This window comes from Drosophila willistoni (assembly GCF_018902025.1).
Source record: "Drosophila willistoni isolate 14030-0811.24 chromosome XR unlocalized genomic scaffold, UCI_dwil_1.1 Seg106, whole genome shotgun sequence".
NCBI lineage: Eukaryota > Metazoa > Arthropoda > Insecta > Diptera > Drosophilidae > Drosophila > Drosophila willistoni.
Genome location: NW_025814055.1, coordinates 2985552 through 3219036, shown reverse-complemented (window position 1 = coordinate 3219036; position 233485 = coordinate 2985552). Strand labels below are relative to the sequence as shown.

General features: G+C 36.7%; 20 protein-coding genes, 2 long non-coding RNA genes and 1 pseudogene across 26 annotated transcripts; 14 read left to right on the top strand and 9 right to left on the bottom strand.

Annotated features, from left to right (window-relative positions):
• The first annotated feature begins 29590 nt into the window (after positions 1-29590).
• Positions 29591-32348, top strand: LOC6651986 (probable protein phosphatase 2C T23F11.1). The gene is made up of 4 exons (XM_002074404.4): positions 29591-29941; positions 30379-30716; positions 30904-31234; positions 31320-32348. The coding sequence occupies exons 2-4, from the start codon at positions 30432-30434 to the stop codon at positions 31877-31879; spliced, it is 1176 nt and encodes a 391-aa protein (XP_002074440.1). The 5' UTR covers positions 29591-29941; positions 30379-30431; the 3' UTR covers positions 31880-32348.
• A 6515-nt stretch (positions 32349-38863) lies between these two features.
• Positions 38864-39583, bottom strand: LOC6651985 (annotated as a pseudogene).
• Positions 39584-39940: 357 nt separating this feature from the next.
• On the bottom strand, positions 39941-41320 carry LOC6651984 (DCN1-like protein). Its single transcript, XM_002074402.4, has 2 exons — positions 41202-41320; positions 39941-40963 (listed from the first exon to the last, which is right to left on the bottom strand). The coding sequence occupies exons 1-2, from the start codon at positions 41202-41204 to the stop codon at positions 40148-40150; spliced, it is 819 nt and encodes a 272-aa protein (XP_002074438.1). The 5' UTR covers positions 41205-41320; the 3' UTR covers positions 39941-40147.
• A 326-nt stretch (positions 41321-41646) lies between these two features.
• LOC6651983 (T-cell immunomodulatory protein) lies at positions 41647-43880 on the top strand. Its single transcript, XM_002074401.4, has 2 exons — positions 41647-42651; positions 42717-43880. The coding sequence occupies exons 1-2, from the start codon at positions 41746-41748 to the stop codon at positions 43620-43622; spliced, it is 1812 nt and encodes a 603-aa protein (XP_002074437.1). The 5' UTR covers positions 41647-41745; the 3' UTR covers positions 43623-43880.
• Positions 43868-48508, bottom strand: LOC6651982 (protein argonaute-2). The gene is made up of 7 exons (XM_002074400.4): positions 48363-48508; positions 48252-48302; positions 46361-47184; positions 46222-46310; positions 44530-46159; positions 44104-44474; positions 43868-44042 (listed from the first exon to the last, which is right to left on the bottom strand). Exons 1-7 carry the CDS (start codon positions 48376-48378, stop codon positions 43952-43954), a joined length of 3072 nt encoding a protein of 1023 aa, XP_002074436.3. The 5' UTR covers positions 48379-48508; the 3' UTR covers positions 43868-43951.
• Positions 48509-57490: 8982 nt separating this feature from the next.
• Positions 57491-58607, top strand: LOC111519572 (zinc finger BED domain-containing protein 4-like). Of its 2 annotated transcripts, XR_006954497.1 has the most exons (5): positions 57491-57547; positions 57630-57705; positions 57763-57905; positions 58032-58341; positions 58391-58607. XR_006954497.1 is itself a non-coding variant. In XM_023180973.2 (4 exons), exons 3-4 carry the CDS (start codon positions 58054-58056, stop codon positions 58580-58582), a joined length of 480 nt encoding a protein of 159 aa, XP_023036741.1. In that variant the 5' UTR covers positions 57491-57547; positions 57630-57705; positions 57763-58053; the 3' UTR covers positions 58583-58607. The 2 variants fall into 2 exon arrangements, 1 of the variants encoding a protein (XP_023036741.1); XM_023180973.2 differs by having other exon boundaries at positions 57763-58341.
• Positions 58608-97810: 39203 nt separating this feature from the next.
• On the top strand, positions 97811-101321 carry LOC6651980 (mucin-2). Its single transcript, XM_047011789.1, has 5 exons — positions 97811-97894; positions 97971-98308; positions 98507-99464; positions 99540-100820; positions 100923-101321. Exons 1-5 carry the CDS (start codon positions 97879-97881, stop codon positions 101225-101227), a joined length of 2898 nt encoding a protein of 965 aa, XP_046867745.1. The 5' UTR covers positions 97811-97878; the 3' UTR covers positions 101228-101321.
• A 5036-nt stretch (positions 101322-106357) lies between these two features.
• LOC124460612 (mucin-2-like) lies at positions 106358-109552 on the top strand. Its single transcript, XM_047011804.1, has 3 exons — positions 106358-106627; positions 106799-108746; positions 108881-109552. The coding sequence occupies exons 1-3, from the start codon at positions 106358-106360 to the stop codon at positions 109456-109458; spliced, it is 2796 nt and encodes a 931-aa protein (XP_046867760.1). The 3' UTR covers positions 109459-109552.
• Positions 109553-120516: 10964 nt separating this feature from the next.
• LOC6651979 (cyclic AMP response element-binding protein A) lies at positions 120517-140327 on the bottom strand. The gene is made up of 6 exons (XM_002074397.4): positions 139697-140327; positions 124123-124333; positions 121680-122263; positions 121220-121615; positions 120865-121008; positions 120517-120799 (listed from the first exon to the last, which is right to left on the bottom strand). The coding sequence occupies exons 1-6, from the start codon at positions 139748-139750 to the stop codon at positions 120602-120604; spliced, it is 1587 nt and encodes a 528-aa protein (XP_002074433.3). The 5' UTR covers positions 139751-140327; the 3' UTR covers positions 120517-120601.
• Positions 140328-148838: 8511 nt separating this feature from the next.
• LOC6651978 (probable chitinase 10) lies at positions 148839-149929 on the top strand. The gene is made up of 2 exons (XM_002074396.3): positions 148839-149466; positions 149530-149929. Exons 1-2 carry the CDS (start codon positions 148852-148854, stop codon positions 149731-149733), a joined length of 819 nt encoding a protein of 272 aa, XP_002074432.3. The 5' UTR covers positions 148839-148851; the 3' UTR covers positions 149734-149929.
• A 165-nt stretch (positions 149930-150094) lies between these two features.
• Positions 150095-151106, top strand: LOC124460611. The gene is made up of 2 exons (XM_047011803.1): positions 150095-150584; positions 150976-151106. Exons 1-2 carry the CDS (start codon positions 150095-150097, stop codon positions 151104-151106), a joined length of 621 nt encoding a protein of 206 aa, XP_046867759.1.
• Positions 151107-151494: 388 nt separating this feature from the next.
• Positions 151495-152398, top strand: LOC6651976 (probable chitinase 10). Its single transcript, XM_002074394.3, has 2 exons — positions 151495-152124; positions 152192-152398. The coding sequence occupies exons 1-2, from the start codon at positions 151501-151503 to the stop codon at positions 152396-152398; spliced, it is 831 nt and encodes a 276-aa protein (XP_002074430.3). The 5' UTR covers positions 151495-151500.
• A 1112-nt stretch (positions 152399-153510) lies between these two features.
• On the top strand, positions 153511-154438 carry LOC124460610 (probable chitinase 10). The gene is made up of 2 exons (XM_047011802.1): positions 153511-153538; positions 153609-154438. The coding sequence occupies exons 1-2, from the start codon at positions 153511-153513 to the stop codon at positions 154436-154438; spliced, it is 858 nt and encodes a 285-aa protein (XP_046867758.1).
• Positions 154439-156926: 2488 nt separating this feature from the next.
• On the top strand, positions 156927-163136 carry LOC6651974 (BAG family molecular chaperone regulator 2). Of its 2 annotated transcripts, XM_002074392.4 has the most exons (5): positions 156954-157105; positions 157456-157977; positions 158442-158462; positions 158536-158678; positions 162267-163136. In XM_002074392.4, exons 2-5 carry the CDS (start codon positions 157709-157711, stop codon positions 162641-162643), a joined length of 810 nt encoding a protein of 269 aa, XP_002074428.1. In that variant the 5' UTR covers positions 156954-157105; positions 157456-157708; the 3' UTR covers positions 162644-163136. The 2 variants fall into 2 exon arrangements, with proteins under 2 accessions (XP_023036721.1, XP_002074428.1); XM_023180953.2 differs by lacking the exon at positions 157456-157977 and having other exon boundaries at positions 156927-157411.
• A 1995-nt stretch (positions 163137-165131) lies between these two features.
• Positions 165132-166297, bottom strand: LOC6651973. Its single transcript, XM_002074391.3, has one exon. It carries the CDS (start codon positions 166281-166283, stop codon positions 165261-165263), a length of 1023 nt encoding a protein of 340 aa, XP_002074427.1. The 5' UTR covers positions 166284-166297; the 3' UTR covers positions 165132-165260.
• Positions 166298-170950: 4653 nt separating this feature from the next.
• Positions 170951-172158, top strand: LOC6651972 (protein midgut expression 1). Its single transcript, XM_002074390.4, has 2 exons — positions 170951-171148; positions 171812-172158. Exons 1-2 carry the CDS (start codon positions 171096-171098, stop codon positions 172002-172004), a joined length of 246 nt encoding a protein of 81 aa, XP_002074426.1. The 5' UTR covers positions 170951-171095; the 3' UTR covers positions 172005-172158.
• Positions 172159-175355: 3197 nt separating this feature from the next.
• Positions 175356-176691, top strand: LOC124460598. The gene is made up of 2 exons (XR_006954501.1): positions 175356-175532; positions 176196-176691. It is a non-coding gene; the product is annotated as an uncharacterized LOC124460598 (long non-coding RNA).
• A 575-nt stretch (positions 176692-177266) lies between these two features.
• LOC6651971 (peptide methionine sulfoxide reductase) lies at positions 177267-179413 on the bottom strand. Of its 3 annotated transcripts, none has more exons than XM_015176596.3 (4): positions 179275-179413; positions 178183-178364; positions 177777-178037; positions 177267-177712 (listed from the first exon to the last, which is right to left on the bottom strand). In XM_015176596.3, the coding sequence occupies exons 1-4, from the start codon at positions 179329-179331 to the stop codon at positions 177478-177480; spliced, it is 735 nt and encodes a 244-aa protein (XP_015032082.1). In that variant the 5' UTR covers positions 179332-179413; the 3' UTR covers positions 177267-177477. The 3 variants fall into 3 exon arrangements, with proteins under 3 accessions (XP_015032082.1, XP_002074425.1, XP_023036728.1); XM_002074389.4 differs by having other exon boundaries at positions 178171-178364; positions 179275-179412; XM_023180960.2 differs by lacking the exon at positions 179275-179413 and adding an exon at positions 178442-178567 and having other exon boundaries at positions 178171-178364.
• Positions 179414-184077: 4664 nt separating this feature from the next.
• On the bottom strand, positions 184078-184876 carry LOC124460596. The gene is made up of 2 exons (XR_006954500.1): positions 184560-184876; positions 184078-184488 (listed from the first exon to the last, which is right to left on the bottom strand). It is a non-coding gene; the product is annotated as an uncharacterized LOC124460596 (long non-coding RNA).
• Positions 184877-184892: 16 nt separating this feature from the next.
• LOC6651970 (protein Z600) lies at positions 184893-185308 on the bottom strand. Its single transcript, XM_002074388.3, has one exon. It carries the CDS (start codon positions 185255-185257, stop codon positions 184985-184987), a length of 273 nt encoding a protein of 90 aa, XP_002074424.1. The 5' UTR covers positions 185258-185308; the 3' UTR covers positions 184893-184984.
• A 478-nt stretch (positions 185309-185786) lies between these two features.
• On the top strand, positions 185787-188385 carry LOC6651969. Its single transcript, XM_002074387.4, has 4 exons — positions 185787-186272; positions 186526-186619; positions 187420-187538; positions 187598-188385. The coding sequence occupies exons 1-4, from the start codon at positions 186221-186223 to the stop codon at positions 187858-187860; spliced, it is 528 nt and encodes a 175-aa protein (XP_002074423.1). The 5' UTR covers positions 185787-186220; the 3' UTR covers positions 187861-188385.
• A 254-nt stretch (positions 188386-188639) lies between these two features.
• On the top strand, positions 188640-220929 carry LOC6651967 (COMM domain-containing protein 4). The gene is made up of 4 exons (XM_023180976.2): positions 188640-188771; positions 220115-220255; positions 220309-220540; positions 220596-220929. The coding sequence occupies exons 1-4, from the start codon at positions 188769-188771 to the stop codon at positions 220817-220819; spliced, it is 600 nt and encodes a 199-aa protein (XP_023036744.1). The 5' UTR covers positions 188640-188768; the 3' UTR covers positions 220820-220929.
• LOC6651968 (leucokinin) lies at positions 196888-198063 on the bottom strand. Its single transcript, XM_002074386.4, has one exon. The coding sequence runs from the start codon at positions 197524-197526 to the stop codon at positions 196999-197001; it is 528 nt and encodes a 175-aa protein (XP_002074422.1). The 5' UTR covers positions 197527-198063; the 3' UTR covers positions 196888-196998.
• Positions 220930-233485: the final 12556 nt, after the last annotated feature.

Below are 233485 nucleotides of genomic sequence, written 5' to 3'. Positions count from 1 at the left end.
TGTCATGATATAATTTAATATTAATATATATATATATATATAATTTAATATAATTTAATATTGGTGAGTTCATTATACCTATAAACAACTGTGCCAAATTTGATCAAGATCAGGTCACTATATCATATAGCTCCCATAGGAACGATCCTTCGAAAACAGTGACTTATATCAATAACTTCGTTACTTTTAACGCGATTGCTTTCAAATTAATTATTTGTCAGTTTTATATATCTGTTAATGACTGTGCCAAATTTGATAAAGATCGGGTAACTATATCATATAGCTCCCATAGGAACGATCGGAGGAAAACAGTGACTTTGATCAATATCTTCGTTCTTTCCTATGCTAAGATTGTAGGCCATTCTTTCGCAAACATTAGCCTTTTTAGCTTAAACATTTTTCTACTTTGCTGGCTATAGGTAAGGAAAGAGTTACCATAAAAGTTGCAAGGGTATACAAACTTTGACGCGGTCGAAGTTAGCCCCGGCCCTCTGGTTTACTTTACATCCTGTTATTTATTTGGGTGTTTCACAACGCCTTTTTAACACCGCATAGTATAAAACCAAAAATTGAAACATAAACATTGAAACAAAATTTGAATGTTTCAAAATTTGATTTCAAAGCATATTAGGATCGATTCCAAGCAAATTAATATTCGGTTCCATGGGTTTTAGTCGCAGCTTTTAATGTACAAGATTCAGACAATAAGTAACCTAGTTTCTACCACACAACTAAGTGTTTGTTTGGTCAGGACACGTATGAAAAGCGCCAATCTCCATTCGGTCTTCCCTGTCGCATTCCAGAACCACAATTCTTAAAAGTGCCAAATCATTTCGCTATTAATGTTACGCTCCTTGCCACTACACTACAACATTCTGGTCATCAGAAAAGCATACCATAATCTCTCCTATTTTTGGCATACATATTTCATGCCAAAATTAATCGTGTGGGTCAAGTCCTATTTTCCATTCATACATGATTTTTTGGATCATATTTTTAAAGCAGATTAGTAATTTTTTTTTTATCGAGATATTTTTTTCGAAAATGGCTACTGACAGTCCAAAAAGTTTTTAATATAAGAAAGTTAAACCGATAATAACAAATGTAAATTATTCTGACTTTTTTCACTGTATTCGACAAGTCGTTCGTGTATATACATACATAATAATTGGAAAATATATTACTTTTTTTCAAATACCCTATTCAAAATTCAAAAATCTGGATCAAATATATCACGACATTTCAAAATTCAATGTTAGTATGTATTGTATTCTAAGGAAAACAAGTACTTTGGTATAAAAAAGCGCCGTAAAGCAAGACCAAAAAATATGCAAATTTGGAATTTATCATCACAAATTACAATAGAAAGTTGTTGATTAAGTTAATTATTCAAGATAATCTAAGCTTAAATTTAAAAGCAACAAACGCGATAACGGACTGCCCACCATTGTCTGTATGTATACTCCTAACACTGTGATCCTTTTGAAAAGATCGTCAAATGCTTCAAAATAAATTGAAAAATTAATGTATTCCTTAAAAACTGTTTTACTGAAGTACATACATGTAATCTTGTGTTGGGTAAACATTGCTCAATTTGCTAAGCATGTTTACTTGTTCGATTTTTCTAAGTAAGTCAACTTACACATTTCGTTCACGTGCTTACTTTACTGCTTAGTTGTTCATTCGCTCACTTGTTCAGATACTCACAACATTGCTCAGAATAAGCATTCTGAATGGTAAGCCTAATAAGCAAGCTTTGCCGTTCTTTATTCGCTTCATGTAGTTTAAATTCCCAACAACTTTTAGCGTTGATGATACGGTATGGCCATTACAACTCTGGATTCTTTAAATACGTTTGCTGGTGATAGAACTTGGTGGGTGTTGAAATAGCTATACAAACAACCTACTCACCTTTTGTTTTCTATTATTAATTTATGATGGAGTGATCGAACAATAACAAGTGAGCAAAAATAAAGAATTGGAAGAATACATGTTCAGTTGGTCAGTTTAGTAATCAACTCTGTTTTTATTCACCCACTCATGATCATTATTATTATTTATATTTTTACAAATGTTTATCAAAACGCAGTTCTGGGCCTTACCAAAAGTTGATTAAGAGCGAAAACATAAAGATTATAGGAAATATACATACATATGTATATTTTAAAATATATATATTTTTTTTTTCATTTGTTAAGTTTCAGAATAAATCAAAAATTACTGCCAAATATTTACTGGATTTACGGATAGTCGTCCTCAAACCTGTATATGCTTTTTCCATCTCTGAATAAAATAAGAAAATATAAAAGGGACTGATGGATAATCTAAGACGCTTAATTAATTAACATTTTTCTGAAACGAGAAAATTCGACATTTGTATAAACTTTTCAAAAATGCTCCACTGTGAGATTTTTGACTACTGGAAAGCAACGTTTGTGGCAATAAAGATTCAAAGTAACTCTCTTCTTTTACTTCCCTTTGATCCTTTAATTCGTTACGGAATCCCATTGGTGTGCCAATTATAAAATTTTGTTACACATTTTGAAAGATTTCCAAAATCCAAATTTAAAGAAGAATTATTCCATGTAAATAAGGATACCGCTAATATACATATGTGCACATACTTATGTACATACATGTATGCATGCATTTATATATACATCTGTATAAGCTTTATTTCTGTTAAGTTGTTATACCCTTGCGAAATGGTTATGATAATTTTGGCCAAAAGTGTGCAACGCACAGAAAAAAGCATCTCCGAACATAAAAAGTATGTGTATTCTTGATCAGCACGAGGAGACGAGTTCATATAGTTATGTCCGTCCGTCTGGAGTAACGCGAACTCCTCCTACACCGTTTAAGCCACAGCTCTAAGATTACGGACGAACCACTGCTAGTTTTATGTATCTCAAATTCACCCGAATCGGACCACTGTTTTATATACCTCGTATACAAACGGCAAAGTCACGAACGGTGACTTTTCTCAATAACTTCGTTATTTTCTAAGCTATTGTCGTAAAATAAAATATATATTACACCTATAAATGGTGTGCCAAATTAAATCAAGATCGGGGGACTATATCATTTAACTCCCATAGGAACGATCGATGGAAAACAATGACTTTTTTTAATAGCTTCCTCACATTTGACAGTTGTCTATAGGTGTAATAAACTCACCAATATTAAAGTTCACGATAATAGCTCAGAAAATAACGAATTTCGAAACTGTTTGTAACTTTGTATGATATAGTGGTCCGATCCGGCTGAATCCGAGATATACAAACTGTGCAGTATATACAAGCCTACATGCAAAATTTCAACCTTTTAGCTGTAACGAGTTTTGCGTTGATTCAGACGGACGGGCAGACGAACGGACATGGCTATTTGAACTCGTCTCGTCGTGCTGATCAAGAATATATATACTTTATATGGTCGGAGATGCTTCCTTCTATGCGTTGCACACTTCTCACCAAAATTAATATACCCTTTTAAAATGGCATATAATTTAATGAAGTAAGTCGTCTCGCCGAGCATACTTATGCTATATCGCTCACGCTTACATACACACGAGCACTCTAGCGGCCGCCTTCGCCATTGTTGCAGATCGATTTTAGTAAAATTCGGTAGGCTAGTAAAATTCGTAGTAGCTGGTATAGTCTTTGATAAAATCGTGTTTTTCTAATTTGTGGGGGCCGAAGTGGGCGTGGCAAAAATAAACTCGAATACTGTAGATACTGAACGAGTCTAAATACCAAATTTGGCGGCCTAACTCTTATAGTCTCCGAGATTTAGGTGTTCATGCAGACGGACATGGCTAGATCGAACCGGCTGTTGATGCTGATCAAAAATATATGTACCTATATAGTTTATGGGGACGGAAAAGCTTCCTTCTGCCTGTTACATACTTTGAGGGACTTTAATAAACCATTTCACCCTATGGGTGCATGGTATACAAATTTAAGCCTTATATTTGTTTGAAGTTTTTAAGCCAAACTCTCGCGGAAGTTCGACTTTTTCGATAAAACGTTTTTCCGCTTTGACGTAGGAGAAGAGTATCCAAATTACTGGCAATATACAAATTTCGGCACGGCCGAAGTCAGCCCCCGGTCCTCTGCTTTTATTTTGTAGTTGATAAATTAACTTGAACTCTCCACAAACGCGCAATCGTTGATTATACTGTGCACAAATGTACATACATACATATGTATGTATGTATATATATGCACACATTTCTTTATATACTGTACAAGTCGATGTTCCTGTTTTTAAATTTCTCGTCTTTTTTTATTTTTTGGTTTAATGCAATGAACTTCTCAACGACGACTTTGCGCTTTGTTTATTTAAAAATAAAAATACAATTTGCAAAAAAAAGGAGAAAAAACGCGAATCAACAAACAAAAGGAATTCTTTGTTTATGACCGGGCTAACCGGTGTGTGTGTGTGTGTGTTTGAGTGGAGGCCGATCGAAAGAGAATAAAAAGAGATGCTATTGCCATATCATGCTACACACAGACGCACACACACATATGTACATACATGAAGATTGTTCAATTGGAGCGAAAATTGCACGAACACACACGCGAATTGCACCGAAAATTGTTGTTGCACTTTTTTTATTGCTGCGTAGAGTTCATTGGCTTCACGTATGTATGTATGTATATATGTATGTATGTAGATTATATTTTATCAGTTGAAATACTTTACTAACAAATTGCAGTGAATGACATTTTTAACACAAACTCACACCCACACACATAAAAATGTACATACATAAATCTAATTAGATGTACAAATATACATATGTATGTATGTATGTATGTAAATATGTATATAATATACATATGTACATATGTATGTATGTACATACATGTATACATCTATATACTATATATGCAATAGATGCCGGCTATAACGCTATTCAAGGGATCGGTTATATTGCTTCGTTATAACCGATATTCCGTATAACCGATATCGAAGAAAAATTGCATACATAATTGATTTCTTACTTCAATACTTGAAGATATTTTAGACATTTTTAATAAAATTGTGTTTGACATTGCTCCAAATCTGTTCTTTTACACTTGTTACATATGTAAGCATTAACATAATGGATTTCGAATTTACAGCAGATCAGGGGTGTCCCTTGATATACATATGTATGTATATACATATATAGATCATGTGTGTATGTGTGTCTTTACACTTTCCATAAAGAAGTGAAGAAATTTTGCCTCATTCGCTAAAACGAGCTCAATGTCGATCTAATTAAAAACCAGAGGGCCGGGGCTAATTTCGACCGCGTCAAAGTTTGTATACCCTTGCAACTTTTTTGGTAACTTTCCTCACCTATAGCCATCAAAGTGGAAAAACGTTTTAGCTAAACAGGCTAATGTTTGCGAATGAACGGCCTACAATCTTAGCATAGGAAATAACGAAAATATTGATTAAAGTCACTGTTTTCCACCGATCGTTCCTATGGGAGCTATATGATATATTTACCCGATCCTTATTAAATTTGGCACAGTCATTAACAGATATATTAAACTAACAAATGTTTAATTTGAAAGCAATCGCGTAAAAAGTAACGAAGTTATTGACAAAAGTCACTGTTTTCGAAAGATCGTTCCTATGGGAGCTATATGATATAGTTACCCGATCTTGATCAAATTTGGCATAGTCATTTATATGTGTAATAAACTCATAATATTAAGTTTCACGATAATAGCTAAGAAAATAACGAAGTTATTAAAAAAAGTCACTGTTCGTGACTTTGCCCTTAGTATGGGAGCTATATGATATAGTGGTCCGATCCGTCTAAATCCAAAATATACAACCTGTGCACTATATACAAGCCTAGATGCAAAAAAAGGTCTGTGCCTCTTACGGTCTAGGAGTTTGCGCTGATCCAGACGGACTATTTTAACTCGTCTCGTCGTGCTGATCAAGAATATATATACTTTATGTGGACGGAGATGCTTTTTTCTATGCGTTGCACACTTCTGACCAAAATTATTATACCCTTTTTGGAAAGTATACAAAATTTGTTGCTTGGCTTCATTAAAATCAACAACTTATTCTACTAGCTCCCATAAAAAAGAAACGGTTAAAAACAGTGACTGGTTTTCTGAAAGTTTACGAAGTGAAATCGAAAATAGAGGTTTTTATCAATAACTCAGATATTAATTGTCATTTAATTTTTCTGAGCTTAATACACATATTAGCATTTGTACGAAATTTGATCGTAATCGTACATGTGTGAGAGTTTTGCAAGTAAGCCACCTAAAAAAAGATTTTTAACCAAAAGCACCTATTCATATGAATATGAGTTTTGAACTGTTTTCTAAGATTCGAACTTGTACCATGCTATTATCGGCAATACTTTGTTGTACAAGACTCCTAACACTTATCTTTCTTCTTACTCGTTGCTTTTATTTATACATTTTTTTAGCTTGGCGATTTATTAGCCAATTATCTAAAAATAGTTTTTTTTCTTTTTATACCAAATTATATCGAAATCCGGATAGCTATGTATGTACATACAACATCCGATAAAATGGCATGATTTATAGGCCGTGTTATTTCGATTTCTGTTTATAGTCCATTCTTTGGCCGAAAGCCGACGTTTCGTATGAATTGTCATGGCCAAAACTATCCCGGCTCACCGTTTTTTATACGCAGCTCGTTGAAGGAAGCATCTTCGACTTTAAAAAAATATATATATTCTTGATCAGCAAGACGAGACGAGTTCATATAGCCATGTCCGTTCATCCGTCTGTGTGGATGAGCGCAAACTCCTCATAGAGTGTTATAGCTATAGATCTGAAATTTCGGATGTGGTTAGTTAGTTTAGCGAAAATCGGGGGATTTTGATTGGTAAATCACATGCATACATACATACATTTATATGCACGTATGTACCTACATAGATATCTACACTTACATGCATATGTACATATGTATGTACATATGTATATTTCTATATCACCGGAGAAGGGTATACGACATTAGCAAATGCACAAAGCGATAAAGTAGAGATAGAAAAGAAGACTCTAGGCGGCAACCACAACTGTGATAGTTCTTTAGCATTTTTATCCTGTAGACTTGGGCGGCTTTTGGGTATGAAAAACTCTCTTGGCTGTTTGTCAATAAAAGATGACGATGACAGCGCGATGTCGGGGGAGTACAGTACAGTTGATATGTGCACACATACATACATACATACATATGTAGATACATAAAAATATGCACATGTATATGGCAAACGAACGCTGGGAAGAATAGAGAGAGAGAGAACTGCAAAAATTGTTTAATTATAAAATGTAGGAAAACAGTCAAGAAAAAGGCAAGTGAGAGAGTGCAAGAAAGACAAAAGTTGTTGTTTTTTGTTGAAGGACACACGCTCTTCAAAAGTGAGTAATGCATTTGAGGTTGTTGACTTTTTGTTGTGCTGCTTCCACTGCTGTTGTCTCCCTTTCTTCTTTGCTGTTTTTTTTATCGCTTCTCTCCTTTTTTGTGTACATTATTTTGCACTGCCCGCTATGGTTGTTGTTTTTGTAGTGTTTGTTTCGTTCCCCGTTTTGGTACCCCTGTAAAAAGGGTATATTAATTTTGGCAAGCATCTCCGACCATCAAAAATATATACATATGTACATATATTCCTGATCAGCACAACGAGACGAGTTTATATAGCCATGTCCGTCCGTCCGTTCGTCTACGCGAATTTCTTTTATCAAAATGGGACAACCATATTAAATATGTAGCTGTTATATAACGCAAGAGTAACAAAGAAACTGGCAAGGGAATACAAACTTCACCACAACTGAAATTGGCCCCGACACGCTGGCTTATTTTTCGGGTATGTGTACGAGAGACAGAGAAAGAATAAAAGTATATGTGTGTGTGTGTGTGCACAAAGTCAAAGTAATTAAAGTATATGCGCAATTTATTTTGCATCCACCACAACAAAAAAAAAAAAAAAAAAAATTTGTGAAGAAAAAATGACATATGTAAATGTTAATTAAACGTGTATTTTGTTGTTGTTATCAAATAAATGCTTTTGCAGGTCGATTATCTAAAATTGTAAAACATACATACTTATGTATGTATGTACATACATACATAAGTTATTTAAAACATTACAACCAATTTTTATATAGGATCGGTGACCATTTAACTTTCTTTACACCCACACATACACAAGCATTCCTAGAATTGAATAAATTTGACACTTGTTTGCTTATTAAAACGAAATCAATGAAATAAGTATTATGCATTACAAAAAATAATTCATTCCCATTAGAACAAATTTAGTTTGCATTTTGAAATACCCTTATTATTAAAAGTCTTACATAAATCAAAAGGGCCGGGCTTACTTTGCCAGTTATTCTTTCCTTACCTCCAGCCGACAGTGTGGAGAAACATTTTATCTAAAAACTAGTCCAGTGCAACGAACATCGCATGCCATATTATCGTATGTTAGTTATCTAATTTGCCACATAATGATGAAGTCAACCCAAAATTATTTTCCGACCTATTGAAGAAGCTTTAGAGCTGTAGCACTAGCGATCTTCGAGGAGTTTGGGTTGTCTTGTTCCACACAAGGTGCAGGAGAAAGCGGCTGTTTATTAACTGTTTATTAACCGACATCCAAACACAAGATATATGTACAGCTGCGAGCAAAAAAAATAGTAGTGGCTTCAACCATTTTCTAAATATCATAGAAAGTAATCTCATCGGGGCGAGACTGAGACTTCTTGGTATTCAAATTTTTTATTCGGTCTGTTATTAATTAAAGTATAAACGAAAACCAGAGGGCCGGGGCTAACTTCGACCGCGTCAAAGTTTGTATACCCTTGCTACTTTTTTGGTAACTCTTTCCTTACCTATAGCCAGCAAAGTAGAAAAAGTTGTATTTAAAAAGGCTTACATATGTTTGCGAAAGAACGGCCTACAATCTTACCATAGGAAATAACGAAGTTATTGGACAAAGTCACAGTTTTCCACCGATCGTTCCTTGGGAGCTACATGATATATTTACCCGATCTCAAATTCGGCAGAGTCATTAACAGATATATTAAACTAACAAATGTTTAATATGAAAGCAATCGCGTTAAAAGTAACGAAGTTATTGACAAAAGTCACTGTTTTCGACCGATCGTTCCTATGGGAGCTATATGATATAGTCACCCGATCTTGATCAAATTCGGCACAGTCGTTTATATGTGTAATATAAATAATCATCAATATTAAATGTCACGACAATAGCACAGAAAATAACAAAGTTATTGAGAAAAGTCACTGTTCGTGACTTTGCCGTTTGTATGGGAGCTATGTGATATAGTAGTCCGATCTGGCTGAATCCGATATATACAACCCCTGTTATTAAATATTAAATATTTTAAAATTGACTTCGATCCACGGACTGTTATTCATATGTTATTTACAATGTAATTCTGCGAAATATGACGGTATTTTGGCAAATACTGCAAGTGGTGCTATTTTCAGTTTCGGGTATTTCAGTATTTGAAGAAAATCCTTGAAAAACTTTAAATACGTTGGATATTATTAAAAAATTTTTTTTGTTTTCATTAGTAGTAAATATTGAAACATTCAAAAACGTATTCACATGTTCCGTGAGCCTTAAATTGAAGCCAAGAATCCTTTGAACAGATAACCTCAGCAAGTGGTGCTATTTTTAAGTTCGCAACTGTATATGTATATGTATATGTATATGTATATGTATATGTATATGTATATGTATATGTATATGTATATGTATATGTATATGTATATGTATATGTATATGTATATGTATATGTATATGTATATGTATATGTATATGTATATGTATATGTATATGTATATGTATATGTATATGTATATGTATATGTATATGTATATGTATATGTATATGTATATGTATATTATATGTTATTTTTTTTTTTTTTTTTGTATATGTATATGTATATGTATATGTATATGTATATGTATATGTATATGTATATGTATATGTATATGTATATGTATATGTATATGTATATGTATATGTATATGTATATGTATATGTATATGTATATGTATATGTATATGTATATGTATATGTATATGTATATTATATGTATATGTATATGTATATGTATATGTATATGTATATGTATATGTATATGTATATGTATATGTATATGTATATTTTTTTTTTTTTTTTTTTTTTTTTGTATTTTTTTTTTTGTAGATAGAATTGAATGGCAATGAAAATGGAAATGGAAATTTAAATGAAATGGTTTGCATGAGGTTAACTGTCCAGATGCACACAATATGGTGCGTATTTAATGTTATGTTCCCGATGCAATGGATGATGGAAATTTTGATGGGCATGAGGACCGATGCACACATGGTTATGTTTGTCGATGCCAAGTTGGAACAACGCCAGGGTCAGGGTTGTGGTTGTTGTTGTTCATGTTGTTAATCGTCTTGACAGCAGCTAGCCAGAACCACAGTCCGTAATATCGTGCGTGCTGCTCCCAAGGCCAGTGCAATATTTTACACTGCGTTGATATTGTTGTCGGCGAAATTTTCGTCAGCCAGCCAGCCACTGCGTATTGATGCTGTTGCCATCAACAACGACCACTATGACGATGACGCCGCCGCCGACGCGTCGGGGGAATTGAACTTGAGAGCCGTGCGTCATCTCGATTTAGCTGGCACTGCATTTAATTTTCTGGCCATGTTTATTGTACCATTGTCTCCACACATCTACAAAAATGACAAGTTCCTTAAATATAAAGGCTTCATTTATTTCAGTATCGCAGTCGAGGCTCTTTATCGTCTTTACGCTGATTCATACAGAAAGTGTTTACAAACAATCATAAATCTATGTAGATAGCATTGCAATAGTGGTTTGGTTACATTTTAAAATCTTTGCGACAATTATACATGCATATGTAATTCCATCAATGATTAATATTCCTCTAAAGTTGGCTATCGTTAAGAAATCATATCCAAATGGACATTTAACATTAATTTGGCTCAGTAACACGGTTTTACGAAACTTGGATCATTACACTTAATACGCATTTGACCATTTAACGCTTTTTGGTAACTATTGGTTTTGGCCACGTATGTATGTAGGTATATAAACGCATTTAAAAAAAAAACACACTCTTTTGTCATCATAAAATAATGTCTCCTTGGATGTTTTCTGGGCACCCCTGTGCCAATTTTCAATTGAATGTAATGCTATATCTGCTGCTGCATCCATTGCACATTGGGCGCAAATGACGATTTACCGGCATAAACTCCAAAAGTAAAAAAAATGGACTTGAAATTTTGCAATTATGTTTAGATTTTTATACCATACACCCATAGGGTGAAATGGTATATTAAAGTCGCCAAAATGTATGTAACAGGCAGAAGGAAGCATCTCCGACCCCACAAAGTATATATATTCTTGATCAGGATCAACAACCGAGTCGATCTAGCCATGTCCGTCTGTCCGTCCGTCCGTCCGTCCGTCTGTCCGTATGAACACCTAGATCTCGGAGACTGTAAGAGCTAGAGCCACCAAATTTGGTATGTAGACTCGTGTAGTATGTAGAGTGATCAAGTTTATTTCAAATTTTTGCCACGCCCCTTTCCGCCCCCGCAATTTAAAAAAAGCGTTTATCTCAAAAACTATTCCAGCTAGAGACACCATATTTGGTATGTATATTCGCTTAGTAAATGCACACATGTTGTATGTATAAAATTTTGCCACGCCCTTTTCCGCCCCTGTAATTTGAAAATCTTGATTATCTCCCGTTTTTTTTTACCTTATGCAATCAAATTTGGCACACTTAAATTTAATACTAATATATAGCAAAATACCAAATTTGATCAAAATCGGACAAAAAACAGTCGAGTTATGCATATAAACGTTTTTCCATAAGGCCAGAGTTGGCCGTTGGCTGGTGGGGGCGCTAGGGTGCTCGTATGATTGAGTAAGCGAGATGCTAAGATATGCTTGTAAAAAGCATGTGAAATTGCATTTGTTTAATAAAGTTGAAATATTTGCTTTACTGGTGTATGGTATACCTAAGTCGGCGAGACGACTTACTTACTTCATTTTTTATAATTTTGGATTTTCTTGTTTTGGAATTTTGACCATGCCCACACCAACCGCCCACATGCACAATGTAAAACAAATGGGATATACTGATACATTTTTATTTACTATTCAAGATCCAATTCAAAATCAAATATTTCTTTAAATTCAAAGTCGGATTCAACAACAACTGTTTTCTCTATTGAGGGCAACATCAAGAGCGCAATAACCTCTTTTGGTAGAAATTGTGCCTTGTTGTTTTTTTGCGAAGAGATACCCGATAAAAAAGGGTCAGATGAATCCAAAGCTCTGTGAAACACATCCGTTAGATTATTTTTGCGGCTGTTTTTTCTAGCGTGAAATAGTCTATCACGCTTGTAAAATTTATTACGTGCCTCAGAAGCGTTTTCTCCCAAGCAACCGACAGGAAACACAGAAGATTGTATAATATCTGCACCGTGCACTAAAATCTTGTGAACAGTAGCGCTCGTTGGATACCACGAATATTTCGTTAAAAACAATTGAAGAGTTCTCACAAAGTTTCTTAAATTTCATTACATCAATTTCAAACTCGCATGAAAGAATTAATATTGTTTGAAAATTCTTCAATAGTTTTTCATCTACATCTAATATTGCGGCAAATAATGAAACATTTGCAAATGCTCTTCGCGCCGTGTTGCCATCATTGGAATTTCCAGAACCGTTCGGACTTGGTTTGTTCTCCTCTATTTGCTTTTTCCGTATGAGCATTGCGTTTTTGTCTAAAGTATTGCAGACTGAACACCATTTCTGAACACCAATTCTGTATGAAATGTTCAATACGAACTCTAATAAGCGAATTCATGCGTGTAAAGGACTAACTCCGAACTGCAAAGTATTTGGTTTCGGCTTAAAAACTTCGCTGTTAGTATCGGTAACATTCAAGAAATCTTTCGGACTAGCACCGCAAATAGGACACGATTGGGTTGATTGTGTTCCGGTTAATATATTCAAAACTTTGCCATCTATAAGAGTCACGTGTAAGTCGTAAGCAATTTCTACCTTAATTTGTCCTTCCTCGTATAAAAATGATTTCAAGCTTTTTATTTGCGTATTTATGAGACTTTTCGAATATAAAATATGCTCCCGACTTTCCTTAATAAATTTGATCTTTAATGGCCTGCAATACTTAATGGACTGTCTCCAGATTTTTGTGAAAAATGATATTTCAGTTGCCAGCCAGCTTGCATTTTCCTTTTTAAAGCGTTCAACATGTCTGTTACTTTTGGCTAGCAGCTTTATAACATGGGAAGCGAAATTTTGTATTTTCTTTTTAATTTCAACTTCCGAGCTTTTAGACAAACTTTGTTTATTTATTTTTCCGCACAGCCAATCAAAAGTGGCGCTAGCACATCGTCTTTTTCCCAGCCACACTTCCATCAAATCGCCTCGACGGATATCGAGTTGTTCTAGATCTATTGAAATATTATGAATTTGCGCAAGTATGCGCTCAAGTTGTTAACTTAAATGAAGTTAAAATACAATAACACATACTACCACATTAACACTTTACGCAATCCGCCATAATCTTATTAGTTCTGCTCCACGAAAAACAACTATTTTCAGGTTAGGTTCGATTATAAACATGATTTATTAAATCTGCTAAATACAAAACAATACAACAACGAACACAGTTTTGGCACTTAAATCTACATTCTACATACCTGGATTAGTATTTTGCATAATTAAATCCACAGTTATTGCAAATAATTCGTGAACGAAAATCTATCAAACTTTGCACACGTGTTAAGCAATCTTTTGGCGCACACAACTTGGCAAAGCATCAGCTGACTTTACAGAGCTGCCAGAAAGCCAGGGATGCACGAAAAATATTTTTAAAATTGGTTTTATAATGGTTAGGCATTTCTCTAATGGAACTAACAAAAAAAAGAAGAAAATATAACAAAATAATTTTAGACTTTATACCGGTAAATCGGCATTTGCGCCCAATGTGCATTGGACATTTTGTTTTGCTTAAGAGGTCCGAAAAGGCTTCATTTTGTCTGTTTCATTTAATTTGTAAACTTTAATATTTCCCTATAGATACATGGTAAATACATATTTTTGTACCATGCACCTGTAGGGTGAAGTGGTATGTGAACACGTCTAGTATGAATGGGGATCTGCCCTTCCGCCCTCAAAATTTAAATAAAAATAATTTTCTCAAAGACAACAATAGCTAGATAAAAGAAAACCATTGCCTCCCGATATTCTTTGTCATTAATTTGTCATTATCTAGCGCCATATGATCAAAGTCTGAATAAAAGTCACGAAGTTGTAAGGTTTTCCACATGGCGTGGCAAAAGGGAGGAGCTGTAGCGGCGCGCCGTGCGTTAAGACAGTTGTTTCACCTTGCGCATGGTATACCGAAGTCGGTGAGACGACTTACTTACTTAACTTTTTCCGTTGTCGTTTTATAGCTTGAGTTTCTTTAACTTTGCGGTTTTACATAGAACAATAAAAACATTTCCAATATGGATGCGTGTAATCTTTGTGGACCGGTTCTCTAGGTCCGAACAAAACCTCTTTCACAATTTTGCTGCAGTTAGTCATGGCAAGGCACCACTTAGTCATATAGTATAGGGCCACATGTGTACAAATATATCTACTAATAAAACCCAAGTGAATCACTTGGTCCGATGCCAAGGTTATTATAAGTAGAGGCTCTGCGTTACGCTATCAGCCTAACAATAGCAATAACAATTTCTATTAATCAGCAAGTAACTACGACTTGTATGCTTCACTTTATCAGCGACATTGAGAAATGACCAGAATGTCACGAGACTGCACTAGGGATAGGTAGGATATGATTATCCGCCTCGGCAACATCGTCATCGCCATTGATGGCAGGAGCGTTGATTCATAAATTGAGAACAAAATCGGAACCGGCTCGGCATTAGTAAAATTGTTTTCTTTTCTTGCTAATCCCCAGTCGACGCAGCCATTTGGGTGCGGCAATTAAGTCGCCACTATGCCACCAGCCACACAAACAACTCGAGCAACACCAACAACAGCAAAGGAACTTGTTAAGGGGCTGCGCTCATTTCCAGTGAAGATCATTACTGTCTCGTCTTAGTTAAAAAAAGAAGAAAAAACAAGAGCAAAAACACAACCAAAAATAAAAGACACAAAAAAATGAAGTAAGTAAGTCGTCTCGCCGACTTAGGTATACCATACACCAGTAAAGCAAATATTTCAACTTTATTAAACAAATGCATTTTCACATGCTTTTTACAAGCATATCTTAGTATCTCGCTCACTCAATCATACGAGCTCCCTAGCGCCCCCACCAGCCAACGGCCAACTCCGGCCTTATGGAAAAACGTTTATATGCATAACTCGACTGTTTTTTGTCCGATTTTGATCAAATTTGGTATTTTGCTAGATATTAGTATTAAATTTAAGTGCATTTAATTTAAATTTGATTGCATAAGGTAAAAAAATACGGGAGATAATCAAGTTTTTCAAATTACGGGGGCGGAAAAGGGCGTGGCAAAATTTTTATACATACAAAATGTGTGCATTTACTAAGCGAATATACATACCAAATATGGTGTCTCTAGCTGGAATAGTTTTTGAGATAAACGCTTTTATTAAATTGCGGGGGCGGAAAGGGGCGTGGCAAAAATTTGAAATAAACTTGATCACTCTACATACTACACGAGTCTACATACAAAATTTGGTGGCTCTAGCTCTTATAGTCTCCGAGATCTAGGTGTTCATACGGACAGACGGACATACGGACAGACGGACGGACGGACAGACGGACGGACAGACGGACATGGCTAGATCGACTCGGTTGTTGATCCTGATCAAGAATATATATACTTTGTGGGGTCGGAGATGCTTCCTTCTGCCTGTTACATACATTTTGGCGACTTTAATATACCATTTCACCCTATGGGTGTATGGTATAAAAATGAACTAAGTAAATCGCCTTGCCGACTTCTGCATACCATGCACCAACTGAAACATCTGTTTAACACTTATGTACATATGTATGAATTTAAAATTCCGTTTATATGCTGCATAGCAAACATCTCTCACTATCGGGCTCACTCTGATAAGCCTCTAGCCAAAGGCCAACTTCACCCTTATGCCACAACATATCTGCATATCTCTATCTCTACACAGTCGGTCGAACGGCCTAGATTGACTCGGATGTTGATGATGATCAAGAATTTATATACTGTTACATACATTGTGGCGACTTTAATACACCATTTCCACCTATGGGTGCATGGTATAAAAATTTATTTTAGCAAATGAAAATAAAAAACTAACTATCATGGGCGTAGTTCGACATAGGTTAAAATATAAAGGGAAAGGTCAAGTATTCTGTAATGAAGTTTGGGCCTCTGGCGAAAAGGCGACATCCGTTAACTATGTGAGCAGGTTTTTAAAAAACCTCTCCCAATACGTCGGACTTAGACTAGAATTTTGTAAGATTATATTTCCCGCATGGGTTATGACTGCAACTGAGCGTGGTCGGGGGAAAAAATTGGACACAAAAACATTTCAGAGTTGAGTTGTTGTACATTGCGCAAAATGAAAAGTTCTCACATAGACCTCGTTTTATTTGCCATAGGACTCATCCTAATGCCGGTCTTAGGTTGATAATTATTTTATCAAATCAGAAACCAATATAATTCATCCGTACAATTAAACGAAACATATTTTCATTTCATTTTGATCACAAATGTATGTTTGTATGTATATATTATTATTCCCTTTCGATGGTTATTCGGCTACGTTCATGTGGAGTGAGCAAGTTAATAAACTTACCCCGGCTTTGTGGGGATCCTTGAGCTTGATCTGGAGGCTGCCTTCAACTAGTTTCTCTCGGGCCGCCCAAACCCGAAATCTGTGGCATGAATTCTCTGGAAATTATCGAAATCGACGGGCCAACAAAACCACTAACTGACTTGAACTGAGCTAAAAAATTTAGTTCAACAACAACAACGACAGAAACAACGAAATTCCCGTCTCAGTCTGGGGGTCCGGTCTTCTTGCCCCGTGTACCACCATCCCGCATGGTGTCTGGGGCCACGTTTCATCTTCATTGGACAAGATTAGAAATGGCTAAACGACGACGATGACGATGACGAAGACGATGACAATGAGGCCCAGCTACTGCTTCTGCTGCTGCCTGTTTGATACGTTGCTGTTAACTTTCCATTATCCTTGAGGCTTAAGTCAATAACCCCGCCATCGCGCTTAGGGGACTTCAGGCTCGCATTACACAGTTGCATACTGGATCCGAACGGTTTGAGGGATGAGATCGAAAACGATTGGGCTCTGCTGTGCTTAAGTTACACAAAACTCCAGTGGCCTACTTCCACTTGAATGAAAAAAAAACAAAAGGCTTCAATGAACAGGACAACCCCAAACTCTAATTCCCCGCTTTGTCGATTCTCTTCCGAGTATGATCCTGATCCAGCGTACAAGCCAGAGACAAAGAAATTCATTTTGTCGCATTAATACAAAACAAATCCAGAGTTCTTTTTATATTTATTATTTTATTTTTATAACTGACCTCGAACTTTTGTGCAAATGTGATTGAACTGCGGATAAGCTCTGCCAAGGCGATATCTGTCGTTCTGAGCATGGGTCGTCTATCCGGCCACCATTTGCATGCAGATGCAACTGCGTCAAACAATATGAGATTTTTTTTTCCAGAGGGAGAGAGGAAAAGCAAATTATAAATGCCTACTGACTGACTTAAACTGGATGGGAGTGGATGGGGCTTTTAATAGTTGCATTTGTTCGCTGCAGACGGAACGTTAAATGCATAATAAATGTGCGTTTTTAGAGAGAGAGATGGATATGGAGAGAAAAAGCATCGGGGATCAGGAGAACGAGCTGGTGATTAAGTTGGGAAATAAAAATGCGTGCTACCAAAACAACAAGAACCCCGATAAACCCTGCACTTTCAATGCAACGACGCGATAGGATAATCAAACAAGGCCTAGAAGAATGGTCGAGGATAAGGATATGTTGTTAAAATATAAAACAGTCTGTGTGGGAAAGACCAAGCAGAAACCGACTAAAATGCATTCATATTCACCTGTGCTACTCCAAATTGACAACTCCGAATTTCTTAGATGGGGATCCGGCTGTTGGTCGAATTTCTACTCAAAATTGCATTGCATTAGTTTTACAAAGACCTAGTGTGTAGTGTAGTAGAAGTAGTGTAATATACAGGTGTGCTACAGAAAACACTGTCAGTTTCAATTGCGCAGTGAATTCAAAGCGCTTAAAAAAAATTAGGTGCCACGGAACTTTGAGAGATTTGATTTTTTCGAACATAGTTGGCTGGTTTTGGTAGGGTTGTCATTATGTATCAGTTCTCAGTATTTTTACTTTTTCATAAAGCTCCATTAATTAATTTTTTGAGACATAGAAAAAGACCTAAAAATTTGTTTTTATATTGAATTACCATAAGTTTAATTCAAGAAATTCATCATTTTTATTGTTGTAAGAAAACAAGATTAAATTTTGTTTGACTTTTACATATGTATCGACGTTGCCACTTCAGAGAAATTGTTGTTTTTTCTTGGGATATACACGAAAACTACGCAATTTATTACAGAACTAAATGCGTTACTTAATTAAGAATACTTTTATTTATGTTTCAAAATATTTACTTTGGTTAATACCGAATAAAAAAATTAAAAAAATTATTTTGATTTGACTGATTTCGAACTGGACTATGTGGCAACCATGTTGTTGTCAGTGGATTTATGTCTGATGAAATTTCTGGTGATTTGTTAAATTGTGAATTTACAGAAATAATTGCATGTATTATCAGTAATTAAACCACTTGTCTTCCGACATTAATTTTTTTAATAATGAAGTAAGTAAGTCGTCTCGCCGACTTAGGTATACCATACACCAGGTAAAACAAATATTTAAAATTTCGAAAACCAAATGTACATATGTCTATTAAATTGTTTTAACATGCCCTCATACCATATGCTATCTCGCTCACTCTACAAACACACGAGCACTCTAGCGCCGCCACTAGCCAACGGCCAATTCTGCCCTTATGGATCGCGTAGCAAAATACATTCATACGTATAACTTGCATGTTTCTAGTCCGATTTCAATCAGGTAGTTTGGTAGTTTGATAGAAATAGATAAGATTTATTGATCTGCCAAATTTGATCGCGATGGTCAAGAAATTGCAAGAGCCAATCGGTTTTTTCTTAATTATGGAGGCGGAAGTGGGCATGGCAACATATTAAAATATATATATTCTGCGCGAATACTAAGCCAGTATACATACTAAATTTGGTGACTTTAGCTTTGTTAGTTTTCGAGAAAATCAGTTTTGTTTAATTTGCGGGCTCGGAAATGGGCGTGGCAAAATTTTTAAATAGTCAATATCTGCGCGTCTATTAAGCTAGCTTACATACCAAATTTGATGTCTCTATCTGCTATACTTTTTAAGAAAAACAGTTTTATGTAAATTCTGGGGGCGTAAGCGGGCCTGGCCAAAATTCCAATTAACTCTATATATTTACATACCACACGAGTCTACATACCAAATTTGGTCTTATAGTCTCCGAGATCTGCGTGTTCATACAGACGGACCATTTCACCCTATGGGTGTATGGTATAAAAACGTTGTAAGTTCCTTGTAATAGACCATTTAGCCAGCACTTTTGTGAGGGGATTAAAAATCGCTCGAATTGTCATTGTAGGGCACCTATGCAAATTTCAGCTTTCATTAAAATGCAAGCTGAAGTGAATTCTGTATCACACCTGATAATAAAACATACAATCTTTTTTGCCAGGCCAAACATTAATCGTTTAACACTTCATATTTAAAAATAGTGTTCTACCTGCTGATGTCACTAAATTCGATAAGAAACAATTTCTGTAGATAGGTGGTTTTATACAAATTAGAATCGTATAACAATACCCCTAGTTTGAACTTCTTTCTGTCTGGCAACTTACATTCTATCCCAAAAAACGTTGGCATACATACGCTTCTTGGGAGTTTAGGAGGGCATGGTATAAAGAAGTTGGTATATTTCTCTCGAGTTTATGGCTGGATTCTATGGCAGCTATACAAGCCAAGGTGACCATATTTACGGTTCATCATCTGAATATAATCACAAAGAAATTGCAAATTGGCTATGCCGAAGTTTAAATACTCTTGCAGTAACTTAAAATTTATTATATAATTTCTTGTGGTTTGGGAAACGCCTTTGACAAAAAGTTCACTTGTTTGGTTAACTTTGAATTGTTTCATTTTTCTGTGGAAATTTCGATATGAATACTGGTCCAAGTTGAAATGCACGGCTTAGCCCAAAAGGTAATACAAATATTAAAGAAGCCAACTTCGGCTGTGGCGAAGTTTATATACCCTTGCAGTCCTTGGCCATAATATTTTTACATGGTCCAAACCCTTTTTTTGTATCATCAATTCATTAATGTACAGACAAAACCTTCCAAATATCATTTCCATTTCTTTTTCTTCTTTTTCCCCATGCTGCACGCTGCGATTGGCACGCATACACATACAGTTCACGTAGCGTTGCGTCTGTGTGTGTATGCGTGTGCTTAGCTGCTTTGTGGATTTCAAATAATGACCGAGAGCCGATTTATATTTATCCGATCTGATTGAAATTTCGGGATCTGATGTTTTATATCCAAAACTATCATATAAGTAAATTTCATATGATATAGTGGTCCGATCCTGACAATTTTCATACTTTGTCTGCTGCGGGATATACATAAGTAGCTCAAATATCAAGTTTCATCCCGATAGCTCTTAATATGGCGGCGTGAAGTTGATTTGCACAGACGGACGGACAGACGGACATGGCTATATCTATTCAGCTTCTCAAGCTTATCAAGAATATATATACTTTATATGGTCGGAGATGCTTCCTTCTGTGCGTTACAAACATCTGACCAATTTTATAATACCCTCTGCAAGGGTATAAAAACGTCCGGCCAGACATATCAAATGAAGTCAGTAAGTCTTCTTGCCGACTTCGGTATACCATGCACCAAAAGAACAAATATTTTGAATTTCGAAGACCAAATGTATGTTTTTTAATTGTTTGACATGCCTCATCATAGCATATGCTATCTCGCTCGCTCTTACAAACACACATGAACTCTAGCGCCGCTAATAACCTAGGGCCACCTCCGCTCTTATGATCTACATACCTGGCAAAAGACTTTAATACGTACATAGTTTCGGCATGTTTCTAGTCCAAATTTAATACTATTTTCTGGGTTGGTAGAAATAAATAAAATGAATTAGTCGAATTTGATTACGAAAGTGTCTATCTATTGTGGGGCCGATGTGGGCGTGCCAAAAATTAGAAATACACTCTATCAGTGTACATACTACACGAGCCGACATACCGAATGTGGTGACTCTAGCTCTTATAGGCTCCGAGATCTAGGTGTTCATGCGGACGGTCGGTCGGACGGACAGACATGGCTAGATCGTCTCGGCTGTTGATGTTAGCCAAGAATTCATATACATACATATATACTTTATGGTGTCGAAAAAGCTTTCTTCCGCCTGTTACATACATTTTGGCGACTTTAATATACCTATTGTTACCACAAAATACATATACAGTATATTTATACCCTTGGGTATATTAATTTTGGTCAGAAGTGTGCAACGCATAGAAGGAAGCATCTCCGACCATCTCCGAAACGAGTTCAAATAGCCACGTCCGTCCGTCTGTCCGCCCGTTCGTCTGCCCGTCCGTCTGAATCAACGCAAAGTTGAGCTTGTAGCTCGTTACAGCTACAAGGTTGAAATTTTGCATGTAGGCTTGTATATACTGCACAGTTGGTATATCTCGGATTCAGCCGGATCGGATCACTATATCATGCAAAGTTACGAACAGTTTCGAACTTCGTTATTTTCTGAGCTATTATCGTGAACTTTAATATTGGTGAGTTTATTTCGCCTATAAACGACTGTGCCAAATTTGATCAAGATCGGGTGACTATATCATATAGCTCCCATAGGAACGATCTTTCGAAAACAGTGACTTTTTTCAATAACTTCGTTACTTTTAACGCGATTGCTTTCAAATTAAACATTTGTTAGTTTAATCTGTTAATTTATCTGTTAATGACTGTGCCGAATTTGATAAATATCGGGTAACTGTTTCATATAGCTCCCATAGGAACAATCGGTGGAAAACAGTGACTTTCATCAATATCTTCGTTATTTCCTATGCTAAGATTGTAGGCCGTTCTTTCTCAAACAGTATCCTTTTTAAATAAAGCGTTTTTCCACTTTGAAGACTATAGGTAAGTTTCAAGGGTATACAAACTTTGACGCGGTCCTCTGGTTTTTTAAAACAATGATCCACCTAAAGCTATAAGTTAGGACATTAGTTTGATGAAACTAAACAGCTAACATTACTTTAAAATAAAAAAAAAACTGTATTGATGAGCGAAAACCCGCATGTCCCAAAATTCGTGCCACCACTGAATGCATATTTAATTTTTCGTTGGAAGAAGGTGGCAAGGTGGTTGTCGCGGAATGTATTTTTTTCAGGGGGGCGAAACGATGACGAAACTGCACAAAGAGAGAGAGGTTGGCGATACTCATCCACACACATACACACGAAGTACAGTTCTTTATCAAAAATGTTGTTGATGTTGCTGCTGTGCAAATATACACACACATATTTAATAATAAGTTTTTCTTTTTTTTTTTGTTTGTTTAGCAAAAAAAATTCAAAACAAAAGAAAAAAAAGCAAACGGGCAAAATATAGACAAGGTAGCCCAAAAAAAAACAAACCACAAATTAATTCAAGAATAAAGAGCGAGAGAGAAAGAGTGAGAGTTGATCAGCGCAACGCTGCTGCCCAAAGTATAATGAAGTAAGTAAGTCGTCTCGCCGACTTGGGTATGCCATACACCAGGTGAAACAAATATTTAAAATTTCAAGAACCAAATGTATGTCTACTAAATTGTTTTAACATGCCTCATACCATTTGCTATCCGCTCACTCTACAAACACACAAGCACTCTAGCGCCGCCACTAGCCAACGGCCAATTCTGCCCTTATGGATCGCGTAGCAAAATACGTTCATACGTATATTTTGTATGTTTCTAGTCCGATTTCAATCAAATTGGTAGTTTGATAGAAATAGATAAGATTTATTAGTCTGCCAAATTTGATCGCGATGGTCCAAAAATTGCAAGAGCTGATCGGTTTTTTCTAAATTATGGAGGCGGAAGTGGGCGTGGCAACATATTAAAATATATGTATTCTGCGCGCATACTAAGCCAATATACATACTAAATTTGGTGACTTTAGCTTTGTTAGTTTTCGAGAAAATCAGTTTTGTTTAATTTTCGGGGGCGGAAATGGGCGTGGCATAATTTTTAAATAGTCAATATCTGCGCGTCTATTAAGCTAACTTACATACCAAATTTAATGTCGGTAGCTTTCATAGTTTTTAAGAAAATCAGAGTTATGTAAATTCCGGGGGCGGAAGGGGGCGTGGCAAAAAGTTGGAACAATTATTTTCTGCGCGCTAACTAAACGAGTATATAAACCAAATTTGATGTTTCTATCTGCTATACTTTTTAAGAAAAACAGTTTTATGTAAATTCTGGGGGCGGAAGGGGGCGTGGCAAAAATTTGAAACAAACTCGATAAGCGTACATACTACACGAGACTGCATACCAAATTTGGTGGCTCTAGCTCTTATAGTCTGCGAGATCTAGGTGTTCATACGGACGGACGGACGGACGGACGGACGGATGGACAGACGGACATGGCTAGATCGACTCAGTTTTTGATCCTGATCAAGAATATATATACTTTGTGGGGTCGGAGATGCTTCCTTCTGCCTGTTACATACATTTTGGCGACTTTAATATACCATTTCACCCTATGGGTGTATGGTATAAAAAATGGTTTTGCTGACGTCATTTGTCCTTGAATTCGTATATTTGCCGTAAACCCAAAACGAAATTCGCAAAATTCAATGCACTCTCGGCAGCGGCAGCGGCAGCAGCAGCAGCAGCAGCACAGCGACAAAGCTTAAAAAAAAACATACACATAAAAATACTAAGAAAGCACAGTCAAACACAAAGATACACAAGTTGGCAAAGCAGAGAAAATAGAGAAAAGATAAAGTGGTGGAAGTTTGATTTACAAAAGTTGAGTTTCTCCCTTTCAAACAGTGCTTATCATTGTGATAAGACACCTTTAATTCTCTCGCTTTTTTAACATATGTAGCTATGTATGTACATATGTATGTACATACAATGTACAAAAAGTGAGCAAAAGTTTGGATTTTTCGAATGCCAAAATTCGGAAAAACTTAAATATATGTATAACCCCAAGCCCAAGTCGCAAGATCCAACATCTTGGTGTTATATAACTGTGACAAAGTTATAGATACACCAGCTTAAAGTCCAGATCTTAATCCCATAGAAAATGTCTGGGTATTTTCAAAAAAGAAAGCGACTAAACCTAGAGCAACATATGTACATACATATAAAACCGCCACAATAACTATTATACTTACATATGTATATATGTACATATGTACCTACATATGTATGTATATGTATGTATGTAAGTATGTAAATGAAGAGTGACCGAAATTACCTAGGTCGTATGACTTTCATCAGCAAATTGGATCGATGCCGAGACGTTTACAAATCAATCTTTTTCTATTCATATTGCTTAACTTATTTTTTGTTTTTCACCATTAATGAAAATATATTGTTTTGTTTATAAAATTTCCATTGTTAGTATCCACTTTACAAAGTTTATGTACATACATATGTAAATACAGTAGTCTCAAAATTCGTACCCCGTGAAATCAAAAACCTCAATATTTCGTAAGAAACTGATGGTCCCTTAAAAACCTTCGTTTGAATGGAAAATCCGATATAGCGAAAACCTCTGTAGCTTTCACTGCATACACTTTACAGGGTCGGAGAAGCTTTCTTCTGCCTGTTATATATATTTTGGCGACGCACTGCCCCAGCGTCTATATAGATTCTCAATTTTAGGTATTATATCAAAAGTTTTTCCACTTTAACGCCTTTAACATAAAGGTGACAGATAAACTTGCAAGGGTATACAAACTTCTAAGTTAGCCCAGGCCCTCTAAATATCACTTACTTAAAAAATGAAGTTAGATATGGGCATTTCCGTTGAAATGTCAACACCTTTTTGCAAGGGTATAAAAATATATAACTACTATGTTAATAAATGGGTCGCGTTTGGCCACCCCATGTATGCAAAGTAAGGCTTTAAAAATGTTAGACGACGGAGTGTAAAGGTTGGTATGCCAAAATGTATTTTCATATAAACATACACATAAATATGTATTTGTAAAATTATAATAAAACCAGAGGTCCGGGGCTAACTTCGACCGCGTCACTGTTTATATACCCTTGCAAGTTTTTTGTTGCTCTATTCACCTATAGCCGTCAAAGTGGAAAAACACTTTAAAATTCCAATGTTTGCGAAGAAGTTTTTGAACAAAGTCACTGTTTACCACCGATTGTTTTTATGAGAGCTATATGATATAGTCATCGGATATTGATTAAATTTGACACAGTCGTTTTTAGGTGTAATAAAGTCACTAATATTAATTTCACGACAATAGCTCAGAAAATAACGAAGGTTTTGAGAAAAGTCACTGTTCATGACTTTGGCGTTTGTCTGGGAGCTATATGAAATAGTGATCGGATCCGGCTGAATCCGAGATATACAAACGGTACAGTATATACAAGCCTACATGCTAAGTTTCAACTCTGTAGATCGGACGGACGGACATGGCTATGTGAACTCGCTTCGCCGTGCTGATCAAGAATATATATACTTTATATGGTCGGAGATGCTTCCTTCTATTAAATTAATATACCCTTTTTGCAAGGGTATAAAAAAAGAATTTAGCTTATCACAACTGTGCTATGATTATAAGAGAATGTACCCAAAATTGACGCAAAAAAGGTAGGATTGTGATTTTTATTAATTGTAAGATACCAACTTTTGTTAAGATACCCCCTTAATGGTTGCGAGGCTGCTTTTTTGGCACTTTTTAAAAGAACTATCATATACTTTATTTTGTTTAATGTTAAAAAATCTAGGTGTGTATCAGGATAGATAAATGGAAGGACGGAATTGGTAAATCGACTCGGCAGTTGATGCTGATCAAGAATATATATACTCTAGCTACAATTACATATGCGACAGAGTGTAGCTTACAGGCGATTAGGCAAAACCTATGATTTGATGAAATATACCCTTTCCTTATCTACACAAGTAAAAGCAAAAAAACATGTTATCTTTTACGAAACAAAGACCTACAAACCTGGGGTTAAAAAATAATGGCTTTACTATTTTATATCGAATACCTTTGGTATGTGCTTTAACCTCAAGGGTTAATATTTTCGAATCGGTCACAGTACAACAGTTTTACTGCTGAAATAGTTTAGCAGCATTTAATTAGCCGTTTTTATTCGTCAGAGGAGTGGGTGGCCAAATAAAAATTGGCACCAGAAGTGGCATGTTCTTTCGACAATTTTAAATGTATTATACTTCGAACTACCTAAATGGGAATTTTCAAGGTTACAAACCATTCGAATTTGAGTCCAAGCTTACCTCCACTCCTAAAACGAATGGAATTGATTGAGCTATTGAATTCGACACTGGAGCCAGAATGCACCTCATGCACATACAATCGGAAAATTCGAAATATTCGTTTTTTTGACACCAAGTTTCCAAGTATCATTTGCCAAAATTTGTTTTTTACTTTATTTTGATTCATTAATTCTTATAAATACTTTTCTACTGTATATAGTTATATAGTCCTATAGTTATGAGTGCAGTTTATAAAATATCAACTTAATATTCAAGCCTTCATACATGGTCGTAACTATAACTCTGCATATCGGCAAATACTTATCGCCACTAAAACTTCTTAATGATGTGATGTGGCCAATACTATTTCGCAAAGGTATACTAGAGCTTCAGCTTAACAGGGATCTTCCGCCTGCTGCGCAAAGACCATGTAGCTCATTGCGCAAATAGTATTGAGAATATCATGCTAAATGGGAAATCAAAATTTCTGAATGAGGTCGGGACGACAATTGTATCCATACTAAAACTAACGCCGGCTTAATTTGTATACCCTTGCAAAAAGAGTTGAAATTTCGCATGTAGGCTTGTATATACTGTACGGGTTGAATATCTCGGATTCAGCCGGATCGGACAATACAAACTTCGTTATTTTCTAAACTTAAAAATTAATAGGAACGATCGATCGAAAACAGTGACTTTTATTATTAACTTGGTTGCTTTAGACGCGATTTTCATATAAATAAGCGTTTGCCAGTTTTTTATACCTATTAATGGCTCTGATAAATTTGATCAATTCGGATAACTAAATTATATAGCTGTCTTATAAACAAAAGATAAAAGAGCATGCTACATGCTCCGGATTGCTACATCCTAGCTTGAAGGCACTAGACTTTTTATATAAAACTTTTTTCTCGTTGACGGCTGTAGGGAAGGGAAGAATAACCAACAAAACAGTCCTCGAACCTCTTTTTTTTAACTTCAATGTGTTGTTAATTACAACGAAAAAAAAAACAGATTTCCAATAATAATTCCAAAAAACAGGCTCCCAACCAAAAATGCTTCTATAACTGAGGTTTACATTTACATGTGAGAGAAAGTTGTAAAATTTCCCCAATGTGAAAACTAGTGTAAACAAAATTTTGAATTTCAATTTGAATTGAAAAGTTTAAGTTTTATCGGAAATTGGCTTGAAAATTCTCTGTTTGGGGCATTGAAGATTATGTATCCCGAATCTACAATTTTCTTGTACTTTCCCTTTTCGGATACAGGTAAAAGAGTGAGGGTGGGTTTGGTGGCGGACCATACTATAACTTCAACGCTCAAAGTAATTGGGAATCCCAGTTTTGAATAACTAACTAAAAGGTTGTAGTCTAGACAAATCCTAAATACAATAAGCAATTCTATACATTACTCTTTATCTTATCCTCCCAATGAACTGGCAATAGGCAAACATCTTTATAATGTCGAATTAAATTATTAACCAAAGTTCAAAGTTATGGTTATTTTGAATAAGTTATTCTGCGCATATTCGAGCATTGTGTTCTGAAAAGAGGATTGAGTTCCTAGACTTTTTCTGCAGGAAGAGAAATGAGACGTTTCTCCACTAGGCGATTCTATGTAATTTACATTTTGAAAGTATGGTTAAATGTCGTTAGTGGATGGAATTAGCAGAAATTACTTAGACTAAAGATTTATATTCTAGTATCCATCGATGATTGTATTAAAATCGGACATAAAAAGTGGGTTTTTTCTGCTTTATTTTGATATATTGGGTTTTTGGTTTATAATTTCACGGTTTTTTTTTTCGTTAATAGTTGGCAGCGAAGGGCGAAGTTGACGGCACTAAAGTGGTCGTAAAAATGAACGAGATAGCATATGCTTGCTATCAAGCATATAAAATGAATTTAAAAATATCAAAGAAGCTAACATCGGCTATGCCGAAGTTTATATACCCTGGCAGTCCTTGGTAATAATAATTTTACATGTTCAAAATTTGTTTTCTGCTACTCAATTCATCAATATACAAACAAAACAATTTTACTCTCTATTTTACAATTTGTTCTTCTTCCCTCATTCCCAAAGCAAAGCAACGCACGCATCCACATACAGTTTATGTAGCGTTGCGTCTGTGTGTGTATGCATGTACTCTGTTGATGACGAAAGACGTAGTAGACAGCAAGCAGCGCTGCCGGCAGAGCTGGGAGCAGAGCCGATTATTGTATTGACTGTAACTTGTGTTATATTTATCCGATCACATTCAAATTTTGTAAACTTCTAGAGCTATATGATATAGTGGTCCGATCCTGATGGTTTTCATACTTTATTTTTCCCGGGTAATAAAAAACCCCGACAAAAAATTTCAGCCCGATAGCTCTTAAGACGGCTGAGTAAAACGCATACACACAGACGGACGAACGGACGGACATGGCTATATCAACTCAGCTTCTCATGCTGATTAAGAATATATGTATATACTTGATGGGGTCGGAAACGTCTCCTTCTGTGCGTTACAAACATCTGACCAATTTTATAATACCCTCTGCAAGGGTATAATAAAATGTGAATAATACCCTCTGCAAGGGTATAATAAAATACATTCACTTGGTCTTAAAAATTTAAAACCCTTATTTTACTTGGTGAATGTCGTCAAAGTTGACAAGCAGACTTACTTCATTTTAATTTTTTTTTTTTGCTAATTAACAAAGTTTAGTTTTGGGCAGTTCATTTAAATACCGATTTAGTGGAACAATGGGAATTTGAAACTCATACAGTGTAACTCTGCCATGCAGGATGCCTTTCGATAGCGAACCATGCGATAACAATATCGATAGTGACAAAAATACTGGCTTATCGATAATCATACACAAAACAACACTAGCTTTTAAAAACAAAAAAGAAATAAAAAAAAACGGACACACACTCTTACACATACGAACACATTTAACAAAACAAGCGTGCATAAATCAAGAAGCTAAAAAAAACTGCAACTCAACTGCAATCAATAATCTAGAGCGACCGCCCAAAGAGCACGTGCTGCATACATTTGGGCCCCCACTCAGCCTGCTAAAAGCAACGACTAGATAAAAAACAACTGGAACAAAACGGAAACAGAAACGGCTCCAGATCACAACAAACCGCAATAACTGAATTCATATATTACCTTTTCTTTTAATTAGTTTACCGAGCATAAGTGAACAAATTGGAGTAGCAGGTGAGAGATATGTATTTGCACTAGTCACAACGGATCCGCCTCTAAAATATTGTATTTTCTGAACAGCCTTTTGCGTAAGGTGCAGTGTGGCAAACTATGTCGACTAATTATGAGGCGCATGATTACAGAAAGAAAAAAAAACAAAAAAAAAAAAACACCAGCAGCAAAAACAAGAGCAACAACAACTTTGGAAAACCAGACGTCCGTCAAGGCGAAAATTAAAACAAAAATATACTGTTTTACCCTCTTATCAGTCGTTTTATCTGGTTTTGGCCTTTGCCCTGAACCATTTTTTGTACATTTACGTTGTCTGCTGCTTGTGTTGTTTTTTTTTTCCTCTATTTTGCGTGTCTTGGTCACGCAATCGCCAAATTGAATAGCTATGCCCAAGATGAATACTATAATATCTTATCGTATATTCGCATGTACATATTTAGATAAATAAATCAATTGGGTAAGTCGAGAAGACGCACCACCTACGAGGACAACTATGGGACAAACCTTGTCCGAGCCGGTGACTGCCAAAGAGTCATCGTATTGCCAGAATTCGGTGTACCGAGTGGGCTCTAGTTGCATGCAGGGATGGCGCATCAATATGGAAGATTCACACACACATATACTGTCGCTGCCCGATGATCCCGGCACAGCCTTTTTTGCCGTTTTTGATGGCCATGGTGGGGCCACAGTGGCACAATATGCGGGCAAACATTTGCACAAATTTATACTTAAACGACCCGAGTACAACGACAATGACATAGAAAAGGCCCTCAAACAGGTGAGTAATACCCCTCGTAGTCCGCACTTTCAATTAGTCATAAAAGACACTGAGACTAAATTCTGCACCGACAAAATTAATTTTAGACGCTCAAATAATGTCAGAAATGCATACAACACCTGAAAGCTGAAAGAATGGTATATAAATCGAAAAAAGGAGCTAATAAGTAATTTATAAATTATTACAGGGCTTTTTGGACATTGATTATGAAATGCTGCACAATGAGTCATGGGGCGAACAAATGGCTGGATCTACAGCTGTTGTAGTGTTGGTCAAGGATAATATATTGTATTGTGCTAACGCTGGCGACTCGCGGGCAATTGCCTGTGTGAATGGCCAATTAGAGGTACTTTCAATGGACCACAAGCCGAATAATGAAGGCGAATCGAAACGTATTATAGAGGGCGGCGGTTGGGTGGAATTCAATCGAGTTAATGGTAATCTCGCCCTCTCCCGTGCCCTTGGGGACTTTGTCTTTAAGCGAGCAAACAAAAAGCCGGAAGATCAAATCGTGACAGGTGAGTGAATGCGCTCATTTTTTCTTTCTATTGTTCGCATTGTTGTTCATATTAATAATTCTGCATTATGGATATATCACGGCAGCTTACCCGGATGTGGAAACACGGAATATCTCAGACGATTGGGAATTTATCGTTTTGGCTTGCGATGGCATTTGGGATGTGATGACTAATGCGGAAGTTTTGGAATTCTGCCGTACTCGCATCGGTCTGGGCATGTATCCGGAGGAGATATGCGAGGAGCTGATGAATCATTGTTTGGCGCCCGATTGCCAAATGGGCGGCCTGGGCGGTGATAATATGACAGTTGTATTGGTTTGCCTGCTGCATGATAAACCCTACAGTGATTTAATTACCCGCTGTAATCGTAGTAATTTTGCGTCCTACGAAAACGATGCCACAAAGCCTAATCCGAACACCAGCCCAAAGTCAAATCTAAATGATAATGATAAGCAGATGAGCAACAACACGGAAACAACATCAGCAGCAGTAACATTAGCCAATCTTCAGCCCAACTCAAACTCGAGTCCTAGTCCCCCCCACTCTCACCTGTCGGAGGATAAGTCACAGGCAAAACAGTCACAACAAGATCATGTAGATCCAATGCTGGCAACAACCGAATTGCACTTGAATTATATTTACTAGCCTTATATATATGTGTATACTATATATGTATGTAAGTACTATAATACGTATTTGGAAATACCAATTTTAGGCGAACTTTATATATATATACATATACATAAAATACTTAATGCTTACGATCGCTACACCTGCGAATCGTCAAAGTTGGAGGTGGAATCTATGTGTGGTGTGTTCTCTGGTTAAGTTTTTATACTTCTTCAACCAACAACAACTTGTACAATCCTTATAAATCGTTTTGACCCACTCAAACTTTTAATTTTTCTACTTGTTTTGCAGCCCTAAAAGGGCCTAATATGATTTATTTTTTATATATTTATATACCTTCCATATATACTGTGTTTTTTTGTGATTGCTGTCCCCAATGCAAATAAAAATTGTATTACTCGTTTAGTATTTGATGTAAGAAAATGGAGAACAAAAGCTTTGGTGTTGATCTTTTAAGCAATTAAAAAAAAAAAAAAAAAAAAAACCATGATAAGAAACAAAGCTAAGAGAAGTAAAAATTTTGGAAAATAAAGTAAATCGTTTTGTAGTGCCCTAAAAAACAACAACTTTTCATCCCATATTTCGAAAGCCAAGCCAGGGATACTAAGGTGAGAATACCGCTTTTTTGAAAATCTGAAACTGGTTGAAAATTTATCCGATTCGACTACATACCGCTTCACCACTTCAATAGTTAAAGGCACCAAATAAAAATGATCCCCTTTTTACCATTCTCTTATTCTAATTCGATTTCGTTTCTATCTCTCTTCATTTTAATTTTTTTTTTTTTTTGTTAAAGAAAAAAACGGATCTACGATAATGGAAGAAAGGGATACAAATTTATCTTTAACAGACCTTTATTATCCCACAATTCGATATTACATAGGTACATATGTAAAAATTGGGTCGAAATCATCTGATCTAACAACGAAATATATGGTTTTACTAGAACCAAAGCTAAAGATTAGAAAAATTGTTAGTATTGTAATTTGAGGATTGTACTTTAACAAGTGAAAAATAGTTTAATCCGCTTTTAGACTTCGATAGAATTAGTGGCCTGAACAAAAACAAAACTGTTTATCATGTACGGTTTGTAAGTACCTCATACATATGTATTTAGAAATGTAGCTACCTTTAGAAAAAATAAAAGTTCTTGAGATATTTTTACAAAAATTGGTATGAACTTATTTTAAAATATGCAAGTAGCCTTACTTAGATCTACTAAAATCGTCGTCTTAAGTAAAACATGTAGGTAGAGTGCTAAAATGAGCAAAATTTTAAAATAAAAATGAAGTAAGTCAACTCGCCGACTTGGGTATACCATACACCACGTGAAACAAATATTTAAAATTTCGAAAACCAAATGTATGTTTATTAAATTGTTTTAACATACCTCATACCTCATGTTCTATCTCGCTCACTCTACAAACACACGAGCACTCTTGCGCTGCCACTAGCCAACGGGCTATTCTGCCCTTATGGATCGCATAGTAAAATACGTTCATACGCATATTTTGCAGATTTCTATTCCGATTTCAAATTTTTAAAATTTGGTAGTTTAGTAGAAATAGATAAGATTAACTAGTCTGCCAAATTTGATTGCGATGGTCAAAAAATTGCAAGAGCCAATCGTGTTTTTCTAAATTATGGAGGCGTAAGTGGGCGTGGCAACTTATTAAAATATATATATTCTGCGCGCATACTAAACCAGTATACATACTAAATTTGGTGACTTTAGCTTTGTTGGTTTTCGAGAAAATCAGTTTTGTTTAATTTACGGGGGCGAAAATGGGCGTGGCAAAAGTTTCATACCAAATTTACTGTCGGTAGCTTTCATAGTTTTTAGGAAAATCAGTTTTATGTAAATTCCGGGGGCGGAAGGAGCGTGGCAAAAAGTTGGAACAATTATTTTCTGCGCGCTAACTAAACGAGTATATGAACCAAATTTAATGTCAGTTTTATGTAAATTCTGGAGGCGTATTAGGGCGTGGCCAAAATTCCAATTAACTCTATATATTTACATACCACACGAGTCTACATACCAAATTTGGTGGCTCTAGCTCTTATAGTCTCCGAGATCTGCGTGTTCATTCAGACAGACGGACGGACAGACGGACATGGCTAGATCGACTCGGTTGTCGATCCTGATCAAGAATATATATACTTTATGGGGTCGGAGAAGCTTCCTTCTGCCTTAATCCTCCTTCTCCTTATGCGCTAATCGTTAATCTTTCTTTCTCAATACTGAATACTTTTTTTGCTAGGATATGAAAACGCAATAAGTGTTATATTGGCAAATGCAAAAAGGAAAATGTGAAAGAAGCTTATTTCGGCTATGGCGAAGTTTATATATTCTTTTACTGTGTCTCAATGTAAATGTATACTTACTATCATACTATGTATATACATACATACAGTCTCAGATTTTTCAAGTTTTTCGTTGAATATATATTTTTATAACTTTGTTGTTCTTCTTATAAGAACACTGATATATAGAACTAATGTGACGCAAAAAATTGGAGCTGTGAAATAAAAACTTTTCTTAATTTTCGTTTAAATTCTTGGTTGAAGTCTTGTGGCTTAAGTCTATGCGCACCACTGTACATAAAATACTTTTCCATAATGCTGCACTCTTACAAGCGCACAGGTACTCAAGAGTCGCCACAGATTTTTCATAAAATTGGACTGAACATAGCCAAGTTATGCGTTTTAACGAAAAACAGTCAACTTCGCTGTTATGGATTACACAATGAATAACGTTATGACCCATAATATTCAATGCAATATTCGGGCAATATTCAGTCCAATATTAAAATTTTTTAAGTTACTAAATACTAACAACAAAATATCACTTTCTACTAGATAATGAAGGTGCAAACGAGAGAAACCGACAGTATAGAGGGCTATCTTTCTCCACTCTAACTGCTAACACGAAATACATTTGAAAGCACAAATACTGAACAGTCATTAACAGCGTCATTTAAGCTGAAAAATATTACATTTATCGAGCAATCGTGTGAAAAGTACCGAAGTTATTAATCAAAGTTACTGTTATCGACCGATCGTTTCTATATGATATCCGATCCAGCTAAGTCCGAGACATACAACTCATGCAGTATATACAGGCCTACATGCAATATTTCAACTCTGTAGATCTAACGGTCTAAGAGGAGTTTGTGGTGATCCAGACATGGCTAGACGAACTCGTCTCGTCGTGCTGATCAAGAATATATATGTATGTACATATGTAAGTATATTTGGTCGGGGATGCTTCCTTTCTGCAAGGGTATACAAGTGGAGAAATGATCTCTCAATCGCTCTGTGACGAGATTAATTCTAAATACTAAACGCCTTGGGAAATGAACCACAAGCCTCCTAGTGTGGGTTGAGGATATTAAAAAAACCTCAAGCAAAATGTGTGCCCTGAAACTGCATCATCTGGAATGCAGGTTGTCCCTTGCTGTCTTGTTCAAAGAACCCTATCATCAAAGAAACGATGTCTTGCGCTAAAGAAGCCACAGCACACAGCCCGTCTCCTCCGGTGGGACAAAATTGGATCTGGTCCTGGTCGCAAAGAAATGGTAACACCTTATTTTAGCCCAATCACACTTATGGAGCTGCAAAAAGAGAATATACGTGTCAAGAACTTAAGCGCTTATTAAACGGTGTTCCCAAAGTTTATATTCTCTATAAATAATTTTGTGTGGTTATTACAGTTACAGTATCATCGTCATCATCCAAAGCTGCAAAAAAACAGCTCAACTATAACGGTTGATACAGGGCCAAATGCAGAAAATATTAAAAAGAGGCAAAAACAACAGCAAGCATAAGCAAAACAAAGTAATGAAATTAATTAAAACGGGTCTAAAAATTACACAATTCACCATCATTAAAACCGATCTAAAAGCAATGAAACCAATACAACATCATTCCATTAAATGGGAACCAACGCGCCGACCGGAGATTCCTCAGTGTAGGAATTGTCAACGTTTTTTCCACAGTTTAGCCAACTGTAATCTTCCATCGAGATGTGGAAAATGTGGCTTCGTATAAAGGATGTGATCAATACAAAGAACTCCAACAGACTATCAGAGATAAATGAAGACAAACACCTTTGACCCAAAGCTAGTCTATTAAACTAATTAACCCTAATATAAGATACGCCGATGTTCGCAAAGAAGCTGATATACATAGGTAATCTATGTTAAGACATCCAAAGCGATTCAGTTCTTATAAATATCCAAGAATCTATATAAGTCTTAAGTAAACAAATTAAAATGAAGTAAGTAAGTCGTCTCGCCGACTTAGGTATACCATACACCAGTAAAGCAAATAGTTCAACTTTATTAAACAAATGCATTTTCACATGCTTCTTACAAGCATATCTTAGTATCTCGCTCACTCAATCATACGAGCACCCTAGCGCCCCCACCAGCCAACGGCCAACTTCGGCCTTATGGAAAAACGTTTATATGCATAATTCGACTGTTTTTTGTCCGATTTTGATCAAATTTGATATTTTGCTAGATATTAGTATCAAATTTAAGTGTGCCAAATTTGATTGCATAAGGTAAACAAATACGGGAGATAATCAAGTTTTTCAAATTACGGGGGCAGAAAAGGGCGTGGCAAAATTTTTATACATACAAAATGTGTGCATTTACTAAGCGAATATACATACCAAATATGGTGTCTCTAGCGAAGGGCGGGGGGCGGAAAGGGGCGTGGCAAAAATTTGAAATAAACTTGATCACTCTACATACTATAAGAGTCTACATAATACCAAATTTGGTGGCTCTAGCTCTTACAGTCTCCGAGATCTATGTGTTCATACGGACAGACGGTCGGACGGACAGACGGACATGGCTAGATCGACTCGGTTGTCGATCCTGATCAAGAATATATATACTTTGTGGGGTCGGAGATGCTTCCTTCTGCCTGTTACATACATTTTGGCGACTTTAATATACCATTTCATCCTATGGGTGTATGGTATAAAAATTGTATTAAAACTTTAAAAACTTTATGAAGTCGTTTAAACAAAAACGAAAATTCATTTGGGATGAAAAACGAAACGGTTTTGATTCAAATTTTAGGCTAAAAAATTCTTGGAAATATTTTCTGGCTTTGACCTTGAATATTACAGCACCACGAACACCCAGTAAACCTGGCAAACATGTTGAAGCTTCAGGAATTCCTTATCTTACGCTTTTTAAATTTTTTTAATCGCTTTATCGGTTTAGAACAGAGGTAGGCGCCCATAGCCCGTGGGGGCACTTTTGCTCGGCAATTGCTCGTGTGGCCGTCTGTGTGCATGCCGATGTGAGCACGAAGTACAAGTTCAAAGCGTAAAAAAACAGCTAGTGTCGCACAGACTTTTGACGAAAGCAGTACTATGTCGCTTTGTTACGCAGCTACACGCAGAAAAGTTAATGCTTCACTTTCGTACATGGCAACTTTAAAAATATTTTGCCATTATTTATATTTTGTCCCTATAGGGTAAAAAGTATATTATAATATAAGCGAACATGCATAATGTAATATAAATGTAAGATATACATGTATGCACATATATGTATAGTATGAAAAATATATACATATAATAGCCGATACAAAATATGCATTCATTTTTATGACATTAAGGTAAAAGGAATCCAAGACTCATGACTGTACTTTGTTTTTTAAGGCGATTCGGTAAAAAAGGGTTGTGGGAAAATTCCGCAGTTTCACTTGCAGTTTAATTTTTTTATTCGTTTCTTCACATACGATTCGCGCAGTGTAAAGCAGCTTACGCACACAAGCGAGCGCACGCATACATTGACAGTTTGATCTGGCTCTCTTTGTGCCTACCCCTGGTTTAGAACAAGTGAAACTGCGGAATTTTCCCACAACCCTTTTTTACCGAATCGCCTTAAAAAACAAAGTACAGTCATGAGTCTTGGATTCCTTTTACCTTAATGTCATAAAAATGAATGCATATTTTGTATCGGCTATTATATGTATATATTTTTCATACTATACATATATGTGCATACATGTATATCTTACATTTATATTACATTATGCATGTTCGCTTATATTATAATATACTTTTTACCCTATAGGGACAAAATATAAATAATGGCAAAATATTTTTAAAGTTGCCATGTACGAAAGTGAAGCATTAACTTTTCTGCGTGTAGCTGCGTAACAAAGCGACATAGTACTGCTTTCGTCAAAAGTCTGTGCGACACTAGCTGTTTTTTACGCTTTGAACTTGTACTTCGTGCTCACATCGGCATGCACACAGACGGCCACACGAGCAATTGCCGAGCAAAAGTGCCCCCACGGGCTATGGGCGCCTACCTCTGGTTTAGAAGTTTGATTTTTGCGATGTAAGATGCCAAAAGGCTCCACTGTGCGCCACAACGGCAAACTCCGCCGTTATGGATTGCCTAATGCTAAGTGTAAAGTCCCTTGCCGCTTTGCTGGGAAAATGCACATGAAAAAATGATTTAAATAATATATTATATTCAAATGCATTTGTCAAAATCGATTTTTATTTTCATATAGTTGGGAATAAATAAGTATTTAACCCCAACAGGCCCAATGTTTCCCATAGGCAACAATTTGTTAAGGGCTGATTCCTAATCCTAGATTTTCAGGTAATAGTTATGCCATTACATTTTTTTAAGTAACCCCGTTTTAATTGCATTTAGCTCTGGTTGGACATCTTCCTCATCCGAATTTTCATCTGTCTCTCTACAATTCTTCCTAACAATTGTATTCTTGTAATTCGTATACCCTTGCACGTTTTTTTGTTACTCTTCTTTGTCAAAATGGAAAACCGTTTTAAACTTTGCACCTTTAACGATCTAGGAGACGTTTGCCTTGATCCAGACGGACGGACATAGCTATATGAACTCGTCTCATCGTGCAGATCTAAATTGTATATATACTTTTGTATGGTCGGAGATGCTTTCTTCAATGCGTTGTACACTTCTGACCAAAATGAATAGACCCTTTTGACGTTTAGGTAAAAAATTTATTGGCAAACGCGTATTTTGTTGCATAGTATTTTAAACATAGATGCATCAAATTTCAGTTGTATTTGTACAATAATTAGAACCAAATTTAAAAGTTGTGTCAACGACACCTTTTCTTTATTAGTCCAGTATTAGTCTTAATTGCGATAATACATTCCTCGCCGCAAGACTTAAGAACAGTGCTCAGCAAATCCTTGCCATTATCAAAATCGGAACGCAACTGATTTGGGCAATCACCATCGTTAATCTTCAAATCTTCACGAATAACACCACCGTCTGACATTAATGTAACATAACTATCGTCGCTGATATCAGTCAACTGATAATCTTCGCGCTTAACATTAGGGACATCCATTTTATGAGTAGATGGGCATATATGTATCTTCGTACTTCTTGTTTGAAAAAATGTCGATTCCAACTATGTGAACTTTAGCATGACCGTTTTTTCCAGTTTTTGAGGTGGACAATTTTGTATGGCCTGCCCTTTAACATAACAAATCCGTTTTTGCGTAATGCTGAGCATTGCATCGGATATGTCAACGATGCTCCGGAATCAGAAGGACCGGTATGATCATGATCATCGAAATCAGCCATTGTCTTACTTTTAAACCAGATGTACAATTATACAAAAAATATAAGCGACGAAGCAGACCGTTCCAGGCGAAGATGGGAAACCAAAGGAAGGGTATAAATCGGTAGTATAAGCCGACAAGTTTATCGCCACTGGTATCTGCCACCGATAATTGCAACTTATAAGCCAGAATAACTAAAGCAGAGCGCTGCTAAAAAAATGGTGTTAATCTAGTTAAACCATTTTTGATTTTAATGTTAAGTAATGACCAATTACGTTACATATGAAACAAATCATTCGACTTATTGGCACACTTCAGGAACGATGGAATTCCAGTAATGAAATAAAATAATTCTTTAAAATTCTCTAGACCATAACGATGCTGGAATTGAGTTTTTACGTATATGTAGGCAACATACAAATGTATGTACATTCGGTTATAGTTAATCAATCGATATAGACTTCTAAATCGTGTTCTCGTAATTTACTTTTACTAATTTTATTTATATATGTATATATATGTTTTTTTTTTTTTACTTTATAGAGAAAATTGTAAAATTTCTGGGCCTTTGCTTAGTTATCTTCATTATTTAGAATAATTGGAGAATAAAAGCAAAAACAAAAATCTATTACTAATGAGAATATATCGTAATAGATAGTGTTTACATAAAAAAAAATATCAACAATTCGTTAGCCATAATTCATGTTTGTACTATGCGAGGCGTTCTGGTAAGCGCTAGATATGTTCTTCGACTGATCCTTGAGATGATTATTTTCCTGACACCATTCTACAAAATCATCGATAAGTACGGGCCAAGCGCCCTCCGAGTCATAATTGCTCATTCGATCATCAATAATGGTAGCGAAGTCAAGCAACAGATTCCACGTGTCTCTGGATATAGCTCGCTTATGTTTCTCCTCCAAAAATTTGCACCAGATGTCCAGGAATTTGAAACGCCCTCGCAGCACTATGCACCAATAGGCAATCGCCATTTCCAAGTCAATGCCCTTCTGTCCCGGATCCTTAGCATAGTTAAACGTAAAGTGATAGAAATCCTTGAATTTGCCAGCATCATTCAATTCCTGCTCCAACACAGGTAGCTTGGACTTCAATTTTTCAATGCTATCAATCCCAAGATCACACATGCCGTTCACGAACTCATCCCGGGAGAACTCGCACTGCACTTCTGCATGAAATTTCCACGCAATAATGAGCACCAATTTGGAGTCCGGACTCAGTTCCAGATCCTCTAGAAATCGTATCACACCCTGTGAGTTAATCTTTTGAAGATCATTTGGATCGCGATAGCGCAGGAATAGTTGCTCAATACGTTTGCGATCTAGCTCACGGTAATAGTATTCGGGATTTTGGAAATAATTATCGCTGGCCAAATCCATTTTCCATTCGTTTTGTGTCAAGCAGAATATTGCGGTCTGCTCGCCCGTCTGTGTGAGGGAAATAAATTTTTTCACCTTGTCGCGGTGTTGACTCGACTTCAGTTTGTTCTGTAACGGATCAGATATGTAAACAAAAAGAGGAAACGGATAAACACAAATAAGAGACACAATAAAAGGGGGAATTGCATAAATACAACAACAAAATATGTATTAGCTGTCCACCAGCGCAAGAAGAAGCAGCAATGGTCTGTGCGTCCAGGGCTAATCAGGCCAACCCAGTGGGACTGAACTCCATAACATTGCCACCTAGATTATTTAAAATATATTTTGGTTATTTTACACTCACCATTGTCCAATTGTTTTATTTCGTTCTCCCAATATTATTTTAATGTTATTTGTTTATTTTATACTGACAGTTTTCCTTTTCTCTACGTTTGCATTGCCAGTGGTCTAGAGACGAGCAATTTAACACTACAAGTTATCGAAATATCCCCCATCTCCAACGGCCGCATGACACGTTAAAAGAGTCTTAAACTCGATATGGACGAAAAGTAAAAAATAAACTTCGGCAAAATTCGGTTCAAAAATCAAAAATTATATAAGAAAAAATAATAAAATATATAGTAACCAGAGTGCCAGTTTCGTCCTGATCAAATCTATATATATTCAAAGTGGTTGCAAAACAAGCCGTTTTCAATCGTTCAACTGTCTTCTTTGCCAATGAGTCTCCTAATGCAAAAATAGTTGCTGTGCCATAACCACGTACTACCGATTCAAGACAGTTATCAGTTTCCACCGATATGGTCAGCTATCGCATATCTGACTCAGTATTGATTTTACATGTCTAAAAAAGAAAACAAAGAAGAATAAGGCAAATCTCGAGTGAAAAAATGCTTGGAATTATCCAAAAGCTAGGGCATCTGCTCCTGGTCTCCATGTTAACGGGGCTAGTCCAAACAAGTGATATTACAGACAAGGTATTCGGAGAAATAAAGGAAGGAGTTGTGGCAGCCTTTGGGGATTTCAATTCCAACGAACTGACGGACACATTCGTCATACGAAATGATATGAAAACGTTGCAGATACTTTACGGGCACTTTACAGAACCTCTGCTTAGACCTGGCCCGTATTGCACGTACCAGAACGGTAACAAGATTGTCAGCGTTGTACCTGGTGATTTTGATGGCGACGCTCTTATGGATGTTCTAGTCAACATTCGTAATGAGAAAAAGGACAAGGATATCTATGATGTTTATATTAATTGGGGCAACACCACGGAGTTGATCTGCGCAACAAAACCTCTATTTAGCACCAAAGGCGAAGTAATGGCCTTGGACTTTAATCGTGACATGATCATTGATCTATATGGGCTAGATGCAACTCAACAAGCAGAAAAGCGAAGTTTTTGGATCTTTAATGGCACCCGCGACGCTTTTACGTTGGTTGACCAGGCCGCCCCTACAAGTTTTCCAAAGTCCACCAGCATCAGCATTCCGAATGCCAATGCCTATTTGGATCTAAACGGCGACTATCTGGCCGATTTGTTTGTGCAGAACAAGGCTGCCTATGAGATCTGGTATGGCACCAATGACAACAATTTCGGTTATCAGTACACGATTAAGTACCAGCCAATTGGAGTCAATGACTACACAGTGGGCCAGGCCGTTTTCATGGACTTTGAGCTTCGAGGCGTTCAGAACATTGTGGTCCCATTCTGCATTCCATTTAATTGTATAAATTCAACTATAATGGTTCATGATGGTGTCGATTTTCGAGATGTCCACGTAATTTTTAAAGTAAGATCTCAAACCACTGGGTGAGTGTGGACTATTGTTTATTATTGTGCTTAATCCACTTGCAGGATCCTCAGGGCGTCAGCTGGACCTTTGTGCCACCTGTGGCTGATGATGTATATCTGAGGACCATTACCGCTCGAAGCGGTGACTTCAATCTCGATGGCTATCCGGATCTGTTGGTCACACTGCAACCCACCAACATGGCCAAACCAGTGATGCAGACGTTTCTGTTGGAAAATGTACCCTGCACAACATGCAACAAACCACTGACTCGAACCTTTGAAGTGCGCTGGAAAGCCTTAGCACCAATGGGTAATAATACAGTGGCCGGAGCATTCTATGATTTCTATCAGGATGGTGTTCTTGATGTGATACTTATTCAGAAGAACGAGAATGGCAACTATCGCCCTTTAGCCTTTCGCAATACCCTCGACTATGATGCCAATTTCGTCAAAGTTATTGTCCTGACCGGCCTGGACAACAAGCAAAATCCTGAACGACGCACTGCTTTGGGTAGAAAGCAGCGCACATATGGAAGCAATCTTCCAGGACCAAGAATCACCTATTGCACCACTACCCAAGATGGGGACAAGCAATGCGGAAGCAGCGTTCAACTGCCCCAGGCCTCGTATTTTGCCCTCCAGTTGCCCTACACTTGCTTTGGCCTAGGGAGAACACCCAATTTTGTGGACCAGGTGGCAGTGGGCCTGGGGGGCAAATATCGTAATTTCACCCAGCTGATACCCAATTCACAGATAATTGTGGTCCCCAAGCCACTGAACGAGCCTTCTCGATGGAAGGCCCAGCTCTTTGTCACCCCAAGTAAATTGATTCTTATGAGTGTGGTGGCTCTCGGAGGCACATGCCTAGTCATAGTTCTCATAATCTTGGTCCTTTACATCAAAGAGAAGCGGGAAGATAGACAAGAGCGCTTGCAAGAGTCTCACAGATTCCATTTTGATGCTATGTAAAAAATTAGAATTCTTTTTTCTCAATCAAAGCAGCGGCTTTTCATTTATTTTTTAATCATTTTGTTTTATTATATAAATGTTTCAATAAGACGGTCCCAAAGTTCAGATGTTTCCATTGCCAGCAAAGCGAAACATTATTTGGTGGAAACATCTGAGCTATAGGGACTCTATATATAAAATATTATTTTATAGATTAAGAAGTGTGATAATATATAAACAGAAAAAAAACAAGCCAATAAACCGTATTAATGAAATCGGCATGCATATGAATTTTTATTTACCCAACAGCCAACACGTCAAATAAATGAATGCATATTCTTATTCCTTATTTAAACAAAGTACATAGGATTCGACTTCATAAATCCAGCATTAATTAAACGTTTTTGGTATTCTACTTGGGGAGAATTGACCAAACGAGATCTATGGAGAGAAAAATAATTTTTTTTTTGGAGACATAGCTTAAATATAAACAAAAACTTACCCGGCTAGATAGACTCGTCCACGTGCCGCAACCAAATGGGCCAAGTATGCTGGCGTCGGATACGAAACCGAGCGAGTGCATCGTGGAAACATGTGACATAGATTATACGTTAATTGTTGTAGCAAGTCAATGTCCAAGTTGCCAGTGTTCTCGATGATGTTATAGCGCGTTGGCTTTGCAGTTCCCTGAATTGATTGATGGCTAACCATAAAGAACTGCATCTCATTTGGATGTACAATGGTGCGATCCACAACAGTTCCAGGATTTACATTATTAAATTTATTATATTGCGAGGGTTCACCTTGAGGGAAAAATCTTGTGTGATGGCGTTTAACAACGATAGCGCAACATAAATGCGGTTTGATTTTAAGCTAGAATTGGCGGGAAAACATAATAAGTGTGCAATGTAAGAGACGAGATTATTACCTTAGCACATGCCGAGTAAATGCCCCTTAACTCGAGTGATTTGATTTTAGGGAATTGACCATCACTGACGCCATCGCGATAGTAGATAATATGATCCGGATATTTCTTATGATACTGATGATAGATGCGTAAATGTTCGCCAACAATGCCTTCCATATCCTCGATTTCCTCCGCAGTGGAGCGCTGTAAGCGATACTGCATATTATAGGCAGCCCCATAGAGATCATGTGAGGCGGCCACACCGACAACGCTAGGGATATCCCTTTGGTCCGGCGATGGATGCGTAACATCCGCACCCAAATACATCGTATTCACAAGTCTTGTTAGTGGGTCATCCTTCAATTTATGGTTGATTCCATTTAATTTTGAATTGACCTTCAATAGCAAATTGCCAATCAGTTGTGCATTTAATTTGCGTTGCACCGTAAACTGCTTAATGCATTGGGTGAGTATGCCATGAGTTAACTCCGCCTTCTGCTTAATTGTGTCGTAAGTCGTTCCTCTATTCGGTATTATAACAATGACCAAATCAAACTTATCGCGCTTCAGGTCCACGAAACAGTTGTCCAATTGCCTATCATCTTTCCACTGTTGAATCTCGGCTTGTTCTTCGAGGTTTACAGCGGTGGTCAGTGCCTGACTACGGAACTTCCTTGCGAAATCCGCCACTTCATTATATACCAAACCGCGCGGCTCGTGAAAATACAAAACAGCCCATTTATGGACCTTTGTCGGAAGTTCCAAAAACTTTGCGTTATCCATGCGCCAGGAGCCGTTTCTAACCGATGTCATAAACTTGTTCTTATACTCGACCTGCGGCGGATTGAGCGTACGAGTGTGGACTGTAATAAAATCGCCCACAATTTTAATTCCAAAGCGACTAATAGTCGGATCTTGATTATGCTGAATGTATTTCAGTAAGTTAATAATCTTGCCTTTGCGTTCGTTTGTCGAGGTGGCAGCGTATTTGATCATTGCTGAAACCTGATTGGTTCCATCTTTACGGTTCAATGCCTGGCCTTCCTCAATGCGACAGAGCTCTATCGGCACATAAATCTGCTTGGCTGGAGGACCAACATGTAGACAATGCAAGTTCGGATATTTTAAAATGTAATTACGACCACGGAAGTATTCCTTAACCGTCGTCTCTTTTTTATCCTCCAGTTGGAATTTCTGCTGATCGGCTGACTGAGGTGACAATCCGTTGACCTTAAAGATTCGAGGCGCACTATTGAAACTCGCTGGCGGCTCATAAATTATATTAATTCCTTTAATAAATTGTTCAATATATGTGCGCGATTGTTGTAAGTTCGTGGTGGTCGTAATTTTCGTTGCATAGCGCGAATTTAGGCCGTAATTTTCAAGATACTCCAGCATGCTTAGAGCAATTGGAAAAGACTTGTGTGAGATATCCACATTGATGAATGGTCGATCACCCAGAACAAAGGCCTGATACAGACCAATCAAACACTCGTAGCCTTCGCCCAGATCAAGACGTTGGTTTGGTTCTGACGACTTGAAAAACGAGCGCCCAGCACGGATGGTCTTCTTATGACAGGGTGCCGCTAGTACCACTTCCAGGCACTGCATAGCTTGCATGGGTTTGTCATAGATCTTGTCTTTCATATAACTAGAGGATTTAAACGGTTTTATGATGAGAAAGTTTAGATTGCTTTAAAATACTGAAATTACCATCGGAGTGAATTTAAATCTATTTGTTCAGATGCCGTAGATTTAATTTGCACATTATAATTCAACGTGCGACCATGCCGATCAGTTACCTATAATTAGAATTAGTACACATTTGTTATGTTATCTATTTGTCACTTACCTTGACATCACCTCCATTACCGGCTGTCTCCAACTTATCGACTGAGAAGCACGAAGCACGCCCATCGAAGGCCACTGCGGCACCCTTTAGATGAATGATGCGAAACTGCTCAAAGGCATCACGAAAGAATTTCTTGGGGCGTTCAGGGGTAATCTTCACATCATAATGGTACGCCTTAGCTGGCATTTCGGTCATATCGACATTGAGATAATTAACAGCCACCTGGCCAGGAGTGCCAATTGTGCCGCGTTTAATAGAACCAACTGGTAAGTCTGGTAGTGGAGGCAAGGCTGCTCCACCTTGGGGTCTCGACTGTTGTCCACGTTGCTGATAGCCGCCTCGACTTTCCTGTTGGCCACGTTGCTGATAGCCGCCTCGACCTTCTTGTTGGTCACGTTGCTGATAGCCGCCCCGTCCAGCGCCTCCGCCTTCCTGTTGTCCACGTTGCTGATAGCTCCCTCGGCCTGCGCCTCCGCCTTCCTGTTGGCCACGTTGCTGATAGCCGCCTCGACCTCCCTGTTGGCCACGTTGCTGATAGCCACTGCGGCCTGCGCCTCCGCCTTCTTGCTGGCCACGTTGCTGATTCCCGCCTTGACCTCCCCAGGCGCTTTGTTGACTACGCTGCTGATTCCCGCCTTGACCTACCCAGCCGCCTTGTTGACCACGTTGCTCGCCGCCACCTTGGCTCTGTTGACTAATCTGAGATGGTGCTCCGCTACCTTGAGCTTGCTGACTAATTGAAGAACCGCCTTGTCCTTGTGACTGCTGCGATGGCTGCGCACGAGCTGTCCCTTGTGGATTGGGTGGTGCATTACCTCCAGCCGCTAATAAAATTGGTTAAAATAAAATCAGTCAAAACTTGGAACTCTATTTTTAATTTCTGAAATGGAACGTGCTTGACGTGATTTATCGAATCGTTTTGATTTTTTTTTAGCACAACGAAACAGAAAGAGATAGCGAATGCCTGTGCAAATTTGAAATATTTTATTACTCTTGCAAAGGATATTATAAAACAATAGAAAATGGCAAATATTAACCATATATTTGTGTTTGTTGCATAATTTTGGGCCATTCTAAACAGAATATTGGTTTTCTGTTGTTGTCCTGATTTGGGGCACTTTTAGTGATGATTTTACTTAGCTCGTTGAAGAGAAGTGCCAGGTAAAAGAACTACACACATATTTTAAAATTTAAATTTATGTATGACACCAAATTTATTTTATACGCTGCATGGCAAGCATATGCTATCTCGCTTACTCTTACATCGAAATGAGTTTTATATTCGTTTGTGCCTCTGTTAACCGTGGTCAGCTCTAAACGATTTCGGGGTTTCCTCGTATTAGTTTTTGCATTCAATGAGAGACAAGTGTAAATCCATATTTCGGTAGTTTGTGTGCGATTAAATTTACTAATGTGCATTTAGTTAGTGAAAATGCAAAGAAAAAGTATTAGGTCGATTACAGATGTCAAACAGACTTCAGAAAATTATCATGCTGAAAAACAAACCGTTTCCGGCCTAAGTATGTACATATGTATGTACCTACACAAATACATACATATGTATATATACGCATACATGTAAAACTGACCAATTTGATTAAATTAAGCAAACTTTTCATATGTACATATGTAAAATAACATTTACTATGCAAGTTAGCATTTGTTATCTTAAATTGCAATCAGGCCACGTAAGTTTGTTCGAAAAGTTCTAGAGAAAGGAGACGAACTGCCAACAAAATTCATCTTAGGCGATCGAATGAGAGAAAATATTGTAAGCAGATTCTTGCAACAACAATCAGTAGCCAAGTGAAATGATTTTAATCACTTGGTAAAAAAGCACTACTATATTTTATGAATAAATTCTCATTGGTTTAATTTTATGGTAACTTACCCTGTTGCTGTTGAGACGGCGCTGAAGGTGCATCCTCGCTTTGCTTATATTCTGCATTACGTTCAAACTAGTATTTAGTATTCTATGTAGTTTTGTGGTTCTTCTACTTACTATTCTTTTTCCCCATATATTTGTTATTTATTTATATGTATATAACCTTTTTTCAATAATATTACGCCAACTGTATTCAAGGGGAGACACAATATTCCACTTTCAATTTCTATTATGTGTTGTTGTGAAACTCGCAAAGGAATGAAGTAAAAAAACCACTATTGCATTTTTTTGTCATCGAATATCGGCCGATAACTCTGGTGAATTGTCACTGATTTGAGACGGTGGAAAATTGAGCATGTGTTAAAGTTTCATAGTGGGAAAAGGAACAGGCCCGATTTTCACACGACGTAAATTAGCTATTTCTACTGGTACCATCCATCTGAGCTGATTTTACAGCTGCCTTAGTCAGACTTCTTGCAAAGTGCAGTAAGCAAAATAAAAGTAAAACTGTAATAAGATAAAAAATTATATATTTTTGGAATACAGTTAAAAATGAAAAAAAAAACATCAAGCAAAACCACTTTAAGTAACGAAAAAATACATTCAATTTACTTTAGAAGTCTTCAGTGGAATAAAAAAAGGGTGCCCACAACTAGTGTCACGGCGGTGCCTATAACTGGGAATGACAGGTATTAAGCAATTACATGCATACGTGAATGGTAGGGGAGAGGGCCCAGTTATGACCCGGGTTTTGAAAAACCTCGAAATTTTTTCTTCAGTTCCGGAAAATGAAAAATTAAGAAGTTTAACATTTAAATATTAACCAAACGCACTTTTTCCAAAGAATGTATGTTTATTTGAGTTACTCAAAAAATTTTGGAACAGATTTAATTTGGATAGCTTTTTTTAACCAAAAAAAAAAGTGGCCCAGTTATGATTCACTGAAAATAAGAAAATATGAAAGGAGTGTCACACGAATTGTTGTGATTTAATGGTTTGCTTATTATGAAGGGCTTCAAAGCCAAAAACAATGAAAAAACCAAAAGAAAAAAATGGCCATAAATGAGAACGATTTTTATTCCTCGTCGTCCATGTGACTTTCGCAATAACTTGCTTGCATATTAGCGCACTTCGAATGAACATTCCCGATCGAGATCTTTCAGAATATTCTTGGACAAACTGGTCTCAATATGTAAATTTCCTTTCCTTGTTGTTGAACAACAACAAAAATGTTGGAATTTACATAATCCGAGTGCAAAAAAAAATGGGACATAACTGGGCACCCCAGCTGAGTCATAAATTTAAGTCATTTATAGTTTGAAGTTTATATGTATATTTTTTATAGACACTACATAATCACATAAATTTTTATAGAATCACAAAATATACGACAAATACAGTATTTTGATGCATTACACTCACCTTTTCACTGTTAATTTCACAAAATTTTGGTACTTTGAAAAAAATTAAAAAAAAACTTTTTCGCACGATTTTCAACACGATGTTTGGTACGCGTATATACAATACGATTATTAACGTTGGGGTCTGTCCAAAAACTGCAGAACGTCTAACAAACATGATTTACAGGGCTCAAACTGTCATTCAATACCGCATTTCAAAAATATTTGAGAATGTCACAACTGGACCTGAGTCACAACTCTCCCCTACATATGTATGTACAGTGAAACCTCGATATAACGAACTTCGTTATAACGAAAAACCCAATATAACGAATTTTTTGTTAAGTCCCTTGAAAGGACTAAGGTTTTACATTTCAGTACCTATAGCGAATCAATAGATATAACGAATAATTTTGCGATCCCCCTCAGATTCGTTATATCGAGGTTTCACTGTATATGTATTAAAGTCGCCAAAATGTATGTAACCAGTGCACACTGGGCGGTTAAATAAGTGGCATAAAGTCGAATAACGCAGATATCGAAATGAAACTTGGTATATTTGATAAGAATCGCACTCTAAATATTAAAACAAAATTTAAAGTTAATTTGACCACGCCTACGCCAATAGCCCATATAAGACAACAATGCGTATACGTGATCACAAAGGAAAGTGTGAGCACTATATATAAAGTACAACAATTTTAACATTTTTAATGTATTAGTGATAGTAATATAATTTTATATATATATTATTATTATTTATTTCCGTCAATTGGCCAAATATCCAGTTTACAACAACGGCAGAGTTGCGGCCGCTGTCGATTCTGTCGATTCACACTCTCTTTATTTTCACATATGTATGTACATTACATATCGCAGAAACATGCAGAGGGTTAGTTTTTACTCCACAGAAGACGAACACATATGTTTGGTTTTCTATCTTTTTGGACAATATAAAACAGTACACATATATAAAATATAATAAATTTCAACACCAAATTGTTTTGTTTTATCCATTCTACATACCTTGGCCTCCAAAATCCAATTATTACAATATCTTATTTTTCAATTGTGTGAATTTGCCAAGCGCTTAAAGTGAATAAAAATTTCCCGCCAATTTTGTCGCAGGTATAGGCTGTCTGATTACCTGACTTTGAAGCTTGATCAGAATGACAGGGTTGCATGCTTGGCGAAAGCGATCATCGATTTTTGCTATTTAGGGACTCTAGTTTGAATATACTGAAATATAATTATTACTTGCTTCCACAAAATTTTCGACTTTATGCCACTTATTTGGCAATTCCGCCCAGTGTGCAGTGTTGCCGAAACTTTTTCAGCAATAGTAGCTAAAGCAAGGTCTAAAAGTAGCTAACTTTAATATTTCGAACTAAAATTTCTTAAAAATAGCTTAAAAAAATAGCTACAATGAAAACAGTTTTTTAAAATAAAAATTCGAATTATTTAATTCAATGTTGTAATTTCTTAATTTAGTTTTAATTAAGTTCACCTGACTTAAGAGGCACTCTACTTCGCTAACTCCTTATATGAATTGGTAAATGTCGAGTCTTTGTAATTATAAACTTCAGCCCAGAACTTCTCCGTATTTTCAACATTTTGCCGGGTATTATATTGCAATATCTTATTGCATATTTAAATTGTCCGCGTCTTCCACTTTAAAAAAAAGATAAAAGTTCAATAATACTTTCTTTCTTGGCTGGCAATACATTTTCGACCCAAAATAGGTAAATTTTTCTTAACACTTCAAAATTATATGGAATTCTTAAAAAACGATAAAAAATGAATTTTGCATAAAATTTAAGAAAGCTTACCTTTTCATATGCAATCAACTTCGATATTTGTTCACTTTTGTATCAGCTAAATGTAAATTTTGAAAATACCTAAATTTGTAGCTAACAGCTGTTTTAAAAGTGTCCGAATCTAGCTACAAAGTAGGCAGAAGGAAGCTTTTCCGTAAAGTATACATACATGACTTTGGCTTGATTTTCATATAAAGGACTTGGTCCAATTCATAAGATTCATGGGAATATAAATAGAAATATCTACGTGGAGATCATTAAGAAGGTTAAGCTCTCCTGTATCATATGGAATATGCCCATAAAATGGACATATCACCAGTACAACGACCAAAAACATAGGAGCAAGCTCGAAAAGGTTGTTTTCAGTTCGAAAGAATCAATGTAATGCCAGGGCCAGCAAAGTCGCCGGATTGGTAACCCATTAAATAAGTATGGGGAAATATTCAGAGAAGCGTCACAAACAAAAAACCGTCCAATAAAGCTTAGCCTTGGGAAGTAATCCAAGGAACATGGCAACAGATACCTGTTCAGCATTGCTGCTAATGCCGATAGCACTATGCAACAAATTAAAGGTTATTGAAATCAAACCGAACCGGACCTTATTTTTCTGAAAGTACATGTATTGAATACACAAATTAGAAACGAGTTCTGTTTGGTTGTGGTTCATTTCAACGTTGTGAAATTTTTGTTTGGTTGTGGTTCATTAAAACGCGCGCAGATTTCGTTTGTTTAAAAATTTTGCCACGCTCATATTAGCCGCCATTTTGGCGGATAATAAAAATTACCTGCACAGCCTAAAAGCATGCAATAACTTTTCATTTCATCTATTTAGTTACACATACAAATGGAACAGAACCCAAAAAAAAAGAGAAAACAAAAGTAACAAAAAGCTGCAAATAATTAAAAAATATACTTTTTATTATGCAAATTAGAAACGGGTAGATAAAATAAACTCAATTGCAGCTTAAATCAACATTAAATGTTCGATATTGAGCCAAAACGTTGAATGCAGATTAATGAAATCAAATTAAGCTAAGTAGTTACGAATCGCGTGGACAAAAACACAATAGCAAAAACAGACAAACAAATAAAACTATAGTTATCTATGAACTAAATAGAAAAGTGTAGATGTTTTAAATATAGTAATAGACAACTCTGAGCAGATTACAGAGAATAGAAGGTTGTAATCAGAGCAGAGGACTCTAAAAAGTTCATGCATGGCATAGTTAGAAGAACAACGACTAAGGGTTTATGATATAATAGGATGTCTACTCCGTCTACATGGTACCGACAGATAAGCCTGAGCCAATAACTCAGGCGAGTCAATGTCACCATTTAGGATCTTTTGAATAAAAACAAAACCAAGCATTCTACCGTTATTTAAGAAAAGAAGGTTAATCAAAAGAAGTATACTACAGTACGAAGGCAATTGACATTGCGATCCCAGCTTAAGAACTGCTTTTGAACAGATTCACGTCTAGTCTGGTGCGACTTATATTGAAGTGGCCAAATGCAAGATCCATACTCTAAAATAGGACGGACAAGCGAAGTAAAAAGAACTTTAGTTGTATAGGGGTTGTACAATTTTTTTGACCATCTTTTTTCTATTTGTTAAATATTCTCGAACCCAAGAAAGGAAAAGAGGTAGACACCCAATGTCCTTCAGTTTAGAAAGTAATAGAGTATGATTAACAGAATCAACGGCTTTGCTGAAGTCAGTGTATATGACATCAGTTTGTTTTTAGCATTTTGAACCCCTTGATAATTATAGAGTTAAATTCTAAAAGGCTAGTGGTTGTAAATCTACGTTTCACAAACCCATGTTGGGAGGGCCAAATAATAGAGCTCCAAAAATGTTGCAATTGCGAAGTGATTTTCTCAAAAGCTTTCGGAATAGCGGACAATTTTGCAATTTTTATGCAGAGGAATAATATACGAATCTTACCAAATAGATGGAAAAGAGGAAGAGGTTTACATAGAGAATTTTCACAGAACCTGAGTACACACCCAGGTAGACCATCTGGCACCGGAGAATAAACAGGTTAAACTGGTTTAAGTGCGCTAAGAAGAGAACTTTTATCAATCACTGGATTAGAAATTCAATTAGCCTTTTTTAAATGATAGGGATTCGGATTTCCTCGATATTCCGTGGAGGAATAAGTTGTTTTGAAAAAACTCGCAAACATATCGGCAATTGCCTGGTCAGTGCTCGCTTTTTTATTTTGAAAAGACAAACAAGATGGGTGCACAGAGGTCTTACTTTTAGAATTAACAAAATTATAAAATTGTTTAGGGTCACAAGAAAACTGAAGCTTACACCGCTATAGATAATTCTTATAGCATCAAGAACTTTAACTTTTATATTTTAATTTTGCTTTCTAATGACATTTGCTTTTGGTCCGAATTTAAAAATATTCTTTGAATTATCGATTATCAGCATGTGATTAATAAGATATTATTTGATAATCGATTATTTTTATTTACTAAATTATATAAAATCGTAAGTTTAAGTCATAGTTGGCTTAACAAGTATTTGTCAGTAAAGAATTTCTATAAATAAATTTTATAAGAAACTTGTTGAGAATATAACGATGCAAAGTTGACTTCACAAGGCACTCATACATTGCCGAGTTTAATAACCAATGAAAGAACATTAGAGCTATTCAATACGCTGAATGGAATTCTTTTTTTCATTCGTAAGTTCTTCAGGTGGTGGAAGGGAGGCAACAAGAAATACTGCCTAGTGGTAACCCTAGACATCAAAAATGCATTTAATTCTGCAGACTGGGGATGCATTGTAGATGCCATAAGCGTATGAGTCCCCGCATACATTAGACAATACTTCTAGGGTTCAGCGTGCTACAAGGATGCGAGGTTGTGGGATATGCCGATGACGTCGCGCTAGCGGTAGTTTTAAAAGAGTTCCATAACGTTGAAGAAACTGCAAACACAACACTGGTTCCAATCACAGACTGGCAGGAAAAGAGTCGAAACTGCGAAAATACAGGTAGAAGGAATTACTACTCAATAGTCAAAAAGACCCATTCGATACTTCGGCGTGTGGATAGACACACAACTATCATTCCGGGAGCACACTCATGTTAAAGCAGAGGTAGGCGCCCATAGCCCGTGCGGGCACTTTTGCTCGGCAATTGCTCGTGGGGCCGTCTGTGTGCATGCCGATGTGAGCACAAAGTATAAGTTGAGAGCGTAAAAAAACAGCTAGTGTCGCACAGACTTTTGACGAAAGCAGTACTATGTCGCTTTGTTACGCAGCTACACGCAGAAAAATTAATGCTTCACTTTCTTACATGGCAACTTTAAAAATATTTTGCCATTATTTATATTTTGTCCCAATAGGGTAAAAAGTATATTACAATATAAGCGAACAGTGACTTTTCTTAATAACTTCGTTATTTTCTGAGCTATTGTCGTGAATATTAATATTGGTACCTACCAATATTACACATATAAACGACTATGCCAAATTTGATCAAGATCGGGTGACTATAAAATAACTTCGTTACTTTTGACGCGATTGCTTTCAAATTAAACATTTGTTAGTTTAATATATCTGTTAATGACTGTGCCGAATTTGATAAAGATCGGGTTACTATATCATATAGCTCCCATAGGAACGATCGGTGGAAAACAGTGACTTTGATCAATATCTTACTTTTTTCCTATGCTAAGATTGTTGGCCGTTCTTTCGCAAACATTAGCCTTTTTAGCTTAAACATTTTTCCACTTTGATGGCTATAGGTAAGGAAAGAGTTACCATAAAAGTTGCAAGGGTATACAAACTTTGACGCGGTCTAAGTTAGCCCCGGCCTCTGGTTTTATATACATATGTATTGGATTAGCTTTATTGGTTTGGTAAGTATATAAGGATTATTATATAAGTAGACAAGGGGATTTATATGAAGCCTACTACAACTCGGCCATTCTGCCATTTAGATCTCTGGATCACGTGATAAAAACTTATTTCTACACATTTATATAAATTTTTTCTTATTATTAATAAGTAACATAGTAATCAATTTAATACTTTTATATTTTTCTTCACACTTTACACTTGATCTTTACTTTTTGATCCAGTGTCTTACATTTTGAATGCTCCAAACGCCCTGATATGGGTTACGAGATACTTGAAAACCTTCCACATCTTTTAGTAAAAATCTGTCAGTTTTTTGTCTTTCTCTATTCGGTAAGGTCCTTTGCTCTTTGAAATTAGTTTTCTTGACGTACGGAAAATTTTTCACCATAACATAGTCTCCTTGCTTAAACTCTTTTGGCTCTCGTTTGCTTTTATCATAATAAGCTTTGTTGTAAGACTGAGCATTATTTTGAGCCTGAATTGCATCATTCCTGATTTCTGTTAAACTCTTCTGCGTGGTATCTTGATTTACCAATTCTAGTTTCTCTTTTAATTCATCTACTATACGCCCTCTTTGTGACGTTCCAAATAACATAACACTAATTGTTGTATACTTTGACGGTGTGTATTGTTCATTGTATACTTCACCTGTTCTACCACTAAATCCCAATGCAATCCCTTCTCAGGATCAACAATTTTTGCCTTGTCCGTTTGCTTGTGTAGATCCGGCCGCGATTTTAATATGTTTAATGCTATAGTTACTCCGCACTATCAGAAATAATGCACTTTGGCTTACTCTTCTAAAATAATTTTTAAGACTTGACAAAACTTCTTTAGTACTAGTTGTTTTTGTCGTATATAAACGTAGGAATTTCGTAAACCCATCTACAACCAAGAATATATGCTTTTTTGCTCGACCAGCACTCACTGGCCCATTATGATCTATGTATGTGAATCAATCGAAATAGTATATTGCCTTTAGGTATACAATGTTAGAAACCTTGTTCTTTTCCAGACCTTGAAGAATAGGCAATACATTTAAAACAGTGTTCAATTTGACTAATACATTTGTCTTTAAGGTTTGCGAACCAGTAACTTTTATTAATTAAATCAGTCATTTTGTCTCTATCTATATGTCCTATTTCATTGTGATACTTATACCGCACATGGTTTTCCATATTTTCTGTAACATAAACGAGAATTTAATTTCGACTAAAAAGTGGACCCTTGATTCGCCAAAATCTTGACTTTTAGGTAGCGAGTTAACCCTTTTTACCTTTTACAAGTGCAAGAAACCGCAATTTCAGGTAGAGTGCTCTGAAATTGCACCCTTTTTACCTACTTCGGCCGATGCTCGAATATTCGATGATGTAAGTGGAATATTTGCATAATATGATTATATTATAATATTTTTGCAAAAGTTGCCAGTTACATAAAAAGAATGAAGGCATTAATTTTTTCATGTGTAGCGATCGAGCAAAGCGACATAGATGTGCTTGCGTCGAAATGCTGAGGGCAACTAAATCCACCCTCATCCTCTGTGTGAGGACTTCGGCAGCCGTTCGGTTACACGCATACGAGGTGCCGAACGTGTTCGTCCCCCCGGGGGATATGAGTGCCGGGCTCTGGCTTAAAGCAGGGGTAGGCACAAAGAGAGCCAGCTCAAACTCTCAATGTATGCGTGCGCTTGCTTGTGTACGTAAGCTGCTTTACACTGCGTCAATCGTATGTGAAGAAACGAATAAAAAAATTAAACTGCAAGTGAAAAATAATAATTCCGACCTAATTGTTGTTCAGAAACTCAACTATTTCCTTTACTTCTATATTGTTTGGATAACTTTTTATACGAAGGAGATCTTCTAAATAGCTATCAGTAAGACTATTTCGAATTGAATCTTTAATTAATTTCATTGTCGAAAATGTGGATTCGCTTATATTGTAATATACTTTTTACCCTATTGGGACAAAATATAAATAATGGCAAAATATTTTTGTTGTTGCCATGTAAGAAAGTGAAGCATTAATTTTTCTGCGTGTAGCTGCGTAACAAAGCGACATAGTACTGCTTTCGTCAAAAGTCTGTGCGATAGAGCTGCAAAACCATCGATGGTACTATCGATAATATCGATGGACTTTCAATTGAGCGATAGATCGATGGTTTTTTTCCTCCATCGATAGTTCACTGCATGGCTAGACACAAAACCACGCGTAAGTACTTTTACATAAAATTTAAAGTTTTTCGATTTTAATTCTAATTAATTCTATATTAATTCACTTTTGAACTATTTAGTACACAGATTTCTAAAATAGGTGTAACTTTGTTGGCGGTTCCTCAAAAATTATGGATAAGTTTGTGATTTCATCAAGTAAGTGTTTCCAAGCTAATTTTTTCTTATTTGTTCATAATTGTTTTTGTATTTTAGATAAAAGTGCATCATCAGCTGCCTCAACATCTTCAGCTGCCTCATCGATATTAGCTGCCTCACCATCAACATCTGCCTCGTCGTCCGCTGTGGTTCCGCATCCAGACGAGTTGCCTTGCAAGCGAAAAAAATGCAGCTCTCAGGTATGGGACTACTTTGAAAAATGTAAAAGTAGAGCTTCAGCCAAAAGTGAAGTCTACTGTCGGATGCGAAATAATCACATTTTTATCTAGTCGAATTAACTCACGACTTTCTATATATGAGTCCAGATTAATTCCACGCTTGGCAACAATGCTCGACCCTCGTTTTAAAAAAGAAGGTTTTAGGAGTCAGCATAACGCCCAGCAAGCGGCAATCGCACTCGAAAATGAAATCACCTACTTAAACAAAAATTTGGAAAATCGATCTCCAAACGAGGAACCGCCAACATATGCTGAAAAGGACAATCTTTTCAAATTTGTGACCAAGAAAATAGCTGAAAAACAAAAGACGACCAGATTGGATTCTATTGTTACAATGAGGCAATACTTGGAGCAAAACAACGCAACCCAAGACGTTGACCCATTGGACTACTGGAAGGTAAGTGAAAAACATTATCTCAATATATTTCTAATTAACTTTCTTGCAGATTAATGAAATACAATTTGGCCAACTGGCCAAATGTGCCAAGAAAATATTGTGCATTCCAGGTAGTTCAGTGGAGTCTGAGCGGGTTTTTAGTAAGGCTGGAGAAATCGTCAGCCAAAAAAGAAGCCGTCTAAAGCCAAAAGCTGTGAATATGCTTCTAGCCTTGAAGCAGAACCAATGGATTTTGGAATAAATCTCGAATATTTTTGTTTTTTTAAGTTGAAGTGTTACGTAATTTTATTTTTCTTTTTTTGTTATTTTATTTAGTTCTAAGAGTTTTAAGTTTTTATTTTTATGTATGAAATGACTGAACATTCAAGATACTCATTTGTTTAATAGTCTTAAGATGAAATGAAATGAATTGCCTTATAATTTTAAGTAACATATCTTTGTGATTTATTAAAATGGCACGAAGCCAATATATTATATTGAAAAAATATACAGCGTTTGTTTTTGAACAAGTTGTTATTACTTAAAAGAAATTTCGATGGAACCATCGATACTATGGATGGTTTATTCCATCGAGCTTGAAAATATCGATGGACCAACCATCGATGGTTTTGCAGCTCTACTGTGCGACACTAGCTGTTTTTTTATGCACTCAACTTGTACTTCGTGCTCACATCGGCATGCACACAGACGGCCACACGAGCAATTGCCGAGCAAAAGTGCCCGCACGGGCTATGGGCGCCTACCTCTGGCTTAAAGCGTCAGAGTCGATATGGGCTCTCTCTCGCATTATGCTAAACACGAGAAGACCCAAACAACAGAGACGTATATTATTGATGTGCGTGACCAAATCGATAATACTATATGCAGCACCAATATGGCACACACCCTGACTGTTGCGAGCTGTAGTAGGGGCATCAGATCAACCTATCGCCTCTGTGCTCTACGAGTATGCAGTGGTCACGGATTCACCGAGGTTGCAAAACTTGTACTGTTTACCTGTAGCCGCTTTGACAGAGAATGGCAAAATTTATTCACTAATATCGGTAGTTCGTTATGCATATACAACTTCGCAGATGAAATTATGGCAAGTCCATCAAGTGGAATGCCATCAACGCTTTTGTAGGCATAGTTATGCGTAGTTTTCGTGTTCCACAAAGAACAGCAGGTTTAAAGACTATCCCAATGATGTTTCTGGTTAATGTTTGTTAAACGATGTATTGTATATAGTATAGATTGAGTTATTAAACACACATACGAATACACCCAACCGCATTACATTTTTTTTTCTGTTTCCGTTTGTGTGGGAGATATTGTCCTGGCGTGTCATGATGTTGCCATATAAACCGTAACGAACATGATGCCAGGACACTGCTATGGCCGCAAAGAGCTTTTCGAGTGAGAGCCACGATGACAATATGATGACATTCAAATATATAACAGTCAGAATGGACATGCAAATTACAATCCAAGTTAAAAATAAAGATGTAGTTAATTTTCCCTTATAATCAACTTATAACAAATATAATTCGCATTATTTTATAGGGAAATTGCAAGAACTGCAAATAGGATACGGACAAATGCAATGAGACGAGTGTTAATAATGAATGCTATGAATGAGGCTCAATGATGACTAAGCGTTGTCAGTCACAACAGGAGCAAAATTAAGGTTAGTAAAAGAGAGAGAACGAGAAAAAGGAGAGACAATAAAGCATTGTTGAAATAAGAATTCAAATGTCATTAATCAAATTTAACATGCATGTCCTTGTCCTTGCTCTTTGTTCGGCAACGCCTTTTTAATCAGCAGATGCTTGTCAATTGTTGCGCAAGCAGCAGCAACATCACCATCAGCAGCAGCAGCAGCAGCAGCAATTTTACCACCAGCAACATCCAGATGTGATGCTAATGACAACAACAGCCATACATACAATACATTGCTGAAATATGCACCGCAACAATAACAACAGCAGCAGCAACAAAATTTTGTTGCTGTACTCACTAGCCTGCTGCGTTTCAGTGCTGCTCCTCCTCCTTGCCACCGTTATCATCATCAAACAATTGTTATGGTCCTGGCATGGCAACGATTTACTTTCCATTTGCATCGTCCTTATCATCCGCTTGGGCAGCGGCAGCAGCAGCAGCAACTCATACGCCTGGCGGCTATTGTCCACAGCCTTTCGTCAAGTATCACACGATACACTTGCAGCCAGCAGCCAGCATCAAACATCAGCATAGACTGTTGATCTCAACGGCAACAGCAACCCAGTCAGCAGCACCACCAATGGCAACGGCAACAGTAACCACATCAACACTGCCATAACATTGCTACCTCCGCTGGCGTGTCATACATCCCATATACATAGTAAGTAAATTTCTTTTTTAATTATCAATTTGAATTGTTGGCCCAAAAACGATAATTTTATTTAAATACAATTAATTGCGTAATTGAATTCGATTTCACAATATCCCCGTTGTCACAATTTATTGGTCGTGTGACCATAATTATTATTATCACCAGCTGCAGGAGAAGGAGCAGACACACAAACGAGTGAAAGGGGTAGTAGGATGAGAAGAACAACGACGAGGACGACGAGCTGTTAAGACAATTGCCTTCGACTCGGCATTGCGAGCATTGAAAACTTTTCAACAACAAGGATAACAAGATAAGATGCACTTAAAGCGAAATGTCGACATGTGCGACAGTTTTATTGATGATAATGATGACTTGGCATGAAGTTCAACACACAGCGACGATGGCGATGTCAGCAAGCTGTCCACAAGTCTATATGTACATATGTTCCTTTTCCTTCTACCCATACAAAACCACTTCAGTCCAACAGTCTCGACTCCTTCTCCCAATTCCTTCCAGCTGCTTGTGCAACGCATGCAAAACTAATTAAACTGAACAATTGGCTGACACCTGACATATTTATACAAGTACACAGAGAGTACAGTCTATATATGTTTGTGTGTGTGTGTGTGTGTTGTGGCCAATTATCAAACTAGCAAGGAAACAAAAAAAAATGTAATAAAAAAATTGCTCGTGATTATTAAATTCAAGAGGCTTAAGAATGTTAACATTTTTACACTCTTTACACACTCTTTTCCTTGCAATTGTCATCTCTAATAGTAACGCTCTCCGCTCATCCACGCAAAGAGAGAAAATTGGGAATAGACCCGTTACTTTAATTCAGCACCAGCCTACATACGTGCCAATTTTGAATGAGACAGCGAAACCAAGAAGACTTTTTGTTACTGGCGATATATGTACATATGTATGTACATACATATGTATACTTACAGTCAGCACAACATTTATTCGGACACCCATAAACTTCAACTTTCTTTATAAATAACTTGAAAAATATTTAAGTTTAAACAAAAATTTTTATTTCATTTTGAAAATTCATGTTCCTAATACTAATTTAAAACATAAAAACAAAAAAAACCTTCTTTGGCATATGAAAAAAACTTAAAAAATAAAAAAAAGGCACATTTTTACGCACAACAATTATTCGGACAATTTTTAGTTTCTACAAAATAAGCTTATTTGTTCAAATTTTAGCTGCGTTTAATACTTGGTAGGGCCGCCCCTAGCATCAATGACAGCTTGTAGACGTCTTCGCATACTTTTTACTAAATTATGAGTCTCATTTGCGTCTATTTTCTCCCATTCCGTCGTTAGAGCCGTTTTAAGAGTGTCCTTGGATGAAATTTTATGTTTTCTAATTCTCCTTTCTAATAAATCCCAAACGTGCTCTATCGGGTTTAGATCTGGTGACTGCGGTGGCGTTTTTAACTGTTTGCAATGATACAACAGCCATTCTTGCACCAAATAAGATGCGTGTTTGGGGTCGTTGTCTTGTTGAAACAAGAAATTCTTCCGATCAAGCCCCAATTTTTCGACACTTGGCATTAAGTGTTCATTCAAAATATTTTTGTAACAGTGCTTGTCCATTTTTGTTTCAATAAAAACCAATTGTCCAGGCCCAGCTGCTGCTATGCACCCCCACACCATTACATTGCCACCTCCATGCTTCACTGTTGGAATGAGGTTTTTCTCTTTTAAAGCTTCATTTTCCTTTCTCCATACTTTGGAAGGTCCATCATGTCCAAATATGTTATATTTAGATTCATCGCTAAATATAACGGACTCCCAAAACGAATCCGGCTTGTCTACGTGAAGTTTGGCGAACTCGAGTCTTTTTTTTTTATTCACTGCTGAAATGAGTGGTTTTCGGCGTGCAACTCTACCATGTAACCCAGCACTATGCAGGCAGTTACGTACTGTTTGGGCAGAAATTTTCTTATGAGTGCTTTCCTCAATGTCTTGGCATAGCGTAGTCGACGAAATCCGCGGATTTTTTTGTACGGTGGACACGACTTTTCGCTCTTCCCGAGGTGTCAAAATCTTGGGTCTTCCTGCATATTTGTGTTTTGCAGCCAAATCACCAGTGTTAATGTAATTTTGGATGACGCTATGCACTGTGGAATGGGCTTTACCGATTAGTCTTCCAATTTCCCTTACACTCCGATTTTCGAGATGCAATTTTAAAATAGTTTTGCGCAAATCTAATGAGAAATCTTGTCCTCGACCCATTTTGACCACTCTGAAGCAAACCACGAGCAAAACTAAGATCGAAACTAAGAAAAAACAGATTACAAAGCACAAGAAGCAGTAACATGGACAAAATACCCAAAAAGAAACACCGATTACCGTTGCATTTTCTAAGAAAAACGAGTAACCGAAAATTGTCCGAATAATTGTTGTGCGTAAAAATGTGCCTTATTTTTATTTTTTAAGTTTATGGGTGTCCGAATAAATGTTGTGCTGACTGTATGTATATACTAGCTGTACCCTGCCCCGTTTCGCTTAGCATTGTGCATTGGCTTCGTCTCTATCATCACCGATGAAGTACATTTGAAGAAATTTATGTTCACTATCTGGGAAGGGGAGCAGGGCGCCAGCTTTGTGATAGATTTGTCGTTTGACTTTGAAAGTTGGCATGAATTGGGCAGTCACAGGTTTTTGTCTACTTTTTATGTTGATATCATACTCGCAAACGCTCATGTGCAAGCCTGGCTGCACGGCTTTCGGCTGTTTCCAAAATAATCCTCTGCCATTGCCTTAGCCGCTCCGTCTCCCGTACCCGTCCCGAGCTAGGAACGAAGACAAACGACTGAAATTCATAAAAGAACACCTAGAGGCATTGAGGTGTAATTTATTAACTTGGCACCAATCCCAGAACGCATCGAGATCTGATTGCAAGTACTGTTGGAAAGAAGGATCATTATAGGAATAACAAATCTTGACGTCATCTGCGAGCATGAGCACGCGCGAATGAGCCAAGGCCAAAGGCAAATCATTTATAAACAAGGTAAATAATGGTGGGCCCATATGAGTGCCTTGGGGTACACCTGACGTAACTCGAACAGTATTAGATATCGAGGAACGAAAAGACACCTTTTGGGTTCTGTCAATAAGATACGACTTTAACCAAGCCAATAGTTTCGGGGAAAAACCAATGATGTTAAGTTTCGTGAGAAGCTTAGAATGATCAACCGTATCGAAAGCCTTACTAAAGTGAGTACAAATGTAGATTATTGTGTAGTTTTATTATATTAAGTTTATATATAGCTTAGGATATTTATATTTTACGACTTCTAGTAGGCAACTTAAGGCAACTTAAACAACTGACGACTTGCAACTTGATTCGACTGACAACTTAACTCTCGACCGACAACTCACGACTTCCTCTACTACTGACGCTCGACTCCTTTTTCTCCCATGATGGCCACCTCCGACCGAAAGCCTGCCCTCTTTAGGGATGCCACACCGTCGGTGCATGCGTTATTGCCACCTTACATTCGGTCATCCTGATCCTCGTCGTCTGACCCAGACGACAATAGTTCTTCGTTGGTCTCGACGTACTTCCAGAGTTTCATATTGTCTGAACTTGTTGAAGTTGTTGTGGGACCTTCTACCTGAGCAGCTTTTCTCACTTCGTATCGGCTGTTGCGCTTGATGTTAACTACTTCATATGGTCCAAGAAAAGTGGTTGCTAGTTTTCTACCAGCAACAAACTGAGTACGTTTTATTGCGACCAGGTCGCCCAGCTGGTATTTACGATCGTCTTTGCGTTTTTTTGTCATGGTTCTGCTTATAAATTTTTTGTGCTTGTTCTATTTGGCTCTTTGCTTTCACACGCATTTGCATTCTGTCGTTTTCAAAATTTTCAATAAGCCCCTGTTCCAACATAGATAAAATTTGGTCGTTTGATTTGTTCTGCATCTCTACTCCAAACATTAACTGAAACGGGGTTTTTTTTTCGTTGAGCAGTGTACATGCGAATTTATAGCTCTTTGGACTTGAGCCACGAATTTATACCATTTTGAGGAATCCTCAGCCGACAGCTTGCAAATCATCGAAAGAATAACCCTGTTTACTCGCTCTATCTGACCATTACCCCTGGCCACTCCAGTTGTTGTCAATACGTGCTCGATTCCATTCTGTTCCATGTAGTCAACAAAGGCGTTTGATGTAAATGCACTTCCTCTGTCGCTCACTATGCGGTGGGGTTGTCCAAAAACGTTCGACCACTCGTCAAGTTTTTTTAAAACTTCTTCAGTTCCTGTACTTTTAGTGTTGAATAGCCATACAAATTTTGAGAAAGCATCGACTACAGCGAATATAAACTTGTACTGTTTTGCCGATGAGTACATAGGTCCAAGGTGGTCAACATGCAGAGTGCAGTGCAGATATCCCTCCTGTTTTCCTAGTTTCTTATTGCTGATGATACAAGAAATGCAATTGTCTATGATTTGTTTTACTTTGTTCTCGACATGGGGAATCCAGAATTGCTGTTGAAGAGCGTGAATTGTTTTCTGTACCGCAAAGTGTCCAACATTATGACTATCTGTGATTATTACTCGCTCCATTGCTTTGGGTAAAACCAGTAAATCATTTCCTTCAACGACTTTGTACAATATTTCACCTTTAAGCTTGAAGTCATCATATGGTTGAGATTTAATAATTTCCAGTACTGCTTTTATGTAAGGATCCTTTTGTTGCGCAACTTTCATGCGAGCTGAGATTTCCGACGAAATGGGCAATACATCGATGGGATATCGACTTAAACAATCGACATGTTTCATTTTTTCTGCAGATCGATGTTCGACCTGAAAATCAAAATCCTGAAGGTGTAATATCCACTGTGCAACTTCGCGTGGCACATCCTTCTTTTTAATTGTTTGCGTGAACGCGGTGCAGTCTGTCACCAACTTAAAGGGCGTACCAAGAAGGTAGTGTCGGAACTTCTGAACGGCAAGATAAGCGGCTTTAACTTCCAGTATATAGCTGTGTCGTTTTGAATCACTCGCCGAAGTCTTTTTACTCCAGAAAAATATCGGGTGTAACTGCTGTTCGAACTTCTGAAGCAATGCTGCGCCGAAGCCATCTTTGGATGCATCTGTATGAAGTTCTGTAAGCGCACCTCTGCAGTATATTTTCAAAATTGGCTCCTGGGACAGTGAATCCTTTAATTTGTTGAACGCGTTTAGCTCAGCAGTCTCAACTTTGAAAACGACATCTTTCTTTAACAGGTCAGTCAACGGACGTGCAATGTGTGCATAACCTTTTATGAACTTCCGGAAAAAACCTGTTAGTCCTAAAAAGGACTGAACTGCTCTTATATTCTTCGGTGTTACAAATCTTTGAATCGTATGTGATTTTTCCTTTCCTGGGAATTCTACCGTTTTCGATGTATGGCCCAAAAAATTAACCTTATTTTGGAGAAAGTAGCATTTTTTCCAGTTGATAATCAATTTGTACCCAGCAGCTTTCTTGAGCACAATATTCAGTTTCCGAAGGCAATCCTTCCATATAAAGTTGCATGATATCTTGAGCGATTAAGTCTTGAAATATGGAACTGATGAAACGGATGAAGACCACTGGCGAATTGCAAAATCCGAATGGTGCTCGATTGAATTCAAAAAGTCCTTCCTACGTGACAAATGCTGTGAACTTGCGACTTTCTTAGTCTATTGGAACATGGAAAAAACTGTTTTCTAAATCCATTACTGTATACACTTTTGCCGCTTGCAGTTTTTCCAACACATCGTCCATCAAGGGCACTGGAAAGCAATCTTTGAGTACCATATTGTTGAGTTGGCGAAAGTCAACGCAAACTCGATAATTTCCATCCTTCTTCTTGACTACAACCACTCTGCTGGCAAAATTCGAGTTTGATTTGCGCACTATACCTTGGTTAGCCATTCTTCAACCTGTTTTTTGACTGCATCAGACTCTACGGGCGGGTGACGACTGGCCTGCTGGCGGAACGGTATCACCGGTATCAATTGTACCCTCTGGTACAATTTTCAGGAAAACGGAGCATTTGGCAACTTGAGGAGCGGGTTTGTATTCATCCACCATCGTCTGAATGAGTTGTTTAAACTGTGGAGGTGCATTTACATCAGTTTCTGTTTCAACAATGTTATATATACTTAGCTTATTTGTTTCAGCGCTATTCGCTCGCGCTGACACCGTCGAAAATACGTAGCCCTCTCCATTCCATTCGTAGCAACATTTTGACAAAAAGTCGAATCCTAGTAAACCCTCATAAGCAATGTGACTGTCGGGAACAACTATGAACTTCTGTTGCACCTCATCTTCGCCAATCTGCACTGCAGCTTTAAACATACCAATCGGTTGTGTTTTCTTGTTTCCCAAGCCATGAAAATTACAGGGACGCATTCACCATCGAATTCAGGCACAACTTTGGAAAAATTATCTGCTGTAATTTTTGTTTCGCTTCGTGTATTCTGAGTAATTTCGTCTGCCTGTATTTTAAGTGTTAACAACTGGATAATCTGCTGCAGACTCTGATTGTTCATCTCGTTTATTCCTGAGTCGCACCCTTGACCAGAATTTTCGTTGCATTCTATTTTGTTATATATGTATGTATCTGTTCAGGCTGATTTTGTTTAATGGCGTCATTTTTCTGCCGCTGCGACTGTGCTCGAGTTTGCACACCGCTATGATGTTGTCTCTCTTCCGCTGCATCAAAGAATGTAGCTCCCTCTTCGTCGCTCATATTGGCACTTATGCGTTTTTTGGATGACGCAATCTTTCTTAGAATTTCACAAACTTTGCGGCGTTTTGGTTTTAGACCGGGTTGAGCCCCCAAATGTAGATTATTGTGTAGTTTTATTATATTAAGTTTATATATAGCTTAGGATATTTATATTTTACGACTTCTAGTAGGCAACTTAAGGCAACTTAAACAACTGACGACTTGCAACTTGATCCGATTGACAACTTAACTCTCGACCGACAACTCACGACTTCCTCTACTACTGACGCTCGACTCCTTTTTCTCCCATGATGGCAACCTCCGACCGAAAGCCGGCCCTCTTTAGGGATGCCACACCGTCGGTGCATGCGTTATTGCCACCTTACATAATTAACATTATGGTGACGCTTTTTACGAAAGCCATGGTGTACAAGGGCAGTCAATTCCAAAAAGTTGGTAAGCGACGAACGACCTTTCATGAAGCCATGCTGACAAGGAGAAATAGTGGATCTGGATAGGTGTTGAAGGGAAGACGTAATAATTTTCTCAAACAGCTTAGGTATTGCCAAAAGTTTGGCAATGCCACGGTAGTTAGAAATATCCGATTTGCTACCCTTTTTAAAAAGCGAAATAATAAAAGACTCCTTCCAAATATCGGGAAAGCTACAAGTCTCACTCGATATAAAAAATGAAGTAAGTAAGTCGTCTCGCCGACTTGGGTATACCATACACCAGGTGAAACAAATATTTAACATTTCGAAAACCAAATGTATGTCTATTAAATTGTTTTAACATGACTCATAACCATATGGTATCTCGCTCACTCTACAAACACACGAGCACTCTAGCGCCGCCACTAGCCAACGACCAATTCTGCCCTTATGGATCTCGTAGCAAAATACGTTCCTACGTATATTTTGTATGTTTCTAGTCCGATTTTAAATAAATTTGGTAGTTTGATGGAAATAGATAAGAATAATTAGTCTGCCAAATTTGATCGCGATGGTCAAAAAATTGCAAGAACCAATCGGTTTTTTCTAAATTATGGAGGCGGAAGTGGGCGTGGCAATATATTAAAGTATATGTATTCTGCGCGCATACTAAGCCAATAAACGTACTAAATTTGGTGAGTTTAGCTTTGTTAGTTTTCGAGAAAATCAGTTTTGTTTAATTTTCGGGGGCGGAAATGGGCGTGGCAAAATTTTTAAATAGTCAATATCTGCGCGTCTATTAAGCTAGCTTACATACCAAATTTAATGTCGGTAGCTTTCATAGTTTTAAAGAAAATCAGAGTTATGTAAATTCCGGGGGCGGAAGGGGGCGTGGCAAAAAGTTGGAACAATTATTTTCTGCGCGCTAACTAAAGAAGTATATAACCCAAATTTGATGTCTCTATCTGCCACACTTTTTAAGAAAAACAGTTTTATGTAAATTCCGGGGGCGGAAGGGGGCGTGGCAAAAATTTGAAACAAACTCGATAAGCGTACATACTACACGAGACTGCATACCAAATTTGGTGGCTGTAGCTGTTATAGTCTCCGAGATCTAGGTGTTCATACGGACGGACGGACAGACGGACATAGCTAGATCGACTCGGTTTTTGATCCTGATCAAGAATATATATACTTTGTGGGGTGGAGATGGTTCCTTCTGCCTGTTACATACATTTTGGCGACTTTAATATACCATTTCACCCTATGGGTGTAAGGTATAATAACCGAGATAAAGGCTTAGATAGGGAATTCGAACACATTTTACGGATGCAACTAGGTATATTATCAGGACCGGTAACGAAGGAAGACATCATAGGTGACAAGCTAGAGATAATACAGTTTTCAGTAATACTAGGAAAAAACATACAATTTAAATGTGGGATTGAAAAGGGATAGGGTGTGGGATCCGAAACAGTAGTAGAATAAGTCGGCCGAAAGAATTTAGCAAACAGATCTGCAATATCTGAATCCTTATTAGCAGTCTGGTCATTAAGTCTGAAGATGGAAGGTAGTACATTAGAGCGTCTTTTGGAATTAACAAAGTTGTAAAATCTTTTGGGATTCTTATAAAATACGAATAATTTGCATAGTCAAGTCGCGAACCAGTTTTTTTAAATCTCTTAAAATATTTCGATTTCATGTTACGGAGATTAGAGAGCCTACGTGTGAACCAGACTGGCGCGCTAGAGACGGTAGAGACATTCACATAAGGAACGCATTTATCAATTAGAGCATTAAGAGCAGAGTAGAAAAACTTCACTGCACAATCTATATCGCAGCACTCAAATAGAAATCACCAATCAAAAGAGAAAATAAGGCTATTAAGAAGATTGAAATTTGTTTTACGAAAACATCTACGACGAGAATTTGAGATGTTATTAAATGAATTAGTAACGGAATTGTAAGAAATAGTAACTTCAATGGAAGGGTGATAAGGATCTTCAGGCTTCGCAATTGGCTGTGTTTGAGCACTAACTATAGAATACATACAGTGTATCACATTAATATTGGGTTTTTTCTTTTACTCAACTTTGAGCGCAAGTAACTCTTCTTAATTTAGCTGAAATTAAAAAATTTTAAATGCTAAGTAATAGTTTAGAATGTTTTCTATCCATCGAGGCGTATTACAATAAATTTTATTCAAAACTAAAAAAGAAAATATCCAAAAACAAAACAAAGTCCCAAATTCAGCGTTACATAAATATTCGGTTTTTTCATACTCTAATTTTTGCGAAAATGTTTCTTCTAGAGCTATATGATATAGTGGTCCGATCCTGATGGTTTTCATACTTTATTTTTCCCGGGTAATAAAAAACCCCGACAAAAAATTTCAGCCCGATAGCTCTTAAGACGGCTGAGTAAAACGCATACACACAGACGGACGAACGGACGGACAGACGGACATGGCTATATCAACTCAGCTTCTCATGCTGATCAAGAATATATATACTTTATGGGGTCGGAAACGTCTCCTTCTGTGCGTTACAAACATCTGACCAATTTTATAATACCCTCTGCAAGGGTATAAAAAGTAAATAAAAATGTATCAAAAATATCAAAGAAGCTAACATCGGCTATGCCGAAGTTTATATACCCTTGCAGTCCTTGGTAATAATAATTTTACATGTTCAAAATTTGTTTTCTGCAACTCACATTCAAATTTTGGGATCTGGGGTTTTATTTCCAATATTATCACATATGTAAATTTCATAGCATACTCCGATTTTTATGAAAATGTTTCTTCTAGTTCTTCTAGAGCTATATGATATAGTGGTCCGATCCTTATGAATTTCATACTTTATTTTTCCCGGGTAATAAAAAACCCCGAAAAAAAATTTCAGCCCGATAGCTCTTAAGACGGCTGAGTAAAACGCATACGCACAGACGGACGGACGGACGGACAGACGGACACGGCTATATCGACTCAGCTTCTCATGCTGATCAAGAATATATATACTTTATGGGGTCGGAGACGTCTCCTTCTGTGCGTTACAAACATCTAACCAATTTTATAATACCCTCTGCAAGGGTATAAAAAATATATAAAGCATTATGAAAAACTTCGACCAAGATGGGGGGAGTCGAACCCCGGCCGCCCCCGATCGCCTAGCGAGCACACTAACAACAGAGCCACATCGACACTTTGAGAAGTGCCGTCGAGTTCTGTAGTTAAGCACGCATCTCATTTTCGCATCGTCGCTAGCTCGTCGAAAACTCAAAAAGTCTGCGAGCGAGCGATTGAAATACGATGTTGTACAACTTCACGTCACACACACATTACGAAGCCTGAGCATGTACCGACGAGTGTACACATACATATGCAAAACGAGAACACAGCGACACAGACATGCGTTCATCGTTCTGCGATCTGTGGCAGACTGAATTATTTTCGATGCGTAGCGACCAGCGGTGCCAAGTCTACGTATTTGTACGTAGATCTACGTATTTCGAAGGAGATCTACGTATCTACGTACGAAGAGACTAAAACTACGTACTTTCAAAAAATATTGAAAAAAATTGTAAAACCCAAAGTTTTTGGGTAATATCAATACATTATAAATTAAATAAAAAAAAGATGATAAGATTTATATTGGGTTAGCAGCTCTAAATTCCGTTTTCCATATGTTGACGCTTTTTCAATGGGTTAGCAGCGCTAAATTGCAAAAAGATTGGAAGAACTTACTTCAGAATTTGTGCTTGAAATTGGAAGTGAAAAATTTGTGTGAAAAATGGAAAATTTAACAAGTGACACCGACGAAGAAGCAAACGTAACTCCAACCAAGAAAAGCAAAGTCCACTACGACGCGAAGTACTCAGAAGCTTGGGAAAAGAAGTATTCCTGGTTGACGAAAAGCAGTAAGGGTAATGGTTTGTCATATTGCAAATCTTGCAAATCAGACCTCAAATGCTGTTCAGGCAAGAGGGATTTAGAAAAGCATGAAGCTTCTGTTAAGCATAAGAAAAATTCGAGAAGTATGTATAGAGTTGCGTTTTATACTTGTTAAGTTCTTGTCGTGTGTCCACGTGCTTTTTGTGCTCTTTTTATATGTACGTTAGTATTTCCTTTAACAAATTGTTATGTGAAAAATTTACTAAACAGTGTTTCATGTTGGTTTTTATATGTTATTTTAATTGTTATTACTTTACTCTTAGGCATCGATCAACCAACTATATTTTCTTTATTGCATGAGGCGTAAACTTCTTTTAAAAATAAGGTTAAATGTGTTGAAATACAGATGGTTTTCTTTTTGGTGAAAACCAAACTTTCCTTTGCTTTGGCGGAAGATCTCAGCAGTATCATGCAATCTGTTGCTAGCGATCCCAAAGTCGTACATTCACTAAAATTTGGACGGACAAAGGCTCAAGCTATAATAACATCAGTAACTAGACAAGTGGCAGAGGACGACTTAATAGAACGGTTAAAATCGAATAAGTTTTCGCTTATTGTCAATGAAAGTACGCCTAGACCTCGCTTTGCGTCGTTTCGTTTTGCGTTTTTTCGAAGTTGCGTCGCTGCTTTATTAGTACTAATTTTTACTGTGCATCGTTATATTCTCGTTGTTGCGTCGTTTTGAGTTCGAGTGTTTAACTTTTTTTTCTAAATCAGCCATTGTGGCAACGCCAATATCAACTTTTACCAACATTGCCTTTGAATTTTTGTCAGTTTTACGTTTTTCAACATTGACATCTACCTTACCTACTTCTGTTTATAATTGCGTCTTGATGTCAAAACTCGGGGACGGTTTAGTAGAAATGTTCGTAGAACAGTGTTTAACCTCCAAACAAATTTCAAAAGCGATGGGTCTGATTGACGAAGCAATGGAGAATTTTTATAAAAAACGATCCTGACAATGACAGAAGTTTTAAGGTATCCCAGGCGGTATCTGCAAACATCAACTGCTACCAAGAAATTTATTTAAATTTACAAAAAAAAGCTATTTACCAAACTCTGGACAAGTTTTTGGTGAACGAAGCCACTAAAAACTCATAAAGATAATTAATTGAATAAGTTATTTTGATTTAATGGAAGCATTTTTTTTTTTTAATGAATGAATGGAATAACATTTTTGTTTTTAAATGTTTACTTTGTTCAATTTTTCTTTCTAGAAATTAGTATTTTCATAGCCCGGGAACCTATCTTTGATCTTTCCATGGTTTCCTATAGAAAATCTTAATTCACTTTGCGTCGTTTCAGTTTGCGTCGTGTTTTTTTTGGAACGTATCCCCAACGCAAAGCGAGGTCTAGGTGTACAGACAGATCTACAACGAAACATCTCGCTCTTATTGCAAGAACTGCAGTGGCATTTAAAGTACAAGATACTTTTTTGGGGCTTATTGCAGTCACTGACAGCTCTGCCACGGCACTGCATAATGAATGCAAGAAATTTTTTCAAGAAAGGGACATACCATATGAGCAGAACATGATAGGATTTGCTGCAGATGGATGCAATGCAATGTTTGGTTAAAACCATTCTCTTTCGCAACTGCTGAAGAAGGATATTCCGAATTTGTTTTTGATGAAATGTATATGTCACTCATTTCACATTTGCGCGTCTTATGCTTGCAAAAAATTTCCAAAAAAAGTGGAAGGCTATGCAAGAGATGTCTATAACTTTATATCAAACACCCCAAAACGTATCGGAGACTATAAGGAGTTTCAGTCTTTCGCTAATGTGAAACCACACAAACTTTTACATATCGGATAAACAAGGTGGCTATCTCTGCTTCAAGTTGTTGAAAGGCTGTTAGAACAACTGCCTGCGTTAAAACTTTACTTTCAAGGAGCTGCATTGAATGACCAGTTAAAATCTGCAGAGCCGATTCTTCAAATGTGCTTAGATTCGACGACAGAACTGTATTTGGAGTTTCTGAAATTTGTGCTGCCCTATTTCAACAATTTAAACAAGGAAATGCAGTCAGAAAGTCCAAAATTGTATTTGTTGTACGAAAATCTTCTTACAGTTTACAAGACAATAGTTGAGTGCTTTCTAAAATCGGAGTTTTTATTATTACCTGATGAAGAATTACTAAAGATTGATTTCGTTAACGATGAGAACCACTTGCCCTTAAAAGATATGTATTTCGGAGGAAACTTTGCGACTTTGTTGACAAAAAAAAAACATAATTTGGAACGAGATAAAATCATCGAGACTCAAAACTCCTGCCTTCTTCGGAACATGAATTTTCCCTTCAAAGAGGAGGAAGCGGTACCGCCAGACGTCTTTTGGCGTTATGTTTTAAACGTAAAAAACGGAAATTCAACCCACATGTTTCCCTTCTTGACGGAGTTAACCCAAAATTTGCTTGTTTTGCCACATAGCAGTGCTAATGTTGAGCGTTTATTTTCAGAAATTAATTTAATTAAGACAAATAACAGAAACAAATTAGACACGGACACTTTGAAAGGATTGCTTCACACCAAAAGTGGATAAAAGGAAAACTTAGAGCCTTCTGACAAACACATAAAATATTTTAATCAAAACATGTATAAATTTTTGTAAAACATGTACATAAATTAATATGTATAATTTAAACAATGTAATTTGCTTTCTAAAATGACAAATGAAAATAATAACAACGAAGTACAATACAGTTAATTTACAAATTTAATTGTTTATTAATTTTTTTTATTGTTTTTAAGCTTTAAAAAAAGTACGTAGATCTACGTATTTGAGCAAAATTGTGCTACGTACAAATACGTAGATTTTGGAGCCTGGCTACGTATTTCTCAAATTTTGACTTGGCATCGCTGGTAGCGACACTGCTGCGAGCAAACGTTTTTCGCTCTCGCTGCGGCCGCTCTCTGGGGTTCTAGGCTGTTCGGCTTTTGCCGAAGTTCTCTGGGGTTCCAGGCTCAGGCTAGCGTTTGTAATCAAAAAATCTTGAGTTTGACGCATCTATGTATTCTATGGTTGGTGGTTTGAGATACAGAACTAACAGTGGGATGCGAGGCAAAAACAAGATCGAGGATTATTTTAGAAGAGTTAAGTAAAGAATTCAACTGATATAGCGGACATTCAAGTAGGCTATCAAGAAAAACATGTTGAGATGAAGGAATTAAGAAAGATAGATTATAATCTATCTATGATGATAATTATCATCAACAAGCCAAGAAATATTAGGCAAGTTGAAATCACCTAAAACTATAAGGAAATCGCGATCTTTAAGACGATTAAAAATAGTTTGCAAAGCATCAGCATTATGCATGTAGGTCATGATATCAGAAGCTGGAGGAATATAGTCGTATAACGCACGGCACGAATCGCGTGGACAAAATACACAATAGAAAAGACAGACAAACACATAATACTATAGCTATCTATTAACTAAATGGGATAGGATAGATGTTTTAAGCATATTAATAGAAAACTCTGAGCCGATTACAGGGGATAGAAGATTGTAATCAGAGCAGAGGACCCTAAAAGGTTCATGCATAGCATAGTTAGAAGAACAACGACTAAGGGATAAAGGTATTAAACTATGTCTACTCCGTCTACATGGTACCGACAGATTCACCTGAGCTAATAACTCAGGCGAGTCGATATCACCAATTAGGAGCTTGTGCATAAAAATCACACCAAGCATAACTCTACGGTTAGTTAGGGACGAAGGGAATACGAAGGCAAATTGACATTGCGATCCCAGCTTAAGCCACGAAGAGCAAATAGCAAGAACTGCTTTTGAACGGATACTAGTCTTATCTGGTGCGACTCATATTGAGGTGACCAAATGCAAGATCCATACTCTAAAATAGGACGGACAAGCGAAGTAAAAAGAACTTTAGTTGTATAGGGGTCATCAAATTCTTTTGACCATCTTTTAATGAAACCCAGGACACTCATGGCCTTTGCGACCGTGGTGGAAATATGGGTGTGACTTATGATCCATAAGTATGCCCAAATCATTCATATTATTTAGACGTTCTTAAGGGCTGTTGTTTAGAAAATAAGTGACCAGTTGAGGAGAGTTACGAAAAAAAGTCATTACCTTACATTTGGTAGTGTTAAGATTTAGTAGATTAAACTGGCACCAGGATTGAAAGTTTTTAAGATCAGCTTGTAGCCGACTAAATGAATCTGTATCTTTATAAGTGAGACAAAGCTTGACATCGTCAGCATGCATAAGCACACGCGAATGAACATTGACTGATGGAAGATCGTTAATGAATAGTGTGAAAAGCAGAGGGCCAAGATGACTACCTTGAGGTACACCAGAAGTCACATCGGAATCGGAAAAAGAAGACTTAAAAAGTACATTCTGTTTTCTATTTGTTAAATATTCTCGAACCCAAGAAAGGAAAAGAGGTGGAAACCCAATGTCGTTCAGTTTAGAAAGTAATAAAGTATGATTAACAAAATCAATGGCTTTGCTGAAGTCAGTGTATATGACATCAGTTTGTAAAGCATTTTTGAACCCCTTGATAATTATTGATGTAAATTCTAAAATGTTAGTGGTTGTAGATCTACGTTTCACAAACCCATGTTGGGATGGCGAAATAATAGAGCTGCAAAAATGTTGCAATTCAGAAGTTATAATTTTCTCAAAAGCTTTCGGAATAGCGGACAATTTTGAGATACCCCTATAGTTAGAGGCTTCGGACTTTATGCCATTTTTATGCAGAGGAATGATAAAGAGGAAGATTCGACAGACAATAGAACCATTTTAAAATGGGTTTACATAATGCGTTTGCACAGAACCTGATTACACATCCAGGAAGACCATCTGGCCCCGAAGAATAAACAGGTTTAACTAATTTAAGTTCGCTAAGAATAGAACTTTCATCAATCACTGGATTGAAAATGCAATTAGCCTTTTTTAAATGATAAGGATACGGACTTGCTCGATATTCCGTTGAGGAATAAGTTGTTTTGAAAAAACTCGCAAACATATCGGCAATTGCCTGATCAGTGCTTGCTTTTTATACCATACACCCATAGGGTGAAATGGTATATTAAAGTCGCCAAAATGTATGTAACAGGCAGAAGGAAGCATCTCCGACCCCACAAAGTATATATATTCTTGATCAGGATCAACAACCGAGTCGATCTAGCCATGTCCGTCTGTCCGTCCGTCCGTCCGTCTGTCCGTCTGTCCGTATGAACACCTAGATCTCGGAGACTATAAGAGCTAGAGCCACCAAATTTTTTATGTAGACTCGTGTAGTATGTAGAGTGATCAAGTTTATTTCAAATTTTTGCCACGCCCCTTTCCGCCCCCGCAATTTAAAAAAAACGTTTATCTCAAAAACTATTCTAGCTAGAGACACCATATTTGGTATGTACACTGCCGATCAACTGAATAGGTTCACATAATTATGCTTGCATTTTCATGATTTTTTCATCACCTATTGATCGAACGCATGTTTTTTGAAATCCAGTGCATCTCTATATTTGTATCAATCAGTGTGCGCTAGTAAAGAACCGTTCGCTAAGTACCGTTACTTTGCATATTCTGTTTTATTATTTCTTTCGCTAATTAATGTGCAATTTTTTGGCTCAACTGTATAGGTTCAGCTGAAAGATTTTTAGTTTGCGGTATAACTTGGCGGTGTGGCGACCTATTTTTGATGCAAATTTTTAATTTAATATATTTTCTTTAAATTTAATGAAAAATGGGACGCGGGGATCAATTATCCGAGTATGAAAGAGGCCAAATCGAAGCCTATCACAAAAGTGGACTTAGCCAACGCAAAATCGGTCAAAAAATTGGACGGAGTCAAAATGTTGTGGGTAATTTTTTAAGAAACATGTCCGAATACGGCAAAAACATGAAAGGCGGAGTCAAACACGCCACCTCTGCGGTAGACAGGAGGCATATTGTGTGAGCTGCGTCCAATTCCCATCTATCAGCACCCAAAATTAAAGAAATTTGCGGTGTTACAGCCAGTGTATCTACTGTTAGACGTGTGATATCGTCGGCTGAACATTTAAAACGAATGAAATTAAAAAAAAAACCACCGTTAAATGATGCACGTAAAGCTTCACGACTGCACTTTGCGCGCAAGGTCATGAGCTGGACAAGCGAATGGCACAGAGTGTTTTTTTCGGACGAAAAAAAATTTAATTTGGACGGCCCTGATGGGTACAATTATTATTACCACGATCTTCGAAAGGAAGAGCATTTCCTGAGCCGTCGCCATAGCTGTGAGGGAGGTGTAATGGTGTGGGGGTCGGTGTCAATTTTTGGCACTTGCGAACTTCAGTTTGTTACCTCCAAAATGAACGCGGAAACCTACAAATCTATCATTCAGACTGCTTTTCCGCATTATTCCAATATTTTTCACACTTTGCAATGGACTTACCAGCACGATAACGCTCCCATTCATACAGCCAGGGTGGTAAAAGAGTGGATAAAGGCTCAGAAGGTGGACTTACTCGAATGGCCTCCATATTCACCTGACTTAAATATAATGGAAAACGTATGGGGGTTGTTATCGCGCAAAGTATATGAAGGAGGCAGGCAATTTGATTCCAAAAAAACTTTAGTTGCAGCAATTAAAGCGGCCTGGACAACCATTTCGCTGCAAATACTTCAAAATTTGTACACCTCACTACCCAATCGTGTATTTGAAGTTATTTCTAACAGCGGAGGATTCACGCATTATTAAACTTATTTAAAATTACTTTAAAAATGTTCTAAATATAAGCTAAGAGCCAAAAAAATGAAAATAATCTTAAGTTTGTTTCATAATTTATATTTTTATAGGTTGAACCTATTCAGTTGAACGAAAAAAACAGAGGGCCGGGGCTAACTTCGACCGCGTCAAAGTTTGTATACCCTTGCAATTATTTTGGTAACTCTTTCCTTACCTATAGCCATCAAAGTGGAAAAACGTTTAAGCTAAAAAGGCTAATGTTTCCGAAAGAACGGCCTACATAGGAAATAACGAAGATATTGATCAAAGTCACTGTTTTCCACCGATTGTTCCTATGGGAGCTATATGATATAGTTACCCGATCCTTATTAAATTTGGCACAGTCATTAACAGATATATTAAACTAACAAATGTTTAATTTGTAAGCAATCGCGGCAAAATTAACGAAGTTATTGACAAAAGTCACTGTTTTCGAAAGATCGTTCCTATGGGAGCTATATGATATAGTCATTCGATCTTGATCAAATTTGGCGTAGTCGTTTATATGTGAAATTAACTTACCAATATTAAATTTCACGACAATAGCTCAAAAAATAACGAAGTTATTAAGAAAAGTCACTGTTCGTGACTTTGCCATTTGTATGGGAGCTATATGATATAGTGATCCGATTCGGCTGAATCCGAGATATACAACGCCAGCAGTATATACAAGCCTACATGCAAAATTTCAGCTCTGTAGCTCTTACGGTCTAGGAGGAGTTTGCGTTGATCCAGACGGACGGACGGACGGACATGGCTATTTGAACTCGTCTCGTCGTGCTGATCAAGAATATATATACTTTATATGGTCGGAGATGCTTCCTTCTATGCGTTGCACACTTTTGACCAAAATTAATATACCCTTTTTGCAAGGGTATAAAAATCACTAATTTTGATACTCTCTCAGAAGATAAAATAAATATATTATAAATCAAATGTTTTTGAAAATCGTACTTCAGCGTATTACTCTAATATGATTTTAGAATTAAAGAAAAAAAAAATTGTGTAAATCGGAATACTGGTTTAGGAATTATGGACAAATTCCTACCTCTGAGATCATGAACCTATTCAGTTGATCGGCAGTGTATATTCGCTTAGTAAATGCACACATTTTGTATGTATAAAAATTTTGCCACGCCCTTTTCCGCCCCCGTAATTTGAAAAACTTGATTATCTCCCGTATTTTTTTACCTCATGCAATCAAATTTGGCACACTTAAATTTAATATATCTATCAAAATACCAAATTTGATCAAAATCGGATAAAAAACAGTCGAGTTATGCATATAAACGTTTTTCCATAAGGCCGGAGTTGGCCGTTGGCTGGTGGGGGCGCTAGGGTGCTCGTATGATTGAGTGAGCGAGATACTAAGATATGCTTGTAAGAAGCATGTGAAAATGCTTGAAATATTTGCTTTACTGGTGTATGGTATACCAAAGTCGGCGAGACGACTTACTTACTTCATTTTTTATTTTGAAAAGACAAAAAAGATGGGTCCACAGAGGTCTTACGTTTAGAATTAACAAAATTATAAAATTGTTTAGGGTCAGAAGAAAACTGAAGCTTACACCGCTGAAGATAATTCTTATAGCATTGTGTATTAAGCATCATGAATTTTGAACGAGCGACTGTATACAGAGCATAATCTGATGAACGACGTGTTTTTTGAAACTTCTTATAATATCGTGTCTTCACATTTTTCAAATTGGATAGCTCGCGAGAGAACCAGGGAGGTTTGTTAAGCCGCTCCAGCCTACCAAGAGGCACACAAATATCAAAGAGTGAATTCAGAGTATCATAGAAAAAACGAACAGCCGAGTTCATATCACTACAATTGTACAGATAAGACCAATCGGTAGTAGCAATGTTTTCATTAAGGCTGGCAAAGTCAGTCTTTCGAAAGCACCTAGTTAGAGGTAACTCATTTGAACCAAGTAATGGTGAAAGCAAGGGCAAATCAATTTTAAAATTTAATGTAGGATGAAATTTGTGTTCTGGAAGAACAAATGGTTCGATCCTAGAAACCTCACAATAAGAAGAATCCAATACAAAAATAAGATCTAACGATTTTCCATTAAAATTTAAGACAGGATTGACTTGGGATAAAGATAAGCCTAGAAGGCCATCAATAAAGTCATGTGACAAAGAGGGCAGCAACGTGGTAGATTCATCTGTTAGTGACCATGCTAAAGCGGGTAAATTAAAATCACCTACAACTATGAGCATGTCTTGACTCGAAACTAAAGAGGAGACAAACTGAATTGCCTCTAAATGGTTTAAATATACCACCATGTCTGACAATGGTGGAATATAGGAACAAGTAATGAAAGCATTAAAAGATTTAAAATTTACTTTAACACCGACAAACTCAATCTCCTGGGTACTAGAAAATTGAATCATTTCAGATGATAAAGCAGCATCAACAGCTATCAGAACGCCACCACCTATGCGAGAAATCCGGTCACGTCTGAATATAGAAAAATTTGTGGAAAAAACCGATGCATCAGCAATATCAGGTTTTAGCCACGTCTCTGTAAAAGCTAGAATGTTATGCTCAAAAGAAAGACTATCTACATAGAGATTAGGAAGTTTAGATTTCAGTCGTCTAATGTTCTGGTAACCCAGGTTAAGGGACGAAGCTAGTTTTTTGACACACCAACAGATGCTGATGTGGCAGGAATAGTATTAGTTGTTGTTGTAGGCAAGCGAATCGGTTGCCGATTTTTTTTTTTTACAGTATATTCCTTAACTATTATATGTTTAGGCCACAAATCTTCTCGACATATAGTGTCGAAGATATTGGCAGAAACACTAATTTTAAAGGACAAAATGTCCCGAGAATTAGAAAATTTAAACTTCTCCACCGCAATATTCCCCGGTCCCGAAGCGTCAGCCGCAGCAGTAACGTTGGACAAGTCACCCACTGCAGCAGTCAACTTGTTCACGGGGCCCTCGATACTTTTAGAACTATCGGCAATTTCCATTGGAATGGGTAATTGCCCAGACACATCGGACACTACAATAGGCATCGTTTTTAAGAGATCATTCCCAGGTGATACCGGTAATTCATTACTAATAGCATTCACAACCGGGCTCTTAAACGATATCAATTGCTGTACATTAGGAGTGGACGGTGCATGAGACCGGTCGGGGACGATAAGAGACGCTGGCGGATCTACAGATACAGAAACACCCCAAGGACTGGTCCTTTTACGTTTCGGAGACTCATTCATAAGCGATAAACTTCTGAACTGAGTCTCCACCGCTTGGAGTTTATTAAAACCTGCCCTTAAAGTGTCAAAACTATCTCTAGTCCGCCTCATGAAAGAGCGCATCTCATTCTCGACCTCCCGGCAAGCATCACATCCATATTTTAAGCCACCACCTTTAGCAATAGACTCCTTGATTCTGCCTGTGTAACCTGCACACTTAACGTGAACCGCATTGTCACACAACCAACAAAGAATATAATCATGGGAGTCAACCGCATTAGTGGCAACTATGCAATTATTTTTTGAGCAGACAACCATTTTATCAAAAAGTTTAATTTAATTACAAAAGGAAATACAAAAAAATAAAAATTCTAAAGGTAAAAAATCTGTGTATAAGAATATACTGACCAGTTCTGACACAAGGGTTAATGTGCAGAGTAAGCCTTCACAACTAAAGAATAAAAAACACAAAAACAAAAACACGTATCACAGAGTCGCGGGTAGGCAAAAGACGAGAGCGCAAATCAATCAAGAATAGGAAAGAGCGGGAGAGCGCGACAAATTGAACACATGCAACAACAATTTGTACGCAAGAGCGCGAGAGTTAGTTAAAACGGTAAAGACACAAGAGCAAAAGAGATAAACAAAACAACAACACCGCTAATGCAAGTATTGTTGTAAGTTTTGATTTTATTTAAATTTAAACAAAAGCGACAGCAAGAATTCGCGAAATGAAAATAAAATTCGGATGTTGAAATTATTATTAATTAAACCGATAATTTAAGAGTTATGTAAAAGTAAATACTTAAATAATAAATATTAAATAATCGCGAGAAAAAATAAAAGTTGATAAGCGCAAAAAAAAAACACATCCGTCCTCTGCAACGAGTGAAAGTTGTTGATTATGTATACATACATAAGTACATCATACATACATACATCATTCGTCACAACACTTGAACACAGATTCGAGTTAACAGCAATGAGTACTCCACCGCCACGACGACCAACACGATCAAGCCTATAAAAAATAAAGTTATTAGAAATAATTTCATTATCCAAAACAGAGGAGTTAAGACAAGTTTTAGAAAAAGCTAATATGTCAGCCGAAAAGGTTTGGCTATCGCAGAACAGGTTCGAGAGCTTGGTAAGAAGTCCTCTTACATTTTGATAATGAATGCAAAGACTAGACGTTATTAGTTTTTTTGAAGCAGAAGATAAATTAGGAAGGTGGACAGGCAACGGACGGGAGCCCTTATTGGGCGCAAACTCGTGTACAACTAGGACCTCTGGCCAGAAATTAGTGTCAACCATAGCTGAGAAATACTCATTGGGTACTGTAATTTTAAAAGAGGAGATTTCGCGAGGCCTAGAAAACTTAAACTTTTGAATTAAAACTTTAGCAGGGCATATATTACCAATGTAAGCTGCCACAGACGACTCAGAAGTATCAGGAGCAAGCCTAGAGATAAATAATTGTTTGCGATGAGGCACTACAGTTAGTGGAGGCGGAGGAGCATTGGGATCCGCAAGTGATTGAGAGCCAGCATGATCCTGTGATTGATCAGAGTTCCCGTGAGGGATAGATTGATGTACACCAGGGCTTGTAATGGGTACTTCAATCTGAAAAGAAGAGCATAAAGAGGGATAAGAAGATGGTGTAGGCGAAAGTAAAATGGGAGACGATGTAATAGAGAGTGCTGGCGACTGCTTCCGAGGCAACTCAAGGGTACATTTCTTGGGCAACTTCTCAGAAGGTGGAACAAACTTGAATTGCGACAATAAATGCACGCTAGAGTCACACTCGTTAGACAGCTGTTTGGCCAGTTTGTTTAAAGAAAGAAACTTTAAACGAAGATCCCTATACATACGGCTAAAATCAAGCTGCTGGCTGGCACAAGATGGGCAAGTCCAGCGCATTATGCAACGCTCAGGCTTAGACACAGACAAACCAGAAAATTTGTCGTAGTCGCGGCCATTGAGGCCAGCACATTTTAAGTGAATAAGATTATCGCAAAGCCAACAAGATATTGCTCTATACTGATCATCAAAACGATCAGAATGCTTGCAAGTAGGTAGACAATAAGCCATTATAAAGCCAAAAGAAACACAAGGCAAAAAAAAAATAAATTTATATATATACATATGTAAGTATATATAGGCCTTACAAAAGTGATTACGCGGGAGAGAAGCTGAGCACAAAGCAGAGAGACCAACAAAGCCACTAGCACTGATGGTATGATGGGGGCGATGAGGGGAGCAACTGCAGAAGCAATGACAAGAGAAAAAAATAAAAAGAAAAAAAATTAGATGCACCAAACACTAATCACGAAACAGAAAAAACTGTTTAAACTATTTAATTTATCGAATTATGGAAATAAAACACAAGGGTGTCAAGCAAACAACACCAGTGAAAGCGTACACAAGCTAAGCACAATTAAAAATTTAGAAAAAACAATAAATATTAATAAAAACTCAGGAGCTACATATGCAAAAACACGACCGTCACACTTGCTTTTTAACTTTCTCTTTTGTTGTGAAAACTTGAACTGTGTGCATGTGGTCCCGGTGTTGCAGTCAGAAAATAATCAAAGAATAAATAAATAATCAACATATAAAATTAAACAATAGAAAGCTTTAGTTGAATATTAGCTTCATCAATTCAACAGGTTATTGGCCCAGTCCATGCCAATTTAAAGAAAATATAAAATTAAAAAAAATTGTGAAATTTATTTGTGCGTGCATCTCCTTTTTTTGTTGTATACATATACGTATATAATACGTACGTTGGAAATGGAAAAGAATAAGTATAATATTAAGCCTTTCTGTGGGGAAAAATATTCTACATGGAAATTTAGACTTAGGGCTTTATTTACCGAATTAAAAGTCATTAAAGTAATTGATAATCCAATGCCTAACGAAGTAGATGATACTTGGGAAAATGCGGAGATATTGGCGAAAAGCACATTAATTCAAAATTTAGGCGATTCTTTTTTAAACTTTGCCGCAGGCGACATCACGGCACGTGGAATTTTGCATGGTGTAATCACTACTCTATCATTAGCATTTGTAAAAATTTATTAAAAGACGTGTGTTCAGTTTGCAAGATGATAGAAGACTGTTTAATGAGTAAGGAGTAATTAGAAATGGTACAAATATAGGGTGTAAGAGTTGCCAGATAGAAAGTACTTTTCAATATACCCCCTTAATTGAATATCTGGCAGATATAATATTAATATTCTGATAATGACAATTCTTTTGTTTAATTAAGAAATTAGGTTAACCCCATTCTGGATCCTAACAACGCTGTTTTAGAAGCTGGGACTTGTTAGTGCATCTGCCGGCATGTCCTCGGTAGGAATGTACTCTATTCGGATAGAGCCATTGGTCAACCATTTTCTAATAAACTTGACTTTTATATCTATATGTTTCGTTCTTTGAGAAAATGAATTATTCCTTATGATGTGCAACGCACTCTTGTTGTCACAACATAGCACGATCTTATTGGTATCAATGAGATAAAGTTCCTTCTGCAGGCGCAATAACCATATGGCTTCTTGGATGGCAGATACTGCTGCCGTATATTCTAATAGCCAATAGCCTCTAGGTACGGAACCTTCTTCATATCTTCAATGTCGGCTTCAGACTTGGGTGCCATGTCAGCTGAAAGACTTTGTGCGACATCCACCAGCGTTGACACTGCTTTGCAATCATCCATTCCGAATTTTTTTAGAATTCCTGCAATATAATTAGATTGATCAATTTTTATTGTGCCTTCGGTCTTATTGTGTCGAACACACATGCCCAAAATCGACGAAACTTCGCCTATATCTTTCATGTTAAATTTCTGGGATAGCTCGCCCTTGATTTTAGCTACCATTTGTTTGTTGTTGCTGAAAATTAATATATCGTCAACATATACTGCCACATATACCATGGTGGATCCAGTTACGTAATGGTATACACACTGATCCACTTCGCCACGTTGAAGACCAAAGCCTAGTAGAACCTTGTTCAGCATTTCATTCCAGACTCTGCTTGCCTGCTTAAGCCCGTAGAGCGATTTATTGAGGCGACAGACTTTTCCTGATTGATCGTCGAAGCCTTCAGGCTGACGCATGTAGATTTCTTCTTGTAAATCGCCATTAAGAAAAGCTGTCACAGCATCCAGTTGATAAATTGTCAAACCAATACTTAGCAGCTGCAGCCAACAGCACTCGCATGGAAGTGTATCGCACGACTGGTGCAAACGTCTCCGTGTAGTCAATACCCTCTTTCTGACAAAATCCTTGAACAACAAGTCTTGCCTTATAGCGAGGCACCAAGTCCCCAGATTCTCGTTTTGTTTTAAAAACCCATTTTGACTGTATCGCCACTTTGCCCTTTGATAATTCCGTTAGCGTCCAAGTGTTATTTAATTCGTGAGAGAGCATTTCCGACTTCATTGCGTCTTCCAATGAATCTTTAGTTCATCAGCATCGACCGTTTTTTCTGTATCCGTATTCCACGACTCAAACTCTGACGTAGACTGCTTTAGCAGGTCTTCTTGATACAAAGGTTCTGCTTTCAGGGACTGTTTACCGTCTCTGCAATTATCCTCTACGGTGCCCATTTCGCCAAAATGCTGTGTTGAGTCTCTGCAATTACTTTCGATGAAAACGACGTCCTTACTTATTAAAAATTTACGATCAGATTTCCTGTACAGACGATATGCTTTCGAAGTGTCGCTGTATCCTACAAAAATGCATTCTTCAGATTTAGCATATAGCTTCCCACGCTTTTGCTTTGGGATATGAGCCAATGCTGTACAACCAAATATTCGCTTTAGATCCTTTAACTTTAAGTTTGGCTTAGATCCAGCCCAAAGTTCTTCAGGAGATGAGCTATTCCCACGACAAGGCATTCGGTTAGTTATATGAGCTGCAGTGTTAGCGGCTTCGGCCCAATAAATGTTGGGCAATGCTGAGTCCAGCAACATGCAGCGCACTTTGTCCAGGAGTGTGCGATTCATCCGCTCTGCGACTCCATTTTGCTCAGGGTTATACGGCGCTGTAGTCTGATGCAGAATACCTGCATTCTGCAAAAAATGTTCAAGCTCTTGGTTGCAATATTCCTTCCCATTGTCAGAACGCAAAATGCGAATTTTTCGTCCTGTTTGGTTCTCTGCCAGATTTTTGAAAATCTCAACTTCCTGACTTTCCCTTAATTGAGTACACATTTTTTCTTCTAGAGCTATATGATATAGTGGTCCGATCCTAAGGATTTTCATACTTTATCTTACCCGGGTAATAAAAAACCCCAAAAAAAAATTCATCCCGATAGCTCTTAAGACGGCTGAGTAAAACGCATACGCACAGACGGACGGACAGACGGTCATGGCTATATCAACTCAGCTTCTCATGCTGATCAAGAATTTATATACTTTATGGGGTCGGAAACGTCTCCTTCTGTGCGTTACAAACATCTGACCAATTTTATAATACCCTCTGCAAGGGTATTAAAAGTAAATAAAAATGTATCAAAAAATATACAAAAGCATTATGAAAAACTTCGACCAAGCTGGGAGTCGAACCCCGGCTGACCGATCGCCTAGCGAGCACACTAACAACAGAGCCACGTCGACACTTTAAAAAGTGCCGTCGAGTTCTGTAGTTAAGCACGCATCTCATTTTCGCATCGTCGCTAGCTCGTCGAAAACTCAAAAAGTCTGCGAGCGAGCGATTGAAATACGATGTTGTACAACTTCACGTCACACATGTACCGACGAGTGTACACATACATATGCAAAACGAGAACACAGCGATACAGACGTGCGTTCATCGTTCTTCGATGCGTAGCGACACTGCTGCGAGCAAACGTTTTTCGCTCTCGCTGCGGCCGCTCTCTGGGATTCTAGGCTGTTCGGCTTTTGCCGAAGTTCTCTGGGGTTCCAGGCTCAGGCTAGCGTTTGTAATCAAAAAATCTTGAGTTTGACGCATCTATGTATTCTATGGTTAGTGGTCATGTGAGTTGAAGCACCAGAATCAATGTACCACTCAGTTTCGCTCTTGCCTAAATGTGGATTTGCATTTACTAAGAGCGAAGTATTGTATGCAAGAGCTGCTTTCTCTTCATCGCTTCTCTCTTCTTGCACTACGCTTGGGCATACTTTTCGCATATGCCCTTTACCACCGCATGCGTAGCAAATAACTGTTTTCCCAAAACGGTTATTTAACTTTGCTTTGTTAGTTGGTCGACTCAAACTGTTTTCCCAAAACGGTTATTTAACTTTGCTTTGTTAGTTGGTCGACTCAATCATCAGCGTAATCTCCGCGAGCTCTCTCGTCTAGTGACGCTTCCTTCTCTGATGGTCCATTACACACCACACTCCAACAACCTTTGATCACTAGGTAAGATTGGGCCTGCCGCTTCCAAACATCGTAGTTTTCGCGGCCCCTTAACTTCTCACACGGATATACATATATTGGTCATTCCTCTTTTGTCTTTTTTTGTATGCGTGGCCTGGGCCCATAACCTATTTAAAGTCGTGTGTTCAGTTTGCAAGATGATAAAAGACTGTTTAATGAGTAATTAGAAATGGTACAAATGTACCTAAGAGTTGTACAATTGTAAGAGTTGCCAGATAGAAAGTACTTTTCAATAAAATTAAATTGTTAGACTATTAGACCAAGCTAAGAGATGAAGGTACGGATACAAGGCGAAAAGTCATGAAGGCAGTCGTAAGCAACAGAAAATATTTTTATAATAATAGTGGGATAGTGAAAGCTAAATACACACAACAAAAGAAATTTTTTAAGGGGAAAGCAAGAATTAGCGTTAAATGCCATTACTGTGGCAAAGAGGGGCATATAAAAAGAATTGTTACCATTTATAAGGGCAAACATCGGGCCACGGTTTCGCGTTCATGATGAAAACAATGAAGTAAGTAAGTCGTCTCGCCGACTTAGGTATACCATACACCAGTAAAGCAAATATTTCAACTTTATTAAACAAATGCATTTTCACATGCTTCTTACAAGCATATCTTAGTATCTCGCTCACTCAATCATACGAGCACCCTAGCGCCCCCACCAGCCAACGGCCAACTCCGGCCTTATGGAAAAACGTTTATATGCATAACTCGACTGTTTTTTATCCGATTTTGATCAAATTTGGTATTTTGATAGATATTAGTATTAAATTTAAGTGTGCCAAATTTGATTGCATAAGGTAAAAAAGTACGGGAGATAATCAAGTTTTTCAAATTACGGGGGCGGAAAAGGGCGTGGCAAAATTTTTATACATACAAAATGTGTCCATTTACTAAGCGAATATACATACCAAATATGGTGTCTCTAGCTGGAATAGTTTTTGAGATAAACGCTTTTTTTAAATTGCGGCGGCGGAAAGGGGCGTGGCAAAAATTTAAAATAAACTTGATCACTCTACATACTACACGAGTCTACATACCAAATTTGGTGGCTCTAGCTCTTACAGTCTCCGAGATCTAGGTGTTCATACGGACAGACGGACATGGCTAGATCGACTCGGTTTTTGATCCTGATGAAGAATATATATACTTTGTGGGGTCGGAGATGCTTCCTTCTGCCTGTTACATACATTTTGGCGACTTTAATATACCATTTCACCCTATGGGTGTATGGTATAAAAAGGGATAAGTTATCATTTGACTGTGCCACATAAACCTCAGTTAAATGGTGTTTTGGAGCGAATAATAAGAACTATAACAGAGAAAGCCCGTGTTAATGGACCAAAATTAGACAAATGTGTCTGGGGTGAAGCTGTACTAACTGCAACATACTTAATCAACAGAGTTCCAAGCAGAGCACTCCTTGACAGTAAAATAACCCCATATGAGCGGTGGCACAATAAGAAGCCCAACTTAAAGTTCTTAAGAGTATTTGGTTCGACCGTCTATGTGCACCATAAAATAAAAAAAGATAAATTTGATAAAAAATCTTTCAAAGCCATTTTTGTAGGGTATGAACCTAATGGACAAATTGTGGGATGCCATTAAAGAAAAATTTATTGTTGCAAAGGATGTCGTTGTAGATGAAACTAACATGATTTACTCTAGAGCAGTGAAATTTGAAACAAATTTTCTGAAAGAGAGTAGGAGTCAAAAAGAAATCCTAGAAGAAAATGCGGAATGTGATCAGCTTAGTTTTCCGAATGAAAGTATGGAAAGAGATCAGCTCAATTTACAGAATGGAAGTAAGGATCAACTCAACCCGAATGAAAGTAAGGAAGGTGATCAATTCAACCCGAATGAAAGTACGGAATATGATAGAGCGAATAAAAAAAGAAAACCTGATCTCCTGAATAATAGTAGGGAATTATATATCCCGAATGATAGTACGGATTGTGAAAAAGCTGATCAGCCGTGTAATGATTTCGAATTGAAAAAGGATACTAATGTAATTAGTAGAAAAAGTGAAAGGTTAAAATCCAAACCAAGGGTATCCTATAAGGAGAATAATGAAACTGTAAATAATTTTATATTAAATGCACATTCAATTTTTGATGAAGTCCCAAGTTCCATTGAAGAAATATTACATAGAAATGATAAAACTGATTGGGAGGAAGCAATAAAGACAGAGTTGAATGCCCATGAAGTTAATAACACCTGGACAATAAAAAAAAACCAGAAAACAAAAATATTGTAGATGGGTATTTTCGATTAAATATAATGAACTATGCGTTCCAATCAAATATAAAGCAAGACTGGTTGCAAGAGGTTTTACGCAACAGTAGGAAGTTGATTACGAGGAAACCTTTGCCCCTGTTGCTAGAATTGCGAGTTTCAGATTCATACTATCATTAGCATTTCAGTTTAATTTGAAAGTCCATCAGATGGATGTTAAGACAGCTTTTCTCAATGGTAGGTACATTAAAGGAGAAAATATACATGAAACCTCCACAAGGCGTACCGCGCAATGCTGGACATGTATGCAAACTTAACAAAGCCATATATGGGCTTAAACAAGCAGCTAGGTGCTGGTTTCAAGTATTTGAGCTAGCATTAATAGAATTCAATTTTGTAAACTCTCCGGTTGATCGCTGTATATATATTCTTGATAGAGGTGATATTGGGAAAAACATATATGTGTTATAATATGTTGATGACCTAGTAATAGCGTCAGGAGATATGATTAAAATTAATAGTTTCAAAAAATATTTAAGTGAGAGGTTTAGAATGACTGACTTAAATGAGATACGACATTTCATTGGTATCAGAATTGAAATGAATGAAGACAAAATATATTTAAGTCAAGCTGCATATGTGAAAAGAATTTTAAATAAATTTGACATGGATAGTTGCAATTCTATCAGTACTCCCCTAATGAATAAACTCAATTATGAGCTTCTTAACTCAGATGAGGATTGCAACGCTCCTTGTCGGAATCTTATTGGCTGTTTAATGTACATAATGCTATGTACACGTCCAGATCTAGCTACTGACATAAATATCCTGAGTAGGTATAGTAGCAAGAACAATGCTGAGTTATGGCAATGTTTAAAAAGGGTTGTTAGATATTTAAAACTATTAATATAAAACTTGTTTTTAAAAAGAATACATCATTTGAAAATGTTTTAGTTGGCTATGTAGATTCTGATTGGGGTAGTAATGAGATTGATAGAAAAAGTACATCTGGATACTTATTTAAAATGTTTGATTCTAATCTAATTTGTTGGAATACAAAAAGACAAAACTCAGTGGCATCTTCATCAACTGAAGCTGAATATATGGCTCTATTTGAAGCTGTTAGAGAAGCCCTCTGGCTAAAGTCTCTTTTAAATAGCGTAAATATAAAACTTGAAAACCCCATTAAAATTAATGAAGACAACCAAGGTTGTATTAGCATTGCGAATAATCCCTCATGTCATAAAAAAGCAAAACATATTGATATAAAATATCATTTCTTAAGAGAAAAGATAGAAAATAATGAGATTTGCCTTGAGTATAATTGTACAGATAACCAACTTGCTGATGTCTTCACCAATCCACTTCCTGCTGGAAGATTTGCAGAATTACGAAACTAATTGGGAATACTACAGGAAGAGTGATCGTCGTGTACTGATGCCGTACAAGGAGAACTAATTGAATTATTAATTTTTTTTTTTTTGATCTTAACCGAATTATGAATTGTCAAAGTAATTTTATTTTTAAAGTGATCTGATCGAGATTTTTCTGGGTTTTCCCTCGCATCCCCGAGCAAATGCTAGATCACCTAACATTCCCAGAGAGAGTGCACACCGACCACATTAGTATAAGGTAGCAATTGAATATTAATCTTGTTCTAAAATAGTTTTAATTGCTAATGTTGTTTTTGAGGGGGGCGTGTTGGAATACCCCTATTCTGTTATCAAATAACAACATTACGCAATACTATCATTGATTACACAATACTGCCATCTTTTAATGACTGGTCACACTTGCTTTTTAACTTCCTCTTTTGTTGTGAAAACTTGAACTGTGTGCATGTGGTCCCTGTGTTGCAGTCAGAAAGTAATCAAAGAATAAATAAATAATCAACATATAAAATTAAACTTAAACAATAGAAAACTTTAATTGAATATGAGCTTCATCAATTCAACAGTTATATTAAATAAATAACAGGCAGAAGCTGAGTGAAATCCAAATACTGTTTTTTATGTACATACATAGTTGGCATCATCCACTCGGTCTGCGTGGCAAACAGTTTAGCTACAGTGGCTCACAGCTTATTCGACCCACCTCATATTTCAAACTTTAAAGCAACATAACTTTTTTCCCAGTGGTGATATTAACAAAAATTAAATGCAGTTATGATTGTTAATGTTTAAACTTAAGAAAACAATCTTCATTTATTATATATTATTTCAATTTTACGATAGGGTTAACAAAAACTAAAAAAAAAGAACAATTCTATGTCACAGCTTATTCGACCCAATGACTTTATTCAACAGCTGCGATCATTCATTTCTTAGAATAACGGTTATTTTTTGACGTTTGCTTTAGTTGTTATGTCCGTAAGTAGATTTTGCACTTTTCATTCGATTTTTTCCGACAAAGCACGTGTTAGAGCCATGGGAAAGCGTACATCGATGGAAAAACGGGAACTGGTCCTTAAACATTTCAAAGAAGGACATTCTCGAAGGAAAATAGCTGAGTTTGTGGACATTCCCGAGTCCACTGTTAAAGGAATTATAAATTCAGGAGGTGCATACCTCGTGAATGCGTGCGTATGTGGCAGTGGTGAGCGATACCAACGCACCTAGTAAAGAAATAAAAGCTAAACGTTACTCAACAACGGAGTTTGAAAGACCCAAACGACAAATCTGATATTTTCTCGATAAGTACATACAAAAATCACATGCCCGTTGGTTAGGCGTAGAGTAACAACATTTTTTTATTTGATTCCCCGTTATTAATGGTGAAGAGGCCAATATCTATGTATAATGAATCACATTAATATTCGGTTTTTTTTTTTTGCTCGACTTTGAGCGCAAGTAAGTCTACTTAATTTAGCTGGAATTAAAAAATTTTAAATGCTAAGTAATAGTTTAGAATGTTTTCTATCCATAGAGGCGTATTACAATAAATTTTATTCAAAACTAAAAAAGAAAATATCCAAAAACAAAACAAAGTCCCACATTCAGCGTTACATAAATATTCGGCTTTTTGCGTAATGGTTAAATTAAATACTGTGGCAACTCCCAGTCAAAAATATTCATGGAATATGGTTTTCCCCGAAAAAGAAACATATAGCACACAAAATTTAACTTCAAGCACACGCCAAAGTTTAATTGTTTAGGAGCACCGAAAAGTGGTGCTCCAACTACATTTAGAGAGCAAAACTTATAAGGAGATAAGTAGAATTTTGGAAATGAAGCCAAACACTGTTGGACATATTGTCCGGAGATTCCGAAATGAGGGAAGAGTTGCCTCAATAAAACAAAAAGGAGTGCCAAAGTCCGCCGATCATGGAAAGGTCGTCTCAGCACAAACAATTCGTCGTACCATTAAAAAACAAGGGTACAACGGACGAATTGCTCGAAAGAAGCCTTTGCTGTGTGAGCGCAATCGCAAATTGAGGAAGAATTTTGCACAGGAGTACTCCAAGATGGATGAAATTTTGTGGGATGATGTTATTTTCTTCGACGAGAGTAAATTTAACTTGTTTCGAAGTGACGGTAAGACCATGCTGTGGCGAAAGCCCAACACGGAGCTGAAAAAAACATTTGAAACCAACCTGTGAAACACGGCGGAGGTCATGTCATGGTTTGGGGCTGCATTTCCGCTCATGGAGTTGGAGAGCGTGTTATTACAGATGGAATTATGAACCAAGATTCATATTTAAACATTTTAAAAAATAATTTGAAGCAATTGGCAGCTAAAATGGGAATAAGTGATACATTCAAGCTGTATCAAGATAATGACCCTAAACACAAACCGCACAAAGTCAGGTCATGGTTGCTTTACAACTGTCCAAAAGTTCTCGACACTCCACCTCAGTCGCCAGATCTCAATCCCATTGAGAATTTATGAGATGAGTTGGACCGCAGAGTGCTCAAAACGGCCATATCTTCGATTACAGTTTTGAAGTCACGTTTACAGGAAGAGTGGAATAAAATTGGGACAAATTATGTAAAAACCAGAGGGCCGGTGCTAACTTTGACCGCGTCAAAGTTTGTATACCCTTGTAAGTATTTTGTGTAAAAGGTCTAATGTTTGCGAAAGAACGGCTAAAGAAATAACGAAGATATTGATCAAAGTCACTGTTCACCACCGATTGTTCCTATGGGCGCTATACGATATAGTCGCCCGATCTTAATCAAATTTGGCAGTCATTAATAGTTATGCTAAACTAAGAAATATAAATTTTCATGACAATTGCTTCAAAAGTAACGAAGTTATTGAGAAAAGTCACTGTTTTCGACCGATCGGTCCTATGGTAGCTATATGATATATTCACCCGATCTTGATCAAATTAGGCACAGTCGGTTGTTAGTATAATAAACTCACCAAAATTAAATTTCTCGACAATAGCTCAGAAAATAACGAAGTTATTGAGAAAAGTCACTGTTCGTGACTTTGTCGTTTGTATAGCAGCTATATGACATAGTGGTCCGATCCGACTGAATCCGAGATATACAACCCCTGCAGTATATACAAGCCTATATGCAAAATTTCAGCTTTTTAGCTCTTACGGTCTAGGAGGAGATCGCGTCGATCCAGACGGACGGACGGACATGGCTATTTGAACTTGTCTCGTCGAGCTGATCAAGAATATATATATTTTATATGGTCGAAAATGCTTCCTTCTATGCGTTGCACACTGACTGACTAAAATTACCCTTTATATACCCTTTTTGCAAGGGTATAAAAATTCAATTTGATTAAATGGTTATATTATAAATCGTGAATTAGATAGGTCTGGTGTTTCTTTTGCTGCCATTGAGCATAGTAAATTCTCATATAATGATCCAGATTCGAATGGAAAATTTTCAATATTAGCAAAATGCGAGAAAGAAAACATAAAAAAATTGGGTCAAGAGTACATTTTTTTTACATTTTGTCCCAAAGCTCGGGAACGGATGGATTTAGAGGCTAGATGTCTTCCCAACATTTGTAGCTCTTTCAATTCTAAGAAAATTTGCTAAAGAAAGTTTGTAAAATGAATATTTTAGAAGTTAGAAGCAAATGAAAAAAACATCCTTTTCAAAAAAATGGCAACTTTGATGAAAAACTTCTGCAAAACATTTTGTATGCAACCATTGTGATAACTTAAAAAACTAATGATGCAGTTCGATTCGCAGGACCCGAAATATGGTGAAACCATCGAATTTTGCCATGTTTTTTTGTTTTTTTTTTTTTTTAAACTATTACAGTGTCTTTCGTTTGATACCAAATTTATGTAGTTTTAGCGCGTTTTGGGCCCGATAGCTTAAGTAAACATTTACCCTTCAATGCCAATTAACTAGGTTCATTACATTACAAAACAAAAATAGACCCTTCGACATTTTTTATAGTTGATAATTTTACCCACATCTTTTAGTTCGCTATCATTGGTTTCATTTGACTTACTAAATTCTAAGAATTGAGCCAAGATAGTATCATTAGTTTGTACGCCTTGTCTGAGAATAGAAAATAATTTAGAAAGTCTGCTACTGATAAGTTTAGGCCTGACAATTTACTAAACATTAAATGTTGTTGTGTAGTTTGCCAGTGCTTAATGTGTTTTAATTTTTTGTATGTTTAAGCAAATTTATTTATTTATCTGAGAGTTACGACTAATTAAAAATAGTCGGAACTTACGACGGGTGGGTTTCCCCGCGGTACATCACAGTCGAAAATAGCGGATTTATTTGAAGGGAAGTAGGGGGCCCGAACATGGTTACACCCGGGCCCTGATTTTCTCTCTGCGGCCCTGGTTGTAGTAAAGGTAGTTTATTATCATGGAGAGGTTTCTTGGAGTTGGGTATGCAAGGATTGTTATGGGGCATAATTTTTCTTCTCTAATGTGGGTTGCAGGGCAGTTTTTTAGTACGTGTTTTATGTTTTGGTCGGATGTTAAGTTGCAGTTTGGACAGGGTGTTATGTCGTTCGGGTTGATGCAGTGTTCTTGAGTGAACCTTGTGTGTTCTAATCTAATGTAAGTCTTAGAATTTTTGTTTTAGTCTATCCGAATTATGTATTTTTGCTTAGTGTTTTTGATCTAGTGTCCTGTGTGTGTTAGATTGCTGTTTAACTGTTGGTATCATATGTTGCAGCAATCTATGTTGTTTTTTAAGTTTTTAGAATAAGTTATTTTTAAGGAATTTGTTTATATCAGTACAGTTAAAGTTGGAAGTGTTGTGGCGAGGGATATTTATTGTGGATTTGGCGGTTTGGTCGGGAAGTTCGTTGCCAGATCCAGCTCCAGAGCAGTTTTATTTTGGTGTTGGTTTTTGATAGTATTGATCTCATTAATGGATTGATTGGATAGCTGATGGGGAGTCAGAGCATATTATGAAATTACCTTTCTTGCTTCTTGTTAGCATTGTTGCTTCAAGAATGGCTATCGTTTCTGCGGAAAGGATGGAGAAGTAGTGGGTAGGATGCCTGTTTTTTGGATTACGGTATTGGTGGTTATGACGAATAAGGCAGTTTAATGTTGCAGGGAGCCGTCGGTGAATATATGTTTATGTTGTTTGTGTTTGTCTTTATGTTCTAGGACCATTTTTTGGTATATTTCTGGTGATGTTCCTTGCAAAATGAAGTGAAATTTTCTAATGTGGATTTTAGTTTCTTATAGTTTTGGTGCTTTATTTCATTGGCAAATTTGTGGATTGGAGAGTCAACACTATGGAAAATTGTTTTGGATGCTTTGGCTGTCATTAGATGTCTTTTTTGCTCTATTGTAGGTAGATTGGATTCAAAAAGTATATTGGGGATGGGTGTTGAGGGAAGAGGGCCAAGGGCTGTGCGTATTCCTGCATTTTGTATTGTTTTTAATTTGTTTAGCGAAGACCAAGGATCGTGCCCATAAATGAATTTGGCGTAATCTATTTTGGCTATGAGTGTTGCCTTTGTTATGTTAACAAGTGTGAGGGTGTTGCAGAACTTAGGGCTTGCTAAACATTTTATTATGTTCAGTTTGTTGTTAAGCGATGTGTTGGATGTGTTTTATGTGTAAGTCCCATCTGTATTTATTGTATTGATAGTCCTAGTATTTTGAGTTGGGTTACTTGGGGGATTGATAAGAACGGTAAAACTGGAGTTTCTTTCGGTGCGAAAATTTGCACTTTTGGTATTAAAGAAACTAGATATACAAGTTTTGGCAACAGGTCGAATTCCATTATCAATACAATTTTAAATATAGATCATAGTATCTGAATAGCAAACATATGTATGCAGCGTCGTGATAAAAATCTTTTTTGCCAATTGTATTATCAAAGGCCAAGAACAATGTGTTCGGCTACTTTACTAATGAGGCCAGCCGCCAAAAATTTAATTGTCATTTAGTAAATTGATACGTTTTGCACAGTATAAATAGCAGCACCACTGTTTGCCAAAAATCACTGTATCGCATTCAATCGCAAACTTGTGTCAAGTTTTAATTGCAAGTTTTATATAGCTTAGAGTTTGTGAAAAGGACAAAATGCGGAACTTTTATGGTAGTAGAATCCAATATATCAACTGGAAAAATCACAGGATTTTAGGCTAATTGTTATCTTTTCACATTTTTCTTAGCTTTTGCGTTGCTCGTGCTTGCAGTTACCGCCAGCTGCACTTCGGGTGCCAGCATGGATCGGTTATATGGTGAAGGTCAAATATATTGCCGTGGCAAAGCCAACGGTATTCGCACTATGGTTCCCGGCAGCTGTTCCCAGTTTTACGAATGCCAAAATGGTGTGGCCAGTAAGTACTCTTGTCCCAAGTTCTATGATTTTAAAGCTAGGCGGTGTGTGACATACAATCCTGGCTGCACGGAAAGTGCTGAGATTCAGCCGAACTTAGCTAGAGATACAGCAGAGCCATGCAAAAAGACGACAGCGGCTCCACCATGCGTAACCACCACAACTCCATGCTCAGGCAACGTAAAGACGACAACTCCGTCCTGTGGCTCAAAATTAACTACGACTACAACAACAACCACTCCTAGTGGACCAACAACAACAACCACTCCTAGTGGACCAACAACAACAACCACCCCTTGCGCTCCAACAACCACAACTTCTACAACAACGACAACCACTACAACAACGACAACTACAACAACAACGACAACAACAACAACTACAACTACTCCATGTGCTCCAACAACCACAACAACAACTACAACAACGACAACTACTAAAACAACTACGACGAGGACAACTACAACTACAACTACTCCATGTGCTCCAACAACCACGACAACGACGACTACTACAACAACGACAACAACGACAACTACAACAACGACAACTACTACAACAACTACGACGACGACAACTACAACTACCACAACAACAACTACAACTACTTCTTGTGCTTCAACAACCACGACAACAACAACTACTACATCAACTACATCAACAACAACAACAACCACCCCTTGCGCTCCAACAACAACAACTACTACAACAACGACAACCACTACAACAACGACAACTACAACAACAACGACAACAACAACGACAACAACAACGACAACAACAACAACTACAACTACTCCATGTGCTCCAACAACCACAACAACGACAACTACCACAACAACGACAACTACCACAACAACTACTACAACAACGACAACCACTACAACAACGACAACTACAACAACAACGACAACAACAACAACAACGACAACAACAACAACTACAACTACTCCATGTGCTCCAACAACCACGACAACGACGACTACTACAACAACGACAACTACAACAACAACGACAACTACAACAACAACGACAACAACAACAACTACAACAACAACAACTACAACTACTCCATGTGCTCCAACAACCACAACAACGACGACTACTACAACAACGACAACTACAACAACGACAACTACTACAACAACTACGACGACGACAACTACAACTACCTCAACAACAACTACAACTACTCCATGTGCTCCAACAACCACAACAACGACGACTACTACAACAACGACAACTACAACAACAACGACAACAACAACAACTACAACTACAACTACTCCATGTGCTCCAACAACCACAACAACGACAACTACCACAACAACTACTACAATAACGCCAACCACTACAACAACGACAACTACAACAACAACAACTACAACTACTCCATGTGCTCCAACAACCACAACAACGACAACCACCCCTTGCGCTCCAACAACAACAACTACTACAACAACGACAACCACTACAACAACGACAACTACAACAACAACGACAACAACAACAACTACAACTACTCCATGTGCTCCAACAACCACAACAACGACAACTACCACAACAACTACTACAATAACGACAACCACTACAACAACGACAACTACAACAACAACAACTACAACTACTCCATGTGCTCCAACAGCCACGACAACGACGACTACTACAACAACGACAACTACAACAACGACAACTACTACAACAACTACGACGACGACAACTACAACTACCTCAACAACAACTACAACTACTCCATGTGCTCCAACAACCACGACAACGACAACTACTACAACTACAACTACGACAACAACAACTTGTAAACCAACAACAACGACAACAACTACAACGACAACAACTACGACGACGACAACAACAACAACGACAACTTGCAAACCAACAACAACCACAACAACGACAACTACGACGACGACAACAACAACCTGTAAACCAACAACAACAACTACAACTACGACAACAACTACGACAACAACTACAACTACGACAACGACGACCACAACAACGACAACTACTACAACAACTACAACTACGACGACGACAACAACAACTTGCAAACCAACAACAACGACAACTACGACGACGACAACAACAACCTGTAAACCAACAATAACAACTACAACTACGACAACAACTACAACTACAACTACGACAACGACGACCACAACACCTTCCAAACCAACAACAACGACAACAACAACTACAACTACTACAACTACAACTACAACTACAACTACGACGACAACAACAACAACTTGTAAACCAACAACAACAGCGACAACAACTACGACGACGACAACAACAACTTGCAAACCAACAACAACCACAACAACGACAACTACGACGACGACAACAACAACCTGTAAACCAACAATAACAAGTACAACTACGACAACAACTACAACTACAACTACAACTACGACAACGACGACCACAACAACATGCAAACCAACGACAACGACATCAACAACTACTACAACTACAACTACAACCACAGCAACGACGACCACAACAACTTGCGAACCAACACCAACGACAACAACAACTACTACAACAACAACCACAACAACTACAACGACGACAACAACAACAACCTGTAAACCACCCACAACAACGACATCAACTACAACCTGTAAACCACCCACAACAACGACAACAACTACAACCTGTAAACCACCCACAGCAACGACAACAACAACTTGCAAACCACCCAGCAAAGACACAACAACTACAACCACCAAGTGCCCTGAAACAACCACCCCTTGTGAAGATAGCGGCGCTGCTGCCGCTCAGGCGAATCGTAACACTATCCGCCGACGACCCCGCCCCAACCGTAGACCACTCTGGGAAGCTCTACAACAGTTTCAAGGAACCGCTAATACCGTGAATCTCCAGCAAAAGGTTTCTTGCATTGGCAAGCCTGACGGTTTCTTAATGGCTTCACCCCAACGTTGCAATGACTATTATATTTGCCGACATCAACGCGCCCTCAAGGTCAGCTGCGGTGATAAATACTTTAACGGTCTAAAGGGTATTTGCGATCTGCCCGAAAACACCAGCTGTGTTCAATCATAAATGAACAAAATAACTCCTCGCTCCTTGGACCGATGATGATACTGAAAGAAAAAAATTTGAAACGAAGACATGAAACTCTACCAAGAAAAAGATATATATGTATATTAAATATTAAATTGCAATCACCTAAAAGAGGTTAACGAATCAAAATACTTGTGTTTGATTTTAACAGAAATTGTATAGATTTCTTTTCCCCCACTATTAATATAAGATAATGCTTACATGAAACCCTTTGCTAGATATGCTTCCTCGTGTTCCTCAGAGTCGCCCAAAATGTATGTGTTTAAGTGGCAGAAGAAAGATTTTCAGACCCCATAAAGTACAACTATTTTTGATTCAATTTATTACCCGAGTCCGTATAAACTGTATATAAAATGTGGGTTAATTTTTAAGCATCATGGTTGTATACATATTTCTATTCTTCTGCTTTTCTGATTTGTTTAGGTGTACATTAAGGGGTTATATTTTTAAAGACTCATGTATTGTCTTTTAATATTTAACCAATTGTAATCGACAATATTTCATTTGACGCAAAATTTAAAATCCTTTTTTTTTGGTCTTACACGAAAAAAAGAGTTTATAGTTAGTAAAGCTATAAAATATCGTTTAATTAGAAAAAGTCTGAAATCCGCATGCATTTTACCATAGATTTTTTAAATTTTTGTTTAAGAAATTTTTTGCGAACTAAAAAGGCTTTTTTTTGCTTCTGTAAATAGTTAGTTTAATGTATGCCAAAACAAATGCGAAAGGAAAGAAATTGAAAATATACAGCTTTTTTACCCGAATTTAATTATTTGTGACTTTGCCGTTTGTATGGAAGCTATATGATATAGTGATCCGATCCGGATGAATCTGAGATATACAACCCTTGCAGTATATACAAGCTTACATGCGAAATTTATACTCTTTAGCTCTAACGGTCTAGGAGGACTTTGCTTTGATCCAGACGGTCGCACAGACGTACATGGCTATATAAACTATATTTCCTTTTTGCAAGGGTATAAAAACAAAAGCTCTTTTAAGATGAGAGATCAAATTATCATAACGATCCTCTATACATGCATTTACATCAGCAATAGACCCATATTCCCCAATCTCCAAAACCTGGTCAAGAATAAACACCTTCTGCGGCAGAGACTACCACTGATCACCAGCACAGCTAGGCGGTGTGTGACATACAATCCTGGCTGCACGGAAAGTGCTGAGATTCAGCCGAACTTAGCTAGAGATACAGCAGAGCCATGCAAAAAGACGACAGCGGCTCCACCATGCGTAACCACCACAACTCCATGCTCAGGCAACGTAAAGACGACAACTCCGTCCTGTGGCTCAAAATTAACTACGACTACAACAACAACCACTCCTAGTGGACCAACAACAACAACCACCCCTTGCGCTCCAACAACCACAACTTCTACAACAACGACAACCACTACAACAACGACAACTACAACAACAACGACAACAACAACAACTACAACTACTCCATGTGCTCCAACAACCACAACAACGACAACTACCACAACAACAACTACAACAACGACAACTACTAAAACAACTACGACGAGGACAACTACAACTACAACTACTCCATGTGCTCCAACAACCACGACAACGACGACTACTACAACAACGACAACAACGACAACTACAACAACGACAACTACTACAACAACTACGACGACGACAACTACAACTACCACAACAACAACTACAACTACTCCATGTGCTTCAACAACCACGACAACAACAACTACTACATCAACTACATCAACAACAACAACAACCACCCCTTGCGCTCCAACAACAACAACTACTACAACAACGACAACCACTACAACAACGACAACTACAACAACAACGACAACAACAACGACAACAACAACAACTACAACTACTCCATGTGCTCCAACAACCACAACAACGACAACTACCACAACAACGACAACTACCACAACAACTACTACAACAACGACAACCACTACAACAACGACAACTACAACAACAACGACAACAACAACAACGACAACAACAACAACGACAACAACAACAACTACAACTACTCCATGTGCTCCAACAACCACGACAACGACGACTACTACAACAACGACAACTACAACAACAACGACAACAACAACAACTACAACTACTCCATGTGCTCCAACAACCACAACAACGACGACTACTACAACAACGACAACTACAACAACGACAACTACTACAACAACTACGACGACGACAACTACAACTACCTCAACAACAACTACAACTACTCCATGTGCTCCAACAACCACAACAACGACGACTACTACAACAACGACAACTACAACAACGACAACTACTACAACAACTACAACTACTCCATGTGCTCCAACAACCACAACAACGACAACCACCCCTTGCGCTCCAACAACAACAACTACTACAACAACGACAACCACTACAACAACGACAACTACAACAACAACGACAACAACAACAACTACAACTACTCCATGTGCTCCAACAACCACAACAACGACAACTACCACAACAACTACTACAATAACGACAACCACTACAACAACGACAACTACAACAACAACGACAACAACAACAACTACAACTACTCCATGTGCTCCAACAACCACGACAACGACGACTACTACAACAACGACAACTACAACAACGATAACTACTACAACAACTACGACGACGACAACTACAACTACCTCAACAACAACTACAACTACTCCATGTGCTCCAACAACCACGACAACGACAACTACTACAACTACAACTACGACAACAACAACTTGTAAACCAACAACAACGACAACAACTACAACGACAACAACTACGACGACGACAACAACAACAACGACAACTTGCAAACCAACAACAACCACAACAACGACAACTACGACGACGACAACAACAACCTGTAAACCAACAACAACAACTACAACTACGACAACAACTACGACAACAACTACAACTACGACAACGACGACCACAACAACGACAACTACTACAACAACTACAACTACGACGACGACAACAACAACTTGCAAACCAACAACAACGACAACTACGACGACGACAACAACAACCTGTAAACCAACAATAACAACTACAACTACGACAACAACTACAACTACGACAACGACGACCACAACACCTTCCAAACCAACAACAACGACAACAACAACGACAACAACAACGACAACAACAACGACAACAACAACTACAACTACTACAACTACAACTACAACTACAACTACAACTACGACGACAACAACAACAACTTGTAAACCAACAACAACAACGACAACAACTACGACGACAACAACAACAACTTGCAAACCAACAACAACCACAACAACGACAACTACGACGACGACAACAACAACCTGTAAACCAACAATAACAAGTACACTACGACAACAACTACAACTACAACTACAACTACGACAACGACGACCACAACAACATGCAAACCAACGACAACGACATCAACAACTACTACAACTACAACTACAACCACAGCAACGACGACCACAACAACTTGCGAACCAACACCAACGACAACAACAACTACTACAACAACAACCACAACAACTACAACGACGACAACAACAACAACCTGTAAACCACCCACAACAACGACATCAACTACAACCTGTAAACCACCCACAACAACGACAACAACTACAACCTGTAAACCACCCACAGCAACGACAACAACAACTTGCAAACCACCCAGCAAAGACACAACAACTACAACCACCAAGTGCCCTGAAACAACCACCCCTTGTGAAGATAGCGGCGCTGCTGCCGCTCAGGCGAATCGTAACACTATCCGCCGACGACCCCGCCCCAACCGTAGACCACTCTGGGAAGCTCTACAACAGTTTCAAGGAACCGCTAATACCGTGAATCTCCAGCAAAAGGTTTCTTGCATTGGCAAGCCTGACGGTTTCTTAATGGCTTCACCCCAACGTTGCAATGACTATTATATTTGCCGACATCAACGCGCCCTCAAGGTCAGCTGCGGTGATAAATACTTTAACGGTCTAAAGGGTATTTGCGATCTGCCCGAAAACACCAGCTGTGTTCAATCATAAATGAACAAAATAACTCCTCGCTCCTTGGACCGATGATGATACTGAAAGAAAAAAATTTGAAACGAAGACATGAAACTCTACCAAGAAAAAGATATATATGTATATTAAATATTAAATTGCAATCACCTAAAAGAGGTTAACGAATCAAAATACTTGTGTTTGATTTTAACAGAAATTGTATAGATTTCTTTTCCCCCACTATTAATATAAGATAATGCTTACATGAAACCCTTTGCTAGATATGCTTCCTCGTGTTCCTCAGAGTCGCCCAAAATGTATGTGTTTAAGTGGCAGAAGAAAGATTTTCAGACCCCATAAAGTACAACTATTTTTGATTCAATTTATTACCCGAGTCCGTATAAACTGTATATAAAATGTGGGTTAATTTTTAAGCATCATGGTTGTATACATATTTCTATTCTTCTGCTTTTCTGATTTGTTTAGGTGTACATTAAGGGGTTATATTTTTTAAAGACTCATGTATTGTCTTTTAATATTTAACCAATTGTAATCGACAATATTTCATTTGACGCAAAATTTAAAATCCTTTTTTTTTGGTCTTACACGAAAAAAAGAGTTTATAGTTAGTAAAGCTATAAAATATCGTTTAATTAGAAAAAGTCTGAAATCCGCATGCATTTTACCATAGATTTTTTAAATTTTTGTTTAAGAAATTTTTTGCGAACTAAAAAGGCTTTTTTTTGCTTCTGTAAATAGTTAGTTTAATGTATGCCAAAACAAATGCGAAAGGAAAGAAATTGAAAATATACAGCTTTTTTACCCGAATTTAATTATTTGTGACTTTGCCGTTTGTATGGAAGCTATATGATATAGTGATCCGATCCGGATGAATCTGAGATATACAACCCTTGCAGTATATACAAGCTTACATGCGAAATTTATACTCTTTAGCTCTAACGGTCTAGGAGGACTTTGCTTTGATCCAGACGGTCGCACAGACGTACATGGCTATATAAACTATATTTCCTTTTTGCAAGGGTATAAAAACAAAAGCTCTTTTAAGATGAGAGATCAAATTATCATAACGATCCTCTATACATGCATTTACATCAGCAATAGACCCATATTCCCCAATCTCCAAAACCTGGTCAAGAATAAACACCTTCTGCGGCAGAGACTACCACTGATCACCAGCACAGCTAGGCGGTGTGTGACATACAATCCTGGCTGCACGGAAAGTGCTGAGATTCAGCCGAACTTAGCTAGAGATACAGCAGAGCCATGCAAAAAGACGACAGCGGCTCCACCATGCGTAACCACCACAACTCCATGCTCAGGCAACGTAAAGACGACAACTCCGTCCTGTGGCTCAAAATTAACTACGACTACAACAACAACCACTCCTAGTGGACCAACAACAACAACCACCCCTTGCGCTCCAACAACCACAACTTCTACAACAACGACAACCACTACAACAACGACAACTACAACAACAACGACAACAACAACAACTACAACTACTCCATGTGCTCCAACAACCACAACAACGACAACTACCACAACAACAACTACAACAACGACAACTACTAAAACAACTACGACGAGGACAACTACAACTACAACTACTCCATGTGCTCCAACAACCACGACAACGACGACTACTACAACAACGACAACAACGACAACTACAACAACGACAACTACTACAACAACTACGACGACGACAACTACAACTACCACAACAACAACTACAACTACTCCATGTGCTTCAACAACCACGACAACAACAACTACTACATCAACTACATCAACAACAACAACAACCACCCCTTGCGCTCCAACAACAACAACTACTACAACAACGACAACCACTACAACAACGACAACTACAACAACAACGACAACAACAACGACAACAACAACAACTACAACTACTCCATGTGCTCCAACAACCACAACAACGACAACTACCACAACAACGACAACTACCACAACAACTACTACAACAACGACAACCACTACAACAACGACAACTACAACAACAACGACAACAACAACAACGACAACAACAACAACGACAACAACAACAACTACAACTACTCCATGTGCTCCAACAACCACGACAACGACGACTACTACAACAACGACAACTACAACAACAACGACAACTACAACAACAACGACAACAACAACAACTACAACTACTCCATGTGCTCCAACAACCACAACAACGACGACTACTACAACAACGACAACTACAACAACGACAACTACTACAACAACTACGACGACGACAACTACAACTACCTCAACAACAACTACAACTACTCCATGTGCTCCAACAACCACAACAACGACGACTACTACAACAACGACAACTACAACAACGACAACTACTACAACAACTACAACTACTCCATGTGCTCCAACAACCACAACAACGACAACCACCCCTTGCGCTCCAACAACAACAACTACTACAACAACGACAACCACTACAACAACGACAACTACAACAACAACGACAACAACAACAACTACAACTACTCCATGTGCTCCAACAACCACAACAACGACAACTACCACAACAACTACTACAATAACGACAACCACTACAACAACGACAACTACAACAACAACGACAACAACAACAACTACAACTACTCCATGTGCTCCAACAACCACGACAACGACGACTACTACAACAACGACAACTACAACAACGATAACTACTACAACAACTACGACGACGACAACTACAACTACCTCAACAACAACTACAACTACTCCATGTGCTCCAACAACCACGACAACGACAACTACTACAACTACAACTACGACAACAACAACTTGTAAACCAACAACAACGACAACAACTACAACGACAACAACTACGACGACGACAACAACAACAACGACAACTTGCAAACCAACAACAACCACAACAACGACAACTACGACGACGACAACAACAACCTGTAAACCAACAACAACAACTACAACTACGACAACAACTACGACAACAACTACAACTACGACAACGACGACCACAACAACGACAACTACTACAACAACTACAACTACGACGACGACAACAACAACTTGCAAACCAACAACAACGACAACTACGACGACGACAACAACAACCTGTAAACCAACAATAACAACTACAACTACGACAACAACTACAACTACGACAACAACTACAACTACGACAACGACGACCACAACACCTTCCAAACCAACAACAACGACAACAACAACGACAACAACAACGACAACAACAACTACAACTACTACAACTACAACTACAACTACAACTACGACGACAACAACAACAACTTGTAAACCAACAACAACAACGACAACAACTACGACGACAACAACAACAACTTGCAAACCAACAACAACCACAACAACGACAACTACGACGACGACAACAACAACCTGTAAACCAACAATAACAAGTACACTACGACAACAACTACAACTACAACTACAACTACGACAACGACGACCACAACAACATGCAAACTAACGACAACGACATCAACAACTACTACAACTACAACTACAACCACAGCAACGACGACCACAACAACTTGCGAACCAACACCAACGACAACAACAACTACTACAACAACAACCACAACAACTACAACGACGACAACAACAACAACCTGTAAACCACCCACAACAACGACATCAACTACAACCTGTAAACCACCCACAACAACGACAACAACTACAACCTGTAAACCACCCACAGCAACGACAACAACAACTTGCAAACCACCCAGCAAAGACACAACAACTACAACCACCAAGTGCCCTGAAACAACCACCCCTTGTGAAGATAGCGGCGCTGCTGCCGCTCAGGCGAATCGTAACACTATCCGCCGACGACCCCGCCCCAACCGTAGACCACTCTGGGAAGCTCTACAACAGTTTCAAGGAACCGCTAATACCGTGAATCTCCAGCAAAAGGTTTCTTGCATTGGCAAGCCTGACGGTTTCTTAATGGCTTCACCCCAACGTTGCAATGACTATTATATTTGCCGACATCAACGCGCCCTCAAGGTCAGCTGCGGTGATAAATACTTTAACGGTCTAAAGGGTATTTGCGATCTGCCCGAAAACACCAGCTGTGTTCAATCATAAATGAACAAAATAACTCCTCGCTCCTTGGACCGATGATGATACTGAAAGAAAAAAATTTGAAACGAAGACATGAAACTCTACCAAGAAAAAGATATATATGTATATTAAATATTAAATTGCAATCACCTAAAAGAGGTTAACGAATCAAAATACTTGTGTTTGATTTTAACAGAAATTGTATAGATTTCTTTTCTCCCACTATTAATATAAGATAATGCTTACATGAAACCCTTTGCTAGATATGCTTCCTCGTGTTCCTCAGAGTCGCCCAAAATGTATGTGTTTAAGTGGCAGAAGAAAGATTTTCAGACCCCATAAAGTACAACTATTTTTGATTCAATTTATTACCCGAGTCCGTATAAACTGTATATAAAATGTGGGTTAATTTTTAAGCATCATGGTTGTATACATATTTCTATTCTTCTGCTTTTCTGATTTGTTTAGGTGTACATTAAGGGGTTATATTTTTTAAAGACTCATGTATTGTCTTTTAATATTTAACCAATTGTAATCGACAATATTTCATTTGACGCAAAATTTAAAATCCTTTTTTTTTGGTCTTACACGAAAAAAAGAGTTTATAGTTAGTAAAGCTATAAAATATCGTTTAATTAGAAAAAGTCTGAAATCCGCATGCATTTTACCATAGATTTTTTAAATTTTTGTTTAAGAAATTTTTTGCGAACTAAAAAGGCTTTTTTTTGCTTCTGTAAATAGTTAGTTTAATGTATGCCAAAACAAATGCGAAAGGAAAGAAATTGAAAATATACAGCTTTTTTACCCGAATTTAATTATTTGTGACTTTGCCGTTTGTATGGAAGCTATATGATATAGTGATCCGATCCGGATGAATCTGAGATATACAACCCTTGCAGTATATACAAGCTTACATGCGAAATTTATACTCTTTAGCTCTAACGGTCTAGGAGGACTTTGCTTTGATCCAGACGGTCGCACAGACGTACATGGCTATATAAACTATATTTCCTTTTTGCAAGGGTATAAAAACAAAAGCTCTTTTAAGATGAGAGATCAAATTATCATAACGATCCTCTATACATGCATTTACATCAGCAATAGACCCATATTCCCCAATCTCCAAAACCTGGTCAAGAATAAACACCTTCTGCGGCAGAGACTACCACTGATCACCAGCATCATCCGACCAAAATTTTAGCCTGGCATTTCAAAGAAACCAATCCAGAGCAAAGGCTACAGCTATTAATTATAAACCATCCAACAATGCACTTCTCCTAGAGCAGAGGTAGGCGCCCATAGCCCGTGCGGGCACTTTTGCTCGGCAATTGCTCGTGTGGCCGTCTGTGTGCATGCCGATGTGAGCACGAAGTACAAGTTGAATGCATAAAAAACAGCTAGTGTCGCACAGATTTTGACGAAAGCAGTACTATGTCGCTTTGTTACGCAGCTACACGCAGAAAAATTGATGCTTCACTTTCTTACATGGCAACTTTAAAAATATTTTGCCATTATTTATCTTTTGTCCCTATAGGGTAAAAAGTATATTATAATATAAGCGAACATGCATAATGTAATATAAATGTAAGATAAAAGGCAATGTTAAAATTATCTTCCATGTTTACCACAACATACATTTGCGAATCCACATTTTCGACAATGAAATTAATTAAAGATTCAATTTGAAATAGTCTTACTGATAGCCATTTAGAAGATCTCCTTCGTATAAAAAGTATATCTACCCCTGCCCTAGAGGTACCCATCACTATCATTGAATTAAAATCTGCATTAAACAGCCTTAGGCCCGACGAGAGGGGGGTGGTAAAGGTGGGATTCCCACCGGGCCCGAAGTTTTTAGCGGGGCCCGGTTTTTGATCGAAATTTTCAAATTTGGGAAAAGTTTAATATTACCTTTACAACTGTAGCTTACTACCACCAGGCCCTGATATCTTCTCGACGGCCCTGAACAGCCTAAAAGGAAAAACCCCCGGATTAGATCGCATCTCACACCCTGTGTTAAGGGGTTACATCTAGTTAGAAGCTCTCAAAAATGAGGTTTTTCAAAATTTTTTCCTGAGAAAACTTCTAAATTTATTACTTTAAGCATTTGTACATATATTATGTATGGTAACTATGAAGAGTATTTAAAAATTTGTTATTTGTCAAAAATAACAGTTTTTAAAGCTGCTACAGCAGATCTCCTGGAACCCCTTTTAGAGAAGGCATTTTACGGTGACCACTGTATCTCTGAAGTGGACTATCTGAAATGAAAAAACCAAACGGATTTCGTTAAAGTAATGTATAAGCTTGTAATTAATCGAAGGAATAAGCAAAAAAAAATGTTTTGACAAAATGGCGGATTCTCAAAAAAAAAAATCTATTTTTTGCCATAATTTTTGCGTTAAATTGTGTATAAAAAAGACAATTTTTATCGGTAATAAAAAAGCTTCGATTAAGTACTAGAAAATATAGTTTAGAAGTCTGTGTAAAAATTTAAGATGAATCAGTTCAGCCGTTTCTGAGAAATCTTGGTCACCGACTTTCAAAACACAGTTTTGAGAAAGACAAGGTTAAATGCGGCCTACGACTTTAAAATGCACTGACGCGTCGTTACATTTATGCGTGTAACTTCAAAAATAATCGTCGGATTGACTTGAAATTTTTACAGTGTATACTTAAATACATGTACATTACAAAAAAGGAAAAAAATTTGATTTTTCGAAAATTCTAACTAGATGTAACCCCTTAAAAAACGTTACTATTTCTGTCACTAAAAGACTCTTAAGGGGTTACGCCACCCCTGAAAAAAATAAAAAACAATTTTTTGTTTTTGGCTCTAAAAATCCTCTATAGTTTTAAGAATCTTTTACACTTTACATAATATCGGATTTCGAATTACTTCCGAAGTTACAGCGTTTAGAAGTGAGCGCGGCCGAGTCGGCCCCGACGCGGTAAATTTTTTTCTTTTGCGTTTTTCTCGAAACTACTTTTTTTTAACCGGGGTGTCAAATATCTCCGAATCTACTGGACCGATTTGGCTTAAATTTTTACCACATATTCTTTTCAGTGTTGGGTATCCGCCCACGTAGGATTTTTTTAATCCTGGTCCTGGTTAAGGTCCTGTTTGGAAGTTATGAATTTTTTTAGCCAAAAATGTTCTCCAAATAAGAGCGTTTTTTGTTCAAACAGCCGCCATTTTGCAAAAAGGCTATGGCGGATAGCCATAGCCTTCCTGAATAACAAGATTTTTTTTTTGGATTTTTCGGGTGATGTTTAGCCGAGAAATTTGACACCCCACCTGCAAGGATTTACAAATCATGGTGGCACTTGCCGGCCCATATCTCCGCCATTTTGTTTAAAAAAAATTTTTTTTTTTTTCAATAAATATTCTTTAAAGTACCCTCAATCTGTGTATAATAAAAGTTTTTTCCTAAATTGTATACTGGCCGCACAGCAATAATTCATTTTTATACCATACACCCATAGGGTGAAATGGTATATTAAAGTCGCCAAAATGTATGTAACAGGCAGAAGGAAGCATCTCCGACCCCACAAAGTATATATATTCTTCATCAGGATCAAAAACCGAGTCGATCTAGCCATGTCCGTCTGTCCGTCCGTCCGTCCGTCCGTCCGTCCGTCCGTATGAACACCTAGATCTCGGAGACTATAAGAGCTAGAGCCACCAAATTTGGTATGCAGTCTCGTGTAGTATGTACGCTTATCGAGTTTGTTTCAAATTTTTGCCACGCCCCCTTCCGCCCCCGGAATTTACATAAAACTGTTTTTCTTAAAAAGTATGGCAGATAGAGACATCAAATTTGGGTTATATACTTGTTTAGTTAGCGCGCAGAAAATAATTGTTCCAACTTTTTGCCACGCCCCCTTCCGCCCCCGCAATTCACATAAAACTGATTTTCTTAAAAACTATGTAAGCTACCGACATTAAATTTGATATGTAAGCTAGCTTAATAGACGCGCAGATATTGACTATTTAAAAATTTTGCCACGCCCATTTCCGCCCCCGCAAATTAAACAAAACTGATTTTCTCGAAAACTAACAAAGCTAAAGTCACCAAATTTAGTATGTATATTGGCTTAGTATGCGCGCAGAATACATATATTTTAATATATTGCCACGCCCACTTCCGCCTCCATAATTTAGAAAAAACCGATTGGCTCTTGCAATTTTTTGACCATCGCGATCAAATTTGGCAGATTAATAAATCTTATCTATTTCTATCAAACTACCAAATTTGATTGAAATCGGACTAGAAACATGCAAAATATACGGACGAACGTATTTTGCTACGCGATCCATAAGGGCAGAATTGGTCGTTGGCTAGTGGCGGCGCTAGAGTGCTCGTGTGTTTGTAGAGTGAGCGAGATAGCTATGAGGCATATTAAAACAATTTAATAGACATACATTTGGTTTTCGAAATTTTAAATATTTGTTTCACCTGGTGTATGGTATACCCAAGTCGGCGAGACGACTTACTTACTTCATTTCACCTGTTTTTTGGACCTCAGGGGTGGCGTAACCCCTTAAACTTGTTCAACAATATCCTCATGCAACACATACCCCAACAATTTAAAACCAGCAAGATAATTCCCATTATAAAATCTCAAGGCAACAAGACGTCCATAAATTCATATCGACCGATTTCCCTTAACCCAGAATTCTTTCACTCCTTGCAAAGGACGGACGTGTTTTATTTGTGCTTATCGTATTTTATTTTTGTCTCGCGATTAACTAATTTTTTATAACTTATAAACTCACTTTCTGTTTAACTAAAATTTTAACATCTGAATTTAATTTTTATTTCGCGATTGCTTACACTAGTTTTTGTGCACTTGCAAAACACCTTCTGCTGGAACATTAAATTAAATCTTACAACAAAACTTGCAGTGCGGTGTTGTTGTTTTGCTTATCTCATTTGCTTTTGCCTTACATTTTACCGTTCTAACTAACTATCGTGCTCTTGCGTACAAATTGTTGGTGCATATGTTCAATTTGATTTTTGTTTGATTGCGCACTCGTCTTTTCCCTATCCGCGACCCAGTGATACGTGTTTTTGTTTTTGTGTTTATCACTTGAACTTTTAACTCTTTAGTTGGGAAGGCTTAATCTGCACATTATTTATTTATTCCTTTTTGCAAGGGTATAGCAAAAAGGGTAATTAATTTTGGTCAGAAGTGTGCAACGCATAGAAGAAAGCATCTCCGACCATATAAATATATATATTCTTGATCAACACTACGAGAGGAGTTCAAATAGCCATGTCCGTCTGTCTGACTGTCTGTCCGTCCGTTTGGATCAACGCAAACTCCTCCTAGGCTGAAATTTTGCATGTAGGCTTGTATATACTGCAGGGGTTGTATATCTTGGATTCAGCCGGATCGGACCACTATATCATATAGCTCCCATACCAATGCCAAAGTCACGAACAGTGACTTTTCTCAATAACTTCGTTATTTTCTGAGCTATTATCGAGAAATTTTATTTTAAGTTTGGTGAGTTTATTATACTAACAACCGACTGTGCCAAATTTGATCAAGATCGGGTGACTATATCATATAGCTACTATAGGACCGATCGGTCGAAAACAGTCAATAACTTCGTTACTTTTGAAGCAATTGTCATAAAAATTTATATTCCTCAGTTTAGCTTAACTATTAATGACTGTGCCAAATTTGATTAAGATCGGGCGATTACTTATATCATATAGTTTCCATAGTAACAATCGGTGGTGAACAGTCACTTTTTTACCCATTCCAATGGAAATTGCCAAATGGAAATAGTTCTAAAATTATCGAGAGCCCCGTGAAGAAGTTTACTGCTGCAGTGGGTGACTTGTCCAACGTTGCTGTTGCGGCTGACGCTTCGGGACCGCGGCCTCTCGTTGGCATACCACCAAAGAAACATATATTTTTTTCTAGGCTAGACCCTGTTGTCACATCTTAAGTAAGTAATAAGGCTCAAATTTATTGTAAAAGCTGTGTGAAGCTGAGACAACACAAACAAACTATTAACATAAAAAAAAAAAATATCAAAGAAGCTAAGAAGTTTATATACCCTTGGCCATAATATTTTTACATGTTCCAAACACTTTTTCTGTATCATCAATGCACAGACAAAACCTCCCAAATATCATTTCCATTTCTTCTTCTTCCCCATGCTGCATGCTGCGATTGGCACGCATACACATACAGTTTATGTAGCGTTGCGTCTGTGTGTGTATGCGTGTGCTCAGCTGCTCTGTAGGTTTCAAGCAATGACGTAGTAGAGCCGATTTATATTGACTGTAACTTGTGTTATATTTATCCGATCTGATGAAATTTCGGGATCTGATGTTTTATATCCAAAACTATCATATCAGTAAATTTCATAGCGATACTCCAATTTTCATGAAAATGTTTCCTCTAGTGCTTTATGATATATTGGTCCGATCCTGACAATTTTCATACTTTATCTGCTCCGGGCTATAAGTAGCTCAAATATTAAGTTTCATCCCGACAGCTCTTAAGATGGCGGCGTGAAGTTGATTTGCACAGACGGAGGGACGGACAGATTGACATGGCTATATCGACTCAGCTTCTCATGCTGATCAAGAATATATATATACTTTATGGGGTCGGAAACGTCTCCTTCTGTGCGTTATAAACTAACAGATGAATCTACCATGTTACTGCTCTCTATGTCTCATGACTTTATTGATGGCCTTCTAGGCTTATCTTTATCTCAAGTCAATCCTGTCTTAAATTCTAATGGAAAATCGTTAGATCATATTTTTGTATTTGATTCTTGATGATGTTTCTAGGATCGAACCATTTGTTCTTCCCGAAGACAAATTTCATCCTACATTAAATTTAAAAATTGATCTGCCATTACTTGGCTCAAATGAGTTACCTCTAACTAGGTGCTTTCGTAAGACTGACTTTGCCAGCCTTAATAAAAACTTTATTAACCGATTGGTCCTACATATCTATACAAATTAATTTTTGCGGTGTAAGCTTCAGTTTCCTTGTGACCCTAAACAATTTTATAATTTTTTTAATTCTAAACGTAAGACTTCTGTGTACCCATCTTTTTTGCCTTTTCAAAATAAATGAAGTTAGTAAGTCGTCTCGCCGACTTGGGTATACCATACACCAGGTGAAACAAATATTTAAAATTTCGAAAACCAAATGTATGTCTATTAAATTGTTTTAACATGCCTCATAACCATTTGCTATCTCGCTCATTCTACAAACACACGAGCACTGTGTCGCCGCCACTAGCCAACGGCCAATTCTGCTCTTATGGATCACGTGGCAAAATACGTTCATACGTATATTTTGCATGTTTCTAATCCGATTTCAATAAAATGGTAGCTTGGTAGAAATAGATAAGATTAATTAGTCTGCCAAATTTGATTGCGATGGTCAAAAAATTGCAAGAGCCAATCGTTTTTTACTAAATTATGGAGGCGGAAGTGGGCGTGGCAACATATTAAAATATATATGTTCTGCGCGCATACTAAGCCAGTATACATACTAAATTTGGTGACTTTAGCTTTGTTAGTTTTCGAGAAAATCAGTTTTGTTTAATTTGCGGGGGCGGAAATGGGCGTGGCAAAATTTTTAAATAGTCAATACCTGCGCGTGTATTAAGGTAGCTTACATACCAAATTTAATGTCGGTAGCTTTCATAGTTTTTAAGAAAATCTGTTTTTTGTAAATTCCGGGGGCGTGGCAAAAAGTTGGAACAATTTTTTTCTGCGCGCTAACTAAACGTGTATATAAACCAAATTTAATGTCTCTATCTGCTATACTTTTTAAGAAAAACAGTTTTATGTAAATTCTGGGGGCGTGGCCAAAATTCCAATGAACTCTATATATCTACATACCACACGAGTCTACATACCAAATTTGGCTCTAGCTCTTATAGTCTCTGAGATCTGCGTGTTCATACAGACGGACAGACGGACATGGCTAGATCGACTCGGTTGTCCATCCTGATCAAGAATATATATACTTTGTGGGGTCGGAGATGCTTCCTTCTGCCTGTTACATACATTTTGGCGACTAACATCATTGGTGTTTCCCCGAAACTATTGGCTTGGTTAAAGTCGTATCTTATTGGCAGAACCCAAAAGGTGTCTTTTCGTTCCTCGATATCTAATACTGTTCGAGTTACGTCAGGTGTACCCCAAGGCACTCATATGGGCCCACCATTATTTACCTTGTTTATAAATGATTTGCCTTTGGCCTTGGCTCATTCACGCGTGCTCATGCTCGCAGATGACGTCAAGATTTGTTATTCCTATAATGATCCTTCTTTCCAACAGTACTTGCAATCAGATCTCGATGCGTTCTGTGATTGGTGCCAAGTTAATAAATTACACCTCAATGCCTCTAGGTGTTCTTTTATGAATTTCAGTCGTTTGTCTTCGTTCCTAGCTCATTACTCTATTAAGTCTGTTTTGTTCGATCGTGTACCATCATTGAAAGACTTAGGCGTTATGTTTGACCAAAAACTTTCATTTAATGTTCATATTTCTTCAATTGTCAATAGAGCATGCAGTCTTCTTGGCTTCATTAAACGTTGGGCCAAAGAATTTGATGATCCCTATGTAACAAAGGTTTTATACACTTCGTTAGTTCGCCCTACTCTAGAATATTGCTCGCCAGTGTGGAACCCGCAATATGATGTTCACCAGCGTAGTATTGAATCGGTACAGAAGCCATTCCTTAAGTTCGCGTTACGCCGTCTTAATTGGGACCCGAGTCTTCGCCTACCTACTTATTCTGACAGACCTCTTCTTATTAATCTTCCTTCACTTTACAACCGTAGGCTCGTATTTGGCATTCTCTTTCTCCATAAACTAGTCAACGGCGAAGTCATTTCTACTAATTACTCCTCACGTAGGACCAGAAACTTTTTTCCTATTCACCTTAGTAGATGTCTGACTAACTACTCTCTTGACGAACCTTTTCGTGTTCTTTGCCAATCTTTTAACAACCTTTCTGTCACTTCTCTACGCGCTATACCTTTTAATAATCTGCAACGAAACCGCTGAATATATTTTGGACTTCGCATTGCTTGCAAGTTTCAACTCATCCCTGACCACAATGGCTGTGAATCGGGGCATAGCTGGCACCTTGTGCTAATAAAATGTTTAGTTGCGTATAAGGCTAAGCTTACTTTCTTCAATTAATTATTATCTGTTTTTTAACTAAAGCTTTTTAGTCGACTGCTGTGTTAGTTGACGGTAATGAATAAATAAATAATTGGGTGCATAATTGTGGAGACTACATATATCTTTTCCTACATAGACTTTAAACTTGGGGTCAATATTTGTAATCCGTTTCAAAGTTTTTTTCATATCTTCTCAGAGTCGCCCAAGCAATCCCTGCTTTGGTAAATATTTAAATTTATCTTAGTAAATCACAGACCTGATATATATGTACATATATGTTCATATGGGTAGTGGATAGAAAAATGGCGAAATGAATCATATTGCAACTCTTGATTTCTGTTTGTTTTTATTTCTGGTTGTATGGATTTTATTTGGAATTGCACTTTTTGTTTCTGCCCAATTACAGCCACCGATCTGAATGGTTTTACATCTTTCTTTTTGTCCTTTTTTTGTATTTAATATATATACATATATATATATATATATATATATTTTTTTTTTTGTTTTGTTTCTCTTTTCGGCTTTGTTTATGGTTTCGGTGTTTTTTAACATGCAATATAGTTGCTTTAAAAATGCTATAGCCAAATATAATTGTATTTTTGTTATACATAAATATATATATATGGTATTTATGTAGTGTATATATATATATGCAACATTTGCATTCTTAAAAATTTCTTACAGCTTTAAACGCATTTAAAAAAACTGTTCAATATGCGAATAAAATATAATTTTCTTTTACATATTTTTGTCTCATTTTTACATATGTATGTATATGTATAATAAATTTTCTAACAATTGCACAATTTCGTCCGCTTGAATTGTTTTTACACACATAGCTAAATAAGTAAATTTTTATCCGATATTGTAATTAGTTCTTTTATAACTTTTATGTAGATATTAAATTCAACTAATTTAAACTAAACTTCGATCAAAAAAAAAAAACACATTTGCAAATATTGTATAATTTTAAGCCGAATCAAATTGCACTAAGAATCATAGGGGTGGATTGGGATGGGAGGAGGGGTCAGATGTGGTGGTGGAGGTAAGAAAAATGCGCTCACAATATTTCACACTTTTCACTTTTTGCTCTTATTAAATAAAACTTAACAATTTTTAGTGTTGGCTCGGAAATTGTTTTAAAAAAAACTTAAATGCTGCATACAAAAACAAAGTTTCGCGTTGTATATGAATCATATATATGTACATATATCTAGCTAGATTATGGAATCGTTTTTGTTTAGTTCATTGTTTTTGTTTTACTTTTTTTGTTGTTTGTTTGTTTTTCATTTTGTTGCCTCAGAGAAAAATCGTTAAAAGGAACAAGAATTATTATTTGCCAATCAAGCATTCATTTTCCATTCATTATTAAAACATAATGTACATGTCACGTTGCTCTTAAATCGAATCGATGTTTTTTTTGCATTATAAAATTTCAGAATTTTTCTTTTCTGATTCTAATATAGAGCCCATGCATTGTTGTTTTGTATATTCTGTTGATGTTGATTTTTGGTCTGCTTTGAATTTTTTTGTTAGCTTTTTTACATTGTTTCCCGTTTTATTTTTTTCATTTACTAATATCCTTTTTAAGTTTTCGTTTTTCTTTTTCTTTTTTTTTTGTTTGAGCTTGTCGGTTGTTGTTGGTTTATATATTTTGATATAACAGGAATGCTTGACTAATAAAAGATACGATCTGTAAGTAGCTATACAAGCATACATATTATAGGCACATATATCGGTATGTATGCAAGTATGCAATATGTATCTTGTGGATGATGAAGGAAAGGGATATGTTTACCACTTTGTGCTAACCAAAAGCAAAAAAAAAAAATGTTATATATATGTAATAATAATAATAGTTATAGTACGAATTATAATAATAGTCATAAGTAATAATCATATAATAATAATAGTATAGTAAATTCTTAGAAAAACAAAAATAAAATATCTCTCGGGCAGGCGGGCAGGCAAACATTGATGGACTCTTAGGACTTTTTCACATTATTGTGCTTGCCAACTAGGGCCTGCAATTTGTGCAGTTGACTAAGTAGATTGGCATTGGTCTCCTCCAGTGACTCGAGACGCTTCTTGTAGTCGTAATTCTCGGACACAAGTATTTCCACTCGTCGCTCCAGTTGATCCATATACTCTTTCTTCTTGCGACGACTTTCCTGAGCGGATATCTGAAGTTACAAAAGTATAGCGTTATGCATGTCTAAGAATCATATTTATGAGGTTAAAAACTAACTTTGTTTTTAATTTTACGACGAATCTTCTTGAGCGACTTCTCTTCAGCTTTGGTTAGTGGTAGCTTTTGTGGTATAGGATAGCCTTCAGCTATGAGAGTGCGTTTCTCCTCCTCCGTAAGGAGCAGAGTTCCAGTTGAACCCTTCTGTAAATAAACAAATATTTAAAAATCGTTGATAAAACGTTATCTCAGTTTAGACGACTCTTGCAATGCAGCATCATTTTATAAAAGATCTACATATGTACATATGTATGTACGTAATTCTTCCACAAGTTAAAAAAAAGAAATACCATAATGTTTTGTCTGTATTCCATTTGTAAATTCAATCGATCCGGATCTCTGTGGTTAAACTTACCGGTTGTGAGCTAATTAGCGGTGTGTGTATAGGTTGCCTTGTGGTTGTGTTCGCACTTGAACCAGAGCCACTGCTACCGGAGCGAGTAATGCCTGTTCCTCCGGCGGCAGCTCGTCGCACAATGGCTGATGAGGACGACTCGCCATTCGCTTGTGGTTGTGCCATAATGGAACCAGATGAATTGGGCGATAGTGGTGAAAAGAGATGTTCCGGGGATAAATTGCCTTCGGAATCATCGCTGGGCAAAGATGAAGGCGGGGTCAACGGAAAGCTGTTGCTGCGGCTACTAGGATTTTGCTTTTCCGCCTTTATTTCCATTTTGGGCATGAGCAGATCTCCACGATGCTGTGATTTGATTAGGTTATTGCTGGTAGTCGCTAAAAGAAGACCACCATGCTGAAAGAGATTCAAAGTTGCAAATAAAATTTTTGGTCAAACTCAGTCAAATAAAGCAAAGTACCTGTTCGAAGAGCAGCTCTGTTTGCAGATTGGGTAGATTTAGACTCAGCTGCTGCTGTGGACCATTGCTGATCTGTGAGTTGGGACTGGCGGGGCAGCTAGAATCGGGGGACATGGGCTCATCTTTGATAGCCGATTCATCGATCTCTATGTCAGAGCAGATATCTGGAGACGTACTGCCCTCGCGGGCCGATGAGACGGATGAGCTGCAATCATTATCATACATTGCATCCAAGTGCTGAGGTAGTTGAAAATGATCCAGAGTAGTTGACACCTCTACACTGGAGGTTGAGGAGTTGGAACAGGAACTGTTTGCATGAGGCTGCAAGTGTGGTTGCTGCTGCTGCTGGTGTTGCTGTTGGTGCTGTGTCTGGACTGTGCCGGCACGGGTAAGAGCGGCTAGATCGCTGACAACGGAAGCGTTTAGTGCGGGATTGGCGCTGGCATGACTCATCATAGTTGCACTGCTGCTTATGCTCAAGTTTGTAGCGGGCGGGTGAAGTGTTAAGCATTTGGGATCGATGGTCGCACGCATGCTAGTGGCCGTCTTCAGCGAAATGACGGGATAGCATTCATCATCCATGTCTGCAAATATTTAACAGATTGGCCATCGTTTAATACACATGTAATTGTACATAGTCCTTGCGAGAGTTACTGTACTTAAAGCCTGATATCGATTTAAGAAATAAGTTTTGTTGTTTTCTTGATCTATGCACGATAGTTTAAATAAACCAATTTAATTGCAAATATTTTTCAAACAAATATTATTTAGTCTAACCCACATACACCGTTTTTATTGTGTTTTGTTTTAAGAACAACTGTAGTTAGCATTTTTGTTGTTTTTATTTTACGATCTTTGTACATACATACATACATGTATGTCTAGAACCTCGCATGAGTACATTTTTGAAATAACAAAAACAATCGAGAAAATTATTTATATGTACTTTACCTTTTGGAGTAAGACAGCCTTCAAAAGATCAGAGTTCATTTGGACTGATTGAATAGTTTTGACATTTGTTTTAGTGATATTAACCATACTAAATATAAAGTACTTTGATCTACTTTCATTTGTTTCTTTTTGTTGGCACCCATATTCAGTGTATAATATACAATAAATAAAATAACTAAAATCTATTTTGTAACTATGCAAACATATACTTAAACATTCGAAACACTTTCCAGCTCCAGCGTCATACTTTTTGCTCTGCACTTGTGTTTGCATTTGATATTAATGTTTTTTCAGTTTTGTTTCTGTTTTAGCTACTGTCTTTAATTCTTTTTATTTCATTTCAGTTCAGTTCAGTTTCAGTTCTTTCTGTATTTTCAGCTCACTTAAAATTTTTTTCTTTTTTTTTAATTTTATTTACACAGTTGTTGTACTGTTTCCATAAAATTACAAATAATAAAAACACAGACTTAGTCTTCTCCCCCACACCTATAGAACAGTAATTATATACAGTACCTGAACAAAAACAACTACAACGACAACGACAACGGCAACGACAACGACAACTCCTACAACTGATATCGCATCAAAGTACAAAACTTCATGCACGAGTACTGCGTTAAATTGCTAAATGCTACAGCGATACTAAATATAATAAAAAAAAAATGAAATAAAACAAAACAGAACCGCGTTGAGTAAAATATAGACTTTAGTTCTTGTCATCGTGGAGTTGTTTTGAAATACGAGTGTGTACGTACATATTTGTATGTACATGGCCCAAATAATTAGTGGAGTTAACAACTATCACCTGTATTTGCATTCACATTTTGGGGCTTTTAAAGCAAATACATATCACATCGTGTTATACCCAATTACCCTTGCCTACTGTCCATTGGGGTGGGGGTTGATGATCTCTAATCCAAATATTAAAACGGACGTCATTTCGAATTCCCTTGTTTTTGACACGAATTTGCAATTCGTTGTGGCAACGGAGTTCTCAATAAAACTTAACTAAAAGCATACATACGGCCGGAGAAAATTCAACTCCATTGAAGTTCACTAAACGAGTTTCTTGCTTGCTTGCATTTATCTACTGTACTTTACACTATGGCTGCCTTTCAGGGTCTATATAAAGCACGAAGTAACCCAGCCTCCCTTTAGGGCTTTCAACAGGCAATCATAGCTAACCGACCGAACTTTTCAGCGTTAAAGGATCATTTTTTCTAATTAAATGCCTGCTAAGGCCTTATGAGTAATGATGAACGGTTTGGGTTACGTAATAGGCACAGTTCGAGTACTGATAAGTATGAGGGAGCAATGGAAAAAATATTTTTCTACAAACACTGCCAGCGAATAAAAATATAAGCAAACAGTCACTTGTAATGAAGAAACTCCCTCCACAATATCGACTAGTGTTCTTATTTAAGTGGCTAGCAGTGTATGCAGACATATGTAAGTTAAGGTATAAGTAAACTTGAACTTATTTGACACTTACCCTCAATTTTGGCCTGTAGGCTTTTCGGTGAATTTGGCAGGGAATCGCCATCGCTATTTAGGCTATAGGAATGCTCAGTTTTAATTGGCAGCGTACCATTGAGCAGTGCATCCGAAATAAGCTTATCGTTAAGTATAACGGTAGGATCTTTGACATCTCGATCCAAAAACCAGTCGTGCATTTCATGATCGCTGCTGATTTTTAAGGATTCCTGAGCATTAAAAGAAATAGGAATAAAAAAAGAATAAGAATCAAAAAGCAAACGCTAGGTAATTAAATAATGATAGTCGTGTGAGTTGTACCACTCAGAGATAGTAGACAATATAATTCGTTTTTAGAAACAAAAGCACAAGTAGGTACATATATAAATATGTGTATATATTTATACCATGCATCCATAAGGTGAGATGGTATATTAAAGTCTATGTATGGAATATAACAGACAGAAGGACGAGTCAATTCGCGCCTTTAAGACTATCAAACTCTCTGCCGGTTGTTGATCGGTCTATCTGTAATTTTTCGTTTTTAATCTAGAATAGTTTTTTTTACTTGGTTGCATGGTATGCGAAAGTCGGCGTTACCACTTACTTCATTTTATTTTAACTATATATGTACATACATATACATACATACATATGTGTATGAGTAGGTTTATACAACCTATGACACGAAACTGATGCACGAGCCACGCCAGATAGTCCAGAGAATTAATTTTAAACCACGGTTAGAAACAGAAAATCGCATCGGATAATATGAGGATATACATATGTACATATCTACATCCATCCATCCCTACATGCATATATACATACATACATAATATTAATACATATATATGTACTTGTATGTATTGTATATATGTATTTTTATTTTGTATGATAGTATATATTGTATATATTGCTCTTGTCAATCTTATCAAACGACGACAACAACAACTCTCCGCGGTACCCTTGAAATTGTTCAACAAATTCCCCTACCCCGTCCCATCATCACCATGGCCCGCTCCCGGGCATAAACCTCAAATCACCTTTATCATTTTTCTGTTAAGTCATAATTTTGTTATAAATAGTTCAAGTGACTCTGATTTGAGAATCAAATTTTTAACTTTAATTAATTGAGTTATGTGTATGTATGTATGTATGTATATATGTTTGTAGGTGATGGTAAGTTATTCTTTCACTGTCAAATATATATATATATATATATATATATATATGGCTTATATATATACATATATATATACACATGTGGATAAGTAGATTGGCCGATCTGTCATCTGCCTAATCAAGATTGCGGTATTTGAATGCTTCTTATGATAATAAAATCAACTTAAAAGCACTCTTTTTTAAACATACTATAGTAACCTTGAAGAGTTATTACATATACACTGATAGTGTATAATGAGTTGGGATGGGTTTCGTATCAAATTGTCTCCAACTCGGTTTCTCTAACTTTTGTCATAATTTCGGACTGTTCGGGGACAAGTTTTCGGTATGTCGCCAAAGCAACAACAACAACAAACAAAAAAACAAAAGCGACAAAACAAATATAAATATCCAGAATATATTTCGTCTGGATGATGATGATGATGTAATCCCCAAATGTGCCAGATTTTTTTTCATTGAATTCACTTAATTGCTGTAAAGTTAACGCATATCTACGGCAATAAATTGTTGACCCATTTTAAAAGCCGACGTTCTGCGACAGGTTTCGCACATACAAATTTTTATACATATGTATATTTAATATGTATGTATGTTTGTGTGTGTATGCAACATACATACATACATATGTGTATATGGATTTGAATGATAAAAAGTGCATGTAATTACACTTAACCAGCCACGAAAACCATTTGAATGTAAAATTCTTCGCTTATTCGTGCCGCTTGTGCAGAAATTTACATTTCTAAGCTCCAAGCCAGGCCTAATGCTACTATGAAATCCAGTTTTGGCCATAAAAAAAGGGAACGTCGAATTTTGTTAGTATTCACAGTCTTTTGTATGTGTGTGTTCCTGTGCCGGCTAGTCGGGCCCGGCCAGTCTTCTTAAAAGCTTACCCTTTACATTTATACATACATACTATGTATAAATACTATTCAGTACGTGTCGCTGAGATTTCTTTAGAGACATAGCCCTTGTCCCTAGGGACAAAACAGGCGACACCGCCATTAAAATTGCGGTGACATTTACCATTGCATGACAAAAGACCGATCGTTCCTATGAGAGCTGCATATATGATATATTTTGGTCCAATAATCTTTAAAATAATACTTTTCGCCACTTCCTTCTATGTTTATCCGCTATGTTGACATTACATAACTCAAAAAAAAATACTTTTCTAGGGAATACGTTAAGTAATTCAATTTATTTTAAAGCAATCGACAATAATTTCAATGAAGTCGTAAGTCGTCTCGCCGACTTTGGTATATGCACTATGGACCAAGTAAAACATATATTTTAAATTTCGAAGACCAAATGTATAGTATGATCATAGCAAATGCTATCTCGATCACCCTTATATTACGATTTTAATCTAATTTGGTAGATCGGATTTTGTTAGTCATAAAATGGCAAAAATTTGAAATAAACTCGATAACTGTACACTCTACACGAATCTACATACCGAATTTGGTGGCTCTAGCTCTTATAGTCTCCAAAATCTAGGTGTTCATACGGAGGGACGGACGAACGGACGGACATAGCTAGATCGTCTCGGCTTTTGATGCTGATCAAGAATATAAATACTTTATAGGGTCTGCCTCTTACATACATTATGGCGACTTTAATATACCATTTCACCCTATGAGTGCATGGTATAAAAAAAGGTAGTTTGTTCTGTTATGTTAAGTTGTGATATTCTTCAAATATATTTTAAGTTTGTTTATCAGTTACAGATTTTTGCCAGTCACTTTAACGAATCCTACCACTGTGCAGCGACAAATGTCCCCGTTGTTGCATTTTGGAGGCCAAATCGAAAAGTATTTGTACTCATCTCAAAGTCGTCTACAAGCCGATCGTGTCTTGATAAGTAAACTATTTACGGAATTCTGATATTGCGAGGGTAAAACTAGTTGAAAATTACTACTTGATTAGCCAAAATACGTCCAAAACTATCAGACATATACAAAATTCAAGAATCAAGAATCAAGTAAAACGGAAAATGACATTAACTTTTACGCAAGTTTAATAAGTATTATGTACTCTATTTTCAAGAAATCCGCAAAAGTACTTCGTTCCGTTTATAGTAGGACTAAGGATCTTAATTTTTACGTGTTAGCGAAATTTTGAATCCCAAAATATCTGGCATCCATGTCAGCCTAATATGTCGCTAGAAATTAAACGTATAGAAAAGGAGAACTCGCAATATTAAATAAAGAATGGGCTGGTTATTCGAAAACTAGCCCAAAGAAATTCTTGGTGGAAACTTAATAGCTCATTTTCTGCATACTTTTTCCAATCTCTTGAATTGAATATTTGTTTTTTTTTTCAAAATTAGTTGTGAAAAGGTATACTTAGCTATAATCTACTACTCTTGCTATTTTTGGGTTCGCAGCTTTATGTATGGATGTAAATATGACTACAAATTGCACTCCAAGTTATATATTCAGTAATACGCATTGATCGTGTCGACGGCTCTGACTATGCTATGAAGATGCAACTTGCGGTTGTTATTGGTCCACTGCACTAAAACACAAATACACAAGTGCTTTCTCCGCCTTTTAGCCCCATGTACATGCATGCATACATACATTTGTATGCATGTATGTGTGTACATCTTTCAAAACGGGACGGAATGGCTTGGGCAAAGAATTCGAATCGGCAAAAGCTTCAGTAGGCAATGTGGCCCCGGAGCGGGTAGCGGGGAGAAGGAACCACAGCACAGCACCAGAGAAACGTCAATAAAAATGTCTACAATTGTGTGCGTGCCGCGTGTTGTTGTTGTTGTTTCGTACGTAGATACATACATGTACACACACACATACATCCATACATTTCAATGTATGTGTGGATGTTTATGATGGGTTCAATGAACTTTGGAATTGTTGAGAATTAGCAATTCTTGAAAAATGCTACCAAAACGGGCAACAGACACACTCGCACAAACACTGACACATACAAATACACATGAATGTATTTATTTTGTGGACAAGCACAATGAAAAAAGAAAGAGAAAAATGAAAGAAAGAAAGAAAGCCAAGAGAAGACAAGCAAAAAAAATGCGCCTCTGGCATTTAGCTACTTCTGGTAGTTGTTGTTGTGGTTGTTGTTGTTGTTGTTGCTGTTGTCGTGGTTGTCGATGATGGATCGTGGAGGAGCACACAAATCAAAGTTAACTCTTTGGACCGGCGCTGTGTGGCAGGTTTCAGGTGGTTTTTTGGCTAAGGGTGGCCTCTCAAGTGGAATGAAGACACTTCAACCCGAAAAAACCGCTTAACTAACTGCTCGAAAACCGATTGAGCCGGGCAATCGTTTGGTCGTTCCTGTCAAATGCTTTTCTTTTTGGTAATAACTATCAACTCATCTAAATAGTAAGTTGAACCTGTTCTCTTGCATCATTTTATGTGTCTGTGTGTGGCAGTGTGTGTGCAGGTTAATCACGTGAGAACTTTTCTCTCCACTTTGCTTTCGTAACCTTTATTTGGAAATTCATTCAAGCACAACCACAACCTACGAGACATTCTCTGTTTATCTCAAGACATACATATGTATTTATATACCTTTACATGCATATGTACAAATGTATTTATTATCTATCGACATTCACATACGACCAACTTTGGGCCATTATACAATTTTATTCAAATTTTTTCCAGGCCAACAAACAAAAAACTAAAAAAAACAAAAGGCCAAAAAAAGCCAAATTTCATTAAAAAAAAAATAATTAAACTGGTTATAGTTTCTCCCTCTGTCTCCTCCTATCCCCATCACTACTTCTTTGCCGCGTCTTTCTTTCTTTCTCTGTCTCTCCTTTTTCCCAATTTTTTAATTTTTTATCTACATACATATGTACATATGTATGTATATACAGTTTTTCGATTTTGTTTTTTCGCTTGCTCCACAAATTGGATTGATTAAATAATGTTGCTGCAGCAAGCGAAAACCTTTCACATTTATTTATATACCTACATACATACATACGTACATATATATGGATGTATGTATGTATTTGTATATAATGCAGCTATGTATGTGTTAGTATGTTTGAAGATCATTATGTATGTATCGTTTTCTTTTGTGTTGTGCACAGCATTTTTAGTTTCAAGTCTCTTTATATCTCCTCAATTTGTGCCCAAGCTGCATCAGTTGGTTGTGTGGCAAAGTGAAAGGTGCTCCCACATTAAAAAAAAACAACCAAAAACGTAGAGGAAAAAGAAGAAGAAAAGCCTTTTAACTTCGAAAAAGTACTACGCCTTTTGGCTTGATTGGTGTGGCTTTGGTTTAAAAATTTTTGCCTGGCAACTCTCAAAATTGGCGTGGTAAATGTATATGGGCTTATCCAAAATATGAACCTATGAATATTTGTATCTCTATGTGTGTTTGCGCCTTGGAAAGAAAGTGGCCGATCGGGCCAAGAATGTAATGGCTCATTTAGCAAACACACACACAGACACTTTACGAGAAAGAGAAACGATTGTGATATAAGATATTTCAACATTACGTATGCCCAAACGATACATCCATTTAAATAATTTTGAAATTAGTCTAGAAAATACTTTAGCTTTAACTCTTTCGATAATGATTCGATAGCGTTAAATGGAAGACCTCTCCAATAATGGTTGAATCTCCCCCTCAACACCTGAACACAAATACATATTTTCATTATTAAACTATTTGATCAATGTATTGAGAGGTTGATGGCCTAATGTCACAACGAAACCGACGACGCTCTCCGTTAACATTGAAAATGTACATACATATGTAAATTTTAGATATTTTTTACGAAGGGACGTCTTAAAATTAATATGATGAAACAAAAACCAGAGGGCCGGGGGCTAACTTCGACCGCGTCAAAGTTTCTATACCCTTGCAACTTTTTTGATAACTGTTTCCTTATCTTTAGCCATCAAAGCGGAAAAACGTTTTATCTAAAAAGGATAATGTTTGCGAAAGAACGGCCTACATAGGAAATAACGAAGTTATTGATCAAAGTCACTGTTTACCATCGATCGTTCCTATGGTAGCTATATGATATAGTTACCCGATTTTTATCAAACTCGGAACAGTCATTAACAGATATATTATATATATTATAACATGATAAATTTTGGCATAGTCGTTTATACATAAGTGTAATAAACTCACCAATATTAATATTCACGACAGTAGCTCAGAAAATGACGAAGTTATTGAGAAAAGTCACTGTTCGTGACTTTGCCGTTTGTATGGGAGCTATATAATATAGTAGTCCGATCCGGCTGAACCGAGTATATACAAGCCTACATGCAAAATTGCCTACATGTAGCTCTAACGGTCTAGGAAAAGTTTGGGTTGATCCAGACGGACGGACGGACATGTCTATTTGAAGTCGTCTCGTCGTGCTGATCAAGATAATATATATTTTATATTTTTATACCCTTGCAAAAAGGGTATATTAATTTTGGTCAGAAGTGTGCAACGCATAGAAGGAAGCATCTCCGACCATATAAAGTATATATATTCTTAATCAGCACGACGAGACGAGTTCAAATAGACATGTCCGTCCGTCCGTCTGGATCGACGCGAGCTCCTCTTAGACCGTAAGAGCTACAGAGCTGAAATTTTGCATGTAGGCTTATATATACTCGGTTCAGCCGGATCGGACCACTATATCATATAGCTCCCATACAAACGGCAAAGTCACTAACAGTGACTTTTCTCAATAACTTCGTTGTTTTCTGAGTAATTGCCATGAAATTATTAGAGAGTGTATTCCACATATAAACGATTCTGCTAAATTTGATCACGATCGGGTAACTATATCATATAGCTTCTATAGGAACAATCTTTCGAAAACAGTGACTTTTGTCAATAACTTCGTTACTTTTGAAGCGAATGCTTTCAACTTAAACATTGGTTAGTTTAATATACACTCCTCATCACTTGAATAGGACACCTCCAACGTATGTTTTCCATGACACACTACTCCCCAACCAATAAAGCTAGCGATCCATTTTTTTTTTAAATTAAAGATTATTTAATACTTATGTTTTAAACAAATGAAGAACTTCATGATACTGCTATAGTTTATAACAAAAATGGTTTTCTCAAACTTCATCAAATTATGGCAGTCAAATTGTATGTCACTTGAATAGGACACCTTAACAAAAATACATGTTTAATTCGTTTCAATGTTTTAACATATGCATAACTTCGTTAACATACAAAAATAGAAAATAAGAAAGTAAAAAAAAAAGATTTAATAATGTGTCGAGCCACCTTTCTGTTCCAAGACTTCAATCATCCTGTTTGGAAGAGATTCATACAAACTGGCCAAATAATTCAAAGAAATGGAATCCCAAGCCATTTCAATTGCTTTTATTAATTCTGAAACACTTGAATATTGTTTTCCTGAACTATAAATCTCCCGTGTCAGCCATCCCCACACATTTTCGATTATATTTAAATCGGGTGAGTAGGGCGGCCAGCTTAGGAGGTCCACATTTTGGCTCTTTATGAACGATTTTACAAGCCGAGCTGTATGTATTGGCGCATTATCTTGCTGATACGTCCATGGGAGAGGCCCAACTAAAGGCCTCTACTAAAATTTCCTTGTAGCACAATGCATTCATTGTTGATGACAAAAATTTAAGTTTAAAGGTGCCATAGTACGAAATGGCCCCCCACACCATCACACCTCCAGCTCTGCTATGAAGACGGTCCAAATGATGAGGTTCTTTGCGTATATCATGGAAATAATAACTATACCCGTCTGGACCTTCTAAATTGAATTTTTTTTCGTCCGAGAACACCACGTTGCGCCACTGTGTGGTCCAGGCCACATGCTCGCGACAAAAACTGAGTCGTTGCGCTTTTCTTGCCATGTTGAGAGGAGGCTTCTTCTTAATTTTAAGTCTCTTTAAATGTTGACCCTTCGAAATCACACGATGGACAGTGGATATACTAGCATTAACGTCACATTTTTCACGAATTTTAGCCACAGAGTCATGAGAATTGGACGCTTTTCTTAATATTAGTCGTCTCTCAGCATTGGTAACACACTATGAGTGCGGCCTTTCATATTATTTCCATAGCCAGACACATTACTTAAAAAATTTGAAATGACATGTCGACTTCTATTGATATTTTTGGCTATTTTTGCAATTGATAGTCCAGAGTCCTTGTACGCCTTTATTTTTCCTTTTTCCTCATCAGTTAAGGACTTTCCTCGACCCATTTTGTTTTTATTTTAAAGCCAATACTCGAAAATAGCAAAAAAACCTCCTTTAACAAAATTTGTATGATCACTCGGCAAAATAAACGATCAAACTAAATGCATGTTCTATTCAAGTGACAGAAAAAATTTACTCAATTTCATACGAATTCCAACACAAAGCAAAAAAAAAATATAACGGCTCTTTTCCAGAGGTTTCTGTTGCGTTCTGATAGACGTGAATAACTGCTAAAAGACAACTTGCAAGAAAACCGTTATTTTATCATTTCGCTTTTGAGTTCTTCGCAAAAATACAATGACCGTACAGGCTGTCCTATTCAAGTGATGAGGAGTGTATCTGTTAATGACTGTGCCTAATTTGATAAATATCGGGTAACTGTATCATATAGCTCCCATAACGATCGGTGGAAAACAGTGACTTTAATCAATATCTTCGTTATTTCCACTTTTATGGCTAGAGGTAAGGAAAAAGTTACTAAAAAAGTTGCAAGGGTATACAAACTTTGACGCGGTCGAAGTTAGCCCCGGCCCTCTGGTTTTCCTTCTATGCGTTGCACACTTCTGACCAAACTTAATATACCCTTTTTGCAAGGTTATAAAAACTATTAGTTAGTTAGCGCTGATCCAGACGGACGGACGGACGGTCAGACGGACGGACATGGCTATTTGAAGTCGTCTCGTCGTGCTGATCAAGATAATATATATTTTATATTTTTTTCCGTCTATTTCTTCTGACCAAACTTTTTGCAAGGGTATAAAAACTTTTAGTTAGTTAGTTAACTGTAATTAAACAGACATTATTTCAAAACGTAAAACACTTTATGGACTTTTAATATTTAAAGGATAAATCAGATTTTCGTATACGAACCGGCTCTTACTGTGTACAATAATAACCTTTTATGAAAGAATTAGACATTATTATTCATTAGGTGGTGTGGGCGGTCTGTCGAAGCACGTGGCTTTTATAGTGTTATGCTAAAAGTGACTATAAATGCGTTTACCATCTTCATCTCCATAAACATTTTCGTAACCAACTGTTGAGCTATGGAGCCATGGGGAGCTGTTACCAACACCCAATGACGTGTTTTGCAGTATTTTTTTTGTTTAGTTCTAAATTAAACCTAATATATATAAAAATAGCAAAGCAAGCCAAACAGGAGAAGCGGGGGCGTGCGTCCGGGCTTTGGCTTATCAAAAGCATATGTCTCGGAACATCAACACAAAGACCACAACACACGACACAGAAGAAAATGAAATAAAAATGAAATGAAAGAGGAAAGTACGTAAGCTCTGACATAGTCTGGCGCAAAAAAAAAAAAAACAACAAAGAAAAAAACAAATTTGCAAAAACAAAACGGAAACTTTTCGAGAAAGTAAATCCTCCAAGTGGGCCAAAAAACTCCCACTTTATAACAAGTTTGCGGTGATGATAGTTGGCTTGTTGGTTGTTGGTGGCACCCACCAAGTTACCTCTTAGCTAAGATGTTGATTTGCCTCATAGTGGGTGCCTTCAAGCTAACTGAATTTGCACAGATAATTTGTTATGCCTTTCACAAATCTTGAAAAACGCAGATGAAAACTTCACATAATATGCGTTATGTAGACTGTATGTACAAACATACAAACATATGTAGATCGGCAAACAATATACATATGCATACATATGTACATATTTGTTCTGTATAACCAATTTATTTATATATGAACATACATAGATACACGTATGTATGTATGTCTTTGACTTGAGTTATCGAAAACTAGACATAATGGATCCACTTTCAAGGTTTCTATAGAAATGATAATGAGTGAAAAATGTCAAGTCTGCTTGGACTTGAGGTCTTTAATATTTCATTTAAGGTCAAGTTTGCCATTCTTAATGATTAAAATGTTTAAATCCCACTCCCATCCACTCTATACACTCTGTACTTGGGGAGTAGTATGTCTTCTTTTCTTTAATAAGCCAACCAACTGTTGCCTGCTGTTACACTTATCGTATAACACTTCATTAACGCTTAATATTGATCAAAAACAATATGCTGCTGCTTCTTCTACGAGATTCGCCCAATCCCCATTCACATCTCTCTCTCTCTCTCTTTCTTTTACTTTCTTTTACTGTCCCTCTCTTTCTCTCTCTCTTATATCCATCGTTATCGACCTCCTGGTTGTAACATATTGTAAATTTAATGCAAGTCTATGAATAATTTACGAAATCGCTATCCACAATGCTGTGACATTGACGTCAAAAATAAAAGAGGAGAACTAAAACTGAAACAGCTGTCCAACTGGGACTCTGTACGGTACGTGTGTATCTTAGCCTTAAGAGCAATGAAAGAGCAGGCGAAAGAGAGCAAAGCTCTAGGATAGTAGTAGTAGTAGTGACCACCGCGCATCCTGCATTGCGCAGTGTGTGTACGAAAAATTCGCATGAATGGACGTTGGTTATATGAATGGGGAATACAAATAGGCTTACATGCATACATATGTATGTATGTATGTATGTACAGCGGTCGTGTCAGTGTTCGCGTGAGTGTGCGTATTGGTAGTGTTGCTTGCACAAATTAAATTATGCGCGCTTTTATTTCTGCCATATGTTTGAAAATTGTGACGTTCGGATTTGGAGCTAAATTTTGCAAATCGTGGAGTTTAACCTGTTTTCTATACTGCACTATAACGTTTGGAAATGTCAAAGTTAACAAATACATACATACATACATACATATGTATGTATGTGTATACAGTCACACTGATACAATCGCACAGAGAGTCAATCTTATAGACCATATTGGAAGTATCAATATCGTGTGCCTCGAACTAGTTATTCAAATACATACATACATATGTATGTATGTATGTATGTACATATGTACATACAAATACCTCTGCATATGCTAAGCAACTGTCGTCTGACGTTTGTCTTACCAAGCCGTTTTACTGTTGCCAAGCACGTTTCTTGGTCTCTTAATATTTCGTGTCTAGCGGGCCTTGCATTAAGCCGTTAGAAAATGTTCAACTTAACCTCAAATGCACATTTAATTCAGGCCATAAAGCAGCAGAAACTCAAAAGGGTGTCAAATTGGGGTTCTACAAAGAACTTGTTAATTTCATTATAAATGGTTTTTACTTAGCCACATAGAGAAGATTCTAAAATAGTCAACTTTATTACCATGTTTTGCCTATATAAGCAAAAGTTGATTTCAAAAACAAAAAAACAAAAAGCATCAAAATAATACACCAAATAACAAAAAAAAAAAACTACAAAAAACTTGCTGACATTTTAACTTCCATTACTTTTTTATTTGTTAATGCTGCAATTTTCTTCTTGAGCTGAAACTCTTTTTTCTCTTATTTATTATTTTATTTTATTCTTTCTCTCTACCCTCTCAAAAAGGGTATATTAATTTTCTTCGGAAATGTGCACCGCAATGAAGTAATCATCTCCGATCACAGAAAATATGAAAGCATTTGGTTCATGATCAGTCATATCCGTTTGTATGTCCGTCTGGATTAACGAGAACTATTTCTAGAGCATTTGCAGCTTTAAAATTTCGGATGTAAACTTCTATACAAATTTCTGCCAATAAAATGGCATAGTTTCCGTTTTGACGCCTGTTGAGTTAACAAAGTGTAAGCAAAACTTGCAAGGGTATACAATCTTCGGCACCTCCAAAGTTAGCCCCGGCCCCCTTTTTTTCGGTAATTTTTTTTTACTTGAAGAAAGTCAAACGTGGTCAGATTCGACTTGGGTCAGCATTCTTTTGTGAAGGCGACTATAAGTTTCTTCTTGGACCTTTGTCCAATCCAAGGTAATCGTTTTGAAGAGTTTACCATTACAAAGTAGTGGTAGTAGGTTAAATATGGGGTCTAACACTTGATTAAACTACAGATTCATTTGAATTAACCCCTTCTTGGAATTTCTACTACTTAGTAATCTAAATATTGTAATTACATATATTATTATACATATGTATATGTATGTGCATATACATATTTAGAATTTATTAGATTAACTAAGTTCCAAATCCGCTTAATTAGCTATTTATTCTGTTTCCATGTGCTATAAACTGTTATTCTTATCATTTTAATAATGAACAAAAAATAATAAATGTATATATGTATGTACATACATTTTTGGTAATTCTGTATACACACACACACACATGTGTAAAAACCAGTATGTGCCGAAAAATTAAAAATTTTGAGAAATTCAAATTTTGTTATCAAGAAGAATAATGGACCAGTATAAGGCAATGTTCAGAGTACCTAAAACTTAATGGCATGAGGTATTTTTTCAAAAATTCCCATATAATTCTGCATCTCAATCTTATCAATTTAAGCTATATACAAACGAGTATGCGTTTATATGTAGATACATACATACATATGTGTGTGTGTAAAATAATACAATTACTCCAAGCTTCTTGGGATGATTTTTCACTTGCACTTTATGTGTTGCTGATAGGAGGAAGCCACTCGAAGATCGTCGGCCCTCCTAATCAAGGAAGGGGGTTTTTTTCTATAATGATGAATTAAATATTATGATGCACGTGACACTATCAGACACTATATGTTCGAATCGGCGGTAGACGATTCTAAAGACTGCTCGAAAACCCCGATTTGGTTTTGGGGCTTTTTCCAACTCTATATATGTATCTATGTATGTGTATGTATGTATGTTTTGATTTCAGTAGAATTTGATTTCTATTAAAACTGATTAATTTGAACATTATTTTTGGCTTTCCGTTATGTTTTGATATAATATTTTTGGCGTTTGTGTGAAAACCCCATAGGATCCATAATTATTATTATTTTTTTTTTTTGTTTTTTTTTGCCCCTGTTTGCTTTATATTTTAGCCCCTTGAAGTACAAAATGAATCGCATTGTTAATCAAAACTACGCCTTATCTGTTTTTTTTCCATTCTTCCCATTTTGCCTTTTGGTTACAAAATACCTGATGATAAGATTTTTGATATGCAGTGGAGAGACTTTAAAATGATAATTTATTATTATTAAAATAATGCTAAAATGAGAAAACAATATAGTAAAAAATCCAAACAGTATGGGTGCGACATTTGATGAGGACATTTGATGATAATGTACAAAAGTTTGAATGAATTTTCGATTTGAAATGGTTTGTACGTAAGGTGTAATTGGTAGAGCAGATATGTATACATATTTATATATGTATGTATGTATGTATATAGTTGTCTTACACACTGCATTGCATCTGTCAAAAACATTATGATGTAATTGGGCGCACGCCCCGAAAATGGGTATGGGCAGAGTCTCGGGTACGGGCCTGACCTGCTTACAGGCGGAAAAAAGCAGCACGCGCGTTTTTCCCGGGCCATTTCGGACCTATTTCTGTTTCCCGCCGGCATTATCGCCTAATAGTAATGACACTGACATGCCTTAGAGAGTGCAACGGCAAAAAAAGTCATTACTTTGCATTTAGACCGGTTGATAGGAAGTCTCTGTCCGTCCGGCAACCGATCCGTCCGCCCGTCCGTCCCTCCGTGCTTATCAACACTCTACTATGTGTGTCCTCATGCCGTTTGTATTTGAAAGTCTGGTACTACTGCTGCTTCTGCTGATGTTTCCCCTTCAGACGGACGGAACGGACGCATGGACAGACACTTGGACGACATGTATTCATTACTGTTTCCGCAGCGATAAGCACAGAGTCTCTACATTCTACTCCACAAACGAAGCTCAAGAAACACATTCACATCCATACACACACTCGCACACACACATACCCACATTTTCATTATATTGAAAACATTTTGTGTTGCTATTGGGTTTTGTTTTTATATGCTGCTTTGTATAGGAGGCGAAATATCTTTCGCTAATGATAAATTTCTTTTTTAATTTCTTGGAAAACTCTAATTATCGCAACACAGAAAATACGTTTTGTTCAAACTTCTTCAAGTAACGACTAATAATAGTTTTGACACTGTTTCGAAACAGGCTGCAATAGTCTCTTATCACCACACAGAAAAAAAAACTCAGACCAAGACCCATGTAAATGATATTTTCTAACACAGAAAATCACTAAAAAGAATATCTGAACAGTAACATTTCCCCGTATCATACATACATATGTATGTATGTATGTGTAGTATCATATCTCTCTCTTTTTGTTTCTTGTTTTTTTCGAGTTTCTGTGCGTTTGATGGGTGTGTTGAGGGAGAGCCTTTAGCGAATTTCGATAAGATTTTTCAAGATTGAGACTGAAACTAAAACAGAAATACTTTTAGGAGCTTATTTCTTTCGCCCTGTTTAATTTTTTGGTTTTTTTTTCGTGAAAAGAAACAGGTTTCTGTGGCCATAGTTCGTTGCGTGCACATAGTAAGTATGGAAATTAAGCTAATTAATATGCAGATTGATCAGGTAAATAACCAGAAACCCTTCAAACAAATCTATTCTTTATTCTCGTTACATAGAAGTGCACGTTTTTCTTTGAAGCCTGATAAGCCTAATGTGGGCCATTAAAGTTTTTTTGTTTCGGCTGATGTTGTTGTATTTAAAATGCAATTACATTTTCCTAGAAGATATGACTTAATATATTTATAGCAAACATTTGGATTTGATGTGGAGAGTTCACAGAGTTCAGCTTGGCTATGACTCTCCCGAGAGATAAATATGTTTATACATACATACATACATATGTATGCACATAGTTGGCAGTTGAAATTGTTGGGTGAAGGTCTATTGGAGAAAAATTTGGACATAGAGCCGTAATGTGGAATTAGAAGGGCAACTTTAAATGTATCCACACAAATCTCTGCACTTTCTCTCTCTTTCGCTCTCTCTCTCTCTCTGTCTTTCTCCGTGTTCGTTTTGATTACGTTTAATAATCTAAGCCCAGTATAAACAATTCGTATGCAATACCCTTATCGGAGTGCTTTGATAGAGTTTTTGGGTTTTAACTTTCGCTTAGCTAAATATGTATGTACTTCACAACTAGCTACAACTACATAGTACTACTATATGGCGCTCTGGCTATACCCGGTTAGCTACCCGTTCCATATCAAAACATTAAGCTGTAAAAAAGTAAGTATATACTTATATATGTATGTATGTATATGTATTTATATACGTGTGTGTACTCTTAAGTATCAATAGTTGGTTAACGTAGCCGATAGGGTGTAAAGGAAAAAGGTACGAAGCATTTTTATTGCCGCTGGTTTTAACCACTTACCGGATCTAAGTCAGAATCCCATATATCTTTGAGGTCACCATCGTAGAATTCCATTTTTGCTGTGGCTGCTGCTGTTTTAGCTAGATCTTCTTAATGGATTTGGGTCGGTTCCACTTGGTTTAAGTTTAAATTGGAAGGGGTATTAGGTTTTGTTTTGAAGCAAATATAACCCACTTTTTGGTTATATGGTTAATTATTTTTTATATAATTTTATAATATTTCCCTTGCTTGGGTTGCCGCTCTTTTTGTGTCCTCTCTTTCTCTCCGTCGCTATCTCTCTCTCTCTCTCTCGCTCTCTATGGGTCTCTTGCTTTCTCAATCTCTCTCACTCTCGTCGCCTGTCTTTCTCAATATCTTCGTTTTTCAAGCGTAGAGTTCTGTGGCGATGACTGTGTGCTGTGGTTTTGCTTCTTAATGGGTTTTATTGGAGGGAAACCTGTTGCTTCCAGAGAATGTTTTCACTTGACATTGTTATAGTCTTCTCTGGTGTGCAATGGTGTGTGTGTTATATGTATGAATTTGCTTTTGTATGTGTTTATCTTCGTTTACAACTTGTGGCTGGTTTTAACTTGTTGCATGCCTTTAGCATTAACTTTTTCTTTTCGGTTTTTATCATTAATTGAATTATTAACTTTTTGTTACAAAAAAAAACACTCGATTGCCATTCAAAAAAAAATGTTTTATATACGTTTTAATGAGCATATAATTAAGTTTTTTTTTTTTTTTTTGATTTTGTTGGTTTTTGTTGTTGTTAAATTTTTTCTATGAACAGTACACCGCATCCATATGGCTCAGGCTTGCGGCCATGAATAATTAGCATTTAATATGTGTAGTTAATATTATTAACTATTTTATAGATACAATATACTATAAATGTGTTGTACTGTATGTAGTATACATATATGGTAGCACACACAATTAGAATATATTGTCCGTAAGTGCGACTGCAGTCAAAAACGGTACTAAACTAAATGTCGGTGAAATTCTTGTGAATGCGAACGAACCGAACGAATTGACGGCGACGTCGCAGCGCAGCTCACAGCACGCCGCTCTCCCAATATCTCTGCGTCTGCACCACTTGCTCTCTCCCCGACTGTATCACTGTCTCTTTCTCTCCATCACACCATTGCTTCGTAAAAGTCATAGCAAAGAGCATCGTTGCCCATATAGAAAGAAAAAGAGACTAAAAAAGAGAGAGCGGGAGAGCGTTAACAATGCCGGTAACAGCGGCTAAGAACGCAAGTTACAGGTATAATATTTTTGTACATTTGTCGAAGAATTGATACCGTTTACTTACTCTATTTTCGTTCATCATGAAGGAACAAATTTAAGAATTTGTAAATTAAATTAAATTAAAGTCGCTCAATATTCTTCATAACCCATAAGACAACTGAGCGATGACGCAATAATACATACATACATATGTAAGTTGTAAGTCGTGATCTGAGGGTTGAATAATACATATGGAAGTGTTATTTTCTAATAACTTAAGCCAATCAAATTCAATTTTTTAATTTGTTCAGTGGACTGTTTTGGTGGATTTACTCGGTGGAAATAAAGGTCTATCAAGCCATCTCTTGAATTCTAACTTTCACGCTCTTTAAAGCTCTTTAAGTGAATGTAAGCGGCGTCGACATTTGCCGATTGTCGTAAGCCGGCTTGACATCGTAGAAAAGAAAAACAAGTTTCTTCCGACGCTAGGCCAGCAGCGACTGTGTCTGCGACTTCGGTGACTGAGACTACTGTTACTGCTGCTGCTGTTGAGCATACAATAGTTAACCTGTTTTTTCATTATAGATTTTGATTTGGCCTGCAACCGCTTAGCAACACTCCTGGCTTCACTCAGTACTCAGATGATCTTGTCAACTTGACCAAGTTATTTGAACTATGCACATGTGCAGGTTAGGCTGCCGACCAGCTAGAGTTGGGATTGGGATTCAGAGTCGGAGTCGAAGTCGAAATCATTGCCGTTGTCGGGCTAGGCTCTTGTTGTCATTTGAAGGCTGTTTGCCTGTGCCGGGTTGGGGCCGGACTGCAGCGACGTCGCGTTCGTAGACAAAGAGACGGAATAAAGTGAATGTACTTTCAAACCAAAGATCCGGTTTAAAGCTGAGCCAGCTAACAGACACAGCAACGAACGTTTTCACAAATGCTTGTGTAATATACATGTGGGCAATAGGGATGGGCGAGGGTATGTAAGAGGGAATGACGGTATGACTAAATATGCATGTATGTATGAACATACATATATACAAAGATATTTCACGTTTGTAAGTATGAATGTCGTTTTATGTGTATGTACATATGTATGTACATTCATTTCTTAACCTGTAAAGTCCCAAATCCCGTCGTAGACATAGAATCAATGAGCTTTCATATTTTTCTCGGCGCTCGCTTTTTCTAATAATGTACATATGTATGTACATATATGTATGTACAATAATTTCTCTATACCGACTCACAATCTTTTCATCGTCATCATCATAATTATGATCAACAACCTCAACTAACAGCAATGTGCATTTCTGTGAGTGAGTGAGTATGTGTGTATGGTTTTGTTGTTGTGCTATAAATGAAATTTCATTTGTGTGTAATAATAATTCGTCATGCTGGCCGCATTTGAACCCGCATCGCGTAGTCGCCCCCCGAAGTCCGCCCCTAAAATGCCAAAAAACAAGAAGAAGAAGAATGAAAACGCGAAATCGCTCTCTTATATGTATATTCTCTTACATGGCAAACACTCTTCGCTACTACGATCACTGCCAGCGCCGCTAGCGTCACTTCAAGTGGTTTTTACAGTTATATAGTATATAACTCGTACATAGCGAGAGGGAGGGAGATACATTTGTATCTGTTGGCTCTGGCACAAATATTTTTCGCCACTGACAACTTTTTTTTTCATTTGTTATTTTTCTTTTCATTATTATTATGTATGTATAATAATATTTGATTTGTGAATCACATCAAAAAAAAAAAAAAAACCGGGTGTGAGTTTAGGTTTAGTGTTCGCTAGAAAAAAAGAAACAAATACAACTTTTCGGTGTATATGATGAAAAAGAAGAAATAAAAGTAGGGTCTGTTCGTCTGGAGCGACAACAAATAATATTTATCTGCAATAACATTTTTAATCTATAAACAATAATTTAGAATTATGCCAGAATTTTATAAACCTTTTTTATTCTTTTTTGTTTTAGTGATTAGATGCCTGTCATGGCTCCAAAGCTAACTATTGACGTGATATTTTAATGACTTCCTCGATGATATGAGATGAATGAAAACTAAAAGTCCGTGATAACTTTTCCTCTGTCGAATATTCAATACCCTTGCAAGTTGATGTTTTCTCCTTGCACGTATAATTACGTTACATCATTATCGATCATTTATTTTTAAGTCCCAACATTCCGATGTTAATAATGTAATTTAACTACTATACAAAATCTCGAGTTTTTACACTTTTTTTACAGAAAAAATTTAAAGGATTTGAAAGTATTTTAAAAACTGTTCCAAAAAATTATTCAAATACGATTTTTCAAAAATTTTGTGTTAAAAATTGCATTTTAAAAAAATACATTATTAAAAAGGGTTCACTTGAGTTGTAATGTAGAAGGAACAATTACAGATATTTGTATATATTTTATTCCAACAGGCGACTCGATCCGTGTGAACACTAATATCTTGGAGGCTACAAAAGCAATATTTTTTTAGACTGGTGTTATACATAATGTGTACATACGCTGATCAATTTTTTGAATTTTTGTTCTACTTGGTGCACCGTATACCGAGGCAAGACGACTTATTCACATACTTAACTTAACAATATTATTTAGTTAGTTACTTAATTAATTAATAGTTATTTAGTTAGTTACTAAGAAAGACTAAGAGCTTCTTTCTCGCTCCCGCATTATTATTCGGGTATTATTATAGCCGAAGCTTACATACTTTTTAAAACACATATGCATGCATGTATGTATGTGAGTACAAAAATTCCTATTTGATAATAATATCGCTACAGGATCTCGATATCTACAATAGTACATTAAATGCTTATCTTTGCTTTGAGGAAATGAATTACTCCCTCAAAAACAAAAAGAAATCATTAGCCATTCACAGCGGGGCGTTATCGGCGAATATTCTCTTTAGCATATATTTTACCTACTCATAAACCGACGACATACATATGTATGTATTTACATTTGTACATACAGAATTGATGTCTCAAATTTTTTGCCGCCACTGTATGAAAACCGAAAATAGAAATTTACGAGACAATGCTCTCGTAGCGAAAAGTCAAACGATAAGGTAAATTTATAACTTTTATTTATTCTGTACATTGTTTTTTGTTTAATGTAAGACTATAATTAGCTAAATATGTACATGTATTTCTTGGAAACATAAAAAAGGAAAGTAGAAGCAAAAAGTAGAACCGAAACGTTCAACTTCTTTGTGAAACTCAAAACGTTTTATTTTCGAAAAAATTGATTTGTATAATTATCCAAGTGAGAATTTTTCTTTTTGACAAAATATTCGATAAATTTTAAATATCTTAAAACGTCTTCATTATCTGCGCATTCACGTGCAGAGTTGAAAACAATCTGCCTAAATAGTTTTTGCGCTAGGAGAGAATTGTCCAAAGGTTTTCCATTAGAGATCAAAGTTTCGAGGCGGCCAATTCAAAATCGGAATATTTCGTTTTGCAAAGATATTCATAGTTTTTCGTGCAGTATGAAACGCAACATTATTCTGCTGAAATATCCAGGAATATCCCTCTCTCACTGTTCACCAAAAAATATGAAAACTAAGTCAATCTGCATTCATTCAATGTGTCACGATGCAAATGGTTGACTTCTCAAAATATACAAGCGTTCTCAAACCGCTCCCCAAGCCTTCTATATGACTTTGGATGCCGTAGATCGCAATAAGAAAATGGTAGCCATTTAGGCCATCCAAATTTAATTTCCTCTCGTTTTGCCATTCTTTTATTCTAAAATGTTTGATTTGGGGCTATCGTATGAATAGCAAGTTGAGCTATTGTATGTATAGCTTATATAGAAACAGCAGACCGAAAAATAATTTTGTTTAAAACTTTACTGTTTCTTTTGTGATTATCACCGAAATAGATATAATATTAATACGATACACAATAAAGTATCATTCTGCCATATTTGATCAAAATCGGATGACTTTTAGAAACAAAGGTTCAGGTTATTGACAGAAATCTATAACGTCCAAAAGACAAAATTAAGAAAGAATTTACAAGGGTATACAGACTTTGGCACGGCCAAAGTAAGATTGGTCCTCTGTTTAGAAAACAGAAGAAGAAAATAATAAAGAATTTTGGTGTGAAATTGATCTCGACATTGTCGTTTTTCCCAAAAGCTGTACAATGAAATTGACACATGTGTATGGTAAATTAAACACACAATTTAAGTCATTTATATCTAGATGAAAGTAAACAGACATTTCATTTCGCCTTTACAACTGAGTCTACACAGGAGTCCCTCATTCCCATACCCATACCTGTTGCCATTCATTCTCCTAGTCGTTGGCGTTCTCGTATTCGTCGTCGTGTGCTTCGAGAGACCCTTTGTTTGATATATTTTCATCCGTTATTATTGTCCATCTGTCAGTTAAAAGCAAATATATTATCGTTTACAAGTAAGTAAAAAATTGGTTACGTCTGCACTTGTTTAAACAATTTCAATATTGTGTATTTTTATACCTGTGTGTATTCAATGCATACATTCATATGTATGTATGTATAACCAAACATAGGTACATAAATAAATAAGCATATATATTTGTTTCAGTTTCTTACAGGTGCACGATAAAGAATGACCAGGCTTGACTTGGTAGTCTTTGTCTTATCGTTTTTATTTCAGAATGCTTGACAATATATTAGATTTTGTGTGCAAATTCTTCTAGTCCACTCAATGGTCTACCATGATCAAGCAAAATTCAAAGAAAGAGCAAAAAGGAGGAATAAGAACAAAAAAGCAGAAATATTTATATGAGTATATTGGTATAAAAAATTCCCGCAGTCAAATCACAAGATTCTTGTGATTTATATCATAACAGAGAGACCTAAGCGAGAAAGAGCCGGCTACACGTACCGAGTTATGTATGCTCTAAAATTTAGAGTCTAAAACTTCGATAAGAAAGCGTCAAGAGGACCTACACAGATTGAAATTATTGGTCCCTAAAAAACTGATTGGGTTAAATTCACTATAGATACTATTGTGGGCAGACTTCCATGGCTAATTATGACTTTTATCAGTTGCAAAACTGTATTAAGTGACTTCAAGCTATCAACTGATTCCCCTCTTCAAGCGATAGCCATCCAAGATAATTCTGGTCCGGCCAAACTTTCATTTGAAATATTTCATATTTAACCAATCATGTTTCATGCGAATTTCATAATTTGAAGGCCCTTTTAAACGGATGTTTTAATTTGACCGTAATATCACTAACCATAGAATACATAGATGCGTCAAACTCAAGATTTTTTGATTACAAACGCTAGCCTGAGCCATGGCAAAATAAGTGTAAGGTAGTCTACTCGGCTGCCAAACTAGCTCTTGTATAATTATATGAGTGCGTTTGCTGTGACAAGCAAACGTGCACTGGCAAAAGAGCTAGTAAACCCGAAGTCAAAGGCAGCCGAGTAGACTACCTTACGAAAGCACTCGTTTTGCCATGGCCTGAGCCTGGAACCCCAGAGAACTTCGGCAAAAGCCGAACAGCCTAGAACAGGGCCCGGCACAAAGAGAGCGCTAAAAAAGTTTAGTTGTATGTGTGCACTTGCTTGTATGCGTATGTTGCTTTACACTGCGCAAAATTAAACTTCATCAAATTCTGCCTCAAATCAAGAAAACGAGTGCAGCAAATAATCTTATGGAAGAAAAAGATAGAGAAAACAAAGCAGCGATCAATTTTTTCATGTGTGTTCTCTCAACAAAGCGACATAGATCTGCTTGTGTCGAAATGCTGAGGGAAACTAAAAGCCTTTGTGAGGACTTCGGCAGCCGTTCGGTTACACGCATACGAGGTGCCGAACGTGTTCGTCCCCCGGGGGATATGAGTGCCGGGCTCTGATTTAGAGCAGGGCCCGGCACAAAGAGAGCGCTAAAAAAGTTTAGTTGTATGTGTGCACTTGCTTGTATGCGTATGTTGCTTTACACTGCGCAAAATTAAACTTCATCAAATTCTGCCTCGAATCAAGAAAACGAGTGCAGCAAATAATCTTATGCAAGAAAAAGATAGAGAAAACAAAGCAGCGATCAATTTTTTCATGTGTGTTCTCTCAACAAAGCGACATAGATCTGCTTGTGTCGAAATGCTGAGGGAAACTAAAAGCCTTTGTGAGGACTTCGGCAGCCGCTCGGTTACACGTATAAGAGGTGCCGAACAAGTTCGTCCCCCGGGGGATATGAGAGCCGGGCTCTGGCCTAGAACCCCAGAGAGCGGCCGCAGCGAGAGCATTATGAAAAACTTCGACCAAGCTGCTGGGAGTCGAAGAACCCCGGCCGCCCGATCGCCTAGCGAGCACACGCACACTAACAACAGAGCCACGTCGACACTTTAAAAAGTGCCGTTCTGTAGTTAAGCACGCATCTCATTTTCGCATCGTCGCTAGCTCGTCGAAAACTCAAAAAGTCTGCGAGCGAGCGATTGAAATACGATGTTGTACAACTTCACGTCACACACATACTACGAAGCCTGAGCATGTACCGACGAGTGTACACATACATATGCAAAACGAGAACACAGCGATACAGACGTGCGTTCATCGTTCTTCGATGCGTAGCGACACTGCTGCGAGCAAACGTTTTTCGCTCTCGCTGCGGCCGCTCTCTGGGATTCTAGGCTGTTCGGCTTTTGCCGAAGTTCTCTGGGGTTCCAGCCTCAGGCTAGCGTTTGTAATCAAAAAATCTTGAGTTTGACGCATCTATGTATTCTATGGTTAGTGGCAATATCTAATGAATATCTATGTGCCCTTAGGGAAACGGACTTTCATTTCGTATCATCGTTGCGTACAGATACGTCTTCCTAGAAATTTGGAGTGTTGGGTAGTAGTGATACTTGTATAGTTGTTCCAGCATACAGGGTATCATTTAAGTCGTTGCCATGACATAGAAAAATGATTGTATTTACCTCTTAGATGAGCATAGCTGCCAATTCTTTGACTCTTAATCTTCAAAAGCAAAAATACGGCCAATGCGGTGTTTGTGTTGAGGTCAATGATTTCTGCGTTGTTTTTACGCTTTTGACGGTTTCTTTTCGTTGTTGTTGTGAGCATATTCAATATTAATTTAAATGAAGTAAGTCGTCTCGCCGACTTTGGCATACCAGGCACCAAGTAAAAGAACTGTTGTAAATTAAAAATCCAAATAATGGGAATGCTATCCTGCCCACTCTTACAAGCACATTAGCACTTTTAATGACCCGGCTTATTAAAAAGCGTTTGTACACATAATTTGGCTAATCCGATTTTAATATGATTCGGTATATTGATAAATATTACATAAATATTGGTAAAGATGATCTCCGTACATACCAAAATTTGTATGGATGGACATTTCAGTTGATGCTACTTCATGGGATCGGAAAAATAAAAAATTCCTTTTGTCTGTTACATACACTTTGGCGGCCTTACATGAACCTTTAACCCTATGGGTGCATGGTATAAAAAGTTTTGTGGCTTATGTAAACATGTATACATACATATACACTCATAAAAACACGAATATTCAGCAAACATCAAAATAATAATAATCTAAAAAGAAGAAAAACAACAACAAAATCAAAATGTAATGATGACATAATTGCAGATATATGTATGTATTTATGGACATACATGCATATGTACATATGTACGCATATAGTCGGGAACGCAACTTATGCATATGATACTATCTTATGATTCATGGTCGCCCTATGTTATCTGTCAATTGTCATCAATGTTTTTAAGAAATATCTCGAAGGCCTAGTGAGGTGTGATAGGCAATGTTTCAGTTTCAATTTTTCCCTTTTTATTAATTAGACTAAAAAGAATTTCTTGTATAATGGCTGAATTTCGGGCGGTAAAAAGTTGCCATAAAAGTGATGCAAATACCATTGGATGGCTTCAGTAGAAGAACGGAAACCGTCGTAACGAAATGTGCAAATATCTTTTGTGTTTCTTAATCATAGGTGTTGGTCTGTTATGGAATCACAGGGCAGTCAGGGCAGAAATCTTCGACGAGTGCGCCGATGAAGAAGATGGCACGTATGTGCAAAGCTGGGAGAGCTGCCAATCCTATGTGTATTGCATGGGTGAAGATTCCGGGAGGGGCGATTGTGACGATGGAGAGTATTTTGATGCGGATTCAGGTAGCTGTGATGCGCGAGAAAATGTTCGCTGCTTCCTAGACGAGGTGGACGAACCACCGGTAGAAGAGCCCGATGACGACGAGCAGGTGGAGGAAGAGGAGCAGCAACCAGAAGTGACTCCCAGCACTCCAAGGCCATCCACTCGACCCGACGATCCAACACCGCCGACTGTGACTGAGAATAATGCCGAAGTGGATTTTCTCAACATAGCTCCCGTGGTGAAGCCCACTTGTCCCATCACTGATGACCCCAGTCAAGTGATCCTCATGCCGAGCAATGACTCATGCACGGATTATTATCTCTGCTATCATGGACATGCCATGGAGATGCATTGTACCGATCAATTACATTTCAATGCCTTTACAGGCCAATGCGATTATCCAGAAAAGGCTCATTGTTTGGTAGATAATCGAAGCAAAAGTAATCCATTGATTCTTTAGATCTTAATCTGTTTGCTATTTTAGCTTGAACGTCCTTCTGCACATAAGTGCTTGCCGACCATGACGGACTTCTTTCCCCATCCGGACAATTGCAATTACTTTTATTACTGTATCAAGGGGTTTCTGACGCTTCAGCAATGCCCCTTCTATTACGGCTGGGATGTCCAGAGACGAAGTTGTGTGCAAATTAATGTGGCCGAGTGTTATAACAAAGCACGACGGACGTAATCCGTATAATGCATATGTCTCTATATACATATGTACTGATACATGTTGTTTTCAGGGATTCTCCTAGTTTAATTTATAATCGAAATCAAAAAAGATATGGGTTTTCCCTTTCTCTGTAATCAATGAGCGATCCTTTAGAAGCCAACATAAAAAAGAAAAAAATTTTACCCAAAAAAAAGACTCTAGATAAGAAGCGAAATAACCGTAGCAAAGAATTTTATTAGAGCTATGTTCATTGTATAGTTGATAAGTTGATAAGTGACTTACATGAGTCGATTAATTAAATATAACTAATTTAAAAGACACTTCTCTGAGCTATAAAAAGCTAGATACCCGTCCCTGGTCTGTACACACATCGAAGATGAGCCAGTCCCAACGCATTAAAGTCGTTTTGTTCATTCTGTACGGCATTTTTGTCGTTGGCATCATTGGTCTAAATATCCCGGAATGTGATAACCAAGACGGATTAATCACTAATACGCTTACGAACTGCTCATACGGCTACATATATTGCAACGCCACCAATTCCCAATATTGTGTGGACGCTGCAAATTGTAGTGAAACCTATTTCTGCAATGCTACAACAACAACAACGATAGCAACAACAACAGCAATACCCACAACACCGTCTAATAATATTAGTACAACGAGCAGTATCAACAGTAACAGCACCCTTAGCTCAGCGGAAGTGCGTCAAAGGTGCCAATTAGGCATTACGGGAAAGTATCCCTATCCCAACAACAGTAATTACTACTATAATTGCATCAATGGATATCTTCTGGTAGAACAGTGTCCCTTCTGCTACTTATTCAATACGGACAATGGCAGCTGTACAGGCCTAATGGCAAATTGTTCGTTTAATTAATTTTCATGTTGTATCAAATCTTTCAGACAGTACGATACAATACAATAAATTGATTTTAAAATGAAGTATTAAAGTAGCGTGTGCATCTTATCAAATTGTTAGATTTTCGCTTCACTTATAAAGCGAGTGTTATTGGGAAATCGACGCAACAGTTCTTCGAATTTCTGTGGATGTGGAAAGTTTTGTTACCGCTTCTTTGCCTAATGGCATGGCCGGCAGGATTACAGGCCGAAGTTCTGCAGGAATGCGAAGGAGTTATCATCTCCCGCATAACAAATTCCAATCCAGATTGCAGTGAATTTGTCTATTGCAATGGTGAAGATTCCTTTTACTGCAATGGAGATTGTCTTGAGCCCGTTGAATGCTATCGATCCGAGTTTACTACATTACAACCACCGATTGCGGCGCCGAAAACAACACCGACCCTCAGAACAACGCTCACACCAATCCCACCAACAGTGATTCCAACAACTCTGAAAACTACAACAACCTCAAGGATAGGAAATAAGTCTTCGACCAAATCCACAAGCCGTGCAGTAAAAACAACCACAGAGTTACCCTCTACTGATTTCCAACTGCTTTGTAAGATCAAGGGAGACAACTCTGTTTATCCGTATCCAGCGAATCCAAACTATTATTATCATTGTATGGCAGGTTATTTGCTCCTACAACAGTGCCCGCAAAATTTTAGTTTTGATGCGATCCAAGGTCAATGTATTACAGCCGCTACATAACCTTATCAAATGTGAGATTTCCCCAAAATAAAGACATGTTTCTAAGCAAATTAATTTCTGATAAATGAGACGAAAACTAATTTAGGCAAAACAACGTCAACAAAAAATTAAGTACATTGAGCTCAGCACTGCAGAGCGTAGTCTTCGTTTAGAAACCTCAGTGTCAACATGTCCTCATCCATGTCATTTTTGTGGCTCTTTGGATTGTGTACCCTACTTCTCGGATGCCTCGGTGATATATTTGAGGAGTGCAATGATAGCAACAACGGCATGTATATAGCCTCCTCGAAAAGTTGCGCCCATTATATTGCCTGTGAGGGCGAGGATTCCTTTGAGGGAGAGTGTGGAGAGGGAGATTATTTCAATGCCCAGGATCAAGTTTGTGAGCTAATGCTCGACGTGGACTGTCGCACGGGTTTAGCTGTACAAACAGAGCCGGAGTCAGTACCAATAGAGCTTGGAAGGCCAGAACAGGAAGCAGTGGGACAGATCACAACCTTATTGCCCACTTCCATAGCTGTTTCTACGCAATCTTCGGCAATGTCAACAGTCACGTCTAGTGCATCCTTTTCAAATTTCATCTCAACTGCCTCGCCCTCAGTCATTGTGGTAGGCACTGTATGTCCAACTCAGGACAATCTAAACCAAATTGTCCTGCTTCCAAATCCCAATTCTTGTACGGATTATTTCATATGCTATCATGGCCAAGCGCAGGTCTTGAGCTGCTCCCCCCAGCTGCATTTTAATCCCTGGACGGGCAAATGTGATCGACCCGAGAACGCGAAATGCCTGGTTTGTGGTTAATTGTGATGAAGTTAGAAACAATATTCAACATATTCTTCTTCTATATCCTTCGCAGACCACAAATATAAGTGCTCGAGAGCAATGCAAGGTCCATGTTGTGGATGTCTATCCGCATTTGGACAACTGCAACTATTTCTATAGTTGCAACAAGGGATACCTGATGGTACAACAATGTCCTATCTCCTTCGGCTGGGACTTCGAAAAGCGTTCGTGCATGGAAATTAGTCATGCTAAATGCTATAATAGTAAATCAAGCATTTAGTTTAAAGAAATATATTAATCAATTAATCATAAAAGCCTAAGACTATTGTATTTTAGCTTCAAACTTGATACATTAAAGACGTTTATTTGAAATACAAAATTGAGAAAATGTTTGAAAGGTTTCATTTTAAGTCTTCCTGTGATAAAACGGTTTGCTAATCATGGCAAATATGTAAGTGTATTAGAATTTAATTATACTATCTCTTTGGTTTTTATGTTCTCAATAAGCGTAAAGTATAAAACCAATAGATTCATAATATAAAAAATGTAAATGGGTTTTTTTTAAACCCTTTAAAAACAAAAGGAAGGTTCGGCTATATGTGTAACGAAATGTATTTCCCTTATTCCTGTTTATTGGTTTGACAAATCTTAATTGACTGGCTCTATCTCTTATAATTTTCAACATTTTGCCAGATGCCGATTTGGTGATGTAAATATATCATATAATAATACCATACCTACATATGTATATATAATCGACTGAACAGGTTGCAGTATTCAAAAGACGTTTCGCAAACGGCCTTTTACTACTTATATATTAGCCATGAATGATGAAATGCCATTTACTTCGCATGGTCTCTATTCCAAGGCCACCTTAGCTAAAAACCGATCACAATACAATACAATTCTTAATGAATCATAGGTCTTATGATAAGTGATAACACTTAACACTATATATTCCATATCTGTGAAACAATATGAACCTTGAACCATGCGGTTGTACTAGAAACATCTTCACAGAAATGGGCCAATTTTTTTTGCCAACATAATTAATTTTGTTGTTGTTGTTCGCTCTTTTTATTTATGCGAGTTAATCGCAAATTTTTATATTGTGCAGGTGGGAGGGTGTGAGGGTGTTTTTGTGTGAGTGGTGAAAAATTAATAATGCAGTAGGGCCAATTAGAAAAATATTTTATCTAGTTATTCTCTTTTTTGGCAAAATACTGTCAGTTGGTTAGTTGTTATCATCTTTGATTGACACGCAGTTGAAAAATGTTAATTACCTGATATTGTGCGAAGAGGTAGACAGAAGACGACTTATTCTTCTGTCATGGCAAGTCGACAATATAAGTTCAAAAGATCTATCGAAATTAGAATAAAATTGCCTTGAAGATGATTCGGAACTATTTCTATCTAGGTGGTATACATTATTTGAGTCCATATTTAAGTGAGTCTTTAAATGTTGAAATGTTTATTTCATTACATTTTAGTGACTCTAGTGACATTCGCTGGAGTAGCGCCAGATTGGGCTGCTCCGGGTGTAGGTACTGGGGCGAGACCTTTCAAGCCAACCAATTCGGTGACCATTCGCCAAAGTGCCAGCAATTTGTGCACGAATCACTTGTTCGGAGAATTCGTTGAGCACCCGGAGGACTGCAGAATGTTCTTTCTGTGCATGGAAAATGGGGATGCAGTGCTAGCATCTTGTCCCAGCACCATGCTATTCAATACAGAGAGCAGACTTTGCGACGCCGCTGAAAATGTGCGTTGCAGCAATGCCACCAATACGATTCCCCAAAATCCTTCGGATACCGAGCAAACAAATGACCAGGTAACCGATGCCGCTTCTTACTGTGCAAATCTGACGCCATTGCAGTCAAACGATCGCATTGTCTATATAGGCAGCTCCACGAGCTGTGGTAATTATTATATTTGCTACTACGGCCAGGCCATACTGCAGGAGTGCAGTAAAGAGTTGCATTGGAATGCGATCACTGGTAAATGCGACATACCAGTGAGAGCGCAGTGCACCGTTGGGGGTGAGCAGATGCCCCCAGATTCGGCCAGTAATGGCAACCCAAGTCCGCTTGGGGACGGAAATTCGGCCAATGAGTTCATCCATTGCCCTGCCTATGGCCAGCATTTGTATCCGCATATGAAGCGATGCGAGTTCTTCATTTACTGTGTCAAAGGCCATGCCACTTTGCAGCAGTGTCCCTTCTACTACTTCTTTGATGTCGTCACGAAAAGCTGTCAATGGTCTCGAACGGCCTTGTGTGCTAGAAATTTGCAGTTACCCCGACAATTAAAACATTCCTAATTCCGCAGTCGACTCTAATTTGTTTTATTTTAATTTAATGACTAAATATACAGCAGGCCTATGCAGATCAGCCAACTTATCGCTGACGTCCGTCCAAAATGTAGACTTGAAATAGTTAACTCGCCTATATTTACACCTGTCTCTGTGTTGAAAATAAAATAGAATGATCTTTCTTATTTTTTGAACATTTGTAGTGGATACAAGAACTCAATATATGTATGCTAAGTGATATGATATGAAGTCCATCTGCACAAATTCAGTATGGTTCTAAATTCATATGGGTCTAAACATATAAAATATATATGTACATGTATATAAAAAAATGAAGTCCTTAGTGGACAAGTGGCCTAATTATTTAGGCCTTTAAATAACCAGGATACCGATCGGAGCCAAGCGAAGTGTATGGGATGTGTGTGTAGTTTTTCGTTTATTATAGAACTATGTCCTATACTGATAGTAATAATAATTATAAAGAATAAAAAACTTGACATTGAAATCATCAGGAGCTTGTTTCGATCAAAGCTTTGTAGCATTTTAACAATACAATAGTACAATACTAATGTTTTTTTCACCCTTTGCATCACTAGGTACAAATTCACAAATCCATATGAAAACATCGATGACCTTGAAATTACTAATCGATGTTGGGTCAAAACATCAGGTTTAAATCTCGATGCACCGATGTACATACATATTATGTACATAGGTATGTCCGATGTTTTTAACAAATATATTTTTGCGAATTAATCAAGTTCACCTTTTCTCAGCAAACTGATGCTCTCAAAATCGAGTTCGTTTTAAATGAAATTTAGGATGTCGATACAGACCAATTATTTTGATTGACTGGCATAGTTAAAAATGAAGTAAGTAAGTCGTCTCGCCGACTTAGGTATACCATACACCAGTAAAGCAAATATTTCAACTTTATTAAACAAATGCATTTTCACATGCTTCTTACAAGCATATCTTAGTATCTCGCTCACTCAATCATACGAGCACCCTAGCGCCCCCACCAGCCAACGGCCAACTCCGCCCTTATGGAAAAACGTTTATATGCATAACTCGACTGTTTTTTGTCCGATTTTGATCAAATTTAGTATTTTGCTAGATATTAGTATTAAATTTAAGTGTGCCAAATTTGATTGCATAAGGTAAAAAAATACAGGAGATAATCGAGATTTTCAAATTACGTGGGCGGAAAAGGGCGTGGCAAAATTTTTATACATACAAAATGTGTGCATTTACTAAGCGAATATACATACCAAATATGGTGTCTCTAGCTGGAATAGTTTTTGAGATAAACGCTTTTTTTAAATTGCGGGGGCGGAAAGGGGCGTGGCAAAAATTTGAAATAAACTTGATCACTCTACATACTACACGAGTCTACATACCAAATTTGGTGGCTCTAGCTCTTACAGTCTCCGAGATCTAGGTGTTCATACGGACAGACGGACGGACAGACGGACATGGCTAGATCGACTCGGTTGTTGATCCTGATCAAGAATATATATACTTTGTGGGGTCGGAGATGCTTCCTTCTGCCTGTTACATACATTTTGGCGACTTTAATATACCATTTCACCCTATGGGTGTATGGTATAAATAGTATTTTTAAAGAGGGACGGCTAAAGCTAGATTTCAGTATTGGCAAACGCTATTTTTTATTTGGCGCGTTGTTTGACCGCCCTGGAAGACAAATATTTTACTCTGAATTATAAAATTGAGCACCCGAATATTGTATTCTCAACTATATTTGTTGTCTAAAATCAAGAAATAATGTAAACTCAACAATATTTTCGTTTGTTGAGAACAGTGCGTAGTGAGTATCCGAAATTTGGCATCTAGCAACACTATCTCCAAATTTGACAGCTTCTTTTAGCCGGAAAGAGCTACTTTTAGCTATAGTCAAGTTAAAAGCTTAATTTTTCTTTTGTTAATTACAAAGACTACATAATAAATCGCCAAGGCGCACCTGAGGTCGTGCTCGTGGAATTTTTCTCTTTCGTTTGATACCAAATTTATGCAGTTTAAGCGCGTTTTGGGCCTGAGTAGCTTAAGTAAATATTTACTGTTCATAAAGTTCACCAAGTTGTGTATAAAAATAAACTGACTTACATACTAAAAATAACAGGGTTCAAATTTACCCAGCAAAAACAAACATAGTTCAAATTTCGCTTCACAAAACAACAATGGCGTTTACCAAAACTGGATCCCATTTTATTCATTCCCGCCGTTTCACAGTTTTACAGCACTGAAATCTCGAGTAGTTTAAGTAAATATGTATTTCTAATTTATTTTTCTTTCGCAGATATGTGCCACTTTTTACAACTACAAAATTATCGAATGTGAAAGAAAAAATAATGGCAACAGCATTTGCAGCCCAATATATGCTACAAAGTTGCGCTTTGCTCTAAGCGTGAACGTCACCGGTAAAGTGAATAGGTCACGTTTAATACATTTGTATGTAGATAACTATTTATTCGTGTGACCGTAGTAGCGACGGGGCTCTGCCAAGAAAAAAAAAACAAAATATTTAAACATAGTGTAAGAGGGGCAAAGCAAAAAATCATTTCAACTACAAAATATGGAAGATTCAAAGGAAAATATTTGAAATAATAATATTGAGAAATTTGAATTAAGAATTAATATTATTCAAAGAAGCGGCAGGTAAACTATAAACCCAACCACGCAAGGCCAAAGTGGTGATATTGAGCATTATATCGAAGTTCTTGGAAGATTCTGGAGTATACAGTGGGTGGCAGGGGTACCAGGCCAGACTTTGTGGGGCTAAACGAGTGGGAGGAAAATGTTAGGGAATTTTTTCGAGATTTTCCGCAAACGCCGTCGCTGCGACGATGGTGACGAAGTGGTGGGGAATGTGCCGCTGCCATCAGAGAGACCAGATGCTCATGATGACTCTGAATTGGTCAATGAATTTTGCACCAACAACAACAACAATACACAAATCGATAGGTAATTAAATACTATATTAATAATATTTTATCTTTTTCTTACAGTTTGCTTGTGTATGCGTGCGTGTATGTGAGTGTGCGTGTGCCCCAATGTGTGTGTGTGTGTGCTGTGTGTTTGAGTAAACAAAATCAGAGAGATCTGCGCGAACAGCAACCAAACCCACACACAGAGCTTAAGACATAAAAAAAAACAAAAAAATCAAATCGACAGAAAAAGCTAAATTCAGTTGAAGACAAGTTTAATCGTACCCCTGACCAGCGGCTGAAGACTTATTTCACTCTGGATCAGCCGCAGGAGATGGATATTGATGTGCCCACAGTGCACCCAAGCGAGTATCACCATCACCACCACCACCACCAGCCCAGCAATAATTCCTCTGCTTTATCATCATCCGCTGCCAACGTCTATCACTCGGAATCATCAATGAACTTTGATTATTTGCAAGGACTTCAGGCCGGATCCCATCTTGCCTCAAGCTCATCCTCCGCAGTCGGTGGCGGTAACGGTGGCGGTGTCAGTGCGAACAGCTCATATGGACTCGTCGACGACAGTAGAGCCATGGACAGGTTGTTATTTCATTCATCCATCCATCCATCTATTTATCCAACCACCGTTCTACGGAATTTCATTATCTTTCTTTGTTGTACTTCTTCACACTTGCTACCATTTCGTTTCATTTGCTTTATTAAACCGTAGTTATTCATTGTACACGTATATATATATATATACATATAGATACATACATATAACGCATATTATATTAATCTATAATATAAGTTATATACAGCCATATGCATATATGTATACACATATGGTGTTAAATATTGGTGGTAGCTGTTTAAGTACGCCCACATAAGCTCCATGGTCTTGTGCGGGCGCCTCTTTTTTTCCATTTCTGAATTTTGTTCATGCTTTTATTTGTATAGAAGATACCTATATTTGGTTATCAATAGGACAGCCTAACACAATCTAATTTCTGCCTTTTTCTTTTCATGTCAATCGCATAACCCACATACAACACGTGTGTTAGACCTTTTAATGCCAACGAAAGGTAACTGTTTAGTAGAAAAGAATTATCATAAATAGTCAATTGATTCAGACCTTCGATCCGACTAATCTTACAGATTCGTTAGTATTATGGATCAATTGGATGCGCGAGTCGAAAGGTTTCGTAAAGACGCATTGAATTTACAGGAGAAGAAAGACTACCTCTTAATGTCCATGGATCTCATCAAAAGCAATGAAATGCTACAGAACATGAGTGAAGGTAATAAAAGTGAAAAATATCTATTAGACTACATATGTACATACATATATACCGTATACACAATTATAATGATATACCACTTAGAACAAGGAAATGTGAAACACAAATACTACTTATAAAGATAAATGAAGTAAGTAAGTCGTCTCGCCGACTTAGGTATACCATACACCAGTAAAGCAAATATTTCAACTTTATTAAACAAATGCATTTTTAGTATAATTTAGCATATCTTAGTATCTCGCTCACTCAATCATACGAGCACCCTAGCGCCCCCACCAGCCAACGGCCAACTCCGGCCTTATGGAAAAACGTTTATATGCATAACTCGACTGTTTTTTGTCCGATTTTGATCAAATTTGGTATTTTGATAGATATTAGTATTAAATTTAAGTGTGCCAAATTGGATTGCATGAGGTAAAAAAATACGGGAGATAATCAAGTTTTTCAAATTACGGGGGCGGAAAAGGGCGTGGCAAAATTTTTATACATACAAAATGTGTGCATTTACTAAGCGAATATACATACCAAATATGGTGTCTCTAGCTAGAATAGTTTTTGAGATAAACGCTTTTTTTAAATTGCGGGGGCGGAAAGGGGCGTGGCAGAAATTTGAAATAAACTTACTCTCTCTACATACTACACGAGTCTACATAAAAAATTTGGTGGCTCTAGCTCTTATACTCTCCGAGATCTAGGTGTTCATACGGACAGACGGACGGACAGACGGACATAGCTAGATCGACTCGGTTGTTGATCCTGATCAAGAATATATATACTTTGTGGGGTCGGAGATGCTTCCTTCTGCCTGTTACATACATTTTGGCGACTTTAATATACCATTTCACCCTATGGGTGTATGGTATAAAAATTACAAGAGGGCCGGGGCTAACTTTGACCGCGTCAAAGTTTGTATACCCTTGCAAGTTTTTTGTGTAAAAGGTCTAATATTTGCGAAAGAACGGCTTAGGAAATAACGAAGATATTGATCAAAGTCACTGTTCCCCACCGATTTTTCCTATGGAAGCTATATGATATAGTCGCCCGATCTTAATCAAATTTGACATTATGACAATTGCTTCAAAAGTAACGAAGTTATTGACAAAAGTCACTGTTTTCGACCGATCATTCCTATAGGAACTATATGATATAGTCACCCGATCTTGATCAAACTTGGCACAGTCGGACGGACGGACATGGCTATATGAACTCGTCTCGTCATGCTGATTAAGAATATATATACTTTATATGGTCGGAAATGCTTCCTTCTATGCGTTGCACACTTCTGACCAAAATTAATATATATCCTTTCTGCAAGGGTATAAAAATGTAAGTCGTTTCGCCGGGTATACCATGCACCAAGTAAAACAAATATATTAAATTTGTAACAACAAATTTATTTATAATCATTTTTACTAGTGGAAAACGTTTATACGGCTTTAATTTAACGTTGAATTTGGAAATTGAAACTGATCACTATACCAAATTTGGTGCCTCTATAATATATGTATACATATGTATGTACATATGTATGTATAATGTACTGTCTCCACACACGAACACTAGCCCCGCCACTGCCCTACGGCCAACTCAGCCCTAATAAACCGCACTGTAAAACATGTTTTTTCGTATATTTTGCATGTTTCTAGTCCGAATTCAACAAAAATTGGTAGGTTGGTGGAAATAAATAAGAAAAATTAGTCTGCAGAATTTAATAGCGATAGACAAAAAATTCGAAAGCCAATGGTTTATGTCTAAATTATGGAGGCGGAAGTAGGCGTGACAAAATTTCAAATAATCATAATCCAATCCATTGCGAATTTGGGGACTTCAACTTTGCTAGTTTTCGAGAAAATCAGTTTTATTTAATTTGCGGCGGAAACAAACCCTTCTAAGTCAGGATACATACCAAATTTTAAACCTCCAGCTGTTATAGTTAAAAAAAAAACCATTTTATGTAAATTCTGGGGAGTAACCAAAATTGAAATTTACAATATATATATGTTTTAAATACTACACGACTCTACATACCAAATTTGGTGGCTCCAGGTCTTTTAGTCTCCGAGATTTAGGTGTTTATATAGATGGACAGGCGGGCATGGCTAGATCGACTCGGCTGTTGATTCTGATGAAGAATATACATATATACCTTATGGGGTCGAAAAAGCTTCCTTCTGTCTGTTACATACATTTTTAAGACTTTAATATACCATTTCACCCTATGGGGATAAAAATAAATTTCTTCAATACCACTTATAGCGAATTTTCGTTACAACGAAGCAATATGATCGGTATTGAGTATTGTTATAACCGGCATCTACTGTATGTACCTGAGTAAAAGTAATATCTGTGAATAATTTGAATGACACATTTCTGTTTACAAATTTTTGGCGTATTTTTTATGTATACCATTGCTACAAGCTGTAGTGCTATAGATTATTAAGAGAACAAAGTGCAATTCCTTGTACAACATAGAGATTTTATTTCATATTAGAATTAGTTGATTCATTGCAACATTTCATTGTTCGCCATTTAAAAACGCTTTTTGAAAAATATACTGTTAGTAACAAAATATATAATTGAAAATACCAGAATACGAACTAATTTCAATGTTTTCAACCTGGGTACTTACAAAAAGTATTAAACCCTAAAATAATTAAAGAAAATGTAAAGCACAAAGAGGTACATATTTGGAAAAGAAAGAGTACATATTTAAATTTTCAAAAAGTAACTAAATTTGTATAACTTATCAATAAGAGGTATCATTTAGTTTGAAGAAAAATACAGTTGATGCCGGTTATAACTATGCCATTTACAACAATATTCCGCTTGCAACTAAGGTCGTTTTGATTGGCTTTATATAAATTTCTATGGAAGCACAATCGGCTATAACGAAGCAATATTGCTGGTCCCTTGGGTATCGTGATTTATCGGCTTCTTTTCTGACTGCTCCTTACGACTGCTGACACTTCCGACTGCTGACACTTCCGACTGCTGAACTTCGCCTACTGACTTCGACTGTTGTTGCGTTGCCAATCTGCATAAGGGAGTTGCCATCAGGTTGCATCTGCCTTACCCCATCTCACATACTTTCTGTCTCTTTCTACTTCGGTAGAACCGAAATTTTTCTGTCATTTGCCTTTTACACAACTTAAAACAAAATTTGATGAAAAACCCACTTTTTGTTTCTGTTTTACATTATAAAAAACGGCTTATCCTTTTTAAAATATCCTCCTAATGAAGTATACATATCATAAAACGTTAAAGCACGATCGGTTAGGTCGTTTTCGTGATGCCCCACTGACCAGTTAATAGTTGCAATTTATGAACCACAAAAAGTTATCAAGTTGCATCGTAATATTCTTCAAATGCGGACGGACGGACAAACGGGCATGGCTAGATCAACTCGACTAGGTAAGCTGATCAAAACACAAATCTATTCGTTCTGAGGGTCGGAAAGTTCTCCTTTACTGCGTTACAAACATCTGATAATTTTTTTAATATTTTTGCTCAAGGTATAAATATAAAATGATATACTTTGGCTCATCAATAATTAATTAATTTTTAATAAATATTTTCATTGTTTTGCAGCCGAGCGGGAGGAGATCATGTTGTACATTCAACGGGTTAGTTTACGATTGGGCACTGTGGAGCTAAATGTGCGCACTGTGCGTGACAATTCCCAGGAGGATTCCCTTAGTCAGATAAACGCTTTAATCGATACAATGATCAAAATGGGCGACCCCGTGATTGCTCGACAACGATGCCAATTATATTTAAACGCGTGCTGTAGCAGCACTATGGATCCATTTGGACACATGGACGCCGTTCCCGAATCAGATTTGGGACCGATTGACAAGAAATTCGAGAGTGCTTTGCTGGGTTGCACACTGGATGATCAAAAAAACATAAAGAAACGATTACAGGCATTAATGGGATATCTGAATAAGCAAACTGTTAACAACTAATTTCTGATACACTAGTTTTCAAAATTTCATGTCATCGTGCAAACCTTAAAAATGAAGACTACTCTACAGTAATTTGAGGTTGGAAAACACGAAAATGTTATCCGTTTCGAGACTTTGGAAAAATACCGGGTCTTAGGCTTTGCTTTATGAATATTTCCTTGTAAATGTCTCGTTAACCAATCTGTCTACCACTATTTTTATCATCTTTGATCAAGAAATTAAAGCGATTGAAGTGTCAACGTAGGAAAAACGAAATATTTCCGCATATCTGTAGCAAGTGCCTAAATACTTAGGTTAACCAAAGAGAAACATATGTTTTGTTGCGTTATTCCACCTCAAGTTACTGTTGAACTTTTATTTTTTGAATGTGTAAACTAGTGCAAATTATTTAGAATTAATTTTTTTTTGTGTCCGAGTTGAACCAAAACCAACGTTATGCGATGTACCCTAACATACTTGAAGAGCATTATTAAACCAAAAACAAAAGCTAAAACGTATGCATATACATATGTATAAGTTACACAATATAATAGCAAAAAAAAAAAGAAAAAAAACAAACCTAGAAAGAAGGAAAATTAAATTGACAAATTTTCAACTTTAGTTTATCTGTCTTTAACTTAATTTTAGTTTTTTTTTTCACAGCGAATAACTGTATTTGACGTAAGCTAGGGATGAATGAGGTCTCCCAAAAATCACGTAGAACTAATTCTGATAGGAACAGATTTGTTACTTATATAGTATACAGAACCGGGTTATACATGGAATAGCCTATCGGAACATGGTAATCCATAGATAACCTTATACTGAATACTATGTAAATCAATTAAATAATACAATTAACAATCTTTAGTTTTGAATCTGTGTTTCCCATCAAAATTACTTGTGTGATTTTCGGGAGACCCTTTACATCCACAGAATTGAAGATTTGAAATTTGTGTTATAAAAATGATTTACTTTTTTACTAACGTTTCAAGGTGGTGTTCTTAGAACGTTCTACAACCAGTTTTGAAAGCTTATTAAAAACAATTTCCGAGTTAAAAAATTCAAACGAATGCAACAAATTAAAAAAATTTTGTGTTGGCATCAGTCAAGCAATTGTTTGTAAATTTATCTCTCTCGCTTGCTGATTCTTACCTGGTTATGTAAAAATGTCAGAAATGTTTCAACACCTGCAAAAATGCATTACAAAATAAAAGAACCATTACAACCATTTTTTTCTTTTAGATTAGATCTAAATATATACCATTAAACGGCTCGTTATGATTATTTATTTTACATTACGCTATCGATCGTGTCAAACGTCTTGAAGGAAGAGGTACAGTTTGGCAAGAAAGTGTTTACACACAGGGAAAACATTAAGATTTTTAGCTTTGAAGCGAAAAAAAAGCAGTTGAAATATGATTATCTAAACTTTTTTTTAATGAAAATAGGTAAACTAAACTATCCCACTGGAATATGTCAGAAACCTGGTCCAATCAATGAATAGACGCTTGGGAGCAGTCATAGATGCCAATGGTGGCCACACAAAATATTAGTTTTAAGTACTAAGTAGTTAAAACGCGTTAATGAATTAATTGTTTTAGTTGTGTAAACACTTTCTTGGCAGTTACTTTTTGTTCCTTTTTTGGTTTTCTGTTATTTTCTTTTGTTAATTGAAACATATTGTTAATTTTTTTTTACTTATTAATAAGTTTATAGTTTAGTTTACCTATTTTCATTAAAAAAAGTTTAGATAATCATATTTCAACTGTTTTTTTTTCGCTTCAAAGCTAAAAATTTTAATGTTTTCCCTGTGTGTAAACACTTTCTTGCCAAACTGTACATGCAACTAAAGAACCAATAAAACAAGTTGATTCTGTGTGATATTTATTTGGGTGCTGAAACATTTGTAAGTTAATATCCCAAAAGTATCCCTTCCAATGTAAGAAGCAGTGTCTTTGTATTAACTCAACGCCCTTTTTTGATGGTACAACTTGCGATAAATTTGTATATGGGTATTTTTCAAATCCTCAAGCCCACATCTATTATTTAGCCACATGTGAATGTATGAATGTATTTGTTTGGTACAAGCTCGTGTATAAGTTTTATTTTTAAAATTACCAAATAGTAATTATTTTTGAAGTTTATTCAAAGAGGTTATTCCAGGTTTGCCAAATTAACTTTGGCCAAGTCCGGGGTATGTTCTTAAAATTAGTTTGTTCCGTTATTGTCATTCGCTTTAAATTGAATTGATTCAATTAATTGTAAAAAAGGTTATATTTTCACCACACGGGGTTTCAAATGTTAATTACGATTTTATACAATCTATGAAATTATGTTACACTTTTAATATGTTAACCTTTACAGATTTGTGTTGATAAATAAATATAAAGGGACGATGAGTACGATATATGTGCATATGTAGGTAGTTGGGTGGCTTTAAATAATTTTATTTTTCCGAGGTAATCCAATTAATTTTCTTCTAGGAAATATCAGCAGACTCGGATTAAAAGTTTCTAAATGGTAAACTATTCAGATTTATTTGTATTTTGAACTGTATATATATACATACATACATATGTATATATACATACATATGTACATATATGATTATCTTAGTTTAGCTCCTTTCTGCATTTTACAGCAATCCTGGATAGCATATATCCTGCGGCTTGAGCACCCGATCGCTGAGAACCCATACCGCTCCATCGACGCCAAGGAATATTTGCTGTATATTCTTCGAAGTCAAATAAATAATTTCATTGCCCTCCGCTGTGAGATTCGATAGACGGGAGCAGCGAACAACTGCCCCGTATTTAGGCATGACGTAGAACAAGGAACCGGTGTAATCTATCAGCATGCTGCGACTGCTGCCCAAGAGACTGCCGAGGGGGTTAAGCTGAATAGGGTTCAGAGCTATACCGTTTGATTTGTCATTCAAACTCAATGCCCTGCCAGAGCTGTAGAGTCCACCATCCTGATCGACGACCAAAAGTTCCCCATGAAGCCCGAATGAAAAATCCAATGGCTGAATTGGAAACGTTTGATTCATGTTCTCATACTTGTGACTAATAAGTCGCCAACTATGCCAAGTTTGTTCTAAAATGTCGTACGCCAGTATCATAGAACTTTCACCTAATATGAAGTAGATGTGACGCTCCACCTCGCAGCTGCTGGGTTTTGGCGGCATTTGTACTACCAAGCTTTGGGTATTGTTAGCATCTATGTGTTGGCCACAATTAATGCGCAGGAGCTCAATATTATTTCGTATCAAATCAAAGACTAACAGCTTGGGTGGACACTCACTACCCGGCCAACCCACATCCATAACCCACAAACGGCTCAGACTATCTACCTGCGACCAGTGAGCCTGTTGCAGGAGCGTGCAGTCCGAATGATCTCCATTTGCGTGAACTTCGTTGCTGGGGAAGATGATTGTACGCATCGGCAGATAAGAAACCGGCCACTGGGCCTCGATTAAGGTGGGGAATCTTTTGTTTTCCACACTGATGCTAAGAAAAACTCGCGAAAAGTGCATGGACAGATGACGCACATTATAACTGGAGCCATTTAAGCCCGCCTGCGAGAGCAACCATGCCCCATTTACCGTGGCCTGACAAAGAATCAGGCTAAGACAGTAGAGAATACATGATGCGGTCATTGTTAAATGCAGATATTAACTGAATAACCAAACTAAATGCCAACGCTAAAGAAATAAAATGCTGAAAATTGTCGAGGTCATCATTCGGTGTTGTGTGGCACCGTCACTTCCATGTCGCCGGCCTAAAATGCAATTCTCTCATTCTTGCTCCCTCTCCGTCTCTCTCTTTCTCTTTTTTTATTCTTTTTATTACGTTAAAATGACGGAAATCTTGGATTAGTAAATCATATAAAAACAGACGAAAAAATATTTCCGTGGCGACTAGTGTCTGATTCAGTTAGTGCGCTACTTGGAATTCTGTAAATTAGAATTTAATGAAGTGTGTTAGACAGGTAACTTTTTTTTTTAAAGTAAAATACTGCATATTTGAAAGGCTGGAATCTAAATTAGCCTCGAAGTAATAAAGTTGAGAAAGTATTTACCAATTCGAATCTAAAAAGCTTATTTATTTGCATTAATACGAAATTAAGAAAACAACACGGAGCAGAAAAGTTATCCTGTTAAGAAATGGTTTGAGAATGTGTGTACCCTTTAAAGCAATCATTGAAGTCCCTTAAAAATTGTGCTTTAAGCCGTTCTCCAGAGATGGTACATTAGAACAGTAATCTCCCCAAAGTGAACTATACTGATTTATCTTCAACAAAAATGAAGTAAGTCGTCTCACTGACTTCGGTATACCATGCACCAAGTGATCAAAATGTCTATTAAATTCTTTTTACATACCTTATTGTATATACTATCTCGCTCACCCTTACAAACACATAAGCACTCCACATAAGCATAAGCGCGGCAACTACCCTACGGCCAACTCCGTCTTAGTAAAACATGTTTATTCGTATATTTTGCACGTTTCTAGTCCGATTTTAATAATATTTTTTAGGCTGGTAAGAATCAGTAAGACCAATAAGAAATCTGGATTTAATTGCGATAGTTGTTTTTATACCATACACCCATAGGGTGAAATGGTATATTAAAGTCGCCAAAATGTATGTAACAGGCAGAAGGAAGCATCTCCGACCCCACAAAGTATATATATTCTTGATCAGGATCAACAACCGAGTCGATCTAGCCATGTCCGTCTGTCCGTCTGTCTGTCCGTCTGTCCGTATGAACACCTAGATCTCGGAGACTATAAGAGCTAGAGCCACCAAATTTGGTATATGGACTCGTGTGGTATGTAAATGTATAGAGTTAATTGGAATTTTGGCCACGCCCCCTTACGCCCCCAGAATTTACATAAAACGGTTTTTCTTAAAAAGTATAACAGATAGAGACATCAAATTTGGTTTATATACTCGCATAGTTAGCGCGCAGAAAATAATTGTTCCTTATTTTTGCAACGCCCCCTTCCGCCCCCGCAAATTAAACAAAACTGATTTTCTCGAAAACTAACAAAGCTAAAGTCACCAAATTTAGTATGTATACTGGCTTAGTATACGCACAGAACATATATATTTTAATATGTTGCCAAGCCCACTTCCGCCTCCATAATTTAGAAAAAACCGATTGGCTCTTGCAATTTTTTGAGCATCATAATCAAATTTGGCAGACTAATTAATCTTATCTATTTCTACCAAACTACCAATTTTATCGAAATCGGACTAGAAACATGCAAAATATGCGTATGAACGTATTTTGCTACGCAATCCATAAGGGCAGAATTGGCCGTTGGCTAGTGGCGGCGCTAGAGTGCTCGTGTGTTTGTAGAGTGAGCGAGATAGCATATATATGAGGCATGTTAAAACAATTTAATAGACATAAATTTTGTTTTCGAAATTTGAAATATTTGTTTCACCTGGTGTATGGTATACACAAGTCGGCGAGTGGACTTGCTTACTTTATTTTAATTTATAAGGGCGGAAGTCTACGTTTGAATTATGTGTCTAAAAACTAAATTTTTACGAATATTTCGAAAGCGTTGCTTAAGAAAAGTGAACCGATTTCGACGTCAGATTTTTGTAGTCAAATCTTCAATTTCAAGGTTAATTTTTGGTGTAAACGTGTATTAATGGAGATCCAGACGGTGAAAGTTCCAGTCATCAGAGTACGTATGTACGTTTACAAACGGATTTATTTTGTCCTAACTTTGGCACAAAAATAACGGCAAGAGCCAATTATTATAGGTCATTGCCGATTTTCATATTAAAATAGATAGGTCCGCCAGTTAAACATCGTCAGAAATCTTGGGTTCTTGGTTTTAGTCACCAGGTGGCATTGTAGAGTAGTTTTAAATTTCAATAGGAATTAAAATCTTATCTTAATGGCTAGCTGCTATTGCGCATAACTGCTTTGGAGATTAAGAAAACTTAATATTTTGTTATAGCTTCCTGTGCTTAGTTTTGTAAAGCCCCGTCCTGATGGATGACTTTATATGGCATTGCAATCTGTCATAATGTTTTCCCCAATTTATCTACGAATGTGTCATTGGCATTATCTAATTCGGTTGCGCCCAACTTTGCAAATGGCGTCATCACCAATAACAAAAAGAAGTAACTTGGTCATCCACCGACTTCAATATACCATACATCAAGTCAAAAATTCCATTTTAGATTTATTTTCATTTTTAAATCTGTGAAAAACATTCATATGCTTAATTTTACCCTTGCAAAAAGGGTATTTTAATTTTGGTCAGAAGTGTGCAACGCATAGAAGGAAGCATTTCCGACCATATAAAGTATATATATTCTGGATCAGCATGACGAGACGAGTTTATGTAGCCATGTCCGTCCGTCCGTCCGTCCGTCTGTCCGTCTGTCCGTCCGTCTGGATCAACGCAAACTCCTCCTAGACCGTTGGAGCTACAGAGCTGAAATTTTGCATGTAGGCTTGTATATACTGCAGGCGTTGTATATCTCGGATTCAGCCGGATCGGATCACTATATCATATAGCTCCCATACAAAAGGCAAAGTCACGAACTGTGACTTTTCTTAATAACTTCTTTATTTTCTGAGCTATTGTCATGAAATTTAGTATTAGTGAGTTAGTTACACATATAAACGACTGTGCCAAATTTGATCAAGATCGGGTGACTATATCATATAGCTCCCATAGGAACGATCTTTCGAAAACAGTGACTTTTGTCAATAACTTCGTCACTTTTGACGCGATTGCTTTCAAATTAAACATTTGTTAGCTTAATATATCTGTTAATGACTGTGCCGAATTTGATAAAGATCGGGTTACTATATCATATAGCTCCCATAGGAACGATCGGTGGAAAACAGTGACTTTGATCAATATCTTACTTTTTTCCTATGCTAAGATTGTTGGCCGTTCTTTCGCAAACATTTTTAGCTTAAATATTTTTCCACTTTGATGGCTATAGGTAAGGAAAGAGTTACCATAAAAGTTGCAAGGGTATACAAACTTTGACGCGGTCGAAGTTAGCCCCGGTCCTCTGGTTTTTAAATGAGGTGAGGCAAGTTTGATTTTTTCCTGACCATGATTGATGGATGAGTGTTAAATGATATCGTTCATTTAAAAGTGTCTCATTTGTAAAAAAAAAATCAAAAAGGCTTTGACAGCTTACCCGATTCAACGAGTGAGGGGAACTGCTATATTTTAGCCTACATACTTCCTTGCCCACAAGAAACATAGAAAAGTGATAACACACCTCAACAGCATGTTGGTTCCATGGAGTTTTTCTAATGCGATTTGAGTGTGCTGATTCTAAATCGACACTTGGTTAGTCAGATAGTTCTATATAACGATATTTTGCTTATTCTTTTAAAACCAACGCTGCCAAAACTACAAACTAAAAGAACTAAAAACCTTTTTTTAAAAGTTGTCAATTTTTATGACATTTTACGACTCTCATTAATATTGACGACCTCTTGAAATTGGAAATATAGATTATCGGTCAAATTAGATATTTTGAGTAAGTTTCGGATGCCAAATGGCTAAGCTACATACGATTTTACTAATTTTTCTTATTTGACGTTTTAAGATTTTCACCAATTTTTATTTTTCATTCTGGGGCATACTTTTAGGCTTTTCTTTCAAATATTGTAATACACATCGTGAGGATACTTGTAGTAGAAAATACAATACACTAGCTCAATTCTCTCGCACCGAAAGACACGAAGCGACTCGGTTGTTGATCTTGATCAAGAACGAATATAAGTCGTGCCCATTACATACATACACATACACTTTGGTGACTTGAATATACCATATCACCCTCTGGATGCATGGTATTATGATCAATACGAAATTTCAAAATGAAATTCTTATCAATGCTTCAATATACTATATGTATGTATGTTTGAATTATTATTATAAATCATAAATTAGGCTAAATGTGTGATTGCCATTTTGAAGACTCAGATTGAAGATCTTGGTATTAGCATTCTCAGCAATCTCAAGCCTGCACCTATGTAAGTAAGTCAATTATTCTTGCACTCGCAGGGTGTACCCTTCTGCGGGTACATATATACCTACATATACGTAGATTATTTCTCCCTCCCTACCTTTCTCTCTCTTTCTCTCTCTCTCTGAAGTGTGTTCCGTGCTGTTAATTATGGTTTTTGAGCCTCGTTATCGGTTGATTGTTTTATTTTTGTTTTTTGGTTGTTGCTGCCTTTTCACCGATATGATTAACGCTTTTTGCACTTCAATACATTTCCCTTTTGTTTGGTGGGTAACGAAAACCATACCCAGTTGTTAATTTGGCTTTGTCCACCACACCAGCGGACGGAGGAGTAACGAACTGATCGAATAAATATAAATACATTTTTTTTTTGTGTTCAGTGAATACACCAAGTTACGATTTTCCTCTTTCAATAAGGGATTATAATACAAATTCATTTAAGATGTGCAACTGTCTGTGGGAATGCCTTAAGTGTCCAGGCAAATTAGTTTGCTGGTAAGTCCGGAGTTTGACACACAGCGCAAAACAGCTTTTATCATTTTGAAATCAAAAGACTGTTAATTAGCAGTATTATATGTAGTTACAGAGGAGTTACTTATACATATACATATGTACATATATGGAGCAGTACATGCATTGACTCATTATATACTATACTTGAATGATAAGTAAACACGCGACATGTATCTGCATTTATTGATTTTTTGCTTATTTAATGAATTCATTTTCCTGTAGTCAATAAGTACGTTAAGTACAAAGTTAATGAATCAAATAAAAGCATAGTGTTGAAAAATTAGGGAAGTTAGCTCCCAAAAGTATGCAATATTCTGAATTTAATTATAATTTACAACAAATTCAAAACTTTTAGTATGCATTGTAACGTAAAGCAATGTTTGCTATGAGGATTTTTGTTTTTATCCACAGAATTTTCCTAAACTTCTTTAGGAATTCTTGGACTGTTTACTGCATACCTTTGGGAGCAAATTATATAGACCTTTAACATAATCCATAAGGTTTAGAAATTAATTATATTTAAATCAAATAGAACCCAATATTTGGCCGTATTGTTTGATTCGAAGATGGTTTTGGATTCTAATATTTGTAACTTATTCTATATTTATTATTTGTAACCAATTCTATATTTCTTACATCTTTTAGTTGCTGTGAATGCGCTTGTAAAATGGTATTGAGTATACTCTGCTCATTCATAGTTCTTTTGGTGATTATTGGCCTAATTGTTTATTTCACTGTCTACTATGGCAAGGATAGTAGCGAAGCAGCTGATGTGGCCACAACACTTGCTCCAATTGTGAAACGAAGCATAAGGGACTATTTTAAGAAGGAATACTAATGCACAAACTATTTTATATCAAACTTGGCGAAATGAATTTGTAGAGTTTTAAGTTGTTTAAAAATAATAATTCATCAAAGAATAGAGAATAAAACATCGAAAACAAACCAAACCTAATGAACCAATGTGATAAATACAATCGTTATAGAATTAATCTAATCTAGCCATAATGGGATTTTTCCTTATCTCTTGATTGTTTCGACCGAACTCTGAAATTTCAGTATGAGCCATATAGTACATACATACATATGTACATATATATGTATATATCTGTATTTTGTTTGTAGGTTTGTAAACTGATAATAATAGCTATAAAAAAACTAAGAACTATAGTTGAGTCAACGAGTATTTTGGGTATATCTAGGTATTTTGTTATAAAGTTGTCACTTAGTAAATTGAGAGAGAGTGATAAAAGGATGACTGCAACAACTCTCTGCCGACTCTGCCGAAGATCTTCGTTTGGGCTTAAAAGAAAAATGGGTTTACCATCGGCAGAGTAGGGTCAGTAATTGGTTTCAATCAGATAACTTGCGACCCTACGAAATTTCTCGATATGATAAATGTAAATGGTGGCAAACATAACAGACCCTCGTTTTTAGAGGAAGGTAGTTTTAAATTGTTTCTTTTTGTTCCCTATGCACTGTTCTTGTAGGTTCTAATAGACAAAACTAGTCGAGGGTTGAAATTTTTATAAATTGTTGGCTGTCAATCAGTTTTCTTTGCATCAGGTCTACAATGTCTTAAGATTCGAGACTACATTTCAAAGTGATTGCGCCTCATAGGCTAGCGCCAATAATTATAGTAACAATACGTCAGAATAATTTGTTCGAACATGATTCATCCGACTTTGCCATCTGTCGTCGGAAGGTTGGTTTGAGTTTGACTCAGATCGCATTTCTTCCAAACTGTATGCTTTATTTTTATATAGTTTATAGCTTCCAATAGTTTTACTAACAATAAGTATGCAATAGTTTTTTGTCATAAGTTTCGCCAAGTATGCTATTCAAAAGTTATTTTATGCCTAACGGGCGGAAAAATGTGATTCAGTAAAAATACTCTATCAGCAAAATTGGATTTGCAAGAAAGCTTCTTATTCCAACATATGTTCTCTATGCAAACATCTATGACTAAAAAATATTTTCTATGCATTAGTGTAATGTTTTAAGATTGATTATATTTACTATATACTGCACTTACCTATTGATCTATTGTTTTATTTAGAGGACTATAACTTACATATTTATGTACATATGTATGTACATACATACATACAATCTTTACCTCTTTACCTAATCTTACCCTTAAAAAAAGGGTATAGCCATATAGAAGACCGACCGACTGGATTCAGGCAAAACTTCTTCTATGTAGATTTTTATATATTGCAGGGATCACTTTGGATATATCTTCCATAGAAACTACGAAATTTCTTTACTTTTATTGTCAGATTAAATTAAAAACCTATTTGCTTCCAATGCAATTATCATCAAACTAGATAAATAACACAGGCTTAAATATTCCAGTTTTCTGTCAAGTTTGAAGAAAATCAGATAAATATATTTATATTATACTTATCAACTTTTTAGGTAAAATGTGTTTTAGCGTCTGAAATCTTGCAAGGGTAGTCGAACTTCGGCACAGCCGATAATAGTCCCTTCCCTCTGGTTAAATCCAACCTTGGCTGTTTAAGCAGCTGGATTAATTTTTATAGGGGAAAATAAGATACATACATACATATGTACTCTATGTGTTCATGGTTGATAATCTTTTATTAGGGCATTGGTCTTAAGGTTCTATTAGAGAGCTTTCTTTCACCTGCTTTACTATATTAACTCCTGCAGTGCATAAATATGTACATATGCACCTGAAACTGATTATTATTGGATTAGAAGAGTAAGAGTAGTTCAATTATGATCCTTAAGTTCGTTCAATGTCGCTTGAGACTAAGTATGGGCAATTAATCCCAGTGACTGGCAAAAATTTCGTCGATTCAGAGGTAATCAGTCAACGCATTTTAATTAATTTATAGACTGAATTTCATTCTAAAGAAATTATTAAAGTGTACTAAACTATGAATGAATTGCAAAATTCGTCTCCTGTTTTTATATTATCATGCGAAATGGTCGTCACATTTATTGCAAATCATTATTTTGATTTATTTGTACATTAGAGTGGGCCGGAAAACACGATTTTTTATAATATGGCCTTGGCACTTTGGGGTTCCCTTGGGTTATTGCAAAAAATACAAACTTCAATTTGGCAATCGATAAATGTTGAACAGCAATCCGAAATAATGGATTTTTTTACTTTAACTTTCTACATTTGCCATCTTCGTATTATAATGATCATTCAAATGTTATAGTTGCTCATCGGTCCACCCAAATCGACATATTCTTCTTTATAGGCGCTCAGCGACCTTTTCATACCGAACTAACTTGTGTAACATTTAGTAGCACCGGGGAATAAGCAAAATACCTACCTACCGACAGCCCCTTTGGAATCTACCACGTCTCAGCCGCCAGTGTCTGTCGTATCATTATAAAATGTTTATCTCGCGACCAGCGATTCAAGCTTTTAACTCGCCTTGATTTGTTTTGTCGACCGCTTATAACGAGAATTCTTGTAAAATTCACTGCGGCTAGGAATTATGTTCGATTTTCATTAAATTCGGACCAACGGTAGATACTATACTGGACTATAAGCCAGCCAAAAATTGAAGAAAATCCTTCGCTGGAAGTCCTAAAAAACGCAAATATTTGCCACAAGCGAACCGATAGACCGATTTTAATGACTCTTGCAAAATCAGATGCTCCAGGGGCATATATAGTCACAACCCAAAAATAAGCGAAATCCTTTTATCCTTTCATATAGAAATCAATTAACAAAAAACTATTTAAATCTTGCATTTGTTGTAAACAAAATATATTCGTATTTTGCTCTAGGAAATCACATTTCAGCTTTATCATCAGCAACTGAAAACTCACACACGCGGCTGGTTGAATCATTGTTGAGGTGAGCGGTGAGCGGCGAGGGGGCCGGTTGTTTGGAGAGCTCGTCGTCTGTCAACTTTTCATAGTTGGCATTCATTCAAATAAGAATTGAGAGTACAATGCGATCGACGTGTTAATACACTTGAGGGGGTGGGCAAGTGGGTGACATACAGGTTACACGTGCATAGTTTGTTTGATCGGTCGGACAATCAATTTGGATATTAGGACAAATGCTTCAAATAAACTGCTCGTAGAATCGGTATATATATAAAAACACTTAAATGCATACCCTTCTCTAATCATAATTCAATGACTGTTTGCATTTTTCAATTAAATATAGTATTCGTATACATACATATGTATGTATGTATATATTTCCTTGGATCCTAAACTGTTGGTCATACTCTGCCTTATTTATGGCTTTTGACTTCCATGCTTGAGTAAATATATTTAGAAGTTATCAATAATACAAAAACATTTGTGTAGTGATATTTAGGTTCGATGTGTAATCGAAAACAATTAAACTATGTTCATGAGTGCGGTAAGTAGTTAGTTAGTCCCAATAAAGAAAGTATTTCACAAAAATTTCTGTTTGAACCTTCTTGAACTTTTTACTTTTTATAAATTGTTTTCATCCATTATCTTTTTAAAACCTTGAAGAGTGCACTATAACTTTAGGCAAATGTTTGTAATGCAAATTGTCAATTCGGACCGATATAACATACATACACTGGCGGTCATGAAAACCGCACCACTTGAAAATTTCATGTTTTTTTGGAATCGTTCAGATAAAAATAAGAGAATAAGGTTTCTTTATTTACAATAAGATAATTTACTAGGAAAAAGACGTTATGGATTAAAATATTTATTTCTATACTATTGATATCCTTGATTTTTGCCCCAAACAAAAAAACAGCAAAATTGACCAAAATTCAATGGTTAGCGGAAAAAAATTCTTGTGGGCTCATCCGTGCATTTTGGCATTTTGCAGAGTCGACTTTGAAAATTGCATACTAATTCTACTACAAATGCTCTTCTATTGCCGGTACCAAAAACTCGTAGAATTAGTGTGCGATTTTCAAAGTCGACTCTGCAAAATGCCATCAAGCCAAATGTGCAAGTATTGTTTTTATTTGATGCTGTCACCTTTTCCAAAAACGAAATTACTAAAAAAAATATTTAAAAAATTTTTGTCTTTTTTTAGTTAACCAAAGTGTGTAAGGACATAGGAATTCTCGCTTGACTTGGCCAGGAAATTCGTCCGACTTAAACCCTATTGGCCACTTATGGCACGAAATGAAACGAAAAGTGACAGACCAGAAACCACAAAATAAGTTGCAGCTGATTTCGTCCTTGGAAAATGTTTGGGACAACGTTATTACCGAGGATACTCTGCGAGTCCTTGTTGATTCAATGCCGTCGCGAATAATGGCAGTTATACAGGCTAAAGGGGGCGTGACAACCTATTAGTATTTTTTTTCTTTTCATTTAACATTACTTTTAAAAAATGAAATGAGTTATAAATCTTACATCGGAGATGAGCCCACAAGAATTTTTTTCCGCTAACCATTGAATTTTGCTGTTTTTTTGTTTGGGGCAAAAATCAAGGATATCAATAGTATAGAAATAAATATTTTACTCCATAACGTCTTTTTCCTAGTAAATTATCTTATTGTAAATAAAGAAACCTTATTCTCTTATTTTTATCTGAACGATTCCAAAAAAACATGAAATTTTCAAGTGGTGCGGTTTTCATGACCGCCAGTGTACATACATAGGTGACATAGAAACCATTGATCGGAAAGTTTTTTTATTGAGAAATATCTCTGTAGAGACATAGAAAATTCTTATTGAGAACTTTCGTTGGAGGACCTCACGAGGATGAACAAAAATGAATTCTAACATTAGTTTTTTGAAAGAAAATAAAAAACGTTTCTTTAAATAGCAGACATTGTTAATCTATCAAGATTTACAACAAGAAAAACTTAAGATAACCCATGAACTCAAATGATTTATGAAATCCAACATTTTTTACTTTCCAACATTGTATGTACATATGTACATCCATACATAGGTTTAATGATTTTTTTAGATCCTTTTTAAAAAAGCTGCCACCTTTCACTTTATGACTTGCAATATCGACTTAACTGAGGTTAATTACCTCTTCAAATCGAATTTATGAGCTTATCATGAGGGGACTTTTGGTCTATTTGGATTGGGGTCACTGAAAGTAATCTCGCTATTCAACGATTATTCCAAGAGCAAAACAAAGCAATTTAAATTGTATTAAAATATCTTTTATTACCATTAAATATATATATTTTCATATTTTAAGTCTAAATAATACGCAAGTTTATTCTAATCAAAACAAATTAAAATCTCATATATGTACATATATATGTATATGTACATATTATTTATGTATATACCCCCCTGGATTATTTTGTATAAGATCTACGCTTAACATCTATGTAGATACTACCACGTCAGCAATAGAGACCCTGGCCTTCGTTCTGCTCGACGTGGTGATTACAGTACTGACGCTGAGTAGGCGTCAGGCCAAAAGATTCTACTTCCGATTTGAACTGTTCGACACCGCCGACACCTGCTAGATAGCCATTCAATTTGGTGGCCACAAAGCTAGTTTGCAACAGTTTCTGGTTGAGATTGAGAGAGGAAACCAGGTCCTTATGGCCTTGAAGACGATACTTTTGGTGGTAACTGCCGAAACAAAAAATAAATTAAGCTAAAAGTTGCATACCAAAAGTTGAAGACTCGAACTTACTCTTCAGCTGCATAGAAATTCTTCTTTGGCGAAATCTCTGTAGTTATGATCTCTGGCGAACGACGCTCCTGTTCCTCCTTTATTGATGCTTCGGCAATTTGTTTCTGTTCATCGTCATGATAGAGAATAAGCGAGGCATATTGACGCTTGATGGGCGTGGTAAGGCCGTATTCATGATTGTTCCAGAACAGATCCAATAACTCTTTGAAACTGATCACCGTGGGATCGTAGTCAATTTCCAAGACCTCGGTATGATCACCCCTGTTGAAAATTCAGTTGGCGTTAGTAGACGGAAATCGAGGAATAAGTAGAGAGGGCGGGATGGGAAAGAAAGATGGAAAGAGCAAAAAATGGCGGGTTAGGACAATCAATGTTCCAGTTTCCATAATCTTACATTTTACGGTACGTTGGTAGATCCGCGGAGCCGCCAGCATAGCCGACAGTGGTCCTCAGCACTCCCTGCGTGGCGCCATAGAGGGATTCCGCTCCCCAAAAGCAGCCCATGCCAAAGGTGGCTGTCGCCTTGGTTACATTCACTTGGTGCACTGGAGCAATGTTGAGTTCCTTTTGTTCATTGCGAACAGTGCTCTGAAAGGAAATGAAAACAAAACGGACACTCAGTTAGACTTGACGTTGGATTAATGCACAAGTTTAAGCCGGGTCACCAAAAACAGAAAGGTCAATCCATAACCAAATCCCGGTAAGCAGCGCATATTGTAAATACGTATGGATGTGTAAGTGTGTACGAGTTCCCTTTTTTTTTTTTTGCTTTTTGGGTTGCTTTTACTGATTCATACACTAACGATGTCGACAGCAAAATAATGCCGACTCGGCACACTGTCTCCCTCTATCTCAATGGCCTCGTCCAGTTGCATGCACTTACAGCTGTTAAATCAGCTGTTTAGTATTGGGTCCAGATGACAAAATCAATGCTAATATCAGGGTCAGCTAATTGACAGAAAAGAAATAATTTTTCGCTAATTTAACTCGCTAAATAACTGGATATTCTCTCACTTTTCCCTACGTATTGCATACATTTGTTTGTCTATTACTTGATTAAAATTTAAGTTTTGCTAGTGTAGTCGAAAAACTTGCCTTAAAATTACGAAACAGACGCGCAAACATTTTATGTTCTAATGTAGCTTGGCCAACAATTGGTGAGCAACTAAGCTTTGGCCAAAACAAACGAATTGTATATGCCCGAAACTCAATAATAATTCTCTCAACAATATGTAGATGTTAAAGCCGAAACTGGCTTCTGGCCAGTTATCTGCCATAAACAGCAGGTAAACAAAATTGCCATCTTGCGACCTTGTAAGGGTTCAAGAAACTTTCTCACAATTAAAAAAATTAGTTTTAATTCAGCAAAAAAAAAAATATATACATATATATATGCACATATATACAATCTGTTGTATTTGGAATACTATTTCTATATGTATATATAAATCACTTTTAAGTTCACTTTGTTTTTAATCTATAATTCTTTTCCTCTTACCAGATCCTTAAGCTCAGGAGTTGAAACCGAATTGACTTGGGTGATAGTAAGAGACATTTTAAAACAAGTGTTTTTGTATTTTGAGAAATTTGGATTAAAAACTGTGTGCTGCCTTTGGCAAACTCAAATCAAAACTGATGCACCTGCTAGACAGTACGGCCCATTTTATACCCGTCGGCTTCTCTGCTTTCTTTAAAGAAAAAGAGCAAAAGCAAACCCGAAAGAGTGAGAGTCTCGGCTATCTGCTCATCTAAATATGTACATATGTATGTATACATACATATACAACAAACACATTCGTCTTTATGGTCATGGCCTCTCCCGCTTTATATTAGAGCAGGCAAAGCCTGAGTAAACAACGCAGTTTGGTACAACAATTAAATGAAAAGTGCTTTCAGAGATATCTCAAATTTGAATTAGTTATTTTGTAGTCTACTGTTTATGTTCTATTTCAATTTTGTCAATTTCAATTATATCAAAATTTGTGTGACGTTTATATTTTTAATTCAATTAAGATGTCCTTATAATCCTTATAGCAGCAAAATGCAAGATGTGGTCACTGCCATAATTTTTATTAAGCGTTAATTAATTTGATACAAGTTGTATTATTTTTCTTTTTTTGTAGTTATAAAATTTTTGTGATTTTAAACGACCTGTTTGACACTTCCGGCTCTAGGTCTAAAAAAAAGACGCGATTTTTAATTTTTGAATTTCCAACATATTTCAGACTCCGCCAGAGATTGTTCTAATTTTAACTGGTATAACATTTTTTTTTAATACTTAGTATGCAAACTTATAAACATTTTTTTCTTCATACATTTTAACTTTAACACTTTGTCCGTTTGATTATACATGGAATTTTACACTGTGTGTAAGTAAATATCTGTATAGATAATGCACATAAACCACAATAAACTATGAAAATAATTCTTTATTAGCAAAAAAGTGAATTAAACTCCATAGACAAAAACAACGTAGTGTATAAAATTCCCTTGCTCTGCAGATGAGCACACAAAAAGTAACTTAAAATCGAAATGAAATAAACCAACAAAAGATTTCTTAGCTGTGTCCATCCTTTAAGATAAGACCTATTACAGCAAATGTTTAATCTGTTTTTATCTTGGATCAAGAGCCAGTAAACGAAAAGGTTTGATTGGAGATACATAGTATCTGTAAATATGTTCATAATTTTTAACTATTACCAAAATAAAACAATAAGATGGTCGGACTAACATTAGCAGTGTCGAATTTTTCATGTTAGGAGTTTATACTTACTGTGACTATGCGGTCTCACCTTTTATATTTTTGTTGTTTCAAATACACTAATGTAAGGCATTCACAATAAAAAAAATTTTTAACATAAGAAAAAGTTAAAGTTAAAATGTTAATATACAGCATGATTCTAAAATCAATTTTTTTATTAAAAAATATGAAAATTTGCGAAACGAGAAAACAAGATTTACGCCATAAACTATTACTGCGCAGCTTACAAATTCAAATTAAAGTATTGCGGTCACCCCATTTTAATCAAATTTAACTGATTTGCGTATAATGTACCGATAAAAAAGCTAACATCGCTTATGCTGAAGTTTTTATATCTTTGCAGCCTTTGACCGTTATATTTCATTATGTATTTATGTATGTATGTACATTGCATAAATAAACAAATCCGGTACAAATGCTTAAAACAAACAAGCAGGTGTTGTGTTTTGGCCAGCAGAATGTATCGACTAAAATAGTCATCAATATCGATGCTAGTGTTGGTAGGCGAGCGATTAAAATTAAGGTAAATATTTACTTAAGTTACTCGGGTCCAAAACGCGCTTAAACTACATACATAAATTTGATATCAACCGAAAGAGAAAAATTCCACGAGCACGACCTCAGGAGCTCCTTGCCGATTTATATAGTTTTTATGTAGTTAACAAAATAAAAATTATGTTTTAGCGGGATTATAGCTGATAGTAGCTCCCGTTTTTTTACATCTTTTCGCGCACTACAACATACAGTCAGTCACAAAAGTAGTCGTCTGTAATATATATGAATGGGTTATATACATTACACAAAAATTAGGGAATAAATCGCCAAGGCGCAACTGAGGTCGTGATTGTGGAATTTTCCCTTTGGTTTTGGGCCCGAGTAGCTTAAGTATATATTTACCACTGTTGTAAGACCAAAGTATATGTATATTAATAAAAACATTGCTAATTTAGTGGCAATATTAGTTTTATAAACCAGAGGGTCGGGGCTAACTTCGACCGCGTCAAAGTATATACCCTTGCAAGTTTTTTGTTACTCTTTCCTCATCTGTAGCCGTAAAAGTGGAAACATGTTTTAACGCAAGAACAGCCTACCTACCATCTAAGCTTATCAAATAACGAAGTTATTGATCAAAGTCACTGTTTACCACCGATCATTCCTATAGGAACTATATGATATAGTCACCCGATCTTAATCAAATTCGGCACGGTCATTAACAGATATATTAAACTAACAAATGTTTAATCTGAAAGCAATCGCGTTAAAAGTAACGAAGTTATTGACAAAAGTCACTGTTTTCGATTGATCGTTTCTATAGGAGCTATATGATATAGTCACCCGATCTTGATCAAATTTGGCATAGTCATTTAAATGTGTAATAAACTTACCAATATTAAATTTCACGACAATAGCTCAAAAACAAAATACCAAATTAATTGAGAAAAGTCACTGTTCGTGACTTTGTCGTTTGTATGGGAGCTATATGATATAGTGGTTCGATCTGGCTGAATCCGAGATATACAACCTGTGCACTATATACCAAATTTCAGCTCTGTAGCTCCAACGGTCTAGGAGGAGTTTGCGCTGATCCAGACGGACGGACAGATGGACGGACATGGCTATTTGAACTCGCCTCGTCATGCTGATCAATAATATATATACTTTATATGGTCGGAGATGCTTCCTTCTATGCGTTGCACACTTCTGACCAAAATTAATACATCCTTTTTGCAAGGGTATAAAAATCGCGTAGTTTTCATGTAATTCGTATGAAAAACAACTACATTCTTCTTTGAAGTGGCAACGATAAAAACAATGAAAATTATGAATTTCATGAATTAAACTCATGGTAATTTAAAAAAAAAATTATTTTCAAGTCATATTCTATGTCTTAAAATTATTATTATACTATGTCTATGTAAATAAAAATACAGCTTTATAAATGCAGCTAAAATTAATTGATACACAATGTCAGCACTACTAAAACTTACAGTTCACTTCACTTATAGTTCTGTGGCGGATCGGGTTCCGTGCGGAATCGAAACTGACTGTGATTTCTGTACCACACCTGATTATTTTATAGGGTTTTTCTATATTATGAGGACTTTCTCACTAAACCTACTTTAATAAGAATTTTCTAAGTTTCTACAGATATATATATGTACTTCGCAATAAGGCCTTTATAGTTTCTATAGCAATTGTAAAATATCAAAAAAGCTAACTTCCGCTGTGCCGAAAATTATTTACCCTTGCAATCCTTGGCCATAATATTTTAACATGTTCAAAATTATTTTTCTGACAAAACAAGTTGTACAACTTATACATATGTATGTATTTTAAGTTGTGTAAGCTTTGAAAAGTTGTGTAAACTTTAAATGATGGAAAACGCCGCTTTGTAGGTAAAAGGGACAACAATTCGCCAACAGGCAAGCAATCAGAAGATGTAGCAGGTAAAAAATATTTAAACGTTGAAATAGTTTTTATTGGAAAAAAACCCTTTTACCAAAAGAAAGAGAGGGAAATAGTTGGGCTGTTGAAAACACCTCTTAAAAAAAAACACATTTTTTGCAAGGCAACGAAGTCTATCTGTTTTTAATCCGATTTTGATGAACAATATCTCATTCGACGGGAAATTTAATTCACTATCTTTCGTAGTTGAGGTGTAGTTATACTTTAGTGTGAGTTAGTGGCGTAAAGTGACGCCAAGCAGAGAAACCAAAAAAATACATACATACAAAATTGAATTTTTCAATAGACTCCAAATTGGACCCTGGGGCATAATTAACAATTTGTATGTATGCAGTTTATCTTAGTTTTACTAGACCAAAAACTTTTTCTTTGAGTCCAAAGGTGTACGATCAATTTTACAAATTTTGAAAATGTGTCTTGTTTTTTTTGCCGGGTCCGAATTTTGGGGCTTTTTATCAAAACCCACTTTAAAAAAACCCATTAGAGATATACCCACGAAATTTACAGAATATCATCTCAATAAAATAACCAATTGAACGTTATAAATTAACATATCAAAACTTTTCACTAACATTAAGTAACAATCGAATGAAATCAGAATTTAAGGAGAAAAAAAAAATGTACTAAAATTTTTTGCCGCCACTGTATAAAGAAGATGGAGAAGACGAAATGGAAATAATATTTGGAATGTTTTGTCTGTGCATTGATAAATTAAGTAACAGAAAAAAAATTTGGAACATGTAAAAATATTATGGCCAAGGACTGCAAGGATGTGTAAACAGCCATAGTTTGCTTCTTTGATATGTTTTTGTAAAACAATAGTAGTAATAAGGTATGAAAATATTCTGAAATACCACACTTATGTTTGTACATACATAAGTCATTAAGTTAAATAGTAAACGTTTCTTGGTTTTTCTGGGGGTATAAAATAGGAAAGTCTGAAGTCTCTTTCTAAATAAACTTTGTCGCACTCTTTTTCATGCTGCTAATAGTCTCCTAAATCAGTTTTGGCAATCAAGCAAGTAGTAGAAACAAATTACTAAACACAATTGCAAAAGGTTAAAAACAATCATGTTCATTTGACTTTAGTATCGTTAGCTTTTCGTATGTGGAAAAAAGGTTACATTATTTGATTGGATACGCGATTTTCGAAATAAGACTAAAATTAAATATCAGTTTCTCAAAGAATGAAATTTGCTTAATGAAAAAATGGATTTCACGCAACTTTTGCTATACAGTTTTCCTGTTTTACCATACACTCAAACTCCGTTTATTTGTGGCCCATGAAATATGCTGTCATACAGTGCAGTTGACCTTTGTTTGTTTGGATGTATTACATACTAAGTATGTATGTATGTATGTATGAATGTACAAACATATACATATGGATAAACATGTATTGAATTATTTGTATTTCTTCAGCATCAGTATCAAATTTAAAAATTTTATCATTCAGATAGAAACCCATTGACTTTCCTGCTGTATCTGTAACATTGTAAAATTTTATAATCAAGATTTACATAAATTGCAATTATAGTGTACAAGGCAAAAATTACACAGAAAACTCCACATCCATAGATTAATATGTATGTAAATTTATTCACGTAAAAGGCGTGCATGGTTATGATGCTGTAAAAACAATAAGATCTGTATGAAATCGGAACATCGCTAAACAGAATCACTTTGCCGAAATATTGTGGTTAGTTTATCTAACATGACATGTTTTATACGCATATTATCTTTCAATTTTGGGCAAGACAATACGAACTACAAGAACATATGATCTGCTAAGTGTGACCATCTGTCTGGTGTGGCCATAGCAACGTTTTAAAATAACCGATCTATGTACAGAAATCAATTTGAATCAAATAAAAAAAAATGGCGCCAAATTCAAATTTCGATTCATTTTTATTTATTTAAGCACGATTTGAAATCCACAGAAACTTATTCATAATATGATAATATCAAGAAAAAAAAAAGATTAAAAATTCAATGATTTTCGCGCTTTCACAAATTGTTCATTTGCCTCATAGTTGTAAATTCGGTTCAGTTTATTCTTGCGTCGCTTCTTTAGTTGGGTAAGAAATGTGCCAGGACCTTCACTAGTTGGGGTAGCTGGTACCAATTTGCTGTTTTTGTTGTCCATTGAGTAGCAACTTCTTTCCATTTTTTGCTGGTCCTTTGGAGTCTCCACAATTTTCAAACTATTCAGGCGCTGAAGAATTTGATTAGTTTCAGAACTGAAGCTGGACATGTTTAGATATAGGATGTTGGACTTCTGTTTGGGTACTGATATTCTCTTTTCCACTGCACAACATTTATAAGAAAATTTTGCCACAATTATTTTATGACCTGGTAATAAAGTCTGATGCAAATTGTCAACCATCTGCCATTTATTGCACTACCTGCTCGGTAATTACAAAATTTTCTTGAACAAAATTGCAACTAATCCTTTTGAGTGCGCAGTTGTACAAAACGGCAGGAGCTACTTTAATTGCCACGCTTACACAGATCTTTGAATTCTGATTTAATGCCCGAAAATTGTAGGGCTTTCCGATAGATACATACATATACATATATGTACTTACATTGGGAAATTATTGAAATGAGAAATGCTGATTAAAAGAATATTTTTGGTTTTTTGATTTACTGAACTGGTTCACACACATTTACATCACGTATTTGTATATGTGTAACATATACAGTCAGTTCACAACATTTGAACGCATAAACTATCTAACATTTGGTTAGCAGGCTGCCTGGCATGAGTGAGGTGCACTGGCAGTGTGCGAGAGTGAGAGTGTTTTTGAGTCCCGACTGTGACATAGAACGTTACATTTGTCCCCAGAAAAGAAGGAGCATATTTGGAGCATTGCTGGCACAACGAGTCAATAAATTGGACATAAATTTCAAATTCTAACCAATTGACTAGGAAAGAATAGATAAAACGACAATCAAATCAAAGTGAACTGTGCATTGTGTAACCTGCCGCAAAACTATGCGCCTAAGTGGTCAACCGAATATTGCGAGAGGAATGTCAACGTTTTTTAATTTCAAAGCGATCATATGATTTCCAGAAAACAAATACTGTGCATCAAAAAATCCAAAAAATTGGGACCACAAAAACAAAAATAAAAAAACAACCGAAAACAAGACTATTATTTTGGAGACGCAGCAAGGAAACTTTGATTTGAACACTGGAAAGAACAGGAAAACCATGTACACTATTAACAAGGGACCGAGCAAAATTGTTGCTAAAACACGTCGAGGTGAGCATATTGCTAGCATTTTAATTTGTTAAAATTATAAAGAAAAAATTAAATACAATAAGCCCTTGGAGATTCACATAGAGAGAGGAAATGTTATGTCACAACAAATGGGCAAAAGAGAACGGGCATGCACGTTCTGTCGCACTCTTACGCTCCCTCTCTCTCGCTGTCTCTCTTGAAACATTTGTTTTGCCGGCTTTTACGATATCTAAGTGACATTTTCGTCATCTGATTTGCCAATTAACTTTTCCAGGATTGGCGCAAAATTTTGAAAAATTTGAGAGCATCAAGGAGAGCAGCAAAAAAAACGCCTGTTTTGATTTAAACAGTCCTGAGGAGCATAACAAGTAAGAGAGACAAAAAAAGAAAAAACGGGAAAAAGCAAACGACTTCTTATGCAAACAACAGACAGCACACACACACACACACATTAATAGGGATGGTAGTCTTATCTTGTCATTAATTCATATCCAACCCTATCTAGCACTTTCATGCTAATTGAGAAGACTACACGTGGGTCAAGCCACGGTTATCGGTTCAGATTTTGGTGGCCTCCTCATAGACAGACATTGACTACGCCGCCGCCGTCGACGGCACCATTAAATGACTTTTCCGCGCCACCACTGTGACGTAACAGCAACAATGCGGATGTGAGATGAATGTCAGTTCGAGCAGAATAGACAGTAGACTTTTTACAGGGTACAAAGGGTACATTTGATTTCTAGAGTGAGCATTTAATATTACACAATCTTCGCCAGAGATTTAATTTGCAGATGCTCGAAAGTCGGAGATAACGTTAATGCCAGATGCAGATAGGACCAGTGATAAGAGGGCATATTTAAATTTATAACATTTCATTTATATTCCTGAGTTCATAAATTTTTCATTTTTGATAGAAAATTGGGCACAATGTCTATTTTAAAACAAGTTCAAGTAGTACAAAGGAAATTTTAAAGTACATAGATAGACCATTAAATATTTGTTCTAATGTTATCCATAGTCTCCCTACAGCTCTTTAAGTGACACATGTGATCCATAATGTTGTTTGCATAATAAAGTCATCGACATCTATGTATCTGTTCATTGCCATAGTTTTATTTATATGTACATACATATATAATGGATGTTTATTTTTTTTTTTTTGCAGTATACCACGCCCAGTTTTCCAACAAAGTTTCGCTTCGAAGCGTATAACTCCCACAAAGTTGATTGAAGATGAAGTAATTACACCTCAGCACGAGGAAATCATTCGCTATATTAATGATTGTGAGTTAAAGATACATTTAAAAGCATTCATTTTAAATTAATATCTGTAAATATTTCAGCCTGGAACATATTGGTTGCACAAAATCCATACGATTTGTCATCATCCAGTAGTACAGATAAGCCTTCAGAGAAACTTATGGCCGATGCCAACAATAATAACGCCAGCAATCCAGTGGACAGCATTATAGCAAATACACCAGTTGCGACTTCCGCGGCAGTGTGGGTTGAGCCACCTAGCCCGGCGTTAAATGATTTTAAGCCGTTCGATTTGGAGACATGGTGGGGTCGGCGCTTGTTCCACAACATCACCAAGAGCCTTTAAGCAATTGGGGATCACTCTACTCCTCGTTTTATATCTCTCTCGCTCTTGGTAACTTCTAGTTAACCCCGCGTGCTTCCTTTTCTACTTTCGACTGCAAACAGTGTAAAGAGAATGAAAGAGAATGAAAAACAAAAACAACTGAACTATAGATATAATTTAACCGAACCCCCAGGCATGTGGTTTTAGTTACTCAATTAGTGGCTAAGCAGAAATACCATGTATTGTTTTTTATTTTTATTATTTTTTTTTTCAATCAACGACTATTCATTAAAACATAATCAAATACATAAGCGTACATTTTAGGAAAATATTAGAGTCATTGTAAATAAGAGGACATTTTTGTTAGTCTATGTTATATATATTGTGTATATATTAAGGCAAGACGAGAATATTACAAACGTGTTAGAATTGGTAGATTTAATTCTAGTTCACTTATAGCATCGCATAATGTTAAATATTCACACGTTTTTATTATACAATGTTTAGTGTATAAAATAAAAATCACAATGGGAGCTTGCAATGTAATAGATTTTTTTATGAAATTAATTAAAAAGTACACAACTTTTTGTATTTCTATTAATTAGTCTTTTAAAACATTACCAATTTGTTAAAACCGCTGGCCGAACATAGGGCACATTTCAAATCACCATTTATTATCACAACAATTCAAAATCGAAACTCCCGCGAATGTTGCCATTCAAGAAGTGTTGGAAAGCACAAAGTTTTGGTGGCGCCACCTCGATTAAAATTCAGCATGGGAAATTATCGATATCAATAGTAGCTATAAACGTCGATAATGGTGTTGTGAAACAAAATGGGATAATAAATAAAAAAAAACCAAACAAATCTATTAATGTAAAAAAATTGTATACGTTTAGTCGCTTCGTGGTAGTAGTAGAAACTGCAAAATGGTATGTTTAATATTTTTGTATTTTTTTCGTTCGTGCGAACAATTGGCATAACAACTGACTGAATAAAAGTTATACAAATAGTGCGAGAGTAGTGATTTATGCATATTGAGAAGCGGATTGTGGATAGACTTCAGCTCTTCGTACGCGCATCATTAGCGTTTAGACTTTGAACAACGAAGCCCAAAACCAACTAAATTAGATAATTGGATGAACTCATTAAATTACTAAAATAAATGTACATATTAGACAATATGTTACAGTTGCAGAGGGTATTATAAAATTGGTCAGATGTTTGTAACGCACATAAGGAGACGTTTCCGACCCCATAAGGTATATATATTCTTGATCAGCATGAGAAGCTGAGTCAATATAGCCATGTCCGTCTGTCCTTCTGTGGAAATCAACTTCACGCTGCCATCTTAAGAGCTATCGGGATGAAACTTGATATTTGAGCTACTTATAGCCCGGAGCAGATAAAGTATGAAAATTGTCAGGATCGGACCACTATATCAAATTAATATAACTAAAACATAGATGTAAAAATTGGAGTATCTCTATGAAATTTACTAATATAATAGTTTTGGATATAAAACATCAGATCCCGAAATTTCAATCAGATTGGATAAATTTAACACAAGTTACAGTCAATATAAATGGGCTCTACTACGTCATTGCTTGAAATCCACAGAGCAGCTGAGCACACGCATACACACACAGACGAGACGCTAAGTAAACTGTATGTGTATGCGTGCCAATCGCAGCATGCAGCATGGGGTAGAAGAAGAAAACGAAATGGAAATGATATTTGGAAGGTTTTGTCTGTGCATTGATGATAAAAGAGAAAAAGAGTTTGGAACAGAAAAAGAGTTTGGAACATGTAAAAATACTATGACCAAGGACTGCAAGGGTAGGTATATAAACTTCGGCACAGCCGAAGTTAGGTTCTTTTATTTTTTTTTTTTTAAATTTCTACCCTTTTTTACCGTTGCAGAAGATATAATGATTTTGGTCAGATAGATGTTTGTAACGCAGAGGAGACGTTTTCGACCTCATAAAGTAGATACATACATACAGCTGCGAGCAAAAAATAGTAGTAGCATCACCCATTTTATAAATAGCATAGAAAGTTCGGCCTGTTAGTAATTATATTATAAACAGAAAACACTCCATTTTGATTTTTCGAAAATAATGAAGATTTAGTGTCAATAGTGCCAAATTGAGGCGAGCAAAGTAATAGTAGCACATATTTTCGAGAGCACAAAATTTTAAAATATAGAATTTTATTCCAGGTAAAAAGTATCAAAATAAAAAACAAGTTAATATCAGCATTTTGTAAATTAGTGGCTTCTTCATTGTTCCCCAGTACGGTTGTGCAGCGACGCGGCATGGAATCTATCAGTTTCTGGCACCTTTCTTGTGTTATGGACTTTCATGTACTCTCTATATCAGTCCAAGGACCTATTTAGTGGTTGGCTGCAGCAGCTACTCCCTTCTTAACGTTGCACCACAAATTTTCGATCGGGCTCAGATCAGGCGACTGTGCCAACAAAGTGATATCTTCTCTTCGTCATGTGGTACCTTTACTTCCTCAATAATTTTAACGGACACATGTTTGTCCATGATGCCTTCTATGCAGCATATGTATAGGACCAACACCGTATTAGGAAAAACAGCCTGACACCAACACACTTCATCTGCCATGTTTAATAGTCTTGGTGGTATACTGTGGACTGTACCCCGTGTTTCTCTGTCGACGAATATAAAGCCTAGATCCCCCCTCTCCAAACATCACAATTTTTAACTCATCTGACCACAGTATGTTGCGCCATTTCTCCACAGGCCATTTTATGTGGAATTTTGAGCATTCAATCCGTTCTTCTATGATCCTCTGTGAGAGAAGCGGATTTTTCCGAGCGCTGCGAGTGTATAAGTTATTTTCAGGTAACTCTGACCGCACTGTCCAAAGACTGGCCAACACTTCAAGCTCTTCCTGGATCTCCACAGCAGATGTAAACGGGCGAAGCCTTGAGTCTCGTACTATTTTTTTTTCTAATTTGGGCGAGATTTTAAGCTTTCGGCCACGTCTTTCTGATATTTTTCACATTTTGAATGCATTTTGAACTGCAGTTGCGGAGCACTTAAAAATTTCTTAGACTTCTATGCAAGTTTTGCCCTCATCCAAAAGGTTTCTGATCTCAAAAGACACATGCGTTCCCCGGCCCATTTAAGTCTGCAAATTGGAATTCTTTAATGAATCTTCTATCGTGAACATTGACCACATCAAATAGAGCAAAAAAACCGACCTTCTAGCAATAGTTTAAGTTTCCTGCAAAGAAAGATCCTTCACTACTATTATTTTACTCGCTCTAAATTTGTCAAATAAGCTTAAAGATGAAGTAGCAAAAAAGTTAAGTCTCCAAGTAAAGTTAAAATGTAATGGACAAGTGTTAAACATTGCTGATAAGGACTCTTATAGGTGTTAAACAGATCGGAATATTACCTCGGAAGTTATAATAATAAATATCGGCAACTGTTTCGCAATACTATTTTTTTGCTGGCAACTGTACAGCTGCGAAGTTAAAAAAAATAGCATTTTGCTGAAGTAATGTGTTAAATGAATTCAAAGATTTAATTTAAGGTTCAAGGAACATGTGAATACGTTTTTGAACGTGAAATATTTACTACTAATGAAAGCAAAAAAAAAATTATAATAATATCGAACGTTTTCAAATATTTTTATGGAACTTCTTGAAACACTCAAAAAATACCCGAAACTAAAAATGGCACCAATGGTATTATAAAATTGGTCAGATGTTTGTAACGCACAGAAGGAGATGTTTCCGACCCAATAGAGTATATATATTCTTGATAATCATGAGAAGCTGAGTCGATACAGTCCGTTTCGCCGTTGGTGCGTAAGCTATCGGGCTGAAATTTTTGTTTTCTATGCTTTTTATTACATGCGTGAGATCAAGTATGAAAATCTCTCAGATCGGACCATTATATCATACAGTGACATACGAACACAAGTTACAGGCAATATGAATCGGCTCTGCTCAAGTGCTGCCTGCTGCCTACAACGCTAAGGAAACTCTATGCGTATGCGTACGGTGGTTTGCTTGGGGAATGAGGAAAGAAGAAGAAAAAATTTTAGCAGAAAGAGTAATAATTTGAATGTTTTGTTTGTGTATTGGTGAATTGAATTGCAGGATAAGAATTTTAAACATGTAAAATATTATTGCCAAGGACTGCAAGGGTATATAATAGAGGTCTGCATGATTGTATTCACTTCCAACACCATAGTACTGTACAGTAGTTAAGTGTTTTTAAAAATACTGTACTCATTCTTTGCTGTACAGTATATTCGAGTAGCTAGAAGAACCGAGTACAACATTTTTACTGTACTCACTTGGAGTGAGTGACAGGAATAAATGTACTTTTCGTAAGTGAGTACAGTATATGTCACTTTTTTTCATGTACACCACTGGTACAGTGAATATGTGTTCTCATTTATCTGTACAGATGAGTATAATATTCTACATAGCGCATATTTTGATGTTCTGAGTTGGTGGAAAAACAACAAACAGCAATTTCCCTTGCTTTTTAAGATGGCTTGCAAATTATTAGCCGTTCCTGCGAGCTGTGCAGCATCAGACAGAGCTTTCTTTGTTGCTAAACACTTTACTAATTATAAACGCTGTAAAATCGCAACCACAAATGATAAGGTGAATAAGATTATTTTCTGGCACACAAATGTTAAAGTTTTATATAATGAGTTATTTTCTGAAATAAATTTGTAATAATAAAAGCTATATTGGCTATCTTTTTTTAAAACTTTTCTTGCAATAAGCAAATAATCTTAACTCACTGTACAGTAAGTGAAATTTACACTAATATAGTGTACAGTAAAAGTACTGTACACCAATTTTAGTGTACTCATTAACTGTTGTACAACATGAAAGTAAGTGAGAAGTCTAGCTGTCGATCCTAAAAATTTGTACAGTATTCACTTGCACCCATTTAAAACTGTACAGAAAAAAGGTTTACACGTTTTTAGAATGAATGATTCATTTGCTATATATAAATTTCGTCAGAGCTGAAGTTGGCTTCTTTGATATTCAAATATTTACTTAAAATGGAAAAAAAAATACCAAAGAAGCTAACTTGGGCAATGCCGAAGTTTTTATACCCTTGCCGTCTTTGGCAATAAAATTTTTACTTTTTGAAATTTCTTTCCCTGCAACTCAATTCATCAATACACAAACAAAACATTATTGCTCTACAATTTTGTCTTCTTCTTTCATCATTCCCTAAGCAAAGCACGGCACGCATACACGCAGTTCATGTAGCGTTGTGTCTGTGTGTGTATGCGTGTGCTCTGTTGATTTGATGATGACGTAGTAGGCAGCAAGCAGCGCTTGAGCCTATATTGACTATAACTTGTGTTCTATATATCCGATCGGATTGAAATTTTGGGATCTGAGGTTTTATATCCAATACTATCAAATTGGTAAATTTCTGCAAATATGTTTCTTCTAGATCTATATGATATAGTAGTCCGATCCTGGCGATTTTCATACTTTACCTTACCCGGGTAATAAAAAGCCCCAAAAATTTCATCCCGATAGCTCTTAAGATGGCTGAGATACCCTCTGCAAGGGTATACAAATCTATTTAACGCATAGAAGAATTTTCCGGCCATATGAAGTATATATATTCTTGATCAGCACGACGAGTTCATATAGCTATGTCTGTCCGTCCGTCTGGATCAACGCAAACTCCTCCTAGACCGTAAGAGCTACAGAGAAATTTTGCATGTATATACTGCACAGTTTGTATGTCTCGGATTCAGCCGGATCGGACCACTATATCATATAGCTCCCATACAAACCGCAAGGTCACGAACAGTGACTTTTCTTAATAACTTCGTTATTTTCTATTGTCGTGAATTTAATATTGGTGAGTTTATTAAACATATAAACGACTGTGCCAAATTTGATCAAGATCGGGTAACCATATCATACAGCCTCCATAGGAACATTCGGTCGAAAACAGTGACTTTTCTGAATAACTCCGTTACTTTTGACGCGATTGCTTTAAAATTAAACATTTGTTGGTTTAATATATCTGTTAATGACCGTGCCGAATTTGATCAAGATCAGGTGACTATATCATATAGTTCCTATAGGAATGATCGGTGGTAAACAGTGACTTTGATCAATAATTTCGTTATTTCCTATGCTAAGATTGTGGGCCGTTCGTTCCCAAACATTTGATATTTTAGATAAAACGTAACGGATATAGGTAAGAAAAGAGTAACAAAAAAATTGCAAGGGTATACAAACTTTGACGTGGTCGAAGTTAGCTTTGGTTTTTTCTCCTGGGTCTATTTGGAGTTCTGTGGACGCCGGACGTATGCTCTAGAGACTTTTCCACCATACATGACATTTTTGCTTTCATCAGTCCATAGCACGTGTCTCCACTTTTGGACAGGCCAATTCTCATGATCTTTGGCACTTAAGGCGATTGCCAATATATCGACGTTCAGGCTTTCAAATTGTTCTTCAGAAGGTAGTTGCGCACTATTTAGACGCTAGTCAAGATGTTCAAGTCCTTTTTCAGAAAGCTTACAGCCTTTAACGGATCCTTATTGCTCTGTTGCATCTGTTTGAAATTGATCGCATTTCAAATCATTTTGTTGGAACAACCAACCAATTTTCAAACTTAACGATAGGATAGGATCCAATATCTGGTTTTGGATGAACTGTTGCTTTTCCCGATCCATTATATTTAAAAGTTTCGAATTTTTTTTAGTGCTAGTTCTTTTAAAATCGACTTTGATGTGTTTTTTACAATGCAATCCTGCGAAATATGATGGTATTTTGCACAATACTGCAAGTGGTGCTATCTTAGTTTTTGGTATTTTTTGAGTATTTTAACAAGTTCCGTCAAAAACTTTGTATACATTGGATATTATTAATTTTTTTATTTTTTATTCCATTAATATTTTACGTTTAAAACTGTGTTCAGATATTCCTTAAACATTAAATTAAATGTAAGAATCCTTTAAACACATAACCTCAGCAAGTGAGAAGCTGAGCCGAAATAGCCATGTTCGTCTGTCTCTCCGTCGCTGTGTATTAGAGAGCTGCATGAATGACAGAAGAAGTACGTTTTATTTAAAAATGTTGAAAACGAAATGAACAATGATGTCAGACTCAGTTGCACAAAAATTATGCGTTGCTATACTTCGAATGCATTCGAATCCCAATATTGATTTTAGTATTTAGAATTTATATATGATCCACTCATATACAGCTGCGGACAAAACTTTACATACGACCAAGTTTGTGCGTTTTCCCAGGAAGCAGTACTAACCATTCAAAAAATAAATACGCCATAATTTTGGGGAAAAACAGTTATAATTATTTGAAAAAACCTAGCAAAAAAATTTTGAAGTATGGAAGTTATCGGCAAAAAACAAAAAAATGTCTTTCAAAACCCAAAACGAGTGGATGGAAAATAATAAAAAACACATGGCGTTATGTTTCTACGGAATCATTTGTTTTATTGCATTGTTATCATGCATTCAATTAAATTAATTTGCGTTTTCCGTGAGTGAATTGAATAAATAAAGTAATTAAGTCGTCTAGCCGACTTCGGTATACTATGTATATGTCTGTATATTAAATTCTTTTTAGCACTTTAGACCGCCTCGTAAAACTCGTTTATACGAATATTTTGCGTGTTTCTAGTCCGATTTTAATCAAATTTGGTAGTTCGGTAGAAATAAATAAGCTATATATTTATATATAAAAACCTTGTGTACCAAATTTGTCTACGATATATTTGATAGAGGCAATCGGTTTTTTCCAAATTATGGAAGCGGAAGTGGGCGTGGCAAAATATTAAAATAATTATAATCTGCGCGCATACTAAGCAAGTCCACAGAATTTACTAAATTTAGTGACTTTAACTTTGTTGGTTTTCAGTTTTATTTAATTTGCGGGGGCTGAAGGGGGCGTGGCAAAATATGAAATAAACTTGATCACCGTAGGTAGTATAGTCTACATACCAAATTTCCTGACTCTAGTTCTTTTATCCTCTGAGATATAGGTGTTCATACGAACAATCAGACGGACATGGGTAGATCGACTAGGCTGTTGAAGCTGATCAAGAATATATATACTTTATGGGGTCGGAAAAGTTTCCTTCTGCCTGTTACACACATTTTGGCGACTTTAATATACCATTTTCCTATAGGGGTGTATGGTATAAATACGGCAAAAAAATGCCAAATAAATTTTAGAAATGTAGATCGGCCCCCTCACTCGTGTGCAAAGTAGCAACTCGAAGATTCTTACCCAAAAATGCTGCTGAATTTCAAAGAGAGAGAAACAAATTTATTATTATTATTATTAAAGCATAGGATAATAGTTATAAACTATCAACCTAACTATATTTTACAAGCACTGGCAACTTAGGCCTTCGGCTTAGACGAAAACTACATCCATACACTAGCCTGGGATTCGAACCCGGATCCTCGTTGTTCAGTTGACTAAATGACTGGGCCACTTAGACAACTCATCTACCGAGGACTGCAACCAAATTTATTAAATTTTTTATTTTGATCAAAAAGTATATTTCTTTTATTTGCAAACTTATTACACTAATGGATTCTGTAAAATAATTTTATTTGCTGCTTCCCGTTAGAGCGTCATCCGGATATAACAATGTAAAATCGTCGGTCACTCAAGCGTCGTTATACCGAATTTCACGGTACTTAATTAAGAAAATCTTAAATAAAAAATAGCAAGGATTATTTTTTAATTTAACGATAACTTATAACACAAACGGCCCTGTGTTGTTTTAATGTGTAGAGAATTCAATTTTTTGCATTACTTGTCGATTCGATTTCTAAATTTTATGAAACAGCAAAGATATAAAATTCAGAGACCATTTCGTCCAAATAGAAGTTTACTCCATATCAAGTTGTGGCGGTGATTTTGAACTGCCTTTTTTATTACAGATTTGTGAGTTCTCACGTTGAAAGTCAAAATCTATGAAGAGAAAAGACTTAACTGAATTGCATGTTTGGAGAAGCTTTGCATTTTTCGTATTATTATTCTTTATTTAGACAATTAATATGATATACAATTAACACGACTTGATTTTGGCGTTTCATACATTTTCGGAAAGGACCCTCTCATTGAACAAACAACACTTTCTAGAAGTAACTGTGTTCTAATCTAGCTACCCCCTGGCCTGCGCCATCTGTTTGTAGAAAAAGCAGTGGTTCGGGAGATCTTTTGCCGCCCCATGAGTGGAATCTCTGCTTCTTGCCCAGTACAACTGAATTTCTTTTCTCGTCCCGCTGCAATTGCGACTTGATACGACAGCGTTCGATGACTGCGTCCCGAATTATGGTTGCGAATTCCACGTCATTGAACTGGGCCATAAGCAGCTTAAAGAAGGCCCAAATCTCACCTCTCTGCGATGTGGGTGGCGGGGCATAGTGCCTAAAAATCCAACCATCGGCAAGAGGTCCATCTTCCGTATTCACTGGCCTTGAATTGTATGCATCGCAGACGTCTTCAAAACTGAGTATGGCCTGTAGAATGAATTTCCTATATTTGGTCAATTGAAGCTCACAAGTACCCAGTTGCTCCTGATCCGAGCTAAGATGTGTTATGGGCGTGGCATACAAATGCCTCGAAAGACCCACTATAAGAAGCAATCGCCAAATGCTGAACATGTTCCTGAGAATCCACTTGGCCAACTGGTGAAGCAATTGCCCTATTCAGTCACTTATATAGCTAAGTCGCTACACCCACTCGGATGCTCGCTCTTTCAGTTATCTAGGTTCTCTTTCTCTATCACTCTTCAAGTGTTGGCTGTTGACAGCACAATTTTTGAAGTCCATAAAATAATTATAAAACGTTTGTCGTTCACATTTTCCAAGTCGTTGCACACGGCGTTGCTAAATAAATACGCGTATTAATAAGCGAAGCATGTCCTTAGTCCTTTTGCAACAAGTGTCATAAATTTTCACTGCCGTTCGTGGGTACGTACGTCTTTTTTCACGCTTGGAGTATATTTATTAATCCTTTCCACATAGAGAGATAAACGTGACTCTGGACTCTAGTGGGGCTGCTAGCTGCCTTTTATACGGATCTATGTGTCGTATATGTACGTGAGCATGGCGGCAAGAACGTTCATTAGTTTGTGGGCTGGCGGTTACGCCCCTCTAAAGTCAGTAGTCACTTGGGACAAATTGCTCGCTGATTAGCAAGCAAGCGTATGAAATTAATCATATGCAAATATTGCAAACTTTCTCTTTCTTTTTTTATAGCTTCTTTCTGTGTCGCAATTGGTTGGCTAGCTCTTTAATTTACTCAAAAACGTGATGAACAGAAATGCGAGTGGGTGACAAGTCGATTTGTGGTGGCTTTGCTCTCACTGTATCCAGCAAATTGCTTGAGGTTTAGCATAAATATTCATTCGGTATGCCGCTTTGTATAGGTGAAAAACGAGGGCACAAATCTTTGTACAATTACACACTTTTTCTTTCATCAAAAAATCATATACAGCATTTATATGTAGCATATACATAGATACATCATATAGGTATTAATACATATGTATATAGCACAAACTCTTAACACACAGGATTACTTGGAGTTGATTGTAAAAATTTACCACATTCATCTTTAAGCCAAGGATCTTCGAATACAGCGATATATAACAGCCAAAAGGGGTCTTCACCGGCCTTTTATAATATAGTAGGGGAGAGGGCCCAGTTATGACCCGGGTTTTGAAAAACCTCGAAATTTTTTCTTCAGTTCCGTAAAATTAAAAATTAAGAAGTTTAACATTTAAATATTAACCAAACGCACCTTTTTTCCAAAGAATGTATGTTTATTTGAGTTACTCAAAAAATTTTGGAACAGATTTAATTTGGATAACTTTTTTTAGGCCGAAAAAAAGTGGCCCAGTTATGACTCACCTTAAGAAATTCACTGAAAATAAGAAAATATGAAAGGAATGTCACACCAATTGTTGTAATTTTATGATTTATTTATTATGTAGGCCTTCAATGGCAAAAATAATGAAACAAAAACAAAAGAAAATGGCCATAAATGACAAAGATTTTTATTCCTCGGCGTCCATGTCACTTTCGCAGTTGTTGCATGTGAAATAACTTGCTTGCATGTTAGCGCACTTTGAATGAACATTCCCGATCGAGATCTTCCAGAATATTCTCGGACAAACTGTTCTCAATATGTAAATTTCCTTTCCTTGTTTTTAAACAACAACAAAAATGTTGCAATTTGGCAATTTTACATGATCCTATTGCAAAAAAAAAAATGGGGCATAACTGGGCTAAGTCATAACGGGCCTTTTTATAGTTTAAAGTTTATTTGTAGGGGAGAGGGCCCAGTTGTGACTCAGGCCCAGTTATGACATTCTCAAATATTTTTGAAATGCGGTATTGAATTACAGTTTGAGCCCTGTAAATCATGTTTGTCAGACGTTCTGCAGTTTTTGGACAGACCCCAACGTTAATAATCGTATTGTATATACGCGTACCAAACATCGTTTTGAAAATCGTGCGAAAAAGTTTTTTTCCATTTTTTTCAAAGTACCAAAATTTTGTGAAATCAACAGTGAAAAGATGAGTGCAATGCATCAAAGTATTGTATTTGCCGTATATTTTGTGATTCTATAAAAATTTATGTGATTATGTAGTGTATATAAAAAATATAGATATAAACTTTAAACTATAAAAAGGCCCGGTTATGACTCAGCTGGGGTGCCCAGTTATGTCCCATTTTTTTTTGCACTCGGATTATGTAAAATTATCAAATTCCAACATTTTTGTTGTTGTTTAACAACAAGGAAAGGAAATTTACATATTGAGACCAGTTTGTCCAAGAATATTCTGGAAGATCTCGATCGGGAATGTTCATTCGAAGTGCGCTAATATGCAAGCAAATTATTTCGCTTGCAAAAACTGCGAAAGTGACATGGACGACAAGGGCTTAAAATCGTTCTCATTTATGGCCATTTTCTTTTGGGTTTTTCATTGTTTTTGGCTTTGAAGCCCTTCAAAATAAGTAAACCATTAAATCACAACAATTTGTGTGACATTCCTTTCATATTTTCTTATTTTCAGTGAATTTCTTAAGTTGAGTCATAACTGGGCCACTTTTTTTTAAAGTTAAAAAAAGTTATCCAAATTAAATCTGTTCCAAAATTTTTTGAGTAACTCAAATAAACATACATTCTTTGGAAAAAAGTTGCGTTTGGTTAATATTTAAATGTTAAACTTCTTAATTTTTCATTTTCCCGAACTGAAGAAAAAATTTCGAGGTTTTTCAAAACCCGGGTCATAACTGGGCCCTCTCCCCTATATTTTTATAGACACTACATAATCACATAAATTTTTATAGAATCCCAAAATATACGGCAAATACAATATTATGATGCATTACACTCACCTTTTCACTGTTAATTTCACAAAATTTTGGTACTTTGAAAAAAATGAAAAAAAACTTTTTCACACGATTTTCAATACGATGTTTGGTACGAGTATACAATACAATACGATTATTAACGTTGGGGTCTGTCCAAACACTGCAGAACGTCTAACAAACATTATTTACAGGGATCAAACTGTCATTCAATACCGCACTTCAAAAATATTTTAGAATGTCACAACTAGGCCCTCTCCCCTACATTTGGCCCTCGCTTAACACGGACTCTTTTAGCACGAACTCGGTCTTACACTCGGTCTTTGTAACCACAAATTTGCTCCCATCCCCCTTTTAACATGCTAAAAACCTCGTTTTTACACGAATGCCAAATATCGATATATGTATATATTTTTTTTTGCTGTCGACTAACGCGATAGTGCCTTTGAGCTTGCATCATACGCTTGTCGAAAAAGGGGAATCCCACACTTGATATGTCAGATGTAAGCGTGTTTTAGTAGGTGCGAAAAATCTTGAGCTTTGCAGACGCGTAAATAAAAAGTCGAAGATTTTGTGGTAAGTAAAAAGGTGGTACAGCTTCATTAAATAAAAAAGTGAATATGCACATAATTAAAATAAATAAATTTCAGCTTTGGCAGAAAAAAGAACAGAGCTACTTTAAATCGAAAAGTCATTTCGTGGCAAACGGCTACGGAAATTGCAAGAAGCCTTGATTTAAATGAGGTAACAGTTCGCACTATCAAAAAGAATGAAACAGAAATACGACGTGCAGGAAGCATTGGGTCACCCATATCTACAAAATTTACCAGTAGACCACGTGCACCAATTTTTGGAAAAAATGGAAAGAGCACTTAGCATTTGGATTGACGATAGCTACGAAAAAAAGATCCCTTTAAGCCAGCGGATCATTCAGGAAAAGGCACAAAGGATTTATGGACTACTCGAGCAAAATGGAGAGCTCTCTTTCAGCATAGATTTCGTTGCCAGTAATGGATGGTTCGAGAAATTTAAAAAAAGGTTCTCCATTTATAGCTCAAATTTAAGGACGAAGCGGCATCGGCCGATGATGGAGCTGCTACCACATACCCAGAAGAAAGAGGGGTTCATTAAAGAAGAGGAATTTCTGCCCGACCAAGTTTTCAATGCAGATGAAACTGGACTTTGCTGGAAAAAAATGCCAAATCGAACATTTTTATCAAAGTATAAAAAAGTAGCTCCCGGCTCTAAGGCACAAAAAGATCGTTTTACACTTTTGCTGTGTAGTAATGCATCCTGCGACTTTCAAGCAAAACCATTGAGATTGCTGTGAAATCAAATGACAACAGCTCTGAAGAAACCGATCCGATTAGTTTAACGATAGAAAAGCTCTAAGAAGGATTCGCATATGCTAGCAGCTTGGAATCGTGCTTCTTCACATCCGGTCATCGAACGACGACTTAAGTTTAAGAGAGAGTTGGAAAAAATACTTTTGCATTATAAGGAGTGCTATAAAGAAGCTTTAAAAACCACCAAACAATCGAAAATTACGGATTTTTTTGATAAGGAGCCACCAAAAAAGAAAACATGTTGAAACAAACTGGTTTAAACTATAAATGCCACCAAATGCATTTCAAATTTAATATGAATTGAAACATATGATCTCCTTACTTTTTAACATTTTTAAGTTTCTATAAAGTTTAACATGTTAATTAATAATATGAAGCACCTTTTTTTATAATACCAACTTTTAATTTGGAAAATGTGAATATTATGCATTTATTAAAGGCAGATACATAATAACTTTTGGTTAATTTTGAACAAATGTATGAAACTTTAATAAAAACAGACCAAACTTGAATAATAGCAAATTTTTTTTCTGCCAATTTTGAAATTTTAGATCGTAACCCCTTATTTTGTACTGAATCCATGTTTCGCTTAACACGAGGATATTTAGGAACGTAACCCCCGTGTTAAGCGAGGGCCAAGTGTACATGTACAAATATTCTTGATCAGCATCAACAGTACTTTGATTTTGATGTCTATAAGAGCCACGAAATTTGTCACACACACCCAGATGAAGTTTATTTCAAAGGGAAATTGAAGGTGTGTGAATTCAAATGCCATTTCTGTTGGTATTAATGTGAACTTTGGTATCAGTACAACTTCTACTTTTGCAAGTAATTGTGGCTCCTATCAAATTGGCCATTTTTATACCCTTGCAAAAAGGGTATATTAATTTTGGTCAGAAGTGTGCAACGCATAGAAGGAAGCATTTCCGACCATATAAAGTATATATATTCTTGATCAACACAACGAGACGAGTTCAAATAGCCATGTCCGTCCGTCCGTCCGTCTGTCCGTCCGTCTGGATCAACGCAAACTCCTCCTAGACCGTTGGAGCTACAGAGCTAAAATTTTGCATGTAGGCTTGTATATACTGCAGGCGTTGTATATCTCGGATTCAGCCGAATCGGATCACTATATCATATAGCTCCCATACAAATGGCAAAGTCACGAACAGTGACTTTTCTTAATAACATCGTTATTTTCTGACCTATTGTCATGAAATTCAATATTGGTGCGTTAATTACACATATAAACGACTGTGCCAAATTTGATCAAGATCGGGTGACTATATCATATAGCTCCCATAGGAACGATCTTTCCAAAACAGTGACTTTGGTCAATAACTTCGTTACTTTTGACGCGATTGCTTTTAAATTAAATATTTGTTAGTTTAATATATCTGTTAATGACTGTGCCAAATTTGATAAGGATCGGGTAACTATATCATATAGCTCCCATAGGAACGATCGGTGGAAAACAGTGACTTTGATCAATCTCTTAGTTTTTTCCTATGCTAAGATTGTAGGCCGTCCTTTAGCAAACATTAGCCTTTAGCCTTTAGCCTATAGGTAAGGAAAGAGTTACCATAAAAGTTGCAAGGGTATACAAACTTTGACGCGGTCGAAGTTAGCCCCTGCCCTCTGGTTTTTTACAGAAATTGTTGTTCCATTGCAAAGTTTTGATGAATTGTTATTTCGAAGAGGGATGAAAGATGCGAAAGATTGCCGGGTGATTTCAAAGAATTTCAAAATTCAACCGGAAAATTTTTTGCGTGTTCTACATGTGAAGCACTATCCAACTCCAACTATTAACCATTTCCATTGTCTTAGCAATGGATATTAATAGTAGTCGTCTTACCAATATATTGAGCTAATCGTAGACGATACTGTGAATATCGGTCATGCTTTAAACATTTCCCGTCGATCATAAATGATGGAATTGGATTAATTTCACCACAATTTCGTGAAAAATTGTGCATTGACACTTGCAATCATGGCTGGTGTTGTCAAACCAATCATATCAAAATGTGAGCAAACCATTCTTTTTTGCAATTTTTTTGTATGCATATAAGGTGCGTTTATTAACCCTTTCGACCCCAAATTTTTCCCTATGGAATGAAAAGAATTTTTTTTTCAATCTTAATCTTTTTATATTAATTTTAAAAAAATTTAGTTCAAAATGCTAAGCCCACCGGTTTGGAGGCTACAGAAAGTTGCTTGTGAGCAACATTGGGCCATTGTCGTATACACAACTAAGAAATTTTTTCTTTCAACAACTTTAAATGATTTTTATTTATTTCAAATAATTAGGTATGAAAAGTCAAAAAACAGTTTTTGTTGTTATTACAACAAAGGTGGACTTTACATTTACTGCATTTGGTGTCGCTGTCTTGCAAAATCTGCATGGTTCCTTTTCACCAAATACTACCCAATGTTCTACATTATCATAACGCTGGGAGAGTGAAGGTTTCGGTTGGAACTTGAGCCTTTTAGACTGTTGGGAAGACACGTCGCTTGATGTGGAGCTCAGGGTTGCTTCAGAGATAGCCCTGTCAACATTCGACTGTCGAACGAAGTATTAAAAGTAAGCATGAGTTGAGCAATTTCTAATTAAAATTAAATTAGGCGAATATGCTTTTACCTAGGATTTGGCAATTTTAGATGCTTTCTGTACAATAGCCACTCGTTTGTAACAGATGTTCCAAGACACCAATAAAAAATCCTTATGTACCACTTCCTTGAACGATGGTTGACCTTGTAAAGCTCCATTAGCATATCGGTTAAATCTACTCCTCGCATACCCTTATTGTAAGAAGCAACAATCGCAGGTCTAGGAACATCAATATATGTAAGCTTTGTCTTTGGGATTCCAACGTTTGCATATTCCAACGGGTTCATGGCTTTCACAAGAAGATACTAATTGAACTGGCTTGTTGTCAAACCATTTGACACATACAAGATTATTGTTGTTTTTACATTTTACATCAAAAGATCCCCTTACACGCTTTTTGAACTCTGCATCTGTTGTAGTTGACAATTGCCAATGCGGTTTTTACATATAGTTCCCGTTGCAAATATTCCCATTTCCTTCAATGAGATCAGAAGGCTCACTGAAGTAAACCAATTATCAAAATAGAGCTTGAAATTTTGGTTCTTGGGAAGTTCTTTTGCCAAGTATAAGACTACATACGAAGATATGCCCAAGCCATAAGCAGGACAGATGCCATCACTAACGTACAATGTAAAGGCGAAAACTAATCCAGAGGTTCCGGCTAGAGGTGGGCATGGGCTGGGCTTTTGTCGGGTACCCGTGGGTATGGGCTGGAAAATCTAATTTCGGGTTGGGTGCGGGCGGGTATGGGTTAGCACGCTCAACCCGAAAAAGCCGAAAATAAATTTGGATACATAAAAACGGAATTGTTAGATATATTAAATATTTTTCTTTCTCAACTTCGTGTACACTATCGATGTAATTTAAGTACTGTTTTGATGAAAACATGAAAAATACAAAATTATATTTTTCATTTCTATTAATCCTTTATAAAATGAAGTACATATCCAAAAAACAAGTCAAAGTGAAATAAGTCAATTAAAAAAAAAAAAAAAAATTTAATTTTGTGGAAAGTTAAAAAAAAAAAATGGGTAAAATGACCCGTAAAATCACGGGCTCTAAGGCCAGGGGTGGTAGCCCCTTCTCAGAGTTAAACGGATCCAAAAAGCCAAGAATATCTCGGACATCAAAGGAAAGAAAAATTACCACTAATGAAAGCCAATCAGAATCTGAATATAACGAAGTAGAAATGACAGAAATGGCAAAATCCAATGACTCGGCACCAAAGGAGAATAAAGATCCAACAGAAATGTCAAATGGCAAATCGCAAAATAACGTTCTATATTATAACAATACACACAAGGGACCATTTGTGGTGTATGTAGACAGAGTAGATGGAAATAACAAAGAGAGCAATAAAAGCAGATTACCAATTAATCCATTAGAGCTAAATTCAGTTTTGTTTAAACTGAAAGTCAAAGACATAATAACTGTCAATAAAATAGGATATGGACGTTGCAAGGTAGAATTTAAATCGGCAGCTGCAGCCAACATATTTATCGCATCGGACCTTAAAAAATATGACTATGAACCCAAGTTACCAAAGCATTTCCTATACAAAACTGGAATCATATTCCAGATCCCTACAAGATTCTCAGACGAAGAATTTAAGGAGTATATCTCAACACCAATGGACATACACGAGATTATTCGTGTGCGTAGAAAGGAGAAGGACAATCTAATTGCAACATCTAGAGTTAAAATAGTTTTCAAAGGATCTCAAATACCAACAGAAATATCTTTCCTATACTCAAAAGTTCCAGTAAGTCCTTTTGTACCTTTTAATCAATGCTACAGATGCTTCAGATTTAATCACTTTGCGCAACACTGCAAACAGTTAGAACAAAAGTGCAACAAATGCTCCCTGTCACATGATAAAGAAAAAACCTGCACACAAACTATTTGTATCAATTGCAAAGAAAATCACCCAGCTACCTCAATCGACTGCCCCGCTCGCAAGAGAGCCTTTGCCATACAGAAATGTATGACAATGGAGAATCTGTCCAGAAATGAGGTAAAAATTAGATATCCAGCTCTTTTCCAAAGACAAAATACGACAGACACTAATGATACAACACAATTTCCCATTCCAACATGGCAAAAGACATCTACAACCCCAACTCTGCAGAACAACACAAAATTATCAACAGAACAACTACACGCTCACATCCCATATAATAAAACATTAAGAAACATGCAAAACAGACGAAATGAAGAGAGAAACTCTTCTGAAACAATGAGTACCTGGAAAGCGACTCTAAATGAACACAAAATTACTTTAAATGAGAAATACGTTAAAACACACACAAACAACACATTTAAACCAACATCCCCAACCATTACATCCCAATCTAATCAGTCTACTGACAGCCCCTCTGCTCTTGAAATGGCAAAAGAAGGCTTATCACAGCTGGCTATAGACATATCCTCATTTATAACTAATCTAAACATTCAACTAAATTCAGTCCACTATAAATTTTTAGAGACACTAAGAGATAGAATCGCACAAACTAACACAAAAATAGATATTATAAAAATAAACCAACTTAATTAAATTCAAATCTTAATCCTTACTTAGTACCTTACACTCAACATCTTATTATAATAGACATATGAAGATTCTACAGTACAATATACAGAGCCTAACGCATAACAATAATAAACATCTACTAGAAATATTTTTAATAAACTACGACATTGATATAGCAATTATATCTGAAATCTGGGTCACAAATAATGCTAATTGTAGTTTAGCGAATTACAACTTTATTTGCAACCCCAGAGCAGATGGATATGGCGGAGTAGGCATATACCTAAAAAAATATATAAAATTCACACAATTAAATTGCATTAGTGAAGTAGAAGTGATTTCAGTGTCCACTATGAACCTGAAACATAACATCAATTTATTTAGCGTCTATGCAGCGCAAAGTTTAAGTGATGATCTTTTTGAAAAAGGATGCAAAGAAATTCTAACGAGGGCAAACCAGACTAATGGTTTAACAATCATAGGAGGAGATCTTAACGCCAAATCACAAATATGGGGAAACACGATTCAAAACAACAGAGGAAACATCCTAGAACAATTACTAATAAACAACAACTTTTATTGTCTTAACAATGGCAGCCCCACATATTCACACAACGCATCGTACTTTTCTACCTTAGACATCACATTTATTAACAACTACAACCTCAACCCAAAGTGGACAGTGACAAACGCAAAAATATCAAACAGCAACCATTTACCAGTTATACTAGAACTAGACGAAACATACGAAGTACAGAATCAAAAAAGGATAAATCACAAGAAAATACTTCAAGCCTTCTCAAAAGTTCACATTTCTTCACTGGACAACCTGACATCAACTTCACAAAATATAACTAGACAGAATACAATTTCAATAGACCCAAAAAATAGATACAAACCAAAACAATATTGGGATGAACATTGTGACAGACTTTTTAGACTTAGAAACGCGTGCAGACAGAAATATTATAAAACAAAACTTCACACGGACGCATTAATTTATTTAAAAAGCAATAGAACATTGAACAACTACTTACATAAAGTTAGAAAAAACAATATGGACAAGCTAATGGACGAAATTTCAAAAACTAATTCAGCAAAAGAAATGTGGCAAAAAATTACAGCCCTTAAACAATATAAAAAACTTAAACCAACAAAAAACGAAAAAACTGATGAGGATCATGAACAATTTCTTAAACAAATGGCGACGGTACCTGACACTTCAGACTGCATTAGAATGAAACCACCTAACACCTGGCTACTACCCGCTAGCAACTCAAATTTTACTGACAACGATTTACTTGACTTTTTAAATTCCCGCAACCCGGACTCAGCAAAAGGTCCAGACAATATCTCATATAGAATGCTTCTAGCCTTACCACCCTCAGAAATTCAAATTTTGGTATCCCTGCTAAATGAGACTCTAGACAACGGTGACATACCAGCTAGTTGGAGAAAAATAAAAGTAGTACCTGTCCCTAAAAAGAATCTAGACTCAGCTATAATAACAAACAATAGACCTATTTGCCTACTAAGCGTAGTTTTCAAATGCTTAGAAGGTTTGGTAAAAACAAGGATGGAAAATCATATAAACAACAACAATATATTGCCCCCGAGATCTTACGGCTTCCGTAAACACCACTCCACATCGAACTGCATCAATGACGTTTTAAACAATATAGCAAATCTGAAAGCTAGGGGCATGCACGTTTGTGCATCTGTATTAGATCTAAGCAAAGCCTTCGACTCTGTTAATATTCCCATTCTAGGCAACAAGCTAATAGATTTAGGTTTCGATCACAGACACATACAATTCATTTACAACTACCTTAAAGAAAGAGTTTTGACTATGGGAAGAACAGAAATAAAAATAAGAAAAGGAGTAAGTCAGGGTAGCTGCCTTAGTCCAATACTTTTCAATTTATACACAGCTGAGCTGCACAAGATAAGCAACCAAATTAACAGCATACTATTTCAATATGCTGATGACTTTTTCCTGGTATGTTACCATAAAAACTTTTCAGACGCTAAAAACATATTAGAAAGACAAGTTACAGAATTTAGTAAAATGTGTAATAAAATCAACCTGTCATTCAACCCGAACAAATCTGCTGCTTTACATTTTAATTTAAGACGTAAACCCCTACAAATAATATGCAATAACGTAGCTATAAGGGACGTAGATAAAATTAACTACTTAGGAAGACTGATTAGCACCAATGATTCCACGACCCAACACATAAAGGAAACAATTGCTAAGTCAAACAAAACAAATATGTTTCTTCATATGATTAATGGCTGTCGTTTTGGCACCCATCCCAAAAATGCAATTCTTTTCTATAAGGCCTTTACAAGGAACAGGTATGAATATGCAAGCTCTTCATTTGCAAATACAACTAAAACAGTAATAAGCATCATAAATACTCATGCTAACTTACATTTAAGGAAGGCATTGGGGCTTATTAGATCAACTCCAACTTATATAATATACCACCTAGCGGCCGAACTTCCACCAGAGTATAGAATTAAATTTACCACAGCAAAAGAACTGATCAGGGTCTTCGCTTATGGCCTGCCAGCAGCGTCGCTTATGTCCAGTGTCTTTCATGCTAATAAAACAAGTTATGCCAAAGTGTATGCTGAATTTAAAGATGTCCTGGACAACATTACACCCATAGAGCCAACTCCTATACGCACACGAAAAATCTTCATTGATGCCAATTTTTCCAAAGGTGCCTTTAAAAACATAAGAGATGCAAATGAAACAATGATACTCTCCCTGTATAAAGAAAAAATTAAGAACTTAAATTCAAAAAATTTTGACCTGATTTACACAGATGGTTCAGTTTCTGAAGATTTTACTGGAAGTGCTTTTTTTCACTTGGGCTCCAACATCACAAAAAGCTATTACAGCAATAAACCAGAGGGCCGGGGCTAACTTCGACCGCGTCAAAGTTTGTATACCCTTGCAACTTTTTTGGTAAGTTTTTCCTTACCCATAGCCACATCAAAGTGGAAAAACGTTTAATCTAAAAGGGCTAATGTGTCCGAAAGAACGACCTACAATCTTGCCATAGGAAATAACGAAGATATTAATCAAAGTCACTGTTTTCCACCGATCGTTCCTATGGGAGCTATATGATATAGCTACCCGATCTTTATCAAATTCGGCACAGTCATTAACAGATATATTAAACTAACAAATGTTTAATTTAAAAGCAATCGCGTCAAAAGTAACGAAGTTATTGACAAAAGTCACTGTTTTCGAAAGATCGTTCCTATGGGAGCTATATGATATAGTAACCCGATCTTGATCAAATTTGGCATAGTCCTTTATATATGTAATTAACTTAACTATATTAAATTTCATGATAATAGATCAGAAAATAACGAAGTTATTAAGAAAAGTCACTGTTCGTGACTTTGCCATTTGTATGGGAGCTATATGATATAGTGATCCGATCCGGCTGAATCCGAGATATACAACGCCTGCAGTATAAGCCTACATGCAAAATTTCAGCTCTGTAGCTCTTTCGGTCTAGGAGGAGTTTGCGTTGATCCAGACGGACGGACGGACGGGCGGACGGACATGGCATTTGAACTCGTCTCGTCGTGCTGATCAAGAATATATATACTTTATATGGTCGGAAATGCTTCCTTCTATGCGTTTCACACTTTTGACCAAAATTAATATACCCTTTTTGCAAGGGTATAAAAACTGTCATCATTGACTGCGGAACTCACAGCTTTGGAAAAAGCAGTGGAGTTTGCTGATTCGAATCACCTCTTCAAAGTAGCGTTCCTAACAGACAGTCTTGGAGCAATCCAAACAATTAGAAACCCAAAGAACAATAATTGCATTGCTCACAGAATCCTTAAAAGTATAGAAAATAGTTATAATATCATCTCAGTCAAAATACACCACATACCTAGTCACTCAAACATAAAAGAAAACGATTTAGCTGATACCGCAGCCAAAAATGCCAGACACGATGGAGTGTTCACGCACATAAGCTGGACAATCAACGATGCTATCATTCATATATACAACAAAATAAAACTAGAATGGGAAAGAGCGTACAATGAATTTTGTATAGATCGAAACAAAGGATACTGCCTTCTATATCCTTATGTGTCATCACAACCATGGTTCCAGGGAAAAAATCAATTCCATAGACTGGAGATAAAACAACTAAACAGAATACTAAGCGGTCACGCATTTGACAAAAACACTCTATTTAAAATGAAAGTCGTTGACAGCAACTTATGCGACACCTGTAACATTACAGAAGATATCTCACATATTATTTTAAATTGTTCAAAATACACAAACACCCGAATGAGCTTCCCAACACTAACAAAGTATAACGATATATATCAATTACTCGCGCAAGAGCCTATCGCCAACTACAAATCGATAACACAATTTACTAAGGCTGCCAACATAGAACTCTAACAATCTAATCCACATATAAATAAATTAAATTAAATAGCTAATTCATTTATAACAAAAACCAAAATACGAAGCTCATCATCACGAATACGCTGTGGCGTTAACCTGTTATACACAGGGAGGCCAAAGAAATCTTCTGTTCAGAAGTAACTTAATATAAAAAAAAAAAAAAAAAAAAAATGAAGTAAGTAAGTCGTCTCGCCGACTTGGGTATACCATACACCAGGTGAAACAAATATTTAAAATTTCGAAAACCAAATGTATGTCTATTAAATTGTTTTAACATGCCTCATACCACATGCTATCTCGCTCACTCTACAAACACACGAGCACTCTAGCGCCGCCACTAGCCAACGGCCAATTTTGCCCATATGGATCGCGTAGCAAAATACGTTCATACGCATATTTTGCATGTTTCTAGTCCGATTTCATCTAAATTTGGTAGTTTGATAAAAATAGATAAGATTTATTAGTCTGCCAAATTTGATCGCGATGGTCAAAAAATTGCAAGAACCAATCGGTTTTTTCTAAATTATGGAGGCGGAAGTGGGCGTGGCAACATATTAAAATATATGTATTCTGCGCGCATACTAAGCCAGTATACATACTAAATTTGGTGACTTTAGCTTTGTTAGTTTTCGCGAAAATCAGTTTTGTTTAATTTGCGGGGCGGAAATGGGCGTGCCAAAATTTTTAAATAGTCGCATCTATTAAGCTAGCTTACATACCAAATTTAATGTTGGTAGCTTACATAGTTTTTAAGAAAATCTGTTTTTTGTAAATTCTGGGGGCGTGGCCAAAATTCCAATTAACTCTATATATTTACATACCACACGAGTCTACATACCATATTTGGTGGCTCTAGCTCTTATAGTCTCCGATATCTGCGTGTTCATACAGACGGACGGACGAACATGGCTAGATCGACACGGTTGTTGATCCTGATCAAGAATATATATACTTTGTGGGGTCGGAGATGCTTCCTTCAGCCTGTTACATACATTTTGGCGACTTGAATATACCATTTCACCCTATGGGTGTAGGGTATAAAAATTTAATTTAAGTGCTGTTTTGAAGAAAACAAAGGAAATAAAAAATTTTATTTTGTATTAAAATTTTTTTTTTTATTTTTTTTTCGGGTGGGCTGGTTGTGTTCGGTTTACATTTTTTTTTTTAGCTTTCAGGTACGGGTAAAATTTTCCTCTTCGGCCCATGGGCTGGGTCGGGTTGGGTTGAAAATTTCGGCCCATGCCCCCCTCTAGTTCCGGCACGCGTAACCATTTTTAGACCCCATTTATGAGGCTTAGCTGGGTTGTATTGCTTGAATGCTGATCGACCTCAACAATTCCCCTCTTTCCACTATTTCTTCCAAGTTCTTCTCTAGCACTGCAGAAATGTCATCCATATCATTATCACTTTCTTCGTCAGTCGATGCATCCCAATCGAAGTTAATAATTCTCGCAATATGATCTTTTTTCTTTAGGTCTCATAACTAAATAACATAATAACCAAATAACCACAATGGCACAACGTTGCCCACGAGCAACATTAAACTTTAACCAGAGGACCGGGGCTAACTTCGACCGCGTCAAAGTTTGTATACCCTTGCAACTTTTTTGGTAACTCTTTCCTTACCTATAGCCATCAAAATGGAAAAACGTTTTTTCTAAAAAGGCTAAAGTTTGCGAAAGAACGGCCTACAATCTTAGCATTGAAAAGATATTGATCAAAGTCACTGTTTCCACCGATTGTTCCTATGGGAGCTATATGATATAGTCACCCGATCCTTATCAAATTCGGAAAGTCATTAACAGATATATTAAACTAACAAATGTCTAATTTAACGAAGTTATTGACAAAAGTCACTGTTTTCGAAAGATCGTTCCTATGGGAGCTATATGATATAGTCACCCGATCTTGGTCAAATTTGGCATAGTCGTTTATATGTGTAATTAACTTACCAATATTTAAATTCACGACAATAGCTCAGAAAATAACGAAGTTATTAAGAAAAGTCACTGTTCGTGACTTTGCCGTTTGTATGGGAGCTATATGATATAGTGATCCGATCCGGTTGAATCCGAGATATACAACGCCTGCAGTATATACAAGCCTACATGCAAAATTTCAACTCTGTAGCTCTTACGGTCTAGGAGGAGTTTGCGTTAATCCAGACGGACTGACGGACATGGCTATTTGAACTCGTCTCGTCGTGCTGATCAAGAATATATATACTTTAAATGGTCGGAGATGCTTCCTTCTATGCGTTGCACACTTTTGACCAAAATTAATATACCCTTTTTGCAAGGGTATAAAAATTACTCACCTAATTATTTATTTATGATTATCAAATCTAACTTCAGATCCGTCAATTTAAGCCTATACCTTGTCCGTCCGTATGAACACCTAGATCTCGGAGACTATAAGAGCTAGAGCCACCAAATTTGGTATGCAGTCTCGTGTAGTATGTACACTTATCGAGTTTGTTTCAAATTTTTGCCACGCCCCCTTCCGCCCACGGAATTTACAAAAAACTCATTTTCTTAAAAACTATGACAGCTACCGACATTAAATTTGGTATGTAAGCTAGCTTAATAGACGCGCAGATATTGACTATTTAAAAATTTTGCCACGCCCATTTCCGTCCCCGAAAATTAAACAAAACTGATTTTCTCGAAAACTAACAAAGCTAAAGTCACCAAATTTAGTACGTTTATTGGCTTAGTATGCGCGCAGAATACATATACTTTAATATATTGCCACGCCCACTTCCGCCTCCATAATTTAGAAAAAACCGATTGGTTCTTGCAATTTTTTGACCATCGCGATCAAATTTGGCAGACTAATTATTCTTATCTATTTCCATCAAACTACCAAATTTGATTAAAATCGGACTAGAAACATACAAAATATACGTAGGAACGTATTTTGCTACGAGATCCATAAGGGCAGAATTGGTCGTTGGCTAGTGGCGGCGCTAGAGTGCTCGTGTGTTTGTAGAGTGAGCGAGATAGCATATGGTTATGAGTCATGTTAAAACAATTTAATAGACATACATTTGGTTTTCGAAATTTTATATATTTGTTTCACCTGGTGTATGGTATACCCAAGTCGGCGAGCTGACTTACTTACTTCATTAAAAATAACTTCGCCAAATAATCTTCAAACGTATTTTTTCACATATTTTGGGTACATATGTACTTAAAAGCAACGTTATCACTGCGAAAGAGCAGATAAAACCAAAAGAAGAGCAAACCGTATGCTGTTAAACAGCTGATGTTGCTCACAGACAACGCTGGGGTCTATAACAACTGAACCGATTAATATATTATAATAAAACAAATTAATCTTTTAACTTGTAAAATTTATAAATATATTTTGGCCCCTTTAAATCGAAAATATCAAAGAAGCTAACTTCGGCTGTGCTGAAGTTTATATACCCTTGCAGTCCTTGGCCATAATATTTTTACATGTTCCAAACACTTTTTCTGTATCATCAATTCATCAATGCACAGACAAAACCTTCCAAATAACATTTCCGTTTCTTTTACTTCCTCTTCCCCATGCTGCATGCTGCGATTGGCACGCATACACATACAGTTTACTTAGCGTCGCACAGTGGGGCCTTCTGGCATTTAGCATTGCAAAAATCATAGCGTCTGAACCAATAAAGCGATTTCAAAAATTTTTCGGATTCATAATCTCTAACGCTATCCGAGCAGAGGCCCAACTGTGCGTCGCGTCTGTGTGTGTATGCGTGTGCTCAGCTGCTCTGTGGATTTCAAGCAATGACGTAGTAGAGCCCATTTATATTGACTGTAACTTGTGTTAAATTTATCCGATCTGATTGAAATTTCGGGATCTGATGTTTTATATCCAAAACTATCATATTATTTCATGGGGATACTCCAATTTTTATGAAAATGTTTTAGTTATATCTATTTGATATAGTGGTCCGATCCTGACAATTTTAATACTTTATCTACTCCGGGCTATAAGTAGCTCAAATATTAAGTTTCATCCCGATAGCTCTTAATATGGCGGTGTCAAATCGATTTGCGGACGGACAGACAGAATATATGTACTTTATGGGGTCGGAAACGTCTCTTTCTGTGCGTTACAAACATCTGACCAATTTAAATTTCGAACGCCAAAGGTATGTATATTAAATTCGTTTTACATGTCTCACTCGCTCACTCTCACAAAAACAAACAAGCACTCCAGCGGCGCCACTAGCCTACGGCCAATTCCGCCTTTATGGACCGTCTAGTAAGACTCTTTTACATATTTTCCATGTTTCTAGTCCGTTTTAATAAAAGGTAGGTTATCAGGTAGATATTATTAGGGCTAATTAGTGTGCTCAAATTGGGTTCGAATGTCCAAAAATTGCCTGTCTCAATTTCAATTCAGTTTTTTCTAGATTATGAAGACCAAAGTAGGTGTGGCAAAAATTTTTATACCCTTGCAGAGGGTATTATAAAATTGCTCCGATGTTTGAAAGAGACGTTTTCGACCCCATAAAGTATATATATTCTTGATCAGCATGAGGAGCTGAGTCGATATAGCCATGTCCGTCTGTCCGTCCCTCCGTCTGTGCAAATCAACTTCACGCCGCCATCTTAAGAGCTGTCGGGATGAAACTTAATATTTGAGCTACTTATAGCCCGGAGCAGATAAAGTATAAAAATTGTCAGGATCGGACCACTATTTCATATAGCTCTAGAGGAAACATTTTCATAAAAATTGGAGTATCCCCATGAAATAATATGATAGTTTTGGATATAAAACATCAGATCCCGAAATTTCAATCAGATCGGATAAATTTAACACAAGTTACAGTCAATATAAATGGGCTCTACTACGTCATTGCTTGAAATCCACAGAGCAGCTGAGCACACGCATACACACACAGACGCGACGCTAAGTAAACTGTATGTGTATGCGTGCCAATCGCAGCATGCAGCATAGGGAAGAGGAAGTAAAAGATATGGAAATGATATTTGGAAGGTTTTGTCTGTGCATTGATGAATTGAGTATACAGAAAAAGAGTTTAGAACATGTAAAAATATTAGGGCCAAGGACTGCAAGGGTATATAAACTTCGGCACAGCCGAAGTTAGCTTCTTTAATATTTAATATTATTAATCTGCACGCATACCAAACAACTTCATATCGAATTTAGTGGTTGAAGCTTTGTTGGTTTTCGAGAAAACGAGTTTTATGTAATTTTCCGGGGCGTAAGTGGGCGTGGCAAAATTTTGAACGAAGCAAAATCTGCATGTGTACTAAGCCAGTACACATTCCAAATTCGTCTATAGCTAGTACACCTAGACCCCGCTTTGCGTCGTTTCGTTTTGCGTTTTTTGGAAGTTGCGTCGCTGCTTTATTAGTACTAATTTTCATTGTGGGTCGTTATATTCTCGTTGTTGCGTTTTTGCACGCCCCCTTCCGCCCCCGGAATTTACATAAAACTGTTTTTCTTAAAAAGTATGGCAGATAGAGACATCAAATTTGGGATATATATTTGTTTAGTTAGCGCGCAGAAAATAATTGTTCCAACTTTTTGCCACGCCCCCTTCCGCCCCCGGAATTTACATAACTCTGATTTTCTTAAAAAGTATGGCAGATAGAGACATCAAATTTGGGTTATATACTTCTTTAGTTAGCGCGCAGAAAATAATTGTTCCAACTTTTTGCCACGCCCCCTTCCGCCCCCGGAATTTACATAACTCTGATTTTCTTTAAAACTATGAAAGCTACCGACATTAAATTTGGTATGTAAGCTAGCTTAATAGACGCGCAGATATTGACTATTTAAAAATTTTGCCACGCCCATTTCCGCCCCCGAAAATTAAACAAAACTGATTTTCTCGAAAACTAACAAAGCTAAAGTCACCAAATTTAGTACGTTTATTGGCTTAGTATGCGCGCAGAATACATATATTTTAATATGTTGCCAAGCCCACTTACGCCTCCATAATTTAGAAAAAACCGATTGGCTCTTGCAATTTTTTGACCATCGCAATCAAATTTGGCGGACTAATAAATCTTATCTATTTCTATCAAACTAAATTGACTAATTTGATTAAAATCGGACTAGAAACATACAAAATATACGTATGAACGTATTTTGCTACGCGATCCATAAGGGCAGAATTGGTCGTTGGCTAGTGGCGGCGCTAGAGTGCTCGTGTGTTTGTAGAGTGAGCGAGATAGCATATGGTCATGAGGCATGTTAAAACAATTTAATAGACATACATTTGGTTTTCGAAATTTTAAATATTTGTTTCACCTGGTGTATGGTATACCCAAGTCGGCGAGACGACTTACTTACTTCATTTTTTCTAAATCAGCCATTGTGGCAACGCCAATATCAACTTTTACCAACATTGCCTTTGAATTTTTGGCAGTTTTACGTTTTTCAACATTGACATCTAGCTTACCTACTTCTGTTTATAATTGCGTATCGAAACTCGGGGATGGTTTAGTAGAAATGTTCGTAGAACAGTGTTTAACCTCCAAACAAATTTCAAAAGCGATGGGTCTGATTGACGAACCAATGGAGAATTTTTATAAAAAACGATCCTGACAATGACAGAAGTTTTAAGTTATCCCAGGCGGTAGCTGCAAACATCAACTGCTACCAAGAAATTTATTTAAATTTACAAAAAAAAAAGCTATTCACCAAACTCTGGACAAATTTTTGGTGAACGAAGCCACTAAAAACTCATAAAGATAAAATAATTGAATAGGTTATTTTGATTTAATGGAAGCCGTTTTTTTTAATGAATGAATGCAATAATATTTTTGTTTTTAAATGTTTACTTTGTTCAATTTTTCTTTCTAGAAATTAGTATTTTCATAGCCCGGGAACCTATCTTTGATCTTTCCATGGTTGCCTATAGAAAATCTTAATTCACTTTGCGTCGTCTTTTTTTGGAACGTATCTCCAACGCAAAGCGAGGTCTAGGTGTATAGTCTTTGAGAGAATCAGATTTATCGGGAGATTATTAATCAGATCGGGAGCGTAAAGCGGTGTGGCAAAAATTTGAAATAAACTTGAACACCATACGTGTTCATACGGACAGACAGATGGACGGACATGGCTAGATCGACTCGGTTGTTGATCTTGATCAAGAATATATATACTTTATTGGGTCGGAAATGCTTCCTTCTGCCTGTTACATACATTGTGGCGACATTTCACCCAATGGGTGTATAGTATAAAAAGCATTTGAGAGACTTAAAATATAATATTTTCCCACTCAGTACAATCTGAAAGTACAAACTTTTTATTTGTTAGCAAATTGTAAACGAGCAGCTTTGTGCCTAGGCAGAAGCTCAGGTTTCATGAGTGTTTTCCAATATAAAGCATTATATGATCACTGCAGGATCTATGCACACGTCTTGGTGATATCGATGCAGAAAAATTTCTCCCTATTTGGGATGCGCTGATATTTTATTTCATCTCTAGATTTGATATTCGGTTGTCAATCAATATTAGGGTATCAGGACGGATGTTTTTTCAATTCACAATTCTTTGGTAATCGCTGAAGCACACTACAACCAAAATATAGGAGGAAAAGAGAATACGAAAAACCTATTCAAAACAAAATCGGATATTGTAATGCGTTATAACACAATACAGTATTTGTTAGCCGAAATTGTTTACCAAATATTACGATTACCACTTCATCGAGAGGTGTTCTGCCTATACGTATTATGATTTTGTGGTCATGTGATGTAATAAACTTTGTACAGTACAATTGCTTCTGGCCCTGATTTAATACGCTTTTCTCATACATTTAGATGACAAGTCTGATTTTTTGAAAACGTCAAATACATGTAAAGTATGTTATCAGCTTAAACGTCGGTATAAATACATTGCTTATAATATTTGTAGCTCTAAAATATGTCTTTTGGAAGCGTAAGTTGTACTTTTTAATATTTGTGAAGAAATGTGCAAAGGGGTCGAGTTAACCACTTCAAATGTGCTTCAGTTAATTAAGTTGAAATTTGTGGTGGCTGAATTTTTTTACATATAGGGCATTGATATTCCAAAGTCCAGTCTTGCAAACAAGCGCTGACAATTCTATGTTCTTCTTTATGCTTTAAAAAAATTGTTAAGGTTTCTATTGATTTCTTTGATTTAAATTTTATTCGGAAATCCTTGACTGTTCTTTATTGCAAAAAGGGTGTATAATTTTGGTCAGAAGTATACAACTCATAGAAGGAAGCATCTCCGACCATATAAAATATATAAAAATCAACACGACGAGACGAGTTCATACATCTCCTCCTAGACTGTACAGCTCAACAGTTCATCCCCATACTGGTGGAGGCTATTGTGTAACAAATTAAGCATAATTGGTTAGAGTATCCCTCCATCCTGAAGTAAATACAAATTTTTGATTGTGCTAATCCATGGTTGAAATAAGCTTACGGCTGAAACTCTGAAACGCTGCGAGTTTCAGCGCGGTGTGGCGAATGTACTTCTTGTGTTAATGAACCCACGTATGATTTGTATTATGTACGAGAGAGCCCGTTTATAATTAATCTTATAATCAAACTCTTGAGTATTGAGTGCAAACGTAAATGAGTCACATAAAATGTGTCTATTTTTCATCAGTATCAAAACTCAAGTCGATCTAGCTTCGTGAACTCGTCCGTAAGAATGCCAAGATCTCAAAGATTGTAGGAGCTAGTGCTACCAAATTTTATATGTAGACTAGTATAGTTGATAAATAGGTAATCGTTTTTCAGGTTTCAATTGAATTAGTTTTATGATCTAATACTGCCCCATCAGCTTTATTTGAAGCATCAGTAGTCAACATATATATTAAACGGCCGTGGGTTTATGAATGAATCTGAAAATAAACAAAATTTCAAATAAAATAATAATTCACTAAAATTGTTTATTATTTTTACAGAAATTCCGTTTCTGCGGCGAAGGCGATTGCCCCGATTGGGTTTTAGCTGAAATTATTTCTACGCTGTCCCACTTAACTATAGAAAACCTGGAACAATTAACAGATCTTGTGGCAAAACGCATCTGCGAAAAACCATTTGAGGTAGGTGTAATAGTTACGCATTAGGTTTTCAATATTGGTTTAATTCTTTATAGGAATCGAAAATTAAATCACTGACTTCCTCGTTAACAAACGAGGGTAAAACTGCCGTGGCCTGTATACACTTTTTGCTGATCAATGCGGCACGGTATAATTGCACTGAAAATATATTTGGCGAGGAAATACAACAATTGGGGCTCCCTAAAGATCATGCCGGAGCCATGTGTCAGGTACTTAAGGAACATTCGCCTGCTATAAGACAGCAATTAATAAAAAAGTCCTTTAAAAGTGAGTATTCTATTCATTAAATGGAATTCAGATCAAGTAAATCTCTTTATTTCAGTTAATGAACTTGAGAGTATAAGGGACGTGACCTCTCCAGATGAAACGCCACCGAATTGTGCAACTTTGGAACTTAAAATCTCGCAAGAATTGGTTGATGACTTACCACAAGATACAACTCACGTTGTTAATATTGAACTATCGCACCTAAAGGCTCTGCTTTCAGAGTTAAAAACGGCTAGGGCCATTATGGAGAAATATGAAAATAAGGAACCACCAACATAGATATCTAACATAGATGACCTAATATGTACATATATTATATTGACGATTACATTCCGTCAATTTCGCAACAGAAATGTCCGATTAATCCAAAGAATGCTTTAACACTTTAACTGAACGATGCAAGCCTCGCAATTTTTGGGATGGGAACTCATTTAAAAAGATTTGTCTTTTGGGTTTTTAAATATTGTGTCAATGCAAAATCTCAAAATGCTTATCCGCATAAAACTTGATATTTACAGCTGTGTTCACAAAAATAGCAATGCCATTAGTCTTTGACTTCAAAGTTATTAAATCATATTAAAAAGAACAAAAATGCACCAATATTTTTTTGTTTTGTTGATAATCTCTATTTATACATAATATATGTGGGGTTTTATTTAACGATATAATTATAGTCTAGTGGTTTACATGAAAATACGACTTTATTGAGATTACACTATGTGAAATGACAATCGACGTTTGGCTCGGCTCGACTTTGGCGTCCGTCTATGACGCTTCGACTTTTCGCGCCCGACTTTGGCGCTCGACTTTAAGTGTCCGACTTTGACACACGACTTTTAGCACCCGTCTATGGTACTCGACTTGACCTTGCATCCGACTATGACGCAAGACCTCAAAACACGTCCGTCTTGTTTGACGCGCAAAAACCAACTCTCCTCGTCGTCATCTCTCTATCGTTCGTCATCCCTCTTTGATCGTGCCTTCTCACACGCTCACGTCTTCTCTCTTGATCGTTGTCTCGTCTTCGTCTCTCGTATACAGTGGGATTGATACACTTCGCAAATGCACATTCGGCCATTCTGATTACGCATTCGACCCGAATGCTGGGTCATCTTCTTCATCGTCTCGGTTTGGGCTCCAGGGCTTCATGTACTCTGCACATGTGGACGTCACTTTAGGCCCTTCGCACTTGCCTACCTTTTCGACATCGTATGCGTTGTTGTGCTTCACCTTCTTAACTTGGTAGGGTCCAAAATATTTTAGTTTTAGTTTGAGACCACTGCCAAATTGCGTCCTCTTAATTGCAACCAGGTCGCCAACACTATAAGATCGAGCTTGCTTACGACGTAGGTTGTAGTACTTCTTGTTTTCGTCTTGGATCTTGGAGATGTGTGCCTTCGCCTTGGCACGGAGCTCGCTCTTTCGTCTGTAAATATTGCCTTCGTCTCTTGGTCGATAAGATCTCTCAGTTTATGGTCATCGTTGGTCCTCATCTTTACACCAGTTAGTAACTCAAATGGAGAAGTGCCAATACTTCTGGTGTACGTCGAATTGATAGCCTGCTGAACTTTGCTAACATGTCGATACCACTTCGTCGGATCATCAACGCTCAACTTCGACAGAACAGGAATGATGATCGCATTTAAACGTTCGACTTGGCCGTTTACTCTCGGAAGTGCTGTAGTCGTCTTAACGTGTTTGATACCCTCGTTGTCGCAGTACTTCAGAAAATCTTGGGATGTAAAGGCGGACCCCCGATCCGAGATAATAAACGCAGGGTTGCCAAAAATCGTGCTTTGAATCGTCAGCTTCGTAATAACTTCATTGCTAGTCGTCGATTTGGTTGGGTATAACCAGCAGAACTTCGTAAATGCATCTATGACTGCCAGAATATGCTTATAGTCTTTGTGAGTAGACTCGAGAGGACCTAGAAAATCAATATGGTAAGTTAAAAGTGGAATATCATCTTTCTGAAGCGGATGCAACAAGCCTTCTTGCTTGCCAACTTTACGGCTACTGATATTACAAGGAATACAGCATTCGATATATTTTTGGATTTTTTCCTCGAGATGCGGTATAAAGTATTCTCTGCAAATCAGGTCTTTCGTCTTCTTTGCCCTGAAATGTCCTTTGTTATGTGCCTGACCAATAATCTGCTTCTGCATCGCGTTTGGGACAACAATTAAATCAACGTCATTGACTAATTTGTACAGGATATCGGCTTTCAGAAAATAATCATCATAAGTTTTCGAATTGTCTTTCAGAACTTCTATGATGGCTCTTATTTTCTCATCTTGTGACTGTGCCTTCTTTATGCCAACGCTGATTCCATAGTCGTTAATTTGCATAATTGGATATCTGCTGAGGGCGTCGACATGTCTCATACGGGTACCTGAACGGTGTAAAACGTCAAAATCGTATTCTTGAAGAAAAAGTACCCAACGAGCTACCCTGGTACAAAGGCTCTTCTTCTCCAGCGTCTTTGTAAATGCGTCGCAATCCGTGATTAGCTTAAAATGCATGCCCAAAAGATAAACTCTAAACTTTTCTAACGCTGTTATGACTGCGAGAATCTCTAATTCGTAGCTGCTATACTTTCGCTGTGCGTCTGTGGTTTTTCGACTCATGTAGTATACGGGATGGAGTTCACCGTTGTCTGGACATCTTTGTAGTAAAACTGCTCCAAAGCCTTCAATGGATGCATCAGTATGGACTTCAGATTGGTACGACTGGTTGTAGATACTTAAGACTGGATTTTCAGTTAGTAACTTCTTCAAGATTTGAACTGCATTTTCTTCTTCAGGGCCACAGACAAATTTTTGTGCATTCTTGGTCAATTCGGTCAGAGGCTTCGCTATACACGCATAGTTTGGAATAAACTTTCTAAAATAACCCGTCAAACCTAAGAAACTTTGAACTTGCTTTACGATTTGAGGCATTTTAAACTTTGCAACAGCCTCAATTTTATCTGGAGATGGATATATCTTCTTATTCTCGACAATGTGCCCCAAAAATTGTATTCTTTTCTTTAAAAAATGACACCTCTTCAGGTTTAACTCTAAACCATACTCTTCGCAGGTTACGATTACCTCTTTTAGATTCTTAACAGCTTCCTCTTCATCTCTGGCCAAGATGATAACATCGTCAACGTATGGCAGCGCAATGCCTCTCTTTACATGTCTTTGGAATACTCCAGGTGAATTAGTAAATCCAAACGGAACCCTCTTGAATTGGTACTGACCACAGTGGGTCACAAACGACGTATACTTTCGACTAGATTCTGCAACTGCCACATGAAAGAATCCGTTCTTAAAATCAATGGTACTAAAAATTGTAGCGTCTTGCAAACGATCCAACTGATCCTCGATGAGCGGCAATGGATAATGGTCACGCACACATACCTTGTTTATTTTACGAAAATCGACACATAGCCGGTAGGAATCGTCATGCTTCTTCACAAGTACCACAGGACTTGTGTATTCGGACGTTGACTCTTCAATTATGCCTTCAGCCAACCATTCTTCGACTTTCTCGTTCACTTTAAGTGCAAGTCTACGGGGTCGCGCAAATATCGGACTGTCATCGTTTAAAATTATTCGCATTTCTACATTGGTTGTCTTTATTGCTACCGGTTGATAATTAGATATCAAATCGAATACCTCTTTTTTAGCACTTGTGCTTGCACATTCGTCTATATTAAGTTCATCTTTATTATTCGCGACATCAATTTTTAGAATTTTTATTTCAACCCGTCAAAGCTACTCAACTCGGGTTGTTTCAAACGTTTATAGAAATCTTCGCGAATGATACAAAATTTACTTCCGGTGTCGAACAATGCTTTACACTCAATATTGTCAATTTTAATAACTTTACAGGTTGTTTTTTCTTCTTTCGACTTAAAACTTCTTGTGTTTGGTTCAAATTTACCGTTCATTTCTCGTTTATTACAATTTTTAGCTATATGACCAAATTCATTACATTTGTAGCACTTTCTACCTTTCCCTTTATCATCACAATCTTTTGAGTAATGTCCTTTATCGCCACAGTTGTAACACACAACATCGTCTTTATTATTAGTTTTCATCATTTTGTTTTTCACTCTTGCACTGTTCTCATCGTTTTTGTATTTACCATTGCCTTTCTTACTTTCTTTTTCACTCATTATTTTATACTGCTTTAATTTCTCTTTAAACTCAATCAAATTTTTCGCACCATATAAAATCGACTTATTCTCACTTTTTTCATCAATGCCGTCAATTAAATATTCTATTAATGAATCGTCTTTAATTTGTCCACGTGAAGCTACATCTTTCATTCTGTAAAAGTACTCATAAACGCACTCATTGTTTTTACGCTTCATTTTCATCAGTTGCTCATGTATGTCTTTACTACTCACGCACGATTTGAATTCACTCAAAAGTTCTTTTTCGAGAGAGTTCCATGAATTTATTCCTCTCTCACTCAAGACAAACAGTTTCGCGATACCTTTTAACGCCTTCTTCGCGAACAGAAACTTCTGGAAATCGTTCCAACACATCAACGTTGCTTGCTCATTGAATTCGTTAATCCAAACTTCTACTGCAATAGTGTTAGTGCCGTCAAAAATACGAATGTTCTCTTCCACGTCGCGAAAACTAATGGCAAAACGCGGCGTCATCATTCTATCTCTCTCTTCGTTTATTCTTCTGTACTCATCGTTGTTGTTCTCGCTTGCTCTCTCGTGCGGTATGTTCCTCAAATTATTCTCTGTTGCTACGTTCCTCTCTGTAGCTACCGACTCATGATCTGTCTCGTCGTCTATTTCATCATCTACTTCGTCGTCTAATTCGTCTTCGTCTTGTGATGCCAACAAATTGTTCATCTTCAAATTCGTGAAAATATGCAATGCAAGGTCGTCGACACTGTACTTGATTCCCAATACATTGCAAATCGAAACAAGATCACCGTTCGTCAAATTTCGTCGTACATATTCCGCTTTTGCTTTGTATTTTGCGTTCGCTTCATCGTAATCGAAACCAGAAAATTCTCGAATTCTTTTGCGGTTATTTCTATCTCCCTCGCTCTCATAGATAAATTTATGCAATGCTCTGATATTGTCTACTTTACCCGTTTTCAGAGTACCACTTATTAAATCATTTAGACACGACATAGTTAATGTTTTAATTTCACCATTAGCAGAGCAGGACCGACTTAACACAACACGATTGTTAAAGAAAAAAAATCACTTTTTTTTTCACTCTTCTCCCGCACGAACGCACAAAAAATGTATGTGGGGTGTTCTCTTGTATCCCGCACTCTTTCTATCACGACAAAATATGTGGGGAAAACTCTTTGTAACCGGATGAGCGCCACTCTTACTCGAATCTATCCCGGACGAGCACCCAAAATATGTGGGGTTTTATTTAACGATATAATTATAGTCTAGGGGGTTTACATGAAAATACGACTTTATAGAGATTACACTATGTGAAATGACAATCGACGTTTGGCTCGGCTCAACTTTGGCGTCCGTCTATGACGCTTCGACTTTTCGCGCCCGACTTTGGCGCTCGACTTTAAGTGTCCGACTTTGACACACGACTTTTAGCACCCGTCTATGGTACTCGACTTGACCTTGCATCCGACTATGACGCAAGACCTCAAAACACGTCCGTCTTGTTTGACGCGCAAAAACCAACTCTCCTCGTCGTCATCTCTCTATCGTTTGTCATCCCTCTTTGATCGTGCCTTCTCACACGCTCACGTCTTCTCTCTTGATCGTTGTCTCGTCTTCGTCTCTCGTATACAGTGGGATTGATACACTTCGCAAATGCACATCCCACACATATAATAAAATTACTACCATTTAGAGCTGAAAACGACCCAAAAATTAGTAAAATGAACGGAACTTTTTCGGTTTTCCTATGCCTATATACCATTTTTCAAATAATTAATATTTGGTTACTTCACAAAGACAATTAAATTGATACCTGTAAAAAAGACCAATTCCAAAAGTGCAATTTTATTAACTGACTTAGCTTACAAGGCATAGAAATGTAATTAACGGATGAGAACCAATTTCAACAATATTTCGTATAATATCTGTAAAACATGCCTTTTTGTGTGAATTAGTGTTGGAATCCACTCTCAGAATGGAAACTCTAAACTCAGTTATTTGGTTATTTGTTTTTTGTGCAAACGTAACATCGATTTTTAACCTTTAATTCACAACAGCCTTCACGTAAACGAATTGTTCTTGGGAAATTTACTTTATTTACTTTTAGTTGAACATATTTTTATACCCTTGCAAGGAGGGTATATTAATTTTGGTCAGAAGTGTGCAACGACCATAGTATATATATTCTTGATCAGCACGACGAGACGAGTTCATATAGCCATGTCCGTCCGTCCGTCCGTCTGGATCAACGCAAACTCCTCCTAGACCATAAGAGCTGCAGAGCTGAAATTGTGCATGTAGGCTTCAGCCGGATCGGACCACTATATCATATAGCTCCCACACAAACTGCATAGTCACGAACAACGACTTTTCTCAATAACTTCATTATTTTCTAAACTATTCTCATGAAATTTAATATTTTGTTTATTACACTCATAAACAACTGTGCTAAATTTGATTAAGATCGGGTTACTATATCATATAGCTCCTATAGGAACGATCGGTCGTAAACAGTGAACAATTAAACAATTGTCAAGAAGTCTACATATCTGTTAATGACTGTGCAAAATTTGATAAAGATCGGACAACTATATCATATAGCTCCCATAGGAACAATCGGTTTTAAACTGTGACCTTGGTCAATAACTTCGTTATTTGCTATGCTAAGATTGTAGGCCGTTCTTCCGCAAAGATTAGCCTTTTTAGATAAAACTTTTTCCACTTTGATTGCTATACGTAAGGAAAGAGTTTCCGAAAAAGTTGCAAGGGTATACAAACTTAGATTCGGTCGATGTTAGCCCCTGGCCCTCTGGCTTTAACATGTTTCTATAAAAAATGAAGTAAGTAAGTCGTCTCGCCGACTTAGGTATACCATACACCAGTAAAGCAAATATTTCAACTTTATTAAACAAATGCATTTTCACATGCTTTTTACAAGCATATCTTAGTATCTCGCTCACTCAATCATACGAGTACCCTAGCGCCCCCACCAGCCAACGGCCAACTCCGGCCTTATATAAAACGTTTATATGCATAACTCGACTGTTTTTTGATTTTGATTTTAATCAAATTTGGTGTTTTGCTAGATATTAGTATTAAATTTAAGTGTGCCAAATTTGATTGCATAAGGTAAAAAAATACGGGAGATAATCAAGTTTTTCGAATTACGGGGGCGGAAAAGGGCGTGGCAAAATGTTTATACATACAAAATGTGTGCATTTATTAAGCGAATATACATACCAAATATGGTGTCTCTAGCTGGAATAGTTTTTGAGATAAACGTTTTTTTTAAATTGCGGGGGCGGAAAGGGGCGTGGAAAAAATTTGAAATATACTTGATCACTCTACATACTACACGAGTCTACATACCTAATTTGGTGGCTCTAGCTCTTACAGTCTCCGAGATCTAGATGTTCATACGGACAGACGGACATGGCTAGATCGACTCGGTTGTTGATCCTGATCAAGAATATATATACTTTGTGGGGTCGGAGATGCTTCCTTCTGCCTGCAACATACATTTTGGCGACTTTAATATACCATTTCACCCTATGGGTGTATGGTATAAAAACATGTATTTTAAATATTAATCATCCAAACAAAATAATGTTTATAATGTTACACATAAAAAATAGTTATAAGTGAATTTCTGTATAACACTTGGAACTAAACGATTACACAGGCGGATATTTTTGAAGTCACTAAAATTGTTCAATAAGTGCTCTTTAATAATTGGGTGGACCATGGACTTATTTGTCGAACTTATTTCGAAGAAAATTCGCAATTTTTCACAGTAGCTGATTTTATCTGTTGAGAAAAAAGCGCGGTCACTCACACAACATCAAATGTACTCAGCCTGAGACATTATTACTAACAATCGCAAAACTCTGCGAATTGTGTGAGAATTTTAAGTTTTGGTTTTTCGTATTTTTTGTACTAATTTTTACATAATTCTAAAAAAAAAAAAATGTAAAAAAACGCTTCGTCACGACCTGCTTATTAACGTGTAGAATTTTAGTAAAAAAAGGGAACATGATCGGTACAGGGCTAGAGTGCTCACTGGGTTGAAAACTGCTGTTCGTTAAAAAATTAACTTAAATCAGTTGAAGCGCTACATCTTTCTCTGTTTTATTCCGAATTACTTCAAATTTTCAAACAACATTCTAAAGACTTAAAAAAAATTTGTTTTTTTTAATTTTAAAATCTTACCCCCCTCTTTAATTAAATTTAAAGATAAACATTGAAATCCTTGGTACTTTATGTTTGGGTTCTGTGGTTGAACATTTCCCGGATGTGCCCATTGTGCTTTAGTGTATGGCGAAGCGTTCAAGTGTACACACCATATCTTTTCTAATTAGAAAGTGAACTTTGCATAAACCTTTTAGGCTCCGCTGCTCTGATTATCACCTTCTATTCCCTGTAATCTGCTCAGAGTGTTCTATTACTATATGTGAAATATCTATCCTTTCCTATTTAGTTCATGGATAGCTATAGTATTACGATTTAGTTGTCTGTTTCAATGCCTTTGCAAAAAGGGCATATTAATTTTGGTCAGAAGTGTGCAACGCATAAAAGGAAGCATTTCCGACCATATAAAGTATATATATTCTTGATCAGCATGACGAGACGAGTTCAAATAGCCATGTCTGTCCGTCTGTCCGTCCGTCCGTCCGTCTGGATCAGCGCAAACTCTTTCTAGACCGTCAGAGCTACAGAGCTGAAATTTAGCATGTAGGCTTGTATATAGTGCACAGGTTGTATATCTCGGATTCAGCCGAATCGGACCACTATATCATATAGCTTCCATACAAACCGCAAAGTCACGAACAGTGACTTTTCTCAATAAGTTCGTTATTTATTAAACTATTGTCGTGAAATTTAATATGGGCTTATTACATTAAACGACTATGCCAAATTTGATCAAGATCGCGTGACTATATGATATAGCTCCCATAGGAATGATCGGTTGAAAAGAGTGACTTTGGCAACAACTTCGTTACTTTTGACGCGATTGCTTTCTTTAAACATTTGTCAGTTCTATATATCTGTTCATGACTGTGCCGAATTTAAACAAGATCGGGTGACTATATCATATAGCTACCATAGGAATGATCGGTGGTAAACAGTGACTTTGTTCAATAACTTCGTTTATGCTAAGCTAAGTTGGTAGGTAGGCCGTTCTTGCGTTAAAACGTTTTTCCACTTTTACGGCTACTGGTGAAGAAAGAGTAACAAAAAACTTGCAAGGGTATACAAACTTTGACGCGGTCGAACTTAGCCCCGGCCCTCTGGTTTTTTTTTAAATTATGCCAGATTAGTTGTTTGTCTCTGCGTAGTTCTTGTAACTCTTTAGTGACTATGTGACTATGGTTTTGTAACAAACTCTCTTACTTTGCAGCATGCTACAGTTAGCAGCGGCTCTAATACCTTTAGTCAGATATGCAAATTGTTGGTTTAGCGAGCGGGGTGCCCAGTTATTGGCCATTTCGCAGCAGAAAGCCTGGATGCAGGACCAGTTGGCGGAGTCGATTTTGCATTTGGGGAGCGGCAGAGTTTTGGCGGTCTTTAAATTCAAGGCGACCGATATGAAAATAGGGTAATGGTCGCTACCATGCAAGTTATCTGCTATGGACCATTTACATTTGGGGAAGGATTTGGACGGAAACAAGAGTACGATCTATGTGTGTGAAAGAATTGTGTGATGAGAAATGAGTAGCAGACCCATCATTTAGCAGAAGACATTAGATGACGAGAGGACACTTTCAATTTTTTTACAACGAGAGTTGATCTGTTGCGATCCCCACAGTGGGCTTCAAGAATTAAAATCGACAAGAAATAGAAGCGGGCTTGAAACTGGGTTGAATATGTGAAATATCCCATTACTTGAAGAGTTTTGGCAAGGGTGAATATAGATATTAATGATTGTGACGTGATTTTTAAGCTTTAATAAAAGAAATGAGTAGAGTATATTACAAGGAGAAAAAATTAAGTAAGTAAGTCGTCTTGTTGACCATACACCAGTAAAACAAATTTATAATTTAAGTAAATAATAAATTTATATTTCAAATTTATAATAACAAATGCACTTACGTATTCTTAAAAAATTCTGTTCACATGCTTTTTACAAGCATATCTCAGTATCTCGCTCACTCAAGCATACGAGCACCCTAGCACCCAGACCATCGTGCCAAACTGTATCAAAAGCAGCTTCAACGTCCAAGGCTACCAAACCAATGGATTGCTTTTCGGAAAACTTTGCTTTGACGAAGTTGGTATTATCTTATCTAGTGGAAAAATTCAGCTATAGTATTTTCTGAATCCATATTGTATTGGAGGTAGGATATTTTGTGCATCGAAGTGAGCGTTAAGTCTGATTTTGGTCAGACGTTAAAAATTTTTAGAAAGGCCACATTTGGTGGTTTACCTGGCTTTGGAATTGGAATGATCGTGGCAGTTTTCCAAGCAAGAGGAAAGTAACCGATTTTTAAGCAATTATTATAAAGCAGTGTAACGTATTCCATTGCACTTGGTGGTAAGTTTTTTAGACAAATGTTGGGTAAACAGTCTAACCCTGGATTTTTTATACCCTTGCAAAAAGGGTATATTAATTTTGCTTAGAAGTGTGCAACGCATAGAAGGATGCATTTCCGACCATATAAAGTATATGTCGGATAGTGTTGGTTAAGTGACTAATAAGTCAAAGCCTACTAGTTCGTGCCATGGGTTGACAGGTGCGTCAGTTGTAGCCCTGGTTGAGCATCTAAGCAACGTTAGCAACTAATGTTGAGAGCTGTCTTCAGGTCAGGTCCTATATTAAGGGGGGCTTCGGGCTAGAGAGCTCAGTTAATAAACTACCCGGGAACTAGCCGCACAATTCGAGAATATAAGTAAAATAGTAAAAGTGCAAAGTAAAAACAGTAAAGAACATGAGTGAGTTAAATAATGCGGGCGACGCTCCGACATTTGTATATTCTTGATCAGCATGACGAGACGAGTTCACATAGCCATGTCCGTCCGTCCGTTCGTCCGTCTGTCCGTCCGTCTGCTACAGAGTCAAAATTTTGCATGTAGGCTTGTATATACAGGCGTTGTATATCTCGGATTCAGCCGGATCGGATCACTATATCATATAGCTCCCATACAAACGCCAAAGTCACGAACAGTGACTTTTCTCAATAACTTCGTTACATTTGTCGCGATTGCTTTCTTTAAACATTTGTCAGTTCTATATATCTGTTAATGACTTCGCAGAATTTGATAAAGATTGGGTAACTATATCATATAGCTCTTATAAGAACGATCGGTGGAAAACAGTGACTTTAATCAATATCTTATATATTTCCTATGCTGAGATTGTAGGCCGTTCTTTCGCCTTTTTTGATTGTAGGCCGTTCTTTCGGACACATTAGCCCTTTTAGCTTAAACGTTTTTCCACTTTGATGGCTATAGGTAAGGAAAGAGTTACCAAAAACGTTGCAAGGGTATACAAACTTTGACGCGGTCGAAGTTAGCCCAGGCCCTCTGGTTATACCCTTGGTTATACCCTTGCAAAAAGGGTATATTAATTTTGGTCAAAAGTGTGCAACGCATAGAAGGAAGCATTTCCGACCATATAAAGTATATATATTCTTGATCAGCACGACGAGACGAGTTCAAAACGCCATGTCCGTCCGTCCGTCCGTCTGTCCGTCCGTCTGGATCAACGCAAACTCCTCCTAGGCCGAAAGAGCTACAGAGCTGAAATTTTGCATGTAGGCTTGTATATACTGCAGGCGTTGTATATCTCGGATTCAGCCGTATCGGATCACTATATCATATGGCTCCCATACAAATGGCAAAGTCACGAACATTGACTTTTCTTAATAACTTAGTTATTTTTTGAGCTATTATCATGAAATTTAATATTGGTGAGTTAATTACACATATAAACGACTATGCAAAATTTGATCAAGTTTGGGTGACTATATCATATAGCTCCCATAGGAACGATCTTTCGAAAACATAGACTTTTGTCAATAACTTCGTTACTTTTGACGCGATTGCTTTCAAATTAAACATTTGTTAGTTTAATATATCTGTTAATGACTGTGCCAAATTTGATAAGGATCGGGTAGCTACATCATATAGCTCCCATAGGAACGATCGGTGGAAAACAGTGACTTTGATCAATATCTTCGTTATTTCCTATGCTAAGATTGTAGGCCGTTCTTTCGGACACATTAGCCCTTTAAGCTTAAACGTTTTTCCACTTTGATGGCTATAGGTAAGGAAAAAGTTACCAAAAAAGTTGCAAGGGTATACAAACTTTGACGCGGTCGAAGTTAGCCCCGGCACTCTGGTTTTTAATTACTCTAGTGAAATCCCATAACGGCGTTGAGTTATACCTCAACTTTGTCGATTTGTTACTCCAAATTAAATTGTGATTAAAGAGCTTCTGCTTTATTATTCTGTTTAAATAATTTGTTCTAGCTTTATAGATTGGCTGCCTAGTTCTAATCCAAGCAATGATTTCTTTTATTCTGGCTGGGAGTTTTTGGTTATGGAGTTTGACTTGTGTAAAGTTATTGCTCATAGTGTCAATCATTTCACAATTTGGGTTTAAGGTTTTACAGATACAATTCGGGTGTGATTGTTTCAGTAAGAGTACGTTTGAACTTTTTCCAGTTTGACCTAGAATATTGTAGATATGATTTGACAAACTCAGCGTTTGGGGCTTTAGCTAATTTGCAGATAATTGGCATATGATCAGAAGAGAGGTCATTATAAGTATATAATAGTAATTGGATGAG

Bases quoted from the DNA above. Each gene is read 5' to 3' on its own strand.
- LOC6651986 (XM_002074404.4), top strand. From the start codon at position 30,432: ATGGGACAAACCTTGTCCGAGCCGGTGACTGCCAAAGAGTCATCGTAT. The intron at 30,717-30,903 runs GTGAGTAATACC...AAATTATTACAG, and splicing joins TAGAAAAGGCCCTCAAACAG to GGCTTTTTGGACATTGATTA. The intron at 31,235-31,319 runs GTGAGTGAATGC...ATATCACGGCAG, and splicing joins GGAAGATCAAATCGTGACAG to CTTACCCGGATGTGGAAACA.
- LOC6651983 (XM_002074401.4), top strand. From the start codon at position 41,746: ATGCTTGGAATTATCCAAAAGCTAGGGCATCTGCTCCTGGTCTCCATG. The intron at 42,652-42,716 runs GTAAGATCTCAA...ATCCACTTGCAG, and splicing joins ATGTCCACGTAATTTTTAAA to GATCCTCAGGGCGTCAGCTG.
- LOC6651982 (XM_002074400.4), bottom strand. The intron at 46,160-46,221 runs GTAATTTCAGTA...TAAATCCTCTAG, and splicing joins GATTTAAATTCACTCCGATG to TTATATGAAAGACAAGATCT. The intron at 44,475-44,529 runs GTAATAATCTCG...CGCCAATTCTAG, and splicing joins TTTACTCGGCATGTGCTAAG to CTTAAAATCAAACCGCATTT.
- LOC111519572 (XM_023180973.2), top strand. From the start codon at position 58,054: ATGCTCGACCCTCGTTTTAAAAAAGAAGGTTTTAGGAGTCAGCATAAC. The intron at 58,342-58,390 runs GTAAGTGAAAAA...ACTTTCTTGCAG, and splicing joins ACCCATTGGACTACTGGAAG to ATTAATGAAATACAATTTGG.
- LOC6651980 (XM_047011789.1), top strand. The intron at 98,309-98,506 runs TCAGGCAACGTA...ACAACAACGACA, and splicing joins TAACCACCACAACTCCATGC to ACAACAACAACTACAACTAC. The intron at 99,465-99,539 runs CAACTACTACAA...CTCCATGTGCTC, and splicing joins AACAACGACAACTACCACAA to CAACAACCACAACAACGACA.
- LOC124460612 (XM_047011804.1), top strand. From the start codon at position 106,358: ATGAGAGATCAAATTATCATAACGATCCTCTATACATGCATTTACATC. The intron at 106,628-106,798 runs TCAGGCAACGTA...ACAACAACGACA, and splicing joins TAACCACCACAACTCCATGC to ACAACAACAACTACAACTAC. The intron at 108,747-108,880 runs GTAAACCAACAA...CTACAACCACAG, and splicing joins GACGACGACAACAACAACCT to CAACGACGACCACAACAACT.
- LOC6651979 (XM_002074397.4), bottom strand. From the start codon at position 139,750: ATGGAATTCTACGATGGTGACCTCAAAGATATATGGGATTCTGACTTA. The intron at 124,334-139,696 runs GTAAGTGGTTAA...TTTAATGCTCAG, and splicing joins GGGATTCTGACTTAGATCCG to GAATCCTTAAAAATCAGCAG. The intron at 121,009-121,219 runs GTAAGTTTAACC...GTTTATTTACAG, and splicing joins CGCTAATTAGCTCACAACCG to AAGGGTTCAACTGGAACTCT.
- LOC6651978 (XM_002074396.3), top strand. From the start codon at position 148,852: ATGTGCAAATATCTTTTGTGTTTCTTAATCATAGGTGTTGGTCTGTTA. The intron at 149,467-149,529 runs GTAGATAATCGA...TTGCTATTTTAG, and splicing joins CAGAAAAGGCTCATTGTTTG to CTTGAACGTCCTTCTGCACA.
- LOC124460611 (XM_047011803.1), top strand. From the start codon at position 150,095: ATGAGCCAGTCCCAACGCATTAAAGTCGTTTTGTTCATTCTGTACGGC. The intron at 150,585-150,975 runs GTTCGTTTAATT...TATCGATCCGAG, and splicing joins TACAGGCCTAATGGCAAATT to TTTACTACATTACAACCACC.
- LOC6651976 (XM_002074394.3), top strand. From the start codon at position 151,501: ATGTCCTCATCCATGTCATTTTTGTGGCTCTTTGGATTGTGTACCCTA. The intron at 152,125-152,191 runs GTTTGTGGTTAA...TATCCTTCGCAG, and splicing joins CCGAGAACGCGAAATGCCTG to ACCACAAATATAAGTGCTCG.
- LOC124460610 (XM_047011802.1), top strand. From the start codon at position 153,511: ATGATTCGGAACTATTTCTATCTAGGTG. The intron at 153,539-153,608 runs GTATACATTATT...ATTACATTTTAG, and splicing joins GAACTATTTCTATCTAGGTG to TGACTCTAGTGACATTCGCT.
- LOC6651974 (XM_002074392.4), top strand. From the start codon at position 157,709: ATGGATATTGATGTGCCCACAGTGCACCCAAGCGAGTATCACCATCAC. The intron at 158,463-158,535 runs GTAACTGTTTAG...CTAATCTTACAG, and splicing joins CCTTTTAATGCCAACGAAAG to ATTCGTTAGTATTATGGATC. The intron at 158,679-162,266 runs GTAATAAAAGTG...ATTGTTTTGCAG, and splicing joins GCTACAGAACATGAGTGAAG to CCGAGCGGGAGGAGATCATG.
- LOC6651973 (XM_002074391.3), bottom strand. From the start codon at position 166,283: ATGACCGCATCATGTATTCTCTACTGTCTTAGCCTGATTCTTTGTCAG.
- LOC6651972 (XM_002074390.4), top strand. From the start codon at position 171,096: ATGTGCAACTGTCTGTGGGAATGCCTTAAGTGTCCAGGCAAATTAGTT. The intron at 171,149-171,811 runs GTAAGTCCGGAG...TACATCTTTTAG, and splicing joins CCAGGCAAATTAGTTTGCTG to TTGCTGTGAATGCGCTTGTA.
- LOC6651971 (XM_002074389.4), bottom strand. From the start codon at position 179,331: ATGTCTCTTACTATCACCCAAGTCAATTCGGTTTCAACTCCTGAGCTT. The intron at 178,365-179,274 runs GTAAGAGGAAAA...ATTTCCTTTCAG, and splicing joins CTCCTGAGCTTAAGGATCTG to AGCACTGTTCGCAATGAACA. The intron at 178,038-178,170 runs GTAAGATTATGG...AATTTTCAACAG, and splicing joins CTACCAACGTACCGTAAAAT to GGGTGATCATACCGAGGTCT.
- LOC6651970 (XM_002074388.3), bottom strand. From the start codon at position 185,257: ATGTCCAGCTTCAGTTCTGAAACTAATCAAATTCTTCAGCGCCTGAAT.
- LOC6651969 (XM_002074387.4), top strand. From the start codon at position 186,221: ATGTACACTATTAACAAGGGACCGAGCAAAATTGTTGCTAAAACACGT. The intron at 186,273-186,525 runs GTGAGCATATTG...TAACTTTTCCAG, and splicing joins TGTTGCTAAAACACGTCGAG to GATTGGCGCAAAATTTTGAA. The intron at 187,539-187,597 runs GTGAGTTAAAGA...TAAATATTTCAG, and splicing joins CATTCGCTATATTAATGATT to CCTGGAACATATTGGTTGCA.
- LOC6651967 (XM_023180976.2), top strand. The intron at 220,256-220,308 runs GTAGGTGTAATA...AATTCTTTATAG, and splicing joins TCTGCGAAAAACCATTTGAG to GAATCGAAAATTAAATCACT. The intron at 220,541-220,595 runs GTGAGTATTCTA...TCTTTATTTCAG, and splicing joins AATAAAAAAGTCCTTTAAAA to TTAATGAACTTGAGAGTATA.
- LOC6651968 (XM_002074386.4), bottom strand. From the start codon at position 197,526: ATGTTCAGCATTTGGCGATTGCTTCTTATAGTGGGTCTTTCGAGGCAT.